General features: G+C 49.8%; 1 protein-coding gene across 1 annotated transcript; it reads left to right on the forward strand.

Moving 5' to 3' along the window:
- The first annotated feature begins 26,120 nt into the window (after positions 1–26,120).
- On the forward strand, positions 26,121–142,283 carry CRHR1 (corticotropin releasing hormone receptor 1). The gene is made up of 13 exons (XM_074940737.1): positions 26,121–26,812; positions 51,946–52,030; positions 92,858–92,977; positions 101,939–102,024; positions 109,748–109,854; positions 112,269–112,389; positions 114,172–114,325; positions 116,045–116,105; positions 117,252–117,324; positions 125,081–125,166; positions 129,585–129,720; positions 130,350–130,391; positions 136,639–142,283. Exons 1-13 carry the CDS (start codon positions 26,777–26,779, stop codon positions 136,777–136,779), a joined length of 1,248 nt encoding a protein of 415 aa, XP_074796838.1. The 5' UTR covers positions 26,121–26,776; the 3' UTR covers positions 136,780–142,283.
- Positions 142,284–288,358: the final 146,075 nt, after the last annotated feature.

A 288,358-nucleotide genomic window follows, 5' to 3' on the forward strand; every position in this document is an offset into this window, starting at 1 on the left:
AAGGGCTGAAATGGAAGGCCAACTAAGATCTAGGTTTTAGCCCATGTGCTTCCAGTCATTTGCATACTGTGCTCTAGGACTTAGTAGAGGGTGGGTCGGGGGGAGGTTATAGAATTGTCCATTATGCTGGGGAACTTTTTGTTTGTTTTCTGCTTCTTTATGCTTAGCCAGTTAGCGTGTCATTTCTTCTAGGCTTCAGTCAATTAATTTTTCACCCAACGCAAGTAAAATTAATAAAACACATTTCCACTTTCCCACCGTTCTGCTCCCACTCAGGGTAAATTTATAAGCCCAATTCTTATGATTCTCATGGGAGACTTCAATCACCCTGATATCTGCTGGGAGAGCAGTACAGCGGTGCACAGACAATCCAGGAAGTTTTTGGAAAGTGTAGGGAACAATTTCCTGGTGCAAGTGCTGGAGGAACCAACTAGGGGCAGAGCTCTTCTTGACCTGCTGCTCACAAACCAGGAAGAATTAGTAGGGGAAGCAAAAGTGGATGGGAACCTGGGAGGCAGTGGCCATGAGATGATCGAGTTCAGGATCCTGACACAGGGAAGAAAGGAGAGCAGCAGAATATGGACCCTGGACTTCAGAAAAGCAGACATTGACTCCCTCAGGGAACTGATGGGCAAGATCCCCTGGGAGAATAACATGAGGGGAAAAGGAGCGCAGGAGAGCTGGCTGTATTTTAAAGAATCCTTATTGAGGTTACAGGGACAAACCATCCCGATGTGTAGAAAGAATAGTAAATATAGCAGGCGACCAGCTTGGCTTAACAGTGAAATCCTTGCTGATCTTAAATACAAAAAAAGAAGCTTACAAGAAGTGGAAGATTGGACAAATGACCAGGGAAGAGTATAAAAATAGTGCTCGAGCATGCAGGAGTGAAATCTGGAAGGCCAAATAACACCTGGAGTTGCAGCTAGCAAGAGATGTTAAGAGTAAGAAGAAGGGTTTCTTCAGGTATGTTAGCAACAAGAAGAAAGTCAAGAATAGTGTGGGCCCCTTCCTGAATGAGGGAGGCAACCTAGTGACAGAGGATGGGGAAAAAGCTAATGTACTCAATGCTTTTTTTTTGCCTCTGTCTTCACGAACAAGGTCAGCTCCCAGACTGCTGCACTGGGCAGCACAGCATGCGGAGGAGGTGACCAGCCCTCTGTGCAGAAAGAAGTGGTTCAGGACTATTTAGAAAAGCTGGACGAGCACAAGTCCATGGGGCCAGATGTGTTGCATCCGAGAGTGCTAAAGGAGTTGGCGGATGTGATTGCAGAGCCATTGGCCATTATCTTTGAAAACTCATGGCGATCGGGGGAAGTCCCGGACGACTGGAAAAAGGCTAATGTAGTGCCCATCTTTAAAAAAGGGAAGAAGGAGGATCCTGGGAACTACAGGCCAGACAGCCTCACCTCAGTCCCTGGAAAAATCATGGAGCAGATCCTCAAGGAATCAATTCTGAAGCACTTAGAGGAGAGGAAAGTGGTTAGGAACAGTCAGCATGGATTCACCAAGGGCAAGTCATGCCTGACTAATCTAATTGCCTTCTATGATGAGATAACTGGCTCTGTGGATGAAGGGAAAGCGGTGGACATGGTGTTCCTTGACTTTAGCAAAGCTTTTGACACGGTCTCCCACAGTATTCTTGCCAACAAGTTAAAGAAATATGGGCTGGATGAATGGACTATAAGGTGGATAGAAAGCTGGCTAGATTGTCGGGCTCAACAGGTAGTGATCAATGGCTCCATGTCTAGTTGGCAGCCGGTATGAAGTGGAGTGCCCCAAGGGTCGTCCTGGGGCCAGTTTTGTTCAATATCTTCATTAATGGTCTGGAGGATGGTGTGGATTGCACCCTCAGCAAGTTTGCAGATGACACTAAACTGGGAGGAGAGGTAGATACGCTGGAGGGTAGGGATAGGATACAGAGGGACCTAGACAAATTAGAGGATTGGGCCAAAAGAAATCTGAGGTTCAACAAGGACAAGTGCAGAGTCCTGCACTTAGGACAGAAGAATCCCATGCACCGCTACAGACTAGGGACCAAAAGGCTCAGCAGCAGTTCTGCAGAAAAGGACCTAGGGGTTACAGTGGACGAGAAGCTGGATATGAGTCAACAGTGTGCCTTTGTTGCCAAGAAGGCCAATGGCATTTTGGGATGTATAAGTAGGGGCATCGCCAGCAGATCGAGGGACGTGATCGTTCCCCTCTATTCGACACTGGTGAGGCCTCATCTGGAGTACTGTGTCCAGTTTTGGGCCCCACGCTACAAGAAGGATGTGGAAAAATTGGAAAGAGTCCAGCGGAGGGCAACAAAAATGATTAGGGGACTGGAACACATGAATTATGAGGAGAGGCTGAGGGAACTGGGGATGTTTAGTCTACGAAAGAGAAGAATGAGGGGGGATTTGATAGCTGCTTTCAACTACCTGGAAGGTGGTTCCAAAGAGGATGGCTCTAGACTGTTCTCAGTGGTAGCAGATGACAGAACAAGGAGTAATGGTCTCAAGTTGCAGCGGGGGAGGTTTAGGTTGGATATTAGGAAAAACTTTTTCACTAGGAGGGTGGTGAAACACTGGAATGCGTTACCTGGGGAGGTGGTGGAAACTCCTTCCTTAGAAGTTTTTAAGGTCAGGCTTGACAAAGCCCTGGCTGGGATGATTTAATTGGGGATCGGTCCTGCTTTGAGCAGGGGGTTGGACTAGATGACCTCCTGAGGTCCCTTGCAACCCTGATATTCTATGATTACAACAGGTGGCATGGGTGAGCCTGAGCGCCAACCTCCTTATAGGGACAGCTCACCCTGTGGCAATGCCCTTAGCCCATAACTGGGTGTGTTCTGCACTCCCTTCTCTGTTTAGGGGCACAACACCCTGAAAGCGGGATTTGATTTGTTTGTGTTGCATGTGAATTCCACCCTGATGAGACGCACCAATCATACCCCTCCACAGTGGCCTTGTACAAGTCACTGAGTATCTCAGTATCCCCTGCCCCTCCAGCCCTGAAGACCCAAGTGCTCCATTAGATGACCTCCTGAAGTCTCTTCCAACCCTAATATTCTATGATTCACCCAACCCTGACCTGGAGGAATTAGCTCTGAGGCTGAGGGGTGAGTTTGATCTCCATGGTCCCTTAAGTCTTTGGCCTCAAGATGGACATGGCCAACAAGGGGGTGTCCTCAAGCTGAGAGAGAGATGGTGATTTTTCAAGAGATGGATGTATACCTGTTCACTGGGATCTGAATTGAGACCCTCCAAACTCATGTCCGATGAGTCACTGAGTATCCACCAAATATGGTCAATGTTTAGAACATTCCTGGGCTTGCTTTCATCTAGTGCTCTGGCAGGGAAAGGCTCTGATCCCATTACCACAACTTGGAACTATCTGGTTGCCCTGAGCATTTGCAAACCTTTTTAGTTTGCCTTTGAACTCCAACCCACGCATAAAGCCTGAGGAGAGTAACAATATATGCCACAGGGACCTGTCATCGCCTGGTCCCCACGCTCCTCCCCAGCACCAACTGTCTCAAGGTGAGGTTTTCAGGTCAGATGTTACTAATCCCCACCGCATGAAAAGCTGGGTGGGTGGCAAAGATATAAAGAGCAGCTGGCTCATGTGGAGCCCGGGCAAAACCAAAGGGACGTTGTTGGGAAAGGGGAAATGTTTTGAAGAACCATCAGGGAGGTTAGCTTTCCTTTCCATTGTGCATCAGCGTAGTGGGAAGCCTCCGGCCTCTGCTTGACTCCCCACTTAAAGCTTGGGTAATCAAGTAGCATCAATATCTAAAAGTGCTTTCTTTCTCCTCCCGCTCGCCAGGAAACTTGGTTCCTTCCTGCCAGATGAATAGCTGGCCACTGCGATCCTTGCATGTGTCACCTCCAGACTGCATCATTGTTACTCCCTGAATAGGATGGCAATGCACAGGCCGGTACAGGATGTGGCCACCCGCTTCTCCAGGACTTAGCTGCTATGAGCACGTCAGGTCCATGCTCCAGTCCCTCCACTGGTTCCCTGTCACTTCTGATGCCAGTTTAAGAGCTGGGTCCTAATTTTCAAAGCAAAGAATGGACCAAGCCCCTGCTCCATCGAAGACCACATTTTGATCCATGAACCCCTGCAAGAGTGGGCGTCCCTGGGATGATGCACATCCGAGGCCAGGGTGATGCAGGTGAGAGCTGGCGAAAAAAACCTTCTCGCCCAAGCAGATCCAGCCACAGAACCACTCCCAGGGGAGAGCAAGTGAATCCAGAGGTGACACTGAACAACCTTCTTCTTGGGAAAATTTTCCCACCAGAGGAACAATACAACATTGATACCCCTTTTAATCTATAAACCCTAACTCAGACAGCCCTCCTGCCCCTAGATCCCTTCCCAATCCAAAGAGGAAATTAAGAACATAAGAACATCCATACTGGGTCAGACCAAAGGTCCATCAAGCCCAGTATCCTCTCCTCTGACAGTGGCCAATGGCAAGTGCCCCAGAGGGAATTAACAGACAGGTTATCATCAAGTGATCCATGCCCTGTCACCCAATCCCAGCTTCTGGCAAACAGAGGCTAGGGACACCATCCCTGCCCATCCTGGCTAATAGCCATTGATGGACCTATCCCCCATGAATCTATCCAGCTCCCTTTTGAACCCCATTATAGTACTGGCCTTCAAAACACGCTCTGGCAAGGAGTTCCAGAGGTTGACAGTACATTGTGTGGAAAAAATACTTTCTTGTGTTTATTTTAAACCTGTTACCTATTATATTAATTAATATTAAATTAATAAAATCTACAGCCAAAAACCCTCCTGCGAACAGTGTTCTTAGCCAAAAAAGGGAGCCAGGCCAGAGACTCATGAAATCTACAAGGGATTTCACTATTACTATTGATTTTATGTAGAAGACCGTCCGACTAGATAGGCAGGCAGGCCAAGAGCACTTTGCTAGCCTGGCAGCTGAGAGCGGAGCATTTAATTCATACAAAGTGCATGAGAGCAAAGGGGCAGTTAAGGAAAGAGTCAGCCAGCAGAGATCAGCTGTGAATGTAGCGTACACAGAACAAGCTGCCTGTGTATATTAACTGGCCCCTCTGTGGTATGCCTAGCTTTCAAATGCACCTGCTAACCCCCTCCAGCCCCTTCTCTCTGACTTTGCTCCGGGAAGCCTGGGTCCATTGCACATAGGCCAGTTTATCGAATGTGTTTATAAGGCCCCACACTGGTGCTAATGGAAGTTCCCCGGGGGTACAGGTGCGGCCTATATACCCTGTCCATGGCAACAGTGCTGTGTAAATACGAGCTGGCACGGAGATTTAAATGCCACATTCTTTCCATCCTCTGGGCCGAAGAGTTAATGGACAGGGCACAGAGGAGCCTGCAGCATGGTTCTAACCTCAGCAAGGCGGGTGACACCTCATGCGCATGTCAAGCAGACATCCATCCTGCTTTGGATGCAGCACAGAGTCCAACCTGGGCGCATCCCAGGGGGGACACAGACATAGCCTGGGCTGTTTCTTTCCAGCAGGGAGCTCCCTCATTAGTGACCTAACTCACCTTTCTCCCCGTGGGTGCACGTGGTCCAGAGTAAGTGCATGGGGACTTGGAGCCAGGGTCCTTGGGCTCTGCCCGCCCCCCCGCTCTGGCAGGCAGTGTGGCCCAGTGAGCAGAGGACTAGGAGAAAACACTCCTGAGTCCTTATGTTTCCACCCTGCAGAAATCCCAATAGGTGCTTGCTGACTCCCTGAGTGGGGACAGTCAGGTCCCTGGTTTCTCATCCTCCCTACTGGTAGACTCACTGCAGCACCTGTTAGACAAATGGGGGAGCAGGGGGGTAATTTATACATAAGTCACATGCATGGGGGTGGGCGGGCATTGCCCCCCCCCCAAACTGCAACCCTCGGACAGGTGCAGAATTTGCACACACACACCCCCACCCGCACACACACACACAGGTCCCATTGGCCTGACTGGAACACAGAACTCAGATTACACCTATGGCCACCCAGTGATAATGAACTGGACATAGCAGATCTGCCATCAGCACAGCAATGGGAACTATGCCACGAGTCATGTTATGTGGGGCAGAAAGCAATGTTCCTTTGGGGAGGGGGGGTTAGCCAATGCGTGAAAATAGCACATGGAGTTGTATGGCTGCTCCCTGTCTGCAGCTGAGGGCTCGTATGTCAAGCCCACCCAGGGAGCGGCAACCAGAGCCCTTCTCCATCCTTTAAAAAGCCAGCTCTCTGTCCCCTGAGTGAGGGATCCACCTTGGCACATCTTTTGTTTTCTGTGGCAGCCCAGCCATGACAACTTTCGTAGTCCAGGCACTGGTTGAGGTGCAGGAGCTCTGGGGTTAATTTCCCAGGTCTCCCTGTGAGACCTCGAATGAGTCCTTTTTTCGGGCATGAACTTGCCAGAGATTAGGGTGCTGGTGCTGGAGACCATTGCCCGGCGTGCTGACTGATATGGGCTCATTGTTTCCTTTTGCTCTCCAGACTGTCTGTGTCCAGCTGGTGTCTACGGGGGCGGGGGGTTGTGACTCACTGACTGTGGTTCAGATGCACTGAAATGACCTGCCTACACTGACACAGACCCTTCACGCACAGCAGTTACACACCTAGCGTGTATAGTGTAATAGGCGTGGCCAGCATAGTGCATTCACTCTGGATTGAGTTAGTGCGGCCAAATGTTCGTGTGCACACATCATTCATTTGCCTTGGTTTGGCTGTCCTCCAACAGCTATCCCACACTGCTTTGCGTGTGGCTGTGACCGACCTGTCTGTTCACTGGTGGACCCTCCACTGCTCCAGGTTGACTGGAAGTCACATTCCGCTTTAGCAATGTAGATTGTCAGCTCTCTGGGGCAGGGACCATCTCTTTGTTCTCCGTACAGGGCCTAGCACAATGGGATCCATGATTGAGGCACCTCGACACTGCTGCAACATTGAGGAACAGATGAATGTATTATTATCTGTTTCCCCATCTGTACAATTGGAATAGCACTTAACGATCTCGCAGAGTAGGTTGTGGGGATAAATGTGTTATGTTTGTGAGGCACTCAGCTGCTACAACCATTCACACAATGCTAGGCCGGTACACTTAGGTTAGTCACCTCCCCTCTCTGTGTTTCAACCCTCCCATACATACAATGGGGCAAACACTATTTCTCTATCTCCAACAGCTCTGATGAGACTCAGTTAATTAATGCTTCTAAGCCAGGCTGCATGAGAGGGCAAAGCATTTGGATTATTAAGAAATAAACTTTCAGTGTATGGAGTCCGCATGTGATGCATCCTGACAAACCCTGCAATGCAAAGGTATGTAAATAGAGGAAGAATTAATAGCACCCATCAGTTGTAATCTCCTTTCCAGAGCCTGCAGGGATTATATGGCAGGAAGGTTGATTTGGAACTTCTGGACTGTTTGAAATAGATCCTCTAAGAAAACAAAACCCTTGTCCTTTTTTCCGTACCCGCCTGGTTTCCAGGACTCTGGGGTCACTGCTGGATTGTCCCCTGGCTAGTAGGGCAAAGGTCTTCCAATTCATCCAGTCCTGGGAGTTATGTTCATGCCATACACACAGAGAGTAAGACCCAAAACAGAAACACTCTTCCGGAAAGGCTGTGACGTGACATTACTTCATGGCTTAGAATCCAGAAATCCAACATACAGCCACCAAAGACAGAGAGAAACAAAGCAAGCTGTGAACTCAGCCCACCTTCCTCCAGGCTGGCTAAGGACTCGGATCGCATGCTTCCCTACAGAGCCCCCACGCTGGCCTGTAGGACCAGGACACATTAGAATGTAAAGCAGTCACCTGTAATGTTAGCACCATTTTCAATGCACCGCCTTCAGCAACAGTTCAAGGCTCAGGTGCGCAGCAGCAGTTCCAGTCCCAGGCCCCTTAACACTGAGAAACCTGATGATTCTTCTCAGTCTTCCAACCCCTGAATCTTGCTGCTTTCTCCCCATGCACAAGGAGCAGCCTTCGTCTTTCATGCTTCGATGACCTGGGTCATCCATGAAGAACCCAAGTAAGGTTTCCCTGAGACAGCAAAGTGCCTCTTGCAGAGTACGGGAAGAGGGATGCAACCTAACACCCCTATGCAGGTCATCTACAGGGGGGCTTGAACCTGGGACCGCTGCATCTTAATCCATTAGCAGCTACTGCCTGAGCTGAAAGCCCCAGTGCTGTGTGGAAATGCTATAGCACAGTGGTTCTCAAACTATTTTACTGGTGACCCCTTTCACACAGCAAGCCTCTGAGTGTGACCCTCCCTTAAATATATAAACAAGTGTTTTTAATTTATAACTCCATTATAAATGCTGGAGGCAAAGCGGGGTTTGGAGTGGAGGCTGACTGCTCACGACCCTCCATGTAATAACCTTGCGACCCCCTGAGGGGTCTTGACCCCCAGTTTGAGAACCCCTGCTGTAGCAGGCTCCTCGGTCTCCAGATGGGCCAGCCACCCCTCTGGAAGGGGACAACACACCGCACTGAGTGGGCATGGCTTTCACGTACTTTCTCTCCTGCATGTTTGTAGGCGTGTTTGGGGCCCTGGGGTTTGGTTGGGACTGATGTGTTTCCATGGGGATTTGAACAGCACTGACCTTCCTGAGTCTGCCTGGCCACGTGCTTCAGGAACAAGCTTTCCGTTGTGCAATGGTTTAAAATCTTCTCAGGCACAGGGCTTGTTCCTGTTACTTCCAGGCTGCCCAGGGAAGAGCCCTGGAACTCCTTTGAAAATGGGCCAGACACCCCGCAGCTACAGGCTCATCGCAACAGCCACCAACTAGCAGTTGAGGACCAAATGAGCCAGGCAGGTATCTCCATCTCCCACTGCTCTGCTCCCCCCATGCACCCCCTTCCCCACCCTCTCTGCTATGCTGCCCCCACAGACCTCCTAAGGAAGCGAGCTGCTTAGTAGAGGGGTACCAGGGTGAACAGATTTGCAGCGTTCTAGCATCCTGTCAAACAGGAGAATCCAATAAATTTCACCCCAGTTGACTCCTGCTGCCTGCTGTCAATGTGGGCCTCTGGCAAAGGTGTCAGGGAATGGTCTGAATTCACACCTGGCACTTTGATTAAATTGCCAATTCATTTGCAAACTGCTTGTCTGATTAACTTCAGCTTTGGTTGGGAAAGTCTCCTTTTCCCATTGACTAGACTTCCGCCCTTCCTCAGCTCCCATGTGGAGAGCTCTGTCCCTCCAAGGAAAAGGGCTAGAAAGCAACTTACATATCAATATAATGAAAGTGTCTAGGGCCACCTTCTCCACTGGCTTGCAGGAGTGTGATCCAAGGGCTTCCTAATACCACCAGGCAGAGGGCACAGGGGTGCATAGGATTTTACAGGGATCAGATATATGCATATTAGTTCACCAACAGTGGCATGTAAGATCTCTGCCAAGAGCCAGTAGCCTGCTTGTCAGTATAATCATTGTGAAATGCAGGTAAGGATCATATTTAAGCAGATATGTATCTACACTAAAAATTGTCTTCTTCAGGAATTGAAGGTAAATAGGTCACCAGGAGATGATATGCCTCGGACAGGCCACTGTCAGGCAGGAGGTAATAGGTGCATCTCGCCCTGCCTGGTCATATGTGTTCTGTGTATTGTCCGCTTCCATGGAGGCCTGTTTGCAGACTGAGCGAGATGCTGATTAAGAGATGGCAAAATCTACCCGGAAGGTGTATAGGAAAAACCAACCATCCGGGGGGTGTCCTGTTTATGAATGAGGCCAATGGATTGTTCTGATCTGTCTGGGGGTGTAAACAGACATGCAGGATCTGTTGCTGAGTCTGGACGCAAAATGCTGGAGGGAAGGATACTGGCTGAGCATTGCTCTTTTAGACATGAAACTACCCCGTTAAGGGAGTCTAGGTTTGAGAATGCGTCCTAGGATTCCATTTTAGATGGAGCCATTTGTCTCCAATCCTCCTCCTCACTATCCCTTGAATCTCTCAACTGTCAAATCCGCATTTCTGTGTTTTCACTGGATGCCCGTCAGAGTGCTGTGTGTCGAGTGGAGCGGGGCATGGAGGTGGAATGGGGACCCTGGGCTGCACTGCTATTTTGGAAGCCGCAAACTGGCAAATACCGTGAGCATCGGTGCAACAGGGGCTGGCCGCTCCAGGGAGACAACCACAGAGCTCCAGATGCCTGTGGCTAGCTGGGAGAGATAGCGGGACCTCCCTCAGCCTAGAGAGGAGAACCTGTGTCTGGTGTAGCTAGAGACCTGACCCATAACAGCCCCAGACAAGGCTCCTCGCGCTAAGGGCAGGTGGTAGCGAGGTGCTGCCCAACACTGGGTGCCCCCAGGAAGCATCACAAGGAGGAAGGATGGTCCAGTGGTTAGGGCTCTAACCTGTGCCCCCAGAGACCTGCCAGAGTCTTTATTGTGCCCCAGACTCACTGGGTGACCGTGGGGCCTTGGTTCCCCAGTAAGGATAACAGCCCTGGTCTGCCTCAATGGGGTGCTGTGAAGGTGAATGCATTAGAGACTGTCAGAGGAGGCGGTAAAGAGGCCCGAGCAGCACCTTAGACAGACAGCAGCTGCGCAAGAGTGGGCTTCAAATGCTACTCCAGCAGACTGGGTGTCACGGACCCAGGTGTCCGGCTGCACCAACTCAAGGGCTCATTGTTCCTTAAGGCCACCAAGCCGTTCTGACCTCGCTGCTTGAAATCTTAACTTTAAAACTACAAGTTAAATCAACTAATCTTCAGCCTTGCACACTGGGTCACGCCCAGATGAGTCCAATACACGACATTCTCTCTCCTTCCTTCTCAAGTTGTTTTGCAATCAAGTGGCAAAATCTATTAGCCTGTTTGAACTCTGGGGAGCAGCCTGTGTTCCTTGGCCGCCAGGATTTGAGAACACCTTGTTCAGTAAACTTCAGACCTGGGAGAAAAATTCAACCTTTGCCTCAGACCTAATTGATCAATTTCGATGTTCAACATGTCTTTGCCTGCGGATTTTCATGACAGGGCCAGTAAGAGGCTCATGGCAGAGACTCATTGAGACCCATTACCAGCACTCCACAATATCACTCACCACAGGCATATAATCCACACAGCACATTGCACTTTATAAAGGGTCCCAATGTACAGATGGGGAAACTGAGGCACTGAATTGACTTCTGACCTTAACATGCTGTTTTCTATGCCTGCCCCAATGCACTGTGGGGCTCCATGTTTATTGTCTTTTGGTGATCCCAGAACAAAAGTGCTCAGCTGCCAACTAAAATTCTGGCGAATTCAACTTGGGCTCTGGAATTCAAACTGCTCACTTCCCATCTCATACATCATCACTAGGAATAAAAAATCTGCAGGGCAAAGCAGGCCCACAGTGCAGTCCTATTACTGTCAGCTGGCGTGCCCAGGTGTCATTGATTGGATGTCAGTACATAATTCTGCAGACAATAACCAAGCAGAAATAGACTCCATCTTCCTCGCCCTTAGCCAAGCTGCGCAGCAGTATGGAGCAAAGGCCAATAGTCCTTTTAGTCACTAGATCCAGCAGGTCCGACTCTGATGTACACAGGGGGGCAGCTTTGCTGAGTGAGACAACGACATGAGCTTTGACTTTGGGGTTTCATAATGATCACTGCAAATAATGGGCTTTGGAAGGACACTGCTGGGGACCCAGAAACATCAGGAGCACTTACAGAAGTGGGGGGGAAGAGTTTAAAGGCATAAAAGTCTAGTTCAAACTTTCCCCCAGTGTGATCTTTCAGCAAATCTTTTTCTCTTCTTTTTACCCTTCCCTAATACCAGCTCCTGCTTTAGTCTCTCCGTCATGTAAAGGAATTTGAGATTAACCATGACGAATGTACTGACTTCCTTTTCTCAGGGACTGTTTTATTTTTCCTCTGCCGCATCTGACAAGTTGCATTTTGCCATAAATCCCATCAATTAGGCCTTTAAAACAGCTCTGCAGTCATTTCCTTGATGTATGGGGTTGGAATTAGCTTAATGTCCCTGGCAGTCAATTCCTTGACTAAAAATAGTTGCAAGCTGGCTTTGCTTCCCCTGCCTCTCCTGCCTTTCTCCTGGCATCTCAGATGCACTGTCACTGAGGTCCTCCTTCCCTGGGACTTATGGACAGGTTGGACGGCTAAGAGTTAACACCCAGACCTAAATGGGATCCACTCTGCTGCAGGCTGTCGTTTGTATGAACAGACAATATGCAGTGCTGGAAAATCCTCATTCCAGGTGGCAATAGCTATAGTGCATTGGCTTTGTGTGGAGGAGAGTGGGGATGACAGTCCCCTCCTGTGGGTGAGCCTTGAGGAAGGCTAAACCCTGCTAGTGAGGGTTGTTAAAATAGCCCTGCTTTAGCTCAGGGAAAGAGACCTGTGGCTGGAGGACTGTGGGGTCCAACCCCGGCTTCTGCCTCCAACCTGATGCTGTGTTGATCCAGCGCTTGTGCCTCTCTGCGGGACAGGGATCCCTTATGGTGGGGGAGAAGGGGAAAAAGCAAATCATCGTTCTGCTAGATGATTTTAAAGTTGGGGTGTGGTCACATCTGAGGTTGCCATGTGGCCCGTGGAAAGCATCACGCTGCCCTATCATGACACCGGTCAGTGCTGAGCTGTTCCAAGGCCAGCAGCAGGAGGAGGAGAGGTGAATGGGATAGAATCATAAGATCATAGAAGAATCATAGAATATCAGGGTTGGAAGAGACCTCAGGAGGTCATCTAGTCCAACCCCTTTCTCAAAGCAGGACCAATCCCCAACTAAATCATCCCATCCAGGGCTTTGTCAAGCTGGGCCTTAAAAACCTCTAAGGATGGAGATTCCACCACCTCCATAGGTAACCCATTCCAGTGCTTCACCACCCTCCTAGTGAAATAGTGTTTCCTAATATCCAACCTAGACCTCCCCCACTGCAACTTCAGACCATTGCTCCTTGTTCTGCCGGGCTTGCTTTGGCACTCTGTTAGGCCTGGTAATGAAACCCTTTACAGCTGGGGCCAGGGGAGGGGTCTGGAGTGGCAGGGATGGGGGAAGCAGTGGGATGCAAGAGGGGCAGGCTGGGCTCAATCATTTCATCGGTGTAAAACATTGGCTAAAGTGGGCTGTGTAGCCCTCCGGTGTCAGGGTCAAATAATGGATAAGAGCTTATCAATATTAGCAGCTAACCAAGCTAGGTGTTCCTTGGCTCTGGTTTTACAGCCTTGTACTTTGAGGCTGATAGTGGTGGGTGTTGTCCCTGTTCCCAGCTTATGGATGGGTCACTTGAATGACACCAAAGTGAAAACAGGGTGCAAAATTAAGCCTGCTTGGGACTATGTTAATGAGAATTAATGTAGGCCATGTAAGAAGAGGTGCAGTGAGACAAATACATGGCTCAGTCTTGCAGCCCTTACTCAGATACAACTCCCTTTTAGAGCTGGTTAAAATTCTGAATTTCAATCCCAGAGGAAATTGCAATATGTGCTTTCATCCCAAATTGGGACCAAAAGGGAAAATCTCAATTATATACAGCGAATATTTTGTTTTGACTTCATCAGAATGATATATTATATTGTTTTTTAAAACAATAAAGTCAGAACAAAACGTATCAATAATTTCCTGCAAAAATGCCCCAAAAATGGATCCGTTCCTGTGAAATGTTTCAATTTCATAAAAATCAGCATTTTCTGACAGAAAATGGTTTCCTCTCAAAATGTTTGACCAGCTCTGCTCCCATTATAACCCAAGTTCATGGCTCTGAAGGTAGCCAATACCAAATGCTTTCAAAGACAAAACCAAACGTAATGGGCCTTATTGTATATAACTATCTGAGGCATTTCTTCCTGACCTCAGTTGGGAGTTACTCATGCCATGAAGCATGAGGATTTCTACCCAATGTAATTTTTATCCTAGTTAGTATAATTCCAGTGTGGAGGCTCTTCTTATTCCTATGAGTCGAACATTTTTAAAAAATCATATCACACTGCTAGTTCCAATAAAATCCTGCAACAATGAGTTCCAAGGCTTAATGTATATGTGTCAAGGTTCCTTCCCCACTCTGAACTCTAGGGCACAGATGTGGGGACCTGCATGAAACCCCACTAAGCTTATTTTTACCAGCTTAGGTTAAAACTTCCCCAAGGTACAAACTATTTTACCTTTTGCCCTTGGACTTTATTGCTGCCACCACCAAGTGTCTAACAAATAGATAACAGGGGAAAGAGCCCGCTTGGAAACGTCTTTCCCCACAAAATCCTCCCCAAACCCTACACCCCCTTTCCTGGGGAAGGCTTGATAAAAATCCTCACCAATTTGCATTGGTGAACACAGACCCAAACCCTTGGATCTTAAGAACAATGAAAAAGCAATCAGGTTCTTAAAAGAAGAATTTTAATTGAAGAAAAAAAGTAAAAGAATCACCTCTGTAAAATCAGGATGGTAAATACCTTCCAGGGTAATCAGATTCAAAACATAGAGAATCCCTCTAGGCAAAACCTTAAGTTACAAAAAGACACAAAAACAGGAATAAGAAAAGGAGTACTTGTGGCATCTTAGAGACTAACCAATTTATTTGAGCATAAGCTTTCGTGAGCTACAGCTCATTCATCACAGCTTATTTTCTCAGCCATTTAAACAAAACAGAATCCAACGCATAACTAGCTAGATTACTTACTAAGTTCTAAGACTCCATTCCTTTTCTGTTCCCGGCAAAAGCATCACACAGACAGAGAGAGCCTTTGTTTCTCCCCCACTCCAGCTTTGAAAGTATCTTGTCTCCTCATTGGTCATTTTGGTCAGGTGCCAGTGAGGTTATCCTAGCTTCTTAACCCTTTACAGGTGAAAGGGTTTTTCCTCTGGCCAGGAGAGATTTTAAAGGTGTTTACCCTTCCCTTTTTATGACAATATGTTTATATAATCTTGATATGGAAGCTGTTGAAGGTAAAACAGCATTGGACTTTAAAGACTGCTGTCTTGTTTCACCACCTGTTGGTGCTCTGGGATGTTATGAGACGTAAGAAACAAAAAATAAACAGCTTGAATTTTTAAGGCTTTTAATGATTTTCAACTACTTTCTTGGCTAAATACACCTAATAATATTTGAGGAGTTTAGTTTGTATTATATGTTTTAATGAAAGCGCCTAGAGCATGTGCCCTTCAGGAATTGAAAGAATCTGTTCTATTCCCACAGTCCCTTCCATACCAACAATCCCAAAACAGCCTACAAATATAGACAGGAATCACTTCACTTGTCACTGAAATGCAGCCACCGCTGGAGTGGAACGCAGCAGGTGTTTTATCAGTGCACAGCAAAACTACCCAAGAGTTCGTTCAGGAAGCAAAGAGGAATTCTGACTCCAAATGCAGGCAGAATTCAGGTGGGTGGATTTTAATTACCCAGGCTGGAATTTGACCAGGACATCAGATATTAAATTTTTCCTTCTTCTTGAGTAAGGTGTCTCGGGATCACTCATGTTTGGTACTCTGCTGGTTTTATGTCACATCCATCACAGAACCTCCTAGCATCTAAGGGCCTTATTGTTCTATTATGACAACACTAGGCCTGATTCTCCAGTACCTTGCGGGGAAGTCATCCACTGAAGTCAATGCATGTCATGTGAGAGGAGAATCAGGCTTTGTGTATATCTGTGATCCTCCGCTTCTGTTGCCCCATCAGCTGTCGCTGTTCTGCGAACCCCGCTTTGGAAAGGTAGGGAAGACTAAGTCCTGTGGCGCTGGGGAAGGTGGCTGAGGGATAGACGTGTGAAGGTCTGGAGCCACGTAAGACCCACCCAGACACTGGTACGCTGCTGCATAAGTGTCAACTCCATGGGTGCTCTGGGGCTGGAGCACCTGTACCCAGCAGCCACAGCTGTTGGGTGGCTCGGGGTGGGGCTTGGGAGAGAGCAGCAAGTGGCAGGCGGGCGGGGGCCTCGGGGAGGGGGCAGTGCAGGGGCTGGAAGAGGCAGGCGAGGGCAGGGCCTTGGGGGAAGGGGTGGAGTGGGGGATGGGGTCTTGGGTGGAGTGTGGGGAGGGACAAGTAAAAGTCAGCGCCTATCCACTGATGGGCAGTGGGCTCAGCCACATCCCCGTGGCACCTGCCGGATGTGCCCGATGTGCTTCCCTTCTGGTGCTGAGCTGGGCTAGAGGGGTGCACAGAGCCCCTACTCCACTCAGACATGCTCTGCCCAGGGCGGCTTCTTGCACCACTTCTCCCATGGGAGCACCGTTGGGGGAAGGGTTCCCACAGCCTCTCTCCCCCTACAAACACCTCAGCTCGGGATGCAAGATGTTGACCCTTAGAAAGCACGAAGCTTAGGAAAAAGGGCTGTGGGGCCCAGCCCCAGCTTCTGCCCCCAGAAGCAGAGATGCAAAAAGAGCAATAGCTTCCCTAGAATGATAAGCCATGTGGAAAGTAACTGGGTTCAGGAGGAACTGCAGTCTGGCGGGTAGCATGAGACAAGAGCAAGGGTGACCAACTGGGGCCGTTCCTTGCTCTACCACAACCTGTGTGACCTTGGGCGAGTCACTTTGCCTCTCTGGGCCTTGATTCTCCAGCTGTACAATGGGGATAATGGAACTGCTCTGACTCACAAGGGGATTGTGAGACTCAGAGTGTTAAAGATTGTGCGATGCTCAGGTATCATGGAGACGAGGGCCCCAAAAGGGCCTTAGTCTCCTCCTGGCAGTTCTGAGGGTCTAATCCTGGCTCTGCCACTTGTGCTTTGCATCCCACTTCCCTACCTACAAAATGAAGCTAATCATCCTGATTTAGCCCCTAGGGAGAGGAGCTGTCAGGCTGAAGTCAGCAAAGGGCTTAGGGAGCCAGTTAACAGGCGAGGGCCAAGCGTTGCTCTTTGCGTCCCGTGTCAATCCGCTGACGCATCAGCCCCCACTGGCATGCTTGGGAAATGATGTCTGGTAGTCCCAACCCTGGGGTTTCTGAGAGGGACAGTTGCCATGGAAATGTGACCATGGGTGGGGCTGCCAGATTTGAAAACGTATTGGCAGGTCATCTTCCCCCCAGCTACGCTTGGAAAGGATTGCCAGATGAAGGCAAGAGACGTGAACAGATCCAAGGGCAACTAGGGCCCCAGAATGATGACTTGTTACTATTTCACAATTGCTCAGGCCTCAAGGCCTTTTAGACAGCAAGAACAGTGGGCTACACAAATAAAAACCCAGGATCTAATGGCTCGATCTCGTCTCTAGTCTGAGAGAACTCTCTCTTGCTGCAGCCTTTCGCAAGAAGGTACCACTGGTGCCTCTAAACGTCGCCGTTCTTCCCCCTTCTGTGCAGAAGTAAAAGAATTTTAAATCCTGTTAAATGAATAGCAAATACTGATATTATATGATGTGCCAGATAAAGTAGGAAAATGGGAAACCTGATGGACTCTAATATTATAATTAAAATGTTCAGGAAAGGGAAGTCAACTCTTTGATACAGCTTTGGGACAAATACTGTAAACTTTAATGACAGGTTTTACCTCGGGGCAATCCAGTTAGGAAAGAAAGGGGCTGCATCCATAGGGGTCTCTTTTAGTTTAAGTGATAAAGGGAAGACGTAACACTAATGTTTGCAATCAAGCAGGCTTATGCTGTCAAGTTAGTGAAATACACCTGTGCTGAGAGAGGCAATAAATAAAAGGAACTGAAACCAAATAATGTGGTTTTAAACACTTGACCACAGACGGGAATGTTTGGTTAATAATGCACAGACACAGCTTAGCCAAACATACCAAGGTCCCACCATTGTTGTTAGAACAAGGAGAACAGAAATGGAAGATTTATACAGTTGTTCCAGCTGGATGGAGAACACCAGTTCTTGAAGTGACTTTGCAGGATGGCTAAAACGAGTTTAAAGAGCATCAAAGAATGCGGAGAGAATTTGTATAAATTATATGAACTTTAAACTGGCCCTTTCAGTGCTGATGGAAACACTGCAACGTGAACAAGCATTACTGCAAACTTGGGCATGGGATGTACCACAAAGGGGCCCACAAAAAGTGACTTGTGGAGGTAAGTTGCTGACTGGAGCAAAGCTGCTGGAGTTCCAGTTACGTTCCAAGATGGTTTTATCAACAGTTCCAGCCTTCCTTGCCTTACACGAAGTGGTGTTGCAAGATCTCAAAAGCTGATGTCTCCTTCCCAGGTTGGATTGGTGAGAGAGGACATCTATTATTTTGGTTGGACATTTTGAATCTTCGGAAGATGTATGGGTCACCATTCGATTGGTCCATGCCTGCACCTCCAAGAAGAAGAACCAAGTTGGACCACCCAGCAGAAACAGGATAAAACAGCCTACCCCTTCAGCACATCACTTCCCAAAAGCCAAAGACACCTGGAAGAGAGACAACTGAGGTCCTGGGCTAGCCACCTGGGCATCCTAGTGACATCAAATACTTAGATAGGCACCTTTAACTGTCTCATTCTATTTTCCATCAATTCAGGTTGCCCACTAACACACTGGGAAAAGATTATAGTCGTGTCTGTCCTTGGCTCCACCCTTGTTTGCAGCAGCAACTCCTGCTGTGAACAATAATTGAGCTGAAACTGATGGCTGAGCAAAGATCTGGTGATAAGCATCACAGAAACTTTCTCTTGGGTGATGACCCAAATCAGTCAATTGACTGCTTTCTGAAACTGAGTACCTTATTAGTAAGGACGTGTATATGCTTGTTTATGCATTTTAAAGGTTGTCAGAGAGTTACTGTGTCTTTGTTTTGTGACAGGTTCTAGTCAAGATTGTTGTAAAACTGAACCAGTTACTGTTGTTAACTAAGAATGTAGTATGGATAAATTGGAGAGAGTCCAGCGAAGGGCAACAAAAATGATTAGGGATCTGGAACACATGACTTATGAGGAGAGGCTGAGGGAACTGGGATTGTTTAGTCTGTTTAGAAGAGAAGAATGAGGGGGGATTTGATAGCTGCTTTCAACTACCTGAGAGGTGGTTCCAAAGAGGATGGTTCTAGAGTATTCTCAGTGGTAGAAGATGACAGGACAAGGAGTAATGGTCTCAAGTTGCAGTGGGGGAGGTTTAGGTTGGATATTAGGAAAAACTTTTTCACTAGGAGGGTGGTGAAACACTGGAATGCGTTACCTAGGGAGGTGGTAGAATCTCCTTCCTTAGAAGTTTTTAAGGTCAGGCTTGACAAAGCCCTGGCTGGGATGATTTAATTGGGGATTGGTCCTGCTTTGAGCAGGGGGTTGGACTAGATGACCTCCTGAGGTCCCTTCCAACCCTGATATTCTATGATTCTATGATTCTATGATTCTATGCTGTACATGTGTCTATTGTGGTTGACGGTCTCACCTTGCCCCGCCACGTTCTAGGGGTATAGAGACATAAAATGAGACCAACTGTGCGAGCTTTTTGAACTGCAGTAAGTCTGTAATAAATGTACGAGTTTAGTTTAGATAGTTAGGAGTGTTAGATGCTGAGGCTAATATAAATCATGGGGAAATAGGTAACAAGGGTTGAATACTAGAGATCCACTGGGAAGGAGACCTTGGTAAACTGGCAGTAACTGACCAAACTCTCCGTGACCTAGCACTGGACTGTTTTTCCTAAAGTGTGTTAGCAACCCCAGAGCTGATAACCAGCTGGCACAAGTGAGGTCCTATTCTAAGGGACTCAGTCAAAAATGTAAACAAAGGCACCCTCCCTCCATAGTGACTGAATATAAGACATATATAAGACATATAAGACATAGGCTTCTAGGGGCACAAAGCTCTAAAGATATAGAGCAGGTTGCACAGAGGAGCCAAGAGGCCAGTGAAGAAGCTTGGCAACATGTGACCTCCAGAAGAGGTAAGCGGAATGTCCGGGTTCCAGTAACACAGACACAGGTAACCAACCGCTTTCATGTTCTCTCCACAGGTACCATTGCGGAGAGTGGACCAGATGATATGTCTGGGGGGAGAAAGCAGAAGGAGACTCCGCTGGTTGGAAGGCATGAGATGCGATGTCCTGAGGTTGGGGGTTCCACGACCACCACTCCCAAGAGGAGAAGGCGGGTGGTGGTGGTCGGGGACTCTCTCCTCCGGGGGACTGAGTCATCTATCTGCCGCCCTGACCGGGAAAACCGAGAAGTCTGCTGCTTGCCAGGGGCTAAGATTCGCGATGTGACGGAGAGACTGCCGAGACTCATCAAGCCCTCGGATCGCTACCCCTTCCTGCTTCTCCACGTGGGCACCAATGATACTGCCAAGAATGACCTTGAGCGGATCACTGCGGACTACGTGGCTCTGGGAAGAAGGATAAAGGAGTTGGAGGCGCAAGTGGTCTTCTCGTCCATCCTCCCCGTGGAAGGAAAAGGCCTGGGTAGGGACCGTCGAATCGTGGAAGTCAACGAATGGCTACGCAGGTTGTGTCGGAGAGAAGGCTTTGGATTCTTTGACCATGGGATGGTGTTCCATGAAGGAGGAGTGCTGGGCAGAGACGGGCTCCATCTTACGAAGAGAGGGAAGAGCATCTTTGCCAGCAGGCTGGCTAACCTAGTGAGGAGGGCTTTAAACTAGGTTCACCGGGGGAAGGAGACCAAAGCCCTGAGGTAAGTGGGAAAGCGGGATACCGGGAGGAAGCACAGGCAGGAATGTCTGTGAGGGGAGGGCCCCTGCCTCATACTGGGAATGAGGGGCGATCAACAGGTTATCTCAAGTGCTTATATACAAATGCACAAAGCCTTGGAAACAAGCAGGGAGAACTGGAGGTCCTGGTGATGTCAAGGAACTATGACGTGATTGGAATAACAGAGACTTGGTGGGATAACTCACATGACTGGAGTACAGTCATGGATGGTTATAAACTGTTCAGGAAGGACAGGCAGGGCAGAAAAGGTGGGGGAGTAGCACTGTATGTAAGGGAGCAGTATGACTGCTCAGAGCTCCGGTACGAAACTGTGGAAAAACCTGAGTGTCTCTGGATTAAGTTTAGAAGTGTGTGCAACAAGAGTGATGTAGTGGTGGGAGTCTGCTATAGACCACCGGACCAAGGGGATGAGGTGGATGAGGCTTTCTTCCGGCAACTCACGGAAGCTACTAGATCGCATGCCCTGATTCTCATGGGTGACTTTAATTTTCCTGATATCTGCTGGGAGAGCAATACAGCGGTGCATAGACAATCCAGGAAGTTTTTGGAAAGCGTAGGGGACAATTTCCTGGCGCAAGTGCTAGGGGAGCCAACTAGGGGGGGCGCTTTTCTTGACCTGCTGCTCACAAACCGGGTAGAATTAGTGGGGGAAGCAAAAGTGGATGGGAATCTGGGAGGCAGTGACCATGAGTTGGTTGAGTTCAGGATCCTGACGCAGGGAAGAAAGGTAAGCAGCAGGATACGGACCCTGGACTTCAGGAAAGCAGACTTCGACTCCCTCAGGGAACAGATGGCCAGGATCCCCTGCGGGACTAACATGAAGGGGAAGGGAGTCCAGGAGAGCTGGCTGTATTTCAAGGAATCCCTGTTGAGGTTACAGGGACAAACCATCCCGATGAGTCGAAAGAATAGTAAACATGGCAAGCGACCAGCTTGGCTTAATGGTGAAATCCTAGCGGATCTTAAACATAAAAAAGAAGCTTACAAGAAGTGGAAGGTTGGACATATGACCAGGGAAGAGTATAAAAATATTGCTCGGGCATGTAGGAAAGATATCAGGAGGGCCAAATCGCACCTGGAGCTGCAGCTAGCAAGAGATGTCAAGAGTAACAAGAAGGGTTTCTTCAGGTATGTTGGCAACAAGAAGAAAGCCAAGGAAAGTGTGGGCCCCTTACTGAATGAGGGAGGCAACCTAGTGACAGAGGATGTGGAAAAAGCTAATGTACTCATTGCTTTTTTTGCCTCTGTTTTCACTAACAAGGTCAGCTCCCAGACTGCTGCGCTGGGCATCACAGAATGGGGAAGAGATGGCCAGCCCTCTGTGGAGATAGAGGTGGTTAGGGACTATTTAGAAAAGCTGGACGTGCACAAGTCCATGGGGCCGGACGAGTTACATCCGAGAGTGCTGAAGGAATTGGCGGCTGTGATTGCAGAGCCCTTGGCCATTATCTTTGAAAACTCGTGGCGAATGGGGGAAGTCCCGGATGACTGGAAAAAGGCTAATGTAGTGCCAATCTTTAAAAAAGGGAAGAAGGAGGATCCTGGGAACTACAGGCCAGTCAGCCTCACCTCAGTCCCTGGAAAAATCATGGAGCAGATCCTCAAGGAATCAATTCTGAAGCACTTAGAGGAGAGGAAAGTGATCAGGAACAGTCAGCATGGATTCACCAAGGGAAGGTCATGCCTGACTAATCTAATCGCCTTTTATGATGAGATTACTGGTTCTGTGGATGAAGGGAAAGCAGTGGATGTATTGTTTCTTGACTTTAGCAAAGCTTTTGACACGGTCTCCCACAGTATTCTTGTCAGCAAGTTAAGGAAGTATGGGCTAGATGAATGCACTATAAGGTGGGTAGAAAGCTGGCTAGATTGTCGGGCTCAACGGGTAGTGATCAATGGCTCCATGTCTAGTTGGCAGCCGGTGTCAAGTGGAGTGCCCCAGGGGTCGGTCCTGGGGCCGGTTTTGTTCAATATCTTCATAAATGATCTGGAGGATGGTGTGGATTGCACTCTCAGCAAATTTGCAGATGATACTAAACTGGGAGGAGTGGTAGATACGCTGGAGGGGAGGGATAGGATACAGAAGGACCTAGACAAATTGGAGGATTGGGCCAAAAGAAATCTGATGAGGTTCAATAAGGATAAGTGCAGGGTCCTGCACTTAGGATGGAAGAATCCAATGCACCGCTACAGACTAGGGACCAAATGGCTAGGCAGCAGTTCTGCGGAAAAGGACCTAGGGGTGACAGTGGACGAGAAGCTGGATATGAGTCAACAGTGTGCCCTTGTTGCCAAGAAGGCCAATGGCATTTTGGGATGTATAAGTAGGGGCATAGCGAGCAGATCGAGGGATGTGATCGTTCCCCATCTATAGAAGATGACAGGACAAGGAGTAATGGTCTCAAGTTGCAATGGGGGAGGTTTAGATTGGATATTAGGAAAAACTTTTTCACTAAGAGGGTGGTGAAACACTGGAATGCGTTACCTAGGGAGGTGGTAGAATCTCCTTCCTTAGAGGTTTTTAAGGTCAGGCTTGACAAAGCCCTGGCTGGGATGATTTAACTGGGAATTGGTCCTGCTTCGAGCAGGGGGTTGGACTAGATGACCTTCTGGGGTCCCTTCCAACCCTGATATTCTATGATTCTATGATTCTATGATTCTATATGTTCTACGGTGGTTGTGTAATTTGATTCTGAAAAACCTAAATGGTTATATTGACCAGTTTTCTAGTTGATGTTAGCCAAGTCATGGTACAATACATAAGAATGACCATACTGGGTCAAACCAAAGCTCCATCTAGCCCAGTATCCTGTCTTCCAACAGTGGCCAACACCAGGTGCTTCACAGGGAATTAACAGAACAGTTAATCATGGAGAGTGATCCATTTTTGCCTTCTTATATCCTATACTATGAGTTACTGCTGTTAGGGATATTTTACAAAACTCTATAAAACTAAATTCAACTCTTGAGTCCTTTTCTTTAGTTAAGGAAATGAAATTCAAAGAACCCTAAGAATGGTGGTACAAGAAATCAGATAAGCAGTTGCTTAACTAAGGTTTGTTTTATACCCTAGCTTTCTTACAGTACTGACCTCCTCTTTATCTGTCCAGGATATTTTGAACCTCAGGGTTGCTCTTGGTCACAATAACTGGCAGAAGCAGTGTTTGAACTGATGGGGATCTGATGTTTGAACTGACGGGAATCTGCCATATGAGCTGATGGCAGGGGATGGATAACTTGATGATTGGCTGTTCTGTTCATTCCCTCTGAAGCACCTGGCATTGGCCACTGTCAGAAGACAGGATTCTGGACTAGATGGACCGTTGGTCTGACTGAATATGGCCGTTCTTATGTTCTCTTGCTTCTGTGGGACGCTGACTCCTGCCACCATGGCTTCAATAAGAAGGAAATGCCTTGTCTTTGGAATATACCCATAGAACTAAGTGGGAGTAGGACAGGGAGCTGGGGGGCAGTGTGGCCTAGTGGACAGAGCACTCAATTGGGACTCAGAAGCACTGAATTCTGTTCCTTGCTCTGGCCTCCTGGGTGATGTTGGGCAAATCACTTCACTTCTCTGTACCTCAGTTTCACACCTGTAAAATGGGGATAATACTGCTGCCCTCCTTTGTAAAGCACTTGGTGATCCACTGATGAAAAGCAGTGATTAGAAGCAGATGGTGGTATTATTACCCCGTTCCTAGCGAATAAAGGCTGAATGTCAGTGCAGGTACTGCTCCCTTTGCTCCAGTTCAGGAGAAGGGATAGTAGTCAGCCGGTGCAGGGAATCAGGGGAAGCTGGTCCCCATGTGTAGGGTGATAGGATTGGGGTGAACCTTCAGGCAGGGAGTTTGCCATTAACTCCGTTTTGCTCATGCCACGTGCACTTACCTTGATGTCTTGTGATTGCTTACAGAAAAGGACCTTGCTGTCTAGCTGTTTTTTTCCTGCTGAGTCATTCCAGGCAGGTATGTTCCCAGTTCATTTCCCTGCAGCTGGCACTCCCCAATCACCCTTCTAGAAGACAGCAATCCTTCTACAAACCTGTACCATACTCTATCACCATTGCCCTGCCAAAGCCTGCAGGAGCAGTTCTGGAAGCAGTGGTGTGGAGGGTCCTTATTGCAGAATGCTGGGGTGCACTTTACACCAGGAAGGATAACCCCAGGTCCCATTAGCAGAGATTTACCCATAGGAAAAAGGCTACAGTGTAACAGCCCCGAACACTTCAGTAAGCTACAGGGTCTAGGACCATTAGGGAATATTACATCAGTCCAGGTAGCCCGAGTATTATGGCCCCCAGAATTGCAGCAACGTTATTTTATTGCAGTGCTTTGAACAACTGCTTTACCTTATTTTATAAAGGCAACCCCTTCCTCTGCCAGCTTCCCCTGGAAATGACTCCGTCCAGGCACACTAGGCAGCCAGGAATAAAATCCTCTACCAGATCGACAATGAGGAATCTGGTGGCACCGTAAAGACTAACAGATTTATTTGGGCATAAGCTTTTGCGGGTAAAAAACCCACTTCTTCAGATGGATGGAGTGAAAATTACAGATACAGGCATAAATATATATTGGCAAATGAAGAGAAGGGAGTTACCTTACAAGATCTACCAGATCTATTCCTCCTGTCCTGGAAACAAATTGAAAATTGTACCCTGGGTCCAGGAATGCCAGGAAACAAAACAAGAAGCGGCAGCTATTTTGTTCTGACTCTATCCCCTAGTGATCCCAGGGAAAATGACAGTGGGGGCTGTCACCCCGGGGGCTCTCCCTCCGTGCCAGGGTGAGACAGCACTTCCCAAGCTCCCCTGGAGTGGCAGTGAGAGCAGGGGAGGTTAAGAGCCAAGACTCCTGGATTCTAGTCCTGGCTTTGCCACCGACTTGCTGTGTCCCCTTGGGCAACGTCATGTCACCTGTCTGTGCCTCAGTTTCCCCTGCTGTAAAATGGGGATAAATTACACTGATTTCAATGCGGGTTCAAAGTTCTTGGAGTCTGAGTTCACAGGACTTGATCTGAAGCGCTCACGTTTCCGGAGTCAGACAGGGACTGGGGGGTGGGAGATGGGCCATGTCCCTGGAAAGACACCTGTGAATTCAATCTGGGGATGACAGATTAGCTCAAAGCTGTCACAGAAGGAGACAGAAGAACGGGGGCGTGGGGAGAGATAATCGTCCTAGGAGTTGGGGGGCGTGGGGGAAGAGTCCGACAGCGTAGGGCTGCTGGGACTGTCCTAAAATCCCCTGCCCAGCTTCATCTCCCTCAGCAGCGCCGGAGGAGGGGGGGGAAGGCGCCAGGCCGCAGTACCGTCCCAGAAACACCAGAGGCGGCTGCTGGCACAGGCGTGGATCCCAGCCCCGCTGGCTGGTGGCAGGCGGCAGAGAGCCACCCCCACCCGGGGACAGCTCCACCCCACCCCCCCAGCCTTTGTCCCGCTCGCTGCAGTGCCCCCCCGCCCCGCCCCCAGCAGCCTGCTGCCCCCCTGCTCCGGCGTGCGCCCTGCGCCCCAGCCTGCCTGGTGCGCTCCAGCCGGGCTCCTCTCCCCGGCGCGCACGGTCCATGCCTTGGAGAGCTGCCCATTGCCATGTCCGGCCGCGCCGGGCGTCCCACAGGCTCCGCGCCTGCAACGCTGCAGGAGTGAGTTAAAAATACCCAGGATCCTGCCTCCTCCCCCGGCCTCAGGCTCCCCCCTGCAGCCGATGCGCCGGGCTCAAGCCTCTGCAGCACCAGCCTCGCTGCTGGCATCCGCCGGCTGAACTGCTGCGGCAGGAGCCGGGACTGGCGAGGGATTAGGGAGCCGCTGTCTCGGGCGGGCTCCCAGGCAGCCGGCTGCAGAGAATCGGGTCCTCCCCTTGGCTGGGCAGGTTGGAAGTAACTGTTGCAAAGGGCGGGGGAGTGGAAAGGCGAGGGGGAGGGCTGTGGAGGAGGAGGAGAGAAGCTGGTGGGAGGATGGCGAGGAGAGAGCTGTAACCCAGCCCCATCCGAACAGGGGAGCTGGAAGGTGGCAATCCAGGAGCCGGAGCGGAGCAAGATTATAAAAGGAGGACACAGGCTAGAGCAGAGGGACAGCGCCTGCTCCCAGAGACCTTGCTCCCTAGGCTGGGAAACCTTGGCTTCCTCCCAACTCCTTCTCCTTGACAAGAGCATCTGAAAACAGCCCAGCGCCTTGCTCCCAGCCAGCAGAAGGGCTCCCCCTCAAAGCATGCCTGGGACAGCTGGGCCAGGTAGGAATTAAAAGCCCCAGGATGGTGCTGTGGACATGTCCTCATATCCTCCTTCAGGTAAGAGCCACTCCAGTTCTCCTGCTGGGTTTGTCAGCCCTGTCCCCTGCCCCAGAGATAAGGCCCCCTTGGGATGTCTTATCCCTTGATTGTGGAGTGAAGGGAAAAGTGAAAATCTGTGCTGGGAATCCTTCTGCTGAGTGACACTGTGGTTGGGGAGAGTGGCTATATTTCTGTTTATAAATAGAAGCACCATGAAAAGAGAAATCGGTGCACATAGCAGATGAACTTCCAGCCTGGAAGCAGAGAGAAGTGGAGGAGCTACATGGAGGTAGTTTCTGCCTGGCTTTCCTTTCACGCAGATTAGAAAACCCAATCTCAGTATTGCTAGATGGGCACCCGCAAGGAAATGGGCTTAAAGGACACACTCTGGTGTCATAGAGAGTGAGCCGGCAATGAGAGAGTGTCAGCCCATCTTTCCTCCAAGCAAATCCTCTGGCATGATGCTCCACACCTCTCTTGCTTCATTTCCTAGTAAAACCATCTGCTCACCGGTTTCCTTAAACTGCAGGAGAGGAAAGTCCCCCTCTGCCTTGGCTGGGATGAAGCAGGCATGGCAAATACATGTCATGCCCTCCCAACCTGAGTTTTGAAATAAACATTCTTTTCAAAGAAATATACTTTTTTCCAAAAAAAATTGCTCTGAATAAAGCGGTAGCCGCCTTTCATTTTTCAGAGGCGAAGAAAATGCAAAATTCAGCTGCTCAGGAAATGACATTTCTTTTTCTCCCATGAAAATGTTCCGGGTTTCATTGAGAAACCAAAGACTTACAAACTGAACGTTCTTCCGTTGCCAAATGGGAAGGGGGGGGAATTGTTTTTCGATGAGCCTCTGAACGTTTTTCACAAAACCGGACATGTGGGTTGAAAAATGCCAGCTTTTTCTTGACAAAAAATGTATTGACAGAAATGTGTTTGACCAGCTCTATGCAAAACGCTGCATTAACGGCAGTAAAGTCCGCATCCTTCAAATGACAGTCAGCAAATGCAGAGGTTCAAGTTCGATCATCCCTTTTAGCACAGTGGTCGTTTGCATGCTGTGTGTCTGCGTGTTAGATTATACTGCACCTTGGACAACAGGAACAGTGAGAAGTCTTTAGATACTCATTTTAAGCAGAAAAACTAGGAGTCAAAAGTGCCAGCAGTTGCTAATAATTGTTCATAAGTATTAATAAGCTGTTGGAAGCTTCTGTCTTGAATGACCTGAGTTTCTGTTGTTTTAACTGTGCAACCATGCTACGGCATGAACAGAGCGTTCTGTAGTGAAATTCTGTGGTGGTCTTTCTTATGAAAATAATGGGAAATATTGCCTGTTTGGAGTTAGCATTTAAATGGTGCTCTATACTTTCACTGTCTTTGATCACAAAAATAGCTGAACCTTTCCGCCATCATTCCTTCCAAGCACAACTCACCCTTGGGCAGAGATCAGTTCTGGAGAATTCCATCCCAAATGATTTTAGAAATTTTGATCAGTTCACGAAGTGGGGTAGAGGGATGAGAACGGAAGTAATTGAGCAGCCTTAGCGACTGTGGGTTTGAGCTTTCCTAGTGTATAATGTGTGTGTAAAATAATCAGTAATATACCAGACTCACCATAATAAATGTACATGTCAACGCACCTCATAGGGTCATGGAACTGCAGGGTTGGAAGGGACCTCAAGAAGTCATCAGGTCCAGCCCCTGTGCTGAGGCAGGACCAAGTAAACCTCGCCCATCCCTAGACCATCCGACACTTTGCTTCCTTCCCCAGACCTGAAGAAGAGCTCTGCGTAGCTCGGAAGCAAGTCCCTTCCACCAACAGAAGTCGGTCCAACCTCTCCCACCTTTTCTCTGTCATATCCTGGGACCAACATGGCTGCAACAACACTGTAAACTAGAGCATCCTTGCCAGGGGTTTGTCCAAGCAGTTCTTTAAAACCTCCAAAGACGGGATTTCAGAACCTCCCTTGGAAGCCAATTCCAGAGCTGAACTATCCATATAGTTAGAAAGTTTTTCCTAATATCTGACCTAAATCTCCCGCACTAGGGCCCTGGTTTAGATGGTTATCTGAACTAACATACAGTGTACTCACCTCTGATGGATCACACCATGCCCCATAGCTCCCTTCCCACACCAATACTTTCCTCTCAGCACCGCCCATCAGTTCCTCCCAAGTGGGGCCTCTCTGGGGAAAGGCTGGTGGCTTCCTACCATCCTCTGTCTATGTAGAATAGATGAACTGTTCTCCGGTGTCTTCAGGCCTCTGTGTTGCTCAAGTTCTGGACAGTCTTTGCAGGGCTTGGGAGAACTCAGAGTCCCTCCTACGTGGCAACAGAGTGGAACAGAGATGCTCCGAGTGGCTCAAAAGTCAACCAGGGCCCCTAAGCCAACGAGCCAGTATGGCTTCTGCTAACTCTGTTGACCACCCAAGTGAGTTCAACCAATCAGGGAACCAGAACCAATGTCAAGTGATTTACGCGACCAATCACAACCATGCAACCCAGCCTGAAAGAAGTCAACCTAAAAAGAAATACAGTCAATTAAACTTTTTTAAAAAAATAGAAAATTAAACCCCTCCTCCAAGCAGAGTTTTTGCTCCAAAAAGAGAGAACTGCCAGAGATGCCATGAAGTCCACTAGGGACTTCGCTATTGGTATCAATTTTGCGCAGATCCTATGGTGATAGATGGCAGTAAAAAATCCAGAGAGAGATGTGAAAATTTGCTGCAAAAAGTTCACCCTTATCCTACAAGTGATTAAAAAACCCAAAAATGTTCATGTGACATTTTGTCAGGAAACGTTGACATTTCATACAATTACTGCAATTTCCAAATTGTTTTACCAGCCACAAAATTGACATGTTTTGATGGGAAGGGAGGGGGGGAAAGAAACCTTTTGCTGCAAATCTTTTGCCCAGCTCTAATAATAGTAATAATGAAATACAAAACTCATACACCTCTGCTCAAAAGCCCAAGGGAACTGTGTGTGTGTGTGTGTGTGTGTGTGTGTGAACTAATCACCTGGATCATTTCATGTCTCCAGCGAACGAGATAATAGTGCAACGAGTGCTGAGAGTAGTTGTCCCATTGCTATCAGATGGGTGTGCAGAAACACAATCTGAGAAGCCAATGGGAAAATCAGAAACCCTGCGTAGAGTCCCTGCGTATGTTACGCAGATCCACTGGAAGGTTTGCGCCCTAAAAGCCTCCCCTGAGCGGCTCGTCTTGAGTGAAGAGATAGGGGAGTTATGCATCACCAGCATTTTTTTCAGCGAGTCTAGGGAAAGACTGAATCTAGCGGACAAAGGAATAATGAGATCCAGTGGTTGGAAGCTGACACTAGGCAAATCCAGACTCAAAGCAAGGCCCAAATTCCTAACAGTGAGCACAATTAACCGTTGAGACACCTTAACTAAGGACAAGGTGGATTCTCCATCATGTGAAGTCATTACATCAAAGCTGGATGTCCGCCTAAAACATACGCTCTAGTTCACCTGGAAGTTACGGACCGCATGTAGGAATCACTGCGAGTGGTTCTCTGGCCCCTGTGATGCAGAAGGTCAGGCTGGGTGATCACAGCTGTCCCTTCTGGCCTTAAAAACCTATGAATTCATGCCCTCCCAATCCCTGCGGGGTCAGCCTCAGGCACTTTGTACAGAGCACATCCGCTCTGAGCATCTATCCCACTTTGAGTCTCTCTCTTTGCCCTGGTCTACACTAGGACTTTAGGTCAAATTTAGCAAGCGTTAAATCGATGTAAACCTGCACCCGTCCACACGATGAAGCCCTTTATTTCAACTTAAAGGGCTCTTAAAATCGATTTCCGTACTCCACCCCTGACAAGTGGATTAGCGCTTAAATCGGCCTTGCCGGGTCGAATTTGGGGTACTGTGGACACAATTCGATGGTATTGGCCTCCGGGAGCTATCCCAGAGTGCTCCATTGTGACCACTCTGGACAGCACTCTCAACTCAGATGCACAATTGTTTGCCGTTGCTCTGATGCAGGGAGGGGCGACTGAGGACACGGCTTACAGGGTTGGCTTCAGGGAGCTAAAATCAACAAAGGGGGTGGCTTTACATCAAGGAGTCTTTCAGGCAGGACTTCACGGAGGCTTCCAATAAGAAATGGTGCACCTAAGTTATTGTTCTTATTGGAACAAGGAGGTTAGCCTGGCCTCTGATTGATACATGGCTAGATTTACCTCGCTGCACCTTCTCTGTGAGTGACTGCAGTGTGACCTAGAGGAATGAGTCCCCTAGACGGGGGAGGGGGGAAGCAAATGAGTATAAAACAAATCTGGTCTATTTCTTGTTTTGATCCACTCCATCTATGTTTTACATCTTTGGCTGGCAGCAGACGGTGCAGAAGGACTGCATGCCATCCACATCTCATGGCTGCTCGGCAGAAGATGGTGCAATATGACTGCTAGCCATCCTCATCTCTTGCCTGCCCGGCAGAAGATGGTACAGTACGACTGCTAGCAATCCATATCACCTGCCTGCTCACCATAAGACGGTTCAATAGGACTGACTGCAGGACTAAAGGGACCAACGTGGCCAGGAGCACCTCGGACATGACGATGACGGCTACCAGTCATATTGCACCGTCTGCTGCCAGAAGGCAATGGGTTGCTGCTACTTTGTAGCAATGCAGTGCCGCGTCTGCCAGCACCCAGGAGACATACGGTGACAGTGAGCTGAGCGGGCTCCATGCTTGCCATGGTATGGCGTCTGCACAGGTAACTCAGGAAAAAAGGCGCGAAATGATTGTCTGCCCTTGCTTTCACGGAGGGAGGGAGGGAACGGGGCCTGACGATATGTACCCAGAACCACCCGCGACAATGTTTTAGCCCCATCAGGCATTGGGATCTCAACCCAGAATTCCAATGGGCAGCGGAGGCTGCAGGAACTGTGGGATAGCTACCCACAGTGCAATGCTCCGGAAGTCGACTCTAGCCTCGGTACTGTGGAAGCACTCCGCCGAGTGAATGCACTTAATGCACTTAGAGCATTTTCTGTGGGGACACACACACTCGAATATATAAAACCGATTTCTAAAAAACTGACTTCTATAAATTCGACCTAATTTCGTAGTGCAGACATACCCTTTGAAACGCTGCAACACTAAAAAGACCTTCGATAAACTGTGACTGAATCCCCCTTGGAAGCTTATTTCTGTGCAGTGAAAGGTTGCCCTGGATTTGGGGCTGGCTCCTTTCCCTTAGAATCAAAATTCTGCCTTCATTTATGTACTTATTGATTTTTGGACGAGGGAAAAGCCAGTGACAGTGAAAATAACAGAAATTAAGCTACAAACAGGCTGGGAAGGGGAGCTGCTGTGAGAACCAGAGCAGTTTTCAGTTAATCGACAGGTTCATTGGAGTGACGGCGACTGGAGAGGAGACTGAGTGATGAAGAAATTCACTCAGAAGGGCCATTTTTCTTACGCTGCAATATTAGACGCCTCCCTAGACAGTGATGTTCTGAGGAACTCACCTGAAAAGTAGCTGAAGCACATAAAGTTGCAGCACTATTCATTTTTGGCTTGTGTCTTTTTCCTAGTCACTCTCCCTAAATCTGGGCTCTCCGTGATGTCCCCATCTCTCTCTCATGAGCACAGACAGAGAACAGCTCCCTTGGTACAGTGCCTACTCCTAGGGGGCAGGTCTGTCTTTCTTTTTCACCGACAGTCCTTCCCCAGTCTGCTTGTGCTCCTAGCTAATGCTTTGGGTGAAATCTTGGCTTCATTGAAGTCAACGGTAAAACTCCCATTGACTTCAATGAGGCAAGAAGTTCATCGATTCTCTGGCAGAAGGGACCAATGTGATCATCTCATCTGCGCTCCTGCAAAACACCTGCCAGAGAAACTCACCCGGATATTCTGGCACAGCTTCTCTCTTTACAATGTAGAGCTCAAAGTGCTAAATTAAGGAGGAGTATCTTTATCCATTTCGATGGATGGGTAAACAGAGGTGCCCTCAACCACTGAGTGAGACGGTAGCAGAATTCAGGTCTTGTCCCAGGCAAGAACCACGGTGGTCCCAGTTGCAAACTCTCAGCTAACTAATCATATTTGCACATCCTGTGTCTGTTCGGTGACTAAAGCTGCAGGGTTGAGCTGAAAAGTTCACCTTCAGGGGCTTTGTTACGAACAGAGCTGTTCAGAAAATGGAATTCCCATCCCATGGGAGCCCTGGATTTCAACATTCGTTTTTGTCCTGAAACGGGACCAAACAATGTTGACATTGTGTTGCCGTGCAAAAAGCCCGGAACAATTCCAGATCTGCAAAGTCTCAGCGTATAAGTTTTGACATCATCACCCGAAGCGAAACATTTCACTTCCAAAGCATCGGTGGTTTGGCCATTTTCCAAACAGCGACATTTCAAAACGTCAATATGAAATGAAATGTTTCCATTTTGAATTTCCCCATGGGAGAAATTTGTTGAAATTGACATTTGCCCACGAAAAGGGTGGTTTGCCCCGCTATGTTGGGAGAATGCTTTGGTCAAAAAAACGTTGCCTGGCTCTAGCCAAGAAAGGCATTCATAGCACAAGAAACTTACAGAATACTGTCCCCAGGTCTGTATTATTATAATCAGCTGTGTTACTTTTTATTGGTCGAATCATAGAGCCTAGTCAGGCTCCCATTGTGCTAGGTGCAGTACAAACAGAACAAAAGGACAGCCAGTGCCCCCAAAGAATTTACAATCTAAAGAGACAAGACTGACCCCGGGTGGGGGAGGGAAGAGATAAAACACAAGCAGAGCGAACAATGTGTAACACTGTATAATCTGTAACAGGGCAGCCTGCCCCTTTAGGCACCAGGAGGCCTGTTCATTTAGCCCGGCCCTGATACACATGTCCTGGGTGGTGCATTGCAGAGGAAAGTCCAGCAACTGAAGGCTGGCTGGGGAGGAGAATAAGGACTGGGGAGACTATTCTGATGTGAGACAAGAATCTGGACCCAGGCTTAGAACCGGCTGAGGCCTGCCAGGGGACACTGGGAGGAGGGTGCCCCTGACCAGGATGGTTGGGATGACTGGAGCCCAGGGCTCCGGCTTCAGACGGTGAGATGGGTTATTGCTGCTGGGAACCCTCCTGTAAAGGAAGAGGGCTGAAGGCTGAGCCCTGTGGGGCTGGAGACTCTTTTATTTTGTTGTTGTTGGGGACTTGGAGTAAAGGATTCTGCTCTCCTGTAAGGGGTTGAATGCTTGCAATTGGCTTGGCTGGAGGGATAAGTCACCTCTATGGTGGGAAGAGGGTGAAGAACGGTGAGGGAAAACTGAGGCAGAAGCTGATGCAGCACTGGGTCTCACCATGAGGGGGTGCTATGGAACAGTTCTTAAAACCCCACCACTCCTGCAGGAAGTTCCAGTGTTTTTACAGGAACTCGCTGTTATTCAATGGAATTTGCCCGTCAGGTTGGCTGGGATATTAAGGATCCAGGAGCTTTTCTTGGCATCAGGCTATTTAGACGTCACCTCCACGCTTCCCTGTTGAATTTGCTGCTTGTCCAGGGGGTGCCTCTCCCGAGCACCAGGGTTCCCCAGATTTCGTCACTCTCTGATATTCAGACATTACAGATACACAGATGAGATGCTTTTTGCACTGCCAAACAGTACTTTTTTCCTTCCCTTCCAATCCTCTGAAGTGAGCTCCTAAGAGCCCAGAACAGAAGAGTTTGACCCCTTGGAAGTGTCTGGGGCAAGTTCAGCTCCCCCATACCTGAGATCAGGTGCAAATTGATCCAGAAGAGGGCAGAAGCATCAAAGTAGCAAAACTTGCACCAATTTGCTATTCGATGGGTCTGATCCTGATCATAGTTACTGGTACAAATGAGGCATAACTGTACAATCAGTGTATGGGACAGGAGAACCAGGGTCCAATGGGTGTGCAGAATGGGTGTAACTTACCCCTGATCCTGCGCCATTGAAGTCAAGGACCTTTGCCATAAACTTGGTGGGAACAGGAGCAGGACCATGCCTCCACAGAGTTAGGCTCTGTGGGCCAGATCCTCAGCAGGTGAAAATCAGCGCTGTTGCAATCGATGCTGCTTTGTCAATTGCATTCACGGAGGAGCTGGCCCCGGCTGTCTGGTTCTGATCTCATGTTGGTGTCAAACTCGAGTGACTCCACTGAAGTTACATTCATGTAAATCTAGAGCAAGTGAGAGCGGCATGTGGACCAGAGAGAGATGGGACTTGGTTCTCCCCTCTTGGGTCCCCTTTGGAACCTGTGGGTGGGACACACCCCTGCCGGCATGACCCAGGTGATCTGATGTTTTGCCCTCCCTTTGCATAGGTGTAAATGAAGAGAGTGGGGAGCCAGGGGGACGCAAATATCTGCACCCATGGGAGCAGGGGAGCTGAATGTGACCAGGCAACTCAATTGTGGGCATAGGAGTCACCTCTTTTACAAGGAGGAGCCCACAGAGGGAGATGCACCATGGCATGCATAGGAGAAGGTGGGGCAGCTGAACCCCAGTGCCTTGGAGAGCTCAATGGGGCTTCACAGCAAGGTCTGCAGACCTAGGTAGGGGCCAGGAGAGAGATCATAAACCAGTCACCACTATTCTAATCTAGTCTAGTCTAATCTACCTACTGTCCTTCGTCTAGATAGCTCCATAGTATTCAGGGCCAGAGGTATCAGTGAAGTCAGATGGCAAGAAGCTCTCATCTAGAGTACACACCTGGGATGGGGGGGAGGGGTGGATACAACTAATAAGATTAATGATGTGCATAAAATGTTCACCCAGCTTCTTTCTGCCCCACCCACCAAGCGCCCCAGAGGCCAGGGCTAGCCTCATGGAGACCCACAGGCTTTCAGGCCCAGGTTCTCAAAGATATCGGTGGAAGTTAGGAGCTATGCCCTGCCTTCCACCTCCCCCTACCAGCCTCGCTCGGTATGGGTTATTGCATAGTCTCAGGATTTGTCTACACTACGAAATTAGGTCGAATTTATAGAAGTCAGTTTTGTAGAAAGCGTTTTTATACAGTCTATTGTGTGTCCCCCCACACAAATGCTCTAAGTGCATGTAGTCGGCGGAGTGTGTCCACAGCACCGAGGCAACCGTCGACTTCCGGAGCATTGCACTGTGGGTAGCTATCCCACAGTTCCCGCAGTCTCCACCGCCCATTGGAATTCTGGGTAGAAATCCCAGTGCCTGATGGGGCTAAAACATTGTCGCGGGTGGTTCTGGGTACATATCGTCAGGTCCCAGTTCCCTCCCTCCCTCTGTGAAAGCAAGGGCAGACAATCGTTTAGCGCCTTTTTTCTTGAGTTACCTGTGCAGACGCCATACCACGGCAAGCATGGAGCCCTCTCAGCTCACCGTCACCGTACGTCTCCTGGGTGCTGGCAGACGCGGTACTGCATTGCTACACAGCAGCAGTTAATTGCCTTTTGGCAGCAGACAGTGCAGTATGACTGGTAGCCGTCGTCGACGTAGTCCTGGGTGCTCTTTTAACCGACCTCGATGAGGTCAGGGGCGCCTAGGCAAACATGGGAGTGACTCAGCCAGGTCATTTCCCTTTTAAGTTTCATCTCATGGCGATTGAGTCCTAACGGCAGTGCACTGTCTTTTAATCAGCAGCCAGCAGAAGATGATGGCCAGCCGTCATACGGCACCGTCTTCTGCCGAGCACCCAGGAGATGACGATGGCTAGCGGTCGTGCTGCACAGTCTGCTGCCAGCAAGATGTATAAAGATAGATGAAGTGGCTCAAAACAAGAAATAGACCAGATTCGTGTTGTATTCATTTTCTCCTCCCTCCCTCTGTGAAATCAACGGCCTGCTAAACCCAGTTTTGAGTTCTATCCTTGAAGTTTTGAGTTCTATCCTTGAGGTTTTGAGTTCTATCCTTGAGGGGGCCATTTTGTTTCTCACAAAGCCACCCCCTTTGTTGATTTTAATTCCCTTTAAGCCAACCCTGAAAGCCATGTTGTCAGTCGCCCCTCCCTCCACCAGAGCAACGGCAGACAATCGTTTCGCGCCCTTTTCTTTGGATTGCCCGAGCAGGAGCAGATGCCGTAGCACAGCAAGCATGGAGCCCGTTCAGCTCACCCCAGCAGTTATGACCATTGTAAACACCTCGCACATTATTGTGAAGTGTATGCAGAACCAGCACCTGAAAAACCAGGCGAGGAGGTGACGGCAGTGCGGTGATGAGGACATGAACACACTTTTCTCTAAAACCGCGTTCCCCTGCAATTTGGAGATCATGGTGTTAATGGGGCAGGTTCATGCCGTGGAATGCCGATTCTGGGCCCGGGAAACAAGCACAGAATGATGGGACCGCATAGTGTTGCAGGTCTGGGACGATTCCCAGTGTCTCCGAAACTTTCACATGCGTAAGGGCACTTTCATGGAACTTTGTGACTTGCTTTCCCCTGCCCTGAAGCGCAAGAATACCAAGATGAGAGCAGCCCTCACAGTTCACAAGAGAGTGGCAATAGCCCTGTGGAAGCTTGCAACGCCAGACAGCTACCGGTCAGTCGGGAATCAATTTGGAGTGGGCAAATCTACTGTGGGGGCTGCTGTGATGCAAGTAGCCAACGCAATCATTGAGCTGCTGCTATCAAAGGTAGTGACTCTGGGAAATGTGCAGGTCATACTAGATGGCTTTGCTGCAATGGGATTCCCTAACTGTGGTGGGGCTATAGACGGAACCCATATCCCTATCTTGGCACTGGAGAACCAAGCCGGCGAGTACATAAACCGCAAGGGGTACTTTTCCATGGTGCTGCAAGCACTGGTGGATCACAAGGAACGTTTCACCAACATCAACGTGGGATGGCCAGGAAAGGTTCATGATGCTCGCGTCTTCAGGAGCTCTGGTAAACATAAGGGGGAGACGTTTATGGCGGGGTGGGTGGTTGGTGCAAATCGCCTGGCTGCTGAATACGCGCAGCCAGACACCAGGGCAGTTAGAAGAGCACAGCAGGAAGCGGTGCGCATCAGAGAAGCTTTGAAAACCAGTTTCATGACTGGCCAGGGTACCGTGTGACACTTCTGTTTGTTTCTCCTTGATGAAAACCCTCCCCCTTGGTTGACTCTAATTCCCTGTAAGCCACCCACCCTCCCGCCTTTGATCACAGCTTGCTTGCAAAGGAAATAAAGTCACAATCATTTAAAAAACATGTATTCTTTATTAATTGATTATAAAAATAGGGAGATAACTCACAAGGTAGCCCGGGTGGGGTGTGGGAGGAGGGTAGGAGGCAAGGAAAAGGCCACTTTAAAACTTGTTGAATGCCAGCCTTCTATTGCTTGGGCTGTCCGCTGGGGTGGAGTGGTTGGGTGCCCGGAGCCTCCCACTGCGCGTTCTTGGGCGTCTGGGTGAGGAGGCTATGGAAATTGTGGAGGAGGGAGGGCAGTTAAACAGGGGCTGCAGCGGCAGTCTGTGATCCTGCTGCTGTTCATGAACCTCCACCAGACCCCGGAGCGTGTCCGTTTGATCCCGCAGTAGCTCCAGCATTTCCTCATGCCTCCTCTGATCTTCCTGACTCCACCTCTTCTCACGTTCATCGGCCACCATCCTGTACTCTGCTATTGTGTCCCTCCACACAGCTCTGTCAATGCCAGACGACTGCATGAGCTCAGAGACCATTTCATCGCGGGTGCGTTTTTTTCGCCGCCTTATCTGAGATAGCCTTTGGGACGGAGGAGGGAGGCTTGAAACATTTGCAGCTGTTGGAGGAAAAAAAGGGAGTGAAGTATTTTAAAAGATACATTTTACAGAACAATGGCTATACTCTTTCACGGTGAACAACACTATTCACATTACATAGCACATGTGATTTTGGTATAAGGTAGCATTTTGCGACTTATATTGAGTGCCTGCAGCTTTGGTGTTAGAGATCACACATGCAGGGCCGGGCAACAGAATTCGGCTTGCAGGCAGCCATGGTAAGCCACAGTCTTTCGGCTTCTGCAACCTTCATAACAGCAGCCCCCTCCTTTCCCCTACCAAGCAAAGCACGTTGAGTTGGCCATTTAGTGCTGCAGTTTTCCTGTTAACGTGCAGCAGCAGAAACCAAACTAACCCCCTCCCCCCCATCCAATTATCTGGGATGATCGCTTTACCCCTCCCCCCACCGCATGGCTGGTATCAGGGAAGATCCCCGCTAGCCAAATGCGAACAGCTCAGCGCCGATGGCCCCCCCTCCCACCGCGTAGCTAACTGCGGGGAGGATTTCTTTTCAGCCACAGGCAAACAGCCCAGTAGGAACGGGCACCTCTGAATGTCCCCTTAATCAAATTCCCCTATTTCAACCAGGTTACCGTGAACGATATCACTCTCCTGAGGATAACATAGATAAAGAACGGATGTTGCTTGAATGCCAGCAAACACCGGGACCATACGCTGCCAGGCTTTGTCATGCAATGATATCAGATTACTTGCTACTAGCTTGGCGTGGTAAAGTGTCCTACCATGGAGGACGGAATAAGGCTGCTCTCCCCAGAAACCTTCTGCAAAGGCTTTTAGAGTACCTCCAGGAGAGCTTCATGGAGATGTCCCTGGAGGATTTCCGCTCCATCCCCAGACACGTTAACAGACTTTTCCAGTAGCAGTACTGGCCACGAATGCATCCCAAGTCCTCAGGGCTACTTAATCATTAAAAAACGCTTGCTTTTATAACATGTATTATATTTAAAAAGGTACACTCACCAGAGGTCCCTTCTCTGACGTCGTTGGGTTGGGAGGGTATTTCAGTCAGGGTGATAAAAAGATCCAGTCAGGGAGAACGGTGTGCTGTCTGCTCTCCCCAAGCTCGTCCTCCTCCTCCTCATGTTCCCCATCTGCAAAATCCTCAGCCATGGCAGAGAGTACCCCATCATCGGAGTCCATGGACAGGGGTGGGGTAATGGTGGCGGCCCCCCCTAGAATTGCATGCAGCTCAGCATAGAAGCAGCATGTCTGGGGCTCTGTCCCGGAGCGTCCGTTTGATTCTTTGGTTTTCCGGTACGCTTGTCTGAGCCCCTTAAGTTTCACGCGGCACTGTGTAGCCTCTGTCCCTCATGACCTCAGAGATTTTTTGAAATGTTTTGGCATTTCGTCTTTCGGAACGGAGTTCTGATAGCACGGATTCCTCTCCCCATACAGCGATCAGATCCAGTACCTCCCGTTGGGTCCATGCTGGAGCTCTTTTGCGATTCTGGGACTGCATGGTTACCTGTGCTGATGAGCTCGCCTGGCCAAATAGGAAATGAGATTCAAAAGTTCCCAGGGCTTTTCCTGTACACCTGGCCAGTGCATTCGAGTTCAGAGTGCTGTCCAGAGCGGTCACAATGGTGCACTGTGGGATAGCTCCTGGAGGCCAATACCTTTGAATTGTGTCCACACTAACCCTAATTCGAAACAGTGATGTCGATTTCAGCTCTAATCCCCTCGTTGGGGAGGAGTACAGAAATCGGTTTTAAGAGCCCTTTATGTCGAAAAAATGGCTTCGTTGTGTGGACGGGTGCAGGGTTAATTCAGATTTAACGCTGCTAAATCCGACATAAACTCGTAGTGTAGACCAGGCCTCAGCACATCAAGGGCCATGCATTAAGCTACAGGTTTAACCAGAAACACAGGACTGGATCTATGCACTGATCTGGACCTCAGGACCCTATTAGCCAGGCCCCTGGCAGCCATTAACCCTATGTATGGTCTGGTTCGGAAAGGCACAGCTAACACCATGCCGTAACCATAGGACTGTGGCTAAGGCTGCTGGAGTTTGTGGGCCCAGCTTAGATACAGCTGATTTAAAAATGGGTAAAATGTTGCTGAAATGGCAGTGCGTGAGATCAAACCGCATGGGGTGATGTCAGGTTGGAGGGAGGGAGGGGGACGGGAAATAACGGAACAAGCTTGAGCCCTGGTGTGTGCAAAAATAAGTGATAAGGACCGGAAATGTTTACTGTCCTGTTTTATTTAGGGACACTGTATCTTGGGAACGCCCTGGCCAAATGGCCTCAAATTTGTGTTACTAAAACTACCCTGGCCCCTGATGAAGCATGGGAACTTTTGGGACAAGCTGAGCATGCATGTGGACTGTAGGGCACTTAGTGGGTAAACAGCAAGCTCCTGAGCAGGAGTGGAGCCACTGCCCCACTCTGCTCACTTAACCCTATATATATCACTCCTGGGCATTCCTTCCTCCCTTGAATATGCCAGGGAATGACTGACTGAAATGTAATACAGCAGCAGCCCCGGCAGGCCTTTCGCTCTGCTTGTTCTCGGGGGCTCTCTCAGCCAGGGCCCCTGCTGACTTGCAAAGCCCAGGGCAGCTGTTGTGCATCTGGGGCCATGAAAGGAAGTCGCCCGGCCTTCAGCTTGGCAGCCCCGCCTAGGCGGCTGGGAGTCACCCTGGCATGCACCGCCGGTCAGGTCCGTCTGCCTTCGATTGGCTGGTGAAAATCCTTGCTGTACAAAGGCAGCGCGGCGGATCCCTGGGATCTAGATGGAACTGAGAGCAAGTGAGATGGTGCTGTCATGTCTGTGTCACTCCTCCCCCCCGATTTTGGTCTGTTATCGTCTGAGGGGTTTGCAACAGGCTCTTTAAACGGCGCTGTACCTGCCAGGCTAAAGTCTGAGTCCTCTCCCGTAGCATTGCAGCTCACTGGGTCGAGAGGCAGGACATGGACTGTAGCGAGGCAAAGCCCTTAGGCCTCAGCCTCACTTTATGGCGTCACTGACTTGGTTAACTTTTCACACGGCTGTTGCAAAGGGATAAATGAAGACACCAGGCATGAGGGAGTGGGAATCCGCCCTGCTAGCAAGGAATGAGGGATGCCCTGCAATCAGGAATTGCAGAGGTGTGTGATCCTAGACAGTGCAAGGGGGAAGGGGAGTGAACCAAGGAGGTTCGATCGCAGGGTAGGAAATGACTTTGATTCTCCAGCCAGGAACAGTCTCTGGTTTAGGGCTGGGTCTTGATTGGTTTGATTCATTCCACAGGCTGCATTAGCCGGGCTGGGAGCTAGAAAGCACCCCTGAGTCTGTCCGTGTCCAGCCAGCCTCAATACAGGATCCCTTTGATGGTTATTACTGCAAAGCCAGACGCTACAGGTTGTTTGTGAACCATTCACTGCAAGTGTTTGCCCTTCACTCTAAGCTGTGTGGCCCATCCCTTGATAATAACTGCCAGCTGTTCTACGGCAGTTTTCATGAGTAGATTTCAAATGGGGAAACTGAGGCACAGGAATGGGTGGTGTCTCGCTCCAGGTCACCTACCAAACCAGTGTCAGGGCTGGGAATGGAACCCCAGTCTCCCAATGCCCAAGGCAGATGCATCATTTCTTTCTCTGTTTTGACGAACAATTCTTTATGGGTGACTTCTGCTTCCCCCTAAAAACAAATTGTGTTGACTCCCGAATGCTACATCGTGATTAAAAGTGCCTAGGCCATCGTTGGCTGGGCACCTGCATGCGAGAAGTGAGCTGATGTTGGGGAGGCATGGGTGTGGTCAGAGCCACGTCTGACAGCGAAGGGACCAAACTCTTTGTAGGGAACTTCCCGCTCGCCCTTCCAGCAGTGAAAAGACCTCACCTGGAGTATTGCGTCCAGTTTTGGTCCCCTCACTACAGAAAGATGTGGACAAATTAGAGAGAGTCCAGCGGAGGGAACAAAAATTATCAGGGGCTGGGGCACATGACTTATGAGGAGAGGCTGAGGGAACTGGAGTTATTTAGTCTGCAGAAGAGAAGAGAGAGGGGGGATTTGATAGCAGCCTTCAACTACCTGAAGGGGGGTTCCAAAGAGGATGGAGCTTGGCTGTTCTCAGTGGTAGCAGATGACAGAACAAGGAGCAATGGTCTCAAGTTGCAGTGGGGGAGGTCTAGGTTGGATATTAGGAAACACTATTTCACAAGGAGGGTGGTGAAACACTGGAATGCATTACTTAGGGAGATGGTGGAATCTCCATCCTTAGAGATTTTTAAGGCCTGGCTTGACAAAGTCCTGGCTGGGATGATTTAGTTGGGGATTGGTCCTGCTTTGAGCAGGGGGTTGGACTAGATGACCTCCAGAGGTCTCTTCCAACCCTAATCTTCTATGAGTCTATTAAACTGCCCTCCGTCTCCCAGTGCTTGTCACTGACACCCCACAAGGCGCTGCCGAGAACACAGACACTAACGCAGCTGCCCGGCATGTCTTTGTTCTGAAACGCATGGAATAGTTTGCTTAATAAAGCTTAGCGGCTCGCTCTCCAATTTCAGCCCCGTTGAGAGGGGGAAACCCGAGCTCCATCTCCCATTGCTAATTAGGCAGCTGCCCGTCCATCTTTCTGCTCCGAAGCTGTCGCAGGCCTTCCTGTCGTACCGCTCAGATCTTGTCCAAGCTGGAAAATGCCTGCACATTTGCAACCCTGGGAGCTGGTGTTGGACGTGGACATTAATTAATTAGTTAATGGCTCTGGAGCACTTTGGAGATGGAGCAAGGCTCAGTGTTAATCATGATGAATGAGGATTTCACAGTTAGGTCACTGGCGGGTCAGGGGTGGGCTGACACACCCCATGTCTCCACGTCCACCGCTCACACACCTCTTAGCAGCAGTCACCACCAGGGCTCTCCTCCGAGCTGCTTCGTGCTAACAAGTGCTGACAGTTTATCTCTCAACCCGCCTTTCTCCAGCAGGGAGGAGACCGGCCCACAAAGCATGTGGTCAAGGCAAGATTCTTCTCTGAGGCTTGAGAGGAACTGGAAAAGTGATACAAAATCGGAGATGCACGCCAACCTTGACCAGGCTGGGATGTGTCCTACCCGGGAATGGTCTGCCCAGAGTGAAGAGGCTGGGTTTAGTGTGCGTGGGTTCAGGGTGGGGCTGGTGGACCTGTGATATCCCGGGGATCAGACCAGATGATCTGTGCTCCCTTCCAGCCTTAAACTCCATGAGGGGGACAGTGCCAGAGAGTGTGTTGCACAGAGGACTTTATAAAACCCAACAGCGGTCACCATGGAAGCCCTGACTTCTAGCTGGCAGAAGGGCCTGATCCTGATGTCGCATCGGAGGGCGTAAAGGAGGAGTAAGTAACTCCGCTGCAGCCAGTGGATTTACACTGCGGGGAGGTGGTGGCATGAGACCAGATAGCGCACCTCAGGTGGGGTTGTTTAGGGTTTTATTTAGTTCTGAAGTCCGTGTGGGTCTGTCTACAATGCAGTTAGACTCCTGCTGCTGGCCCGCGCCAGCTGACTTGGGCTCGGGTTAAGGGGATGTTTAATATGCCGTGTAGCCCAAGCTCTGGGACACTCCCCCTTGCAGGTCCTAGAGCCCAGGCTCCAGCAGGAGCCCAGAAGTCTACACTGCAGCGAAACAGCTCCTTAGCCCAAGCCCTGCAAGCCCAAGTCACTTGGCACGGGCCAACCGCAGGTCTTCCGTTGCAGTGTAGACAGACTCTGTGACTCATGCATCTGCAGTGCAGCTCTCTGTCCCCCTCTAGTGGCCACGTGGAGCATTACATTTCTACTGCCGCCTCTGCGCTAACCAGAGTGGGCCCTTTTAGTCCAGGCACTAGAGCCTGTAGGACTGATCCAGGGTTCAGTCCTTGCTCTGGACGGTGGCCCAGGGGTGCCGCATTACGTAAACATTCCCCTTCTCCAGCAAGGAAGAGCTGATGTCCAGCGAATGGAGAGGCTTTGAAATTCACAGGCCCCTCTTGTACAGCAGGGCCCAGAGTCCTGGCTGGAGGCTCTCGGTGTCAAGAACAAAGCTCAAAGGCTGGTGTGTTATCCAGCTGGCCAGGCGGTGCAAATTCTAGAAATTGGGCGCCCACTTCAGATCCATTTTACACAGGAAGTTTGTATCGGATTAAAGATGAACGCAAATAGCCCAGGGGTGTGTAGCGGAATTGGGGCGTATACTTTTAAACGGTGCGTGACTCCTCTTGTGCTGCTGGAGGTGCTGTCTGTCAGTCCCCAGGTAAAAGTGAGGTCCTGGCCAGTTATATTCATTGAAGAGCCCCTGGCACTTTTAATAAGAGACAAGGTGTTAGCCCTGGTGTCTTGACTAAAATGCACTTCCCTAAAATCTCCCTTTATACTTTCAATTGGATTTGCCCCTCTTCTTCTTCACTTCCAGTCCTACTCTGTTCTGTAGTGCTGTTAAACAGCAGCCACATTCCACCCCAGAGACGGCTGTATTCCAGCTTGACTCAAGGAGACAGAAATGGCTGTAAATCCTTGACATTAAGATAACTTCCCTGTGGTCCAGGGACTTCGGCTCCCTTGTGAGGAGGATGTTTTATCCCAGGGCTCTGCCTCTCTGTCTTAAGCTGGATCCCTTGAGGCGGGATAGATGAGATATTCATTTATAGGTGCCCCCGCTTTGAAACCATGACACATCTAGCTGGTGGATTGACCCAGCCTAGATATTACATTCCTCCCATTTGTAACCCTCCAGCTAGCTAGCTAGACAGGCCAGGGCTGTCCCTTTGAAAAATGGAGTGGGTTGTCTCCCACCTCCCACTTCCGAAGTGCCATCACTTATTTTTAGACAGGAGACAATGAGCTTTTCCGATTAAATCCGGGCAGCGGCAGCAGCCATCAGATAGCATCCAGGTGGATTCAGCCTACACAGTCGATATTAATATCAACCCTGTTCTCAGAGCCAATGTTCAGGTTATTATGTCCGGCACTTTGGGGGCAGGGAGGTAGTGGTATGTCCTTCTTGAGTGTCAAGCAGCTGTGGCTTTAATGGGAGTCCCAGGCTCCACTCCCCCCAAACCCACTGGCTTGGAAAGGTATCCTGGAGACAAACGGAGAAAAAGAAAAAGGAAATCAATTGCTAGGGCAAATCAGCTCAGCTCACACAGGGAAATCTCCGAGCCTCTGGCCAAAATGCCAGACCCACCTTTCCGGAAAGTCTGCTACCCCATTATTCAGAGGCACTTTCCCTTTTTGCTGGGGACCTGAACTTGCCACTCCAGGCCGTGCTGGAGGAAGCCACCGTGTTGCAAAAGAAGCTGCCATGCAGAATTGGCAAACGCACTTCCGTAAGTGGTGACGTCTCCATGGTGGGCAGACCGATCCCTTTACGTGCTGCTTTTGGATAGGAAGACTGAGACTTTGGATAAAAGTGCCAGAAATGCTGAAGTGCCTGTAAAAACAATGATGAGTCCTTGTGGACCCTTAGAGACTAACAAATTTATTTTTATTATTTATTTCCCTCTGTTAATATTCATCCCTTCTTGTCATCTGTTGAGAATAGGCCACTTCCACCTTAATTGAATAGGCCTCATTAGCACTGACCCCACCCCCCCGCCCTTGGTAAGGCAGGAGGAACATCTGAGCCCCAGCCTGGGGAAACCAGGGCTGGAACCAGGGCTAGAGGGGGCCCTGCTGGCTGCTAGCTCCGGTAAGGGCTGCTGAGTAAACGCCATTCTAACCCTCTGCTCCCGACTCCCAGTCTGCAATTGCCCGTGGCTGGGCCTACATTTTCCAAAGTTACTAGTGAGTCTGGGGGTTTCTATTCTGTTCTGTCCAGATTCTTGTCCCACGCTCATCACCGCAGTATCTGAGCACCTCCCAGGAGACGGGCCTGACCTCTGTCATGCGTTTGTTCTTATCCTAAAAGTGCGTGCAGGGGAGGGTCTCATTTTGATAGGAGGTTTTTAATTATTTTTAGGGGGTGGAAAGTCTTCAGCGTACAGGGGCCCAACAGGAGACTCCTCGAAGGGGGCCAAACTTTAAGAGAGGGCAGAACATGTAGCACTCTGAAAATCAGACCCCTTTTAAAGGAGCCCCCAACCTGAAGCCCCCAGGATCACTAGCCACTTTGGATAGCATGGGCCTCAGTCTCTGCCCAGCAGTGAAGCGGATCTGCTGTCCTGGAGCATGAGAAGAGAAAGGACACTTTGCCCTCTGAGAAATATTCTTGCCATTTATTCGCCATCGCCAAAGCCAAAGCAGTGAAGGGCTGAACACTGCAATTGAAGGAAACAAGCCCTCAGGACGGAGCCTGGCACAGCCTTCCCCCGGAAGAAACTGGCTTTGATTTGACTGAGCGAGGAATGTTTGGCTCGGAATGGGATCCCAGAGGCTGAAGGTTATGGCAGGCCTGGTGTGCCAAGTCTGATGCAAAGAGAGGCAGGGGTCCAGTGGGATGGACTGAAGATGGTGGCAGTAGTGGGATCATTGGGAGAGGACAGCAAGTGTTCTGAGCCGTGCTGGGAAAAGGAGATTGCATGCACTAGGGCAGCAGGGACTTTTGCAGTTGTGCCAAAAGCTGTACGAATTTAAAAAAAATAGCTGGGTCAGGAGACAGGGACTGAGATGGCCAGAGCTACCCTTCTCTGCCAGCAACTCACAGACTGGTAGCATGGTTCCCTAGCTGATGAAATAACTCCCAGTGCTGGAGGTATGGTGTGAGTGACCAGGCTCGGGCCAAATACTGGCAGCATTCCCTAGCCCCGCTGTAGTGGGAGCGATTCAGAGATTCAGACATTCCAAGGCCAGAAGGGAGCACTGTGATCATCTAGTCTGACTTCCTGCATAACACAGGCCAAAGACCTGCCCCGAAATAATTCTGAGAGTAGGACTGCTAGAGAAACAGCCCATCTTGCTTTAAAAAATTGTCAGTCATGGAGAATCCCCCACAACCCTTGTTAATTGTTCCAATGGTTAATTACTCTCACTGTTAACAAATTACACCTTATTTCCAGTCTGAATTATACTCGCTTCAGCTTCCAGCATTGAATGGGGTGATACTTTTCTCTGCTAGATTGAATAGCCCATTATTAAATACTTGTTCCCCCATACAATACTTATGGGCTGTGATCACGTCACCCCTCCCTTGGCCTTCTCTTTGTTAATTGCGTTCTTTGAGTCTATCACTATAAAGCAGGTTTTCTAATGCTCTGAATCATTCTTGTGGCTCTTCTCTGAACCCTCTCCAATTTATCCTTTTGAACTGGGGGCACCTAAACTGGACACAGGATTCCAGCATCAGCTGCACCAGTGCCAAATATACAAGATTGCCCCATTTATGGCTCCAAGGGTCACATTAGCTCCTTTGGCCACAGAGTCACAGTGGGAGCTCACATCCGGCTGATCATCCACCACAACCCCCAAATCTTTTTCAGTCAGTTCTTCCCAGAATAGAGTTCCCCCATCCTGAACATTCTTTGTTCCTAGCTACAAACATTTGTTTATTTGCCCCCAGTTTACCAGGCAATCCAGATCGCTCTGATTCTGTGTCCTGTCTTCTTCGATATTTACCACTCTCCCAATTTTTGTGTCATCTGCAAACTTTATCAGTGATGATTTTATGGTTTCTTCCAGGTCATTGATAAAAATGTTAAATAACCTAGGCCCAGGAACTGATCCCTGTGAGACCCCCCCCCCCCCGAGAAACAGATCCACTTGATGATGATTCTCCATTGATGGTTTCATTCTGAGTCCTCTCAGTTAGCCAGTTTTTAATCCTTTTAACGTGTGCCAGGTTAATTTTATATTGTTCTAGTTTCTTAATCAAAGTATCGAGTGGTACCAAATCCAACACCTTACAGAAGTCTGTGTGTATTATGCCAACACTGTTACCTCTATCAATCAAACTGATAATCTCATCAAAAAAAGATATCAAGTTAGTTTGAGAGGATCTATTTTCCATGAACCCATGCTGATTTGCATTAATTGCATTATCCTCCTTTAATTCTTTATTAACCGAGTCCCCAATCAACTGCAGCATTATCTTGCCCTGGATTGATGTCAGGCTGACGGGCCTATAATTACCCAGGACAGACTTGATGGAAAGGAGAGTCAGCCAGAGCATCAGGATTATAATAAAAGTTTGGAGCCTTTCCCATCGGTGGCCTGGTAGAACAGCCAGTAACAGTAGTCTTGCACATGCCACGGGCACTTTTCATCCTGAAGGGACCCTGAGAATTTAGAGTGACACACAAACCAGAGTTGGGGAGTGCCTCATGCGCCTCTGGGGTGGAACATCTGGCAGCATCACAACCCGGAACCAGAATTTAGGGCAAGAAGCAAATAGACAGATCCTTGGTGTTTATCGTACACAGCGTTTTGTCAGAGCACTTTATAGGCATTAATTACCTATCCTAATTAACAGCCTTCTGAGGGAGACAAATAATTATCACCCTGGTTATACAGCTGGGTAAACTGAGGCACAGATAGTCAAATTCTGTCCTGGTTAGTGCAGCTGCACCTGGGATGAATTTGACCCAGTGACTTCCCTAAGGTCACACAGTGAGCCAATGACCTTACTAGGAATAAAACCCAGGAGTCCCTTCTCTATCCACTAAACTCCCCTGCCCGATCTATGAATAGAACCCAGGAGTTCTGACTCTGGTTTCCTGCTTTAACCACTAGTCCCTTCTCCCATCCCAGACCTAAGAACAGAACCTAGGAGTCCTGACTCCCCTGCTCTAAGCACTAAACGCTTCCACTCCCTCATTTTAACACTAGGCAAACCCATGCTGGGGGCTCCCAACGGAACATGACTTAAGAACACATGTCCTTGGACAACCCCCTTCATCGCAAGTGACTGAGGACTGAGCCCATTCTGGCTTGCAATTAGCAGAGCCCGCCGCTGAATGTCCTGCAGTGCGCGGCGAGGGAGGGATTGCTAAATGAGCTTCCCGGGCCATTTCTGCCCAATTATTTCTTTTCATCAGAGGGAGGCGGTTTTATTCCAGGGACCTGGAGCTCAAATCTCATCATAACAAACCACACGACAATACATCAGGATGTAACACTGCACCTGAAGAAATCAGGGGCGCTGCCTCTCTCCACCAGTGGCTGCAGTCGAAGTAAAGCGCTTGCCTGGCATCTTGTTTTAACACATGCCTGGTGACTAAGGCCAGAATTTTCCCAGGTGCCCATAAATAAGGCTAGGGAGGACAGATGAGTCAGTGGCAGAAGGGGCTAGCCTGTGTGTTAGGAGACCTGGGTTTCACTCCCGCTGTGCTACATACTCTCTGTCTGACTGTGGGCGGGTGATTTTTATTCCAGAATAATTACTCCATTTTGGAAGCACACTAATCATTTCAGAATAAAAGTGACTTTTACTCCAGATTAGAGCATCCACACAGGTAAACTGTGCCAGAATAGCTCATGCTACGAGAGCAATTCTGGTTGATTTCCCCATCAGACAAGTCCTTGGCCTGTGCTTTGTACATCCATCAACTTTAACCAGGTTTGGGACTGACTATAGATCAAAGACCTACTTGATGGAAGCCATTAACATCTTCCAGCATAACAATGTAGTAAAAGTCTGTGATTTTATTAGCAAGAGTATTTATTATTTGTCTTCCATAAGGTAACAGGGTTTGAACGTGAAGACAGGTTTGCACGCTTTCTCTCTCAGCTCCGCGGTACCTGCAACTGCTAAGGCTGAAAAGGAAGATGATAATTGTGGTGCCATTGCTAAATAGGGTCAGAGTAGGTTGCAATGTGATTACGGGGCTGTGGTGGGTCAGAGAAGGTTGCAATGTGTTTCGTGGGGCTGTGGTGGGTCAGAGAAGGTTGCAATGTGATTACGGGGCTGTGGTGGGTCAGAGAAGGTTGCAATGTGTTTCCTGGGGCTGTGGTGGGTCAGAGAAGGTTGCAATGTGCTTCCTGGGGCTGTGGTGTCTTCACTGAGCATGAGTTGGGAGTGATTGCGTTGGAGAGGGGGTTGTGCGTTGCTGTGATAGAAAATCATGATGGCCGTGGGCTAACTCTTGCACACTGCTCTTGTGTTGGGTTGGAATGGCCCCTTGCTTTGGGTTTTCCTTGCTTTCAGGGTCTGTCTACACTTCAGTCAGGGGGTGTGACTGCAGCTCATGTAGATTTACCTGACCTAGCTGGGATCTCGCTAGCTTGGGTGCCAATCGCAGTGAAGCTGCAGCAGCATGGGTTTCAGCACAGGCTGTACAAGCCCACCCGGGCTCCTGGCAGCTTGAACTGAAGGCCACGCAGCCACAGCGTCGCTGCTATTGATACCTGGGCTCGCTAGATCAAAGCTAGCTTAGGTATGGCAACATCATAGAATCATAGAAGGTCAGTGTTGGAAGGGACCTCAGGAGGTATCTAGTCCAACCCCCTGCTCGAAGCAGGACCAATCCCCAGTTTTTGCCCCAGATCCCTAAATGGCCCCTTCAAGGATTGAACTCACAACCCTGGGTTCAGCAGGCCAATGCTCAAACCACTGAGCTATCCCTCCCCCCACTATGCTGAAATCACAGCTCCAGCTGCAGTGTGGACAGACCCTTAGCTCTGCATTTTGAGCAAATACCCCTGAGCAACCTCAGCTTTCATTCTGGTGCCTAGGAAAGTTGTGCACAAAGTTCTTTTGCGGGAGGAGGGGCAGAATAAATATGATACATTTAAAAAACCTCCAGCCTCATTTTCATTTACATTAAGGCCACTTTATATGGCTCTGGGTGTGGAGAGGGCTCTTAAAGGGAGCGTGAATGTAATGTATGTTCACTGAAGGCTCCTTCGGCAAATCTGTTTCCTGGCTCTGTGCCTCAGTTTCCCCACCTGTAAAATGGGGATAATCATACTGACCTCCTTTGTAAAGGGCTCTGAGAGCTACCGATGAAAAATGCTACAAAAATGCCAGCTATTAATTAATTATTAGTGTAGATGAGAATCAGCCCCTTAGTGGAGCAAAGGGAGTTTATTGTACATTCTCACGCAGAATAATAAATAATAAATAACAATAATAATACTCATAGATAGCTCTGGGCCTGGGTCTCCGAGAGTCAGGCCTCTCTAACAACCGGAGCAGAATTTGTAGGAAGCAGAATTTGCATGAGCTTCACAACCCTCATTGTGACCTGAATGTGGGAATGGCTCTGTGCTGAAGCAGGCAGGGGGGTTAGGAATTAGATGTACTGGACCAAATTCATACCAGGAGCAATTCCTCTGGCTCCAGGGGCATTACACTGGGGATGGATTTGGCTCTGAGCAGCTCATTGCGCCAGGATCGGGTGCCTTTGTGCACAGTTCTCACCCAGGGAGAGCTGACACAAGGGAAGGTCCCTGAGGCCCCATCAGGAAGCTGGGACAATGTGACCAAAGCAAACCTGAGTTCTTCCTAGGGAATACCGTGGTCTCTTCCAAGCCTAATATTCTATAATTCTATGTACGTGAGATCAGAATCGCCCGCTGTGATGGCCACCCGCAGCCCTAACAGTGTTTGCTTCCTCCACTTCTGTCTGCAGGTATTTATCCTCTGGATTAGCCCCATCTCGGCTTCCATCCAGGATCAATACTGTGAGAATTTACCTCCGATCAGTAACACCACTGGTAAGCACGCTACCCACCTTCCCCTGCACCAACCTCCCTGTCCCACCTAGCTTGTTTCTGGAGTTGCTGAATGGACATTAGCGACCTGGTTCTCCACAGGGGTAAGGGCTAGTCAGGCTGAAGGGCTCTGGGGTTCCGCTGGGGTTAAATCGCCCATACTGCAAACTTCAGGGAGTTTGTTTCCTGGGTATTAAAACCTGACTCCCAGCTCTGGCTCAGACCTCACCCCAATAGTTACAAGGACACCCCGAGACAGATTCTGAGCTGTGTCTCTAAGTGGTGGAGCACAGAACTCCCAGCCTGCAGTTCTGGGGGGGACGGGGGCTTGGAGACTTTAATTCACCTTTATGCCCTACTAGCCCTGGGATGCTCTGTGGGCCGGAGAGTGTACCCTCAGCCAGCCCCGTGGCTGCAGCACTACCTGGTCTCTACCCGCACGTGAGCCTCCTCACAACACAGCCTTATGTCTGCCCCCCGTAGTGCTGCCTGCACCAAAGGAAACCTTCCCCAGCCGCGTGAGGGGCTTTTAAGCTCCTTTACGCTGCTCTGGTCCTTGTACGCAGGGGACCACCTGCCAGCTGAGAACTGGCAGAGTGCAGACATGTTCCATCTCGCTTCCTCCTGCCCCCTGTGTCTGCTGAGAGCTCCCTACAATGTTAGAGACACATTATGTCACTCATATTTCGGGTGGTCGTCCTGCACTATTGCTCATCAGCCTCATTGTCAGTAGAAAACTCTAGGCACAATGAGGAGGTGATCAGCAGGTGAGAGCTGTTTGAGAGCAGGAGACACAGGGTGTGTCCACACTGCACACTAAGCCTGGGCTGTGACTTAGGTTCAAGGCCAAGCTCCCCCTTCCATCCACGCACCCGTCACTCTGACTGGCACTGAGAACCCAGCTCCTAGGATCCTGCTCAGGGCGTGGATCAGAGCCCAAGTCCCGCTGTGACTCAGGTCCAAGCCCTGTCGTTTGGCAGTGTGGACGCAGGCAAAGCCACAGACACGAGTCAGAAGGTCTACGTAGTGCAGCGCGGATGCATGAGCACGGCTGTGAGACCCAGATCCTGCCATTGTAAACCCAGATTTACCATGCAGCAGGGACATCCAAGTGTGAGCTTGGAAACGCCGAGTCCCACAGACCCGGGCTTGGGGTGCAGTGTAGACGTACCCGCAGAAACCCAGAGAGTCAGCCCCTGAGAGGATTCAGAGACAGAAGCAGCAAGCAGAGCTGGCAGGAGCTGATTTTGAAGGGAGAGCAGTAATTTAGCCGGGAGCTTGGAAGAAAGCTGTTGGTGAGAACGGAGCAAAGCTGGGGACCCCCAGGGAGCAGAAGTCTCTGGCAGTGGCCCCTCGGAAAGGGGAGGCTCCAGCTGGGTCAGCAGAAGCCAAGCCCAGAAGTCAGAGGGTTCTTGTGGGAGAGTGGATCCTGCTGAGCAGGGGTACAGGCATGAAGGAGCCAGACACTGCAGGAGCGGGGTCTGCCTGGGTGAAGGTACTGGACAATGGGGCCCTGAATCAGGTCAAAAGGAACTGGGAACAAAGTGCCGCTATTGACCTCGGGTGTGTGACTTGGACTTGACGTCCCCGTAGAGGGGAATGGAAAAAAACCCTGCAGTATCTTTCTTTATTGTGGGAATTGGAGAATGGTTTTTATTACAAGGTTGGGGTGGGGGGCGGGGAGTTACTGCACTGTATGTGAATAAATTATGCCCAGAGGCAGGTTTTGTTTTGGACACAGAGAGATTATGTTCCTTTCTTAGGCAAACAAAAGGGGAAACTAAGGCAGGCACACTTGTTGTGCTAAGGCCTGATGCTGGAGGGTGCCTCAGGTGAGGGCTCGCTCTATTGCAAGTTGGAAATGTACTTCTATAAAAAATAAAAACCGAGATTATCACCTAATCCCATGACTCCAAGAGCTGGGGCTTTACAAAAAAACCACTAAACATCATGAGAGTTGTGATAACATTGGGAATGCTGGCAACATTGAGTTTGGGCCAGATCCTCAGCCAGCATAACTCAGCATAGCTTGGGTGAAGTCAATGGAGCGACACTGTTTTACACCAGGGAAGGGTCTCCTGTCTCTCTCTCCCGCTTCAGTCACTGAGAAATCCTCTCCAGGGGACACAGCTAACCTTTGGTTAGGTGAGAGTGCCAGCTAACTGGGCCTCCTGTATAGCCATATGATTCTCCTCTCTATAGCCTGCAATCAATTTTGAAAGCAGAGCTGTTGAAATCACAATTTTTCCATTCACTGGCCATTAAAAAAAACAATTATTTGGGGGTCAGTCTGAAAATGAAATGTTCCATAAGCGTTGGCAAATCAAAAAGTTAAAACACAGGTCAAATGAAACGTTCCATTTTGATTCTGACCATTCTAAACTTGTTTAAAAAAATACAATATAGAATCAGAGAAGATTAGGGTTGGAAGAGACCTCAGGAGGTCAACTAGTCCAACACCCTGCTCAAAGCAGGACCAATCCCCAACTAAATCATCCCAGCCAGGGCTTTGTAAAGCCAGGCCTTAAAAACCTCTAAGGATGGAGAGGCCACCACCTCCCAGGTAACCCATTCCAGTGCTTCTCCACCCTCCTAGTGAAATAGTTTTTCCTAATATCCAACCTAGACCTCCCCCACTGCAACTTGAGACCATTGCTCCTTGTTCTGTCATCTGCCACCACTGAGAACAGCTGAGCTCCATCCTCTTTGGAATCCCACTTCAGGTAATTGAAGGCTGCTATCAAATCCCCCCTCACGCTTCTCTTCTGCAGACTAAATAAGCCCAGTTCCCTCAGCCTCTCCTCGTAAATCATGTGCCCCAGCCCCCTGATCATTTTCATTGCCCTCCACTGGACTCTCTCCAATTTGTCCACATCCCTTCTGTAGTGAGGGGCCCAAAACTGGACGCAATACTCCAAGTGTGGCCTCACCATTGCCAAATAGAGGGGAATAATCACTTCCCTCGATCTGCTGGCAATGCTCCTACTAATGCAGCCTAATATGCTGTTAGCCTTCTTGGCAACAAGGGCACACTGTTGACTCATATCCAGCTTCTAGTCCACTGTAATCCCCAGGTCCTTTTCTGCAGAACTGCCGCTTAGCCAGTCGGCCCCCAGCCTGTAGCAGTGCATGGGATTCTTCTGTCTAAGTGCAGAACTCTGCACTTGTCCTTGTTGAACCTCGTCAGATTTCTTTTGGCCCAATCCTCCAATTTGTCTAGGTCCTATCCCTACCCTCCTGTACATCTATCTCTCCCCCCAACTTAGTGTCATCCGTGAACTTGTTGAAGGTGCAATCCATTCCATCATCCAGATCTTAATGAAGGTGTTGAACAAAGCCGGCCCCAGGACCGACCCTTGGGGCACTCCGCTTGATACTGGCTGCCAACTAGACATCAAGCCGTTGATCACGACCCATTGAGCCCAGCGATCTAACCAGCCTTCTATCCACCTTATAGTCCATTCATCCAATCCAAACTTCTTTAACTTGCTGGCAAGAATACTCTGGGGAGACCATATCAAAAGCTTTGCTAACGTCAAGTTATATCACGTCCACCGCTTTCCCCACATCCATGTTGACTATTCCTAATCACCTTCCTCTCCTCCAAGTGCTTCAAAATGGATTCCTTGAGGACCAGCTCCATGATTTTTCCAGGGACTGAGGTGAGGCTGACCGGCCTGTAGTTCCCCGGATCCTCCTTCTTCCCTTTCTCAAAGATGGGCACTACATTAGCCTTTTTCCAGTCGTCCGGGACCTCCCCCAATCGCCATGAGTTTTCAAAGATAACAGCCAATGGCTCTGCAATCACATCAGCCAACTCCCTCAGCACCCTCGGATGCAGCGCATCCGGCCCCATGGGCTTGTGCATGTCCAGTTTTTCTAAATAGTCCTTAACCTGTTCTTTCACCATAGAGGGCTGGTCACCTCCTCCCCATGCTGTGCTGCCCAGTGCAATAGTCTGGGAGCTGACCTTGTCTGTGAAGACGGAGTAAAAAGAAGCATTGAGTACTTCAGCTTTTTCCACATCCTCTGTCACTAGGTTGTCTCCCCCATTCAGTAAGGCTCCCACACTTTCCCTCACCTTCTTCTTGTTGCTAACATTCCTGTAGAAACTCTTCTTGTTACCCTTCACATCCCTTGCTAGCTGCAACTCCAATTGTGCCTTGGCTTTCCAAATGAAAGGACATTTCTGGGCAGGGGATTGGACTAGATGGCCTCCAGAGGTCCCTTTTAACTCTGTTATTCTATGATTCTATGATTCTAAACAAAGTAATTTCAGACTGAAAAATCATTTGAAAACAGATTAAATGAGCTGTTTTGCCTTTTTCTAGGGTGTTGGTTTTTTGGGGGGCGGGTTCCAACACAAACAAGTCAATGAAACTGACTAAAAAACTTTACCCTACTCTATTCAAAAGTCCCCAGATAGAAATCATTTAGGCTTCACCCTCTGTGTTTCCCACTCTAGCGCTTCAGTGTAGACACTCACTGCAGTGACATTAGGGGTTCTCCCATCGCTGTTCATCCACCTACCTGAGAGGCCTTAGCTCGGTTCTTCCATTGACATAGTGCTGTCTACACTGGAGGTGAGGTCTGCTTAAAGATGTCTCTCGGGGTGTGGATTTTCCACACTCCTGAGCGACATCACTATGTCAATGTAGCCTTTCATTGTAGGCCAGCCTTTAGATGCTGGTCTCTGTTTCTCTGTGAGAGACCATGGCACTCACTGCCAGCCAGTAGAGGGCAGTCACAGACACACAGTCATTCGCCCGCCCCAGGAGAGTGCAGTCTGCTTATTAATATTATACCTCGAGGACAAAGCATACATAAGCTAAGCAAAGGCCATGAGGAACACTGTGTCTATTTGACAAATATTTCTGAGTGCTGCATTTAATAATCAGTATTCATTTCTGTGAATTAAATACTCACGAGTAGTCCAGGCATGGGCTTTACTGACAGAGTTTCTCCTGCACGACTTCCTCTTGCATTAGATTTGTGTAGGAATCAAAACACTGCCTGTAATTTGTGAGCTGAGTCATAGTTAGCTCCAGCACCTGGGTAGATCCTGAGCTGTGCCATTGGAACGAGGTGGCAAGTTTGCATCCGCTTCAAGCGCAGGAGAGTCCTTGCCATTAGATGGACCTTTGGTCTCCCAGGTGAAATGAGTTTGGCAGGTCTCAATCCGGCCCCACCATCACAACTGGACACTAATTGACCTTCTTGTTGGATATCTGCACAGAGAAGCCAGAGGTGAAATAGGTCATGGAGAATGAAAACCCTTCCCAATGGAGTTAGGGGTCACAGTCTCCATGCTGTGCCTATTCAGTGCCCTGCAGGCCTGTCTGGCACCTCTTGCCATGCTGGGTTCCCATCCAAAACCAAGGTCTTTTTTTTTTATTTTCCCTACCAGCAATTAAAAATTGCCAATATTTCCCGTGAGAACAATAGCATCCCTGTGTCACGTAGCCAGCGGGACTCGGGGAGGATGCAAAGGAAAGCAAGATCCTCACTGGTCTCTTGCATGAAAATGCTGGAAAGGTTTATTTTCCAATTTGCATGAAAGAAACAGTGCCCTCTGAGAAATCGCCTGGCCTGACCCAGTCCCCTGTAATCGGCGACCTGTCAGGGTGAGTGATGGACTCAGAGGATCCATGGTGATGGATAATCCCTGCCACACAGCTCCAGTTAGCACACCTCGCAGACTTCTTTCTGAAATTAAATATTGGCACCGGCGCAGGGTGACTCCCTCCCTCTCCGGCAGGCGGCTGCTGGAGGGTAGCGAGCCTCCAGCCGGCAAAGCAAACACTCTGCACGCCTCGCACCTCAGGGGGGCGGGCGAGGGAACCCCGCAACAGTGCCAGGTTGGGGAGAGAGCTAGCCGCAGAGCGAGCCGTAAGGCTGCACCCTGGGATCGCGGCTTGCAGCACAGCCATTGGGGAAGGGCCAGTGGCACAGCAGCAAACACAGAGTGTGGATTTCACTAGGTGTACTGCTGTGTCAGCAGCTGGCCCCTTCCTTTGTGAGTCCGAGTTCAGGCTGTGCGTGTCCGGAGTGGGATGGGAGCTGGGAGAAACACAGAGGGGACATCTACACTTGGAGCTCCAGGAGACATACCCACGCTAGCCCTGATCAGGAGAATGCACTAAAAATAGTATAGCCACAGCACTGCAAGCAGCGGGAGGGGCTAGGCACCCCGCGTGGGGACCTGTCCGAGACCCCAGGCATGTCCTCAGGGTGGCCAGCCCCTCCTGCCACTCGCTGTGCCACGGCTACCCGAGACAGCATGGGTGGCTCCTGGGAAGAAGGTGCCAGCGGTTTGCATTGCTCTGCAGGGCATGGAGTGGTGTCAACAGAATGAATATCCTGAGAAACCAAGAGGATCCACTGCCCCCTTCAGCTTCCCCTAGGGCACAGCACCCTCCCCTGAGGTTCTCCCCTCACATCTAGGGTTTGTCCCATACCCTCCTTGAGGGACCCAGCTCCCATGAGCCCCTTCTCCTTCTGAGCCCCACACCAGGATTCAGCTCCCATGAGCCCCTGCTTCCTCTGAGCCCAATACCAGGACTCAGCTCCCATGGGCCCCTGCTCCCTCTGAGCCCCACACCAGGACTCAGAGCCCATGGGCCCCTGCTCCCTCTGAGCCCCACACCAGGACCCAACTCCCATGAGGCCCGGGGCTCTGGCTGCAGTAGCAGCGGCTGGGAGCCCCAGGCCCTTTAAAGCACCACCAGAGCCCCGGGGCTCCCGGCCACCACCACCACTACCCCAGGGCTCCAGCAGCGGGGGTCTGGTGGCGATTTGAAGGGTCTGGGATTCCAGCCACTGCTGGGAGCCCCGGGCCCTTTAAATCGCGAGCCTCAGGAAGCTGCCCCCTGCCGGTACGGTCGGCTGTGTACCTGCTCTTGCCGGTACGCCACACCGGACTGGACCGGCTTATTTTCACCTCTGCTTATACCAACTACCACAAAATATTCAGGTTCCTTCCAACCCCAAGAGACCAGTCACTTTCCTCAGGTCAGTTTGTACCTTAGATCTCACAGCAAAGACAGCACTTGTGGCGAATCCTGTACTAAACTAACTAAGGATTTATTAACTAGAAAAAAGAAATGAGAGAGTTATTTACCGTTAAAGCAAGCAACGTATCTTACAAAGGAGTTATGGTTCCAAAATGTGACTGAGTTGTAGCAATCTGTCAGCACTGAATGTGCTTTAGGGCTAACCCAGGTTGACCTGGGGGATCTTTGCTTTTGTTTCTCAGCCTTGTGAGAGTCCAAACAGCAAAGAGATGAACAATTTTCATGTCAGCTTTTTTTATTTTGCTCTTCTGAAATCCAAACAGATGAGACGAGCCCCTCTGCACATAGCCTACGTAGGGGCAATTAGCAAAGTTTTTCTAATGTGATGTGCCACAATGACCCATTAGTTCGGATAATCCTCCCTAATGGGCAGGGCAGCCACTCCTCCTGCCTGAGTTCACAGGTTCAGAGTAGGCATTTGTACAGTTATAGAGTAAAATGTACCTATTACCTTAGAGCATGAGATACAGACATTACAAGTCAGATTAACCCTTGCAGCAATTTACAAGCATTCTATAGAGTCTAACCACTAAACACATTGTTACAAGTCCAACACCTATCTTGAACAATATTCACATATTGGTTGGTCTGGTTTCCAGCAATGAGTTTGTCAGTGCTCAGCTGACAGCACCTGGTCTACCAGCATCACAGTCAGAGACAGGATACTGGTTAGAGGGACCAGCGTTCTGACCCAGTCTGGCAAGTGTTATGTTCCTAATGAAAACAGACAGTCCTTGCCCCAGAGAGCTCCCAGTTCAGGATTATGACAAGGTGAAACAGACAAAAGAGGATGGAGAAATAGGACAAGGTCTGAGTAAAGTGAGGTGTAAATGAGGGCTCTTGGTAGTCACAGGTTGAGTGGGGCCAAATTTTTCACACACAGCTTTTTTTGGCAAAAAGTGAAGGTTCAGGGACATCAAAAGGTGTATCGAATGAATACATGTCGATTTCACCTAATTTTTCATCTAGAAAAAAAAACCTAAAAAATTCCCCCCAAAATCTATTGTTGATATTTTCGAAACAAAACATTTCGATTTTTCTGTTTGAAACAACTTTTCATTTCAAGTTTCTTTAATTTTATTTTTATTTATATTCAAAAATGTTTAAAAATGGTCAAAATTGAAACAAAATAATTGAAATTTTCAATTCGCTGAAAAGTTTTCGCAGTCTAACCCAAACTGAATTTTTCCCCGACTTTTTAAAATGGTCCGTGAACCCCAGAAAGCTGTTTTTCGCCCAGCTCCAGTTGCAGGGGTCGCCAGCCTGGCTGAAAGTAGAGGGTAGTCCGTTGTTCTGCATCGCCATCGGAAGTTCTCCATCATTATTGTTACGTTATTTGTATTGTGGGAGGGTCTAGCAGCCCCAGTCACAGACCAGGACCCTGTGATGCTCGGCATTGTACAAACTCAGAACAAAAGACTGTCTCTTCCCCAGAAAGCTTCCAATCTAAGGGCACGTCTACACTTAAAATGCTGCATCGGTGGTGCTGTAGCTTGTTAGTGAAGAGCTCTCCTGTCGGTGTAGTTAATCCACCTCTGCCAGAGTTAATCCACATCCGTCTACACCAGCTCTTTGGTCGGTAGAACTACGTTTTCACACCCCTGAGCCACGTCCTTATATCAAAGTAATTCTGTAGTGTGGACCTGGCCTAGGCCTTTGGGATGGAGATTCCTTGTGAACCAGGTTCCCCCTCACACACACGCTCCAGCAAAGCGATGTGAAGTTATGAAACCCAGGGTGAAAACAAGGTGTGTAATGGAAGTGCCAGCCCAGCCTTGGCTGGGATGCAGGGCAAGCAGGAGTCAGGGTCATAATTCATTTGTTTCCCTCCCTGAAGGGTTTCATTACCTTGCTAGTGCAGGTGTCATTTGTCCTTGGGAGTGTTAGGCGGTGATAAATAGCATTTGTTTTTCTCTTATTCATCTTCCCTGATCCGCAGTGTGCCTGGCTTTGTGGGTTCTTGATCTATTTCATTCCCGATAGTCTACTGATAAGGGGCTATTTGTCTGCCTTCTGCTGCATAGCTGCCTAGATTGATAGACACACGCAAAGACAGACTGATGGATAGAGGCTGGGACAGAGGGCTGGCTGGCTGTCACAGGGAGAGGGGAAAACAGTAACCCTTTCAGCGCTGTGCACCATCCAATGAAATGGAATGTGCGGGCATCCCTGACCAATTCAGCAAGTCAGCCCGTACATTACTCTACCTTAATATAGCTGCTGCGTTCAGCACTACGGCCTGCCTGGTATGTTCAGCAGCACAGTAGGGGCATTCTGCTCGGCTATATCTGGAACACTGGACGTGCTCTTGCTTCCCTTTCCCATCTGAGCAGCCAGGCTATCAAAGGTGGAGCGAGAAACCGATTCCTTTTGCTCTCTAAAACCAGACTCTTTCAGGCAGCAGGAAGCCTCATTCACTTACACTGTCATCTCACCAGAGAGCTGCTGCTAAAATCAGGTCAGAATCGAAGATGGGGCTGGTGGGGGGGAACACAGTTGTTGAGAAAAGTGTGACTTTAACATCCAGGAGCGTGGGGGCTACCAGGAAATGTTGCCACCATGAAGTGGACACTCCTCCTCCAGGGTTTGGATTTTGGTCATGTAGAGTTTTACTGGGAGTCTCCTTAGTAAAGCCCTGATCCTGGAAAAGTGCCCATTTCATCTGGAGGAAGGCAGCCCATCTGAGCACAGGTCTGGGAGATGGGAGCTCCTGAATTCTAGACTTGCCTGTTCCTCCAGCTAGCTGCGTGACCTCCCTGCTTTGCAGCCCATGTGCAAGCTGGACTTGATACTTATCTACCCCTTTAAAGGGGGGTGGGAGGAAGGATCCATCCTTACTGTGCTTCCCAATCCTTGGAGGACGAGAGATGCTAGGGGAGAGTTACATTGTTGCTTTTGTTGTTAATCATTAATCGGAGCACACAGAGAGCCAGTTGCACTCCATCTCTTTGATTTGTTCTGATATTGTCTCAGGTTAATCCATTATTGCTCACCACCAGGCTTTCTGCACCATTTTTGGAAGCATCTGGTTCTGGCTTCAATCGTCAGAGACACAATCCTGGTCTAATCCAGTCCAGCAATTCCTATGCTCCAATGAGAGCAGGGAGGGGTGTTATAGTGGAATTACAGTTTGGTGTCAGCATAAACCACCGCTTCATAGGGAAAGGTGTAAGCTTAGAATAGGAATTGTTTGATACTTTTCCACAAACAACAAATTTCCCCTTCTGCCTTCCCAGGGCAGTGGGAATTTCTCCCCTCAGCTGTGCCAGGAAAGACTGCAAATGACGTGTTCCTCTCTCATGCCTGCTGTGTGGAGGTGTGTCCCAAGTTGTTCTACTTGTGTTGCTTTCCTCTGACAATGTCCCCCCCAAATCCTTTGGCTGATGAGGAGCTGAGAGTTTGGGAAAACAAATACTGGAACGAACTGGCTGGGACGTATGAGAGTCAATGCCCTCCGCTGAGTGAAAGTGGGACTGTTCAACTGTGTGTCATGGGCCTCATACTGCTAACAGCTAACGGAGATTCTCCTTTAGCTCTAGTGGCAGGGGCCTAGGCTTGTGGAGCAGGAGGATTTGAGTTCTCTCTCTGTTGCCTCCCTGAAGTCCTGAGTGGCCGTGGGGGCAGCGTAGTGACAGCAAAGTCCACGATGTGTTACAGGGTATTAAGAACAATCTATTGTCTTTTTCATCCAAGGCTTTTTAAGCCCCACTGGCTTTTTATAAATCAAATGTACGGTCCCTCGACGGGTGGCAGCTGTGATGTGTGCATTATAAACAGCGGGGGCTCTCTTCTGGCCTCAGTTCCACGGATGCAATTCCTGCTGGGGTCAACACTTGTCTGAGAGCTTGTCTACATGACGCTGCAGTCCGGACTACAGGGGTGTGCACGGCAGAGCACTCGAACGTGTTGCACTCTAACTGCCCCATCTAGACCCTGTGGGAATGAACTAATGTGTGCATTAACAGAGCCCTGTTTAAATGGGACAACATCAGCATGAACTCGATACCTTTTAGTTCACGCCAGCGGGGCCTACACAGGACAGTCAGAGCATAACACGGTAGAGCGCTCCACAGTTCACACCCCCCATAGGCCGCTCTGTGTAGACAAGCCCTAAAACACAGCAGAATCACCTTCCCTGTAGTGCCATTCCCAACTCCCTTGATTTCAGGATTTCTACTGCTAGAACCAGGAGCGGAATCCAGCCTCTGGGTAGATTAGATCAGGATAACTGGATTAATCCACTCTCACCTCTAACTAGATAAGTAGATTTCAGCTGCAGCCCCTTTTCTCAGCGTGCAGGGGAATTTATGAAACCTTTGTTCGGGGTAATTTTAAATTAGAAGTTCTATAATGAAGCTAACGAGAGCCCCAGTAGGGCCGTGAAACGTAATTAGCTAATGTCTGTGCAACACTTGGGAACTGGCATGTGCTAATAACATGAGGATGATTAGCATCTAGAGCCACATGGTGTTGAGCACAGTGTCTGCTGAATACAGAGGAAGGGCTTCCTGGCATTTTGCAGTTAAATCACTTTTCTCATCAAAAAATATTTTGGAGATGGAATTTATTTCTCTTAGGTTCTTATCTGGCCCCCTTTCTGATAGTAGAATAATAGAATCATAGAAGATTAGTGTTGGAAGAGACCTCAGGACATCATCTAGTCCAACCCCCTGCTCATCTAGTCCAACCCCCTTACTGAGAAAGAGGGGCGATCAGCGGGTTATCTCAAGTGCCTATACACAAATGCACGAAGCCTGGGAAACAAGCAGGGAGAACTGGAAGTCCTGGCAAAGTCAAGGAATTATGATGTGATTGGAATAACAGAGACTTGGTGGGATAACTTACATGACTGGAGTACTGTCATGGATGGATATAAGCTGTTCAGGAAGGACAGGCAGGGCAGAAAAGGTGGGGGAGTTGCACTGTATGTAAGGGAGCAGTATGACTGCTCAGAGCTCAAGTATGAAACTGCAGAAAAAGCTGAGAGTCTCTGGATTAAGTTTAGAAGTGTGAGCAACAAGGGTGATGTCGTGGTGGGAGTCTACTATAGACCACCAGACCGGGGGATGAGGTGGACGAGGCTTTCTTCCGAAAACTCACAGAAGTTACTAGATCGCAGGCTCTGGTTCTCATGGGAGACTTCAATCACACTGATATCTGCTGGGTGAGCAATACAGCGGTGCATAGACAATCCAGGAAGTTTTTGGAAAATGTAGGGGACAATTTCCTGGTGCAAGTGCTGAAGGAACCAACTAGGGGCAGAGCTCTTTTTGACCTGCTGCTCACAAACCAGGAAGAATTAGTAGGGGAAGCAAAAGTGGATGGGAACCTGGGAGGCAGTGACCATGAGATGGTCAAGTTCAGGATCCTGACACAAGGAAGAAAGAAAAGCAAGAGAATACGGACCCTGGACTTCAGAAAAGCAGACTTTGACTCCCTCAGGGAACTGATGGGCAAGATCCCCTGGGAGAATAACATGAGGGGGAAAGGAGCGCAGGAGAGCTGGCTGTATTTTAAAGAATCCTTATTGAGGTTACAGGGACAAACCATCCCGATGTGTAGAAAGAATAGTAAATATGGCAGGTGACCAGCTTGGCTTCACAGTGAAATCCTTGCTGATCTTAAATACAAAAAAGAAGCTTACAAGAAGTGGAAGATTGGACAAATGACCAGGGATGAGTATAAAAATATTGCTTGGGCATGCAGGAATGAAATCAGGAAGGCCAAAATCACACCTGGAGTTGCAGCTAGCAAGAGATGTTAAGAGTAAGAAGAAAGGTTTCTTCAGGTATGTTAGCAACAAGAAGAAAGTCAAGAATAGTGTGGGCCCCTTACTGAATGAGGGAGGCAACCTAGTGACAGAGGATGTGGAAAAAGCTAATGTACTCAATGCTTTTTTTGCCTCTGTCTTCACGAACAAGGTCAGCTCCCAGATTACTGCACTGGGCAGCACAGCATGCGGAGGAGGTGACCAGCCCTCTGTGGAGAAAGAAGTGGTTCGGGACTATTTAGAAAAGCTGGACATGCACAAGTCCATGGGGCCGGATGCGTTGCATCCGAGAGTGCTAAAGGAGTTGGCGGATGTGATTGCAGAGCCATTGGCCATTATCTTTGAAAACTCATGGCGATCGGGGGAAGTCCCGGACGACTGGAAAAAGGCTAATGTAGTGCCCATCTTTAAAAAAGGGAAGGAGGAGGATCCTGGGAACTACAGGCCAGTCAGCCTCACCTCAGTCCCTGGAAAAATCGTGGAGCAGGTCCTCAAGGAATCAATTCTGAAGCACTTACACGAGAGGAAAGTGATCAGGAACAGTAGGCATGGAGTCACCAAGGGCAAGTCATGCCTGATTAATCTAATTGCCTTCTATGACGAGATAACTGGCTCTGTGGATGAGGGGAAAGCAGTGGACATGTTGTTCCTTGACTTTAGCAAAGCTTTTGACACGGTCTCCCACAGTATTCTTGTTAGCAAGTTAAAGAAGTATGGGCTGGATGAATGGACTATAAGGTGGATAGAAAGCTGGCTAGATTGTCGGGCTCAACGGGTAGTGATCAATGGCTCCATGTCTAGTTGGCAGCCGGTATCAAGCGGAGTGCCCCAAGGTCGGTCCTTGGGCCGGTTTTGTTCATTATCTTCATAAATGATCTGGAGGATGGCGTGGATTGCACCCTCAGCAAGTTTGCAGATGACACTAATCTTGGAGGAGAGTTAGATACACTGGAGATTAGGGATAGGATACAGAGGGCCCTAGATAAATTAGAGGAGTGGTCCAAAAGAAATCTGATGAGGTTCAACAAGGACAAGTGCAGAGTCCTGCACTTAGGACAGAAGAATCCAATGCACCGCTACAGACTAGGGACCGAATGGCTTGGCAGCAGTTCTGCAGAAAAGGACCTAGGGGTGACAGTGGACAAGAAACTGGATATGAGTCAACAGTGTGCCCTTGCTGCCAAGAAGGCCAATGGCATTTTGGGATGTATAAGTAGGGGCATTGCCAGCAGATCGAGGGACGTGGTCGTTCCCCTCTATTCGACATTGGTGAGGCCTCATCTGGAGTACTGTGTCCAGTTTTGGGCCCCACACTACACTACAAGAAGGATGTGGAAAAATTGGAAAGAGTCCAGCGGAGGGCAACAAAAATGATTAGGGAACTGGAACACATGAGTTATGAGGAGAGGCTGAGGGAACTGGGGATGTTTAGTCTACGGAAGAGAAGAATGAGGGGGGATTTGATAGCTGCTTTCAACTACCTGAAAGGGGGTTCCAAAGAGGATGGCTCTAGACTGTTCTCATTGGTAGCAGATGACAGAACAAGGAGTAATGGTCTCAAGTTGCAGTGGGGGAGATTTAGTTTGGATATTAGGAATAACTTTTTCACTAGGAGGGTGGTGAAACACTGGAATACGTTACCTAGGGAGGTGGTGGAATCTCCTTCCTTAGAAGTTTTTAAGGTCAGGCTTGACAAAGCCCTGGCTGGGATGATTTAATTGGGGATCGGTCCTGCTTTGAGCAGGGGGTTGGACTAGATGACCTCCTGAGGTCCCTTCCAACTCTGATATTCTATGCTTCTATGATTCTATGATTCAAAGCAGGACCAACACCAACTAAAGCATCCCAGCCAGGGCTTTGTCAAGCCGGGCCTTAAAAACCTCTAAGGATGGAGATTCCACCACCTCCGTAGGTAACCCATTCCAGTGCTTCACCACCCTCCTAGTGAAATAGTGTTTCCTAATATCCAACCTAGACCTCCCCCACTGCAACTGGAGACCATTACTCCTTGTTCTGTCATCTGCCACCACTGAGAACAGCCGAGCTCCATCCTCTTTGGAACCCCCCTTTAGGTAGTTGAAGGCTGCTATCAAATCCCCCCTCTCTCTTCTCTTCTGTGGACTAAATAACTCCAGTTCCCTCAGCTGCTCCTCATAAGTCATGTGCCCCAGGCCCCTAATAATTTTCGTTGCCCTCCACTGGACTCTCTCCAATTTGTCCACATACTTTCTGTAGTGTGGGGCCCAAAACTGCACGCAATACTCCAGGTGAGGCCTCACCAGTGCCGAATAGAGGGGAATAATCACTTCCCTCAATCTGCTGGCAATGCTCCTACTAATACAGCCCAATATGCCATTGGCCTTCTTGGCAACAAGGGCACATTTGAGCCGCTCCCAATCTTCAATGCTTTATTCCCCTAACCCCACTGTGAGGCAGGGCAGGGCTATTCTCCATGTTTTTGAGTATGTCGACACTTGGAGCTGGGGTGTGATTCCCAGCTGGAGGAGACATACCCATGCTAGCTCTGATCAAGCGATCACTCTAAAAATAGAGCGTAGCCAAGCATGTGCCTGTCCAAGGCACTAAGTACATACCTGCAGCAGTGGGGGTGGCTAGCTGTACCATGTATATAACTAATATCTCAGATGGGTACCTAGTTGGCTGGAGTAATGTGTTGGCATCCTTTCATCTGTGAGAGACAGTGGGAATTACAGCCTATGATGTAGATGGTTTGTAATGTCTCATGTGATTGAATACTCCAATCAGAGATTTGCATGGTCTCTGGCAGTTATTGCAAATGCCTGTATCTTGGTTGGGAGCTGCTTGCTTCCTAGGGCTTTTTTCTCTTCAAGCCACAGGAGCCAGCTCCTGTCCTGGACTTTGACACCCTGACGGAGGCAATGACGCTGCTTGTTATGATCACTTGCCAAGACTTCCCATTGGTTAGGATCAATTCCAAATTCCTTCATATCTCACTTGCACGTGTCTTTATAGTGAAGCCTGGGACGTCCTGTTTTTCTTGTTCTCTTTGATAGCTCGCCATATAGCATGTCCTTGGGTATGCGTCCGTCTTCCAACCTACTCAGATGGTCCAGCCAGCGCAGGCATCTTCGCTTGAGCAGGGTTGTCACACTTTGTAAACTTGCCCTTTGAAGAACCTCTGCAGTAGTGACTTTATCTTGCCATTTGGTGTTGAGTATGTGGCGTAAACAACATAGGTGGAGACTGTTCAACCTTTTCTCCTGATGAGCATAAGTTGTCCACATTTCCCCACCATACATGAGAGTGCCGAGGACGCAGGCATGGTACACTAGCATTTTGGTCTTGATAGTCAGCTTTGAGATGTTCCATGGTCTTTTAGCTAATCTGCTAAAGGTAGTGGCTGCCTTTCAGATGAGAACATTTAGTATATCACTAACATCTCATAGGGCTACCTACTTAGCTACACTGTTTTTAGCACATTAGATTGACCAGACCTAGGATGGGTATGTCTTCTCCAGCTGGGATTACATCCCCAGCGCAAAGTGCAGTGGTATCATTAAAGGTGAGACACACAGAAGCTAAGTGACTTGCCCAAGGTCATGGAAGAAGTCTATGGCAGAGCTGGGCCTTGACACTCACACCCCCCACCCGCACCGTTCCCAAGTCCTATGCTCATGATATAACCATTGGATCATCCCATCTCTGAAAGTAACATTTCAGCAAAGCAATAGCAATGAGGAATTTTCTTCTCTAGACATAGTATTGCCAACCCTAAGTGTTTAAAACTCAGGCCTCCAAAATCCCAAGATTGTCTTAAAATCATGAGATTTTTACAAACCATAAATGTGGAGTTTGTTTTATTTGTCTTCTGGGTTTTTAGCCTTTTGGGATCATGTTTTCATGTTTTCCTCCACTAGGAATAGCTAGAGTTAATGAAAGCTGAGAGTTTCACCTAATCCTATGACTTTCGGAGCTGGGGCTTTAAGTAAAACCCCAAATAGCTCAAGATTTGCAACAAATCAGTGTGAGATGGCAACACTAAAGGTGGAGGAAAGCAGGCTGAGTATCTGGAGGGATCAATCAGTGTTAAGTCCCTGGGGGTGGTTTTGTAAAGGTGGCAAACCTTCTAGGAAGGGTTTGGGACATTTGTTCCTCCCCACACATTGTTAATGCCCCTAGATACATCTGCAGTGCCAGGCCCCCTGTGATTCCAGCTCCTCCCTTTGAGGGGATGAAAATGATTGTGTTTAAGGCAAACGCACAAACAAGCCGCCTCTGGTTATCCCCGGATCCCGCTCGGCACAGAGATATGAGTCCCAATTCCAGAGCAGTTAAACTCTGAGCCCTCACTGATCCCCGGTGCTTCCCAGCATGCACTGCAATCATCTAAGCCTGTTGGGTGGCTCTGATAGGTCAGGCCCCTGGAACGTCTTATCAGGGGGATGCATTCCCAAGAGCTAAGCCATGAGGTGCTCCAGTTCTGTCTTGTATATGTGATAAGCACAAGAAAGCCAGGCGTTAAGATGTCAGCTTGGCTTCGGGTTATCAGGCAGCCCCGTCTCACTCTTGCTGGGAGTGGTTCAAAGAGAATGAGAGAACGATCTAGTGTCACAGCTGTTGCTGTCCGTGAGAGATGGGCCCAAACCAGAGCCCCGCACCCAGACAACCCGAAGCTTCGGGCAAGTCCTGAGGTTCGGGGGCATTTTAATGTTTGTTCTACAAGGGTGCTGGGTGGGAAGGCACATTTCCTCCAGAGAAGCATACAAGGTGAAAGCAGGAAGCATTGCTGGTGATGTGGTAACTGGCACACTTCCCTTGGCATTAGGGCCAATGGGGTCCGTGTTTGTGGTGGTGCCATCTTTCAGATGAGGCCTAAAACCTCCATTAAAGATCCCATAAGGGTTAAGGTTGGTGTCCTAGCCGAATTCCAACTGGGGCAATTCCACTGTGCTTCCCTGACTCCCCCGCCAGCTTTGGTTAGATTTGGGGTTCTTCTTCACTTTGCTCATTTATCCCGGAAGTAATCAGGAGTGGCTCTATTAGAATTAGTGCAGTTTCGCCGGGATAAAACCAGCTACATATGAGATTTGCCCTTCACTCATTGCTGTGTGCTGTTAAACAGCTGCCACATTTCACTACAGCGAGTTTGTGAGAGCCACACCTGTAGATCTTCTCATCCAGGGGAAGTGGGTCCGGTGACCCTACAGTTCCATTATCTACTCTACAGGAGTGCTGTAATTAATGCTAATTAATTAATTAGGAGTGCTTATTAATGTTTATAATGCCATGTGGAAATATATTGTGATGATGTAATTAAAGGCATACACACAAGGGGATGAATTAAGGTTGCATGGCCAATCTATATTATAATTAATTAATTATATTATATTATTAGGGCTGTCGATTAATCGCAGTTAACTCATGCGATTAACTAAAAAAATTAATCATGATTTTAAAAATGAATCGCCATTAATAGCAGTTTTAATAGCACTGTTAAACAATCGAATACCAATTGAAATTTATTAAATATTTTGGATGTTTGTCTACATTTTCAAATATATTGATTTCAATTACAACACAAAATACAAACTGTACAGTGCTCACTTTATATTATTATTTTTATTACAAATATTTGCACTACTAAAAAGACAAACAAAAGAAATAGTATTTTTCAATTCACGCTATACAAGTACTATAGTGCAATCTCTTTATCATGAAAGTGCAATTTACAAATGTAGATTTTTTTTGTTACATAACTGCACTCAAAAACAAAGCAATGTAAAACTTTACAGCCTACAAGTCCACTCAGTCCTACTTCTTGTTCAGCCAATCACTAAGACAAGCAAGTTTGTTTACATTTACGGGAGATAATGCTGCTCGCTTCTTATTTACAATGTCACCTGAAAGTGAGAACAGGCGTTCGCAGGGCACTTTTGTAGCCGGCATTGTAATATATTTACGTGCCAGATATGCTAAACATTCGTGTGCCCCCTTCATGCTTTGGCCACCATTCCAGAGAACATGCTTCCCTGCTGATGACGCTCCTTAAAAAGATAATCTGTTAATTAAATTTGTGACTCAACTCCTTGGGGGAGAATTATGTGTCTCCTACTCTGTGTTTTTCCCACATTCCACCATGTATTTCATGTTATAGCAGTCTCGGATGAGACCCAGCACATGTTGTTTGTTTTAAGAATGCTTTCATTGCAGATTTGACAAAACGCAAAGAAGGTACCAATGTGAGATTTCTAAAGATAGCTACAGCACTCGACCCAAGGTTTAAGAATCTGAAATGCCTTCCAAAATCTGAGAGGGATGAAGTGTGGAACATGCTTTCAGAAGTCTTAAAAGAGCAACACTCCAATGTGGAAACTACAGAACCCGAACCACCAAAAATGAAAATCAACCTTCTGCTGGTGGCATCTGACTCAGATGATGAAAATGAACATGTGTTGGTCCGCACTGCTTTGGATGGTTATCGAGCAGAGCCCGTCATCAACATGGACACATGTCCTCTGGAATGGTGGTTGAAGCATGAAGGGACATATGAATCTTTAGCGCAGCTGGCACGTAAATATCTTGCAACACCGGCTACAAAAGTGCCGTGAGAACGCCTGTTTTCACTTTCAGGTGACATTGGAAACAAGAAGTGAGCAGCATTATCTCCTCCAAATGTAAACAAGCTTGTTTATCTGAGCGATTAGCTGACCAAGAAGTAGGACTGAGTGAACTTGTAGGCTCTAAAGTTTTACATTGTTTTATTTTTGAATGCAGTTATTTTTTGTACATGATTCTACATTTGTAAGTGCAACTTTCATGATAAAGAGATTGCACTACAGTACTTATATTAGGTGAATTGAAAAATACTATTATTTCTTTTGTTTTTTACAGTGCAAATATTTGTAATAAAAAATAAATAAAAAGTGAGCACTGTACACTTTGTGTTCTGTGTTGTAATTGAAATGAATATCTCTGAAAATGTAGACAGCATCCAAAAATATTTAAATCAATGGTATTCTATTATTGTTTAACAGCACGATTAATCACAATATTTTAATCACTTGACAGCCCTAAATATATTATATTATAAAGTCAAAATGTTGGGGTTTATGATGAGTCTCCCAATTTCCACCTCTGTAGTTGCTGGTTCTGCATTCAGAGAGAGTCTGCCACAATTTTGAAAATGGCACTGTGCTAAGGTGTTGATTTTCATCCCTTCTTCCATGGTGCTTCTTACACACTCAGCTCCATATCTCTGGGTCCGACAGCCACCTCACCATCCTCATTTGATATCACACTCCTGCCACCAGACCCTTTCAGTAACGCTGCTCAGAAAATGGGCAAGATGGGTTCCCCATGCAAAATTTCTACTTTTCATAGAAAACCTGAAAACAAACCAAAAATGGGCCTGCAACCCCAAACACACCCCTTACCCACCAGTTATCTGACAAAAATCAAACATCTGTGGTCAAAAACTGGCCCAAAAATCAGTTTTTGTCAACATATTTCAGTTTCCAGTGAAAAATCAAACATCTTGAACGAAAGCAGACATTTTCTAGTAGCTAGGATTTTCATTTCATGGAAAACCCCATTTTTGGATGGAAAATTTTTGACCAGCCTTACATTTCAGTGACGATCTCTCTGGGATATTAGTCTAGTCTGGGAACATAAGTTGTGCCCGAAAAGCCATTAATGAATGTGCTTTAAATAACGTGGTCTTAAAGACAACTTTGTACCTGATCTAGGCAGAGCAAGTCACATTTAATAACATGTTACGTGAGCATGGCCAGTCTAGGAGGAAGCCTAGGGTTGACTCTGCCTAGCTAATGTGTCTTATTTTGTATTTAAACATGTCTTATATCCCCATGGTGTGTGAGATCTGCCCTACTGGGTGTATATGATCCTCTGTGTTATCCATACCTGAACTGCTTTGTGTATCTTAGATTGTAAGCCCCACAGGGCTGGGTCCATATCTCCTTCTACGTGAGTTCAGGCACGAGGAGCACTGTAGGTGCTCAATAAATGATAATAAAATAATCCCAGTTTTCTGGCCTCACCGGCTGTAGAAGAGACAAGAATCCTCTGCAAATAGCTCTGCAGACCAGGCACTCAGACTGGGATTTTGAGTGTCAGTGGGAAGTGCCTAACTCCCCTAGGCTCATTTGAAAATTCAAACCTCGCGTGCCAAGTTTCCACTTTAAGTAGCATGTTCTGAGTCCCGTGGAAAATCGCAGAGCCCAGAGGGTTGTGAGATAAGTAGTTATCCATGCCCATCTTTCACCCCTGGGCAGAGGGCCAGCACAAAGCTTATGCTCCTTGATCTTAAGTGCGATTTTTCTTGTGCTGGCTCTGAACAGGGGTGAATTAGACCCTAAATGCTGAATATTACCCCAAAAGGATATTTTTAAAAATGTTAGCTGTCCCTTTGACAGTGTGTGCAGTTTTGTCACGGCCCATCACCACAACCTCTGGGCATCTGATGTAAAGGGTGCAATAATTTCGGGTAAAATACCTTTCGGAATGTTATAATTATCCAAATATCGAGCATTAGAAACCTAGGAAATTGCTAGTTAAGGTTAAATTTAAAAGAAATCCAACAGGGATCAGGGCCCCATTGTGTACGGCGCTGTACAAACACAGAGGAGAGATGATCTCTGCCCCCAGTGGCTTTACAGTGGAAACCAGTGTTTCTCCACTCGTGGGTTACAACCCCAGGAGGTCTGTGGGGGTTGTGACAACAGGCATTAGACATTGTATTACAATCGGAAGCAAAGAAAAACACCCTTTCCCATTGCCTGTGCACCCTGCCCCTGCAAGGTTAACTGTTCTGTGCCAGCCTCTTGAACCGCACACCCGGCTTAGCGTCGTTAGCATAAACAAAAGATCAAATACAATGTCAGAGGTTTGCAAAAATGTCTGACTTAGAATGAAGGGTTGCCAACCTGGAAAGCTTGAGTAATGCTGGTCTAAAGAAAGTACAGTGGGAGTGGGGCTTTATGCCTTATTATTAGGATTTATTCTCCCCCCGGGGAAGCACCAGGCAGCTGGTTTTTTACAGTTGCTCTTACGGGAGAGCTATTTGCAAAGAGACGGGTCAGGCATTTTGCTCAAAACAGAGCCTTCGTTCTAATTCCTGGTGCAAACCACAGATCTGAATGTTGCCAGTGGGACCTCTTCAGCCCTGACCCTTTATTAGGGAAAAATCACTGCCGTTTTAAAAGCCGCTTTCCAATTAAGGGGGCAATGCTTTTCCAAGCTGCTCAGCAGCAGCCACTCAAGTGGAATTGTGTGTAGAGCTCTCCATGGCTTATTGTGGCAATTGCACCAAGGGTGTTAATTTGAATTGACCCTCTTTGCATGCAGGAAGCCACTTAAGCCTTGATCCTGAGCACTGCAGAGATTCTAAAGGCAGGTCTGCCCTCTGAGAAGCCACAGAGCACAGGTGTCATTTGTTTATGGGCCTAGGGGTGCAGCTGCGGGCCCCAAACCTTTGTTCCCCCACCCAGACTTTGCAGGATATAATATAATTGCCTATCATAATTGTTCTCTATGCTGATCCAACTGTGCACCTGTCCCGGTTTTTCTGAAATGGTGCCCCTGCCACGGAGTCACCTTTAACACATCGGCAACTGGTTGGTGTGGGGCAAAGAGGCTTGGCAGAACAAATAAGGCACCAAAGAAGGTGCTAACCCATGCTACGGGAGGGTGGGAAGGCGAAAATGGGAGACAAGGGAGAACAGAGACTGGACTTCCAGGCTTAGGATCAAAACATAGGCAGGTGGGAGAATATCTATAGTCCTTACCTGGCCCCAGTCATGGTAGTATGTGAGTGCCTCACAATCTTCAGTGTCTGTGTCCTTGCCAAAAAATATCATTTGTATAGTTTACTGCAGAAAATATCATTTTTGGCAGGAAACTTTCTCAGTGCAAAATTTGGGACTCGCTCTAACAAAATGATGTTGAGCTCTCCTTAAAGCGGAAGCTCTTTGGGGAGGGGCCGCCTCTTTGTTCTATGTTTGAACAGCACCCAGCGCAACACGGTCCTGGCCCGTGACTGGGGCTCTGAGGTGCTACGTCTGTAGAACGGAAAGGGTTTGAAAAGGCGGGTCAGCAATATTTTCTGTCAGGGGATGGACATGGAGACCTTACAAGGCTGTTCCTACCAAGGGCTGCTCTGCCCAGACAAATTAGATTGACCCACCTGCATTTTTCGGGGGTGTGAAAATTCCATACCCTGGAGCGACATAGTTAGGCCGACCTAAGGGCCTGTGTAGGCTGCTGCAGCGTCGTAATGCGCCAGTTGGGGTCTCCCATCGGCAAAGGTAACCCGCCTCCCCAGGAGCCTGTAGCTAGGCTGATGGAAGAATTGCCACCAGCTAATTAAACAACATGTGCACAAACCTCTTAAGACACAAAAACCTAATTCTGTTCTTAAAAAAGGTAAATTTTATTTTTAAAAAAAGGAAAGAAAATACATCCGGGAACTCAGCTATTGCTAGATTTTAAAAGAGCAATTACAAGGATTAAGCACCAAGAATAGCTTTCTTGAGGTCCAGCTTAAAGGTTGCAAGCAAAGCAAAAGCCCCAGGGATTAGCACAGAGGAATCCACAAGCCATAAAGAAATAAAAGGGATAAACTCTTCCTAGACATTTCCTAATCTACTTACATATCTGGGGTTTCAAATGAGTAGTTTCTAGGTATGATACTGATAATTTTTTCATACCTGGCCCAAGCTTTTCACAACATAGCTCTGCCCTGTCCACCTCTCCCCAGGAGAACAACCACAGACAGACAAAAGGGGAGTCATTTTTCAATTTTAAAAAGTTCTAACCTTCCCATTGGCTCTTTTGGCCAGGTGCCCACTCACTTCCTTTTACCTATGCATAGCAATGAGACTTTTACTTTACAGGTAGAGCAATTAGAGACCAGCTACTGGCTGGCTGGGTGTCCATAAAAGGGAGCTACTCCCTCCCCGCTTCATTTATCACAGCCCGAGTAAGAAGTTGAGATGACTGTGAGGACAGACCCTAAGACTCACTTATTACCCAGATCCATGACATAAATAGAGTAGACCTTAACATTATGGTGATCCAGGCATTATTAGGGGGGGTGTCATGGGAGGAGAAGGGGCTGTGTTTGCCTTGTCCTCTGGCAAATACTGGAGTTTGTCAGGGGATCTGGGAGTTGCCTGCTAATTGATTCCTCCTCTGGTTCTACCAGCTGAAGCAGTTGGTGGAATATAAGCAGTTAGTGGCCTCCCCAGCTAGTCCTGCTGGCCAAAGGTTCGGGGAGATCAGACCCTCAATTGTTCTGGTCCTGCTGCTGCTGGGCCAGCTACACATGTGCTGCCTGAGCCTGCAGACAGCCTGAAACAGTGGGTCAGAGAGGTGTGAACCATCCTGATCATCAGGTTGTTAACACTGAAGCTGAATGGCTACAATGTAAATTTCAGCAACTTTGGTAGCTATTCCATTGCTGATCCAAACACAAAAGGAGGTAGAGGGATGATCATTTCATGGAGAATGGCACCGTGCACTGAGAGCAAGCTGCCTCCTTTTGGCATCTTGTGTTAGTTTCTCGATTGGGCAGACTGGTGGGAGCTTGGGGGAGCAGCACCACAAGGACTGATCCAAAAACTTTGCATAAATTGGATTTTTGACCTTGTGACGTTATTGACTTGAACTGGGACCATATAGATCATTGTTGCAACCAAGGTCCTGTTGTCCAACTAAGGCACCAAATCTTATATAAAGGGGGTCAAATGAGGTGTCTAAGACAAGGTTATGGTTTGCTGGTTATGATTATGCTGTCTATATGTGTGTATCATTTTTATAGTTGAAGTTACGAATATTGGCTCTATGCTGTCTGTATTTCAAACTTATGTTATGCTTCTGGGTGACTCCCCAGACAAGTTGCTGTCAGCTCTGCCTAGCCTGCTTGATGGCCCATTAAGGACCATCAGCCATACAACTGACCCATTGGGAGAAGGCAGACACGCCTAGGGACTCAGCAAGGCATGCAGAAACATGCCTATGGACAGAACTCTGAGGTTTTTCCAGGCCAGGTGATGGACAGCTTGTCTTTGGAACAAAGAAAGAAAGACCACATGGCAAGAGACTATAAAGAACGGCTGCAGCTCCTCCATCTGGTCTTCATAGAATCATAGAATATCAGGGTTGGAAGGGACCCCAGAAGGTCATCTAGTCCAACCCCCTGCTTGAAGCAGGACCAATTCCCAGTTAAATCATCCCAGCCAGGGCTTTGTCAAGCCTGACCTTAAAAACCTCTAAGGAAGGAGATTCTACCACCTCCCTAGGTAACGCATTCCAGTGTTTCACCACCCTCTTAGTGAAAAAGTTTTTCCTAATATCCAATCTAAACCTCCCCCATTGCAACTTGAGACCATTACTCCTCGTTCTGTCATCTGCTACCATTGAGAACAGTCTAGAGCCATCCTCTTTGGAACCCCCTTTCAGGTAGTTGAAAGCAGCTATCAAATCCCCCCTCATTCTTCTCTTCTGCAGACTAAACAATCCCAGCTCCCTCAGCCTCTCTTCATAAGTCATGTGCTCTAGACCCCTAATCATTTTTGTTGCCCTTCGCTGGACTCTCTCCAATTTATCCACATCCTTCTTGTAGTGTGGGGCCCAAAACTGGACACAGTACTCCAGATGAGGTCTCACCAGTGTCGAATAGAGGGGAACGATCACGTCCCTCGATCTGCTCGCTATGCCCCTACTTATACATCCCAAAATGCCATTGGCCTTCTTGGCAACAAGGGCACACTGTTGACTCATATCCAGCTTCTCGTCCACTGTCACCCCTAGGTCCTTTTCCGCAGAACTGCTGCCTAGCCATTCGGTCCCTAGTCTGTAGCGGTGCATTGGATTCTTCCATCCTAAGTGCAGGACCCTGCACTTATCCTTATTGAACCTCATCAGATTTCTTTTGGCCCAATCCTCCAATTTGTCTAGGTCCTTCTGTATCCTATCCCTCCCCTCCAGCGTATCTACCACTCCTCCCAGTTTAGTATCATCTGCAAATTTGCTGAAAGTGCAATCCACACCATCCTCCAGATCATTTATGAAGATATTGAACAAAACCGGCCCCAGGACCGACCCCTGGGGCACTCCACTTGACACCGGCTGCCAACTAGACATGGAGCCATTGATCACTACCCGTTGAGCCCGACAATCTAGCCAGCTTTCTACCCACCTTATAGTGCATTCATCTAGCCCATACTTCCTTAACTTGCTGACAAGAATACTGTGGGAGACCGTGTCAAAAGCTTTGCTAAAGTCAAGAAACAATACATCCACTGCTTTCCCTTCATCCACAGAACCAGTAATCTCATCATAAAAGGCGATTAGATTAGTCAGGCATGACCTTCCCTTGGTGAATCCATGCTGACTGTTCCTGATCACTTTCCTCTCATGTAAGTGCTTCAGGATTGATTCTTTGAGGACCTGCTCCATGATTTTTCCAGGGACTGAGGTGAGGCTGACTGGCCTGTAGTTCCCAGGATCCTCCTTCTTCCCTTTTTTAAAGATTGGCACTACATTAGCCTTTTTCCAGTCATCCGGGACTTCCCCCGTTCGCCACGAGTTTTCAAAGATAATGGCCAAGGGCTCTGCAATCACAGCCGCCAATTCCTTCAGCACTCTCGGATGTAACTCGTCCGGCCCCATGGACTTGTGCATGTCCAGCTTTTCTAAATAGTCCCTAACCACCTCTATCTCCACAGAGGGCTGGCCATCTCTTCCCCATTCTGTGATGCCCAGCGCAGCAGTCTGGGAGCTGACCTTGTTAGTGAAAACAGAGGCAAAAAAAGCGTTGAGTACATTAGCTTTTTCCACATCCTCTGTCACTAGGTTGCCTCCCTCATTCAGTAAGGGGCCCACACTTTCCTTGGCTTTCTTCTTGTTGCCAACATACCTGAAGAAACCCTTCTTGTTACTCTTGACATCTCTTGCTAGCTGCAGCTCCAGGTGCGATTTGGCCCTCCTGATATCTTTCCTACATGCCCGAGCAATATTTTTATACTCTTCCCTTCAATCCTGCTTCATACCTCTGGAGGGACTTGGCTACACTGAAGCTTTGAACCAAGGACTGAAAGACCCATCCCAGCTGGGGATGTTCTCCAGAGACTTGATTTGAACCTGCAGTTTATTCTATCTCTGCTGCAAGCCTGAACCAAGAACTTGGCCATCACTGTATGTCATTGATTCCATTTAACCAATTCTAACTCTCATCTATATTTCTTTCCTTTTATGAATAAACCTTTAGATTTTAGATTCTAAAGGATGGGCAAGAGCATGATTTGTGGGTAAGATCTGATTTGTATATTGACCTGTGTCTGGGGCTTGGTCCTTTGGGATCAAGAGAACCTTTTTTCTTTTACTGGGGTATTGGTTTTCATAACCATTTGTCCCCATAACGAGTGGCACTGGTGGTGATACTGGGAAACTGGAGTGTCTAAGGGAATTGCTTGTGTGACTTGTGGTTAGCCAGTGGGGTAAAACCAAAGTCTTCTCTGTTTGGCTCGTTTGGTTTCCTTGGTGTGCACAGAAACCCCAGCTTTGGGCTGTAACTGCCCTGCTTGAAGCACTTTGTCCTGAATTGGCACTCTCAGTTGGGTCCCGCCAGAACCAGCCTCGTTACAGACCTATCAAAACTTTTCACAGACTGTGTCCTTTTTCCTTGAAATCTTCCGGTGTTTTGTCAGAAAATCAAACCTCTGCAACCTAAAATTTTCTACAGTTTTCAGATGAACATTTTGTGGTTTCTGGTATTTTTCCCCCACACACATCCACAAAATTTTAAGGTTATTTTTCATTTTCATGGAAAGTTCCAGTGGAAACCCCACTAATTTTCTGATTGGCGATATGCACAATTCATTCGTAGTTTGCTCTCTGGGGCTGGGAGAAGCAATTGAAGCAGGACACAGTGTTTAAAGCTCTTTGGGCCCTTGGCCTCTAGGGACCACATTTTCAGAATTGCTCAGTGTGAGATTTCCAAGGGCCCAGCGCCATGACGGGGGCTAGATTTCCCAAAGATTTCCCCACTTTCATGCCAGGGAGTGCCAGATTTTCAGAGAAACTCAGCAAATGGATTTTTTCTAAACAAAAGCCTGTTTTGATTTGAATCCAATAGAAATCAAAATAAACGTGTGATATTTTTTATCTAGGTTTTGAGCTTGTTTTTAAAATGTGTCATCAAAAAAAACCAAAAACCAACAAAATGTTGGTTTTAAATCCAAACAAAATTTGTGTTTTGTCAAACAATTGGCACTGTTGAGATAAGATGGATATTTTTACAAATACTTTGATATTATTTGAAATGCATTTCATTAAAAAAAAAAACACATTTTGGTCAAAAATGTTGGCCCAGCCCGAGCTTAGATCCCTGAGAATGTTACCTTGAGGCAATCTCTTTCGGTGCACTTGCTTTCTTAGTCATACACGATTCCCTTGGGGTGCTGCTGGAATTTCAATCCATAAAGGTCAAATTAACAACATCAGCATTTCTTTCCCCTTCAGTCTCGCACATCTTTCACACAGATATAGACATACCAAGCCGAGGAACTAAATTGGGATTTCAGAGACATGTGATGTAAAATGATCAGAAGTCTGGAAAAAATTCGATCCAAACATAGAGTGAGCATATTGGAACTATTTAGTGTAGAGAGCAGATGAATAAGAACTTGTCCAGACACAAAAATTTGACCTCTTTAACTAGACTGGTATATTTAATGCAGCACAACCTCCTAAGGTGGACCCAGTTATACTGGAGTAAAGAGCCTGTTCTGGTATCGCTTTTTCCCTATAAGGGAACAACATGCTATGCCAGTACAAGGCACCTTTATACCAGTGTAACTGCGTCCACATTAGGGGCTGCACTGCTCTAACTATACGTCACACTTGTGGCTTACAGAGGTATATAAAAGCTGGGTGTACACCAGACCTAAGAAAGGACATCCTGGAGATACGCAGAATAATGACTGGGCTAGAGAAGGTCAATCAGACGCCTTCCATTCGCCCTGTCCCAATAAGAATATCACCAACAAGCTCTTCTATAGCACTTTTCAGCAGTAGACCTCAAGGCACTCCAGCACTTTTAATGTAATTAGCCTTACAAGCCCCCTGGGAGTCAGAGCAGCACTGTTCTCCCCATTGTATAGATGGGGAACTGAGGCCCAGAGAGGCTAAGTGTCATGCCCAGGGTTACACAGAAGTTAGGTGGAGCAGGGATTAGAACCCAGGTCTCCTAAATCTTAGGATAGTCCCTGACTTATGATACTCTATAAACTGCTTTTCCAGACCCAAACAGAGGGGCACTGAGGGAAGTAATGGAGAGGGATTAGGATGTGAAACAGGTGAAAAGGGGTGAATTAGCATCTCTAAGGAGCAGGATGTGCAGCTTTCCGGACAGCTGTTGTGTGTTCCTATCATCCAAGGACTGCTTTGGGTGTGAGCTGGGACATGGGGTGGTCGAAAAGAAAACAGAACAATTGAGTGGCCACCTCTGCATATGGTGATAAGCTAAGCGTATCCAAAGACCCGGGGCTTGAGAAGCAGGTGCCAGGAGACTGGGAGCAAGATAAAGGTAAACTGAGTGGCCTTCTCTTTCTTCCCCCCTGTCAGATAACATGATACCAAGGGTGACTCTGTGAAAAAGCAAACAATTTTAGGGAAAATGAAAGAAAATACTTCCTCACGCAGAATGTAACCAGCCTGTGGGACTCCATGTCTCAGCAGGTCACTGAGTCAAACACTCCAACTGAAACTGGGTAGTTTCATGACCGATAACATATGGGGTTTGGCATCTTCACTGTCACAATTTGGTGCATGTGCTGATTACTGCAGAGGAGTGGGAGGAATCATAGAAGATTAGGGTTGCAAGAGACCTCAGGAGGTCATCTAGTCCAACCCCCTGCTCAAAGCAGGACCAACCCAACTAAATCATCCCAGCCAGGGCTTTGTCAAGCCAGGCCTTAAAAACCTCTAAGGATGGAGATTCCACCACGTCCTTAGGTAACCCATTCCAGTGCTTCACCACCCTCCTAGTGAAATAGTGTTTCCTAATATCCAACCTAGACCTCCCCCACTGCAACTTGAGATCATTGCTCCTTGTTCTGTCATCTGCCACCACTTAGAACAGGTGAGCTCCGTCCCCTTTGGAACCCCACTTCAGGTAGTTGAAGGCTGCTATCAAATCCCCTCCTCATTCTTCTCTTCTGCAGACTAAATTAGCCCAGTTCCCTCAGCCTCTCCTCGTAAGTCATGTACCTCAGCCCCCTAATCATTTTCGTTGCCCTCCGCTGGACTCTCTCCAATTTGTCCACATCCTTTATGTAGTGCAGGGACCAAAACTGGACGCAATACTCCAGGTGTGGCCTCAGCAGTGCCAAATAGAGGGGAATAATAACTTCCCTTGATCTGTTGGCTATGCTCCTACTAATGCAGCCCAATATGCCATTAGCCTTCTTGGCAACAAGGGCACACTGTTGACTCATATCCAGTTTCTCGTCCACTGTAACCCCTAGGTCCCTTTCTGCAGAACTGCTGCTTAGCCAGTCGGTCCCCAGCCTGTAGCGATGCATGGGATTCTTCCATCCTAAGTGCAGGACTCTGCACTTGTCCTTGCTGAACCTCATCAGATTTCTTTTAGCTCAGTCCTACAATTTGTCTATAACAATTCGCTTTAGGGAGAGTTTAGCTGGGTAAGAACCGAGGAACAGTTCAGTGTTTGGGCTCACAAGACATCGTCAGTGTTTAGCTGGCTGAGAGTGAGAGGCTGTGAAATGCCAGAACGGTGTGTGTCATATTTACGTCGTACAGACACCATGTACTCACGTCAAAGTCACATTTCTGCCCCAGGGTTGCAAAAAAGAAGAAGAAAGAGACGTATATGGTGTTGCCACCTTAGGTAAACCTGGTGTGTTGCTAGCCACGTGCATATGATTTCTCACCGATGTGCTCCTCGCACAGCCCTTCATCAGAAGGTAATACCAGATCTGTGAGCAACTCGAGATACAGAAGGGAGCAGCAAACATGGATCTGAGAGCTGGAACCAATTTTAAACTGACCTGCCGGCATGTGGAGAAATAACCCCTAAACTGCTATATATTCTTGGGGGTCTTTCTCCAGTCCAGTTTGAAATAACTCAAGTGCTGGTGTTTCCACTGCCTCCATAGGGAGTTGATCAGGAATCTTATTTCTTGATGGCAAGCCCACATTTCCCTGTGCTCCTTGCCAGCCCGCCACTCGGGTTGGGGGAAAATTGTATCTGGTTTTGGACCTTTCATCCATCCCAGAGACAGGACCATGCTCTCCAGCTCAGGCCCGGGACTTGCACCAGCTTAAGCAAAGGGGTGACTGTAAACTGCGCTGCCAAAGGCAGCGTGGACGCTCTTACTTTGGTTTAAATCCAACTTATTTTTGGTTTATCTTAAGTCAGTTAGGAACAGGTTTAAATTAATTAACAGGGCTTGTCAACATGGGGAGATTTACCAGCGTATCTATAACAGTCTCATTATCCTGCTGTGGTTATGCCTGTGTAACTCCTTGTGTGGGTACCCTTATTCGGTGATAACAGTGCTTTTTTCCAATCAAGTTTGTGCTGCTTTCAAAGCGACATACGCTAAATGCAGAGAAAGGCATTCTACACCCGAACACAGGGGGGTGCACCAGTGTAACTCACCAGTGTGCGCACATGTGTGCAGAGACCCCCTCCGACTCTTATTGTTGTCACGCTGCGAAGAACATAAACAATGTCCCTGTTATAAACAATTCTGCCGAGGCCAGAGCAGATGTTTGCAGAAAGCAGCTTGCAAAATAATTCCCTCTAAAATATGGATGGACTGGAAAAGAAAACATGAATGCATTTAGTATCTGATCAATGTAATTTCCATGCTAAGCAGTGGTCTAAACTCTGGTAGCCGGGTACAGCCAATGAGCAGCTACAATGGTGGCTATTAATGAGGGACAAATGGGACGGAACCTCTGCTCTAGTTAAGATTTAGATTGTAAAATCTGCACAGTTAATCTGATTTCCTTGAAATCTGGTGTGCCTCATGGGGACACTCGCTTGGGTTAGAGATCCAAATTTGGGGTCATTTCACTCAGGGGTTTCTGGGATACAGCCATCCCTCCAAAAAGATTCCTTAAATGCGTGGCAGGTGATTTTCTTTCCTCTATTCAGCACAATGCAGAGGGGAGAATTGGTAAATTCTAGCCCCATCAGTGCAACACTGTAAAGCACTGTAAAGCCCTTGGCACATGCCTCGAGAAAATTGTATCACTCTACACCACTGTAAGAGTGAACAGAAACTGTTCACAACAGAAGTCAAGTATGTATCCAGGCAAAACCACTGGGGGAATTTATGCAATCTCTCCTGAACATTGGGTATCAACCCTACTAGTAAAAAGAGCCATGAGACTATTATTCAGCCAAGATGCACCCTATCCCTTTCATCCCTGCTCTGTTTGTAACCCATTCCCCAGACCCAGCTCCATCGTCACACCCCTGCCTCGGGTGCAGGATCACAGCAGTCAGGACTAGAACTGGCCAGGATGTGGAATTTCAGTGCCATGAAAAAATGTAGTTTCCAGAAAACTTTTCCTCCCAAATCAAGACGAACCCTCCCCCCAAACTCAAATTTGGTCCCGGTATTGAATTTCCACAATAGTTCATTTGAGAAACGCGGAAACGTTCCCGCAGAGAGAGCCTTTCAGTTTTCCGAAAGAAAATATGCAAGAGACCCAACCCTGGACTCCCAGGGAGCCGTAGAACTCGACAGCTTCTGAGGAGATTGAAGCTGGCCAGCCGGATAACCAGCCACCCAGGGTGCTGGCCAACCTGGGATCCCTGGACTCTGGGATGTCTGTCTGGGAGCCTGACACCCCAGCCAGCCTGCTTCCCTGTCTGGTTGCCATCGGAAGTTTCGACAGAATCGAGACTTCCCGCGGCGTCACAGCTTTCCCCGGAGAACGCTGCTCCATTAGAAAATTTTCAGCCAGCTCTAATCAGGGTGTTTGTTTCCATGTCTCCCTAACGAAGGAGGCTTGCCCATAGCTGGGGCGCTGGCAGAGCCATGATTTGGAAGGAAGGAAGGACACCTCCTGCTGTTGCACCCCAACAACTTCCTGCAGCATGCTGGGCTGCCATGGAAGTCTCCTGTTCCCATGACTGGGATGCAGACGCTCCCGGAGGATTTTCACACTTGGGGAACTTGCCTCTCTCACACGTTGGCACCAGGGCTGGGTTTTCCCAGCTTATCCTTTTCCCTATGTCTTACACGTCTCTTGCAGCTGCTGCCCAGTGCTGGAAGTAGAGCTGGGGCATTTTTTTGTTCTTCGGCCCAGGACTCACCCCAGCCTTCCAAGCCCCATTTCTTTGGCCACAGAGGGTAGCCTGGGACACCCCCCTTCAAGCTCCATCAGTGACCCGCCCACGTTGGTTATTAGGGTTACAACAGAAAGACGTGCAGCACTTGTCCCAGACATGCATGCCGCAGAAAGCTCCTGCACCTCACCCCCATGCATGGCTGACCCCTGGCTCTTCAGCACCAGAATCCCAGCCCCATTAACACTGGAGCAGAAAGAGACCGAAAGCCCACAGCCCCAGAGGTGTTTAGGAACCTAACAGCAGCCACGAGAGGGTGAGATGCACAAAGCCAAACCCATCACTTCCTGTCTCCCAGCCCCATTCCCATCCCAAAGCAAGAGACAGGGGCTGGGGATCAGAGGGGATCACTAACCATTGCTGCCCTGGTGCTCCCTGGGTGATAAATGCCCTCCAGGTGGCTCTAGGTTAGATTCATATGCCATTCTGCTCCGGCTAACTGGGAGTGGGTCTGGGCCCCCCAGTCCCTGATGTCAGCCCCCTCCCCACATGCCCTGCTCCAGGGTCCTGTTCATATTCAACGGGAGTTGCCTGGTGACCAGTTTCAGCCTTCGGCCACCTCCTGACAAGGGGCCAAGGCCCAGCTCCTCGCAGCTGTTGAGGCCCCAAACTCCCAGGATCTGGGCCTAGGTGTTGTCAGACAGGATCCAGCCTCCCAGTCACACCCATTACACTTACAGGAGCCAAGGACAGGGAGGGCCCAGCCCACGTTTAGGGCCTGGACAGATTCTTTCTTCCCACGCCACCTGCTGCCTCCTCCCCCGCCCCCCGATTGCTGAGCGGGCTCATTTTGTGCGTCACACACACACAAAGCTGAATTTAGCGCACGTGAAGGGTGCCAGACTGATGTCCCTGTGGGTGACGCCATCTTGGCAGAGAATGGGCACTGCCTGGGCAGGTCAAGCATCCCAGGCGAACCCTGCGCCAGGGATATCCGGCCGTTCCAGCCAGGGCGCCAGCCTATCACTGAAGCAGGGTCGAGGGGCCACAATCCCTACTTTGGGCAGATCCCCTTGAGCCCTTTGGGCAACACGAAAGGGGCAGACATCACCTGCGAGTCCCCTGCTGGAGGAGGGCCCTGTGGGCATTCAGCCGGCATAACCGGTTCGCCCCCCTCCCTGCAGCCCCTGGCACAGTCTGGGCTTGGGAGGGGGAGTAGTGGCCGCGCCCTGGACTCCAGCTATCCAGAGATGGTGCATGGTCCCTGTGGGACCGCTGCCAGCAGGTGGAAGTTAGAACAACCCCTAGAGCTAGGGCAGCGAATCAGGGGCCACAACCAGCTGTTGGGGTCCATATTTTCCATATTTTCCTCCTTTCCCTGCTCCTGGGCTGCCCAGGGGGGCTGTTTGAAGGAGAGGGGCCATCCTGTGTTAGCCCCCCGGGTTCAGTGCTCCTTCCCTGCTTTCACTGGACTCCTGCAGTCCATCTGGGAAGTAGCCAATGGAGCAGCCACAGTGGCCCTCCTCCCTTTCTTGCAATGCGGCAGGTGGCCACTGGGTGAGCTGCTGAGGAGCTGCTGCAGAGCCGGGAGCTCTAGGCTGGGAGATGGGATGGTCCCAGCTCACTTTAGAGCTCCCCCAGAGCTGCTCAGGATGGTGACCTAGAGGCAAAAGGCTCCATAGTTCCTTCCAAATCCCCCCTGAGCCGTCTGTCCCCACCACTGTCTGAGCTTGGACATTAACTGATCGGCCACTGGCCACAGCACTGGCTTAGCTGCTCCGCCTCAGGCCAGCTGCTGGGACGTCCCATCCCCACCTGGCCGTTGCCAGCCGCCCGGACGTGCAGTTTGTAGAGAAGCAGTCCCAGAAAGGCAGCTGCTCTCAGCTCTCTGTACACCAGCCGCGGTGATGGGGCCAGAGGGGCAGCTCCGGCAGCGGGATTGATTTATGGGGTTTGTTTATTGCCTGACACCATAAATCTTTAATCTGCGGAGACACGGGACCCGGATGACCACTCTGTTTCAGGGTCAAGATTGGGGAGCTGACTGCTTGACAAATGCCCATTGCACGCTGGGCCCGGGGCAGGGCTGGAGACGAAGCAGGGGCCTATTTCATCCTGAATCACTGTGGTTGCATTAGAGGACCCTGAGAGGAAGGATGGGCCAATAGGTAGATCACTCGCCTTGGGCTTAGCAGCCTCTGGGTCAAGTTGCTGCTGTGCCACAGATTCCCTATGTGACCTTGGGTAAGTCCCTTTGTCTCTCTGCCTTGATTCCCCATTTGTACAGTGCCCTCCCTCCCAGAGGCGTTGGGATGCTTAAATACAATGAAGAGTCAAAGGTGTTCAGGTACTACCCAGGGGACATATAAATATGGGGAGATATTAAATGGTAGAAAAGTGAGGGGAGGTTTACACAGTCCCCTCTCCCAGTAGAAACCGCAGGCTCCAGAGTGCGTGCATCGGTCTGGCAGAGCACCCTGGATCTCCTGCTAGTTGATAATTCTCTATTGAGATCTGTCAGTTGTTAACTCATTTCTTTTGGGCCCACATTCATTTTGTGTAGTGCTAATTCTTTCATCAGAAAGTCGTGAGGTATGATGTCAAATGCCTTCTGGAAATGTAAGTATATTATATCAAGACAGCTGCCTTTATCAACCACACTTGGAACTGACTCACGTCTGTCTGACAAGATCTAAATTCCATGAAAACTATGTTGGCTGGTATTAATTATATTTCCGTCCTCCTTTCACTTTTTATTGATAGCACACCATATCAGCCATTCCATTATTATGCCTGGGGTCAATGTCAAGCTACGTAAACCTTTAGTTATTCAGGTAATTCTGTTTACCCTTTATAAATATTCTGCTTCATTCAGTAGCCAATGACTTCTCATTTTTCAGTGCTTCATCACTTTGCAAACCTCACACCTCCTGGCTCACCTGTGATGTCGGTGGGTGATAAGCCCCATTTTACAAATGGGGAAACTGAGGCACGTGTAGTTAAATGGGATCTGCCCAAGATCACACAGCAAGTCAGAATTACCACCATGATTATTTCCCAAGGAATGGGCAATTTAAGGTTGCTACAGCAACATAAACATTAGCAAAAACAGAGTTACAATTAAAAACACCTTGCCACAAAAAATATGGAATTGTTCCCAAAACTCTGAAGACTTTCACAATTCATATCTAGAACTATTGGGAAATGATTTTTTTCCTGCAATAATTTTTTTGAGGAAAACAACATTTTTTCAGCACATTGTTTTTAAAGGACTCATCAAACGGTCCTCTGTGAAAACAGAATCTTTTCCCACCAATATTTGCATTTTATCAAAACTCCAATTTTTGGCCAATTTTTTTTGGCCAGCTTTATTCATACACAATGAAGGAGAAATGTAGACATATAAACAGGTTTCAGAGTAACAGCCGTGTTAGTCTGTATTTGCAAAAAGAAAAGGAGTACTTGTGGCACCTTAGAGACTAACCAATTTATTTGAGCATGAGCTTTCGTGAGCTACAGCTCACTTCATCGGATGCATACTGTGGAAAGTACAGAAGACGTTTTTATACACACAAACCATGAAAAAATGGGTGATTATCACTACAAAAGGTTTTCTCTCCCCCCACCCCACTCTCCTGTTGGTAATAGCTTACCTAAAGTGATGACTCTCCTTACAATGTGTATGATAATCAAGGTAGGCCATTTCCAGCACAAATCCAGGGTTTAACAAGAACATCTGAGGAAGGAGGTGAGTATTCGCTTCAGGTTGGGGGGCTGTCTGTAAGCAAGGACTGGCCTGTCTCCCAAGATTTGTGAGAATGTTGGGTCATCCTTCAGGATAGGTTATAGATCCTTGATAATGCGTTGGAGGGTTTTAGTTGGGGGCTGAAGGTGATGGCTAGTGGCGTTCTGTTATTTTCTTTGTTGGGCCTGTCCTGTAGTAGGTGACTTCTGGGAACTCTTCTGGCTCTATCAATCTGTTTCTTCACTTCTGCAGGTGGGTATTGTAGTTGTAAGAATGCTTGATAGAGATCTTGTAGGTGTTTGTCTCTGTCTGAGGGGTTGGAGCAAATGTAGGCCAATCCTTGCCTACAGACAGCTCCCCAACCTGAAGCGAATACTCACCAGCAACCACATACCACACAACAGAACCACTAACCCAGGAACCTATCCTTGCAACAAAGCCTGTTGCCAACTGTGCCCACATATATATTCAGGGGACACCATCACAGGGCCTAATAACATCAGCCACACTATCAGAGGCTATTTCACCTGCACATCTACCAATGTGATATATGCCATCATGTGCCAGCAATGCCCCTCTGCCATGTACATTGGTCAAACTGGACAGTCTCTACGTAAAAGAATAAATGGACACAAATCAGATGTCAAGAATTATAACATTCATAAACCAGTCGGAGAACACTTCAATCTCTCTGGTCACGTGATTACAGACATGAAAGTTGCGATATTACAACAGAAAAACTTCAAATCCAGACTCCAGCGAGAGACTGCTGAATTGGAATTCATTTGCAAATTGGATACAATTAACTTAGGCTTGAATAGAGACTGGGAGTGGCTAAGTCATTGTGCAAGGTAACCTATTTCCCCTTGTTTTTTCCTACCCCCCCACCCCCACAGACGTTCTTGTTAAACCCTGGATTTGTGCTGGAAATGGCCCACCTTGATTATCATACACATTGAAAGGAGAGTGATCACTTTACATAAGCTATTACCAGCAGGAGAGTGGGGTGGGGGGAGAGAAAACCTTTTGTAGTGATAATCACCATTTTTTCATGGTTTGTGTGTATAAAAACATCTTCTGTACTTTCCTCAGTATGCATCCGATGAAGTGAGCTGTAGCTCATGAAAGCTTATGCTCAAATAAATTGGTTAGACATATAAACATGAACATTAAAATGTCCAGTTGCAACCATAGCTCCCCCACAATGCACTGCAGCTACCAAGATAAACTTGGGTCTATTCTGCTCTCACATCAGCAAAAGTATGGAGTAACTCCATTCAAGTCCTATGTAGAATTGATGTAACTGAGCTCAGATTCAGGCCCACGGTATTTGAGATGCGGAGTTCCTGAAAGCCAGTTAGAAAAGAATGAAACCACTCATTTCAGCCCAGAAAGTGCTGCTGTATCTTCAATAACTATAAGTGCTTTGCACTAAACCACACAAACACCTTTCAAGGTCTGTTGCACACCCCTCTTCAAACTGCAGAATGTTAATTATTGAATTATGTTGACATGACACAGAGAAATCGGTTTTGTATCTAATGCTCAGCTGTAGCAAAGACATATTTGGCTACAGAACATCCTGTACTATGTTAAAAATATATATAAATAACTCTGCAATCTGGCCTCAATAAAGCCTAAATTAACACACTGTGCTTTCATTAGCCGTATTAGCCATGGCCCGGATAGAGCTGATTTCCTGTACAGTATCACAGTTTACTAAGCGCTAAACCCACACCAAGAAAAGGAGGTCAGAGTTAAAGCCACCATTAAAATTTTATGTTGAATTATTCCGCCTGCAATGCACTGAAAATCTTTTCACGCAAAAGGTGTTACGCACAAAGCACTATGGGTGCAGAATTATTTTCAGCCCTGGAAGCGACATGCTTAATCCCGGGTACCATGAATAGACTCCAGCCAATGAACATGTGCCCAAAACATTGTGAGCCAAATCCCGCCTGGTTTGCTGCCCCAAAGGCAGCATGAAGCACAAACTCCCTCCAGGTTCTTCTAGAGGACCCAGTGCTTGAAAACTGAATAGGGACCAACCGCAGGACCCCTGGAGGGATGGGGAGGTTGCAAAGGAGTAATGGGGAAGGGAGGCAGGTCCCACAAAAAGAAGAGCTGTTGATTTTTCTCACTACAAGCTCTGAGCTGGGTTGTGAAACAACTACTGGAATCAAAAGAGTTAATATAACTATGTGTTATACCCTGCTAACCATGAAGCTGCCAGTTTCCCCTACTTTAACTTAAACTCTGTGCCACAGGAAACCCCCCAATACCTTGTTATTCTCTCAGCGTATAAATAATTTTTTTGCTGGTTCTATAGATGTGGCGGCTGAAGGCCACAGTGAGTACATGTCCTTCCACCAGGGCTCAGCCTCGAAAGACCCCACTTCAAGCTCCTTGGCCCATTCAGTCCTTTCTTGACCAGCAGATGGGCCATGTTTTCAGAGTGGGTTTTATAACAGGTGCTGCAACTAGGGCTGGTTGAAAAATTTTCATCAAAACTGTTTTTTAACAGCAAATTGGCTTTTCAGCTAAACAAAATTTGTCATGAAAAGTGTCTGCCTTCTTTGAAAATTTTGTGGGGTTTTTTTTGTCAAAAACCCAACATATCTGTATTTAGATAAGTAGTTGTGGTGCCTCATGGGAGCTGTAGTTCAGCTGCCTCGTGTCCTCATTCTCCTTCATGAGCCAGATTCCATGGTCAGACTACATCTCCCATGATGCACCATACCCAGGGACTCCCAAGATACAACTGCCTTTTTCACTCTGGGGGGATACCATGTTGCATCATGGGAAATGTAGTCTGACCAAGGAACCTGCCTTATAGAGGGGGATGGGAGTATGAGACAAGTGAATTACAACTCCCATGAGGCAATTGCAGCAAATTTCCTAATTGAAATATTTTGGTATTCACGCACACACACATACACACACCCCATTTTCCAACCAGCTCTAAACATAACTAAACAATTCATTATACATAAGTTGGCAGGAAGCTCTCATTTATTGTCACGACTTTTGGTTCCTTCTCACCCGGGAGAGCTGAACCACCCAACTGAGACTGAAAGTCTCTGCTGCTTCTCTCCGATTGCAAGTCCACCCAGGCCCGCTTATTATAATCTGCTTTGCATCAGAGTGTGAAACACAGGTATCCCCAGAAAGACTCAAACCCAGAACAGGGCAAGCATTTTCCCGGTCACACCTATGGTCAAGATAGTCCAGTTCCTGGGCTTGCCTTCACTAGGGAAAGAAGTGTGTTTCTACAATGAGATAAGCACTCGCACATTAGCTGTCTTGCTGTAAAACCCGAGTGGAAACAAAGCAACCTTGATAGAGGGATAGTTGCACCTCAGTGTAGCTGATTGAGATGGAGAAGGAGGGTTTAAGGCAGGAGTTCCCACACTGTGGTACATGAGCTTAATGTTCCATCCATTTGCTTCACAACAAGTTTTTAAGAAGGTTGTACAGGAACTGGTGCAGTTTCAGAGCCAGTGGTGTGGGGTTTAACCACAACCAGCTACAGCAAGGTAACACTTCCCTCTGCCTCGTCTCCACTAAGAACTTGCAACACTGTGGCTATTTCAAGTTAGCTATCTCGTAAGAGAGAGACCCCTTTTTTTCCTAGTGAAGAAACAGGCTCTGAGAGTGGCCAACAATGACTGCTTCAGAGGAAGAAAGCTCTCAGTGTGTTAGGGGATAATGGGATGCAGCAAGCAGCTGGGGACGGGAATGGGATACAGTGAGAAGCTCCTGTATCCCACCAGCAACAAATCCCCTGGCCCACCATACCCCCGGCTCTGCAGGGTTCAGTCCCTTTGCTCTGTTGACCAAGGGGTGCTGCGGGTGGGAGCTCCATGCCATTCACTTTGGGATCTCTGTTAACCCTCTCTCCTGTCTCTCCCAGGTCTCCAGTGCAACGCCTCAATAGACCTGATTGGTACATGCTGGCCCCGGAGTGCTGTGGGGCAGCTGGTGGCCCGTCCTTGCCCTGAATACTTCTACGGAGTCCGATACAACACCACAAGTAAGGCACGTGGGTCTGAGGGGGCGGGGGAGGGAATAGGAAGGGGGCAGCAGCACCAGGGTCACTGACCCCCAGGGCTGAGTTTGGCATCAGTTGCACACACACCGAGCTATGACAGGGCAATGGGGCAAAAAGAAAACCCCGTTCCTGGCTACCAAAGAGCTTCTGCTTCATTTGCGGTTGGCATTGGCACCTGCCCAGCACATGAAAGGTGGGGCCGCACCCTGTTCTCACTGTGTCGAGCCCAGCGACAGCAGTTCAGTCAGATGTTTCTGGCCATCTGTTGGGTGCTGTAGGTGTGAGGAGGGAACCCGGTCACCCAATGTGTGGTACCACATGGGAACATTGCCACTCTGGCTTAGACCCAAGGCCTGCCTAGTCCAGGAACCTGTCTTTGGCAGATGCTTCAGGGGAAGAGGCAAGAAAGCCTGCAGTGGGTAGATGTGACCCCCACATTAGGTTTCATCCTGGTATCTAATAGTCACTGATTGTCTTAAACCTCGGAACATGAGGTTTAACATCTCTTCCCAATTATTGTTAGCATTAAATATGGTAATTCTGGGAAGCTTTGTTACCATGTAAACGCCCAGTCCTTTTTGGATTGTGCTAAGATCTTGGCCTCAGAAGCATCATGTAGCAGTGAGTTCCACAGGCTAATCCCCTTATGTGAAAACATATTTCCTTTGACCTGTTTTGAATTTGCCACCTTTCAATTACATGACTGTTCCCTTGTCCTTGGGTGAGGAGACCGGGAGAACAGAGGCACCCAGTTCTACGTTTGCTAGCCCATTCATCCCGTTTGTGTAAACAATGGGCCTCCACGTTCTGACACTTGGCCAGTGCTAGCCACTGCTGGACACCAGGCAAGCGGCTACGAGTCAGAGAGTTTACAGCCAGAAGGTACCACCAGATCATCTAGTCTGACCTCCTGCATAGCACAGACCACCAGCACCACCCAGCACTGGCACACTAAACCCAACAACTAAAATGAGACCAAAATATTACAGCCCACCAGAATGGCGTGTGGGGGGCAGGAGGGCATGGCAGTGGCAATGCTTCTGATAGTCCTAGCCAACATGGCAACTCCTGTTGCATGGGATGAACATCACCTTCCTTCGCTGCTATATAGCCCTTTTCATCCATTGATCTCAAAGCACTTGACAAAGGAGTTCAGCAGCATTATCCCCGTTTTACAGATGGGGAAACTGAGTCCTTCTTCCTAACCCATCCCTTCTGGGGTGCAGTTCACTCTCAGGTGCTTCTGCAGGAATGGCTCCCCAGAAAGGGGATGGGTTAGGAGGAAAGACTTAGTTTCCCCACCTGTAACATGGGGTTAATGCCGCTACACTCCTTTGGGAGGCTGACACTCTGATGCACTACAGTTCTGCACTTAGAGAGAGGAAGGATGGTCCTGGAGTTAGAACATTGAGTCCCTGCTCTACTACAGACTTCTCTTGTGGCCTTGGGCAAGTCACTTAGTCTTTCTGTGCCTCAGGTCCCCTTGTGTAAACTAGGGATAGGAGCACTGTCCTACTTCACCAAGGGGTCATGAGGAGTTAAAGACTGTGTGGTGTTCAGATATCATGGTGGTGGGAAATAAGCACTGCAGGTCCATATCAATGTGCTTGAGAGAAAGAGTAGTAAGTTATTATCTAAAGTGCCCGGATCAGCCTCAGGAGTAAATATATGGGTAGAAAGCTGGTCTGTCCCCCTGTTTTTATGATTGGTCACGTCCTTCCAAAGAGAAAAGGAAAGTGTAAATGCTCCAAGCTCCCGCGGACATAAGGGGCCTGAAGGGAATTGTTTTCTGCTTATTCTTGTTCATGACATTTTAACGAAAATTGCTTGAAAATGGCTGATGACGTTTTGCTGAGCGCCACAGATTGGGAGGTGGGGGGTGGGGGGAACCTCAAGTCTGGTTAATAGCTAAGGCATGGAGAAGGGTATCTTTTTTCCCCATAAAAGTGTTGATAATTGTCAACCAAAAAAAAACTCCATCAGAAAGATGAATTATCCCCAGCTCTCCCAGGGAACAGGATAGTGGGTTTATATTTTGTTAATGTTCTTAAGCTGCTGATTATCATGATTGTACACACGGCGTTATTTTTAATGATTTAATTATGAGGCCACCTTTGTGGTGTCAGCTAGTTGTCATGGGGACTTTCTGGCAATGCTTCTTTGCAAGGCCACATAGATTTGTTTGTTTGATCTCTGGGGTGACTTCATTGTTGGGAAGGTAGGTTTGCTCAGTGAAATTGAGCAGGTTTGGTTTCCTCCTGCCTGGCTCTGCTTTGATGTCTTCATTGTTTGGTAAAGCATATTACAGTGCCTCGCTGGTGGCTTTGCAACCCTGGCCCTGCTAGCCATCTTCTTCCGTTTATTAGGAGGGGAGATGAGCTCACAGACAAAGGACTGTGCAAAAAGATGTAAGGGAAGCTGGTCACATTTTCCCATCACTTTCATGTCCTTTGGGTTCCCATTTCCTTACAATTTCATGAGCTACATTTATAGTAAGTGAGGCTGAGCAATAGGGTGAGCCTCAGTCATTTCAGAGCTATCTATTTATCTGAGGTCCCCATTATCTTAGTATCAGAGCCTCTCACAATCTTCATCCTCACAACATCCCTGTGAGGTCGGGCAGTGCTCTTATCCCCATTTTACAGATGGAAAAGAGAAGCCTCAAACATATTGAGATTCTTCATTAACACTGCTTAAAATGGAAGGCTAAAGTTGGGAACCTGGGTCCACCCAAGTCTGGGGCTGGAGCCTTGACCAGTGCACCAGCCTTCCACATATCCGTCATTTGAAAATTTCTGAGCATCTTGGGTCCACGGAGCAGGGCTGGAAATCTTTCACGAGGTCTGCAACCTCTGCTCAGGTGAGGAGGCCACGGGATCTCCCAGCGCAGCTGCCTCTTCTGTGATGCCTTTGAAAAAGAAGCCAGCCAAGTGGGACACGTGTATTCAAAAAGTGATCTCCTGACTGTTGTGAGTCTGACTAGCACGTTGTGTGTCAGCCTGAGTTAGACCCCGATCCAGCAAACACGAGTCGCCCCTACTTAATCATATGATCCCATGGACATAGATTCTAAGGCAGAAAAGGACCAGTCCGATCAACCAGTCTGACCTCCTGTATAACACAAGCCAGGGAACTGCCCCAAAATAATTCCTAGAGCAGATCTGACATCACTGGCACTTCTTGCCTTGTGCCAGGGCTGCCAGGTCAGGCCCACAAAATGGGACTAGGACTGGTGGGAAATCTTGTAGCTAAACTATTTTTCTATGGCAAGTTGGGTGTTTGGCTAAATGATGCTCTTTCACCACAAGGAAGTGCTTTCCACAGAAAATTTCCAAATCTCATCGCAAACACTTTTGGGCTGAAAATTGTAGTTTTTCAGCACGTGGAACGTTTTCTTATCTTTGATTTTTGGAGGAAAAGTCCACATTTCCCATGGGAGGCAGCGGGAAGAGGCCATTTCTTCACCAGCTCTAAATGTGAGTGGTTAGAGAGCGCCTAAATCCCATTTTGAAAATTAAACTTAGGCTCCTAAATCAGTTAGGTCTTGCAATGCTAAGCACAGCAACAGCTAACTACCTTTAAAAATCTGGGGCCCATCCACACAGTCCACAGCAGCGAGCCTCCCAGCCCAGATAGACAGACTCGGGCTCGCACTGAAAATAGCTGTGTAGACATTGAGGCTTGCGCTCTGAAGCCTAGGGAGGGGTTGGGCTTCAGAGCCTGAATTCAGCATCTATACGGCCATTTTTACAACACTGGCACAACCCCCACCAGGCCCAGTCTGCCAGCCCAGACTGGGAGGCTCGCTGCCGTGAGCTGTGTAGATTTATCCTATGTGACTTGCCCAAGGTGACACAAGAAGTCTGTGGCCCAGGAGGGGACAGAGCCCAACACTCCCAAGTCATAAGCTAGCCACTTAACCACTTGTCCATCCTTCCTTAAGAGGGAATCACTGTGGTTTTATTCGAACAGAAGCTTCCCCCCAATTCCTTTCTAGCTGCAGCAATACTGCCCTAGCCTCAGCACTGTGTGCTGGTTGTTTATTATTATCTATTATAGCAGTAGCGGCTAGCAGCTCTCATCATGGACCATGACCCCATTGTGCTAGGTGCTGTACGAACATAGAACAAAAAGACAGTCCCTGCCCCAAAGAGCTTCCAGTGTGAGCGGCCCTTAGTCTTGCCTTGTTGAAGCCGATAGCAGGATCCATGGCCCAGGCATTTTGTAGCTCCTCAATGGGTGCAATCAGCATGAATTGGAATCCTTTGCAGAGCTGAGGGTGCCAGTTCTGACAGCTGGTGCTTACACCCACGTACTCGCTTCCGCTCTCTCCCACTCAGCAGCCTTCCCACACAATAGCTCCTCCGCCACTTTGTCCTTCACCACATCCCGGCACCTGGCACTCTCGGAATTAATGTGCCCATCTCCCAGTGCTTTGCAATCACAGCTATTGACCTGGTTCGGTTAGTGGGCGTCAGGAGACCTGAGTTCCATGCCCAGCTGTGTGACTTTGGGCAAGTCACTTTGCCTTGAATCCTTTTATGGGCCTGTGAATTGGTTTTGTGTGTGTGTGCTTGTGCGTGTGTGTGTGTGTGCATGCATCACTGCAATCTACAGGGTAGAATCAGAGCTACTCAACTGTGTGTCTTAGGCCCAACGCTGCTACTAGCAAATGAAGATTCTCCTACAGCTCAGTGTCAGGGGACCTGGGCATTGAAAGTGGGACAGGCTGAGTCCCTAGCCCACTCTTACCACTAAGCTCTGAGTAGCCATCTTGTGCAGCGTAGTGACAACCAGGAAGCTCAAGGTGGCTCCAAATTTGCAGTGCTGTTTGAGACCCCCTTTTGAGGCCCCACTTTTTGTTTGTTTATCTGTTTTGTGGGACTTTTAGAATTCACGATAGCGAAAGTGGTACAGACACCATCCAAGCGTCCCACAAACCTTTACCTCTCCTAGTTTGACCTGCATAGCACAGGTCTGTACATTTCACCCAGTTACCCCTGTATTGAGCGCAATGACTTTGGCTAGACTGAAGCATTTAAGTCCTCATGAGACTAAACGGCTGCGTGCCACAGACAGAGACCATGCCCGAGGCCCCTGCATTGGCATGGAATTGATTAGGTGCCAATCTGTGCCCAGTGGGAAATTCTTTACCAACCCCGCTCTGGTGATCAGTGTGACCCTGAGCATGTGAGCAAGACACATCAGCCAGGCACATAAGAAAGAGTCCTCTGTACCTCACGCCAATCTACTTCAGTGTTGGCCATGTCCTGAGTCCAATCCAGTTTCATGGGTTTCTCCAGATTTTGCATCCAGTTTGGATTCCTCACGGAGCCCAGGGCATTAGGAGCTGAGAGGCTGTTTTAGGTGTAGACTAGTTCTAGTCTTGCAAAAGGTAGCATTAATTATTATCCCAGTGGGCTGTGAAACACACAGTAACATTGCACTGGCTTCTGACAGCTGTATCCGTACAGCACCCCTCATGCACACAGAGAGAGAGAGAGAGAGAAAGAGAGAGCTGGCACACACACACACACACACACACACACTGCTTACAAAGTGCCTCACCCCTAGCTTGCAGCACTCCCTGCTATTCCAGTCCTGGGCTCCCCAGGCAATTCTGCCAATACAAATCTGATCCACAGTACCTGGTTATTACAGTCCTAGACCTCTCCTGGACTGACTTCAACTCCGGTGTTGAATTATGCTGTGAACAAACCCGCTACACCATCGTTCATTAGTGGAGAAATGTTGCCATTAGGGCTGTCAATTAATTGCAGTTAAATGCACGCGATTAAAGCAAAACAAATTAACTAGATTTTTAAAAAAAACAGTCATGATTAATCACAGTTTTAATGGCACTGCTAAACAATAATAGGATACCAATTTAAATTTATTATAAATACTTTTGGATGCTTTTCGACATTTTCAAAGATATTGATTTCAATTACAACACAGAATACAAAGTGTACAGTGTTCACTTTATATTATTTTAGATTACAAATATTTGCACTGTAAAAAAATAAACAAAAGAAATAGTATTTTTCAAAAGAAAAGGAGGACTTGTGGCACCTTAGAGACTAGCAAATTTATTTGAGCATAAGCTTTTGTGAACTACAGTTCACTTCATCGGATGCATTCCTTTTTCCACTCCATATGGCTAAATTCAGTGCCTTGCATAATGACAGGTTTCAGGGTAGCAGCCGTGTTAGGCTGTATTCACAAAAGAAAAGGAGGACTTGTGGCACCTTAGAGACTAACAAATTTATTTGGGCATAAGCTTTTGTGAGCTACAGCTCACTTCACTGGCTTCTGACAGTTGTATCAGTATCCGATGAAGTGAGTATTTTTCAGTTCACTGCATACAAGTACCGTAGTGCAATCTCATGAAAGTGCAACTTACAAATGTAGATTTTTTTTGGTTGCATAACTGCACTCAAAAACAAAACAATATAAAACTTTAGAGCCTACACTTGTCCTACTTCTTGTTCAGCCAACCGCTAAGACAAACAAGTTTGTTTACGTTTACGGGAGATAATGCTGCCCGCTTCTTGTTTACAATGGCACCTGAAAGTGAGAACAGGCATTCGCGTGGCACTCTTGTAGCCGGTGTTGCACGGTATTTCCGTGCTAGATGAGCTAAACATTCGTATGCCCCTTCACGCTTCGACATTTGTAAGCTGCACTTCCACTTTCAATATATTTGAAAATGTTCAGAAACATCCACAAATACTTATCATAAATGTAAATGAGTATTCTATTAGTGCTAAACAGTGCAATAAAACTGCGATTACGCAAGACTCTTTTTGTTTCATCTTGCAATTAACGGCGATTATATTTTTGAATCGTTTGACAGCCCTAGTTGCCACATATTGACCGGAGGGGCAACACGAGTGATGAATGCAATAAATTAACCTCAGGTTTCAGTTTGGGATCAGCACTGCCTGTCGCAGCTCTATGGCATTTAAGGGCATAAATTGATCCGAGGGGAGGTGATGTGCAGGAAGATGCTGTGAAATCATTACACCATTAATAACCCTGGGGGAGAGGGGGGTTGTTTGTTTTATTTAACAAACAATCTAAGGGCTGTCTGTGTCCCCTGTGAATTCTCCATGGCTGGCACTGTAATGTGTGGTCTCTAATTCACATTCACAGATCTCTAATCACTAATCTAGCCCTCCCATTTGATGCTGTGTGTGAAGTGTGCATGAGAAACAAATGGCGCGTGATCACATCTAGCAGCCAGAGGCCTCCAGAGGGGGGTGAAAGGCCAATTTCCCCTGTCTAAGCCATTTAGCTATGGGCACATTGATACCACGCTCATCACTGGGCTATCTGAGTGCCTTACTGCTGAGGCAGGGAGGGTGCCACAGGGTACCAAGGTGTTCTGTGCGCATTCACACCAAATGGCAAAGGGTTTGTGTCTTCATCCCACCGCAAAGCCGGCACTATGGAAGTGGAGGGTGGCCGGCAGGAGGAAGCTAACCATATCCCGGCGTGGGAAAGGTTTTGGCTTCATGTTTCATTCAAGAGAGGGTGCCCCCACCTGGGGCCAGCCCTGAGGCTGAGGGGAGATCACCCCCTGTTACTCTACCCTCTCCACTGCCCACAGCACAGCGCCTCCTGGCTCCGCAGAACGTGTGGTTTTGTCTGGTATCCCACATGGAGGACGCCATTGCAAGCGCGTGCCACTCCGCCTTCACCTGCGTGACCTTGTGCACACGCGTGTGAGGAGGGTCATGCTGGACGGCGCGGCACACTCTTTGAAACAGGGTCCTCCAGGCAGCATGGCCTCACCTGCACCAGGCTCGCAAGGTCATGCCAGCGGGGGCAGGGTCACGCGGGTGGGGGCAAGCCACACCATTCCTGGACGTACTGGCCCATCCAGTATTCTGGGCTCTGAAACCCAGGCTCCAGCCCAAGCCTGAACGTCTGTCTACACTGCTATTTTTAGCCCTGTAGCCCAAGCCCTGCCAGCCCGAGTCAGTTAACCTAAGCTCTGAGACTGTCGACGAATCCGACTCCATGCGGGGAAGAGCAGAACAAGAGATTGGGCCCCAGTGTGGTTGGGGATGAAGCAGCTGAGTCTGGGGGACAAGGAGAGCTGCTGGCAATGTACTGATGAGAGGAAGCAAGGAGAAGAAGGCATCTCCGGATGGTGAGGAGGAAACTGAAGCCTGGGGCTATTTCCTTAGGCTAGTTTGTTGGTTATCGGTGACTAACGTCCGCCGTGAACAAGGGGTTATTGAAGGTAAAGTCTGACTCAGATTGGTTTATGTAGCCAAAGGGGAAACTGAGGCACAGCTCAGGGCCTGGGCCTATGACAGGGCCCTTCTGGCCTTGTAATCTCTGAATCCAATTTCTCTGATAGGGCACAAAGGCCTGTTTGCTAATAATAGACCTGCAATGTCCCCATCGCTCTATCACTCCTCTGGCGCTAATGCTAATAGGATGCTGCTTTGGGCTTGCCACGGGAGTTCTCTTCTCAGCTCGTGGTGCCTAGAGTCATCCCCGTGACAATGAAATTTGCCAATATGCTAAGGAAGTTGTTATTGCAGGAAATAAGGCGCCAACTTCACATTATCACTGAGATAGTGTTAAAACAGACATTGAATGATCATATGGGCGAACAGCCAGTATGAAGGGAACATTACCACCAGCCCTTTGCTCTAGATTTGCTTTTCTTTCTTTCCTTCTTGGCTCCTGCTTTCATCCTTGTTTGCAAAGAAAGTTTTTGAAAGAACAAACATGGCATTTACTAAGTGGCAACTGGATTTCCATGTTGAAATAATAATAATCAAGTAAATGAGTCAGTATTACAGGAAAAAAATCCAGTTGGCCCGGTGCCATGGCAACCTGAAAATCTTGCCATAGCAACTTCCAAATCTCTTTTTTAATCCTGTGCCATTAACTGTTCAATATGTTTGTGTCTCTTTCCTCCAGACAACGGGTACAGAGAATGCCTCATGAATGGGAGCTGGGCAGCCCGCGTCAATTATTCCCAGTGCCAGGAGATTCTCGACGAGGAGGTACGTGCCCACAGACCATTTGAACCAGGTCGTGTTTTTTCCATGGGGTTGGAAGGAAGTGGCTGGAAGGGTGGTTAAGCACTGGAATAAATTGTCTAGGGAGGTTGTGGAATCTCCATCATTGGAGATTTTTAAGAGCAGATTGGACAAACACCAGTCAGGGATGGTCTAGATAATACTTAGTCCTGCCATGAGTGCAGGGGACTGGATTAGATGACCTCTTGAGGCCCCTTCCAGTCCTATGATTCTGTGTTGCTATCTCTTGCCGGGAAGGGCTTTCTCACCATGTTAATTGATGATTCTCAGGTTGGATGAGTGCCTGACAGTGGGGAAAGAATTAGTTTAATTAGCATGCATGTCTTCTCCTGAGCACATACTGCTCTGGCCAAAACCCACCACCACCCTCAAGGGTGGGACGGAAAAGGAGTCACTTGAGATATTGGATGTATCAAATTTCCAGGCACCTTTGCTCAATTCTAATTACACCAGAGACCTCTGGGATTTTCACACAGGCCTCTCCACCAAGTGGGGCTGCTGGAGGCATGAAGTGGTTGTGTCAGCCATTAGGTGCCTCCGCCTTCTTGGGCCCAGCACCAGCCCAGCCATGCATGGTGCCTTGCAGGCCGCAGGCCGGCCTGCCGACTCTGTAGAGGGCTCAGCACATCTGTTGGCTAAACACCTTCAGAAAAAGGTTGAGAGCCATCAGCATCAATGGCATCAGAAGGGGTCTATTACAATAGGGGACAGGTTAAATTATTAGTTACTGGGATAATTTCAGTACAGGCAAAATTTCCGGTGGCAGAACACACTTTTTGGGTATACGTTTGATTATTTACTAGTGAGGCTACTGATTGGTCAAGATCTAGAAAAATATTACTTTTCCATTCCCACCCTAAGTTTGTTAAGAAGGAGAGGCTGAGGAATATTAAAAGTTTTATCTTCAGGTAGTTTTGGCTATCTTCCACAAGCTATTCTTCAAGATTTTGTAGTCTTAATTTACTTAGCTGTCCGGCAATGAGGCAGCAAGGGAGAGGTTACTAGCACAATCACCTTGCTTGGTTGGAGGCTTTATTATGTCCTTAGGTGGAGAGGTTGTTTTCTTCAGGTGGAGAGGTTGTGCCTTTAAAGGCACAGTGGGTCTGTCAGCAGACAAAGGAGAGGTTACTGTCTTTTTACCTTGTCCTTCACTCCTGCTGTTCAGAAGGAGCAACAACACCAGAAGGAAAGATAGATTGATCATCAGTTGGAGAGCCATTACAGTGAGAAACATGGGCAGGTAGTCAATTCTCGGCACTTCACAGTGGTGTTGATAATTAACAGGACTTAATAAGGGTCTTTCAGCATGGCGCCAGGGCGGTTCCTCGCTGATGGACCTCTATGTAGCTCCAGTCTCCTGGTTTCAGCAAGTGACAGGGCTGCTGTATATAAAAAGACCTAACACATTTCGTTAGTGCCTGACAATAATTAAGCATTGTGTTATTTATTAAATGGCTGCTCATCTGAGCCAGGATCAGTGGGGCGCAGCCAGTAGTCGCATTGGGCACCCTGTTAGAATTCATGAGGGCTGAGTCCAGTCTTTTGATTGGGAGTGGCTCTCATATTCATTAATGCTAACGGGAGGGCATTTGGCCACTTTAAATTTGTTTTAGCACAGGCCAGTTTTATTTTTCAAAATTCCATTTTGACGTTTTACTGTCCTGGCAGACTGCGGGTGGTGGGGGCAGTGGAGATTGTGTTGGATCTGTAAAGCTGCACATAACTTGTTATAATTTGTCCAATAATATTAGGTCCACTAAAAAGAAAAGGAGGACTTGTGGCACCTTAGAGGCTAACCAATTTATCTGAGCATAAGCTTTCGTGAGCTACAGCTCACTTCGTTGGATGCATCTAACCTTGACAGCTTTACCAACGCTATGTTGCTGGCAGACTACACACTGTTGGCAGTATTGGTTAAAATATTCCTTTCTTTACAAATACCCTTGCTGATTGCAGGCAAAACTGAGGAATTACTCCCCATATTTTCCTGTATTTGTTTTATAGGCAGGTTAGGTTTTAATGGCTTCTATTTTTATTATTTAGGTGATTTGCATTAACACAGGTTTCAGAGTAACAGCCGTGTTAGTCTGTATTCGCAAAAAGAAAAGGAGTACTTGTGGCACCTTAGAGACTAACCAATTTATTTGAGCATAAGCTTTCGTGAGCTACAGCTCACGAAAGCTTATGCTCAAATAAATTGGTTAGTCTCTAAGGTGCCACAAGTACTCCTTTTCTTTTTGCATTAACACAGACATTCTTGGCTTGCTTTTGGATTCAAAGTTATCAGCCGCTTAGAGACTTTGTCTCAAAAGGACACAATTAACTTTTAACTTTTAACTTTTGCTCTTAAACACACATTGATTTGAAAAGGAAAACACGACCCGTTTTGGCTCCCCTTTGGCAAAGTGCCTGTTGATTACATGGAGCCACCTTAAGACTTAGTGTGGGGCACCGACTACAGCTTTTATGTGCCATTTGTTACCAAAACAGATTTAAAATCCTTTTCCATTTTCCTGGCTTTGACTGCCCTGCTGCAGCCACAGCTTTGGTCTTTATTTAAAAACATTTTAAATCTTGTAAAGCATTAAGTCACCTTAAGGATTAAATGCTAAATACCAAAATTAAACAGCGCTCGTTTCTTTTGTTTGGCAAAAGTATTTTTTTGGTTTTACAATTTTAAAACAACGCCTATTTATTTTAAACTTATAAAACAAAGACTGTACTCACCAGGAGTGGTTTTTAGCTAATTTGCCTAACTTGTTTATAGTTAAATGATTTTACTTAAATAACCGTTTGCCTGGATTCTTCCAGAGAAATGCGTCCTTTCTTCAAAGGAATGGCTGCAAAGAAACCAAGAATTTTCTTTTCATAACACCTTCTTTAACATTTGTACAAAGTTTCACTGCTTAATTTCCACCAGTAACTCCAGAGTTAACCTCTCACTTTCTTTTCTTTTAACTTTCTTAAACTGCGGTTGCCTGCGTGTCTGGGCCCGATCCTTTTTTGTTGTTGTTGCATTATTTCTTTTCATGGGCACAGGCATTGTTTTACTACCAATTGAGCAAGGAGAATGGGCTTTTTGACTAACCCCCCTTTTATTTATTTATACACACCTACTTACATACACACACATTTATTTTTTTACATCTAGATACATCTTATTTAACAATAACCTTAATTCTTTTACGTTTGGACTTAATATAACCTTTTCCTTATTTGAGGTGGTAACAACCCCTCAGCACCAGTGCTTTGCAGGAAAGGATAGTAGCAGGACGAGGGACAATGGGAAAGGTAGGGAGTACAGCAGCATTAACAGCACGGTAAAAAGGGGGGAGTTACACTCACTGACCATAGGAATAATGACTCCTTGCTGAATGCAGAAGGTAAGAACAGGTTGGATTTTCCCTTGGCCTGTTTTGATAGAGGGTACTGCTGCACCTCGGGAAGGGGTCTTGCTGGGTTTTGGCAAATCTTAATGGGTTGGGCCGACCCAATGCACCCAACCTGATTGGCATGATAGGCTCACAAGGCTTACAAGGAGGGAGAGACCTTAGCCAGCAGTTCCTGTTGCAATGAGGAAGGGCTGAGGTCGGACTTCTCCTGTAAACTGCCAGGACCTCATTGTGAGCAGGATCAGGCAAGTCCAGATATACACACCATTTGAGGTACAGCAGATTATACAATTTAATTTACACAGCAAGTCTTTTCCCAAAAGGTTAGCAGGTGAACAAGGGCTTAGGAGGAAAACATGACGGTCAAACAAAGGACCGATAGAAATGGACAGAGGTGAAGAGATGGAGTGGGGAATAAGAGTATTGCCCACCCCTACCACTTTTGGATCGACCCGCGTGGTAGGGACATTTACTGAATCCAATGGCCCATTTACTTGCAATAGTAACACACGCCATCACTGGGTCCCTAGGGGAGCTGGACGGTGGGGACCTTGGCTTGGCCTTCCCCTTCTCCCCCCGCAATGGGCAGCTATTACGGGGTCCCTGTACGTTCTGGAGCTGGAAGGTCATTAACATAGTTTTAATGTGGCTGTGAGAGTATTGGGTTTTACTTAAATTTTTATTTTTACTTTGTTTACAGGTGCTAATTTTTGCTCCAGTCAGCTTTCTTTGGGCAGGCTGTGAGAATTTTATTTAACAGCTTTTTTCTGATTTTATTTAACCTTTTTTGGTTATGGCCTGGATTTTGCCTGGGCCACTGAGCTTTTTTACAAAGGCAACTCAGTGTTTCCCTGGCATGACTCCTCGTAGAAGGTGGTTTAAATCTGCCCATGTAGGGTTATAACAGTTTATAACAGTTTTCAATTTCTTTTTTAATTTAACAGGGTCCTCTTTTATTTTTGGAAAATTTTAAAGTAAATTATACAATTTTGTAGGAGACCAAGGTGCATGTGCAGACACCGAGGTCTTATGACCTGAAGCACCAATGCCTGGGAATTGGCGCAAGGGGAACATTTTCTCAGTACGGGGAGACACTGTCTGAGGGGTGAACGTAAGGGGCTTCTGTTGCTTAATATTTTTTGCCGGCTTAGTTGGATTTAAATTCTTTGCCAATTTTTTTTTATTCTCTTTTAATTGTGTTGTAAGTTTCTCCTGGGAGTCCTTGAGACTCCTCATTTGAGATTCACGGCACCGTTTTTTGTTTTGTTTTGTTTTTTCCTTCTGTTTTTTTCATGACAGTAGAAATATGCCTCACACTGACACTGGCCAGAAGCACACTTTTGAGGTACACAATCTTGTCAAGGTCGAAGCTTTCCCTCTAAGGGAAACCATAACTTTAAATTATCCCAATCCCTGGTATACCAATTCCAATTTTTCCAGAAACTTGCAAGTGAACTAGTATGTGCCTTTTGGCGGGACGGTGATCCTTTTTGACTCACTGGCCCCCATTTTAGCTGGCGAGTGCAGGAATCCCTTTTGGACCCCCGGCTCCCAGAATCCCTACGCATCTTTTACTCGTCCCACTTACACAAAGAAGGTTTGTGTAGGGCCTCCACGACTGTCTTACAGCCACCCTTCAGCAAAGAGCATCGGCCGGCACCGCATACTCTGTTGCTTTGGGCGAGGTGATCAGACCAGTCAGTGGCTTTTCAAACCACCTTCAGGCGGAAACCAGAGACAGGGAAGGAAAGAGGGTACAGAAACAGACTGTCCGAGGATGGAAGGGATGGGATCACACACTCCTAGACCCAGACAGGCCCCTCACCGGTCATGAGTCCACGGCTTTGCAGGGTGCTCGGGGTGTCTTCCTGTGACTCACACTCACACCGGTCGATCGACCTTCACTTTCACACTGGCACACAGAACCAGGTCTATCCACAACCTGCCCAGCCACCCTCAGTGGCTCTTCCCAGGGAAACCAAACCTGGATGGGACTCTGACCCACCCCAAGGGCGTCAGGCATGTCTGGCAGCAAAAGTCCAGATAGAGTGTACAACTTACCCAAGCCCAGAGCCTACGGGCAGTCCTCCACCAGAAACCCAAAACAGAGATTTCAAAAGGTCTCTTACCTTTCAGATGGACCCTCGGTCTGGCGGAGAACTGCTCGCGGTCCTCCAGTTCTGGGGGTCGGCTGTCTATTCGAGTCACGGCACCAAGATTTGTGGTGGAAAAATTAACCACGCGTTGTGTTTGGATCAGAACCAAGCCTGAGGCTCCTTTATTGATTACAAGTGCAGGGAGGTAACAGCTCTAAGTAGCTGCCCCGCCGTATACAGAAAATACAGCAGTTTATATTGCTAAAAACCACAATTTGTTAAACCCACTTCTTTTAACAGCATTTTCCTTATTTGGCATATAGTGCAAGTTTCAACAGTAGCTTTGCCTTAGTTGGAGTTTAGCAAAAACAAGCTTTTCCTGCTATTGACAGGTGTTTTCTTTGCGGTTAATGTTTTTTTTCTAACTTCTAACAGTTATGGTTACATTTCTTAAGCTGTGCTGTTTGCAATCACCCCTTAATGGAATTTTTCACACTCTTTTCTTATGCTTTATATACACAGTTAGCCTGACCAAAATTTTAGGCCTACTTGGGAAGTTTAGGCCTACTTGGGTCCACTGAATTTTTCCTCCACACCAGGCATCAGGCCTCGCTGGGCTCCTTGACTCACCTCAAGGGACTTTGTCAGTGGGGCTCAGGATCCCAAGTTCCTAAGTCTCTTTCAAAAACAGGATTCATGTTCCTAAGACACTTCAGTCCAGATCCATGGCAGTTAGGCACCTAAATATTTTTGAGAATCTGGGCCTTTGGTGCCTTTGAAAATGTGACAACCTGCGCCACTCTTAATTATAGGAGCTCTTGGTTCAAAAAAGAGCTAGATAAGTTCATGGAGGATAGGTCCATCAGCGGCTATTAGCAAAGATGGTCAGGGTGCAACTCCATGCTCGGGGCGCCCCTAAACCTCTGACTGCCAGAAGCTAAGAGAGGAAGATGGGGTGGATCACGCCAAATTGCCCTGTTCTATGCACTCTCCCTGAAGCTCTGATACTGGCCACTGTCAGAGACAGGATACTGGGCAAGATGGACCATGATCTGAGGTGCGTGGCAGCTCTTACGGTCTTCTGACCAGCCTTCCCCTGTAGATTGAGATTCTAGCCCAGATTTTCAAAAGTGGCCTGAGATACGGGGGGTGCCCCAGACTTCAGGTTCTCAACCTGACACGCCAGCTACAGGCTGGATGTTCAGAACGTACTGAGCCACCCATGCTCCGGAAATCAGGTCCCAGGCAACTGTCTCCTTCAAAGCATCCCACGTTCAAGGACCCCAAATCACTAGACACCTCTGAAACACTTGACTAGCCTTTCTATTTAATGCTTGAGGGTGTTAGATGTGAAACCGGGAAGGAGCTTTTAAAAAATGTCAGGCCTGATTTTCATTGATGTCAAGGACAGTTTGCACTGCGTAAAGGGGCCTGCAAGTGAGAGTGAATTCTGTCTACCCTTGCTTGGATGTCTTCCACACTGTCAGAGACTTAACGTCGATGCAAATCAAGGCCCATGAATTTTTGTACTGAGATACCCTGGTGATTGGCTCCGTGAGGTCTGTGCTGAGATCTTGCATTTTCCTTTTTTTTGCTGCTTTCTTAAAGATTTAATAAAAAGAAATTAAAAAATGAGACTCCTGAAGCAGGGCTGAGATGTTATCGAGCGCAGGCTCATATGCACATTCGGTATCGGCTGCCTCATCTCCTTGCAGGGCTTTTGTGGCCAACAGCTCCCCCTGCAGATTCATTGTGCTCCTCTGCCCCGGGCTCCTCCAGGTTAGGAAGGAGACAGCTGCAGGTACCTGTGAGCCCTGTACTATAAAAAAGATGTCAAGCAGCTGACTGGAATCTAAAGAAGGGCAGCCACATGGATGAAAAGAGGCTTGGGGAACCCAACCCCCCACAGCCAGATGGAGAGAGGCAGTAGGATAGTGTGGTTAGAAACGCTACCGAAAAACCCAGCGAGAATCTAGCATGGTGTTTGCAAACCATCACTCTCCTCACGCGTTACTATATTTCTTCCTCCTGCCCTATGCCTGTCTTGTTTACAGAGTCTGTAAGCTCCTCAGGGCAGCGACTACAATAACAATACTGAGCTCTTTCGTCAGTAGATCCCAAAGTACTTTACAAAGCAGTGACCCTCAGCGGCCACGAACTTCCAGCTGATCCACCTTCGTTGTGTCTTTTCTCCCACAGAGGAAGAGCAAGCTGCATTACCACATTGCCGTCATCATAAACTACCTAGGACACTGCGTCTCGCTAGGGGCCCTGCTCCTTGCCTTTGTCCTCTTCATGCGATTGAGGTAAGAGACCCAAGAAGCCCAGGGCTGGTGTCCGAGTGGCATCCAGGCTTTGTTCTCCTCCTTTCTCCTGCCAGTGACCAGCCAGAGATAGGTTCTCTTGTGCGGCTCGCTGGGATTGAGACGGAAGAACTAGACTTGGTCAGAAAATAGGGAAGAAACATTTTTGTTTCCATCTACATTTTCCATGGAAAATTTCAGTATTTCAGCAGAAATTTGAATACCAACAAATTTCGACCAAAAACCTCAATATTTTGATTTGGAAATGCCTCACGGGCATTGTAGTTCTGGCCTTCATGCCTCCATTCTCTTCTGTAGGCCAGGCTGTCTGGTTGGACTACATCTCCCAAGATGAACCACAGCCTTGGGGACGAAGGGTGGTGCATTATGGGAGTCCATCCCAAGGTGCATCGTAGGAGATGTAGAGCAGCTGGGGAGCCTGGCCCATGGAGGACAATGGGGACATTAGGCACCTGAACTACGGCTCCCATGAGGCATTGCTGCAGCAAATCCAAACTGAAATGTTTCAGGTTTTGGCTGAAATATTTTGATTTGGGTACATTTCATTTTTCAACAACAAAATTTCCAAGGAAAGCAGGCATTTTTCACACAAAAAATTGTTTAGTTAAAATCCAATTTTCTGACACAAAAACAGTTTAGACAGGAAATTTCCAAGCAGTTCTAGGAAACACTGTTTTGAGCCCCTGCCCGCGCTTCCCATCTTGTCCATATTCCCCAACAGTCACTCCACACAGACCTATAACTCAGAGAGCTTGTGGAATGGATCGCGACCTCTGTGCCTGAAGAGCGAACTGCTTGTGTCTTTTTTCGCTCAGTCGAGTTGGTGGACAATTTTTCAACAAAACAATTTTTGTTGGAAAATTCCGATTCTTTGAAACCCAAACTGTTAGCGGGAAAGAGTCTGATTTGACAAAGTTCCCATTTCAAAACTTTTCTTAAAAAAAAAAAAAAATCACATTTGTCAAAACGTCCCATTACAACATTTTCTAAATGAAAAGTTCCAGGTTGAAAATGACTTTTCATTTCAAAATTTAAGCTCATTTATTGTAAAAATAAATAAATAAACAAGGTTGAAATGTTCTAAAATGATTAAAATGAAATATTTTGATTGATACACACACACCCCAGCTGAAATTTTCTTTTAGAGTTTCAGTTGGTGGAAAATTTGGAATTTTTGACTTTTTGTCCCAAATTGGGAAAGTTTTTCAAAATTGCAAAATGTTCATGGGACAGGAGAGCCGTTTCCTGCCCAGTTCCACCCCTGAGGTGGGTAAGCGGGTTCTGACAGGCACTGGGCCGGACTTCGATGCAGGTGCTCAGCTTGGGAGACATTCTGTGCGGCACAGGGCAGGACAGCTCTGGGACCTGAGTACAGGAGCTTTTACTCTTCAGAGCCAGGCCAGCAAACACAGCCTGATTCAAGCCAATGGGCGTTACTTGTACCTGCAGTGAGAGACTAAGGCCCCGGGCTGGTATCAACTGAAAGTGATGGTGGCTCGGTGGCCTGCGTGAAATGAGTTGGGTGCGGAGAGGGAAGGAGGCAGGCCCCCATACCACAGAAACAACCGCTGGCATGAACCAAGACCCAGGAGGGTTTACTAAGGGGACTTGGCTGGCACGTTGTCCTGGCTCACACACACACACTCGGAGGCACACGAACAGGGGTCTTGCAGACACAGAGCTAGAGGATTTGCTAAGGAGATTTGGCCAGCATGTCCTGGCTCTACACACAAACACACACACACACAGACACACACAGGGCACTGTGGAGAGGCACCACTAAATCCCCTCTCTACAGGGACTTAGGGACTACACAACAATTAAACACTCACAGATGGCCCGGGTCAGCTGATTCGGGCTTGCAGGGCTCAGGCTGTGGGGCTGTAGAATTGTGGTGTAGACATTCGGGCTCGAGCTGGAGCCTGGGCTCTGGGACCCCCTTAAGTCCCTTGTAGGTCACCAGTTTGACTCCAGCCCAGCTCAGTGGGGATAAAAGCTGCTCCCACCTAGTAGAAGGTTGAGATGAGTGTCACAGTGTTTGGGGTGATATCCAGATGGGGGAGGGGTTGTGTCACCCTTTTAGATACAGAGTATAACCCCTAGTGTGTTGGGGTTCACTGAATTGGTCAGGCCAGCTGAAACTCATCATCTGCCACCAGTGAGCCCCTTGTCCTCTGGCAGTGGGGTGCTCTTAGGGTCACAATGAGTTAGGTGGGTCTCAGCTCCAGCTCCCCCATCACAAACTCACCCCCGTGCTTTGCACTGATTGGCCAGCTCCGCAGGTGGACATCAGGGAGGTGGGGAAAAGATTGGATAGGGCAGAGGATGGTACTGCTTTGACTCCAAACAGCAAAGGTGTCCTAACAGCCCCTTCCCTTCCCCTCTTGTGTGCACAGGAGCATCAGGTGCCTGCGGAACATCATCCACTGGAACCTGATCACAGCCTTCATCTTACGAAATGCCACCTGGTTTGTGGTGCAGCTCACCATGAACCCGACCGTGCATGAAAGCAACGTGGTGAGTCCAGCAGCAGCCAGTGTGGGTGGCTACACACCCAGTGTGCCGGGCATTTCCCAGCTCAAGTCACAATCGCAGTGACGCTGCAGCAGCACGAGATAGTCAAGTGGCCCCAGGGGAGGGTGGGCAGCCTCCACTGAAGCTCCCGGCCCCACATCCTTGCTGCTATTTTTAGACATGTTCTCTAGATTAAAGCTAGTGCTGGTATGGTCACCCGGGCTGCAGTCACACACCCGAGGTGCAGTGGAAACATACCCTGAGGGCGCTGGGCACTGCCTTGGGTGCCAGGTTGCACACCCAGCATACCGGGCACTGCCCAGGGTGCAATGTTGCATGCCTGGCGTCTCGGGGTCCAAAACCCTCCTTCCTCCGAGCTGGGCTGGCTCCACAGCTGTTCTTAGCCCCAGAGGGCAAGCCCCACTGCGGGGGGCGGTGTAGACGGCGCTGGGGAAAGGGCGCTGCTGGCGTTACCCAGCACTGCAGGGCCATGCGCACGGCACTGGGCAAAGGCAATCAGTGAAGGGAAGCTGGTGGCCAGCAGGCCGCCTGGCAAGAGAAGCGGGGACAAGATAGGCCGGTGGCAGGGAGGCAGGTGTACTGTGCCAACGCCTCCTGCTAATCCCCCTCCCCTGCACGGAGCACGCTCCGTCCCACAATCCCAGCGCCGGCTCCTGCTCCAGCCCTGCTGACTTGACCGTCGACCCAGGGTCTGCTCCGTAGCATTCCAGAGGGCTTGCTAGTTTTTATGGCCAATGTCACTTGGGGGCTTTGGGGGCTAAGAGGAAATAGATGGGAGTGGAGGCCTGCTGAATGGGGGGCCAGAGAGGAAGAAGCGTCCCAGACGGCAGTCTGACAAGATGAGGGCTCAGATCCTCGAAGGTATTTAGGCACCCAACTTCCATTGACTTAGGCACTTAAATGCCTTTGAGGATGTGAGCCCAGGGCTGGTGTGTGTCCAGCAGGACCGGCCCCTCTAACCCTCTCCCAGCAACCCTCACTTCCAGGTCAGCCCGGCTCCAGCCTAGCACTGCGGGCGGTGATTTGAGGGGGTTACATGGTCTCTGTGAGGGGAGGGGAAAGCGGGGCATGGAAGCATAGCAGAGGAGAAGAAGCCATGTCCATGCCCAGGCCACCCCTGGAATATGCCTGTGCCGGCGGCCTCTCAGCAGGGAATCGCCCGTGTGAGATGCACTATGCGCAGTCAGCCCTGGGGGTGGGTATCACAGTGCAAGCAAGTCGCACCTTGCTTTAATTTACTGTATGCGGACGGCCATAGAACTACCCCGAGAGGCGCAGGGGACTAGCCTGGGACTTACGTTTGTTCAAATCTGTGTTTCCCACTGAGTGCTTGGGTTAGTTTGTGCCTCAGTTTCCCATGTGCCCCAGAGGGATAATAGCAGCATCCAGCTTCACAGGGGATGTTGTGAGGATAAACATATGAATGATTGTGAGAAGCTTTGATGCTACAATAATGGGGACTAGATAAGAACTAACGTAGATTCAAGTGATATGGGGTCTCTGCCACTGACCCAGTGGGTCTCCCTGGGCAAGTCACTTTCTCTGTGCGCCTCTGTTTCCCCTCGGTAATATGGAGCTGCTGGGGCTTCCTACCTTTGAGCTCCTGTAGGAAGAGTGCTGTCTCTGTTCAGCACCAGATGAATCAAGCAGCCCAGTGGGGAGAAGAAACTCTGAAATGGCTGAGCTGTTTGTTTTATTGCTTCGTGGTCTGTTCCTTACGCACACTCTCTCCTGCTTCCTTTGTATCCCTCCCCGCCGTGGCAGGCCTGGTGCCGCCTGGTCACAGCCGCCTACAATTACTTCCATGTCACCAACTTCTTCTGGATGTTCGGCGAGGGCTGCTACCTCCACACGGCCATTGTGCTCACCTACTCCACCGACAAGCTCCGCAAGTGGATGTTCATCTGCATCGGCTGGTGTAAGTCCCACGGAGCACGGGCAAGACTGGGGCATTCGCTGCGGTTCTGACTTTCTGTGCAAGCCCTTTGCTGGTTGGGGCCAGCTGGGGAGCAGTGGCCCTGGGTGCGAGTTGCACCACCACTATCGTTCTCCAAGTGCATCACTGCGTCCTGCAGGGCAGAGACAGATGGGAGAGAAATCAATGCAGAAAATTCAGACCTCACGATGTGTGCCCCAGGGTGGGCGCCGGCGCTGCACGCGGGGGATCCGTGCGGACACCGGGGGTGGGCGCCGGCGCTGCACGCGGGGGATCCGTGCGGACACCGGGGGTGGGCGCCGGCGCTGCACGCGGGGGATCCGTGTGGACACCGGGGGTGGGCGCCGGCGCTGCACGCGGGGGATCCGTGCGGACACCGGGGGTGGGCACCAGCGCTGCACGCGGGGATCCGTGCGGACACCGGGGGTGGGCGCCGGCGCTGCACGCGGGGATCCGTGCGGACACCGGGGGTGGGCGCCGGCGCCGCACGCGGGGATCCGTGCGGACACCGGGGGTGGGCGCCAGCGCCGCACGCGGGGGATCCGTGTGGACACCGGGGGTGGGCGCCGGCGCTGCACGCGGGGGATCCGTGCGGACACCGGGGGTGGGCGCCAGCGCCGCACGCGGGGATCCGTGCGGACACCGGGGGTGGGCACCAGCGCTGCACGCGGGGGATCCGTGCGGACACCGGGGGTGGGCACCAGCGCTGCACGCGGGGATCCGTGCGGACACCGGGGGTGGGCGCCAGCGCCGCACGCGGGGGATCCGTGTGGACACCGGGGGTGGGCGCCGGCGCTGCATGTGGGGATCTGTGCAGAGCAGACAAGCTGCCAGCTTTCCCCCGAAGGGGAATGTAACAGCCCCTCCCATGGTACCTCTGCCCGGTCTTGCCACGATGAGGCTGGATAGATTCTCTCATGGTCGTGAGGCCCCAGCTCTGGTAGGCCCGGCTGCCGTGCCCTACAGCTGAACCACATCTTCTCGTGCCTCCTAGGGCAGCAGGAACTTGGAGCATTTGGAGGCAGCACCCACTGGTGGATCAACCCCACACTGGACCCAGATTCCCTCAGGGCTTGGCACAAATGATCTTCAATCCCCTGGGGGCAGCCCACAGTGTGTGCTCAGCCACAGAACATCCTGTGGGCAGCAGAGGGGAGGGCCCCGGACCAGGAGGTATTTCTGCCTGCCTAGCCCCTGAGCTTGTAGTGTGGGGCAGAGCTTTCCCTGAATCCGAGCTCCGGGTCTCACAGGGGATATTCAGGGCAATCAGCGTCTGTCTGCATTGCACAGGCAGGCAGCGTCCTGCACGAGCATGTACCAAGCTCCGTGCAAAATCCAGGACCAGAGCTGGCCGTAGCAAAGGAGAAACCTTTCCTCAATCGCGTTGTCTTTGTTTCAAAACTTTCACCTCATTTTTTTCCTCATTCACACTTCCAAAGCGCCTTGGCCAGCCCGATATTGGGTTGAAAAACAAGGAGGCGGAGGGGGACAGGTCCTGAAAACATCGCCAGCATTTTTCCCCAATTCCCAGATTTTGAATTTGTAAATTTCATTAGAAACCATCTTCCAACCAGAGCCGACGCTTTGGGGGCAGCGTCTCGCGAGTGCCCCCCGAGTCCTGGTCACAAATCTGGAGTAGATCTTCCCAGGACCTTCATCTGTACTTCTGCCACTCAGACAGATATGTTTCTTTCCTCGCAGGTATCCCTTTTCCCATCATTATTGCCTGGGCCCTGGGAAAGCTGTATTATGACAATGAGAAGTAAGCCTGATTTCTACCACATCTATTAGCATTGGGAAAATATTGATATGGATGCACTGCTCAGGATGGCTGCTGAACAAAGAGGTGGATATGTTCCCACCCTAAAGAGTTCACAGAAGGCCGGCTACATGCAAAGGGTGGGGAAAGACAGACAAGATCCTTCCTTGGTTTGGTGCACGAGCCCTAGTCCCGCTCAGTGACTGGCTGCTGCTGGGCTTTCCCCGTGAAGTGATAAGTGAGGACTGAAGAGGAGACGTTAGCCTGAGCCTGGGATCCTACAAAGTGTTTGCTAAATGGAGCTGGGATTTAATCTGCCAGCAGAGTTATACACTGACTCCGCCTGTGCCACTTTCACAGAGACCTGCTAATGGAGGACTTAGCTGGAACAGGATGTGTTCTCTGTGTGAACGGTGGCATTAAAATTAGCCCATTTCGGTGCCTGGTAACTTGCCTCGTGTTCCAGCCGCGGTTTTGCCTTGTGACTCTAAGACCTTTCCCACTCCCGCACGATTTGCACCGGTTGAGATGTGTGGCAAAAGCCGGGGAGACACTCTCAGGACTTGTCCACATGGGATGTTAGACTTGTATACCTGTACTGCTTTGGTTATACCCTTATAACTGCCCGTGTGGATGCTGTAATTCTTGAATACCAGGGTCTCTTCAGTTTAGATTAGACAACTTCCAAAGCAACATAAACTAACCCAGCAAAAGGCCCTCTTAAAGCTTGCCTACACTCTCAGTTTAATTCAGATTAGGGTAAAGTGTCAATTTAAAGTGCATTGCTCTTCCTGACTAACTCCATGTGTACGCCCCCTTCTTCTAGAATAAGCGTGCTTGATTCCTCTTTAGTTAAATTAAACTAAACCAGAGCAAGGTGCTTTAATTCCAAAAGAAGCACATCCACACATGTTGCTGATCAGTAATAGCTATTCCAGAATAAATCCAGGTGTAGACAAGCCTCTATTCCAGATTAAGAGTCTCCACACTGGCAGTTATACCCAACTAGTTATTGTGCTTTAAATTCACACCCTACCGTACACCGATATAACTTCCCATGTAGACAAGGCCTTAGGAGGGGCTCTTCCAAGGAAGTTGTGCCTAGATTCATGGCCCTGATGCTGACCGCCCCATTCGCTTGACTTGCAGATGCTGGTTCGGGAAGCGAGCAGGAGTCTATACCGATTACATCTACCAAGGCCCCATGATCCTGGTGCTCCTGGTAAGAACAGATGTTCTTGTTCACTTGATGAGTTTCAATCTTGTTCTGATTGTGGTGGCCACATTCTCCTAAGCTGCTCCAGCCTCTTCAGCCAGGGAGAGCCGCTCTGCCCATGGGATTGGTGAAGGGGGAACATTTCTTAGGAGATCATCTGCCTCAGCAGACTGAGGTCTTGGAAATAACCACAACCCCCAAAATGCCCATCAGTGTTTCACCCCGATGTGCCGAAGCCAGCCAGTCAGGGTGTCTGACACTCAGCTGCTTCTGTGGGGTGCCTTGGGGAAAGCCTGCAGGTCCCATGGCAGCCATTGTACTGTGATTGCTGGCAGCCCCCTGACAGGGTGACGTGAGGGGAGAGAGCAAAGGATAAAGAAAAAGCAAAGCAGGAATGGAGCTAGCCAGCCAGCATTGCTTTGAGCAAGGAAGGACGGATTAGAACGTAATGTAACTGCCTGGGTCAGCACTGGACGTCCCATCCAGTGCAGTCAAGCGGCTAACTAGACAAGGCTCTCATCAAACCGTTTGATCCTAACCCAGCTGCTAAGCCCCCACCCTCCAAAATCTGACTCCGTTGGCTCTCAGCTAATAAACTCTTTAAGCATCTTGGGCTGTATTCTGTTTGTACAGCTCCTTGCACCCTGATCCTCCAGGTGCTCCCACCATACAAACAATAACAGGTAATCACACTGAAAATCGCTCCCCTTTCTGCACCTCCTTTGGCACCCCCAAGCTATCCTTCACCCCAACTTCCAACTCCCACCTTTTCACCCTGCTGGTAGGAGACCCTCTCTGCTTGATTCCTCTCCCAGCCGGAAACCACCCTCCCACTTGTAACCCCGGGTCTGTCCCTCCCATTGCTGCCCCTGAAATTCCAAAACTCCCCCCCACCTTGCAGGTTTATCACTGTTCCCCTCTTCTCCCAGCTGCCAAACTCCTTCTTGTGTCTGACTCAGGTCAGCTGTACAGTGTAGACAGATCACTGTCCACAATGGACATCTACCAACCATCCCAGATGGGCACCATCCTGAATTCCATGGCAAAGTGGCTTGCCCAGATTAGTAACATTATCTATTTGTTGTATTCTTGTAGCATTTCCAGGCCCAAGGCATGGATCAGGGCCCCATTGGGCTAGGCACAGTACAGACCCAAATGACAGTGTCTGCCCCAAAGAGGATCCCCCAAGGATAACGTTGCAAGACAACAGGTGTCAGCGACAGACAGGGGAATACAAGACAACCCTGGTCGGCAGAACAGACAGCGGGTGGTGTCAGCACACCCGCTGCCTAACTGGCACCTAGTTTTTTTCAGGCTCACGGCAAAGGGGAGTTGTGAGGAGGACAAGAAGGTGGTTTTGTTGATGTTTATGGGGAGCGCAAGGGGCCGCACTGGAGAAGGCACGAAGGTGCTTGTTAGAAAGTGGCACAAACAGGCACCGGAGGCTGGCGTCTCTGGCTGAGCAGAGTGGGGCGTCAGCGTCTGGGTAGCGAACGAGAGCTGAGGCAGGTATAGGCCGTGAAAGCAAAGACGAGCGGTTTGTGTTTCATGCAGTGGAGAAGGGCGGGCCAGTGGAGGGGCCCCAGGGCAGAGTGCTGGGAATCAGCAACTGAGACAGCACTCTGGTCACTGGTGAGCCCACTCGGGCCTGAATGAGGAGATCAGATCAGATTGGGGGGGAAGCGAATGAGCCCATTAACGAGGAGGCTGGGTAGAAGATCATAGGGAGGCCGTGTCGGGGGAAGGAGCAGAAGAGAGAGAAAGGCTAGTAGGGCTGAAAAGAAGGAGGAGACACCTCTGCTCTGCCCACCTTCGGAGAAGGGGCAGTAAAACTGGGGGGTACTGTAAATCCAGCCCCTGCACTAGTATGTCGAAGGTGGTGGAGTGAAACACTGCCCAGTGGTATAGGTCTGTGCCAAGCAGAGGGTGCGCCATCCCACCCCTTCCCAGAGGGGTTGTGGTGACATGCCAGGGAGATGCTGTTTCAATGGACTGATCCTGTAGGGATGCCAAAATATTCCCCGTGCCTGGGAAGTTCCTTTTTCACCTTTAAAATGGTCACAAAAGGAGCATCCGTTCCTTTTGAGAAGCCGCGTCAGACCAGCCCTGGCTTCTCAAGGCCTGTTGGTATCTGAGTGCGCTTGGTGAGGAAATGAACTGGGACTCACCAGATGGGATTCATAGAATCATAGAATTTCAGGATTGGAAGGGAGCTCAGGAGGTCATCTAGTCCAACCCCCTGCTCAAAGCAGGACCAATCCCCAACTAAATCATCCCAGCCAGGGCTTTGTCAAGCCTGACCTTAAAAACTTCTAAGGAAGGAGATTCCACCACCTCCCTAGGTAACCCATTCCACCCTCTTAGTGAAAAAGTTTTTCCTAATATGCAACCTAAACCTCTCCCACTGCAACTTGAGACCATTACTCCTCATTCTGTCATCTGCTACCACTGAGAACAGCCAAGCTCCATCCTCTCTGGAACCCCCTTTCAGGTAGTTGAAAGCAGCTATCAAATCCCCCCTCATCCTTCTCTTCCGCAGACTAAACAATCCCAGTTCCCTCAGCCTCTCCTCATAAGTCATGTGTTCCAGTCCCCTAATCATTTTTGTTGCCCTCCACTGGACGTTTTCCAATTTTTCCACATCCTTCTTGTAGTGTGGGGCCCAAAACTGGACACAGTACTCCAGAGGAGGCCTCACCAATGTCGAATAGAGGGGAATGATCACGTCCCTCGATCTGCTGGCAATGCCCCTACTTATACAGCCCAAAATGCCATGTCTTTGCAAGGTGTTTGTGATGCCAACCTGGTCATTGCCCAGCTGACCGACCCTTGTAAACAGAAGATGTGAAGGAGTGTGACACACTGGGACTTGGTTTTGCGGTGGGACTTGGGATGTGTTGGCAGGAGGGGAAAAGCTATGTGAAAGGCCCCCATGGCTACTCCTCCCTTCCCGCCGATCAGTAATAATACCCAGGGCTTTTAATCACCGGTATCAACTGGCCTCCCCTCGATTCCTCTGTATAATTGGGCCTGGCTTCTCATTTCCCAGCCCTTTAGGTAGCCAGACTGTTTTTAATCTGTGTCAGTTTTGCTTGGCCCTGTCTACAGCTCCCCCCATGACCTCATTAATGGAGCAGCAATCAGGGAAGCTGCCAGGCAATGGATTGATTGCCTCCAGGACTCACAGAAGCTTATTCACCTTTCTCTTTCTTTTCCTTCTTTTTCTTTCTTCCTCCTCTTTCTCCACCCCTCTGTCTTTTAACCCTTCCCCTCCAGCTCTCCATCTCCATCTCCCACCACTTCTCTTCTCCCCTGGAACAAAGTCCAGATCTGACACTGAAGTTGACCCCCGAATGTCTTGCTAATAAAGTGCTTTGAAGATGCTAAATGAAACTGCCCCCTTCCCCGAGTGCTGTCCAGCCTGTGTGTTGAACGAGGCAGGGGCCTGTGGAAATCATGGAAGTCATTAAAGACTCCACCAGAATTAGAGCAGGATTGACATTTTTTTCATCAAAGCTTTTTTTCCAGCAAAAAATGTTTTTTTAATAAAAATTACGTTGTTATTTTTGAGGTTTTTAGATGAACCACCCCCCCCAATTTTACAATATTGAAATGACTCCATGAATTTCCCAAAACATGGAGGGAGAAAGGGTTTATAAGCGTGTGTAATAAAGCCCATGTGAGATTGCAAGACTGGAGCAACTCAGTGATGCCACATCACATGGGCCCCATTTAAGATCAGAAAGATCGTTTTCCTGCAAACACCCACTGGGATCTAAGAGTCGAGCTGGGTCTTTTCCTTCTCCTTCAGCATCCCCAGGAATAAATGAGGCCCTCGGTTGTGTGTCAACTGAATTGTTGGCTAAGTTCTAGTCTTATACACTTGGCCAGCCCTAGGGGCTTGAGTGAGTTTCATAGGATCATAGAAGATTAGGGTTGGAAGAGACCTCAGGAGGTCATCTCGTCCAACCCCCTGCTCAAAGCAGGACCAATCCCCAACTAAATCATCCCAGCCAGGGCTTTGTCAAGCCGGGCCTTAAAAACCTCGAAGGATGGAGATTCCACCAGCACAGGAGAGGCTGACTGGAACCTAGTCCTGTCGCTGAGGCACGGGAAGGAATCGATTGTAGCTCACTTGCCCAGAGCTCTGCTGGCTCTACCTGGTTCCCAGCAGCGACAAGCTGATGGTCCCCCCAGTGCAAGGGAGATCACTATGGAGGTAGTGTAGCCAGCCCTATACCATCACCCCAAGGCAGGGTGCATGGCTCAGGGGACATGCTGTGTTCCAGCCATCCCCAGAAACCCAACAGCCCCTTGGGGGTCATTAGCAGCCAGCAGACAACAGAGCCGCTCTGAGGATGCTCATAACTTGCACCAGAAGCTAAATCAGCTCCCAGCAGCTCTGGGGATCTGAGGAGCGGGAGCAGAGCATGCACCAGCTTTTCCACCTTCCCCACGGCATGCCGCACTTAGTCCGGCTTGGCTCCTGGGGCACGTTATGCTTGCTTATGCCAGACTTGAGCCTGGCCCTTTGAGATCAGCCCTGCTGTCTTGAGATGAATTCTGGGCACCCAGCTGGCATAGGGCAGGTGGCCTGGCTCTCAGAGGGTCTGCTCCCCTCTAGGGCCTGGTTCGCCCTGCCATGCAGCAACATCTACTCCTGTGTGCAGTGAGTGAGTCTGATGCCCGCCTTATGCCAGGGCAATCACTGACACACAGCTCAAGGCAGAGGGGGATATGGATGGCTGGGCAGCAGAGCCTGTCTGCTCAGAACTGGCCCCCGGGGAGAGAGCACTCGTCTCCCACCAGCATATGGGTAATGAGGCCTTTTCATCCCCTGCCCACCACAGAGGCAGAGCGGCACGGCCGGGCAAGGCTGGCTCGGATCGACGCCTCCCTGGCACCACAGCTTTCTCTGCAAGTTTCTGCCCTTGGGGGATGGTTTTCCCCCCCGATGTGATGGCACTGACCAGCCATCAGGGTAACTGCATTCTCCAGCCCGGTCCTGTCGCTACCCCGGGAGCAGGAACAGAGAAGTGGGGGGGAGGGGGGCTGTGCTTTTTCCCACCATCAGAAGAGAAACAGCATTAAGGTTTGAGCTTCGTCTGGTGACCAAACCCCAAGAGACGGGAGCTTGGCTGCGTCTCTAACTGGAGGGGCTCTGTCACATAAGATTTATAGAGGGGCTATTTGATTCCCTGTTCTAGTCTGACCTCCTGTATATCACAAGCCCTTAAACTTCACCCAGTGATGCCTGGATTGAGCCCAGCAACTGGTGTTGGACTAAAGCATTAGCCATCCACCTCTCCTGGCAGCCAGCCCTGGCTCTCTGGACACATGCCTGGGCCTGACCTGCAGCCAGATCCAAGCAACCTTCTTTCTCCACGGTCAGGGAGGCAGCCAAGCTGCGCAGCCCCCCGCAGGAAAAACCGCTCGGCCGGGGATGCCTCACAGACTGACCAAGAGGCCCCAGAAACACTCAGGAAGCTTGAGGGGCAAAGCATTTGAGTGACAGACGTAGCCATGGCTGGAGGGGAAAGGTGCGGAGAGGAACCAGCCAGGGACTCCAGCTGTTTAGAGTAGAAGCAGCCAAAGCAGGAACTTTGGGACATTCAGAGAACTTTCCATTGCCCCTGCCCTGTCCCCCTCATCCCCTTCCCTTCCCTTTTCTTTCTGTTCAGCTGATCCCCTCCGAACTAACCCCCCACAAAAATAATGGCACTAACATGCCACTTGCTGCCATCCCACGGCTAGTGTGTTTCTACCCCCGCCCCGGGTCTAGCTGCTCTGTTTCAATTGTGAGCAATTTGGGGCAGGGACCAGCAACTATCCCATGTCTGTACCGCACCTAGCACAGTGGGGCCCCATTCTTAGGCATGACCATAAGAAACACAATAAATAATATATGCTATTCAGACTAGCCACTGGAGGAGGATTTGATGCGCGCTTGGCCAGTGGGTTGCAAACTACTGCTAGCCTACAGGAGAACAGTGGCAAGCAGGAGTCCAGACTCTGGGTGGGGAGTATGGATTCATGGTTGGTGCCGAGTTTAGTGACAGACTAACCAAAGCCTGTTGGCTTTGAAAGCCTCAGGACTGAGTGGATTAGCTGCAGAGCTGCCGCATGAGAGGTCTGGGTGCTATCCACAGCTCTCAGTTGGGGTGTGAGGCCTGGGTCAGTAGAAGGGTTGGGAGCAGCACAGAAACAGAACCAGCAGCCAGGCGAGGTGAGAATTAGGCGCCTTGGCTTCTGGCTCTGAGCTCTGCTGTCCCCTGGGCTACGAGGTGTTTGGGGAGGAGCTTGTGCCTGACAGCCAAACGCAGGGCACATCCTGCAAAATCCAGTAGGCTTAGGAGATGTGACACCCCATCCCCTGCTGTTACAGCCCTGAGCGCCGAACCTGCAGCTCTGTCCATAAACGCCAATCTGCCTGCTAGTCCACTCCCGATCCGGTCAGGACAGACCAATTGTGCCAGCTTCGAAGGGAATGTAATGCTATGTGTTAGGGGGCTTATTCCTTCACCCGCTTCCTTCCCTGGTCCTTCTCCCATGAACAGAGAGCAACAATACCCGAAGTCCAAAGGTGCAAACAATTTGATGTTTATTGGGGTGAACTTCCAGCAAGCATGATTCCAGTTTCCTTCCTTAGTGTCCTCCTTCCCAGCTCTGACACCACAGAGCCTTACACCTGTTTCCTTGTTCCCATTCCTGCCCTTAGCCAAACATGATTCCAATTTCCTTACCCCCATTCCCTGTTCCCATCTCCCCCTTTAGCAAAACATGATTCCAATTTCCTTACCCACATTCCCTGTTCCCATCTCCCCCACCCACACACCCACTCCCGCTTCCTGATTGACTGCAGACTATATAGTAAAACTTGAGTTCTGCTTAGCTATACCTTAGCCAATCATTTTCCTGAAATTTAACTAACCGCTACTAACATATTGTAACATGATTATGTAACCAATTATATCCCACCACCTTAATTAGTTTACACCCAGCAAAATTAATTATACCGCAGACAGGAACAATCACAGAACCAGACAGAGATTATACAGACAAACAATAGCAAAGTGGGAACTATAATGACAAAACAATACAGAAGTGAGGATTTCACAGCCCAGCTATTGATAAGTGAGTTCTTGCCAGACAGGATGCTATCAAACTAAGTTTCCTTTTACATTTTCTAGGCACTTCCCTTTCTCTGGAGGTGATAGGCACTATCAGGACAGGATTGTATCCTAACAGCCCAATGGCACCTTCTTTCAATGTGACTAGTTTGGAATGTGAGGATGTGACCCTTCACTTCCCAGCTTATGGCTGCCTCTGTTGCTTAGCCAAAGGCCTTAATCTAAGAACCAGGCCTCAGACTGTCACAGTAAGAGAAGGACCTTACACTGGCAGACAGTGATTTTGATTCTTTCTTTTATACCCCTAACTAGCCAAGTGATAAGAATACACCTAAATTCTTCGAGTACAGGCCTTTACCGACAGGCCTGAATATCTATATCCTAACACTATGGACAGATGCCTGCTAGGAAATGGAATGAAACACCAACCTCATTTCCCGTGGGCGTGAAATCAGGACCCAGTGCAGAAGGCGAGTGCTATGGGCAAAGGCTCTGCAAGGCTTTCGGCAGCGGTTCTCTGGGCACTAGATTTTATTTTTTCTGGAGTCCTTTCAGGATTGTTCCGTGGCGCGCGGGGTGAGGCGTGGGAGACGTGTGAACACTGGCGACTTTCCACCGTTTGTCTCTTGCAGATCAACTTCATCTTCTTATTCAACATCGTCCGAATCCTCATGACCAAGCTCCGAGCCTCGACCACCTCGGAGACCATGCAGTACAGGTAGCAGCATGCCCGCCAGAATGCCACTGGCAGGACGCAGACAGATTGGCTGAGGGGGGCCCCAATTCACTTCTTTCCTGGCGTATAAATAAAGTAACATGGAGAGCTGCCCTGACTAGCCACTGGCTGCCCAAGGCCTCTCTGGGCCTCTCAAAAGCTGGGCAGGAGTCATGGCATGGGAATGCCCTGGCCTTGCCTCCCTGGTCTACCTTTGCCACGGGCTGCTCCTTGTACTGGGGCCCTGGACACTGGCTCCCTGAGTTCATTAATCTAATAACTCCGGCTCCAATGTTTGCACCCCTTAGTACCTCCTGCCCCACAACCCCCAGCCCCAGCCCTGATCCCCCTCCCACCCTCCTAACCCCTTGGTCCCAGCCCGGAGCACCCTCCTACACCCCAAATCATAGAATATCAGGGTTGGAAGGGACCTCAGGAGGTCATCTAGTCCAACCCCTGCTCAAAGCAGGACCAATCCCCAATTTTTGCCCCAGATCCCTAAATGGCCCCCTCAAGGATTGAATTTACAACCCTGGGTTTAGCAGGCCAATGCTCAAACCACTGAGCTATCCCTCCCCCCTCGCTATCCATCCCTCCCCCCCATCTCCAAATCCCTTCATCCCCAGCCCCACCCCAAGAGTCTGCACCCCCAGCCAGAGCCCTCCCACACCCCAACCCCCTGCCCCAGCACGGAGCCCCCTCCCGCCCTCTGAACCCCTTGTCGCAGCCCGGAGCACCCTCCTACACCCCAAATCCCTCATCCCCAGCCCCACCCCAGAGCCTGCACCCCCAGCCAGAGCCCTCCAACACCCCTGCCCCAGCCCAGATCCCCGTCCCACACCCTGAACCCCTCATTTCTGGCCCCATCACAGAACCCGCACTCCCAGCCCAGAGCCCATACCCTCTTCCACTCCCCAGCCCTCTGCCTCAGCCCAGAGCCCTCTCCCATACTCTGAACACCTCGACTCCACCCCCCATCCCGGAGCCCCCTCCTTCACCCCAAACCCTTCATCCCTGGCCCCACCCCAGAGCCCACACCCCAAGCCAGAGCCCTCTCCCGCCCTGTGCCCCAACCCCATGAACCAGCCTGGTGAAAATGAGCAAGTGAGTGAAGGTGGGGAGAGCGAGCAACGTTGGAAACCCTATTTAAAGATCCTTGCTCCTGGCTATAAGAGCACTCTGGTTTTGCCTGCTGTTCCTGGCCAAACGTTCCCCATTCCTCCCACGTACTCTGCCACTCCCCACCCCAGAGGTGGTTGCATTTCGGCAGCACTGTCTCTGAAGCTGCCTGGAACTCTCATTAATGAATGATCTCCTTTGGTTCCTGCAGGTGCATTGTGGCCCCAAGGGGGGCTGGCAACTTTCACACTGAAGGGGACTCAGGCAAAAAGGACAGTGCAACGGGTCATGGGGTGTGAAGCTTTCAGAGGCTGGGGTCTACCTTCGAAAAGCACCAACATGACTTCAGAGCACAGCCCCCATTAACCCTAACCACCCTAATCACTCAAGGCTTTTGAAAAGGCAGCCAGAGAGCCCAGGCCAGAGACCTCGAGCTGCTAGGTCCTCCACTAAAGGGAGCAATTAGCAGCTGAGTAACGGCCTTTGCAAAAGCCTCCCACCATGGGAGCAAACCTTCTGCTCCCCAAAGCTGGCCCTCCCAATCCCGGCACGGAGGTGAGAATTAAATTGCCACTTGGGAGCAAAGCAAAGGACTAATGAGGAGGAATTAATCGATGCAGCTCAAACACCGGCCCGCCAGAGCTTTTGCCGGCACATGGCACAGAAAATTTAACCCTCCCTCTGCTGAGCAGCACTTTCCAAAAAGAGACAATCACCAAGTCCTAAAATTCCAGGGGTCTTGCAGGGATGCTGGTCCAGATTTTTAAAAATATTTAGTGGGCTCATTCCCATGGGACTGCCTCTATTACAGGAGCTCGATGTTATTGGGGGATGCTTCCCCTGCAGGAGAGGAGCCAGATTGTACCTAGCACATGGTTGAGATGAGGATGGATTTGTACTTACCTAGACAGCTGCTGAGGCTTAGGGACAGCCGGAGCACAAGGTTGTGTCCCTGCCCATCCTGGCTAATAGCCATTGATGGACCTATCCTCCATGAACTGAGCTAGTTCTTTTTTGAACCCTGTTATACTTTTGGCCTTCACAACGTCCCCTGGCAATGAGTTCCACAGGTTGACAGTGTGTTGTGTGAAGAAATACTTCCTTATGTTTATTTAAACCTGCTGCCTATTAATTTCATTGGAGTGACCCACGGTTCTTGTGTGAAGGGGTAATTAACACTTCCTTATTCACTTTCGACACACCAGTCATGATTTTATAGACCTCCATCATATCCCCCCTTAGGCTTCTCTTTTCCAAGCTGAACAGTCCCAGTCTTTTTAATCTCTCCCCATATGGAAATTGTTCCACCTCCTCATCATTTTAGTTCCAGGTCCAGGTACACTATATCGATTGGATCACCCTTGACCACGTGTTTGCTGAGCCCCTCAAAGAATTCTAATAGATTAGTGAGGCATGATTTCCCTTTACAAAAGCTGTGTTGACTCTTCCGCTGCGTATAGTGTTTATCTATGTGTCTGATAATTCTGTTCTTTACTATAGTTTTAAACAACTTGCCTGGTACTGAAGTCAGGCTTAGCGGCCTGTAATTGCCAGGATCACTTCTGGAGCCTTTTTAAAAAAATCGGTGTTACATTAGCTGTCCTCCCGTCACCTGGTACAGAGGCTGATTGAAGTGATAGGCTACATACCAGAATTAGTAGTTCTTCAGTTTCACATTTGAGTTCCTTCAGAACTCTTGGGTGAATCCCATCTGGTCCTGGTAACTTATGACGGTTTAATTTATCAATTTGTTCCAAAACCTCCTCCTATTGATACCTCAATCTGGGACAGTTCCTCAGATTTGTCACCTGAAAATAATGGCTCAGGTGTGGGAATCTTCCTTGCATCCTCTGCAGCGAAGACCAATGCAAAGAATTCATTTAGCTTCTCACAGTAACCTTGTCTTCCTTGAATGCTCCTTTAGCACCTCGATCATCCAGTGACCCCACAGATTGTTTAGCAGGCTTCCTACTTCTGATGTACTTAATTTTATTTTTGCTGTTAGTTTTTGTGTCTTTTGCTACTTGCTCTTCAAATTATTTTTTGTCTAATTATACTTGACCTGCCTAATTATACTTTCCTTCTTGACATACCAAGTTTATGGACCTTTCTATTTGCCTCTGTAGGATTTGACTTCCAGTTTTTAAAGGATGCCTTTTTGCCTCTAACTGCCTCTTTTACTCTGTTTTTTAATGATGGTGGCATTTTTTGGTCCTCTTTTTTTTTTAATTTGGGCTATACATTTAATTTGAGCCTCTGTTATGATGTTTTTTTAAGAGTTTCCATGCAGTTTGCAGGCATGTCACTCTTGTGACTGTTTCTTTTAATTGCTGTTTAACTGGCTTCCTCATTTTTATGTAGTTCCCCTTTTGAAGTTAAATGCTACTATGGTGAGCTTCTTTGATATTTTCTTCCCAACGAGGATGTTGAATTAATTGCAGGATGGCGCTATTACCAGCAGTTCAGCTATATTCACCTCCTGGACCTGACCCTGTGCACCACTTAGGACTGAATCAAGAACTGCCTCTTCCCTTGTGGGCTCCAGGACTAGCTGCTCCAAGAAGCAGTCTAGAAAGTTTGGTGTCTAGAAAATGTATCTCTGCATCCCGTCCTGAGGTGACACATACCCAGTCACTATGGGACTAGCTGAAATCCCCCATTATTATTGGCAAAAAGAAAAGGAGGACTTGTGGCACCTTAGAGACTAACCAATTTATTTGAGCAATGAGCTGTAGCTCACGAAAGCTTATGCTCAAATAAATTGGTTAGTCTCTAAGGTGCCACAAGTCCTCCTTTTCTTTTTGCGAATACAGACTAACACAGCTGCTACTCTGAAACCTGTCATTATTAGTGGGTTTTCTGTTTGTTTATCCTCCCTACTCTTCCTGTCACCAGACTGGTCAGGTGGTCGGTAGTGTATTCCTACTGCTATACTCATATTATTCAAGCATGAAACTTCTATCCAGAGAGATTCTATGGCACAGTTTGATTCATTTAAGATTTTTCCAATATTTGATTCTGTGCTTTCTTTCACATACAGTGCCACTCCCCCACCAGCGCAACCTACTCTGTCATGCCTAGACATTTTGTACCCCAGTATTACCGCATCTCATCGATTATCATTGTTCCAGCAAGTTTCTGTGGCTTCCCCACTCCCCTGCTCACAATAATCTGATTGCCGTACCTTTGTCCAGTAAGAGAAATTGATCCCAACCTCCCTGCTCAGATCTGCCCCGGGGTGGTGGCAGGGGGAGGAATCAGCTGCTGTACTGATGTGGTTGAACCCTGTGTTCATTCCTCAGGAAAGCAGTGAAGGCCACGCTGGTCCTGCTGCCGTTGCTGGGCATCACCTACATGCTGTTCTTTGTGAATCCAGGGGAAGACGAGATCTCCCGGGTCGTTTTCATCTACTTCAACTCCTTCCTGGAATCTTTCCAGGTATGTGCCCCGGGGGTATGCGCCCAGCATCATCCCCTCCTGGCCAGAACCCTGCATGCACCGGCAGGCCCTGCTTAACAGCCCACGCCCCTGGCCAGAACCATAGCCAGGAAATATGTCACCCAGCTGGAAAATGTGCCTGAAGCTTCATCAGATGCACATCCTGGGGATGCTCAGCTCGCCCGGCCGTACCGAGACCAGTGGCCACCCTCACTGACATCACTGCTGGGTTCTACACCAAACCCTGTGAAATGGCAAGATTTTACCCAGGCTGGCCCCACAACCCAACAAACCGGAGATTGGCTTAAAAATCATGAGATCAAAGATATGAATTGAGGGGGAGTCTATTTCTTTGCCTTCTGATTTCTAGGCCTGTCAGTCACACCCCGGTCACATTTCCAGCTTTTCTCTGCAACCACAAGGGCTAGAAACTTCCTGTTTTGTTTAATGACAGCCAAGATTCTTACTCCATCACTTGACTCCAGGAGCTCAGGCTTTAAGTAAAGCACCTGTGACAAGAATGGACATGTCTGATCAATGCAACGCAGGCGGCTGTCAGCCCCAGAGTAGCCCGTGGGCCCTGGTCCCTGCTTCATACAGTTCATAATTACTGTGTTTCTTTCTTCCAGGGCTTCTTTGTCTCCGTCTTCTACTGCTTCCTGAACAGCGAGGTGAGCATTTCCTTGTGAGGTGAGGGGATGGAGGGGGATCTCTCAGCTGTACAGCTTCCACATGGGAGTTCCCGCTGTGCCTGACAAATGAAACAGCCCTGCCTGTCCAATCTAATGACTGTATTAATGGATGGGGAGATGGGCCCAGGGCTGGTCACCCTGGGAGACCTGGGCTTTCCTGACACTTGGAGCCATAATGAAACAAGTGTGGTGGATTTAACCTGGTCCCCAGTATTTCTGTGTCCAAATCGGCTGGCAGGGGTAGTAAAGACCAGGGACTAAGGAGCATTGGCAGAGCTGGGTGTGGTTCCAAGACTGGAAGGGCAGGAGTCAACTCATCAGTGGGAGTCACCTTCTCCCAGCAATGCCAGATCTGTTCCCGCAGAGCTTGTAATCGGCACTATTCACAAATACGCCAGCTCCCTGCCCTGCATTTCAGCAACAAACTGAGCACTGCATCGTCTGGAAGGCCAAGAGACGGTCACAACTGTGTGCAGTTGCTACATTCCCTGCCTGTGCTGAACAGATTCTGGGTTTGTTGCCCTCCTTGGGATTAATTTCCAAGGTACGAAACTGTGTCACCAGGAGACACACACACCCCCTCCTAATATCACTTCTGGGGAAAGTGGGTCAAAAAATGGCAAGTATTCGTCATGGGAAAACCTCAGGCTTGAATCATTTTCATCAGAATTTCCCATTAAAATTTCTTGGGTTCGGGGGTTTTTTCAACAAAAAAGAAAAACTGGAAACAAACATTTTCAGTGTCTTGAAAACATTTATGGGGGTGGGGAAGTTGGGGGGGGTTGGTTAAAAGGGTCAGATTTTGCAAATCAGAAACCAAACATTTTCCTGAAAACTGAACATTTTCCCCAAAGGCTTTTACTGTAAAATGATTCGGTCTTGGGAAATTACAGCCGGAACAAAACTTTCCATATGAATGTTCGGTTTGGCCCCATTTTTCGTTCAACATCCTTTTCAATGAGGACATTTCAGCCGGCTCTGCTCCTGTGACCAGAGAAAGGGTGCTGCTGGGCTGGCCGAAGGAGCGTGAGGCTATTTTGATGCAGTGCATGGCAAAACTTCCACAACAAGACCCCAGTCCAATTTGTCCATTAGTTGGTGTCCCTGTAAACCCTTTCCTAAGATGAGCAGAGTTTGCCAGGGCAGCACACCAGTGTCGGGTGCACCATCTGTTCGAATACAGGGATCATTTCACCAAACCTACTGCATTGTGACCCAAGAGAAATGGAACATGTATAGCCAAACAAAAGCCCCTCTCTGGGCTGATCGGTTGTGTTTCCGTGTTTCACACAGAATCAGAGGACTGGAAGGGACCTCAAGAGGTCATCTAGTCCAGTCCCCTGCATTCCTGGCAGGGCTAAGTATTATGCCTCCCTGTAATTGCTTTCACACCTTTGCTAGCTGTAAGAATGGATGGCTGGGTACAGGACAGAAACAGCAGATCCCGGGGGATGTGGAACATAAAAAGCCTTTTCCGACGCTGAAGGAAAACACAGCATCTCTTTTCTGTATCCGTCCATAGCCTTCCCTTGGGGAGAGACAGCTCCCAAGCCAGCAGTTCTGTGAGCTAACAGTCTGGTGTTTGCTAAAGAACTCACCCATCAGGGCTGCTTTCTGTCTTGGGATCTTTGTGGATGGATTTTTTTTATTATTATTTTTAAAAACTTTCTTTTTTAAACTGTTTCCCACCTTCTGCAAAGCAGCAAAATGATCTAGTTAATAATTCAAGGATGAGATTGGCTTTGCCCTCCCCGTCACCAAGGCATGAGGTTTTGTTCAGTCACTGAGGCTGAGTGATGTTCTGAGCCCCTTCGTGGCTTATGCTTTGATAACAGGCAGTTTGCTGTGGTCAGTCAGGCTAAAACTGACCAAGGAGCAACCAGGGGAGCAAATCACTGTTCATTCCCTCTGAAACACCTGGCATTGGCCACTGTGGGAAGACAGGAGACTGGGCTAGATGGACCTTTGGTCTGATTCAGTATGGCAGTTCTTATGTTCTGAATAGGCCCAGATCCTCAAAGGTGTTTAGGCTCCTAACTTCCAGAGGAAGTACTTGAGGATTTGGGCCATAATGCTTGGCACTCAGAGAGAGCTCAGCTATTTACCAATTCATCCTCACAACACACTCGTGGAGAATTAGCGTGGCCCCTGTTCACAGAGAGGGCACTCGGCCCAGGCAGAGAAGTGACATGGCCAAGGGTCGTGCGGTGAGTCAGTGGCAGAGCTTGCAGTACAACTGGACTCCTGATGCCCACTTTCCTGCTGTAACCACTAGCCAGCACTTTCTCCCAGAGCCAGCGAGTCCCACTGCAAGTCCCTTCCTCTAATCACCTGACAGCATTCCTGCCCCAACAGCCACTCCCAACAGGGAAGGAACATTAGCTAGAAAGGGGCTGAAAAGATAAACGTGCTGGACTGGCTCCCGGGGAGCTTGAAACCCCGAGGGAAGATGTGGGATGGGATGAACTAGGAATCCACGGGGCTTTGCAATGCATGCTAAGATCAGCATGGAGGGGAAGGGACAGACATCTTGGTGACAGGATGCATTGTTGCAAATTAGCCAGGGCAGCGGAGGAACTGAAAGTGGGACTTCCAAGAGGGCCTGTTGGGAAGCATCTCAGAATCCTTCCTGAGCCCACCAGGGGGCAGCCAAGATGGAGACAAAGGAAAGCTGGGGCTCTTTTTTCCATATTACCCATGGAGGGTTTTAATGCAGCATGTTGGAGACCAGGGAACCGATGTGTGATTCTGTTATTAGCTTCCCTGCAGACTGACTTGTAAACCCCTTGGGGCAGAGCCATGACTCCTCTGTGTGCCCTGAGCCCTGTTGGCTTTCAGTATGTGGTAAATAATACCAGCTCCCCTCTGCGGAGAGGTTGCAGATGTCAGGACCATGCAAGTCCGCTTCCTGTTAGAGGAGAAATCAGTAATGTGGAGGCTGGGGATATTGGTGTAATTTGTTTATTTACTGTATATTCACCAGTCCTGGAACAGAGGTGGGCACAGATAGAACACAGGCAATCTCCTCTTTCAGTACACTCAGCCCAAATCCCAATGCCAGCTCCCAACTCTATCCCTGGAACAGACTCTACTTACAGAGGTTAAGAAAGAGAGCAAACTCTCCTGCTACTCGCAACAGCTCCCCCCAAGGAAACCGCATCTGAAAACCAACAACGCGGCATTTCTTCCAAGACTAAAAACTTCCTCACACACTAAGAAAAAGAATGTGTAGGTCTATATGTAGCACTGCCATCTGATAACAATGGCAGAGCTACATATAACAATAATATTATTTGAGATAACACTGATATTATTTGAGATGTGTGTTCCAAAGCACATGTTTCCTGTCTAAGTCATAAAGAAACACGAAGCCCAGAACAAGGGGAAGATGCTGCCAGATACTGAATTTGTAGCAGGTGGAGAGAGGCTATTTCTTTCCACATGGATCAGATAAAAAGCTCCTTTCTCTGACCTCCTGTTGCTGTGATCTTTGACCCTGAACTCCCCTTCCCCTATGTTGCAAATCTGCCTGGCATTTCCTTCTGCAGCCTCCCCCATATGTTACAACTTCCCATCTGCCTCTTTCTTCCTCGGTTCCTACAAGTCTATTCCTCTGCAGCAGCTGCTGTCCAGCCACATCCGCAGCCTCCCCAATCACAGCTCTCCAGAGTCTAGCAAGTGCAGAATGCTGCCTCCCTCTTCAAAGAAGCATGGCCCCGTGCACCCCACTCACCAGCACGGTTTAGACCCAGTTCAAAATCCACCCCCCCACTCTGCCTTTGACCTTCTCTCTCTGTACTGCCCTCCCCACTCCCTTCCTTTAGCATTGGCGTCCTCTCTGCCCAACCCTATAGACACTGTGGGTGCAAGAGCCTTCTCTTCTGCAGCTCACACCATCAGCAGCAGCTTCCTTGTGTCTCTAAGTGCAGAATCCTGCACTTAGGACGGAAGAATCCCATGCACTACTACAGGCTGGGGACCGACTGGCTAAGCGGCAGTTCTGCAGAAAAGGACCTGGGGATTACAGTGGATGAGAAGCTGGATATGAGTTAGCAGGGTGCCCTTGTTGTCAAAAAGGCCAACGGCATATTGGGCTGTATTAGCAGGAGCGTTGCCAGCAGATCGAGGGAAGTGATTATTCCCCTCTATTCGGCACTGGTGAAGTCACATCTGTAGTATTGCGTCCAGTTTTGGGGCCCTCGCTACAGAAAGGATGTGGACAAATTGGAGACAGTCCAGCAGAGGGCAGCAAAAATGATCATGGGGCTGGGGCACATGACTTACGAGGAGAGGCTGAGGGAACTGGGGTTATTTAGTCTGCAGAAGGGAAGAGTTAGGGGGGATTTGATAGCAGCCTTCAACTACCTGAAGTGGGGTTCCAAAGAGGATGGAGCTCGGCTGTTCTCAGTGGTGGCAGGTGACAGAACAAGGAGCGATGGTCTCAAGTTGCAGTGGGGGAGGCTTAGGTTGGATATTAGGAAACACTATTTCACGAGGAGGGTGGTGAAGCTCTGGAATGGGTTACCTAGGAAGGTGGTGGAATCTCCTTCCTTAGAGGTTTTTAAGGCCAGCTTGACAAAGCCCTGGCTGGGCTGATTTAGTTGGTGTTGGTCCTGCTTTGAGCAGGGGGTTGGACTAGATGACCTCCTGAGGTCTCTTCCAACCCTAATCTTCTATGATTCTATGATTCTCCATCTCATCACCATGCTGTCGGGGCCTCCCATAGGATTGCAGCAGGGCAAGCTGGGCTAGCAGCTGGCGCTTGCCCCAGTGAGCAAATAACAGGCAACTTAGGCCTGGACATCGCTGGAGACAACCTGGGAATTTCAGAGCCCTCCAGAATTTCCGTGCTCGCCCAGGGTCATGAAGCGCTGAGATGCAGACACACCCAGTAGCCATTACATAGACCAGGCTCCTCGATCCCATTCCTAGCTCCACTGTCAGACAGGACACGCTGCTGGACTGCACAGAGTGTGTGGCCTGGTTCTGCTGCAGAGCCCACAGCGCAGGCAAACAATGCGTTGAGACTGGATTGATTGCTGGGGGGGCTCCATGGGAAACAATCGTCCCCTGCACTAACTCGGGACACAGCTCGGAGCCAGGGGAATGGAAAGGGGGCAGTGCCAGCTACTCAGCAGCCCCAGCTGTCTGGGTGTTAAATATTTGGAAGGCTAATGACGGGCACTAAGAAATCTGTTCCCACGCAGCTGTTTCGTCCACCCTAGCACCCGTTGGTGGAATTCGCACCTTGCGGTCAATAAAACGCCCTTCAGCAGTAACTCCAGGAAGTATTTTTTGCATCATACGGGAGGTCAGACTAGATTAGCACCATGGGCCCTGCTGGCCTTGGAATCTGTGAATCTCTGATATTTACCAGCCACCCAAGGCATCTGCACTGCTGTAAGTTTGAACTGACACAGATGCGGACCAGACAAGTAATAAAGAAACTCTGTGAGCCCATCGCTTGCTTACCCTCCGTCACACACTAGGCAGCCTCAGGTTTATGAGCCGCTAGCTCTTTTTTTATAGCTGAAGTCCAGATTTATCTCCTCCTGCTCGCTCTTTCACGTTCCTGGACCCGGGTTAATTTCTCTCCTTTCCTGTCAGACCTTTAAAGACAGGATTTATTGAGGTCGGTGTCCAACAATGGAGAGTGACTAGCCAGGAGTGGGAGTCGGGACTAGTGGGACCTATTCCTGGCTCTGGGAAGGAGGCTGCCTTGTCAGTTAGAGGAAAGGTTTTGGAATTAGAACTGCTGGGCTCGAATCTCCCATTGCAATGACCCAGTGGGGTGACCTTTTGCAAATGCCCTGTCCCTGCATCTGCCTCAACTCTCTCCCTGTCACACTGGGATAAGAATTTTTCACAGATTCATAGGCTCTGGGGGGATCAGAAGGCTCCACTCTGATCACCTAGTTTGACCTCCAGCATAAGGCAAGCCCCAGAACTCCAGGGTGACCTTGGGCAAGTCATGTCCCTGCTCTGTGCCTCAGTTTCCCCATCTACAAATACAGGATAATGCCAGGAACTGTTCCTTCCTGGGGAATTTGGGGGCTTAGTTCATTGATGTCTGTAACCTGCTTTCAGCCCCTTAGCTCTAAAGTGTATTGCAGTACTGTGCAATGGGAGAGGCAAATCTTGCCCCAGTTCTGCCTCAGGTCTCAGGAAAGCCCTCGCCAGCAGCATGGGTTGTAAATGCCCTGTGTCCTCTGCAATGTGTTGGCAGGTCCGTTCTGCTGTCCGGAAGCGATGGCATCGGTGGCAGGACAAGCACTCCATCCGCGCCCGCGTGGCCAGAGCCATGTCCATCCCCACGTCGCCGACGCGCGTCAGCTTCCACAGCATCAAGCAGTCGACGGCTGTCTGAGGGGAGGAAGCCGTCGCACGGGACGGGAGCCAAGGTTTGCAGCAGAGCCGCTGCTGCTTGTATTGCACACGGCGTGTGGGCCATGTACTTCCAGGGTGGAACCCCAGCCCCACGAGCCCAGCAGAGCCCGGGCGGGGACTGTCCGACACCAAAGAAACCCCTTGCCAGTGTCCACCCTGGGAGACCAGCTCTCAGACCACCTCTTTCTTATTCTCCCAAGCCCTCGTGAGGCCAGAACCTCCCTTGCCCAGGACTGTGGGTCTGGGCAGTATCTGGTGGCCCTGGCAAGGCCTACAGCAACTGAGGACAACGGTCCAGTGAGGACTTCACATTATCCCAGGGTCGGCTGAGGGCAGAGCAATTCCCCGAGCGATGCCGGGTGTGCTGGAGATATGGCAGAGTCCAGCACCCGCCCCGATCCTGACCTAGCAGCAGGTGTAGTGGAAACCTTTGTTTGTCCGGTGAGAGCCCTGGTCCTGCTAGCACTGGTCACATGGATGGGATGTGGCCAGTCTGCATTTTTGCCTCTCTCCCCATTCCCATGCATGTCACTGCCCCTCTGGGGTATAAATGCTTCGCTCCGGTTCAGCGGCTGCACGGCAGGTCACTTTGGAGTGACTGCCTTCAAGGGTGTCGTGAAAGCTCCGTTTGCGGCACATGGCGATGGCATCTCTGGAACAACCCTGTCAGAAGCCACTGCCACCGCACGGCCGTGCTAACCCGTTCTCGGGGGGCAAGCCTGGGAAATCCGCTTCCAGGCTCCTGCTGCCAGTGCAGATGCCCTGAAGAACCTCTGCAAGCTGCGGTGATGGGGAGGGATGCCCTGATGTGCGTTAACCCAGAGGACAGACCAGCTGCTTGGGCCGTGAATGTAGTTTGCCTGGTGCCATTTCTGTGCTTTGCCTTATGCCTCCGTTTTATTACGACCCTGAGATTATTCATCCCCCCACATCCACCCTGCCACCCTGCTCCAAGCAGGATACCTGGCGAGGTCACGCGGCAGCCCCTGCCATGCAGCCTGCTGCAGAGCTGGGGTCGCCCTGCTGCCCCCCAGCAACCCCAGCATGTGGTGCCTGGCGAGGCCCCGCGGCAGCCAGGCCTGCACGTCGCTGAGTGAATTCAGCATTTGTGAGAGTAGCCTGAGCCTGAGTCTTCACTGCAGCATTCGCCCCAGTGACCGGCCCTCGCACTCACTCCTCTGGCGTTAGCCCAGCTCGAGAGTGGGTGTGCTAGCTGCGGACACATTGGGGTAACGCTAGCAGGACCCCGCCAGGCCAGCCCACGGCAGCGGAAAGCCCCTCTGCACCCGCGCCAAGGTGGCACGAGCCAGAGCCTGTAGGGAACAGGGAGATCAGACACCAGGGGAGGGAGTGGGTCACTGGCACTCAGTAAATGAACACTAGGTGAGCAATGCAAGTTGGGGGGTGAAATGGTTCCTCCCAGAGCAGAGACCTGGCATGATAGGGCCACGGGGTGGGTGTGAAGAAGAGGAAGGCAGCTCCCATTGAAACCCCAGGGAAACATTGAATGGGGGGGGTTGGCTTCTGCCCATGGCAAGACAAGGATTTGGAGGACACCTGGGTTCACACCCGGATCCTTGGGAAGAGGGCGTCAAAAGCCACACAAAAAATCTTTTAACTTCTCCCAAATACACATGCACACATACACCCTCACCCACATATGCACTCTCATATGCACCCATACACACTCACATACATGCAACTCACACACACACACACATAAAGCACCTTGGTTTTATGCCTCATCAGACAACACAGCTTTGATGTATTTATTTCTAAGATAAGCAAAATTTGGTCCAACTCTGCTGCATTGTCTACAGGCTGCAATTCCCGCAGTATCACTGTCGGGGTGCAGAAGGGGACATGGGGCTGAGCTGCCCCCTGGTCTCAAGCTGCTCCTCCGGGCTTTCTTTCCAAAGGGTGTACAGCTGAGATGGAGAACTACAGAAAGCACTGAGGAGAGACCAGTAGGTCGTGGGTGGCGTGTTCTGAAACCTGCAGTTTTACAATCCAGCTACTTCTGCATATTTATGCATATTCATCCAGTATGCAAATGAGGATATTGGATCATTTGCATAAACCCTCCAGATTTCTGGATCTTCGGCCTTGTATGGCTATACCCTCTGGTGGGTAGAACTGTGTGGCAAACATTCCCAGCTGCTCTGAACTGCTTTAGCTGAGAGCCAGGGAACAACTCGTTTGTGGGCAGGGTTTGCTTGTGCCTTCTCTACAGAAAGATTGCAGATGACTAACAAAGAAATGCAAATCCTGTTTTTCTCAGCCCGTAAACTCATGGCAGTGACAGTGGAATTTTTCGATGAACCGTTTTTTAATTCCAAAAATGTCCATTTTTCTAACCTGCAAGTTTTCTCAGGAACGGCTGGGTTATGACTAATTCCTCAGTTGTTGAAAAGCAAGTTTCAAAGTTCCAAAAAGGTCCCATTTTGACGTTTTCTAAATGGTTTTCCAAGTCAAAAGGACTTTTTGTTCAGAAATTAAAGCTAATTAGAGTGACAACATTTTTAAAAAAATATGTTTGAAATTGAAATAAATGTTTCAATCGGCCCAAAGTGAAATTTAGGAGAGGGAGGTTTGTTGGGGGAGGGGTCATGAAAATATTCTAGATTTCCACTTTTCATCCCAACTTGGGACGGGAAAAATGTTCAAAATCTGAAAAATCCATTTCCCATCCAGCCCTACGTGACAGATCTGCACCCATCTCCTTGTACTGACCTTCCTCCGATGGTCCTTGCTCAGCGCTTTTAAGTTCTACCAGGAGTGCCAGCATCTCCTCTGAAATACCCCTCTCATTCCGTGGCCCTACCTCCAGCTATGGCCTTGGAGAGACTATATCCAGAGCCAGTGTCCACACTTCAGAAAGGATGTTCCACAACTGGCGAGGGTTTAGAAAAAACCTATAAGGTTTATTCAAGGTCCGCAAAACCTGCCTTCCAGTGACAGTCTAATGGAGCTCCAGCGGCTTAGTTTATCTAAGATGGTTAAGAGGCAATTTATTTGAGTAGGGTTCTATTTTTCAGGGTTTATTAATTTCATTGGGGAGGGGTATTTTTAGCCATTTTTGAGTTCTGTGTAGATGTCCAAAAACTGGGTTATTTCCAGGGCTTTCCCTTTGGATATACACCTCATACTGTTTCGAACTGCACCATGTTGAAGTGCAGTAGGGAAACTAGTGCACACCAGCAAGGTCTACATGGACCAATTAATGTGCAACACACTAGTGCGCTTTAGAAGTCACACTCCTGTAGTCTGCATTGGTGCTCCATGGAGACAAGCCAGTGAGTAGAGCCATCACCTCTGCAAACACACAGGGCTGGGAAAGGGGTGAAATCCACATGAATTGAGAAAACATTTCTGGTGTTTACTGGATAAACACTGGTTTGTTCTGGGGTTCTGTATCTGGGATGTTTTATCAGTGTTTATCGGTTAAAACCTAAAATCAGAAGCCCTATCCATCCATACCTATGCCAAGAGAATATATCAGTCCTAGAGAGCTCTTTTAGGTAGCTGGCAGAGGGAGAACAAAACCCACCAGCTGGAAGCTGCAGCCAGGAAAGTTCAAAAGGGAAACCAGCTGCACCGAGGGGAATTAATTCTTGGAACAGATCAGCAAGGGGCCTGGCAAATTCATCATCACCGGGAGGCTTTAAATGGAGATCAGCCGTCCTACTGTCAGAATCACAGGGTGATGTTTTCAGGACTGTGTTATACAGGAGGTCAGACGAGCTGATCATCAGAGTCCTTCTGGCCTTAAAATCTATGACATTACAAGGCCATGCCATTCAGAGAAGGACAACCAGAGGTTGGTAACCCAGTGCTAACCAGGCAGCATGTCTCATTCCAGGAAGTAACACTCTGGGCAGGGTGACCCTGTACCGGGCTTGGTTCTCTCTGAGGTCCTGGCCAATTCCCATGATGGCCATTTTTGTGCTTGTTTGAACTGCCCCATGCTCCATACACACGCATGTCACATTTGTGTCTGACGGTTCCACATGGCTGATGAGCCAGCAGTTCTCACAGCAGAATATTTCCCGGATGGATGGGTGAAATTCTGACCCCCCACTGAAGTCAATGGGTGTTTTGCTATTGACTGCACTGGGGCCAAGATTTCATCAGTGTTGCCACTATAGATGAACAAACAGTTCTAATAAGGGCAAGGATGGTGCAATGGTTAAAGGGCAGGATGGTGTGATGGTTAAAGAACTGACCAGAATAGCTTTCTTCTGCTTTAGGAGATGCATCATTCCTGAGGACCCCAGGGTTTTAATCCCCACTCTGCCACTGACTTACTGTATGACCTTGGTCAAGTCACTTCACCTTTATGTTTTATAGTTTTCTCCACTATAAATTGGAGCTAATGATACTTCCTCAAAAGGGAGTTTTGAGGCTTCACATTAATATGCATAAAACACTTTGTTATCCTGGAATGAAAGGTGCTAGAGGGGAGAAGGAGAAAACACACAACAAAAACCTCCATCCAACCTTCAGGATGTTCCCTGAACTGAACTCTACCCATGACCAGCTGTCACATGCCCAGAAATTGCTCCATGACCCACAGAGCAATCTAAATCAATGCTGAGTGTCATAGTTACCACGTCCTAACTTGAAGACGTTGCTCTCTCATTGGGGTGATTCACTAACACATGGTGATGCAGCAACGTCATGGCATCCAAGTCATATCACTAACTGAAGACACAGAAGTTCATAGATACCAAGACAGAAGGGACCATTGTGATCATCTAGTCTGACCTCCTGTACAACACAGGCCTTAGAACTTCCCCAAAATAATTCCTAGGTGCTGCAGCATTGTGGAGAAATGAGTAGAGCTAGGCAGGACCTGGATTTTCCAGTTCAAAAGGAATTCCCCAATTTCTAAATTTGTTCCCTTCCAAACTTGGAACAAACAAAAAAATTGAATTTTCCTGCGAAAGGGAAATTCTGGGAGGAAAAATCACTTTGTGTCCACGGAAATGTTTCATGTTGGTAAAATTAAAACATTTCATTTCAATTTCAACCTTTGGAAACCCTTTCACTTTTTTTAAAAATACATTTCATGTCAAAAATCATTTCAAACTGAAAAATCACAGCAGTCCACGCCAAAATGTCGAGCTAGGATAATATCGAATCGCTTCGTTGCGGGAGGTTTTGCGAAACGTGCTGTTGTCAAATTGACACTTTTTCTCAGCATTTTGATATTGGCAAAAAAAATTTCAATAAAAACTTGGCGTCCAGCTCCAGGAACGAGGCAGTGGCTCGGTACTTTGCCGATGGCATGTCAGAGCCAGGAATGGGACCCAGGAACTCCTTGTTTCCAGCCGGGTGGGATTCACTGCACCAGGGCTGCCGTGTTGAACACCTGATTCAAATGAACCCCTTTACAATAGACAGAGTCAAACAATGCTCACCTGCTCCAGGGTGTGAAGGGATCTGATATGGAAAGTGAGCTCCAAAAAGAATGAAACAAACGCAAGCAGAACCAGGAATGGCATTCATCAGATTTCAGTGAAACTGAAGCCAACGTGCGATGCCCAACTTGCTGTCAACCCTACGTCCTGCCAGCTCTCTGCCAGTGCAGTGTGGAATCGTGCCCCGTGATTTCACAGCACCTTCGTCATATTTTTGCCCTGTAGCCTAACACCTTGTCAAATAAACTAAACAATCATTGCCATCCCACAAGCTATAAAAACTGCTGCGTAAACAAACCATCCACTCCAGTGATTCCCACCCATCGGGATACACTTCAACACGGAAATCCATCAGCCCCGAGGGACCAGTGCGCTCCCTCCTTGGGTTCCCCTCATGCAGGCCAATGCCCTTGAGTGCCCAGGAGAATGGATGCAGGATGATGCTAGTTTGGAAGACCTCAAGCTGGCTGACTGATCCCTTTCTCCCTCGCCCTGTATCCAGCTCCCAGGAGAGCCAGCGCTCTGCGCATGCCAGTGGCCAATGTGGAGGGGTCAAACGACAACAAAATGTCCAATGTGGCCAATGTGGAGGGGCAAAACAACAACAAAAGCAGCACTGTGTGGGTGTCACTATTTACTTCATCCTCCAGTCTTACGATTTTTCAGATGTACACAATTTGCTTTAAAAAATCTGTGTGTTGCCATGTGTACTCTCAATTCTGTTTGATTAAAATGGCTTTTAATTATTTCATGGGGACTTTGCGTTTGTCTCCCAGAGAAAGAAGGGTTGGTTCAGTCATGGATCTTCGCACCTCTTGGATGGGACCCTGGAGTACTGCCTTTTCTCCCCACGTCTAAGATATCTCAAGAGGGACTGCTCCCAAAAGACCAGAGCCAGGAAGGGGCTGAATATCCTCAGATCCAAGGGCGTGGTCTCCAGGTTCCAGCCCCAGATGGTCATCAGAAAGCATCAGGGGTTGAAGCCAGGGCACAAAATACAAAGCAGAACCTGCTCCTGCTATTTATTTTTGGGTGCCAAATGAGCTAAAATTGGGTGGTGATCTGTAGAATTAACCTGGCTACTTGGAGGCAGTGTGGCCCAGTGGACCTGGGTTCTCTTCCCAGCTCTGCCCCGGGGCAAGTCACTTACCTGCTCTGTGCTGCCATTTCCCCAGCTGCAGAGTGGGGATAAGGAGACTCACCTCCGTTGACATCTACTGCTAACAAGTACTCTGTGGGTATTACTATTCTTGTCACTTTAATGTGAGAGGGGCCAAGCCCCCACAGCCAGCCCCCTTTGCACCTCTGTTCCCCATCTGTTACGGGGGTCATGATATGCGAGGGGAGTTGGGTGGGATCAGCGGTGTGATTTGCAGTCAGGAAGTGCCAGTTATTACTATTCTATGTTTGAAAAATTATTACACATCTCAAGCTGTCAATTGCTACATGTAGGGGAGAGCGCCCCCTACCACTTCCCCCCCTCACAGAGCCACCTAGCACTGCACTGGGCTCAGCACTCAGATGGCAGAGTGCCCCCTATTGAGACACCAACACCACTCGCTGCAGCACAGCATCCCCCCTATCACCACTTTGGGGCATTTTAATGAGGGAGGAGAGCGCCCCCTACTGAATCCCCCACACAACTCCCTGCAGAACAGTGCCCCCTAGTGAGTGTAATCTAGTGAGGAGATTAGAGCAGAACTAACTCGGAGGCTGAGCAGTAGCCACAACGCCATTTCAGGCAGAAACCAGGTTGACCCTTAGCCTCCCTCCCCCTGCCTCCTTTTAAATTGTGAGCAAGTTCACAGGCTGAGGTGGTAGGGCTGGAAAACCACAGTGGTATTTGAACGTCTGCATGAGGCCTCTGAGGCTGTTCCTCACTAGCGGGGCCAAGCTACAATAACGTTGCAATGCAGTTCCTCGGGGCAAGGCCAGTTAAAACTGAATGTCATGCCACAGATCTCTGTTTACTGCTGAAATTCAGACCCAAACATCTCTTTCTGGTCAGGTTAGTCTTATGCGGAATTAATTCATGTGTTGCACCGAGCCTGAGGAGCAGACGCACTAGGCACATAAATATAAATTATATATAAATATATTAATTATATTATTAATAATAATTATAGGTTCCTACTGATTACATGATGATTATTTTTAAGAGAGACAAGGTGGGTGAGGTAACATCTTGTATTGGAACAACGTCTGTTGGCGAGAGAGAAGCTTTCGAGCTATACAGAGCTCTTCTTCAGGTCTTCAGCTCTGTGTAAGCTCGAAAGCTTGTCTCTCTCACAAACAGAAGTTGGACCAATACAAGATATTACCTCACCCACCTTGTCTGTCTAATATCCTGGGACCAACACAGCTACCACAACTCTCCAAACAATTATAACTAAAGTTATCGATTCCCAGATTAATGAGCTGTTGCTTGCGGTCCTCAGATCTCCTGACAAGCCTCTAGCAGGGCGAGATGATCCTATGGTAACCCTCTAATCATGTCCCGGTATGTCTCGGGAACAAGAGATGCACTGTTAGAACACAGGGCGTAGGACTGGAAGGGACTTCCTGGGTAACTGAAGCAACCCCATCATATCATCCCATTCATAAATTTATCAAGCTCCATCGTCACAGATTCTAAAGCCAGATGGGACCACGATGACCATCCAGTCCGACCTCCTGGGGTCTCCTGGCCCCACTGCTCTTCCTGGCAGGCTGTTCCAGAACCTCCTTCTGCTGCTGCTTAGAAACCCTCTTCTCATGTCAAGCCTACCTTTCTTCATGGCCACTTGATCCCCATTTGTTCTTGAGCAAGTCTTGTCCTTTAGCTCCAGTACCTCTCCTCCCTCACGGGGGTTTTCCCCAAGCCCTCCGCATCAAATCAAGCAAGGCTTAGAAGTCAGTGTCTCTATGACAGGGCTCTGTAGTGGTCACTAGATGGGTCTTTGACTTGGTTTAGTTAAACCTGCGGCCCAAGAGGTCACATTCATTCAGAGACGTTGTATGGGCCACCCTTTGGCTTTTTTAATCGTTTTATGCCAAAGGAAGGCAAAAAAAAAACCCCACACAGGAAGAGAAAACCTCCACAGCCACTCTGAGGAGCGTAGGCAGGTGGATGACTAGCAAAATCCTCCCCCGGCGGTGAGGGACTCTCCCCAAACCTAGGCTGAGCTAACAGGTACCCGTTCAGTTCCATGTGGACTCATGCCTTTGTCACATGCACACGCCCCCGCTGTCTCCCCATATCTCCCCTTCCTCCCACAGGCTTCAGCCCAGCCACAAACGATACATGGCACTAGCACACGGGCCTGACATGTGAGCACGGCACGCTCTGGCTGGAGGCTCCCGTAGCTGAAAACACTAGCAGCACCAGGCAGAAGGAGGCACCGTGCTCGGTGACAAGTGGAGGGAAAAGGGACAAGCGCTGTCCTTTTCCCCTTGGGTAAGGGACCCCCCCACAACAGAGATGCCTGCAGGAGTCGCTGTGAAACGCTCCTCGGGTGGAAGTCACAGAGGGTGCAGTCCTGGCCGGCTTCCTTTATATAGAAAAGGGGGTGTTTTGACGGGGCCAGACTGAGCCCTGGAGACCAGAGGTAACCTTTCCAAAGTGCCCAAATCCCATTGAAAGTCAATGGGACGTAGGTACCTAAATCACTTAGATGCTTTTGAATGTTCCCCCTGGGCAGGTATTGTCCCCACCCATCAATGTGCCTCAGCCGGAGGGGTCAGCTGGTAGGTGAGTTTCTGTGGACCACTTCATCCTTAACCTCTAACTGATGCTGCCAACCAAGGCCAGTTTTCACGTGCCCAGCTCCCCAGCAGCTCCCCGTTGACCTCAAACACTTGGGAAAATCTGGCACCCCATTTCACTGCCTAAACAGGAGTAGCGCGCTCTGGAGAACTGGGCCGAGGGGCCCAGTGCACTAGGGAAGAGCTGGGCTGAGGTCCCCAGTCGTGTTACATGAGCCAAGCAGCTGGCAGGCAGGTGGTGATGAGTTGCAGTTGCTACCCAGCCAGGGTGGCTTTAAAGCACACCTAAAGGTTAAAAGCTCTGTAGGGTCTTGTTAGTGCCCTGGGCTACCCAGTTCCCCAGACCCTTGCCAGCCATTAACCTCTCCTGTTATTGTAAGTGCTGTCTTGGGCATCTGGATGCCCAGGTCTTGAATTCATCCTCTGACTGCATCGGAGCATGGAGCATTTTACAGAGTGGCAGAGTTTAATGATTTCCTGCAGCGCCATACGAGGCCAGAGAATGATGTGGGAGGAGGTTCAGCAGGACAGGGGTATCCTGGGGTCCCTCTTTGGCTGGGAGCTGAGGCAGATTAAAACCAGGAACCCCCATGAATTCCTTCAATGGGACGACAGCACAAAGCCCAGAATGCAACGTGGGGACACAGATGGCAGGTGGCATTTCATTTCGCTCCCTTGATTAACAAACAAAGCCCTCTCCAGGGGCTCCCTCCCGCCCCACAAATTGTGCCAGCTCAGCCTTCACCATATGGGATAGTGTCAGGGTGACATTTATCACACTGCTCTCTGTCTCCTGGGGACTGAGATCTTGCTAAGACAGCCCTTCATTTACAGTAGTTACAAGAACCAAAAGAAAGGAAAGGAAAGAACTCCAGAACTCTTTGTCCATCGCTGGAATTTACCCCTTTGCTGACAGCACCCCTCTACTATTAACAGGCCACATCTGCCGATAACAGATGCAATTCCAGATCCTGTATAAACCTTGGGGAGCCAAACTAGAACCCAGGGCTTTGGCTCCAAACACACAAGTCCCTGAGCTAAAGGAGTACTCTCCTAGCTGATATGAACAATAAATCTCTTATTCTCTCTGTTTGCCCAGCTACTTGATAGGGACAAAATACACACAACCTACTTAGCTATCTTAAGTACGTCTACAGCCCCCTATTACTGAGCATCTCCCACTCACTGCATTATTCTCGTAACCGCCTTTTGAGTAGGACAGTGTTATTATTCCCATTTTCCAGATGGGGAACAGAGGCCAGATGACTACACACACAGACAGTGACTCGAATCTGGGGCTCATAAGTGCAAGACTAGTACCCTAACCACTGTACCAGCCTTCCTAGCAGCATGAGACTTCCATAATCCAAGGAGCACGCAGCAGGACCCACAGATCACTCAGGGTTGCCCAGCGGGTCTAGGAGTGCCTGGCTCTGCTCGGAGAAAGGAAGACCCTTCTCTCCACTGGAGCCTTTGCTCATTGCCAGATCTGAATGTCAATCAAACCCGTGGAAAGGCTTTGAAGTGTCCACATGACTTTGTTTCCCTCCCATTTATTTTTCACCTTTGAAAAAAAATCTCTTTGGGACCCAGCCAGAGGTTCCAACTCCCCCGTGGTCCAAGAAGTCTGTTTCCATGCCGGAACCCCATCATCCACCTAATCCCTTCTCCGTCAAGGTGTGCAATGGTCAACCTCCCCATTTTACAGATGGAGAAATGGAGGTACAGAGAAGTCAAGCATTTTGCCCACGGTCAGGAAGTCAGTCCGTGACAGAGGTTGGAATCGAACTCAAGTCTCTCGACACACCCAGTCTGATTCACCAGGCTGCAAAAAAGTGCCTACACCTTCTGTGCTATGAATTAAGCCACACCTCCTGAATGCAGGGTCATTCAGGACGTGTCTCCATGCCGAGCCAAGGCCTAAGCTTGGCCACAGTCTCCTTCATGGTGCTTGCTCTGTGGTAGCAACATCAGAACCAGGCTCTACATGGAGTTCACTATTCAATCAGCCCCCACACACTGCTGGGACGGGTGTGGGCTATTCCACCCAAGTGAAGAGTGCAGGGGAGCCTGGTTCAATATGGCACCACTGGAGAGTTCGTTGCCAGGATATAGCAGGTTTTTTGGGGTGTTCTTCAGAGGCCAGCCACCACGACAGGCACTGCACATGTTCACTGTCCCTATTTTAGAGCCTGGGTTTGATCACAATGTCACCTAGGCAGGATGTTGGCCCCCAGTCGCACAGTCTCTTGGGGCAGATTCATAGAGGGCATACAGTCCAGCTCTGCTTCTGCAACGGCTTTGCTACAAAGGGGACGTCTACACTGCAGCCTGCACCCATGTCTGGGCCAACCCAGCTTCCCAGCATCCCCAATGCAGGCTGCACAAGGCTTAGACGTCGACCTAGAGAAGTGACAGCCCGAGGGCAGGATCCTGGGCAGGGGTGCACAGAAAAGTGGTGATGGAAGGAGGAGAAACACCAAATTAATGTCTCAGCTTGGTGTGGGACAGAGAGCATTCCCCATCCCAATGCTTAGCATTTCCCCAGCACAGCACAAGGTGAGTCATTATCTCCCCAGGACAGAGAAAGGAGAAGGGGCTTGAAGGTCACATGGTGAGTTAGTCAGGAATGGAAACCCCCCACAATTCTCCCCGCCCATTCTGGGGCCCTGTGCCTGGTCCCACCCAGCCAGCGGTTCCATCATTTACTCAGAGCTGGCACTTGGATTGCACACTCCACCAAAGGGCTCAGCTCTCTCTCAAAGCTCTCATCAGTACAACTCGCCTGGGAAGCAATACCCAGAGTAAGATAGGAAATGTGAGAGGTGTTCAGGCCTTTTAGGTATCCTACTAAGCTCCAGGCCACAGTGGTGTCCAGTAGCAGTGAGTTCCACAGGCTACATATGAAAACATATTTCCTTTTAACAGTGTAGCTTCCTGGGTGGGGAGGAGGGAAGAAATACCATATAGAGGTGTGGCCCACTGAGGTGACTGGTCCCAGAATGTGACTTTGTCAGAGGGCTTTTTAAAATCCCAGTCAAATGATGCCAGCCAGTTCTGCTGACACCCTCTAGGCGATTAGAGGGGTGTGGAAGGCATGTGAGACGAGTTCTATCATAGTCTATTCAGCTTTTTACAGAGGTTCTCAAACTTCATTGCCTCTATAGAGTCCCCTGCTTAGTAAAAAAAAAACAAGATGTAAATGGCATTGGTACGCAGCGGCCACAATCAGGGCAAGCAGGGGTTAAGTTCATCCCTACAGGCTGCAGGGGAAGGGGAAAATCTCATTTCCTGTTACAGCTGAAAATGTCTAATTTGAGCATTTTTATTGCCGTTTGCCCAGATACATCTCCCCCTCCCCCCTGTATTATTATTCTGACCTCATGAAACTCTCAAATTAATATTTAATCCTTTAATTCCCACGCGCTTGTCTTCCCTGCTCCCCAGACGGAGCCCGCTCACATCTGTCAGAGCGGTCACAGGGAAATGGCAGCGCTTTACTGCTCTCATGAAATTTTCAAAGGGCCGGATTGTGCCCGTTTGGAGGAAACGTGAAGGCAGGAGACACAGTCCGGACACGGCCCTGGGCGATCAGTATGTCTGAAGAGACTTTTTAAAGGGCTGGTAAAACACGCCAGATGGAGAGCGCTGGAGGCTGACATCCTCCATGCCACAAAGAATGGACCCTATTTCCAAACCACTTCCCCCCACCCAACACCTTGCTCCACTCCTGTCACTGAGTCATCAGCAACCCCCTCCTGCCCCTGTCTCTGGGCTACAATGACAAAGGAGAGCCTCTGACTTGGTGTCACTGGGGACAACTAGGCAGGAGGCTCAGAGAAGCAGCTCCCCTGCATCTGAGACCACCCCAGCACTCGACGGGACTAGCTGAAAGGAAACCTATTTCTAAAAGCATCAAGTCTCCTGTGCATGGCAGGGAGGGGGGAACAGACACTGGCTGTGGTCACAGTTATGTTCTTTCCCTGCCTTCTACAGGTGGCTGGAGCCCCTCTGATCCTTAAGCCTGCCAGCATGATGGATAGGCCTGAGCCATCAACCACTGCCCTCTCAGAGCTACCCAAGCAGCTTCAGACATGTTAGCCTTTCCTGCTCTCTACGCTAGGGGCTAGAAAAAAAATCCTAGCCCTCATCACTCTACAATGGAGGGGTGGGATCATTATCACCATTTTATGGATGTGGAAACTGAGGCACAGTGACTTGCCTGAGGTCGTGCAGCCAGACAGTGGCAGAGGTGAGAAGAGAACCCAGGTCTCCTGACTCTCAGGCTTGGGCTTTCACCACTATGCCCTCAGGGCTAGCAAGGCCTGCTACACAGCACCTTTCATCAGAAAGTACTTGGGCCCTCAGCAAACTTTAGAAACTGGAAGGGAGACGAGGTCAAAGCCTGAGCCATGAGTGGCTTGGAATCCTTCCAGATGGCACCGTATAGAGGTGTGACCCACTGAGGTGACCGGTCCCAGAATGTGACCCCCAATTTGACCCAAATGGAGGCACTTGGACAATACCTCATCCAGTGCACTAAATGCCCCATTAACAATTACATGGGGGAAACCAGACAATCCCTACGCTCTTGCCTGAACTCACACAGGAAAATGATAAAAGGTGCAAACACCCTATCACCTGTGGGTGAACATGTTTCACAAGACGCTCACTCTAGATCTGACCTATCAAAGGGAACCTGTGTGATGCTTTCAAAAGAAGAGCCTGGGAGCTTAAATTTCCTAACTTTGCTAGACACTAAAAATCATGGACTCAGTGAAGACACTGGATTTATGGCTCATTACAACAACCTGTAACCCACTGACCCTCCTTTGGCCTATGCATGCAGAGACGATACCTGCCCACTTCACCTGGAATGGTCTCTTGCAACGTGTTAACTCCTTATGCTTAACAATCCATCTCACCTTGTATTTAGCTGTGACACTCGGATTGCCTTTCCCAGGCTGAAGAAGAGCTCTAAGTTTGAAAGCTTGTCTCTTCCACCAACAGATGTTGGTCCAACTGTCTACCTCAGAGAGCGATGTAGAGATTCAATTAATTGAAGTACATAAAGCACTTGGAGAACTTCAGGTGGAAGGTTCTGTAAGGAAGCTAAATATTTTATCTGGCTCCACCAAGAACAGGGATTACTGGAAAACTCTCCCTTGCAAGACATCTCACTCAGTTCTTCAGATCTTTCTAAGGTTTGAAGGAGCATGTAAAATGTAGGGTGATTATCCACACTGAACCTTGAACTCTTTGGGTGTTCACTACCCTCCCTATTTTCCAACTCTTCACAACATAGACTGACTTTTACTATGGAATTTTCCTCTCTGACAACTGGTTCACTAGAGCTCCTGAATTCCTCTAGCAACAGTAGATGATAAGTAGCTAGCTAGATGACAGCACAATACCAAATTTATTAGACTATTGTTCAAGGATTGCATAAAAGGGGTAATTATCATGACAGCTCTGAGTTAAAGTTTGGACTTAGCGTATAAAAGAGAAAAAAGGTTTACTAATATAATAATTTCTCACATTTTCATAGTGCATTTTGTCAAAGATCTCAAAGTGTTTTACAAAATACAGGGCACATATAGGAATCAGCAGCCGCGCAAACCCCAAAGAGAAGCAGCTTGCTTGCAGACTGAGTGCCTCCTGGATCCATTTTTACTTAGGTCCTTAAGACATTCTGGCTAAATGCTCAATCTATGTCCATCACTGGCGATCTTATCGCACCACCACGGCTTCTGGCAACCATCGGATTGCCGGCCATGTAACAGCATCCCTTGGTAAACACATGTCATAATCCATTGGTCTTTGATTCTAATGATAAATATAGGAATAGCATGCAGTAAATAAGGCATGGGGCTACACACTGAACAATGAGGAGAAGCCAAAATATTGAATAGCTAGCTGTTCATTCAGTGAGCATCGTCCATCCTGTGCACTGAACGAGACCACGGTCCTCCAGAAAAAAAAACCCCAGTGTGTGATCACCTAATTAAAGACCGTGGTTTAATGCTTATGCACAAAGGGGGCAAAATAACATTGCACAGGCCTCCTTAATTCTGGCATTTCCTAGCTTTGGGGTGCTTGACTTTTCCTGCTGAAGAAAGCTCTTTAAGGTAGTTTTCTTGTGGGCAATTTCCTAGGCTTTTAACAAAACAGAAATTCCATCATATCAATAAGGGTCATCTGCAGGGTTGGAAGCTTTAGATTCATCACCCAGACCTCTGCCACGTGAGCTAACAGAGTGACTGGTAGCAGCAGTAGGTTGCCATCCCCTAGGTGGCCCAGCACTAGAGGGAGAGGGTGGGTTTCATAGATATTTGATGACAACAGAGGAATGGTGAGATTCGGGCTCCTCTGGAGGGAAGCATGCTGTACCGGGCACAGACTCTTCTGCCAGTTGCTCCCACGGTCCCACCCGCCAGCAGGTCCCTGGCACAGTCCATTCTCCTCACCTAGCCAGTTCCAGTCTCCTTCCTTCAGCTTCTCTTCCCAGTCTCCTTGCCCAGCAAGTCCTCGTCTCACCCCTCTGGACTTCCCCCAGTCTGTCCCCCCACACCCAGTCAATCCCCTTGGTCAGCCAATCCCAGTTCCCCTCTCTTCCTCTGATCTTGCCTCCAGTCACCCCCCTCCCCCACCCATGCTTCCCATTCCCACTGGCTCCCAGTCCCAATCTCCCTACCCTGGCTCCAGAGTTGTTGGGATCTTTGAGGAATTTAGCTGTGAATGTAGAAGTCTCTACTAAACATATGCAAAATGCAATTTTTCATAGGCTTATAACTTGGCCAAAGGTGGACAGATTTTCACGGGCTTAGCAAAAGGCACATCCCTGACCTAAAAGCCACCTCCGGGCCGAATTTTAAATCTGTGCTCCAAAGCACAGGGGTGCTAGATCATCTCAAAAAATGTTCACCAGAATGTTTTTTACATGGGCAAACCAATGTATTTTCCCGCTCACCTTGTTCTCAGAAACAGCTGAACCAACCATTCTGACTGAAATTTTCCAGAAATATTCAGCCAGTGGGAGACACCTGGCATGGAAAATTTCAACCAAACAGATAAAATTCAGCAAAGTTCTAAGTAACTGAAAACAGGGTCTTGTAATGGGAAGTATCAAGCAACCTTAACACTACCAGCCCCGCCTAGATTATAACTACCACTGTCCTGACCCCATTTTTGAAGATGGCACCTCCCACAACATATCGCCCCCTAGTGCCATGATGGCACATTGGCATCAGCATCAGATGGGATAATGAACTAGAAACAGGGTTCTCCTTGGAGGTTTCATCTCCAAGGTCTGAGCAGGCCTATCCCAGTTAAACAGGAGAAATCACAGCCCCAGGGAACACATACATAAAGATCAGTAAAAATGAGAAGACAGGGCAGATTCACCCACATCAGGCCTTCAGTGTCTTGCGTCTGCAGGAGTCTCACCAGCGACATTAGACAAAAGCAAAGCGCGGGCGGTAGAAAAAGCTCATGTATGACAGCAGGTAGCAAACGTGTGCAGGCCCATCAGGCCATCAAGATTTCTTGGCAACTACCTGAAGAAAATTGCCAAGGGAGAAGGACAGTGCAACACATCACCAGTGCTATTATCCTAAATTGCAGTTATAAATATTAGTCCTAGAATGCAATCAGAACCATTTATTTACTTGGCCAGGGAACAGAACAATAAGTTGATCATCGTATCAAGCACTCAGCACTGGCAACCTACTACTCCCCGCAAGCAGAGACAGCAGAGAAAACAACTGCAGTCTAAATGCGAGCCCAGAGAGCAGGGGAAACCGCTGGGCCTCTCCTCTGATCTTTGTGCTTTTGAAATTCCTTGTCTAATCAAAGCTAGGGAGCAATTTCTTTTTTTTTAAATTGCTTCCATGCAAGTAACAGGTGCTGGATTAGCAGTTCTGAAAACTGAATCCCTCTGATAGCCATGGAATGGGGACAGAGATTCAGCAGTGCTGCAGTCTGCCCAAACACCCTTAGCACTCAACTAAGAGACTTTAAGGCCAGAAAGGGACCATCATGATCTAGTCTGACCTCCCACATGCCCCAGGCCACGGAATCTCATCCACCCACTCCTGCAAACAGGCCCAGAACCTCTGGCTGAGTTACTGACTTCCTCAAAACCTGATTTAAAGACTTCATGTTACAGAGTATCCACCATTTATTCTAGTTCAAACCTGCAACTGAGCCGTACCCCGGGGGGTAATAGGTGCCTATTTAAGAAAAAAACCCTAAAATGGGGACTGTCCCTATAAAATTGAGACATCTGGTCACCCTAGCTGCAGGGGAAGGCGACAAATGCCCAGGGCATAGGCTGCAGATATCAATGGCCAGGATAGGCTAAGCCTCCCCTGACCCAGGCATGGCCCCACCCATGTTCTGCCCCGAAGCCCCACGCTCCCGCCCCATCTACCCTTCAGCTGGCAGGCTCCAGCCCATGGCCTGGAGCTCGGGCCCACCAGAGGCCTGGGGTGGCACTCCGGGCGGCCGGGGGGAGGGGAAGTCAGGCCAGCCTGGTGGGGCGGGGGAGAAGCTTGGGCCAGTGGCCCAGGGTGACGTTGGGACCAGCCTAGCGCTGAGGGGGCCAGCAGCTTGGCTTGGTGTTGGGGCAGGTGGCCCAGCACTGGGGGGGGCTGGCACTGGTGGGGGCTCACCCGCCACCTATGCCCCAACGTCTCTGCCAATCTTACCCTGCGGGAAATTCCTTTTCCACCCCAAATATGGTGATCAGTTAGACCCTGAGCATATGGGGCAGACCCACCAGCCAGACACCTGGGAAAGAATTCTCCATAGTAACTCAGAGCCCTCCCCATCAAGTGTCCCATCTCCAGCTGTTGGAGATACAGAGAGTGGGATGTCTATGGGGCCGAGGAAGTGAGACTGCATTCAGGCCACATTGCCCATTCAGTACTTGATCTCTTGACATTGCCTAGAAGACGCAGTCCGGTTCAGGAGCCTGGCCCATCGGGAAGTACCCAAACTACAGCTCCCACCAGGAACTGCGGCAGCTCAGGTGAGCACAGATTAGCATTGAGCTGACCCAAAATGAGCTGTTTTGATTCCGGGTGACCCAAATATTTCATTTCTGATTTTTCCCAATGGAAACCTGAAAAGTTTCAGCAAAGCAAACCATGGAAAATATATATTTTTGCAGAAAGCACATCTTCGGTCAAAAATAAATGTTTGGATGGAAGATTCCCAGCCAGATCTATCTTGCATCAGCATCTAATTCAGACCAGATTTTGCAAAAACACAATAAACTCATTTCTGTTCTTTGTTGCCACTTTGTAATAAACTGTTCCCCGAGAATCCGATTTTACAAGTGCATTTCTGCCCTGGGACTACTTAATCACAAGGAAATATTTGAGGGCAGTGAAATGGCTCTAGACATGATCCAAGCCAGAGTAGCATTCATGTCAGCAGCAGGTCCCGTGCTTGGATGGCAGAGGCAAGGAGACCGTAGCAATACTGGGCAACCTATGCAAAAAGAGCTAGCAATTAAATCAGAATTAACTGGATTGCAGGAGGGGAAAATTGCTTCTTTCACCTTTCTTGATTCTAAAGCTGCCATGGCCCAGCGCTTCCACTGCATTTCCCTGCACCCAACAGCTGAAGAGTCTGTTAATCAGGATTGTCAGATGCCTTCCCAAAGCTGAACATCCTTGTACAGACCATGGTTCAGTGGTCCCATTCTCGCTCTCTGCCTCCGCCTCATCTGTTCTGATATTAGCCACAGAAATGTGGGCTGGAGAGGGGGGACATCTTTTGCTATTTACAGAGGGGAGGAATGAATAGTTCTTGCTCGGGATTGGAAGTTAATTTCCCTGGCTAGATATAATGAAGACAGATACTATAGAAGAATCTATCCCTGGCTCTGCTCATCTACGTCCACCACAGTCTGCAGAGCACCTCCATTCTAGCTTGTAGCTCCTCTGTTACTGTACCGGTGAGAAACACCCTTGCGTATGGTCCTCCAGGCATATGCCTGGGTCTCCAGAGGCAAACAACATTCTGCAAAGTAACTCAGCTTTGGAGCCTAAGTCTGTGCTGAAGGATCAGTATCTGCAGCTCAGCCTGTGACCCACAGACACAGCTGATCTGGACATATTATGGATGTGAATGAGATTCCAGCACGGGGGTCTGAGACAGGGAGTCAGAGCTTCTGTTGTGTTTAGCTTATCCCTGGAACCAAGGGACTGTTAAGGCACGGGTCAAATGCTAGACTTGGTGTAAATAGGCACAATTCTGTTTAAGCTAGCTGAGCGGCACGCACACCACCAGGCTGAATCCGCTCAGTGCCTGGCCCAGGAAGAAGGTCAATGCGAGGGCAGCATACGGGGTTTATAGCCTTCCAGGTCTCCCCTCCTCCAACTACTTCCCCTCCATCATTTCTGCATCCCGACCCCAGCAAGCCTACAAGCGTTATCCACTGCCTCCTCCTAGCTGGGAATGGGCAACGGGATGGATCACTTGATGATTTCCTGTTCTGTTCATTCCCTCTGGGGCACCTGGCATTGGCCATTGTCAGAAGACAGGACACTGGGCCAGATGGACCTTTGGTCTGACCCAGTCTGGACGTTCTTACATTCTCCTGCCTGTGGTGTGTCTTAGCGCAGCCCTTTGGGGCAGGGCATCGGTTGCTCCCAGCCCCAGCCGTGCACAGCTCTGGAGCAACGGGAGAAGGAGCAAGGCTATGAACGGTAGCCGCAGAGCAGGGCTGCAAAGGGTGGAAGGGAAATACACATGTGCTCCCGCTGATCGGGCACTTGGCTTTAGCTCCTGCCAAATTAAAACAGCTGGATCAAGCCAAGGGGCTGCAGCAGGGGGCGGGGAGAAGGACATACTGGTCCAAGGCTGGCTGCTGTGGGCCGACGAAGGCTCATGTATTGTGTAAACATCTGTTACCAGCCACAGGCAAACAGCTCCTCCAGGAACCCTGGTCACAGACCCCACCCTCTGGCCGGTGCTGAGTACGCTGTCCTGCCCCCATGCGCCCACAGATATGCCTTGCGCTGCCGGTCACAGGGCACAGAGAGGGCCGCTGCAAAGCCACGGTGCCAAAGGGAAAGGGCAGCGCATCCCGAGCGAGCAGCCTGCAAACCCGGCAGGGTTCTGCCATCGTTAAGGGGGCGGGGCAGTGTCAGAGGCAGCGCCAACGCTTGTAAATCGGTACTCACCCTCCCAGCAAGGTGATTTAAGACCACGGTGAGCAGCAGAAAGCCAGCACTATGGAGATGGCCCTGGGAGAGGATCCTAAACCTCAGCCTCCAGCACAGCAAAAATACAGGCGAAGGCTCCTGAGCAGAACAGAAAGCTGCTCCTGGCTCAGGGCCAGGGCGCTGGACAATGTGTATGGGGGGGGTGCTGAGAGCCATTGAACCAAACCATAAACCCTGCATATGATGGAAACCACTTCAAGCCAGGGGATGCTGCAGCCCCCCTAGTTCCAGCACCTATGCTCAGGGCCAATCTGCTCAGCAAAAGCCAGCAGTGGCTCTGCCCAGTGCACAAGCCGGGACTTGATCCCCTTCCACACACACAGGCAAGAGCCCCCAAGAGCACAACCCCCCCTCGCGACTAGCAACGACTTGAGGCCTTGGCCCTAAACCCTCCTCTCCAATGGCCAGCAAAGCAGGTGGCCAGCTGCCCAAAGGGCATGCGGTGCGCCCGAAGGAATTGCACAGCAGGCAGGCAATGTGGGCCAGGTTTTTAAAGGCAGGCAGGCACCTAACTCCAGCGATGAGCTGCCAAAATCTTAACAATGGGTTCCCTCCTCACCCCACGAGGGGGTCGTGGCCCACCCCCGCCCCCCGGGACTCCTGCCCCATCCAACCCCCCCACGTTCCTTGACGCCCCTCCCCAGGACCCCTGCCCCATCCACCCCCCTCCCCTGACTGCCCCCAGAACTGGGCAGGAGGGTCTCGTGGGCCACCGTAGTGGGTGCCCACCCCACCCCTAAGAGCCAGAGGGACCTGCCCGGGGGCGAGGTGGGGAGTCCTGGCGGTGCTTACCTGGAGCAGCTCCCAGGAAGCATCCGGCAGGTCCCTCTGGCTCCTAGGGGCGGGGGAGCGTAGCTAGGGGGGGAGCAGGGGGTGCAGCCGCTCCCCCCACTGATCACATCAAAAGTGGTGCCTTAGGCACCGACTCCCTGGGTGCTCCGGGGCTGGAGCACCTATGGGGAAAATTGGTGGGTGCAGAGCCCCGACCAGCAGCTCCCCGCCCTGCCCCACACCCGGCCCCAGCTCATCTCCGCCTCCTCCCCTGAACGCGCCGCCCCGCTCTGCTTCTCTGCCTCCCCCCGTCCCTGGTTTCCCGCAGCCGTTCGGCGGGAAGCCGGAGAGGACTGAGAAGCAGGAGGCGGCTTCCCGCTCAGGCCGAGGGTGGCGGAGGTGAGCTGGGGCGGGGAGCGGTTCCCCTGCGCCCCCCCGCCCCCCGGGTTACCTGCTGTGGCATGGGTGGCCCTCCTCACGCCCCCCCGCCCGAGCTCACCTCCGCTCTGCCTCCCTGGGCCTGGGCCTGAGCCCGAAGCCACCGCCTGCTTCTCAGCCCGCCCTGGCTTCCCACATGAACAGCTGATTCGCGGGAAGCCTGGGGGGGCAGAGAAGCAGGGTGGTGCAGCGCATTCAGGGGAGAAGGCGGAAGTGGACTGGAAGTGAGCTGGAGTCGGGGGTGGGGCGGGGAGCTGCCGGTGGGTGCTCTGCACCCACCAAATCTTCCCCTTGGGTGCGCCAGGGCTGGAGCACTCGTGGAGTCGGCGCCTAAGGCGCCACTTTGGGCCGGTTAAATTTAGAAGCCCTTTTAGAACCGGTTCTCCCTCGCGGAACAACTGGTTCTAAAAGGGCTTCTAAATTTAACAACCGGTTCTAGCGAACCCGTGCGAACCGGCTCCAGCTCACCACTGCCTAACTCCCATTGGTTCCCATTGGAGTTAGGTGCCTACATGCCTTTAAAACCTGGCCCTTCCTTCCCGCTTGGGAGCGCTAGGAGATATTGCACCCCCAGCACTCCCGCTGGAGCAGGGCAGCGTGGTGTCACCCCAGTGCAGGGCAGGATCGAGAGCCAGGATCTGATGAGAGACAGAAAGCATAAAGCCAGGATCCTGCTGCAAAGTTCCCCCAACATTTGGGGGTGTTTGGTCCGGGGTCCACAAGAGCCTCTGGAATAGCTTGGGGTGGGTGTCACTCACTTCAGTGGAGTGACTGCACTTCCCCCGGCAACCAGAATGTGGTCCAGTGCACTCATCTCCCTAAAGGACAGAGAGAGAGACAGTCACGCCTCTGCTAAAAGAGAAAGGGGTGAATCTAATAATTCCCCTGCCTTCTCCTCCCCACTCAGTACCCCGCCTTGCTTGGGAGAACCCCCTGCTCTTTCAGCCCAGCACCTGAGCTGCACCTGTCTGCCTGGAGCTGCGGCTTCCTTGTCTGCCAATTAAATACTTAAACTAATGCTATGGCATTAATTGCATTAATAAGAAACTAATCTCCTACCTGGGCCATGTAATCAGCTAATTACCCAACCCGACACTCAGATCTACAGCTCCTCTGGCAGAGCTATTAGCCTTTGCTAAGTGCTTTTGCACCAATTAGTGTCCTTGCGGCAAGCCTGGGGTTGTCTCATTACATCCCACGGCCAACGCTGCTCCAGGACCGGGAGTTTTTCAAGGTTGCCCGGCTCATCGTGCATGCAGTTGTATCTCTCTAAATGGCAACCACAGGAAACTGTAAAGTTCAACATCTACAGGCATAATTCTGCTCTGCATTGCAGATGCTATAGTGGCCACCTGGCTGGTTTTTAAGCAGCCTGGCTGGTTTTTGTACTGCCTTGCTGGTTGCTGGTCAAAAGATGTAATATGCTGGGGCGTTTGTTTGCTGTGCACAGGCACAGCTGTGCATGCAGCGATCTTGTAACTTGCAGCCATGCAAGTCACATGGCTGGGCGCACAGCCAGCACCTGGGTCTGCATGCTGGCCCCTCACCTGCACAGCCATGGCAGCTCCTCTCAGTGTCAGAGCCCAGGAAGCAGGATGGGCCTGAAGCTTGCCAGCAGGAAGGGATAAGCAGTGCAGCGGAGGGGACAGTAGTGGGGTTCCCTCAAGAGCTCTGAAAGCAGGACAGACCTGAGATTCAGCAACTGGGTCAACTCTAGAACCCTTTTAATTGGTAGAATCACAGAATATCAGGGTTGGAAGGGACCTCAGGAGGTCAGCTAGTCCAACCCCCTGCTCAAAGCAGAACCAATCTCCAATTTTTGCCCCAGATCCCTAAATGGCCCCCTCAAGGATTGAACTCACAACCCTGGGTTTAGCAGGCCAATGCTCAAACCACTGAGCTATCCCTCCCCCTTAAAATTTCTTTTTTTTCTTCATTCCCAATGGCCAAGGCCACATCATCTTAATAGTAGGGGATGGCCAGTTTTTCTGCATCTCAGGGGTAGCAACCCTATGTCTCTATTAACCCTCCTGCTTTGGGGTATAAGGCAGCCACCGAGGGCCAGATCCTCAAAGGTGTTTAGACACCTAAGTCAGACACCTAAATACCTTTGAGGATCAGGGCCTAATTGCTTCAGGTTAGGAAGGAACTTCCCCTAAGAGCAAGTTATTCCATCAGTGTCCATTAGGACGTTTCTTGCTCCTTGCTCTGTAGCATCAGGGGTCGGCCACTGTTGGAACCAGATGCTGGACCACACGGACCTGATCCAGTCCTGGTGTCCGAACAGCCCGAGTTGGGATCTGGCCAGGATGCTGGTGTTCACTCACTAGGTGTGAATGGCCTCAGTGTCTCAAGGGTCGCTCTACAGACAGTGCCTCCAGGCGGTGGCTGGGCATCTCACACCTGAGATTAGTGAGCTTGAGAAACAAACCCACAAAAGGCAGTGTGCTCTGCAAACATAGCCCAAAGCCTAGGCTATGGAGCATTTGCTTCTAGGTCACCAGTTCAAATCCATCCCAGAGCAAGAAGCAAGCAGGAGACATGGCTGGCTGATGGCAGTTAGGAGGCTCAAGTGGAATGACCTCATGGGTACAACCCAATTCCGAGTGGAGATCTGTCCACGTCACAAAAAAATCACCATCTCTGTGATGTTGATTGGCTTCCTCGATAACCCAGAGGCCAAGGACTGAACAGGAATGGAGACAGAACCCTGGACAGTCCTACCAGGGGTGGGGGAACATGTGGGACACGGGTGCCACATGCTGGCTTAGTACAGAGGGGCCTGCTAGTGACTGACCCTACTGACTATAACAGGGGTCGGCAACCTATGGCACGCATGCCAAAGATGGCACGGGAGGTCCTGCCCCTCCTCCTCCTCCTCCTCCTCCCCCCGCTCCTCCGCCTCTTCCCCCAGCCTGCTGGGGTCCTGCCCTTCTCCTCTCCCCGCTCCTCCGCCTCTTCCCCCAGCCTGCTGCCCCAACCCTGAGCCCCCTCCCTCATTCTAGCTCCTGGCCAGACCCTACACCTCAACACCCAGCCTGCTCCTTCACCCCCAGCCCTGTGGTCAGTGCACTCCCACCCTCAGCTCAGTGCAGAGAGAGGACGAGAATGGGCTAGAACCAGGGAGAAGGTAGGTACCCACTCTATGTGGGCAGGGCTGGGATCCCAGACCGGCAGCGGGCTGAGTGGGGCCCTGGCTGGCAGGAGCCGGCAGACGGAACCCCAGACCAGCAGCGGGCTGAGCCGCTGAGCCCACTGCCGGTCTGGGGTCCCAGCCGCCAGCCCCGTTCAGCCCGCTGCCGGTCTGGCTACCAGCCCCTTGCCAGCCGGGGTCCCTGCCGCCAGCCCCTTGCCAGCCAGGGTCCCAGCCGCAGGCCCCGCTCAGCCTACTGCCGGCCTAGGTGAACAGAACCCCAGGCCGGCAACAGGCTGAGCGGGCCAGTAGCGTAAGATCAGCATTTTAATTTAATTTTAAATGAAGCTTCTTAAACATTTTGAAAACCTTGTTTACTTTACATACGACAATAGTTTAGTTATATAATATATAGACTTGTAGAGAGAGAGAGAGCGCGCTTCTAAAAAATGTTAAAATGTATGACTGGCACGCAAAACCTTAAAGTGAATAAATGAAGACTCGGTACACCACTTCCGAAAGGTTGCCAACCCCTGGACTAACACAACCTACTGCATACAGCTGCCGGGGCTGGCTCTTTAACTGAAGTGAGGCCAGTCATGGGGGGGGGCTGTAGGTGGGATCCGCACTACACCATGGTGTCTCTCTGTATGCAGCTGTGGTTCACTGCACCTCTCCTGCTGGAGAGAGGTTCACACCCCACACCCAAGAGATACCAGTCATACCCCCTGGGAGTAGTTCCTAGCCAGTTACAAGAGATGGGACTGTCAGCTCAGTAATTTTCCTGAGTACCAAAGCCTTGGAGTGGACAGACAGATTCCATAGCTCGCCCCCATGCAAAGGCAAAGGGCCTTCCAGGATGATTTTGCTGAGGGAGCGGAAGAGAGATGGTGGGAGAGAGAGAAGGCAAATCTCATCCTTGCAGAAGATGGAGAGCACAGGCTCAGGTAGGCACACAGGGAGCTCTGACAAATCGCTTTGATTGAAGCCAGTGAGTCAAAAGCACTGAGATCAAACAAAGAATTAGGAGTTATAGGTCTGCCTTGCAATAAATAATATCTAGGAAACAACTGGCTAGTGGATGAGTCAGGTCAACAGATTTGGGTACAGGGGGGTTGTTTAGTTCTGCTCCAATGTGAATTCAGTGCTTTATTTGTGCTTCTCTTCCCCACACACAACTCCTGATCTCAAGTCCTAGGTTCCCTCCTTTCACAGGATGCCCTTTGAGCTCAGCAGCAACAATTCCTTTCCTGACCACAGGGATCCCTGTTGAGCTAGTCTGGGATCAAGGGTGATATATGGTGGATATAGTGTACTTGGACTTTCGGAAAGCCTTGGACAAGGTCCCTCACCACAGGCTCTTAAGCAAACTAAGCAGCCATGGGATAAGAGGGAAGGTCCTCTTATGGACAGGAATCAAAGGTAGGAATAAATGGTCAGTTTTCAGAATGGAGAGAGGTAAATAGCAGTGTCCCCCAGGGATCTGTACTGGGACCAGTGCTGTTCCACATATTCATAAGCGATCTGGAAAAATTAAATAGTGAGGTGGCAAAGTTGCAGAGGATACTAAATTGCTCAAAATAATTAAGTCCAACACTGACTGAAGTATTACAAAGTGAGCTGTAGCTCACAAAAGCTCATGCTCAAATAAATTGGTTAGTCTCTAAGGTGCCACAAGTACTCTTTTTCTTTTTGCGAATACAGACTAACACGGCTGTTAGTCTGAAAAGGGATCTCACAAAACTGGGTGATGGGGCAACAAAATGGCAGATGACATTCATAGAAGATTAGGGTTGGAAGGGACCTCAGGACCATATAGTCCAACCTCAGAGCAGGACCAACCCCAGCTAAATCATCCCAGTCAGGGCTTTGTCAAGCTGGCCTTAAAAACCTCTAAGGATGGAGATTCCACCACCTCCCTAGGTAACGCATTCCAGTGTTTCACCACCCTCCTAGTGAAATAGTGTTTCCTAATATCCAACCTAGACCTCCCCCACTGCAACTTGAGACCATTGCTCCTTGTTCTGTCATCTGCCACTACTGAGAACAGCTGAGCTCCATCCTCTTTAGAACCCCCCTTCAGGTAGCAGAAGGCTGCTATCAAATTCCCCCCCACTCCTCTCTTCTGCAGCCTAAAAAAGTCCAGTTACCTCAGCCTCTCCTCATAAGTCATGTGCCCCAGTCCCCTAATCATTTTCATTGTGCTCCGCTGGACTTTCTCTAATTTGTCCACATCCCTTCTGTAGTGGGGGGACCAAAACTGGACACAGTACTCCAGGTGTGGCCTCACCAGTGCTAAATAGAGGGGAATAATCACTTCCAACAATCTGCTGCCAATGCTCCTACTAATGCAGCCCAATATGCCGTTGGCCTTCTTGGCAACACGGGCACACTGTTGACTCATATCCAGTGTCTTGTCCACTGTAATCCCCAGGTCCTTTTCTGCAGAATGTCAACATTCAATGTTGGCAATGCAATGTCATTCAATATTGACAATGCAAAGTGATGCACATTGAAAACATAATCCCCAACTATCCATATAAAATGATGGGGTCTAAATTATGTTACCACTCAAGGAAGAGATCTTGGAGCCACTGTGGATAATTCTCTGAAAAACATCTTGTCAATGTGCAGCAGCAGACAAAAAAAGTGACCAGAACATTAGGAAAGGGAAGGAAAGTTCCGCTCAGCCATTCCCGCAAGTTCACATACGCAGATGACATTTGCTAAGGTGTCCAACCACAGTCATTCCCAGAACTTAAAGACACCATCAGTGCAGACTTGATTAAGAGTGTCGAAGACTGGAGCCGGTGGCGATTACAACCAAGTATGACCAAGACAGTTCTGAGTGTCTCCCATCTTTACAACACCAGAGCAGATCAAGAACTGAAATTTTTCTCTCAGGGGTCATCACTTGAAACTGGAATCCCACCCAGTCTACCTTAGAGTAACCCTAGAGAGTTCTCTCACATGTCTTAACCGGCTGAGGGCTAAGCTGAGGATGTGTAACAATCTTCGAAGCAAACTGGGAGGACTTCCTGGGGAGCAAATGCTCAAACACTCTGATCATCTGGCTTAGCCCTCTGTTACCCTGCAGAGAATACTGTGGAAACGTCTGGCTCCATTCGGCTCACATCAAGCAATCTGATGCACAGCTATACTCAGCCATGCTCACTGTAAGTGGGACGATTTGACCTGGCGCTCCGCGTTAAGCAACATCCTTCCTCCACAAGTCCATCATGAGGATGCTACAACCAGAATGGTTGAGAAGATCAGGGCAAACCTGAGCCCACTGCAGTACACAGATCTCTTCTACAACCCAAAAGCAAGCTTGCGGTCCAGGCACCCGTTGTGGGCCCACTTGCCCTGCCCAGATTTCGCTGGCACGTCGAGGTGCTGTGAAGAATAGTCTGACATCAGACACCAGAGTCTTACAAGTGACCCGACCATGTGTATACCCACTCATGGGCCCTTCTGAAGTGCTTTGGAATGGGCCAGGGTCTACATGCAGCCAGCTGCCGCACCTTGGGGCCAATGAGAGGATCCCACTTGCATCTGTGGCCAAAAAGCCAGCGTCATACCAGACTTCATGGCCATGCCAGGGCTCTACACTTCGCTGAGGAGGCAGCCGTGGATTGGATTGGCAGGCTCCGCCTCTGCTAAGATTGCAGGTTGTTGACAGCCCATTGTGCAGCGTCTTCCAGCAGGTCCTGAACAGCAACCACAGCCTGGATCACACCAGAGATAGGCAGGTGTTCCTTGCTTACCTGCCTTTCGCAGGGACTCGCTAATACCAGCCCCTCTCACCCCTGAGCTCCTCCATTGTCTGATCACCTCCAGCACATGAAAGCTGAGCTGGCTGTTCAGGCTCACCGAACAGGCCTTTTCTTCCCAAGAGGGTGTCACAGCCTGGTGCTAAACATGCCACGTGGGTGGGAATGTCAAGCCGAGCTGCTCCTGTCACTGAACAGGCAATTAGAGACACTTTGTCAGCACCACTTAGCAGCTGGAGCTTTATTGGTGACAGAATCTGGCAGAAGCAGCTTGGTCCCAGCTGGCTGTCTGCTGCAGCGCCTGCTAGGTGGAAACTCCTGGGGTCTACTCCAACTCTCCTGTTAACCCTGGGCAAGACACTGAGCCTCCCTGTGCCTCAGTGTACCCATTATAATGTTAGTCTAATAAAAATAATAAACCAACCCACCTCCCCTGGCTTATTTCATGAATAGTTGTAACATGCTGCGAGATCTGTGGTTCGTTATTGATGCACCAAGAGGTGGTGGCTGGATAATTGCTAGAGAACCGGGAAGAAGAGGGTGTTTGGCTGCTCCCATCCCTCACTGGTTTGTCTGAATGCAGAGGTAAGATGCCCGGTTAAATGATCCCCACTTTGTCTGCTTCATTCATTCCCACCCCTACCCCAAGCACATCAGCAGGGCCGCCCCAGGTGTGATGCCTGGAAATCAGAGTCCCACAGCCCATCAAGTCTCAGAGGGGTGAGGACAAATCAGCTCGGCGTGTCATTGTTAAAACGTCTTCATGAACGGAGCACCATCTCCTCAGCCCATCCACAGCAGGACTTGCTTTTCGGCTGCCGTTCTGCAATTCGCTTGAAGTAGAAGATCACTGAGTCCATTCGTCTTTGCAATGTGACTGCACAGCATTAACAGAGCGTCTATAGCCACATCCATTGTACCTAGGCCAGGGGTTATAACTTCTGGCAAAGAACAGCCTGCAGGGCAATGGATGCAGGTTAGGCTGGAAAGAGCAATGACAAATACAAATCAACCCTCGTATTGTGGTTTTGCCCAGAAGCCCCAAGCATGACTCAAGGACCCCGTTGTGGTCAGCACTGTATGACCATTGAACAAAAAGACTGTCCCTGCTCCTACAACCATATGGGCCATACCTATATGTATGGCCCAGGATTGCTCAAACTGTAATGCATGTGTTCATAGCATTGATCTGACTGAGTTCAATGAGATTGCTTTTAGCTCCTGTTCCTAGAGGCTCCCGGTGCAGTTACAAATATTTAAAATATACACAGACATATTCAGAAATGCAGGGAACTATCTGGCACTATTTGCCTGAAGTATCCCACCTCGTTAGCTAGGGAAGGGTCAAGTGGGTTCTACTTACTCACTGAGGCAGATGGCTCTGTCTTGGAGTTGATCAAAAAATATTAAGTACTGCCTACGGGGAAAACAAAAACATGCATTTTTTTTCCATTTCAGTTCATTTTGTTGAAACATCAAAAATATCAATGGAAAGATAAATTGCTCATGAAAGTTTGTTTCTTTGAAAATCAATTGTTTTTCATCAGGAAAAAAATGGCAAGAAACATTTTTCTTCCCATCATCTCGGCCCATTCTCCACCTGGATAGTAAGGAGGTGGGAGTCGGTCTCTGGAAAAAGAAGAGCTAGGGTGTGGGCTCAGCAGCCCTGAGGGAGGATCCTTAGGAGAGCTGAATATTGTAATTTTTTACTTTCTGTACTGATAAATCCAAACCCCAGGGAGGGGTTGAGTTTGGATTCTACACAGAGCATGGATTGCACATGAGAACAGAGAAAGGTACCTGGCTCTTCTAGAAAAAGAATACTTTTTTCCATAACAACAAGACTTCATTACATCTTATCTATCCCTCAACCCGCCTCTTGGATGGACACCAAAGAAACAGATATGCCTCAATGTGTGCATTAAAGCTCAGAAAATCCAGGCTGTCCGAGACCCAAAGGGGACTGGGTATCAGAGTCAAAGGCCCATCCCTAAAAAAGCCCTGACATGAGCCCATGCCCTTTGCGAGCAGACAGCTGTTAGCATGTGGGCCTGTGCCAATCACAACTCTGGGCAGCGTCATATGGGGAGACGGGAAGCTCTCTGAAGCAGCACAGACCCAGGGTGTTTAGGACTTTATAGAATAAAAATCAACACCCTAAATTCCACTCAGAGGCTAATTGCACATCTGTGTGGACTAGAGCTGAGTGGAAAATGGAATTTCCCTCCGTCGGAAAATTTCAAAGCTTTTTGGAAAAGCATTTCCTCTCAGATTGGGACACCCAAAAAATATTGTGGGAGGGGAAATCTGCTTGGGGAGCTGAGGAGCCCAGAATGCTTGGTTTCCTTTGGAAGCTTCAACAGAATTGACATGTTCCTGGGGAATGTTCTGATTCCATCAGCCCAGGCAGTCTCATCAGACCATCCCCTCCATAAACTTATGAAGCTCAGTCCTGAAACCAGTTAGATTTTTTTGCCCCCACTCATAGGTGCTGGAAATAGGCATGCTGCTGCATCCCCCGGATGGATGCGGTTTCCATCACGTAGAGGGTTTACAGTTTGGTTCAATGGCTCTCAGTACCCTCCACTGCCCCACTATAAAAACTGTTCCAGCACCCCTGTCCCCACTGCTCCTCTTGGGAGGCTACTCCTGAACGTCACTACTCTGATGGTTAGAAACCTTCCTCTAATTCAAGCCTAAACTTGCTAATGGCCAGTTTATAGTCATTTGTTCTTGTGCCAACGTTGGCCCTTAAATAACTCCTCCCCCTCCCCAGTATTTATCCTTCTGATGTATTTATAGAGGGTAATCACATCTCCCCTCAGCCTTCGTTTGGTTAGGCTAAACAAGCCAAGCTTCTTGAGTCTCCTCTCGTAAGGTGTGTTTTCCATTCCTCAGATCATCCTCTCAGCCCTTCTCTGCACCTGTTCCAGTTTGAATTCATCTTTCTTCAACATGGGGGACCAGAACTGCACACATCTGGATGTATACCTGGATTAGACACTTCCTCCTATTAATACAAATAGTGAATAATAACGACAATAGAGTTAGCAGCCCCAGGTGCTAGGTCCTGTACAAATAGAACAAAAAGACATCCTCTACCCCCAAAGACTTTACTATCTACATAAAGATGTCCTTAGTGATCCTCTTTCTCTGTCCCCTCCACCTTCTCTGCTCCCTCCCATGTGCCCTTCAGCAAGTTTTAACATCCCCTTTGATCTTCTCACTCAGCAAAGACCAATTTCAGAGAAATGAGCCATTGTGAACTCCTCCCCTAGGGCAAGCATGGCTGCAGACACCCTGCATGCCGGACTAGGAGCTTACCAACTGTGCTAGGGAAAGCTTGTTTGTGTCAGGGCAGTATTTAGATTAGAGACTGAGCAGGGGGCATGCCCCCTGCTCTCTGAACAGTTTACAGCCAGTCTATTTAGTGCAAACCAGCCCCTTTCCCTTGGGTTTGGTTTAATGGGGACTCCAAGAGCAGTAATACAATCATACACTTTCAGACTGTTTCACACAGGGACCCATTCTGGAACAGCTATTCCAGAATAAGTCTTCCAGAGCTGCGCTGGGTGTGAACACCCTTATTCTAGAAGAAGTGCCTGGTTCCTGTTTAGCTTAATCCACTTTGAAAGTGTAGTAAGCAAATCCAGAAAAAGGCACTCCGATTCCAGAGTAAGTGTCCACACGCAGAGTTATTCAGGAATAGCTGCTGCACTCCAAAGTCCCACTCTACCTTAATCCAAATACCTTTCGTGTGCAGATAAGTCTTTAGCCTCAGTGTGGCTGCTACTAGGATTTCCCTGTCAATGCCACTCTGTCCTAGGCTCTGTCCTCTGCCCTGAAGAGCTACCCCGATTCTGTCGGGCATGGCAGTAATGAGCTGCCCCCGATATCATAAGTCCCAGACTCCCTGCCAAGACCCTGCACTGGCTAATACTATGGGCTAAGATAAAACTGGGACACTGCAGGAAACGGTCCTGGCAATGCGGCAGGTGGCATGGTCCCTGTGAATCCGTGCCAAGCCCAGGCAGCATGCAGCAGGCATGGGGAGTGCTGGGGTGGATTCTGGATTTCATCCAAAACAGAGGCGCTGCCTATTGAAAGCCGCAAGGTCTTGCTGCTCAGAATAGGGAGAGCGTGGAGCCCTGGATGTCCGCCAACGTGGGTAACTCATTCTGCCTTTTTAAAATCCCACCTGCAGTATCGGCTGCATACAGCATTCGTCACTCCTGTTACAACGGTTGCTGCATGCTGCCAGGGCCCCCACCCCCGCTCGGAACTGGCTGCATTTCAGGGTTGGCAAAGAGTCTCTTGTATGCAGTTTGCAGAGGGGGGAAAAAATCCAATAGATGTCACTTCTGTTTATGTTTGTGCTCTTATTAAGATGGACTTCAGAGAGCATCAGTTTGGCAGAGACTCAATCCTTTCTTAGCATTCACTGCTCTGTCTATTCACCCCTCCCCAGCCAAGGTTTTCCAGGAAGGTTTTAGACACCCTTTGCACTCCCATTTCCTCCAGAATGCAGCTCACCCGGCCCTTTGGACTGGTGACAAAAAACATGCCACTAAGTTAGTGATCACTTCTCCTCCTATGACCCTGGCTTTTGACTGCCTTTCTCCTTCCCTTGGGTAATTGATGCCTCTTTTGAAAGTTATTCTTCACACTGAAGGGGAGGAATTAGTCAGGGCCAGATGAAAATTGTCAAAACTCTTTTTTAAATAAATGGGAAGAGGTGGTTTTGGCAAAATGAAGATTTTCACAGGGAGTATGCTTCCTTCAATTTGTAGGTTTTCATTAGACAAATCAAAAGCCAGAACGTTTTTCAGATCTGGAAAAAGTTTTCAGCAGAAATTTTTCAGTTTCTGAACATTTTGAAACATTCATATGTTTCCATTGAACCTTTCAACAAAAACCATTTTCACTGAAATTGTCCACAGGGGAAGAGATGCGATTTTCAGACTAGCTCTCGAGTTAGTGTAGATGTCAGGCTCGCTCGCGCCTCAGACCATAGCTTGCTTTTGCCATCTACGTGGTAGCTCCTCTGCCTCCTTGGCAGAGCTTGTGTTCATTTCTGTGTGCGCCTGGGGAATACATTCTGACATCCTCTTCCATTGTACCAGTCTCCCCTAATTTCCACTTTTCTTTTATCCGTACACTCACACGTCTGAGCCAAAGCAGATGCAGTATAGCACGTTGGCAAGGCCTGTGTAAGGAACATTGAGACCAGCCTCCTGTTATCACAAACGGTCGTATAATCTGTTCACAAACTTACCAAGCTCCATATTAAAAACGAGTTCGGTTGTTTAGCCCCCAGAGACTGTTCCACAACCTCCCTCCTTCTGATGGCTAGAGCCTCTCTCCTCATTTCCATCACAGAAATATTTATGTCCAGTCTGTCCCCATTGGTTCTTGTCCCAATATAGCCCTTTAGCTTTGCTAGCTCTTCTCCCGGCCTGGCGTTCACCCCCCAATGTATTTATAGAGAGCAATCACATGGCCTCTCAGCCTTCAGTTTGCTAGGCTCACACGCCTCTTTTCCCCTCTATTTCCAGTCTGAATATGTCTAGCTTACACTTCCAAACACTGGATCGTGTTGGACCTTTCTCTGCTAGATTGAAAAGCCCATTATTAAATATTTGTTCCCCAGGTAGATACTTTCAGACTAATCAAGTCACCCCTTAACCTTCTCTTTGTTAAGCTAAATAGATTGAGTTCCTTGAGTCTATCGATATAAGGCACATTCTTCTAATTCTTTGATCATTCTTGTGACTCTTCTCTGAATCCTCTCCAACTTAACAGCCTTCTTAACTGTGGGCACCAGAACTGGACACAGCACTCCAGAAATGGGGTGCACTCACCTTTGGTGAGCTCCCCCATCTCAGTACATGTGCCTGCACGCTCTCAGTTTGTGGTGGATCTTTGGTGCCTCAGCCCTTCGGCTAAGTCACACAGTCTGTATGTGAGATTAAAAACAAAAAAACCAAACCCTTTCCAGGATACAAGTCCAACAGGGGGCCTATCTGCAGCCCTCTCTGGGCTTGCCCCTCAATCAGTCCAGTAGGGCCTATCACAGCACCCTGATACAAACTGTCTCTTAGCCCCATCTGGGCTCCCTCAAATTGTTCCTGCTCTTCAAGAGTCCTGGTTTGGGACCATGTCACCCAGGGCTCCCTCCCTGGAGACTCTTCACCTCTCTGGGCCTTTCTGGCCCCAGCTGGGCAACTAAAAAAAAAAAGTTCAGTTCCCCTTCTCCAGTGTATCAAAGTCCAGGCCACTTTCCTGGTGGCTGGTACCCAGGCCCACCCTCTACTCCAGGTACCAGCCCAAGGACCCTAAAGATAGTAGCCATCTCCCTTTAACTAAGCTGCATTGCTGCTATGATTCCCTGGGCCACTTCCCCATGGCTCCAGCACATTCTTCACCCTTACTTCAGAGCCTTGTCCTGGTGAAGTCCCAGCAGCCAGCCCAGAGCTCCTTCACATTCCCCTCAACCTCTGCCAGCACAGCTCTGTCCAAAGTCCTGTCATTCCCTCAGCCAGGCACACACCTCCAGGTCTGGCCAGAAACTGATCTCAGGCTGGACCTCCAGCTCTTCTTATACTAGCGTGCTGGGCCCCGATTGGCTGCTTCCCACACAACTACTCTAGGCAGCTTGGAGGACCTCTCTACTGCCCTTTTCTGGGGCTGGCAGGGCCATGAAGCCTCCAGCAGCAGGCCTCCCAGGATCACATTAGCTCTTTTGGCCAGAGTCCCACTGGAAGCTTATGTTCAACTGATTATTCACCATGACCCCCCAAATCTTTTTCAGAGTCGCTGATTCAGCTGTGTATAACTTGGAGCCTTCTGCTCTGGCACCTCCCACCAGCAGTAGGAAACAAAATGAGCTACAGTGAAAACTGTCATTCGTGTGGCAGAACAAGACTTGTGGGTTCGCCCCCTCCTATGCATGCTGGTGATGATTCTGATCCTTAGTAAAGTACTTTAGGTGAAAAGCGCTAGATAAGAGCCAGATATTATTATTATATCAGCCTGAAATGTTCTGCATTCCCTCTGCAATCTCCCCTGGGACTTCATGGGATTAGGCTAGGCTAGGCCTGATTCCATGAAGTCCCAGGTCTCCTAGTCTGAATTTTAAGCAAGCTCTTGGTTTGTTTGCTCATTTCTTTGCCTCATTTGCTGCGCAAGCCAGAATTAAATCCACGGAGCTGCCGATTTCCCCTTTTAATAACGCCTCATAAAAGGCTTCCACTCCCCTCCCCAAGAGAGAGACATTTAGACACCACATCAGTGCCACAGCTGACACCAGCATTTACATTCACAGCACAGCACAAAGCCACATGTCGCTAGGCTGAGCCGAGAAGCTCGACTGCGTTTGGATTGAAAGATAATGACTGAACATCAGTATCTCTGCACTGGGGAGATTTTATTCTCACTTATTAAGAGGAAAGGGGGGAAAAAGAGGCCATGACGAGGGGCACATCTACACTTAAACTGCCATGGCAGCACAGCTGCGACGCTTCAGTGCAGACATAACCTATGCCAGCCGCGGGGGTGGGTTCTCCAAACCCTGTAGTTAATCCACCTCCCCGAGAGGCAGAAGCTAGGGTGATGGAAGAATTCTCCCATCGACCTAGTGCTGTCTACACCAGGGGTTAGGTCGCTTAGGGGGGTGGATTTTTCACACCCCTGAGAGCTGTCACTCTGGCGATGTAAGTCCCCAGTATAGACCCACCCTAGACCCTATGATAACACAAATAATAACAATGGCCCTGGAGACTAAATGCCTCTGTTTATCTACAGAGCGGGTGAAGTGGGGGTGGCAATGGCTTCCCCTGCAGTGCCCCGCTCCTGGGTCTCCTCCTGAGCAGGAGGCTGAGGGGTGAGTTACCGTCAAAGAAGAGGGAGAAGGTCCAGCCCCTGCCCCCAAATAGCCAAGGTGGTGAGATGGGGATAGGCTTCCCCAAGGGGCCCATTGGGACTGTTCTGTTCCAGCTGTGAATGTCCCCCAGCTCCCCAAAAGGGAAGGAGAGCCTTGGGCAAAGGCACAATAGGGCTGCAGGCATCGGCCCTAGACTGCGGGGATTTTGAAGGAAAGGCTTTTAAGTCAACTCTGACCACGCCCCAGACTGAGGTGCAGAGTGGCAAGAAGTGGCCCAGGGAAGGTGAGCAAGGGGCTGGCCGAACTTAGGTCTTCTCACACCACTGCACTTCCAGGGCCCTAGGCTGGGACCCAGTGCCAAGGAGGGCCGAGGTCCCACTACCCACCCCGGAGCTACGACTCCTGGCCCAAGGAGGGCAGAGCTAGGGGTTACCAGCAAAGAGACCAGTCCAGCTGGGACCTTCTCCAGGGGGCCAGGACACCTTGAACTGATAGAGAGACTGGAGTCAGAAGCCCAGACCACGAGGCCTGCTGACCGACCAAACCACCCTGCTACCATGCATAGTGCACTGGGAGTGTGGACGTGACCAGAGCTGCACCTCACTAGGCAGTGGGGGTGGCAGTGGCCCCGCACCGGAGCGCCAGGATTGGTTCGAACACTTCAGCGTCAAAGTCACCGGACGCAGCACAGGGAGAGCCGTTTTCAACCCACAATCACACACGCATTGTTGCATTCACCCGAGAAGGCCCCAATCAAGACAGACTCCTCTTAGCCACGCATCTAACGGGCCTTGTCCTCGCCTGATTCATTCCACGAAGGCCCAGTGCAGCGTTTGCAGCTGTGTCCCACTGCCTGGAGAGGAGTTCAGGACTCCCCTGCATTCTCTTTTCTCTCTACCCCTCCCAGGGGGGAAAGGTTAGAATGGTTTCACTTCAGCATCCGAACGTTTGCTAATAGAAGTCGATGCTTTCCCCAGTGGTGCTGACTAACAGGAGCTGCCTCAGACTCACTTAGCAGCGGCAGGTCTGTGAAAGAGCTCCTGCTTTAGTGCATTTAGCTGGCTTAACAGCACGTGCCCTGACTTCGGCGTCTGCAAAGAGCTGCAGGGTTAAGTGGTGACCTTGTAGAAACCCAGTTGACCCTGAACAGCCAAAGAGGCCATTTCCAAGCCATCCATCTGGAGCTTAAGGACCGAGAGAGACTCCTGAACTCGGGCACTTGTACAAATGCATGTAGGACATTCAGTTGCCATTTCGCCTCAGCATTCCCTGTGGAGGAGCCAGAGATGATATCAGGGAGCTGTGGAGCTCCCACTCTGTCCCTGGCTTGCTTAGATCTTTGCAACTATCTGTCCCTGTCTTGCTTTCTGTGCTGCCCCGGACCCCCCAGTTGCTCTTTGTAGGAAGGTGACAGGCACTTTGCAAAGAAAAAGTAACGGCAAAGGTAGAAAACACAGGAAGGGTGGGAAAAGAAAACCCAAACCCCTTTCTCTGCAGGAAAAGGCTAAATAAACCTAGTTTTAAAAACAGTCAGTGATGCCCACGACCCAGTCTTTGAAGGGAGGGTGTTGAGCCGGTAATGTAACGCATGCTCACAAATAACCCCCGTCTGTCTACACACAAATCACGCTAAACCAGGGCTCGGACCCAGGGGTTGGATGGTTCAAGCTTGAGTCAAAACAGCACCCAAGGTTCAAGACCTATTGCCGAAAAGTCCCACAAAAATGTGTTGTTTGATACGGGTCTGTCTACACTGCAGTGTTAACCTAGGGCTTGAGCGTCTGCACTCATTTGTAAGCCCAGGTTAGAAAGTGGTGAACCCTGGGTCCCAGCCTGGGGCTCCAGCATCCACGCTGCATTATGCGGGCCCAAGTCCAACCACCCATATCCCAGATTTCCTTGCACCTGCCCAAAATGTGGCCACCCTTTGTTCATGGTGCACTGTGGGAAAATTTAATTGTCCACCAAACTTGACTGTCCAGAGGACAAAGTGAGTCTGCCCATGGGATTGTGGGATACTTTTGGCAAACTCCCAGAGCACAGGCCGGGGGGGGGGGGGGGTGTCTACACTGCAAAGCAATTGGGCTTGAACCCTGGGTCCCAGCTTGACTGACGCTCGGACCCTCCACCCCTGGGAGCCCAAGGTTAGCGCGATGTATGTGTAGATAGAACAGGAGTTTGGCTTGAGCCTGAGTTCAAACTCTGGGCTTCCACTGCAGTGTAGACATATCCTAAGATGCTGCCCTGAAACTTCTGTTCCCTTCTGTTGGAGGGCCTCACATGTACAGAAGAGGGTGCAGTTTGTGGAGGGTGGAGAACAGACGTCTTGCAAACAAGACAGAACAAGTGTAGTATCACTGTGCCCCATAAATAAGCTGCCACACTCCACCCCAGAAGCAGCTGCCTTTCAGTCATGAGTAAAGTGACCCCTGCATATGGATTGTAGGAACTGAGCATGCTGGGATCTTTGGATGCCAGATGCTGACGTCAGTCACTGGGAGGAAACTTGCTTTTTGTAACTGACGTGATGCCTGCCTGAGATCTTGGGACACTCCCATTGAGAGTGGTTTGTATAGTCATTCGGAGCTGTCCACAGCGAGCCGGGAGAACGTCCCCAAGGCATTCAGCGCTCCCGCCACACAACAGGAACTAGCTGTTCGGCTAGCAGAATGCACATGCAAAATTCAATTAGAAACCACTACAGCAAGACTGACAAATGTACCCGTTATATCAGAGGCTCTCAAACTTCATTGTAGCACGATCCCCTTCTGACAACAAAAACTGCGACATGACCCCAGGATGGGAGACTGAAACCTGAACCCACCCAAGCTCCACTGCCTGGGGGGGCCAAAGCCAATTCAGCCCTGGGCAAGGGGCCTACATCCTAAGTCTGGCCACCCAGGGCTAAAGTCCTTAGGCTTCAGCTTCGTCCCCGGGCTGTGGGGCTTGGGCCCTGAGCGGTGGGGCTCGGGCTTCAGTCCTGCACCCCAGGAAGTCTAAGCCAACCCTGGCAACCCCATTAAAACAGGGTCATGACCCACTTTGGGGTCCCAACCCACAGTTTGAGAACCGTTGTGTTATATGAATATCAACTGCAGTGACTCACTTGGGTCATGGGGACAAGGGCTAATAACATTATAGAAACAATACTTAGCTCTTATATAGTGCTCTTTGTCAGCAGATTGCAGAGTGCTTTACAAAGGACAGCAGTATCATCAATCTCATTTTACAGAAGGGGAAACTGAGGCACGGGCCACAGAAGTGACTTGCCCAAGGTCACCCAGCCGGCCAGTGGCAGAGGTGGGAATAGAACCCAGGACTCCCACACTCTGTGCTTTCAGAGCATAAGATGATCAGTAGCTGGGGTCAGGGAATATTTCCCCCTGGCCCTCTGGGGTGTTACACTGTATTTTGAGGCACCGGCAATTAGGTGCTACTGGACAAGCTAGATCTCCTGTAGAGTTCTGGATGTGGCAGTTCCTAGGGTAAGCATCTGTCCTTTGTGCTGAAAAAAGAAAGTCCATTCCCTTTAGCACAGAGAATCTGCTGCATTCTGAGCAGAGACAGGAAATCGCCACTGGGGATTCGTACGAGTATCCTTGGCAAACAAGCCCCCCCACGCCAGTTCAGCCAACCTGTCTGATGAAAAATGAGTCACAGACTATGCCACTGACCCATGGCAGCAACCGACAAGCTGCTGGGATGCAGCCAAAAGAAGCTGGCATCTGTTCCTCTTTTTAAAGAGCCAGATCGTGGCCTCTGAATGGGATAAAAATGTGTGTGTGTGTGTGTGCATGTGCGTGTGTGCGTGCTCACATGTATTAGGGTGGGAATCTCCCACAGAAGACCCTCAGACCATGTGCCATGATTTAATCATGTATATACCATCAGTGTTGATGTATGAACAGTTAGATTCATAGACTCATAGATATTAAGGTCAGAAGGGACCATTATGATCATCTAGTCTGATCTCCTGCACAACGCAGGCCACAGAATCTCACCCACCCACTCCTGCAATAAACCTCTCACCTATGTCTGAGCTATTGAAGTCCTCAAATCATGGTTTAAAGACTTCAAGGAGCAGAGAATCCTCCAGCAAGTGACCCATGCCCCATGCTACAGAGGAAAGCGAAAAACCCCCAGGGCCTCTGCCAATCTGCCATGGAGGAAAATTCCTTCCCGACCCCAAATATGGTGATCAGCTGAACCCTGAGCATGTGGGCAAGATTCACCAGCCAGATACCCAGGAAAGAATTCTCTGTAGTAACTCAGATCCCACTCCATCTAACATCCCATCACAGGCCATTGGGCCTATTTACCATGAATATTTAAAGTTCAATTAATTGCCAAAATCATGTTATCCCATCATACCATCTCCTCCATAAACTTTTCGAGTTTAATCTTGGACATGAACGCCTAAAAGAGTGTGACTGCTACACAAGAGAGCTGGATTGCACCTTTCATTAGGATATATATATCCTAAAATGCCTGACTGCCTTAAATAATCAATAGCAGAGGGAGTGAGGCATTCAAAACCCAGGCAAGGAAGAGAGGAAAGATGCTGGCAGATGAGCTCCAAAATGTGATGGCAAGTCAATGGGGCAGAGAAGAAGTCTCTTACACCAGCATCACACACACTGAAGAGGGACAGAGAGAAGAGACACCGAGCTGAAGATCATGGCAGGTGTCATTAGAAAAGTAATTTCCTCTAGATTTACAGTCAGGCAGTGGGCTTCACATAGGACCTCTTTGTGCCAAGGTGATTCATTAACTCTGTGCAGGGAAATTATCTTTGCAAGCTGAGTTAATGTGCAAAGATAATCCCCCATCAGTTACACCTGCTCAGTTCTGCAGGATAACACGCTCACACCAAACCTGGCCCACACAGACTGTAAAGGTGCCACTTTAAACCATTCAGTTAAACCAATGCAGCTGTCTGTGCACACTCACCCTGGTAAATTACCAGGACAGGCCAACGCGATGGGAGAATGCCCGCACCCACAGCCGCACCGGTTTAATATTACACCATTAATTAAACTGAGCGTAACTTCTGTGGGCAGCCCGGGTCTCCATATCCCCATCCTGAGGGCAGCGACCCCAGCCTCTCGGTTCTAAATGAGGTCAGCGTGGTTCCATTCGTGCAGGGTGGGGACTTCTGAGTCCAAGGCACTGAGCAGACACAGGCCTGGCTCTTCAATTGTCTGCAGCTCCTCAGAGACCCCTGGGGGTCCGATATTCTGCCTTCCATGCCATTGGTAGCTCAGCATCCTCACTCCCCCACAAGGCCTGTGAATCTTCCTAGGATCATATCTAACAGGAGGTAGATCTCCCCATCTATCTATCTACCTACCTATCTATCCCCATACATCCCCTCCTATCTAATCTATCTATCCATCCTTATCTCCTCCTTTCTTCTAGGCCCAGTGCAGAAGTTGCTGTGCTCATGGGGATGGACCAGGACCTGCTCTGTAATAATTTATGACTACATGAATTAGTCATTGGGCTGTTCGCTGGGTGGATACGTTGGTTTGATTTAATAGCAGGCCACTGCAGAAATGAACAGGAAGGCAACCTGACGGTTCGAGTAAGCCACCCACCTACAGACACGTAACAGGCAATGCAAAAGTCAGCCACTTCGCTGTTCTACCTCAGACCCCCTGAAATGCTCACCAGACTGGCTTGTCCCAGGGAGGTCCAAGCTTGACCAAACAAAGACCCTGACTAGATTTAAAAGGACACACTCCTTCAAGCAGGGAGGGGGACCCAGACCCTAGAGGCTTGAGACATTGAGGCCTGCCTATGTCTTTATTGAGGCACAGCAGGGCTCTGGAGAAGACAGACATGCTGGAGACCTTCCATTGTTTGAAAACCCTTTTCCTCAGATGCTTTGCTTTATTCCCACTGTTAAGATTAAACAGCACTTTGGTTTGGGAAAGTTGTTTTGAGTCACTGTATTGAACCACAACTCCTGAAGGGCAGAACCGCCGGTACCAAAGCCAGTCAGAGCTGCTGGGTAAGCACAAGTGACATGCTGCGGGCTGCACCCAAGGCCTGGGCTAGGAGCGCAAGGAGGGATGTCCTCCTCCTGCCCCACTAGGCCCCACGCTGCTCCCTGGAGTAATGAACTGTGCTGTCAAGAGGCAGGACTCCATAGCAGGACTCCAGATGGAGGCTGCTGGACGCAGAGAGTCCCTGTGGTTCTTTCTGACTTTCCTGCTTCCAGCCGGGATTACGCCCTGGGCTCCCTCCATCCTGGGCTGGATTAGGAACTCAGGGCAGGGCCTGCTGCCTGGCCCACATGAATGTGTGCAGCAGCTCAGTGCAAGGAGAGAGATGAGCCCTCAGCGGCTATCCAGCAGCAAAGATGAAATATTCCCTGCCAGGGCCGTCCCTGCTTTCCAGGAGCAACTGCACTTTGAAAGCCCGTCAGCGTTTAGCTGCGGGGTGAATGCTTCTGCCATTATTGCAGGTGCCAGGCAGTTGTCCCTCCTCCACACGGTCTCCACAACTGCAGCTTTTCAACAAGGATCCGAATCTTTCTTGGAGAGGAAGCACCGCCCGCCCTGGGAAAAGTCCGCCGCTTTCTGCCAGCTAGAGCAGTGCAGCCTCATGGGCATATCCCCAAGCCTCCCACTCACCACAGCTGCTCAGCTGAAAGCAGCCGAACACCTGGAGTCTCAGCACGAGCCAGCCTCCCACGGCTCTCAGATCCTGTGGGCCACCTTCCCACTCAGCCTCTCTCTCTTGCCACAGCTGGTGGATAAGACAGGAGAGGAGAGTGTAGCAAAATGACACTGAGAGGCAAATTCATGGTACTTCCTGCCTCAGGATGTCCAAGCGCTGCCCATATATTAACGGATTTCCCCTCTGATGTCTCCAAAAGGAAAGGGAAGCATTATTCGCCCCAATAGGGAAACTGAGGCACAGAATACGAGCTAAGGGAGATCTCTTGTATCTCAGAGGGGAGGGGGAGTTCAGAAGGATCCCATTTCAAATCCCAGGCCCCTCGTGTGGACCCTCCGCAGCACCCCACTCTGCCCTCATCCCTTCCCCTTCCCCACGGACCGGGAACAGTTGTGAGACCAGTGCTGCTGAGGCTGGGGAGTTGCAGCTGTGCCGCTCTGCCATCTGTACCTGCTGGGGGAGCTGGAGTTGCCACACTTCCTGTCCTAAACTGTCCCACTGCCTGCGAGAGCGCTGGGAAAGGGCCCAGGAACCAGCCTTTCTGGCCTCGCTAGCTCTGGCCTCCACAAGGGGCACAGACCCATCTCGCAAGGGGGCTGGATCTTTGCACCAATCTGCAGGGATGCGACACCGGGGCCTGCTCTGGGAATGGCACCAGGGCATCCAGGGAGGACGTTGAACGGGGAGAGAGAGAGAGAAGTTGCCTTGTCACTGAGATCTTAACGGCTCTGCCGGCTCAGACAGCAATGGGCTAGGTGGGCGACACCGTGACAGCTTCCCTGACAGCCGAGACAAATGGCCCTCGCAACCAGTTGTCTTGTTGTTTGTGCAGGACGACAACGTTTGTTCTCAGTGGCGTGTTCCATCCCCCCAGCTCCCTTCACGTAGGCGCAGAGGAGACAGCCAGTGACAACGGCGCAGCTGGGAGTAGAACAACCCAGAGAAGGTGTGTTGGGAACCTGGGAGATGTTCCCAGCCAGCAGGGAATAGCCCCACTGTGACCGGGCCAGGTGCCTCCCGTGCACCCCCTCAGGGCCAAGGGCCACGCTACAGACAGCCCGCTTCGGTTTCCCCTCTTGGAGTGTTCAAATCAACTTTGCTTCAGGCTTTTCCTTGGTCAAAAAATACCCTTCCTTGGGGACTAGGTTTGCTGATATAAAAAAAACTGTAAATAAACCTCAACCCCCCCAGACAAAATCCATTCATAAGTCCACACTATCATCCCCAGTCTTCTTTTCCCCCACCTAGGCCTTCCTGCCTGGGGCCTCTGTAGTCCAGGGTCTCTACCAGGCCCCCCCGCCTGGAGAGCTTTCTTTCCTCTCTGCAAACTTTGCCATAACGTCCTGAGCTTTCTCCTTTCCTTGCAGCCTCATGTGGCTCTTATGCCTCATTCATAATCCAGGTTAGCTGGCCCCAGCCATCCAGCCCGGAAGGGGCGAGCCACCCGGTTACACCCAACCTCTAGGTTTTCAACTTGGCCCTGGAGAATAAGCCACTGAAATACAAGTCCAAGGCACTGATAAGTTAGTACAAGATCCTGATGGCCATTACCAGTGATGCCCTGGTCCCGAGCCGACTGACCAGATCACCACAATTCACAGATGAACTGCAGCAGATGAAGTGTGCATGGCAGAGAGATAGTGCACCAGTCGTGCAAAAACCACCGTGGATCCATCTGCATGCTGCACTGTGATACAGATGCAAAAATTGTCCACAATTCCCTCCCCAGAAGAATTGTTAATCTTTAGCAGAGAGAGCTTTTCTGCCAAAGGTTTATTGGACATTTGAGTGAAGTGGGTATTAAACCAAGAAAACACGAAGGGGTTTTAAGTAGTCTGAACCAAAAATCACATCCTCTTTCCACCAATTGTATCCCTTACCCAGTTGCGTGAGAGCAAGGAGGTGGAAAGATGGGGTGGGGCAGTGGTTAAGGGTTACACCATGCTGATCACTGGTGTCTGAATGCCAGCTACATTTCTTGGTATTTGTGGTGCCATCAACCTACTAATTCCCTTGTCAGCCAGAGAGTCTTCCAGGAACAGCCAGGTGGATCAGAGCTGAATTGCTGACATAAACAAATAAGGAAAAGAAGCCTTTAAAAAAAACCTGTTTGGGGGGCATTCCTAAGAACAAACAAACAAATAAACAAAACAAAGGACCAGGGCCAGTTTATTTTGTCCTGTGCTGGGCACTGCCCAGGGTAAGGAAAAGTGAGGAAATTCCTCTGCCCGTGGCTCACTCCCACCCAGCCTGACCTCAAAGCTCGAATGCCCTGCAGCTGTCTTTGCAGAGAGTTTCAAGCCAGTCTTCCACCTTGATTACTGCTAGAGGGTGGCACACCAGGTAGCTTGCATTGGCCAAGCTCACTGCATACACCAGGGGCTCCTTTCATCTCTCCATCCTCCACCCACCCAGAGACTCCCTGTGTGCCACTCTCTCCTCCCCACATAGCAGGGCCCCCATTCACACAACCTCATGGTAGGGGACACAGTCCTCTCTTCCCTCCAGCACCAGAGATGGGGTGTTCTACGCTGGAGGGAATTAATGGGGACCATCGCCCAGTTGTTAGATCTATCGACAGTTGCAGAGGTGCTTGAAGCTGTATCTATGCTGAATACATTCCAGGGACTCCGTGTGCCCCCCCTTTCCCCAAAGTCAGTAAGTTCTGGCCACTGTCACTTGGAACGTTTGGAATTGATCCGATGCAGCTCTTCAAAGTTGGCATGTTGCAGCCAAGCAGAGAAATGCCACCAAGCTGAGTGCGAGGCCTTCCTGAGTTCACCCAGGTGTTTATATTGCCGTAGCACCCAGAAGACTCAGTCACAGGCCAGGCTGCCCCACCAGGTTAGGCGCTGTACACCCTCGATCTATCCGGGATGCAGCTTTACAGGCGGCAGCCATAGTGTAGACAACACGCCAGAGTTTTGACAGATGCCGTATGACTCTCCTCAGAGCAGGTGTAGATGGAGCTCTGATGCCAGCACCCACCCCGATGTGCACTAGTGCTCCCCCTGCTGGAGATGCACCGGTACTAAACCAGCACACCACATCCTTAAAGCTAGGATTTTGGCTTGGAAGTTTTTAGAAAATTTCACCACAAAGATGCAGAAAAAAGAGTTAAGTCCCCAAAAGGTCACCAAATAATGTCGTTTTGGCTTCATCGACGTACACAAGAGTATAGCAAAGGTGCTGAAAGATGAGGTGGAGGTGTGCAGGTCAGAGAGGGAGCCTTCCCCGCACTCACCCCACGGTGACAGCTCCTGTCTTGCCAGGGACGGCTCTACCCTTTTTGCCACCCCAAGCAGCGCACCGAATTGCCACCACCGCGAGCGGCTGAAGAGATAGAAGCTGCCGCAGAATTGCCACCGCCACAGAAACGCCCTAACGGCACACAGACTGCCGCCCCTTGCAGATTGCCCCCCAAGCACCTGCTTGGAACACTGGTGCCTGGAGCCGGCCCTGTGTCTTGCAGGTCTGGGCCCGGTTCCTGCTCCAGGGCTTGTAACCTGGCAGACGGTGATACAGTGTCATTCATGGTGTGGCACTGAGACTCCGTGCACCACGTCACACCGCCACTCAGTTTGGGGGCCTAATTAAATGGGGGGGTTGTTTTGTTTTGTTTTTACAGCCATTTCCAAGATTTCACCGACTTTATTCAAATTCACCATTTCCATGACCTGTAGGAAAATTGGATTTTTTTCCTGAAGAAAAAAATCAGACACTTTCCACAAAGTGTCAAAAACTCCATTTTCTGTCAAAAAAAAGTTTTGATGGAACATTTTTGATCAGCCCTGGTCTTTCCCCTGAGAGTTAAATGAGGTGGCTAAAGTCAGCTTGTTGCCACACAGGGGTACCCTTTCCCCATTTACTCCTCACAGCACTCCCAGGAGGCAACATGTAAAACCCCTGCTCGTCTGCCCTCCTGCCAGCAGAGGATGCAGCGTGAGTGCATCCCTCACTGCATCAGGCAACAGCGGGCTCCTCTCTGCAGGTGCTGGTTGACACCTTCTCTCCTGGTGCTGAGTGGGGCCAGCAAGTGGGAAGGAGCAGAAGAACCTGCCCAGTTGCTGGGGGAATGCACAAAAGCAGCATCTGGGAGAGGCATGAGAGCTGGTCAAAATTATTTGAATGAAAAGGCGGGATTTGTGGGGGGGTCAAAAATGGCCCTTTTTTCAAAAATGACACAAAGCTCTTGACTTTTTTGGGAAAAAAAATTTCAAACAAGTTTCACAACATTTTTAGGGAACTTTTTATCAAAAGTCACCATCAAAACCTTATTGCAATGATTTCTTTAGCCAAAACTCAGTGACCATTTGCTCCCGGTGTCACAGATAATTTGCTCCCTGCAGCTCCACCCAGATTGACTTTGCGTCACACATTCTCTCTGGGCCCCTCAAAGTACTCACCTCCATTGCTCCTTCTGGGGTAGGGCATGATTTACCCCTTCTATGCATGGGTGGGGTAGGCACCCCATCACACCTGGTATAATTAAAACATTCCTCCTTATCATTCTCAGTCCTACTGTCCAGAGTTATTTCATTGATACCTTTAGCTTTCCTTATCAACTGGATGCATTTCTTAATAGCTAACCTATATTCATTGACATCTACCTCTCCTTTTTCCCTTTTGCTCTATTTGGATTTTAACATTTTTCATTTTTTCACAACATATCAGAAATAATCAGCATTTTTAAAATATGTTTAACCAAAACTCAATTACCATTTATTGCTAATATATTTTAAATATTCCTTCTTATCATCATTAGGTCTGTTATCCGTAGATATTTCATCAGTACGGTTAGCTTCCCTTATCAATTGCCTGTAGTTCTTAACATCTAATCCATATTCATTGCCACCTACTTTCCCTTTTGCCATTTGTTATATATTAATTTCTTTCTTTTAAAAAAAAGTCTGCTCACCTAGCAAATCTTAATAAGTTTACTAATCATTACCATAAAAGCATAAGATATATAATATTAACTATTACAGAAATGAATGTATCACTTTTTGTTTATAGAAACATTATGGATGGATATAAACTGTTCCAGAAGGACAGGCAGGGCAGAAAAGGTGGGGGAGTTGCACTGTATGTAAGGGAGCGGTATGACTGCTCAGAGCTCAAGTATGAAACTGCAGAAAAATCTGAGAGTCTCTGGATTAAGTTTAGAAGTGTGAGCAACAAGGATGATGTCGTGGTGGGAGTCTGCTATAGACCACCGGACCAGGGGGATGAGGTGGACGAGGCTTTTGTCTGGCAACTAATGGAAGTTACTAGATCACAAGTCCTGGTTCTCATGGGAGACTTCAATCACCCTGATATCTGCTGGGAGAGCAATACAGCGGTGCACAGACAATCCAGGAAGTTTTGGAAAGTGTAGGGGACAATTTCCTGGTGCAAGTGCTGGAGGAACCAACTAGGGGCAGAGCTCTTCTTGACCTGCTGCTCACAAACCAGGAAGAATTAGTAGGGGAAGCTAAAGTGGATGGGAACCTGGGAGGCAGTGACCATGAGATGGTCGAGTTCAGGATCCTGACACAGGGAAGAAAGGAGAGCAGCAGAATACGGACCCTGGACTTCAGAAAAGGAGACTTTGACTCCCTCAGGGAACTGATGGGCAGGATCCCCTGGGAGAATAACATGAGGGGGAAAGGAGTCCAGGAGAGCTGACTGTATTTTAAAGAATCCTTATTGAGGTTACAGGGACAAACCATCCCGATGTGTAGAAAGAACAGTAAATATGGCAGGCGACCAGCTTGGCTTAACAGTGAAATCCTAGCTGATTTTAAACACAAAAAAGAGGCTTACAAGAAGTGGAAGATTGGACAAATGACCAGGGAAGAGTATAAAAATATTGCTCAGGCATGCAGGAGTGAAATCAGGAAGGCCAAATCACACCTGAAGGTGCAGCTAGCAAGAGATGTTAAGATTAACAAGAAGGGTTTCTTCAGGTATGTTAGCAACAAGAAGAAAGTCAAGGAAAGTGTGGGCTCCTTCCTGAATGAGGGAGGCAATCTAGTGAAAGCTGGACGAGCACAAGTCCATGGGGCCGGATACGCTGCATCTGAGAGTGCTAAAGGAGTTGGCGGATGTGATTGCAGAGCCATTGGCCATTATCTTTGAAAAATCATGGCGATCGGGGGAGGTCCCGGACAACTGGAAAAAGGCTAATGTAGTGCCCATCTTTAAAAAAGGGAAGAAGGAGGATCCTGGGAACTACAGGCCAGTCAGCCTCACCTCAGTCCCTGGAAAAATCATGGAGGAGGTCCTCAAGGAATCAATTCTGAAGCACTTAGAGGAGAGGAAAGTGATCAGGAACAGCCAGCATGGATTCACCAAGGGCAAGTCATGCCTGACTAATCTAATTGCCTTCTATGATGAGATAACTGGCTCTGCGGATGAGGGGAAAGCGGAGGATGTGTTGTTCCTTGACTTTAGCAAAGCTTTTGACATGGTCTCCCACAGTATTCTTGCCAGCAAGTTAAAGAAGTATGTGCTGGATGAATGGATTATAAGGTGGATAGAAAGTTGGCTAGATTGTCGGGCTCAACGGGTAGTGATCAATGGCTCCATGTCTAGTTGGCAGCCGGTATCAAGTGGAGTGCCTCAAGGGTCGGTCCTCAGGCCGGTTTTGTTCAATATCTTCATAAATGATCTGGAGGATGGTGTGGATTGCACCCTCAGCAAGTTTGCGGATGACACTAAACTGGGAGGAGTGGTAGATATGCTGGAGGGTAGGGATAGGATACAGAGGGCCCTAGACAAATTAGAGGATTGGGCCAAAAGAAATCTGATGAGGTTCAACAAGGACAAGTGCAGAGTCCTGCACTTAGGACGGAAGAATCCCATGCACCGCTACAGACTAGGGACCGAATGGCTAGGCAGCAGTTCTGCAGAAAAGGACCTAGGGGTTACAGTGCACGAGAAGCTGGATATGAGTCAACAGTGTGCCCTTGTAGCCAAGAAGACCAATGGCATTTTGGGATGTATAAGTAGGGGCATTGCCAGCAGATCGAGGGATGTGATCGTTCCCCTCTATTCGACATTGGTGAGGCCTCATCTGGAGTATTGTGTCCAGTTTTGGGCCCCACACTACAAGAAGGATGTGGAAAAATTGGAAAACGTCCAGCGGAGGGCAACAAAAATGATTAAGGTACTGGAACACATGACTTATGAGGAGAAGCTGAGGGACCTGGGATTGTTTAGTCTGCAGAAGAGAAGAATGAGGGAGGATTTGATAGCTGCTTTCAACTACCTGAAAGGGGGTTCCAAAGAGGATGGATCGAGACTGTTCTCAGTGGTAGCAGATGACAGAACGAGGAGTAATGGGAGTGGGGAAGGTTTAGGTTGGATATTAGGAAAAACTTTTTCACTAGGAGGGTGGTGAAACACTGGAATGTGTTACCTAGGGAGGTGGTGGAATCTCCTTCCTTAGATATTTTTAAGGTCAGGATTGACAAAGCCCTGGCTGGGATGATTTAGTTGGGGATTGGTCCTGCTTTGAGCAGGGAGTTGGACTAGATGACCTCCTGAGGTCCCTTCCACCCCTGGTGTTCTATGATTCTATGCTTTGATATAGTTATCAAACAGTTCTATCTGGCATGGAAATACTGTGAAACAGGATGAATCTCTTTACCCCACTGAATACATTTTTCCCTGGGTATTTTCTTAAACTCAATGATAATTCTACTTTTATTCAGGTTTCAGAGTAGCAGCCGTGTTAGTCTGTATTCACAAAAAGAAAAGGAGTACTTGTGGCACCTTAGAGACTAACCAATTTATTTGAGCATGAGCTTTCATGAGCTACAGCTCACTTCATCGGATGCATACTGTGGAAACTGCAGAAGACATTATATACACACAGAGACCATGAAACAATACCTCCTCCCACCCCACTCTCCTGCTGGTAATAGCTTATCTAAAGTGATCATCAAGTTGGGCCATTTCCAGCACAAATCCGGGTTTTCTCACCCTCCGCCCCCCCACACACAAACTCACTCTCCTGCTGGTAATAGCCCATCCAAAGTGACCACTCTCTTCACAATGTGTATGATAATCAAGGTGGGCCATTTCCTGCACAAATCCAGGTTCTCTCACCCCCTCACCCCTCTCCAAAAACCACACACACAAACTCACTCTCCTGCTGGTAATAGCCTATCTACTTTTATTCATATTTACAAACCCAGGCAAGTCTATCAAGCTTATTAAGACTCCAAAGATATTCAAAATGCTATGATTTTTCAGAGGGCAAGTAATCTCTGTCTGAGGACTGAAGACACGGCACCCAAATATCTACTTATTTATGTTTCTCTTCTCACTGTTTTGCTGGGTATGTACTTGCTGCATTAATTATTCCATAACAATAACCTACCATATCTAATTTTAGCTTATTTTCCTTTTCACAATGACAGGCTACCAAGAATCTAGCAGCTGTATACTATGAATTTCTAATTCATTTCTACAAGTGTGATCATTTATTTTAGGAAGCCTCAGTGGAGTTATAAAAGAATCCTTTGGCAATAAATATCCAACTATTTGCAATACTCTACTATGAGTTGCATGCTAATACCCTGTAACAACTGCACATCTGCCATCTACGCTTAAAATTACCTCTTTCCCCACAGGGTGTCCAGTAATTCCTCCCCTCAATCCATATGCAAATTTTAACTACACCTAGGACATTGGTGTCATTGTTCGTAACTGGGGCTCCAATGTGGTATGGAAATACACATAATAAATAACAATAACAACTCGGCTGGTGTAAAGTACCATTTAGACAGTCTCTTAAAGAAATGTTATTATGCTGCAAACTAAAGTTGCAGGTTGTCTTTTCCAAATCAAACCCCATTCCTCTAGGGTTATGTGTCTAGCCAAATACTTTTCCTAACAGACATTTCACTGTCAGGGTAGTTGTCAGCAAAGTCTGATGCAAATTAGTTATTGTTTGTTTCTTTTCTCTGCAGCCCTAAGCCATTGCGTCCATTCAAGGAAGCTTTTGGTATAAAACAGCTTTTCCAGAAAGCTGAACAACATAGGGCAAATGTTTCAAAAGGACCTCGGATTGAGGAGCCTAAATCCCATTTCTGGAGCCTAAATCAAATTGACTTTCAATGAGATTTAGTCTATTAAGGTACTTAGGTTCCTAACTTCTATAAGTTAGGAGCCTAAATATCTTGCAGGATCTGGGCCTGAGTACCTAGGTCAATTTTGAAAACTGAATTTAAGCTCCTCAGTCACTTAAGCACTTTTGAAAACGTTACCTATGATTAGGCTTGGCAGAATTTGATTTTTCTATAATTTCAGTGGGTGATAGAGGCTTATTTTTACCAATTTTTTTCCGTTTATCTATTTACAGTTTCACAGATGCACCAAATTATGGGGCGTTAGTATTTTTCCACCCCCGAGTATCAATTTAAGTTTTCTGAGTTGTGAGAAATTGGGGGGATGGGGAGGTCAGACAATAATTATTCAACGACAGCAGGCATCGAGATTTAAACAGTCAAAGCTTCACAACCATTAAAACACAATTTGTCAACATTCCATGTCAAAATTTACAAAGGAAATAGCCTTAAATCAAACTCTAAGAAGTTCTCAAGCAGCATGTTTCTTACTTCGCCTGCCTGTAAATTTCAGTGATCGTCAATGGAAAAAAAATTTGGCAGCGTGTGTACAGTGAAATCATTTTTTACCAACATTTACCAATAAAAAATCTGATCCTTCCAAGTGTACCTATAATGCCTTGCTTGGAGATACTAATACCATGAGATAGTTCTCAAGTTAAAGTTAGATTTGATTTCTACAAAAATTCAAAGATAATCATTTAGATTGTAAGCTGTTCAGGGCATCTCTTTGCTCTGTGTTTGTACTGCACCTAGCACGAGGGTCCTGGATTCTAGATGATACCACAACACAAATAACACTAGAGCTGTTACATTTATGGCAAATCCAAAAGATTTAGGAAAATTGTTTCAGGTTGAGCAAAACATTTGGTTTCAATTTTAACCATTTAAGTGTTTTTGATTTTTAATACTTCGTCAAAATGAAGTCCTTTCAAGCTGGAAAAAAAAAATCAGACATTTCATCCAAAAGATTTTGCCCAGCTTTAATAACTAATGTTAAACACAGAAAAGTCTCTTTGGTAAGCAGCTGGCTAGCCATACTTATTCCAGGGCTCTTCCACTCCTAATGAAAGGGATTGTCAATGGCAAGCGGTGCTCCTAAATAACTTAGGTGTTTTTGAAGTCTCCATCCTGAGGCTTTCTGGTTCATCATCTGGCTCCCAAGTCTGGATTATTTTCAGTGGGCCTCATTGACAATGAAGAATTTATTTTATCTCTGGTTCCATCCTCACCCTGAAGGGTAGTTTGGGCCAAAGTGTGGGTCCAAATTTCTGGAGGCCATGGCAGTTTATTGAGCTGTTAGTCTAGCTAGATTCACATCGCCACAATTTTCTAGTTCACGCTGTTGGGCAGTGTAAACGCGTTCATTCACCTTTAGGTGCCCCCTGGTGGCCAGGCATGGCATAACAGCTCTCTTGCTGAGGTAGCATCCCCTGTTGGCAGTCACTCCAGTGGTTCCTCTTCACTGACTCAACTCTCCAGCCAGATCACCATCTTAAACCCAGCCCTTCTGGGGTCACAGTTGTCCAAACTGAAAGTCCCAAAGATGTCTTATACACAAACAAAAATCCTTCCCCCTCTCTGGGGCTCTTCCTCAGCCTGTCCTCGGTTCTGCCTGTGGTCCCCTTGCTGGGATTGATAACCCCTACGGGAGGCTTGTCTGCCCCTGCCCTGGGGCAAGTAGGAGAATCCCATCCCACCCTCTACTCCAGGTCCCAGCTCAGGGCCGTGTACTGAACTGATGTGTCTGCTCTGCTACCTGGCTGCAGTTTTCCCTAGGCCGCTTCCCACCCAGCCTCTTACGGTCTTGTCTGCGTCAGTCCCGGGCCGCCCTGCCTGAGACGTTTCCTTTCTCGTTGAGCCTTCCCTGATTTCCTCCAGGGCTCACCCAGCCCCTTCCCCAGCTGGGCTTTATTACCCCCTAAGCCGGACTTTTGTTTCCCTTGCCCTACCCCCCTTCTGCTCTTTACGGCAAATTTGCCTGATTCCCCTCATATGGCTTATTCTGTAGGTTGGCTCAGCCCCAGGCTCTCCAGACCCTAGCGCCAGCCAGCCCATAACAGGCAGGATTTGAGCCTTCCCAGGTCACTATCGCTTTGAGTCGTCTGGCTCAATAGTGTCACATAATGTTGGGAACAGTTAGTCCACCTGGCTTAATAGGACTTGAAATCTATGGGCCTGGCTCTCATTTATGCTGAAACCACTTTATGCTACTCTGCCAGAGTCAATGACAATTACATCCACTTGAAGGCCCCTTTGTACTGCCTGGGTGGTGTAAAGGAGAATTAGTATAATTGAGACTCAGGCCCAGAATAATTCCATGGGTCTAATCAAAGCTACTCCAGTGGAACAGATCAGGATCTAGCCAGGGTGTTGGACTGTTTCCTAATTGACTTTTGTGTTATCTGCCTCCCAGTGATCTGGATCCAAAGTGCAGCCGGATTACTTTTCCACAGGGCATTTGCTGTGGATCTGAATTAAGCATACTGCTGGCACATCTAATCTCCAGCTAAACCACTACCCCGCTCTTGCTCCTGCCTCTGATTCTATCACCCATCTGACTAATTAACAGAAGCACTTAGACATCTATTTAATAAATGAATTTGGATCATCTGGAGCTCTTCTGCTGCTAGGGATTCTGACCTGAGCAGAGAGTCGGACTCCAGGACAAAGGCAGAGAAGCTGATTGCATTTAACAGCTCAATGCTCGTTATTAAAACCAGGCCTTTTCTTGACTGGAGTGGCACTGGCTTTAAAAAAAAAGTTTCTCTGATTTCAGTTCATCTGTCCCTGAATTCAGGGCCTGAAGGAATGCTCACTCTTTGGGGCAGGGATTGTTACTTATGATGGGTTTGTGCAGCACCTAGTACCATGGGGCCCAACCTGGCTGAGGCTTCTAGAGATAACTACAGTAATAATAATACCCTCAAAGCAAAATCACCCAACCCCACCGAGCTGCCCCTGGTTGTGTCAGACCTTGAGATGGGCAAACTCAGTGAGGTTCCAGGGTCTCTGCCTATTTTAGGAGGGTTAAGAAGGTTTTGCAAAACTGATTCGAGTCCATGCACTCTATACAGGTACATTAGCCACACTAGTTATGCCGGGGCAGGCCACCGCTACTGCCTCCAAGGGGCAAAGGGGTGGAAATGAGAGGGGAATGTGGCCAGAGGAAGTGTTGCATTGGTACCTCCTTCATGGAATCCCCTCCACAGAGATGCAGGAAGTAGATTTTGCATGTTGCTGGGGCTTAAGAACATCAGAACGGCCATACTGGGTCAGACCAATGGTCCATCTAGCCCAGTATCCTGTCTTCTGACAGTGGCCAGTGCCAGATGCTTCATAGGGAATGAACAGAACAGGGCAATTATCAAGTGATCCTTCCCCCGTCATCCAGTCCCAGTTTCTGGCAGTCAAAGGTTTAGGGTCACCCAGAGCATAGGATTGTGTCTTAGACCAACTTGGCTAATAGCTATTGATGGACCTATCCTCTGTGAACTTATCTAATTCTTCTTTGAACTCAGTTATACTTTTGGCCTTCACAACATCCCCTGGCAATGAGTTCCACAGGTTGACCGTGTGTTGTGTGAAGAACTTCCTTTTGTTTGTTTTAAACCTGCTGCCTATTAATGTCATTGGGTGACCCCTGGTTCTTGTGTTATGTGAAGGAGTAAATAACACCTCCTCATTCACTTTCTCCACGCCATTCGTGAATTTCTGTTTCTGTTTCTGTATGAGTTGAATGAGCGATGTCTCCCTTTAGTGGCTGGGGCCCCAGAGAGGTAAAAGGACTTGCTAATGCAAGCTGCTACAACAGATCTCCGCTCCAGCGGCAGAGCTGTGTTTGAGGCGAGCGGGGCAGAGTTCTAGTCCCGGTTTCCAAGGCACTGTGTGATTTATAAAGTAACAGTTACATGTGCTGTCTTCCTGGCATTTGTTTACACTAGGAATGAACTCCACAGCTTCCCTGTAGAATTTAAACCTGCTAAGGGAGCTTTGCCTCCTCCCCTGCTGCTTCTTCCCAGCCACAAAAGACTTAAGAAAACCGCAGCATAGCCCCTGCTGGAACTAAGACGCCTTCAGATGCCAGGGTAAGACCTGAGATGATCAATCTTCCCTCTTGTTGACAATGACGAGACAGCAGACAGGAGGAGAAGGAGCCAGAATTTGAGACCTGGTGCAGGAATTTGTGACCCCCGTCAAATAGGCCTGCAAATAATTCATTGTTGTCAGTCACAAAGCAGCTTGTGGGAGGAATGGAGCTGCCAGGTGCACTTTCATACTCTCATGTATAATATTTCCCGGAGGAGCGGGACAGAAAAATACGCCGTACCTGTTTGTGCTAGGTTGGTACAAGTCACCCAGCGGCCACAATCATGACTCATTCCATTCTAGGTACCAAGGACCTCTGCTCAGGAGGAATTGCATGGGGCTTTGAGATGGGCTGGGACTGAAATATCTGTTGGCACGCACTTGCACAATATCCAACATGCTGCCTATTTCCATCTGCGTGTGCACATCTGTACACGTGTCTGCACGCGGGTGTGCGTGCTTGTGAATGTGTCTCCATGTGCATGCACACAGCCGCATGTGAGCTAAGCCAGTGTGTGCTGTCTGCCCATGTGTGCGTGGTGAGTATGCACTTGTGACTGTACTTGTGTCAGCAGGGTGCATGGCGGATGGTCACGCACAGGTGGGTGTGTACGGTGCACGTGCACATATTTGTGTGTGTGGTTTGGGGGAGGTTGCGTTTTTGCATGATGCCAGTGTGTAGTATGTGTGCATGCATGCATGTGTTGCTCTGTTGTACAAATGCGGGTGTTTTGGCACAGTATGTGCTATGTGCTTTCATATAGGAGCTGTTGTGTCTACATGTTGACTACATCTATCAGATAAATGGAAGCTTCTCTGTTAACTGAATAATGAATTGGATTTGAGCCAGAATGTAACTGCTCGACTCCCCCAAGGGAGAGAGCAACTGTCACTTTGGGTAGACTAAATAAATGCAACAGACTTAATAAAGCTCCTGAAACTCTCTGGAGATTGTCAGAAGGGGGGGGGGAGGAATGAGGAAAGAGGTGGGGGGCCATCCAGCAGTGTTGGAGGCTAGCTAATAACAAACAGCTCACCGCGAGTTTGGCCGCGCTGCAGCATTGTTTAACAGCTGCAGGGAGCAGAGATGGAAAGATGCTGGTAGCCCAGGCAGAAAAATGTTTTATGAAAATACAAGAGAGAAAGAAATACCCAAAGCCCCTCTGAAATCCAGCCCCCTGCTGGGCATGTTCGAGCCTAATCATGGCCTCTGAACATAATTCATCTGGCAAGTGAGTTATATCAGACCCCGGGGCAGCAAGCAGCATGCCAGGCAGAGGTTTTCTGAAGTGTGTCACTAAATCTTAGCGGATGCTTGTCCAGACCCCTTCCAGGCTTGTGCTTCGCATGCACCGGGGTGAGTGAGGTCAGGGCAGCGTGTGAATGTCCCAGAGGCCAGGAACTTGACAAGCAGCATCACCACGCTCAGAAGTGGGCAGCTGAATTCAACCCTCCTTGTCCTTAATCCTTCCTCTCGCCCAGCTCTCTCCTCATGCCTGAGGATGGCTGAAAGTTTTCCACTGATGGTTTTTTCCAATGGAAATTTGGGGTCTTCAGCTACACAAGGAACATTCATGGACCGTGTCCGTCTCCCTTGAAAATGTTTGATTTTCCTTCAAAAAACCAACCTTTTCCCAGGCTGTGGCTGAGACCATTTTTTGAAGCCAGTACCCCTTGTGCAGCTCCACTGAAAGAAAGCCTTTGCTTTACTAGTGAGCACTGAGTTAGAGAACAACTAAGGCACTACAAGCCAGGTTTAAACCGAATTAAGAGTGTCCGCACAGGGACTTAACGAAACCAGTGCAAGTTTGTCTGGTGATGCCCCCTAGGTCTTCTTCCTTGCCCCTGTTTTTGTCTCATCATGCACCTCACTCCGTGTGTACATTCCTGACCTCCTTGGCTTTTCTCACATTAGTTTCACCCTGTAACTTCTCCCTTCATCTCCCAGCTCAGATGCTTTATCCGCCTCATGCATCACTGTCCTAAGAACCAGAGCTTTTCACACTCCCCTCCCCGTCTGCATTACTCCCCGTCTGCAAGATGGCCCACAGCTCCCTTGGGCACTGATTAAGTCACCTTTCAACACACACCATGTCCCCTGTGGGTCCTTTCCTGCCATTTGCATTAGCAAGCTGGATCCAGCCCTTTGCTCCAAAACATCCCTCCTGGCTTCCAAGAGTCACACTGCAGAAATTCCCCAGCCAGGTGGGGCCTCTGCATTAGTCCCACTTTCCCAATGGCCTCCATTGCCGTGTGCCATCTCTGCCGTGCTGTGTCTGACGCAGCCATGGCCGCATCCCTCACCGGGCCAGAGAACTGCCATGCTCTAGTCTTTCTTGGTGATTTTATGAACGTTCAGAGTAGTTTCATGGCTACTTAGTCCCATCAAAAGCCCTGCAAAGCCAATTGAATTGCACTCCAGCCCCGTGACACATGAACAGCATAAAGGACCAAAATAATTCCCCCTGGATCCCACCAGCAGAAAGGGGCTACCCCATCCATTCTCCTCGTGTAGGGAGTTTGTTCGGAGTGGGGATGGACGGGCATGCTGTTCTGCTCTGGCTGTTCTCTTCTGCTTCTAGGGGGTGTGGGATGCTCACCCTACACCTGGGGCTTACCAACAGCGCACCCAGAGGTGAGCAGAAAAATGTCAGTGACACTTTTTTTTAATCGGGATTTGCCGAGGCATCAGAATGAAAACGTTCTGTGGGGCCGTGTCAATTTCGGGAAAATTCCTGAAGTCACGCGGGTTTCTCGTGGAGCCCCGCCGGCCAGGCAGGTTAGAATCCTGCCTCCTCACCTGCCAGCTCACCCACCTGGCTCTCAGTGGCGATGTGCCACTGTGGGGGCAGAAGGGGTGGTCCCTTCCCCTGCCCACTCCCAATGCTCTTTGGGTCTAGGCATGGTGCCTTTTCAAGCTTATTTTTCAATTGAAAAATGGCCACCAATGACCCACAGTTCAATTTAGTTACAAAACCTGGTTCCACTCCTGCTGGCTTCTCGGCAGCTCATCCAGTGTGTGGATCAAAGCCGAGGTTCTGGACATTTTTAGAGCCCCAGCTCCCCGGACCAGGGCCCCCTGGCAGCCCAGGCTCCTACACCTCCTGGGGCCCCTGGGTCTAAGGCAGCCCACCAGGCAGACTGCCCCGGAGTCGAAGGTCCCAGGAGAGCAGGGCGGAGCATGGTCATTCTGTATGGCTGAGAATTTCAAAATGTTTGGTTTTCGTTCCGAATTGGAATGAAACCAGATTTCTAATCGTCCGTGAAACGCAATTGGCGTTCTCTGCCCAGCTCTCTCATGGAGGATAGGTCCATCAATGGCTTTTAGCCAGGATGGGCAGTAAAGGTGGCCCTAGCTTCTGTTTGCCAGGAGCTGGGAATGGGCAACAGGGGATGGATCACTTGATGATTACCTGGTCTGTTCATTCCCTCTGGGGCACCTGGCACTGGCCACTGTCGGAAGACAGGATACTGGGCTAGATTGGGCCCTTGGTCTGACCCAGTAGGGCCATTCTTATGTTCTTATGTTCTCTCAACTCAGCATCACAGAGAGGGAATGCATTCCTAATCCTCAGGCCAGTGTCTTGGTGGGACAAAAGAACATGACTGTACTCTGAATAGTTAGGACTAGCAAGACCCCAGCCTAGAGGCAGTTAACCCCATAGGCAGCTAAAGAAACCAGTCTGGGGTCTGGCTACACCCTTCAGAACTGGAAATACATATGTATGCACCACGCACCATGACTGGTGTGAATGTAACCAGAGTAAAATCATTTTAAATTGGACTTCAGTCTATAGTATTCCTAATCTTTCTCAAAGTGATGTCTCAGTGACTCAAGTGCCTGACTGAAGTGACCCAGGAAGGAAAAGGTTTAAAGTGTCCCCTACATTCCCTAATCCTGCTGGTGTACCTGTTCATAACCCATAACTGCCTCTCCCTGAAAGATTCAAAAGACAGAGACTTCATCATGGCCTCCCCATCTTTATTAGTTACACTCATCCAATCAGGGAACAGGAAATATACCATGTGACTAAAATGGCCAATCAAAGAGCGTAACCAATGGTAAACCCAGTTCATGGGCATTCAATAGAGTGTAGTTTGTCCAGATGAAACATCTGATAACTAATTTGGAATAACAAACACATTTGGTGGAATTCAGGGTCCACTCAAGATCAGAAAGAAAGGAGATTTATTTGCTGCAAAGTCTTCACCCAGCTCTAGTCCTGGCAAACCTGACATTACAGTCTGTGATGGGGCGTCTGCCCTTCAATGGGCAGTAAGGGGTTAATAGAGCCCTAGGGAGGCTGCGTGAAAGCAGCCAATAGGAGAGGGGCTGTGAGGAGCAGCCAATCAGAGCCCAGCAGGCCCACATAAAAAGAGCATCAGGGAGAGCAGGGTAGGTAGTTGCCTGAAGCTTGAGGAGGAAGCAAAGTGTCTGGAGTAGGCCACAACCCTGCAGCACCTCGGACAGCAGTGGAGGCAGGAACCTGGGGAGAAGCGAAGGAGTTCTGGATGCGCTGCTGAGATTAAGGAGGGTTTTGTAACCGTGGGGAAGTGGCTCAGGAAAATGCAGTGATACTAGAAAAAAAGGGCACAGCAGGAGGCTGTGATCCACAGGTCCCTGAGCTGGGACCCAGAGTAGTGGGCAGGCCTGCTCCCCGGCCCCCCCACTCACCACTGGGGAAGCGGCTGAACTATTGAGGCACTAAACTCCCCCGGAAGGGGGTGATACAGACAGTGACACATCTGGAGGGCCGAACCACAAACAGGACACTGCAGTTCCTGATGTTGCATTTCCTGATGATGCAAGAGGGGTTGCAGGCAGACTGTGGAGAAGGAGTGATGGGCTGCAGACTGTGAACAGGGGTGTTGGCCTCCAGGGCGACCAGAAGGAGGCGCCAGTCCAGCATGACTGTAGTGCGGCAGTTACCCCGCTCCTGAGGGAAAAGGCCAGATTGATTGGGGAAGTGGCCACAGCTGGGGCCATGCCCCAGTCAGGCCACACCTGGCCCTGTTATAAGGGCTCAGGGAGGAGCTGGGTCAGTCTCTCTCTAGCTGTGGAGAGAGAAGGACCTGGCTGTGGGGAGAAAAGGGACCTTGGAGTGGAGCAGGGCTGGGGAAAGACCAGAGCTGGGGAGCCCCAGTCTGGCAACTCCCCAGGCTGAGGCCTTGGTAAAGGCCTATGCAGGTACTGGGGCTGGGAGGTGCAGCCCAGAGATAGGCAGAGGCAGCTGGTCCAACCTCCTTGCCAATGATGAGTGGCCATGACAGACTGCAGTGGCCCCAGTGAGCGGGGGCTAGATGATGACTGGCAGTAGCCACTGAGGCAAGGGGGGTGAGAGGGTTGGGGGTTCCCCTGAGAGGCGAGACCCAGAGTGTGGGGGCACTGCTGGGGCAGAACCCCAAGGTAAAGGGACACCGGGGTCTGGGACATGGGGCCAGCGGCCCGCGAGACACCGGCCTGTAGAGGGCACTCCGTACGCTGGAAAAGAGCTAATTCCCAGACGACCGGCAGGAGGCGCCACGCCGGTGAGTCTCAGCTTCACTACAATGACACAGTCCTCCTGGACCCAGCCCAGCAAGAAGCTGAGCCCTCAATTCAGTAAGAGTTGACTCGATCTGAATGAAACTCAGAATTTCCTTCCTAGAGGAAAATCCCAAATCTTGACACTTCTTTTCTTGTGTGCATCTCCCATGATGCACCACGCAGGTCAGTCAGGGCAGGGGCCACAGTGCATGATGGGAGGCACAGTCCAGCCAAGGAGCCCTGCCCATTAGAGAGAATGGGGGCATGAAGCACCCGGACTACACCTCCGAGGAGGCACCGCAGCACCCGAGGCAAATGCAGCTTCACGTCGAGCTGACTTGAAACAAAAATGATCCCAAGGGAAAATCGAAACATTTCTGCAAAATCAACATTTTCGGGGGGAGGACTTTGATTGTGCAGCAACTGCGTTTTCCATACAAAAATTATTTCGAAAAAAAATTCCCTGCCGGCTTTGGAGCTGACTCTCAGCAAGGTGCCCAGCATCTTTCAGGATCGGGCCCTTCGTGCCAGAATGCTGTTTGTTCTTTATTCACCCATGTCAGCGATCCAGTCTGGAGACAGCGCAGCCCTTTACCGCTGCAGCATTTGCCTGTCATTAATTTCTTTGTGACGTGCTCTGTGCAATCCTTTAAAATTGCCGGGCTGGATCCTCAGCTGGCACAAATCAGCATTGGAGCCGGCCCGCCATATGTATTTTGTTTAATGCGTAGAACATAAAGCCTACAATAATAAAAACAAGCAGTCACTGCAGAGTTTACTCTGAATGCAGGAGGCCTCTGTGATGCTTATAAAGGAGGAAAGAGGACAGAGCTTTATTCGCCCAGCTCAAAGGAGACAGCCAAGGTCAGCCAGTCCAAACATCAGCTGAAGAGCTTCCCCCTGTTCTATTTCTTTGCCAAATCCATGCCGTTTTCTGCAGCATAAAAGATTTTCCAACTGAACTATTTCAATCGCTCGCTTTTTATATGAAAAAAATCCCATAAAAATAACTGCCAGCCCTGGACTAAAAAAACAATTTGTGCAAGCCTACAATAACAAGCCGTTGTACAGAGCTCAGCACTTAACCAACAACGAAATAATAAGTAGTGTGAATATCCCAGTGTCCTAAAAACATAGATTCTTAGATTCCAAGTCCAGAAGGGATCATTTACTCTACAACGCAGGCCACAGAACTCCCCCAAATAATTCCTGGAGCAGATCTTTTAGAGAAACTTGCAACCTTGATTTAAAAATTGTCAGTGATGGAAAAGCCAGCCTGACCCATAAATTGTTCCAATTATTAGTTACTCGCCATTAAAAATTTACCCTTTATTTCCAGTCTGAATTTGTCTAGCTTACACATCCAGCCATTGGATCTGTTGTATCTTTCTCTGCTAGACTGAAGAGCCCGTTATTAAATATTTGTTCCACATGTAAGTACATATAGACTAAAAAGAAAAGGAGTACTTGTGGCACCTTAGAGACTAACCAGTTTATTTGAGCATGAGCTTTCGTGAGCTACAGCTCACTTCATCGGATGCATAGCATATCGTGGAAACTGCAGAAGACATTATATATACACAGAGACCATGAAACAAAACTTCCTCCCACCCCACTGTCCTGCTGCTAACAGCTTATCTAAAGTGATCATCAAGTGATCATCAAGGAAGGCCATTTCCAGCACAAATCAAGGTTTTCTCACTCTTCCCCCCCACACACACACAGACACACATACAAACTCACTCTCCTGCTGGTAATAGCCCATCCCTCTTTGAAACCTCTCTTTATAATGCGCATGATAATCAAGGTGGGTCATTTCCAGCACTAATCCAGGTTTTCTCACCACCACCCCCCCCACACACACACACCCCCTCCAAAAACCACACACACAAACTCACTCTCCTGCTGGCAATAGCTCATCTTACAATGTGCACAGCAATAATCCAAGTTTAACCAGAACGTCTTGGGGGGGGGGGGGTTTGTAGGAAAAAAACAAGGGGAGATAGGCTACCTTGCATAATGACTTAGCCACTCCCAGTCTCTATTCAAGCCCAAATTAATAGTATCCAATTTGCAAATGAATTCCAATTCAGCAGTTTCTCGCTGGAGTCTGGATTTGAAGTTTTTTTGCTTTAAGATAGCGACCCTCATGTCTGTGATTGCGTGACCAGAGAGATTGAAGTGTTCTCCGACTGGTTTATGAATGTTATAATTCTTAACATCTGATTTGTGTCCATTTATTCTTTTACGTAGAGACTGTCCAGTTTGACCAATGTACATGGCAGAGGGGCATTGCTGGCACATGATGGCATATATCACATTGGTGGATGTGCAGGTGAACGAGCCTCTGATAGTGTGGCTGATGTTGTTAGGCCCTGTGATGGTGTCCCCTGAATAGATATGTGGGCACAGTTGGCAACGGGCTTTGTTGCAAGGATAGGTTCCTGGGTTAGTGGTTCTGTTGTGTGGTATGTGGTTGTTGGTGAGTATTCGCTTCAGGTTGGGGGGCTGTCTGTAGGCAAGGACTGGCCTTTCTCCCAAGATTTGTGAGAGTGTTGGGTCATCCTTCAGGATAGGTTGTAGATCCTTAATAATGCGTTGGAGGGGTTTTAGTTGGGGGCTGAAGGTGACGGCTAGTGGCGTTCTGTTATTTTCTTTGTTAGGCCTGTCCTGTAGTAGGTGACTTCTGGGAACTCTTCTGGCTCTATCAATCTGTTTCTTCACTTCCGCAGGTGGGTATTGTAGTTGTAAGAATGCTTGATAGAGATCTTGTAGGTGTTTGTCTCTGTCTGAGGGGTTGGAGCAAATGCGGTTGTATCGCAGAGCTTGGCTGTAGACGATGGATCGTGTGGTGTGGTCAGGGTGAAAGCTGGAGGCATGTAGGTAGGAATAGCGGTCAGTAGGTTTCGGTATAGGGTGGTGTTGATGTGACTATCGTTTATTAGCACTGTAGTGTCCAGGAAGTGGATCTCATGTGTGGACTGGACCAGGCTGAGGTTGATGGTGGGATTCCTTGAGGAATTCCACCATGATTTCAACAATTTCCATCCCACCATCAACCTCAGCCTGGTCCAGTCCACACATGAGATCCACTTCCTGGACACTACAGTGCTAATAAACGATGGTCACATCAACACCACCCTACATATACAGTGTGATATATGCCATCATGTGCCAGCAATGCCCCTCTGCCATGTACATTGGTCAAACTGGACAGTCTCTACGTAAAAGAATAAATGGACACAAATCAGATGTTAAGAATTATAACATTCATAAACCAGTCGGAGAACACTTCAATCTCTCTGGTCACACAATCACAGACATGAGGGTCGCTATCTTAAAGCAAAAAAACTTCAAATCCAGACTCCAGCGAGAAACTGCTGAATTGGAATTCATTTGCAAATTGGATACTATTAATTTGGGCTTGAATAGAGACTGGGAGTGGCTAAGTCATTATGCAAGGTAGCCTATCTCCCCTTGTTTTTTTCCTACAAACCCCCCCCCCCCAAGACGTTCTGGTTAAACTTGGATTATTGCTGTGCACATTGTAAGATGAGCTATTGCCAGCAGGAGAGTGAGTTTGTGTGTGTGGTTTTTGGAGGGGGTGTGTGTGTGTGGGGGGGGTGGTGGTGAGAAAACCTGGATTAGTGCTGGAAATGACCCACCTTGATTATCATGCGCATTATAAAGAGAGGTTTCAAAGAGGGATGGGCTATTACCAGCAGGAGAGTGAGTTTGTATGTGTGTCTGTGTGTGTGGGGGGGGGAAGAGTGAGAAAACCTTGATTTGTGCTGGAAATGGCCTTCCTTGATGATCACTTGATGATCACTTTAGATAAGCTGTTAGCAGCAGGACAGTGGGGTGGGAGGAAGTTTTGTTTCATGGTCTCTGTGTATATATAATGTCTTCTGCAGTTTCCACGATATGCTATGCATCCGATGAAGTGAGCTGTAGCTCACGAAAGCTCATGCTCAAATAAACTGGTTAGTCTCTAAGGTGCCACAAGTACTCCTTTTCTTTTTTCTTTTTACGAATACAGACTAACACGGCTGTTACTCTGATACATATAGACTGTAACCAAGTCACCCTTAACCTTCTCTTTGTTAAGATAAATAGAGTGAGCTCCTGGAGTCGATCACTATAAGGCAGATTTTCTAATTAACAAGGCAGTGTTTGTGGAACAGTGCTCATGAGCCATCCTACCATAACAAATCAGCGTCTGCCCTGCGGCACTCATTAGAAACACGGCAGTAAAAGCAAAAAGTGCACAGCCAGCAATTCAGAGCAAACCTGCAAGTAAAGCAGTGGGCCCACACCCATTGACACACACACACTCTTTGGAGAACAATGGAAGAAGTCTCTACACTTCCATTGAGAACAATGGAGAATACACACACCCTAAACCCATTGGGAACAATGGAGAATTCACCCTTCCCTCCCAACACACCCTTGAGAACAATGGTAAATTCTTACACACACACACACACACACATGCGCATTCACACACACTGAGCATAATTCTGGCAATCCCCTCTCTGTGCCTCCAGTGCCCATCTGTAAAATGGGGCAATGATGTTTCTTTTCTCCCACCCTTGGTGTATCTTGTTGACATGGACTGTAAGCTGCTCAGGAGAGGGCCTATCCTATGTGTCTGTCCAGCACTTAACGCAATGGGGACCTGAGCTTAGCTTGGGGCCAGTAGGCACTCATCACTGTAATCACCTTCATCAACAACAATTGATCCATTATGCACACGCTTCTGGGGACCAATTGGGATGGTGGTTTTTATGCTGTGGCCTTTGTTCCCTCGAAAGTGGACTGTGACCTACCCAATTCATTTCACATAAGCCCAGAGGTTGGTCTGAGATGGCAATGACATTCCATCACTGTTGACCTGGGCTCTGAGATGGCAATGACATTCCATCACTGTTGACCTGGGCTTTGTATCCCATTACCAACTCCCTCATAGATGAGATCTCGGGACAGGAATATTAGTAGAGGAGGGCCAGAGCCGACAACGTTCAAAGATGTCCCAAAGTTTGCCGGGGCTCTTATTCAAGGTTCTAGGCTGATCCCTTTGAGGGTAAAGTCTGGATCCAGATTCCAGTCTGCCTTTCCCTGATGTTCAGATCCAGGCTTTAGTTCAGACCCATCTCTAGTTAGTCTGTTGCAAAATTGATGAGTCAGTATTTTCCTGACCTTTGTGTCACTCGCTCTATAGGTTGATTTACCCATCAGAAGAGCCGACTGTTCCTCTTTTCTCTGTCCTTATTAATATCGTCAAGGATGTACTCAGTTTTTGGGCAGATGGTGATCTTGATAGTTCCTGCAGGAAGCTTTAGTTTGAATCCAGTTGATTAGGTACAACTTTTCCCTGCCTCCGAAATTCTTAAATGATTCAATTATTTACATGGCTTTAGATTCCGTGGCCGAGCAAAGTTTTCGTCAATAATTCCTGCTCTTTTTGTTGCCTGTATTGATTCTGCAGTTTAAAACAAATTAAGAAAAGTGGGGGGGGTTCACAGTTGTAAGAGAGTTTAACACTCTTGAAAAGGATAGAGGGGAGTAGTAGCTTGGGACAGGAATAGCATGGAAGAACCTGTGTACAATTTTATCTTTGCCGAGCTTCTTGGCTTGGGTCTTTCAGTGTTCTGCTCAGTCATGACCTATCATTGGTGTTGTTTGAAAGGTCAGGCTGACATGTGAGTTGCATGATCTTTCTTTGAAAAGAAAAGCTGCTTTATTGTGCAAAGCCAGTACAGTGATTCATATCAACTGCTATGGATTATGGTGACATTTTCAATAGACTTTGTTCTCAATTGACTGTGACCTTCGTGGCTTTGGGTCAATAGATTTTGGCTATAGTGATGTTTTCCTTCTACAACAGCCTCATGCCACCTCCCCAAGGGAGAGACCCAAAATGTAGCCCACAGAACTGGGGTAAATTGTTATAACTCCATGGGGCTAGCACCATTCTCGTCAGCTAAGGAGCTTCCCCATGGGGCTTCACAATACAGCCAGAGGCTACCTTTATTTTGTGTGCCAAGCCAACTTGCAATAATTGCCAGCCCTACAGGGCAGTCTCCATCCTGCTCCAAGCAGATTAAAGATAAGGCCGACTGCAACCTTCTCCAGTTTATCTGGAGATTGTGTGGCCTTCAGGGAAGTTTTCAATTCAGCCCTTGGTTGGACAAAGTCTAAGAACCTGTGAGCATAGCATGGTTTTGCTGCTGTAGAGGCAAAAGAAGACACAGCAATTCCAAAAGCATTAGTTTGCCTTATTGGTCTTCCCATGTCATATTGCTCTGACCCCAGTAGCCTAATGGATAAAGCCCTAGCCTCTGACTGTAGTGTCAGGTCCCCTGTGAGGTGAGAGAGAGTGCTAACTTACCAAGGGCTGTGGTGCGTCTTCCATCACTGGAAGCTTTTAAATTAAGATTGGACGTTTTTTCTGAGAGATCTGCTCCAGCTGAAACAGGGTTTGAGTCACGGAAGTCCTATGGCCTGTGTTATACAGGATGTCAGGCTTGATTATCACAGGCACCCCTTCTGGCCTTAACGTCTATGAATCTACAAATGAGTTCTGCTCCAGGATCACAAGGTGAATGCCACCAAAGATGTTTTCTGTCCCAAATACCTTCCACAGAGGCTATCTGTTCTTGGGAGTGGCATGCAATTCATTTTCTTTGAAACTTTCCCTTTCTCTAGCCTCATCTATGTGAGGGTCTCCAAGGCCTTATAAATGTGAGTTAACCCTCCCCACACCCCCAGAAGGCAGGTCAGTATCATTAGCTCTCTTTTACAGCTGGAGAAACTGAGGCACAGAGCAGGGCCGTAACTGCCTGATTCCACACAGGGAGCCAGTAGCAGAGGTAAGACTAGAACCCAGGAGCCCTGATTCCCAGTCAGCTGCTTTAGCCCCAAGTTCACCCTACCCTGCTACTGATGAAGGTTTGGGGCGTGATTACACCATGTGGTATAAGGCAAACAGACTTGGACGAGGGAGCTTGTCAGGCAGAGGCGCCGATCCTGTGGGTGCTCTGGGGCTGGAGCACCCATGGAAAAAAAATAGTGGGTGCTCAGTCCCCACCATCCACCCACCAATCAACAGTTCAGCAGCAGGTGCTAAGGGGGAGGTGGCAGAGTGGTGGCGGGATGAAGCGGAGTGAGGGCGGGGCCTCAGGGGAGGGGCGGAGCCAGGGTGGGAAGAAGGGGGTGAGGGTGGGGCCTTGGCGGAAGGGGTGGAGTTGGGGCAGGGCCTCAGGGCAGAAGTCCTGTCTTATCGACTGGCAATGTGTTGCCAGGCAATTAGCCCAGGGACCCAGGCAGGAACAAGGAATAGTATGTTAAGCAGCAAAAACAATAAGGAGTCCTTGTGGCACCTTAGAGACTAGCAAATTTATTTGGGCATAAGCTTTCATGTGCTAAAACCCACTTCATCAGATGCATGGAGTGAAAAATACAGTAAGCAGAATATATATTATAGCACATGAAAAGATGGGAGTTGCATTACCAAGTTGGGGGTCAGTGCTAATGAGACCAATTCAATTAAGTTGGAAGTGACCTATTCTCAACAGTTGACAAGAAGGGGTGAATACCAAGGGAGGGAAAATTACTTTTGTAGTGCTAATGAGGCCCATGCAATGAAGGTGGACGTCGCCCATTTTCAACAGTTGACAAGAAGGTGCGAGTATCAGCAGAGGGAAAATTACTTTTTGTAGTGACCCAGCCTCTGCCAGTCTTTATTCAGGCCTAATTTGATGGTCTCCAATTTGCAAATTAATTCCAGTTCTGCAGTTTCTCGTTGGAGTCTTCTTTTGAAGTTTTTTTGTTGAAGAATTGCCACTTTTAAGTCTGTTATTGAATGCCCAGGCAAACCAGACAGTCTCTAGGCAAAAGAATAAATGGACACAAATTAGACATCAAGAATTGTAACATTCAAAAACCAGTAGGAGAACACTTCAATCACTCCCTCCAAAAAAAATGAAAAAAAATTGTTTTTGTCAAAATTTTCCATAGAAAAAACCCATTTTCCAACCAGCTCCCCCCACGGCTTGATATAAAAATATCAGTCACTGCTAAAAGAGCTCGTAACACCCCCCCCTTCCCATTTTCCAGATGCTTGTATACTATAAAAACCCATTGCCAGACCAATCTGTTATTCATTAGCTTAAGGAGACAGGACTGACAGGTGATCCCAAGTTGTGACAATTTAAATGAGTGAGAGTTCAAAAATGAGGAGTGAGATTTTAAATGTCTAATTGAATCGCAATGCAAAAATCCTCTGCCACGAGCAGAGTGGCACTTTTAAAACTGTCTCGAAAATGAATGCCCTGTGGATGAATGTCACTCCAGATGAGGGAGCTCTGGCAGATGGGTGATTCTGGGGGAAAGGGGTCTGCTGACACGTGAATTCAGTTAACCTGCATTCCTCACATGCTGGAGGCTAGTTCTGCTGTATGCTCAGATCCCTAAGCAAGGCTGGATCCTGCCAGCCTTCCAAAGACTGGGCCTACCACGTCACAGCTCCCCTAATATCAGTCTGGAGCAGTCCTGGCTCCGTGGGGAGAGTCCCACCGACAAAATTGCCACCACCACTTCCTGCAGCACCGTGACTATATCGACCTGCAGCTGAGTGAAACCAGAGGAAAAAATTTTGTGCCATGCAAGGAACTGCAACAGATACATGATAACCCATAAATCACATCTCCTTTACGCACCTGGGCTTCAGCCTTTCCAGGAGTGGCAAGGGGAACTGTGGGATAGCTACCCACAATTCAGTGTCCTGCAACAGGTGCAGGGGCACTGCATGGGCACATGCTGCACCTAATGCAGGATGGCTAGTGTGGACACCCTGCACCCAGCGCCGCGGCTGGGAGCTGGTGGGGTAGAGCGGGCTGGGGCCAGGTTGCTCCTTTTCCCGCCGCTGCCAGTGAGTGCGGGGTCGCTGGGGGAAGAGGTGGGATGGGGGCAGGCCAGGGGCGGGGAAGGGGAATAGGTGGGGCGGAGGGAGTTGTCCGGGGTCCCACACCCCCCAGGGACAGCCCTGCCCCTTGCAGTGGGCACAGCCTGTGGGGGGGACCAGCCGAGGGATAGGGCTGGTCGCTGGGGCTGGGGCTGCCGCATATGCAGCACGCAGCTGTCAAGGCACCATGAAATTTGGGGCAAATTGGTGCCCCAAATTTCATGGTGCCCAACGCAGCTGCGTATGCTGTGTATGCCTAAGCATGGCCCTGCCTGCACCACCCCAGTGCAAGGGCTTGGGGGAGTCTGCTTAGGGATGAACAATTACCCTGTAGTAACCCTGCCACCGAAGACATGATAAACTGCCATTGACTAAACGGGACCAGGATTTCACCCTAAACTGGGGCCTTGGTGTAACTTGCTTCTGAGTTTGGGTTCATCTATGGCAGGGGTTCTCAAACTGGGGGTCGTGACCCTCAGGGGGGTCACAAGGCTATTATGTGGGGGGTTGTGAGCTTGTCAGCCTCCCCACCCCCACCCCGCTTCACCTCCAGCATTTATAATAGTGTTACATATTTTTAAGTGTTTTTAATTTATAAGGGGGGGGTCACTCTCATAGGTTTGCTGTGTGGAAGGAGTCACCAATACAAACGTTTGAGAACCACTGATCTAGGGCCCGATGCTTCCACCTGGAAATAAACTTCCCACCCTGATCAGTTTCTAGCTCAGGCCCCATAGGGAGTGCTAAGCACTGGCCTATTCCCCACTTTTCCCCACCTTTTCCCCATGTTCAGTGCTGCCAATTACATGCCCACAGTGTTGGTGTATGCTTGCCTTTTGTTTCTCTTACAGCAAACCTGCTGACACACTGATAGCCAGCTTCATTACCCCAATAGCAGACAGTGTTTAATTAGAGCTGGAATCCCAGCTGCTTGCTGATACACTGACAGTGCCGGCAGGGTGTTACAGCTCTGAATGGCAAAAGCAGTGAACACTGGGGATTTCACAAAGCGCCAGGGAGCATTTCACTGCATGCTAGAATGCCTTCACAGCCACGGGTGAGTGATATGCACAGGGAATCTTGATAACTCACCCGTGGCACTGGGTGGGTACAGCTGTGCAGAGAGCAGCACTCCATATAGTTAAGTTCATTATCACCAGTTGGGGAAATCAAAGAGCAGAAGGAGAACATGACTTTCCCAGTATGTGACTCAGCAAGCTAGCAACAGCGTCAGCAACAGGATCTAGCTCCCATGATTTCCTCCCCCGCAGTCTGCTCTGTCCCCCAGTGACGTGGGATTATGCCATGAAGACAGGAATTGCCATAGTGGATCAGATGAAAGGTCCATCTTGTCCGGTATTCAGTCTCCAGCAACAGCCTGTATCAGCTGCTGCAGAGGAAGTGTAAATGGACAATTATGGCATAACCAAATTATTAGAGGGCTTTCCCTTCACCCCCTCCCCTGGTTCTTGTCACACAGACAGAAAGCAGAAGACCAGAAGTCCAAAGTGCAGCCAATGAGACGTTTATTGGGGTTAGTTCCAAGCAAGCATATCCATCCCTCTACACGTTGGCAAAGTCTGTTCCCCAGTGTTCCATTCCCAGCTCTGATGCCACAGAGCATTTACCCCGGGTCCCGCTTCCTGCTCCGATGCCGCAGAGCCTTTCCTGTGTCCCTGTTCCCCATTCCCCAGTCCTACCTCTTCCTTCTTAGCAGGCCCAAATATACCTGCAATGCACCTCCCTGTCCACCCTTTACAACTTATGGTCATGTTCCATTTTGGAGGGTCATGAGTCTGGGGTCTTCATCCCACCTCTTTTATATCCCATGGGAGGGGTAAGGAGTGAGGTTATGTTCTGGCCAAGGCCAGGCTTTCCTTTGGCTTTTAGTGTTTCTTATGCCTGTTTCCCCCCATTCCCTCCCAACTGGTTGCTTAACCTTGCCTTGAGATAGGAATTGAGGCAGTCTTCAAGTGTGTGATTGTATATTATATACCCACCGTGCCCAGTAACACTTTAAATGTTCTTACCTGTTTCCATTATACTAACAAACCCATCTGGCTAAGCAGAAGCGACATACTAATATGTGTAAACAAAGAACAAAGACACTGTGTAAGGGTCCCTTTGTTCACATAGATTAGTAAAAGACATAAGAGTCTCAAAAAGTCAAACCTAAAATTCTATCTCAGGCTGGCAAACAAGCCTATATACCAACACCAGTCATTTGGGAAGTTTCCTCCTGACCTCTCACACTTAGTGTGTCATGGAGCATGAAGGTTTATATCTATTATACATACCAACAATTACATTTCAAACAAGTTATTTAGGTTGCAAAATCAAGCACCCAACTAATCAGGAAATGCCAAAATTTCCCGCGTAATGTTAATATTCTCATAGTGGTTGTTTTGGAGGAATTTCTTTGGGCTTTTATGTTTTAGGAGAAAAAGGAAACCCAGGACCCTAATATGGAATGGCGTGGCTAGAAAACAACAGAACGCTCACTCCCCCACACAATGTAATCTACAAATGAATGAAGGTACCTTGCCTCATTTGAAGTGCTTAACCACTGGAACAAACTACAAAGGAAGTGGTGGATTCTCCATCTCTTCAAGTCTCCAGATCATGATTGGAGGCCTTTCGGGAATATGTGCTTTAACCAAACATAAATTACTGGGTTTGGTGCAAGGTAACTGGGTGAAATGCTCAAGGCTGTGTTATACAGAAGGTCAGACTAGATCATCTAATGGACCCTTCTGGCCTTAAATCTATGAAGTTGAAAGTTTCACTGACTTTAACATGAGTGATTATTCATCTGCAAATTCTTGCCTGAACAAGAGTTGGGTGTTACCCCCTATTTAATATTATTTATTTTTCTTCCGTTTACAAAGTTTCATCACCCAGTCAGCACGCAAAAGAGATACCATGTGACTCAGAAGACCAGCCACACCACACATAGCGAGTAGTCGCAGGACACAGGCTGCAGGCATCCTATGAGCTGATCCAAATTACTCAGTGACTAAAGGCATGGGACGAAAATCAGTATCAATTCCTTACCACAAAAGGGGGTTTGTAGCGGGGTGGTTCCGGCCCAGACAGGGCTGAGGCCGGCCCGAGGAGAGGGCTGGGGCTGTGGGGAAAGCCCAGGCTGATGAAGGGAGCAGCCGCAGCTGTGGCCAGCTCAATTGGGCCCAGCTGGCCCCTATAAGAGGCTGTGAGCCAGGGGCCCAGTCAGTCTCCCTCTGCCTGGAGAGGGAGAAGGGCCCAGCTGCAAGGTGCCGAGCAGGACACCCAGACTGGAGCAGGGCTGTGGAAGGGCCAGCGGAGCTGGGAGCTCCAGCCTGGAAAGCCTCATGCTGCAGGCCTGACTACAAGCCGAATAGGTGCAGGGTTGCAGAGGGGCAGCCCACAGGTAGGTGGAGGCAGCAGGTCCAAAACCCCCCTGCCTGTGATGAGTGGCGTATACACTGCAGTCTGCCCCCGATACAAGGGGCTAAGTGGGGACTGGCGGTAACCCAGACTGAGGTGAGGTGGGGTTAGAGGGTGGGGTTTCCCCTGGGTGGGAGGACCCAGAACCTGAGAGTGTGGGGGTACTGCCAGGGGGTCAGCAGTCCAGAGAAAGGGGCACCGGGTCCTGTGAGGGACACGGGGGCCAGCGGTAAGGCAGATTACCGGCCTGCAAAGGGCGCTCCGGTGGCTGGATGAGTTAATTCCCAACGACGACCAGCAGGAGGCGCCGCAGGGGTAAGTCCAAACCTTTACAAGGTTATATTTCTAAAGAGAATTATTCTGAACAAAGAGTTTGGAGGTAGTAATAAAAAGAGAAGGGGAAACAGAGGAGACATGAGCAAGGTTGGTTGTTAGCCTTTTCCAGCCGTTCTGTAAATTCCCTGGGGGTGCTATGATGCAGGCTGTGTAACATGTACTATGGGATTCGTTCATTATGATTATGTGTAGGCAGATCTTGGATACGCCTGAGAACCTAAATGAGCCTGTCCTAGTCTATTCTATACAGAGCCTTACACCATGCCCATCACCTTAGGGTTGCCAACTTTCTACTCACTCAAAACCGAACACCCTTGCCCCGCCCCTGCCCTGCCCCTCCTCTGAGGCCCCTCCCATGCCACGCCCCTTTTCTGAGGCCAAGCCCCCACTCACTCCATCCCCCCTCCCTCTGTCACTCGCTCTCCCCACCCTCACTCACTCGCTTATTTTCACCAGGCTGGCTCAGGGGGCTGGGGTGCAGGAAGGGGTGAGGGCTCTGGCTGGGGGTGCAGGCTCTGTGGTGGGGCCATAAATTAGGAGTTCAGAGTGCGGGAGGGGGCTGCAGGCTGAGGCAGTGGGTTGGGATCGAGAGGGGGTGAGGGCTCCAGCTGGGGCTGTGGGGTGGGGCCAGGAATGAGGGGTTTGGAGTGCAGGAGTGGGCTCCAGGGTGGGGATGGAGCCGAGTTTGGAGTAGAGGAGGGGGCTTGGGGTTGAGGCAGGGGGTTGGGGTGTGGGAGGAGGTACGAGCTCTGGGCTGGGGGTGCGGGTTCTGGGGTGGGGCCAGAAATGAGGGGTTCAGAGGGAGGTGGTTGGGGCCTGAGGGAGGGGGGTCAGGGATGCAGGCTCCAGGCAGCACTTACCTCAAGAAGCTCCCGGAAGCAGCAGTATGTCCCCCCTCCAGCTCCTATGCGGAGGTGCAGGCAGGCAGCTCGGCATGCTGCCCCGTCCTCAGGCATCGGCCCCGCAGCTCCCATTGGCCACAGCTCCCGGCCAATGGGAGCTGTGGGGTGGCACTTGGGGCAGGGCAGCGTGCGAAGCCCCCTGGTTGCTCCCATGCATAGGAGCCGGGGGGAGGGGGGACATGCCGTTGCTTCCCGAGAGCTGCGCAGCGTGGAGGCTAGCAGGGAGCCTGCCAGCCCCACTGCACAGCACCGCCAACCAGACAGTCAACGGCCCAGTGAGCGGTGCTGCTGTCTTTTCAACCAGGTTTTCCAGTTGAAAACCAGATACCTGGTCACCCTATATCACCGTAGTATCAGCACATCTTCCAGTAACGCATTAGACAACGTGACGGATATCTGTCACATGCTCAAGCAAAATCTTAAGCATCAGAAAGTCAGCTGTGCAAGTAACATACTGAGCTGGGCTTCCACTGAAGCAGGGCCAAGAACTCAGCGTTCAGCTGAACTCGCTGTCCTTCACCCACGCCACTGAGGGCAGCATTTTCATGGAGCGGAGAGGTGGAAGGGACAGCAATGTCATGATGCGGGAGGGGCTCATGGGAAGGGAAGGAGACTGTGAATCGATTGTGTTTCACTTTCTCCACCATTTTTTTGGCTTTGTTTCGACATGGCAAACTATCTCGTCTCACTTTTCTAAATAAGGCGGAGGCGTCTTTCCCCTCCCCCCACCCTTCCACCTTCCTGGGGATCAGCAATTCACATCCCTTCAGGCGGTAATTAAACAGCAAAGAAAATTAGCATCAATTCTAGTGATAGCTCAGAGCCACTAAATCCCAAAGACATTCTTTGGCACTCGTTTATGGTTCAGGCATCTGCTGAGATTGTTTCTTTCTATCCATCTATCCCCATGAGCTCCCCTCTGACTCTCTCAATTGGTATTTCTTCCTGTAATGAAGACTCTAGCCAAGAAGAAGAGGAATTAACCCACACACAATGGACTCTGCTGTTAGCTTGGCAAACACAACCAGTGAAACCACAGGTAGTGTTTCATACAGCGTGCAATCCACCCCAAATTCTGTGGGGTAGTCCTGTCCCAGCGACACGGACTCTCACCACTCCTTGCAGGGCTGCTCCAGATACTGTTCTGGAGTTGGTGCAAAGCCGTGCCACTACATCACGGACCGATTCCTATTTCGGCCACGTCCCCACCTTGCACCACGATGTCATGCAGGATATAAGGCAGACACCAAACTGAAGTCTTGACCGAGAAAGAGAACAATGGTGGGTCATCTTGACGTGTGACTGGTTCTCAGCATTGTGAGCAGCCAACAGGGGGTCTAGCAGAGTGGCTGCCAGCCTGGAAGAGACACTTGGAATAGGATGTTCGGTTCAGGTCATTGACTAAATGGAGTGTGGTCAGAAGACAGAGGAGCAAAACTGATCAGCGACAAAGAGGAAATGACTTTGGAGGACAGCTCCAAAGAAGCAAATATGTCTAGCTTTGCCTGAGTGACGACTAAGGTTGGGAGAGTGAATTGCAACCAATCAATATCCAAAAGGTCTCAGCACCAAGGAAGAAGAGGAATTATTCAGGGTGGTACAAGCAGGTTAAAATTAGAATTTGGAGTGGAATCTTCTCCCACTGAAGTCAATGGGATTTTTATCATTGACTTCAAAGACAGCAGGATCAAGCTGGCTGGATGAAAATAAAGAGGGGAAAATCTAGGCTGAATATCAGGAAAAGGTTCCTGACAATGAAAGGTGTAGGGCTGTGGGCCAGTCTCCAAGGGGAGAGGTGGCTCCATCCCAAAACTAAACTGGACAAAACACTAGTGAATTCTCTGTGTCGAACAATCCTGCTTTGGGGGAGGGAGAGAGAGAGATCTTCTAGGCTTTTCCACCTCTGTACTGCACAAACTTTGTTTGTCACTGGAGAGACAACTCCCCTGAAAACCTTAGATTCATTCATTGGCCACTATTGTACAGCTCTGGTGAGTTCTCACACTGCGGTGCCTACGGATAGGAGATACTAGTCTCAAAGTCTTGGTCTTGTACTCCCTGATTACGGTTCAGTCTACCTCCAAGTCCTCCCAGGAGTGGAAACAGACACAGACCCATCATGCCGGTCGCACCTTGCCAGTTTGTTCCCCACTGGGCAGGTATAGCAAAGGCTGGTGTTTGGGTCAGTGGGCTGCCTCCAGCGTCAGCTCTTCGAGGCCAAGCTAAGCAGCTCAGAATCCCCTGCGATACCCCGGCCCTGGAGTGTAAGATGACTTGATGCTCCAGCTCCAGGTGGGCAGGTCACTAGATAGAACTAGAGGAAAAGGGCAAAGTTGCTCAATTCCAGAACAGAGGCAAAGGTTGGAAGCAGGTCCCCTGGGAAGCCAGAAAAATTCAGAAGCAGCAATCTGGGGGAAGCACTCAGGTGTCAGCACTTGCTAGATGCAGCCAGTTACAGGTGCAAAAGGCCTTGGGATGTCAAGAGACATGACTGGAGAGAAAATAATAAGAGCTCCGTCCAGCTGCGCTGAGCTAGGCGTGAATTAAACCGACCCAGCCTGCAGACGGGGTGGGGATGAAAGATGCCCAACTCTATTCTTGCAAGCACTTCAGGAGCAAAAAATCTGACCACCACTGAGGTAACTACAGAGTTCAACTCACCCCTGGAGCCATATCACTGGCTCCCACCCCCCCTCCCGCTCATGTAGAATCAAGGCAGTTTTAGAAGGTCCTCAGATGCCACAGTGATGAGGGCCATATACATACAGAGACATTTCAGTGCCCCTTCATGCACCCCAGAAGAGGATTTACAGCTCTGGTGCTAGTCCAGCCCCCTACCACACAGTCCTAGCATTTCCCATCTTCCAGCCACTTTGTCCCTGAATTTCTGATTGGTGCATTATTTCCATGCCTTAGATGGGCCCCGTTACCATTGTGTTTCACGTTCCATATGCTGGGCAATAACAGGCAAGGGCTCCGTGTTTCTAAAATGAAACCAGTTCTTTATTAAAAAAAACTATTTACAGAGATGCTGAAACTGCACCTAACATTCCAGCCATGTGCACAGAGACTGACTTTCTGGTGCCTCCTCTAAATTCTTCTCTTGGGCACCTGTGCTCCTTCCTCTGAGTTCCTACACATAATATTTGACCACCTCACAATCTTTAATTCATTCATCCTTACAACACCCGTGTGAGACATGGCAATTACCCCCCCTTGTAGAAATGGGGAAGAGAGAGAGGTAGAGCATAGACTTGACCCCACATTTTCTAAACCCTAAACTAGTGCCTAACCACTCAACCATCATCTCACCTGCCTCTGTGACCCCCTCCTATTTAGTTCAGTGATCAATTCATCGTTTTCTCTCCGTATGAAGTATAATATAGAACTGCACCAAATTCAGATCAGAAGTCAAAATATAAGAAGATGTTGCTCAATCACCTGGGCAGGAAAAAATCATCTGCAAAAAGCCATATCACTCAGCCATGCAGATCATTCCCCATATTTCTGAAATAACTCACCTTTCAGTGGAGACCAAGCCATGAGAAATGTCATGCAAGAAGAGTAATTTTTTCTTTCAAAAAGTTATAAGCTCCTGAAAGAGACACTTAACTTGAAAGTGACTATTCAGCCATAACTATCACTTTGCTAGTAATCTGCTACACTAGATAGTGACTCTGATATACTGGGCTCAGAGGAGAATTCCCTTCATTGTTCAAAGGGAAAATAAGGTGTAAAAGAAATCTAAAAGGGCTGCAGTATGAGCTAGTGGTTAGGTCAAGAGATAAGGAATCAGGACTCCTGGCTCCTATTGTTGACTTTGTCGCTGACTCACTCTCTGATAGTCAACAAATGAGCTAAGCTTCAATTTTAAAATTTGGGTGCCCTAAACTAGGTACCTCAATCCATATTTAGGAGCCTAAACTTTGAAAATGGCCTTTGTCTCTCTGTACCTAGTTCCCCACGCTGTAAAGTGGGGATAATTATGTTCCTATCTCACAGGGGTTCAACTGATTAATATTCATAAGGGTGGAATGTTCAAAAGCCCCTGAGTCATTGGGGAGCACAAGCGCCACCGGCTTTCAGTGGCCCCTAAGCTACTTTGGCACATCTGACCACTCCACCCACGGCGCTGTGAGATCTTCAGCTGGGAGGCACCATAGAGGTATCAGATATTTAGCATATTCTGTCATTTACTTCAGCATGAGAAAAAAATTCCCTGGGGGAGAAGCACAGAACTCCAACAACCAAGGATAACCTTAACTCTGCCCTGGCAGCCATAGCTGCTGTGCAGCGCCAAATGAGAACACATTGCTACAGCTGTCCACCACTCACTACTAACATAAAGGCTCCTCCTTTTTGAGCTGGCTCATGTCTGAAACAATTCTGTTGCCCCCTGTTAACCAAAGTAGGGCAGCATGTCAGCCTATACAACAGGGAAAGGGCAACTCCCAGATGAAGATGAATTAGCTTATTGGATGCAATTATACAACCAGTGACCAGGGCTCTCTCTGGGCCACTTTGAGGAGCGGATGCAGGGCATTGAGGCTGATGAGAAGGATTAGATATGGCTGGTCCCTTTAACAGGAAGAGGATGGAAATGGATTGCCAAAGAATTCTCCCCAGCCTTGCTAATGACACCTCTAACAGTCCTGAGGTGCCTAACTGGAGCCAGGGTTTAATGGGGATGTTGCACAATGCGCCAGGGCAGCTGTGTATGTTGAAGTGCCATGCGCTGTAATCCCAAGACACACAGTGATCCGCTAGGCTGGTTTAAAAGGGATGGGGGGGCAAGTGCATGGGGAGGCACCGATGTTCAACTCAGAGCTTCTCCCAGCGCGTGAGAATCACAGATGTAAGAGCTGGAAAAGCCGTGCTGGATTGCCTGGTCGCTTGATCTTCTGCAGGGCTGGTCCTGGGTCATTCCCAGCAGATGTGCCCTCCATTCCTCTGGGGTGCAGCAAAAGGATGCATCAGTCAGTCTGCTCCTTTTGCCACTCAATGGGATGTTGCTCCGGCAGCCAGGAGCTGCAAACTTCAACAGCACACCCCTCTCCTTTGGGTAGCTGATGCAGCATGTAGCCACCGTGAGCTGGGGTTGAGGGGCACGCATCCCTCTTCCCGCTGCACTCTCTGCTCTGAAGTCTGGAAAGATCACACACAGCAGGATGTGCTGACCCGTGGCTGCAGATACCCCATGTCTCCCCTGAAATACGCCCTCTGTGGGGAGAATCCAGTCCTGCCTAAAGCACCCCGGAATGACCCTGGGACCCTTTGCGCCGGGCAGTGCTGGCATGTTTTGCACCAGGGTTGAGGCACCGGAAGCTTGCTCCGAGTCTCCAGTCCTGAAATGCAAAGCCCTGGGACTCCTTGCGGGCACGGGAATGTTTTTTGACTTGCTCGGAGCTCTCTGTGCCGCCACCACAGCTGCCATAGGCACATATCAGGGCCTGCTTCTTCTCCTCTGGCAAGACGGACCCTGTGCTTTGGAGAGACCAGGCAGTGCCACTGGGACGGGGGCTCCACTGTGGAGCAGAACCCAAAGCATTCAGAGGGACACCGGTTCCCCTTGACCAGGCGAATGTAACAGCCTCTCACTCTGGGTGTGCAAACACGTCCATGGCATTAGAGGCAGGCACTGCAGAGCAACAGAACTGGTTGAAACACAGACCTTTCCATTCGGTGGGAAATTCTGACATTTCCAAATTGGTTTTCATTATGAATCGGAATAATAATGAAAAATACAAACGTTTCCTGCCAAAGGATTTTTTTTTTAAGTTTCATTTTGGGTCAGTCATTCCATTTTGACAAACTCGAAATGTTTTGTTCTCACTTTGCCCTCTCTCTCTCTCTTTTATGTTGAATTATAATTTACAAAACAAAATACATTTCTAAATGAGAAGGCCTTCCACCAGGGACAATCGAAATGCTCCGTGCCAATAAGGAATGGTTTCATCTTGTCAGTATACTTTTTTTTCCATTTTTTTTTCAAACAGCTTTCTGTCAAAATCGACACCTGCCTGCAGAAATGTCTGTTTCAATGAAAGAGCATTTCCCACTGGGAAAACCCTCCATCTGAACATTTTCCACCATCCCTACAGAGCAAGGCTGTTCCTACGCCTTTCAGTGCTGGTGCAGAAATTAGCATTTGCTGCCCTCTATTGTGCACCTTCTGCTATTTCAGCTCACATGTAGCACCTTCCCAAGAGATCTTCTGTTTCTGGAGGAGAAGGCATCCCCTCTTTATTCCTTCCTATCCAAGGCCTGGCATGAGGTCACCCCATCCTGGCACCCAAGGAGGGCTTGACCCAATTGCCTCTGCGGTTTGGTATTGTCACCTTTGCATCACAGGGCATACACCAGATGAGGTCTCCCTGTTAGCGCTTGGCTGAGCCTGCTGCCCACCTTGGCCCTCCGTCTTCCCCCCACGTGTGCCCAGATCCCTTGCCAGCTGTTGGTCCCTCTCTCCAGCAGTAGCCAATCCCCTCCCTAACCTGCCCATAGGGCTGATTCCCTCCCTCTTCCACTTTTCCTTCCCATAGCGGCCCACTCTGGCGTATGCGTGCTTTCCCTTCCCATGACTCTAAACCTGCACCATCCCCAGCACCCTGCTGGTCCCCCAGCTAGAAATCAAATTAATAACTGGTCACAGCCAAAAAGCCTTCTGCACACACCTAAGTACAGGCTGGTATCATAAGGGTTAATTGTGATGACAGTCAATCAGCTTGCCCATTAACTAACAATCACTGATGCTCAACAGGAGCCTCCTGAATGGTGTGAAATCACCCAGATCCAAAGACTAAATGGAATCACTTCTCCACAGACCCCCTCTTTGAATATGTATGGCTGCAAACCGCATGTACTGTGGTAACAGGGATCATGAAAGAATTCACTCCTAATGAACCATGTTCTAAAGACTCAAGCTAAACTCTGAAATTTGGAGTCACCCTTCTCTGAAATTACTTGTTTCATGTAGTCACTGAGGTGAGCTTCTCTTCTGAGGATGGCTGCAGATGTCTAGTCTGTAGTTTTTAGGCCAGGGACCGGGTTAAGAGAACAATTTCTTTGGGACTATTAACTAGGCTTGTTGGTTACACAAGGAAGTAAAGGCTTCCTCGTTGCCAGACCTGCTGAGAGCAGAAAAGGAGGGACACCTGTTAATATTCTTATTTATTGCAATGGCTCCTGGGAGCCCCAGTCCTGGAGCAGGGCCCTGTGTACAAACACAGAACGATGCAGGATGCTTTGGTAACACAATGCACCTGCTTGCATCTCACACACACACAGACACACTGGTAACACAATGCACCGGCTAGCATCACACACACACACACACAGGACCCTGAATGAGCTGGAGAGGAAGGAGCTAGCCAGCATAGGGTACTTGTGTTACCCAGTTCAGTAGCCAGCTTGTAGAAGGATCTACTGCAGAGGGATGCTGTACAGGTTAAAAAAACCTCACACATTTATTGTTTGATGTGTAAAACCTGTGTGTCACATTTTGGGGTTTCCATTCAGACCAGTAAGGGCCTGTATCACCCCTCGTCCTGTAACCCTGAGTGCCTTAAAATGGTCTGCTGCTGTAGCTCCCCGTCGGGACACACCCGCCAGCAGTTGTTTTACCCCCATCTGGGTCACCCAGGCCAATAAACGGTGTGAAACCAGATCTCTTACCACCCTGAGTCTGCCCTGCTGTCAGCGGCGCTGTGGCCCACAGCTACCCTCCGCTGTGCCAGTGTCTTACCGCACTCAGCAGCTTTTTGGGCTTCAGCACATTTTAGCTGTTTGACAGACACATTCAGCACTGACTCAGTCTCCCCCCTTGACTGCTGAGTCTGGCTATGGCAGGCTTGTGCCTGAGCCCTGGGGCTCAAGCCTGTTACGTCAAGAAATCAAAACAACATATCAAAGAAAAAACCCTTCCTGCACTACCAATCCCTGAATAATATTTAGTGTCCATAATGACTCAGGCTACAGGCTCCCTCTACCCACATCTGCTTGTCTGCTAGCCCCTGATCAGACACCCCAGTCTGTCCCTCCTGCATGGGAGTGACTTGACCCTCTTCTTCTGTCCGAGCTGCCTGCGTTTGTCCTGATCCGCAGGCATCTGTTGCTCCAACTCTGCCTCCTCACTGTGACACTAGCCTCCAGCTCCCTCCACCTCTCCTCCACTAGTACCTTTTCTGCTGCAGCTCTGGACCTCTTGCCATTGTTGCTTCCTCTGCTGGATTGTCTGGGGACCCACCTGCTTGGTCTCCTGCATGCCCCATGGAAGAAAAAGGGACCCACTCTGGCCTCCGGCTTGGAGCAGATGCCCCAACCTGCTTCATGGCGTATGAGTGCAGCTAGGCCACTAGCTCCGACTGCTTCTAACCAGCTGTTGATGGACCTCACCGTGCACACGGCTCTGCTAACTTCTTGGAGAGCTCAGCCACTGCTTCTTTGCTTCCCTAGCCTTTTCAGCTGCTAACTCATCTTTGCACTTGGCTTCCCTTTGTTCTGTTTCCCTGAAATAAACAAACAGAAAACAATAAACCGGACCTGGAACCTTTTTCTGATTGTTCCCTGCCTTTTCTCTGGAGAATCACTTAAAACTATTTCACCAGTGCTTAAAGTGTAAAGCTCAGGTAGACTAGCTAGCTGTGTGCCAGTCCTGTTGGACAATGTACCTCACACTTTGGGGTTCAACCCAGAACAGTGAGAAGCTGTCACCACTTGTCCTGTAACCCCGAGTGTCTTCAAATGTATGTCAGGCCTGACCAGAGCTGCCGACACAGAGTAGTGAACCACCAATGGCCCTCTGGGTCATGCTGTGCCCAGCAGACAGCCTGCCCTCAGACCTCTCACACACTGGGGTAAGTCAGGAATCACTGCAAGCCAAGGCCTTACACCCATGTCAAGGCAAGTTAAATGAGACCACAAGCAGCCCCACCCTACACCCAGGAGAAACCAAGCATGTTCCCTACCCCCAACCCTCCAGGAGACATCCTGAGAAATGACTGTCCTCAGGCTGTGCTCTGAAAGGTAACAGACTCCAGCTTTGCTGGGCCACGTTCCAGAACCCCTCGAACACTCTCCCCAGTCACTCAGGCCTAGGGCCTCTTTGCAAAGCAGCTCAGCCAATCTCAACCCTCACAGCAACATGTAGGACAGAGTTGGGCAAATTTCGGCCCATGGGCCACCTCCGGCCCGTGGGACCACCTTGCCAGGCCCTTGAGCTCCCGGCCGGAGAGGCTAGTCCGGCCCCTCCCCTGCTGTCCCCCCTTCCCTGCAGCCTCAGCTCGCCACGCCACCAGCACTCTGGCCTGCCACTCCTGCCAGGCAGTGGGGTGGCGTGGCTGGCTCCAGCCGTGTGGCTGCGAGCTCCTGCCGCTCTGAGCGGCATGATAAGAGAGCCGGGGGGGGGGGCGTTGGATAAGGGGCAGGGAGTCCCAGGGGTCAATCAGAGGACAGGGAGCAGGGGCGGTTGGATGGGGTGGAGATTCTGGAGGGGGCGGTCAGGGGATGGGGAATGGGGGGGGTCGGATAGGTGTGGGAGGCCTGGGGGGGTCGGGGCAGTCAGGGGACAGGGGGGGTTGGATAAGGGGTGGGGCCCGGGGGGGGGTCCCAGGAGGGGGCAGTTAGGGGACAAGGAGTGGGCGGTTTGGATGGGTTGGGGGTTCTGAGGGGGGCAGTCAGGGGGAGGGGTGAATAGGGGGCGGGCCAGGCTGTTTGGGGGGCACAGCCTTCCCTACCCAGCCCTCCATATAGTTTCACAACCCGGATGTGGCCCTCGGGCCAAAAAGTTTGCCCACCCCTGACGTAGGAGGAGAGGGCATCTGTCCGTTAGCCAGGACCCAAGGCGTAGAAGGTTTTGTGAGCAGAGATCAACGCCTGGGCAGGTACCCTGGGCACTGGTGCGCCTCGGTCCCTCCTATGCACTGCCTGTGGCAGACAAGAGTTGAGTCTCCTGAGGGCTGGGATACTTTAGTCTAGAGGCTGGTGCAGGAGCACTGAGCTCTGGCTTCCAAGGGGTCTTGCAGAGGACCCCCATGTACAGTGACTTTAGTGGCCTGGAGACATAATAGGATGCCTCTGTCCCCAAAAACTCCTTGGCTATCCAGAGTGCCTGCATCCCAGCAGCAGAGGGAGGCAGAATCCACAGAGAAATAAGACGATCTTCCAACCCATTTATTCATGCAACTACAGTCTCCTCTTCAAGGCAAGTAAATGAATAACAAATGTTGTGTTGAGCAAATCTGTATACAGAGCGTTTTACTACGGAGGTAGCGGTCTCTGCTTCATACTTAAGGCTGAGGTTTGCATTTAAAGCAGGATTCAACCTCTCTGTTATGGCTGAAGGATAAGCCAGCCTCTCCCCAGAGTTCCAGCCGTGTCCCGTGAATGCCAAACGTGTTTTCTAATGGCTTTCCTTGTGAATTCTCAGTTTCAAATGAGTCAAAATTTAAAAATGTCACACCCTGCCTCAGATTATAGTGGTTTTTTTCTCCCAAATGGTTTCTGTTCAGAAATTAGCAGAAAGTGAAACTTGAGTAGATCTAATGCAATGGGTATCATAGAATCACAGAGATGTAGGGCTGCAAGGGACTTCCAGAGGTCAGTTAGTCCACCGCCCCACACTGAGGCAGAATTAAGTATTCGTAGGCCATCCTTGACAGGTGTTTGTGGAATCCCTGCCATTGGAGGTTTTTAAGAATAGGTGAGACAATCTCCCTAGATAACATGTTCCAGAGCTTAACTATCCTCAGAGTTAGAACATTCCTCCTAATATCCAACTTGATTCTCCCTTGCTGCAAACTAAGATGATCTTGACAAACTGGAGACATGGCCTGAAATAAATAGGATGAAATTCAACAAGGACAAAGGCAAAGTACTCCACTTAGGAAGGAAGACTCAGTTGCACACATGGGAAATGACTGCCTCGGAAGGAGTACTGCAGAAAAGGACCTGTGGGTTATAGTGGACAACTATGAGTCAACAATGCAATACAGTAACTCTTCACTTAACGTCCTCCTGCTTAAGATTGTTTCAAAGTTATGTTGCTGCTCAATTAGGGAACATGCTCGTTTAAAGTTGTGCAATGCTCCCTTATAACGTCGTTTGGCTCCCTGCTCTGTCCACTGCTTGTAAGATTTTGTGGAAAAGGAGCAACTTTACAAGGGAGCATTGCAAAAGTTCCTCTTCTCCGCCTCCTCCCCCTCCCTCCCAGCGCTTCCCCCACGGCCAAACAGCTGTTTGGTGGCGCTTAGGACTTTCTGGGAGGGAGGGGGAGAGTGGGGAAGCGCCACATCTCTGCTTCTCCCCCTCCCTCCCAGAAAATCCTAAGCGCCCCCAAACAGCTGTTTGGCAGCGCTTAGGACTTTTGGTGGGGGGAGGAAGGAGCGGGGATGCGGTGTGCTCCAGAGAGGAGATGCAGTGGGGGTGGGAAGAGGTGGGCCTGGAGTGGAGCGGGGACAGGAAGAAGCGGGCCTGGAGCATCCCCCAGCAAAGTCGGCGCCGGTTCTTCTCCAGATAAGCTGCCACTGCTGCTGTGAAGGTGCTTCCTAGTGTCCTTGCCTGCAGCGGGCTGTGCCTGTGTGGGGTAAGCCAGAGGCACTTCCCAACCACAGTACAGTAAATACTGTACAGTATATAATGCCTTTTGTCTGCCCAAAAAAAATGTCCTTGGAACCTAACCCCTCGCATTTACATTAAATCTTGTGGGAAAATTGGATTCGTTTAACATCCTTTCACTTAAAGTTGCATTTTTCAGGAACATAACTACAACGTTAAGTGAGGAGTTAATGTACTGTTACAAAAAAAGCAAACATCATTCTGGGATATGATTAGTTGGAGTGTTGTAAGCAAGACACAAGCAGTAATTCTTCCATTCTACTCAGCACTAATAAGGCCTCAACTGGAGTATTGTGTCCAGTTCTGGGCACCACACTTTGGGAAACATATGGATATACTGGAGAAAGTACAGAGGAGGGCAACAAAAATGATTAACAGTCTAGAAAACATGACCTCTTAGGAAAGATTGAAAAAACTGGGTTTGTTTAGAAGAGAAGACTGAGGGGGGACATGATGACAATTTTTAAGAATGTAAAAGGTCATTATAAAGAGGCAGGAGGTAGATCATTCTCTTTATCCACTGAGGATAGGTCAAGAAGTAATGGGCTTAAGTTGCAGCAAGGGAAATTTAGCTTAGAAAAACTTCCTAATTGTAAGGGTAGTTAAGCGCTGGAACGAGGGAGATTGTAGAATCTCCATCTTTGGAGGTTTTTAAAAACAGGTTAGACAAACACCTGTCAGGGATGGTCTAGATAATACTTAGTCCTGCCTCAGTGCAAGTTACTGAACTAGATGTCCTACTGAGGTCACTGCCTGTCCCACATTCTATGGTTCTACAATTAATTCTAGTCCTACCCTACTGGACATGGAGAACAATTGATCACATTGTGAGGCTGAATGGACAATTTTCACCATCACCCCTCATAACTGAACCTTTCTCTATGAGCAGAGGCTAAAGAATAATCTTCCTCTTACAGAGAAAATCAGGAAGATCTGCCCTGTTTCAAAATGGCTGCCATCTCCCATTCTGCTCAATGTGACTAAGGCCACACGGGGTTTGGGGAAAGGGGGCGGGGCCTGGGGTGGAGCAGGGCCTGGAGGAAGACGGCGCCTGCCCACAGGCAGCCCTTAGCAGACATGGTCACTGCCTCCATTCAAAAGTGGTTGAAACGTAGGGGGGAGTAAACATTTTAAAAATCATTTTCATTGTGTGAGTTTTTATGATTTTCCATTTTTCAGGAAATATTTATCAAAAATCTCTAACATATTTCATATGCTTTGTTCTTTGACCGTATTTTATTTTTACACTCTAAAAAATACTGTATTTTTAATCGAAAAACTTTAATTTTTCCATTTCTAATCGTTCTTCATTTTCTATGGGGAAATTTTTTAAAAATGATTTTCTTTAACATTTTGAAACAGTTTTAATAATCCCAATCCCCCTATGTGAAAAATCATAGAATATCAGAGTTGGAAGGGACCTCAGGAGGTCATCTAGTCCAACCCCCTGCCCAGAGAAGGACCAATCCCAACTATATCATCCCAGCCAGGGCGTTGTCAAGTCTGACCTTAAAAACTTCTAAGGAAGGGGATTCCACCACCTCCCTAGGTAACGCATTCCAGTGTTTCACCACCCTCCTAGTGAAAAAGTTTTTCCTAATATCCAACCTAAATCTCCCCCACTGCAACTTGAGACCATTACTCCTTGTCCTGTCATCTGCTATCACTGAGAATAGTCTAGAGCCATCCTTTTTGGATCCCCCTTTCAGGTAGTTAAAAGCAGCTATCAAATCCCCCGTCATTCTTCTCTTCTGCAGACTAAACAATCCCAGTTCCCTCAGCCTCTCCTCATAAGTCGTGTTCCAGACCCCTAATCATTTTTGTTGCCCTTCGCTGGACTCCCTCCAATTTCTCCACATCCTTCTTGTAGTGTGGGGCCCAAAACTGGACACAGTACTCCAAATGAGGCCTCACCAATGTTGAATAGAGGGGAACAATCACGTCCCTCGATCTGCTGGCAATGTCCCTACTTATACACACCAAAATGCCATTGGCCTTCTTGGCAACAAGGGCACACTGTTGACTCATATCCAGCTTCTCGTCCACTGTCACCCCTAGGTCCTTCTCTGCAGAACTGCTGCCTAGCCATTCGGTCCTTAGTCTGTAGCGGTGCATTGGGTTCTTCCGTCCTAAGTGCAGGACCTCTGCACTTGTCCTTGTTGAACCTCATCAGATTTCTTTTGGCCCAATCCTCCAATTTGTCTAGGTCCCTCTGTATCCTATCTCTACCCTCCAGCGTATCTACCACTCCTCCCAGTTTAGTGTCATCCGCAAACTTGCTGAGGGTGCAATCCACACCATCCTCCAAATCATTTATGAAGATATTGAACAAAACCGGCCCCAGGACCGACCCTTGGGGCACTCCACTTGATACCGGCTGCCAACTAGACATGGAGCCATCGATCACTACCCGTTGAGCCCGACAATCTAGCCAACTTTCTACCCACCTTGTAGTGCATCCATCCAGCCCATACTTCTTTATCTTGCTGACAAGAATACTGTGGGAGACTGTGTCAAAAGCTTTGCTAAAGTCGAGAAATAACACGTCCACTGCTTTCCCTTCATCCACAGAATAATCTTTAGTGTCCATAATGGCTCAGGCTACAGGCTCCATCTACCCACATCTGCTTGTCTGCTAGCTCCTGATCAGACACCCCAATCTGTCCCTCCTGCATGGGAGTGACTTGACCCTCTTCTTCTGTCCGAGCTGCCTGCGTTTGTCCTGATCCGCAGGCATCTGTTGCTCCAACTCTGCCTCCTCACTGTGACACTGGCCTCCAACTCCCTCCACCTCTCCTCCACTAGTACCTTTTCTGCTGTGCTGCCCAGTGCAGTAGTCTGGGAGCTGACCTTGTTCGTGAAGACAGAGGCAAAAAAAGCATTGAGTACATTAGCTTTGTCCACATCCTCAGTCACTAGGTTGCCTCCCTCATTCAGTAAGGGGCCCACACTTTCCTTGACTTTCTTCTTGTTGCTAACATACCTGAAGAAACCCTTCTTCTTACTCTTAACATCTCTTGCTAGCTGCAACTCCAAGTGTGATTTGGCCTTCCTGATTTCACTCCTGCATGCCCAAGCAATATTTTTATACTCTTCCCTGGTCATTTGTCCAATCTTCCACTTCTTGTAAGTTTCTTTTTTGTGTTTAAGATCAGCAAGGATTTCACGGTTAAGCCAAGCTGGTCGCCTGCCATATTTACTATTCTTTGTACACATCGGGATGGTTTGTCCCTGTAACCTCAATAAGGATTCTTTAAAAAGCTGGTCTATCAAATGTTACACCTACCCCACCCCTCACTCACTCATTTTCACCGGCCCGGGGCAGGGGGTTGGGGTGCAGGACGGGGTGCGCACTCCAGCTGGGGGTTTGACCTCTGGGCTGGGACTGGGGACCGGGGGCTCAGGGCTGAGGCAGGGGGTTGGGGTGGGGGAGGGTGTTTGGGATGCAGGCTCTGAGAGGGAATTTGGGTGCAGGAGGGGGTTCAGGGCTGAGGCAGGGGGTTGGGGTGCAGGAGAGGGTGCAGGCTCCAGGCAGCGCTTACCTCAGGCAGCTCCCGAGAAGCGCATGTTTCCCGCTCTGGCTCCTAGGCAGAGGGACAACCAGGTGATGGAGGGATGGCCATTTGTGGTTCCCAACCCATGGGAGCTGTGGAGCCGGCACTCAGGGGGCGCCAGTGGGCGGGGGCAGCACGCGGAGCCTCCCTGGTCACCCCTCCACCTTAGAGCCGGACATGCTGGCTGCTTCCCAGGAGCTTCCCGGGAGCTGCGCGGAGCCAGATGGGGAGCTTGCCTGCCCTGCTGCACGGCCAACTGGACTTTTAATGGCCTGGTCCCTTTTCGAGCAGGTGTTCCGGTCAAAAACCAGATACCTGGCAACCCCTAGCACAGCTGCAGCACTCTAGTGTAAACACTTCCTACCGCAAGGGAAGGGTTTTTCCATCTGGAGCAGGGTATTCACGAGCCCTGTGCATGTTAACGTGGGTCAGGAGGGACCAATTAACCTATAAATATATCAGAGGGATAAATACCGAAGAGGGAGAGGAATTATTTAAGCTCAGTACCAATGTGGACACAAGAACAAATGGATATAAACTGGTCATTGGGAAGTTTAGACTTGAAATTAGATGAAGGTTTCTAACCATCAGAGGAGTAAAGTTTTGGAATAGCCTTCCAAGGGAAGCAGTGGGGGCAAAAGACCTATCTGGCTTTAAGATTAAACTCGATAAGTTTATGGAGGAGATGGTATGATGGGATAATATGATTTTGGCAATTAATTGATTTTTAAATATTCATGGTAAATAGGCCCAATGGCCTGTGATGGGATGTTAGATGAGTTACTACAGAGAATTCTTTCCTGGGTATCTGGCTGGTGAACCTTGCCCATGTGCTCTGGGTTCAGCTGATCGCCATATTTGGGGTCAGGAAGGAATTTTCCTCCAGGGCAGATTGGAAGAGGCCTTGGAGGCTTTTCGCCTTCCTCTGTAGCATGGGGCACAGATCACTTGCTGGAGGATTCTCTGCACCTTGAAGTCTTTAAACCATGATTTGAGGACTTCAATGGCTCAGACATAGGTGGGAGGTTTATTGCAGGAGTGGGTGGGTGAGATTCTGTGGCCTGCGTTGTGCAGGAGGTCAGACTAGATGATCATAATGGTCCCTTCTGACCTTAATATCTATGAATCTATGAACCTTAGATGCTGCTCCGGGAGGGGAGCCAGGGATTGATAAGGCCTAATTGCAGATGAAGCCCAGCTGGGGAGGAGCTGGGCAAGGGTGATAAAGCCAGGAAGTGAGAGCAGGAGGGGGCTGCAGGAAAGGGCTCGGAGGTCACTCTCTAGAGGGAAAGGGAGTTGGCCAGGGACAAGGAGGAAGTAGTCCAGGAGGAGAGTAAGCCCTCGGGTCCTGCCCTAGATGAGGGAGTCTGGCAAAAGGCAGAGAGGGGTGAAGTAGCCACAGGGAGCAGAGGCAGCTCTGTCCCAGAGACAGACTGGGAGCTGGGTCAGAGAGGAGCCCAGGCAAACAGCAACAGGGAGTGAGCAGACCTGGATTGCTAGTCATGGGGTCCCTGGGCTAGAACACAACATTACAGGTGGGCCTAGCTTCCCCTACCTGCCACAGGGAAGTGGCACAGGCCTGAGAGAAGGCACAAAGACCATCTGAGATGGCATCCAGATAGCTTGTCTGGTGGGACTTTGAAACCCTGGAAGCAGGGACTGTATAGTGACCTGGCCGAAGGGCGAGAGGGACTACAGCATGAGTAGTTGACGACAGGGGGCGCCATATGGGGCGAAAGTTAATTCCCAGACCTGTCTACAAGGAGGCGCACCTGCAATAAGCGCAGTGAGCCCTTTACACCATCGATGTAGCTAGCCCACCTCTCCAAGCGGCAGTAGCTAGGTTGGCAGGAGAATCCTTCTGTCAACTCTAGCTGCGTCTACACCAGGGGTTAGACGTGCCTAACTACATCACAAAGGGTGCAAAATCTTTCTCAGCCCTGAGCAACGTAGCTTAGTCGATCTAAATTTTAGGCATAAACCATGCCTCAGACTCCTCTTCTCAAAAGTACTTAGGTGTGTAACAATGCAGAGAGGCACCTGACCAGGGCCACGGGCGCCATCTCCGAGGGGGATTGTGTGGAGGAGGAAGGTGCGTACCTGTACTGTATCTGCACCCCGAGCCGCAGGGCGGATCCCAGGGCAAGCGCTGGGAGGGGAGAGGATTTGGGTGCTCCCATTTGACCCCACAGGGCCACACTGCGATCGGACCCCACCATTCAGCAGGCAGATCCCATGTCCCATGCAGGGGGCACTGCCAGAGACCTCCTCTCTGTGTGTCCCATTCTGCACCCCCTGGGGTTCCCCTGTCGAGAGATAACTCCTGTCTTCCCCACAACGTTCTCAGGGCAGCTGATTCCCCAGCAGGATCAGAGAACCCCAGTCCCTTCCCTCTCGCTGTCACTGCCCCCTGGCCGCCGCTGAGGCCTCTGCTTTTTATTTCAAAAGCAACCATGGGTCTCTAACCACCTTGGAAGTCAATGGGAAATAAGGTGCTTATACTATTTAAGTGCTTCTGACACTCTCACTTGGCCCCTAGTTGTGCCTTTAAGTGACTAAATACCTTTAAAATTCTGACTCTAAATCACTGGTGGCCTGCAATATACATGAGGTCAGACTAGATGATCTGCTGATTCCTTCTGGCCTTAAACTCTGTGACTCCTAAGTCACTTGGGCACGTCTAGAAATTTTATTCATGGTGGGCTTTGGATTTTTTTTAATTCTTTCAAAAATCATTTTTAAAGATTTTCAGTGATGTCCTATTTCACAACTGAAAAGACCCAGACCATTTCAAAGTGTTAATAAAAAGACTTAAGCCAAAAAAAGGGGGGGCATTTTTAAAGAAGAGAATTTTTAATTAATTTCTTCTGGTTTGGGGGATGGAAGGTTTTTTTTTTTAAATGACAAACTTCTTCATTTGAAACATTTCAGCCAGCTCTTATAGTACCAAAAAACTGGCCAGCGCAAACCAATGCTCTGTCTGGTTCCCTAGTCTGTCTCTGACAGGGGCCAGTCCCAGATGCATTACAAGAAGGTGCAAGAGACCCTGTACTGAACATCTGGATCAGGGGTTAAAGGAACATCAGCAGGGTTATTGTGGGGGTGCTGCAGAGGCCAGAGGGATCAGTGGGCGTGCAGGAGTGTCAAGATGGAGATGTCGACTGCTGTGTAATGGTGGGGTGTCTGTGTGGAAGGATGTTGGGGTGCAGACTCATATATTACAAGGCCAGAAGGGACCACTCTGACCTCCTGCATAATGCAGGCCATGGGACTTCCCTGAATTAATTCCTGATTGAACCACAGCTGATCTTTAAGAAAAACATCTAATCTTGATTTTTAAAATGGTTTAAAATTTGCCGGCGAATCCACCACCATGACCCTTGGAAAGTTCCTTCAGTGGTTAATGAGGCTCCCTGTTAAAAATGTGTGCCTTATTTCCCATCTGAATTCATCTCACTTCAACTTCCAGCCATTGGATCTTGTTAGGCCTTTGCAAGACTGAATTTCCAATTTCTGTTCCCACACAGATACTAATAGACTGTGATCAAGTGACCCCTTAACCTTCTCTTTGTTAAGCTAAATAGATTGAGCTCCCTGAGTCTATCACCGTAAGGCATGTTTTCCGGTCTTGTATTCATTCTCGTGACACTTCTCTGGATGCTTTCCAATTTATCAGCAATGATGGTCAGTGTGGACGGGGCAGGGGGGGTGGTGAGTGGAGGGTGAGGCTCTCAGGGGAGCGTGGAGCGTCAGGGGGTGGAGGGTGCTGGTGGGATTAAGAGAGGATATGGGGGGGTTAAGGTGGAAGAAGATGTAACTATTTGGAGCAAGGACCATTGTTTTGTTGTGTGTTTGTACAGCACCTAGCCCCACAGGGGCCTGGACCATGGCTGAGACGGCAAGGTGTTGCCATGATACAAATAAACGAATAAATGTCATTTTAGGGTTTAAATGTTAAGGATAAAAAGCACAGATTTGAGCAAGTTCACCCATATGCAATCGCTTCTGTGTTCACTTTGTGTCACTAGTAACAAGTTTATGGGGAGAGGAGTTTTTTAGAAGGCAATGGGTCTGTAATGCGCCTTGGCTTTAATCCCCCACAGAGGTTTCTCTGTCCTACCTATTCTCTGTGGCATTTTCTGCTCCCCAGCCACGCTCTTTAATGCATTTATCGACACTCACACACCCCTGGGAGGTAGGAGCATGCTATAATTTCCATCTGACAAACAGGGACTTGAAGCACAGAGAGACTAAGTGATGGGCCCAAGGTCACACAGGGAGTTTGCGGCAGAGCAGGAGTTTGAATCCAGGTCTCCCAAGGCCTAGACTAGTCCCCTAACTGTTCGGCTATCCTTGCTGATGTCTGCCTCTCTTTTTTCCAGCTCAGTCTGCATACACATCTGTCACCTCTCCCCTCACCTGTTTCTCAGAGAATGGGCGGCAAGTTCTATAGGCCCATGGTGCCTGGGCACAAGGAATATTCTTGGCCCGAGGGCCCGGCTCCAGCAACGCTTCCCGCCTGGCCCCACACGAATCCCCCGGCCCTGCCTGCCGCCTCCTGGCGATTTAAAACAGCCCAGGCGCTCCCGCCACCACCTGGCAGCGCAGCAGGGCTCAGCGGCTTCCTGTGCGCTCGTTCCACGTGGCTGCCGGCCCATCCTTCCAGCCCATGAGGTGGGGGCGCTGTGCCGCTGCGCACTGCCCCTGCCCCAAACGCCCCTGCAGCCAGTGGGAAGATGCGGGGGTGGTGCCTGGGGATAGCAGGGCGCAGAGATCCCCCCAGCCTGGCCTGCCTAGGAGCCGCTGCCGGAGGGGGTGCCCCAGGTAAGCACCAAACCCCCCATCCACTTCCAGAGCCTGCACCCACACACCCTCCGGCCCCCAAATTTCCTCCTGCACCCCCACCCCCCGTACCTCCTCTCACCCCCAAACTCCCTCCCAGAGCTTGAAGCCCTCACGCCCTCCTCCACTCCCATCCCTGTGCCAGCCCAGAGCCTGCACCCAGCACCCAAACTCCCTCCCAGAGCCTGCACCCCTCCCCCCACCCTGCACCCCGCACCCCTCCCCCGAAACTGCCTCTTGCACCCCACCCCCCGCACCCACTTTTGCCCCCAAACTCCCTACCAGAGCCTGCACGCCTCACCCCCCTACTGCACCTCCACCCCCTGCCCCAGCCCAGATCCTACACCCAGTACATGAACTCCCTCCCAGAGCCTGACCTCTCACCCCTTCTGCACCCAAACTCCCTCCCAGAGCCTGCACCCCAGGCCCCCTCCCCCACCCAAACTCCCTCCCAGAGCCTTAGGCAGGTGAGGGGGGAGTTTGCAGGGGCGGGTTCTGGGTGTTCTGGGCACCACCAAAATTTCTTCCCCCCCGTCTCAGGGGTTCCCTCTATGGCCACGAGCTCCCCAAGGGACTCGGTTTCCCTCCCTGGGAGTCTAAACAAGCCCCTCCTGTTTTCTAGGTGTTCCCTGGGCCTGTTCAGGTGGCCTGAGACCCCCAGAGACCCCAGCTCCCACACTGTGCATCGACCTGCCCCTTGCTGTTTCTCTGCATGCCAGTGACTCCCTAGGTAGCCTCTGCCTCCCCCAGGGCTTCCACCAGCAGCTTGAGGTGTCCTGAGGGCCTCCCCTTGGGGCTATAATGTACCCTGGGGCCTCAGGTTCGCACCAAGTGTGCCTAGCTCCTCTCCATGTTCCTGTCCCTTCTTCATCCCCCTTCCCTGGGAATGGGCCTCCCCATATCTTTGGACATAATTCTACCTGCATTTCACCTGCCAAGCCCCCGCATGGGGATGAGGGCTGATCCCCACAGAGAGATGGGGGCACTGATCCTCAAAGAGAGGTGTGGGTTGGGGGCAGGTCCCCACAAGGAAACGGGAGGACAATCCCCATAGAGAGATGGGGCTGAGGGAACTGATCCCCACAGAGAGATGGGGGCTGGTCCCCACAAGGAGACAGGTGGCCCAATCCCCACAGAGGCATGGGGGCTGGTCCCCACAAGGAGATAGAGGGCCCAATCCCCATAGAGAGATGGGGCTGAGGGGACTGATCCCCACAGAGAGATGGAGGCTGGGGGCCCTGAGTGCAGCATGGCAGGACACCACAAGCTACAGTGACTCTGTGACATCACAAAGGGGGGGGTCCCTCATCAACATGGTAACCGGGACAAGGTACTCCGAGCAGCGGCACGGGGTGAGGGGCTGCGGGATGCTCTGTGCTCCCCAGTTCTGGCTGGGCCGCAGGGGCCCCTGGGTCTCAGGAGCACTGGGGATCCTGGCTCTGATACTTTGCCATTGCTCAGGTAGCGTGGGGATTGTTTTCCCCTTTAAGGGTTCACAGCACATTGGGGCCTCAGCCTGGCCAAGTGCCCTTGGAGAGGTGCCAGGCTGGGACCCCCCAGCCTCGGGGAGCACCCTCAAGGCAGAGCCCGGTCAGAGAACTCAGCAACGTGCCCCTCTCCGCCCATCTCTGCAACGTTACAGGCGCCCCGGCTAGCCTGGGACCCAGCAGAGCCCAGGGGAGGTGTGAGCGCTGCTGGGCAGGAGCAGCAAGCCTGTGAGATGGCGCCAAGGATCCAAAGAGCGCCGCTCAGAATTGGGCATGCCCAGCTCAGAGACGGGAGCCCCATCTGAGCCCCACCTGTGGGGTGGGCTGGAGACCAGACCCCAGCCTGGGCAGCCCCTCATCCAGCGGGCCTGACATGGCAACCCCATCTGAGCAAACCTTGTGGGGTGGGCTGAAACGGCCCCCCCAGCTGGGCACCCCCTCGTAAGCTGGGGCTGAGCCTGAACCCCCGTCCAGGCAGACCCCTGTGATGGTTCTCCACTGTTGCCTGTCTGATCCAGACTATAACCACCTTGGGGCAGTGATTGTGCCTCTCTGTGCTGCAGCCGGTGTGTTCGTCTAAGGTTTTGTGAGCACCTACCCCAGACCGTGGCAAAGCCGGCATCTCTGCCCCCTGCCTCCCGAGGAGCCTGTTACTGAGATGAGACTGAAACTGCCTGTGTCTCTCAGCTTCCTTCCTAGGCCACCAGCACTATTCTCCTAATGAGGGCGTCCTCCCAGGGAAAGGGACCGGAGGTACCGCAGCGAAAGCCAGGGAAGAGCCCAGGCAGCCAGCAGGGTTTGGCGTGGAAGGGCAAACCAGTAAGGGGAGTCACTCTGCAAAGTTCCCCATCCCATAGTGGGTCCAGGGTTCCTGCCCGGGTCTGCTACTGGCTGACACAGTGCAGGATCTTTCCCTGCAGCCCAGGAAAGAGAAGCAGCCCCTAGCCTGGGAGATTCCCCCACTCATGCCCCGATGGGTGTGGCTCCCCTGCACCAGTCTGGGCCCAAGGGTTGGTCCTTCCCCTCTCTGTCCCTGGGCTACATCTGAGGCTGCCCTGGTCTCCTCTGCCCTGGTCCTGCCCCCATCACCCCGATGCACCTGACCCCCACTTCTTCATGGGCTTAAATTGAAGCAAGGGAGGTTTAGGCTGGACCTTAGGAAAAACTTCCTAACTGTCAGGGTGGTTAAACACTAAAACAAATCACCTATGGAAGTTGTGGAATCTTCTGTTACCGGGGTTTTTTCAGAGCAGGTGACAAACACCTGTCAAGGATGGTCTAGTTATTATATAGTCCTGCCTTGAGTGCAGGAGACTGGACTAGATCAGTGGTTCTCAACCAGGGGTATGTGTACCCCTGGGGTACGCAAAGGTATTCCAGGGGGTACATCAACTCATCTAGATATTTGCCTAGTTTTACAACAGGCTACATAAGAAACACTAGTGAAGTCAGTACAGTAAAAGCTTTGTTATCCAGCATGTTGGAGGAATGGGGAGGGGTGCTGGTTAGTCAAAAATTCTGGTTAACTAATTCTGGTTAACAATGGAGGGAGGGAGTTTTGTTGAGGGAGGGGGCTCGGGACAGGGGGTTGGGGCATGGGATGGGTGCAGGGCGTGGGCTCTGGGAGGGAGTTTGGGTGCGGGAAGAGTCTCAGGGCAGGGGGTTGGGGCACGGGAGGGGTTTTGGGGTGTCAGATCCAGGTGGCACTCACCTCAGGTGGCACCCCACAAACAGTGACATGTCCCTGCTTCTCCTAGGCAGAGGCACAGCCAGGCGGCTCTGCACCCTGCCTCTGCCCACAGGTGTCACCCCTGCAGCTCCCATTGACCATGGTTCCCAGCCAATGGGAGCTGTGGAGCCAGCACTTGGGGCGGGGCGGGGGCAGTGGACAGAGTATGGAGTCCATGGCTGTTCCTCCGCCTAGGACATGTCACCCCTTCTGGGGAGCCACACAGAGCCAGGTAGGGACCCTGCCAGCCCTGCACCAACCGGACTATAAACCAGACTGTCAATGAAAATCAGCAATGCTGGTTTATAGAGCCTTCCGGTTGGTAAAGTGCCAGATAACACAGCTTTTACTGTACAAACTAAAATTTCCTACTGCCAATGACTTGCTTATACTGCTCTATATACTAGACACTGAAATGTAAGTACAATATTAATATTGCAATTGATTTGTTTTATAATTATATGGTAAAAATGAGAAAGTCAGCAATTTGTCAGTACGAGTGCGCTATGACACTTTTGTATTTTTATGTCTGATTGTGTAAGCAAGTCGTTTTTAAGTGAGGTGAAACCTGGGGGAGCGCAAGACAAATCAGACTTCTGCAAGGGGTACAGTCGTCTGGAAAGGTGGAGAACCACTGGACAAGGAGACCTCTCGAGGTCCCTTCCAGTCCTACCTTTCTAGGGTTCTCTCCATCTCTCTGTCCTAGTCCCCATCTTCATCCACATGGACGCCACTGAATACTCCCTGCCCTGCAGCCAAAGGGAGATGCATGTGACGAACCCCACCTACCGGTGGGCCCAGGACAGGAGAGGTGAGGCCTTTCTCTTCCCGCCGGGCCCCATTCCACACAGTCAGAAGCGAGCAGCTGAGACGGCTGGAGAGAGGGAAGGTGAAACATCCCCAGGGAAAAGGGCATGTCCTGGGAGGCTATGGGGCCATGTTCTCCCAAGAGCTCTGCCCACCTCTGGGCGTGTGATGAAGAGGGGCGGAGGGAAGGTACCACAAGTTTTGAGGGGTTGGGATAGTTCAGAACAGGGTGATCCCCCCCCATCCTCTCAGGGAAGAGCAGGGCTGAGTAGTCTGTCGAGGGGGGGTCTCCTGGGGGTGCCCGTGGGGGCTGGGACAGCTCAGGACACTGCTTTGGCTGTGAGTGTTTATACAGAGAGGGGCATGGCTCTGGCTATACCCTGGGAATACGTTGCAGGGGCCTGGGGCAAGGCCTGGGGCAGCTCAGCCTGGGGTGACCCCTTTCTGGGGCTCATCCCCTCTCTCTTTCCCCGGCGCTAGAGTCCCAGTTGCTCTCAGTCAGCGCCCAGGGAGCCCTCACCTTCCGCCACTTCCAGGGGGGCAGCAGTGGGAATTACTCCTGCACCGTCTCCTACAAGGAGCACAGACACCCGAGGGCTCAAACCTTCCACTACAAGGTCATGGGTGAGACCTGCTTCTGGCTGGGCCCTTGGAAGGGAGGGGCAGGGTGGGGTATGGTGGGACTGAGCCCCATGGAAGGGAGGGACAGTGTGGGCCATGGGGAGACTGAGCCCCTCGGAGGGGAGGGGAAGTGGGCAATGGGGGGCCTTAGCCCCATAGAGGGGAGGGGCAGTGGGCAATGAGGGGACTGAGCCCCATAGCAGAGGGGGCAGGGTGGCCACAGGAGGCCCTTGTCAGCTCCATGAAGGGGAAGGGCAGGATGGGGTTTAGATCTCTCAGTGAGGGAAGAAGCCCATGGGGAGGGGCAGGGTGGGCGCTGGGTCTCCCCGCACCCCAGCTCTATGGAGGGGGGCTGGTGTCTGTCAGGGTGGGGAGGCCGTAGGAGACTTGGGGTCCTCCTGCAAACCCCGTTCCTGTCTGCCCAGGAGGGCGGTGGGGAGCTTGTGGGACGGCCTTGTCTGGCCAGTGGTGACCCCACGTGGCGCCGCGCCGTGCTCTCTCCCTCTGGCAGCCTACCACGTGCGCGGCGGCCTGGAGGCCCTGCTCATCTTCCGGAGCCGGCTCTGCCAGGAGGAGCTGAAGAGGAGGCTCCTGTGGTCTCTGCAGGAGGCCCTGGACCGGGTGGCCTCTGCCCAGCACTGCCGGCTTGTGCTCAGCAAGTCCTCCTGCTTCCCCACCCTGCAGGAGCCCTGGGATGAGTTCAATCTCCAGGTACAATTCCAAGGTAGAAACCTAGAAGGAACTGTGATGGCAGGGTCCTCGGGGAACTGACCCTGGAAAGATGGAGGCAGGGCACAGGCCTGGGAACCAGAGCTCCTGAGTTCTATCCCCAGCACTGGAAGAGGAGTGGGGTTGAGTGGGTTAGGCAGGGGAGCTGGGAACCAGGACTCCTGGGTTCTTTCCATGGCTCTAGAAAGGGAGTAGGGTCTAGGGGGTGAGGCACGGGGGCTGGGAGTCAGGACTGCTGGGTTCTCTTCTCAGCTCTGGCAGGGGTGGTTAAAGCAGGCGGTGCAGGGAGCCAGGACTCCTGGGTTCTAGCCCCAGCTTCCTGAGCTCAGCAGTGTATAATTGCCCTGTATTACTGAGTTATGAGGAGGTCACATGCCAGGCACCTCGGTGTCTTATGTGTTAAGAGCTAGTTTAAAAAAGGGAAAAAGGAGGATCCTGGGAACTACAGGCCAGTCAGCCTCACCTCAGTCCCCGGAAAAATCATGGAGCAGGTCCTCAAGGAATCAATTCTGAAGCACTTAGAGGAGAGGAAAGTGATCAGGAACAGTCAGCATGGATTCACCAAGGGCAAGTCATGCCTGACTAATCTAATTGCCTTCTATGACGAGATAACTGGCTCTGTGGATGAAGGGAAAGCAATGGACGTGTTGTTCCTTGACTTTAGCAAAGCTTTTGACACGGTCTCCCACAGTATTCTTGTTAGCAAGTTAAAGAAGTATGGGCTGGATGAATGCACTATAAGATGGGTAGAAAATTGGCGAGATTGTCGGGCTCAATGGGTAGTGATCAATGGCTCCATGTCTAGTTGGCAGCCAGTATCAAGCGGAGTGCCCCAAGGGTCGGCCCTGGGGCCGGTTTTGTTCAATATCTTCATTAATGATCTGGAGGATGGTGTGGATTGCACCCTCAGCAAGTTTGCAGAGGACACTAAACTGGGAGGAGTGGTAGATACGCTGGAGGGTAGGGATAGGATACAGAGGAACCTAGACAAATTGGAGGATTGGGCCAAAAGAAATCTGATGAGGTTCAACAAGGACAAGTGCAGAGTCCTGCACTTAGGACGGAAGAATCCCATGCACCGCTACAGACTAGGGACCGAATGGCTCAGCAGCAGTTCTGCAGAAAAGGACCTAGGGATGGCAGTGGACGAGAAGCTGGATATGAGTCAACAGTGTGCCCTTGTAGCCAAGAAGGTCAATGGCATTTTGGGGTGTATAAGTAGGGGCATTGCCAGCAGATCGAGGGACGTGATCGTTCCCCTCTATGCGACATTGGTGAGGCCTCATCTGGAGTACTGTGTCCAGTTTTGGGCCCCACACTACAAGAAGGATGTGGAAAAATTGGAGAGAGTCCAGCGGAGGACAATAAAAATGATTAGGGGACTGGAACACATGACTTACGAGGAGAGGCTGAGGGAACTGGGATTGTTTAGTCTACAGAAGAGAAGAATGAGGCGGGATTTGATAGCTGCTTTCAACTACCTGAAAGGTGGTTCCAAAGAGGATGGATCTAGACTATTCTCAGTGGTAGCGGATGACAGGACAAGGAGTAACGGCCTCAAGTTGCAGTGGGGGAGATCTAGGTTGGATATTAGGAAAAACTTTTTCACTAGGAGGGTGGTGAAACACTGGAATGCGTTACCTAGGGAGGTGGTGGAATCCCCTTCCTTAGAAGTTTTTAAGGTCAGACTTGACAAAGCCCTGGCTGGGATGATTTAATTGGGGATCGGTCCTGCTTTGAGCAGGGGGTTGGACTAGATGACCTCCTGAGGTCCCTTCCAACCCTGATATTCTATGATTTCTATGATCTATCCTGTTAACGGGTCCCGTTGGTTGTTCTTGGGCTGGGCTGCTCCGTCAGCTGGGGACAGTGTTCCGCCGGGTTAGCCCAGAGTCTGAGCTGCATCGGGCCATCTCTTTTCTCTAGTCTCCCCTTTTGGGCCTGAGTGGGATAAACTCTGCGACCCCTACAACCAGACAATGGTCATAAACTGTTACCGCGCAGCGGTCAGGAACAACCTGCTGCAGGTGAGTCGCTGGGGACAGGGGGATGAGTGGGGGGTAGAGGACACACACGCCGTCCCCCACCTGGGCCCTCCAGCGCCCTGTCGTTACGGTGTCTCCTGATTGGGGTCCCCTCACAACGTTAACCTGTCCTCTGTCTGTGGCTTCCTCCTCTGCGTCTTTACTGTATTCCCCCTCTCCAGGCCCTCCCCCTCCTGGTCATTACTGTATTTCCCCCCACCTGGGCCCTCCCCCTCCCAGTCATTACTGTATTCCCCCTGCCTGGGCCCTCCCCCTCACCATCTGCTCTGCTCCCACTCAGGCCAAGCTCGCCATGACCAGGTTCCTCGAGGAGCATGGGCCCTTCCGCATCACCGGGGCGGGGGCCCCCCGCGCCATCTTCAACAACCGCTTCACCAGCTTCCTGAAGACCGAGCGCTGTGCAGGAGGCTATGGGCTGTCCCTGCAGCTGGAGACATGTCCTGACTGCTGCAGTGAGCTCCGCAACCCCCTTTCCTCCCTCTCTCTGGGGCTGCCCCTCTGTCCCTGGCCTTTCCCGCCCAGGGTTTGCCCCACATGCCCTTGGCCCCTTTAGGAGCCCCACGCAGTGTAATTCTGTACCTGCAGCTGCCAGGGCTGGCAGGGGGCGACCACTTTGAGCTCCTGGCACTCCAGAGCCCACCCTGGGTGTGACCCCCCCCCTCCCCAGGTACCCAGTGCCTGCCTGCTCTGAAATGCCCTTGTGCTTTCTTTCTTCTGCTAGTCCTGTGCCCGCCGGGCACCTTCAGCGCACCCCAGACCAACGAATGTACCGCCTGCCCCATCAGCACCTTTAACCCACTCTACGGCCGGGCGGCATGCAGCCGGTGCAAGGCGGGCCTGGTGACCAGGGCCACGGGCGCCACCTCCGAGGGGGATTGTGTGGAGGAGGAAGGTGCGTACCTGTACTGTATCTGCACCCCGAGCTGCAGGGCGGATCCCAGGGCAAGCGCTGGGATGGGAGAGGATTTGGGTGCTCCCATCTGACCCCACAAGGCCACGCTGCAATCGGACCCCACCATTCAGCAGGCAGATCCCATGTCCCATGCAGGGGGCACTGCCGGAGACCTCCTCTCTGTGTGTCCCATTCTGCACCCCCTGGGGTTCCCCTGTCGAGAGATAACTCCTGTCTTCCCCCCAGCGTTCTCAGGGCAGCTGATTCCCCAGAAGGATCAGAGAACCCCAGTCCCTTCCCTCTCGCTGTCACTGCCCCCTGGCCGCGGCTGAAGCCTCTGCTCTTTATTCATCCCCAGGAACCCTGTTCCAGCCCTCTGGAGTCTCTCACTGTAGCAGCTCTGACTCTGGGGTAACAGCAGGCCTGGCCCCCCGCCATCTCCCCCTGCCCCGTGCCCAGGAGGTCGAGAAGCCCGTGCTGGTGGCAGTCACCTCTTGGGTGTTTCTGGCTCATAGCAGGGAGAGTGCAGGGGGGCTTGGGCCCCACTCGCAATGTTACCATATCCCCCGTCTGCGTCCCCCCCCCAAGATATTTCTCACCACCCCTCCTGGCGTTAATTATGTTACCAACATTATTCATCCCCGGTCTGTAAAGTATGCATAGCAAAACCCTGGCTTCCCCACTCAGGGCCTTCACCACCCCTTTGCTCTCCCTGTCCCACCCCTCAATCTAATGATTCGAGCATCGCCCCTGCTTAGACCCTCGGCAACACCCCCCAACGACGTCTCACTGTTGTCCCCTGCAGTCCCTGTCCCGCTCAGGATCCCAGTCATGGTTCTCATCATCCTCTTGCCACCACTCGGCTGCTCCTGCCTCATTATCTTGTGAGTCTGGGCGGGCTCAGGCTCCTGGCAGAGGGCTGGGGTGTACCTCTGCATGGGAGAGGGGTTGTTTGGGGGCGGAACCCTCAGCTCCACCCAGGGACCCATCTCCCTTTCGCACCAGGGGGCTGGCGAGTCTTGGTACAGCTGAGTGTGTGAATGGAAGAGCTGGGGAGGGGATGCAGGGGGGTCCATCCCAGGCAGTGGCACTGAGGACCTGTGGGTGGGGAAATCTTTGGAGCTGCCTTGGCCATTGCAAGGGAGGGGGGCCATAAGACACTAGGAAGAAGCTACCGGGCTCTGAACCTTCACCCCCTCCCCAGCTCCTCACTCTGGACATCTCCAGTCTCAGCCACGCACCTGGAGCAGCTCTTGGCTGGCTTCCCCCCGTGCCCAACCCTATTCACCCACTGGCTCCAACAGGGCTAGATCTGGGAGTGCAGAAGAAGGAAGAGAGGGCTTGTCTCTTGCACGGGCAGCCCCTGGGGTCTCCTGGGCAGCCAGCTGGGAGAAGCCTGGGAGTCTCTTCCCTCTGGTCCCTTCCTCTCCCCAGCTCCTGCGTGGCAAAGCTCGGGGTGTACGGGTGAATCTGGGGCAGGGGGGAGGCTTGGCTTGGGGATTCTGGCCCAGCGTGTGAGCGCTGCGTAGGCGGGAGCTCTGGGAAGCGGGGGAGATGCACGTCCAGGGCCTGGCCACCCTCTGTGTGCGGCTGGTTCCTTGCATTAGCCCCCGTTTCTCCCACGTGGGTCCATGGGATTCTCTCTCCTCTGCGCAGGGGCTGCTACTGGTGCCATCGCGGCCGCCAGAAAGGGAGAACGGCCCCCCAGGCCTGTGGAGGGACAGCGGCGACAGCAACCACGGCACATGCACCCAAAGCGCCCTATGCAGCCAGCCCCCCCGACGCTGCTGCAGCTGCCAACGAGACCGTCTCCCTGGCCAGCAGCCCATCTGCAGGGGCTGGCCTGGAGGACACACCCAGAGGCCCATACACTACTGGGACCCCCTACGCTGCGGCACCTGCCAGCAAGACCGTCTCCCTGGCCAGCAGCCCATCTGCAGGGGCTGGCAAGGAGGACACACCCAGAGCTCCCGACACTGCTGGGGCCCCTGGTGCTGCAGCTTCCAGTGAGACCCTCCCTCTGGGTGCCAGGGCCTCTGCCTTGGCTGGCAAGGACACACCCAGAGCTCCCGACACTGCTGGGGCCCCTGGTGCTGCAGCTTCCAGTGAGACCCTCCCCCTGGGTGCCAGGGCCTCTGCCTTGGCTGGCAAGGACACACCCAGAGCTCCCGACACTGCTGGGGCCCCTGGTGCTGCAGCTGCTGGTGAGACCCTCCCCCTGGGTGCCAGGGCCTCCGCTGGGGCCAGCATGGAGGATCTCCCTCCTGCTCCCTCCCCTGCAGAGGAACTCAGCGATAGGGAGTTTGTTTTCCCCTCTCCTCCTGTCTTCTCCCCCGCCAGCTCCAATGGGAACACGAGGCGTCCCTCATGATTTGCAGTCTCAATACACTTCTCTCTCAGCAAATGGAGCTACTCGGTGTCTGTTGGAATAGCTGGTTCCTTAGCAGCTGAAGCATCTGCGGGCGAAGCCTGGCAAGCCAAGGTGGGGGATAAACCCCTAGGGTAGCACATGCCACGCTGAAAGACAGCTCCCACCTCTTCCCCTCCAGATGGGGCCCTCCAGTCTATTTCCCACACCAAGTTACACAGCCAGAGGGGCCTGCATCTGCATGGGGGGGCGAAGTGAGCTGGACGTTTCGTTTGTGTTTCTCGAAAGGGCTTTGGGGGTGAGGTTAGAAACAGTGGCGATCAACGGCACAGACACAGCTGGATCCAAATGGGACTTGGGGGACTCCATGCAAGGTTTAACTGATCCCCACCTGCGGGGAGGGGAAGGACTCACTCCCTTGGCATATGAGCAGAACCTTAAACTGAAAAGTGTTCTCCAGGGGTGGTCTGAAGATACTCCAACTCTCGCAGTGTTACCATGGAAACACATCTGTCACCCTACCGGGAGGAAGGTTTGAGTTTTGAGCAGGGCTGTTCTTTGGGGTCAGGTGAGTGCATCTGGCAGGACCCTTTCCCTGCAGCCAGTGGGACGGGTGCATCCTGCCCGCTCTCGTGTCTCTGGTCCCTGCACACAGACACAGTGCTCTTCCTATGGACAAGGCAAGCCCTCGGGCAGAGAACAGGGTGTCCCGAGGTTTGGGGTTTCTGCACTGATTACTAGGTGGGGACTGGGGAAGACGGTTGTGCTTAGTTTAGTACCTGACCTGCTCTCCTTTGGGCTTAGCCTTTGCCACCACACTGACTCAGCCATGTCAGAGCAGCTTCCCACCTTCAGATCTTCCAAGAAGAAGAATTTCTTCTCTATTTGAAAGCAAATTCCTTGGCCCGGTTGCCTGATGTTCTCAAAGAGACCAGGAGGGGGCAGCAGAGCAGCATAACAGGCTGGGGCTTGGCCCATAGTACAAAGTTTGCTCCCAACAAGCCCAAGTTAGTCCCACCCCTAAGAAGGGAGAGAGAGACCCAGCCAACTCTTTCAGCTGGAGAAACTTCACGCTGGAGCAGAGAAGGCCCCAGTCTGCCCATGGGGCTCCCGATCCAAAAGCGGGGCAGGTTTAGTTCCTCTTAGGTTAGGGAGAGCGAGTCCAGTCTCCGATCTAGCGCTAGCTGGACGGACAGTGGGTGCAGGGTGCCGAAGGTGCAGGCAGGTATGCAGGGCACCCTCCGCAGGAGTCAGGGGCTGGGTTCTGTGTTTGTCGAGTGATGGGGGGAGTTGGCTTCGTCTGTCTTCTTCAATAGGCAGACAGGAGAAAAGCTAGGACAGGGAATTAGGGGGAGAGGCCCGGGAGTGTGGAGATAGGGTTGTGAATAGGTAAGGCGGGGTGTGATTGTGGGGGTGCAGGGGGGGGGAGGGCTGGATCTGAGCCAGAGAGACCTCTGGCAATTGGACAGGTGCTCCCAAAGAACAGTGATTCCCACCTGCCTCCCCCGGCCTAAATGACAACATCCAAAGATCAAAATGCAGATGACCTTCGAATGCCCCCCATCACTAGGGTGACCAGATGTCGCGAATTTATAGGGACAGTCCCAATTTTTGGGTCTTTTTTCTATATAGGCTCCTATTACCCTCCACCCCCATCCCGATTTTTCACGTTTGCTGTCTGGTCACCCTACCCATCATCATGCTGTGCCACACCGCTAATAGGAATTCAGTTAACAGGAAATCCCCCTTCGTTCCTCTGTTCTGCCTAGCTACTCTGCAAGCCAGGGGGTTATTTATTACAAGGGAGAGCAGGGAGCTGAGATGAATGTTTTCCAGAGGAGGATGGTGCCTGTGAAAGCCAGACAGCTGCTGAGGAGTCTCATTGTAACAGGTCCCCCTGGTTCATTCCCCTGTCTTTGCTTTACCCGTGTAGTGTCTCAGAGCTCGGACACCCTGAGGAAGCAAAGGGAAGCCAGAGTGGCTCTCAGTCTCTGGCTTCCAGGCACTGGCTGGAATGAGTGACAGGGAGGGCATCGGAAACCACAATGGTCAGAGATTGCTGGGGATGAAAATAACTGGAGATGGGATATGGGAGGTTACAAAGGCTGGGAAAGGAGCAGGGGTACCCAGCTTCAGTTCTGCTTCCATCTCTCCAGACTCTGCAGCTTCCAAGCTCCATGACCCTGAAGGTTGTGATGGGGATTTGCCAGGGGCACCTGATGTGTATGCGTGCCTCCGTCATTTCTGTGGGCTGTCAGGGAACTGCTCGTTAGTGGAGTTAGCAGCAAGGAAACAGGAATTGCCAGACCAGATCAGAAAGTCCGTCAAGCCCAGTGCCCTGTCTCTGACAGTAGCCAAGACCAGCTGCTACAGAGGGAGGTGTGAGAACCCCACCATAGAAGACATAGGATAATCTGGCCCCCATGTTAGATCTCATTCTGACTCCTAATGGTTAGAGATTGGCTGAAGCCCTGACGCATGACGTTAATCCCTTACAAAATGTTATCGTTTTCTATTCATAACTCTGGATATTGGCCTCAACGTCATCCTGTGGTGGGGAGTTCCACCACCTAATTATGCACTGAGTGAAAAAAGTATTTCCTTTGATCAGTTTGGACTTTGCCAGCTTTTAATTTCATCAACTGTTCCCTTGGTCTTGTGTTAAGAGACAGGAGAACAGAAGCTACCCTCTACTTTCTCCACCCCAGTCGTTATATGTGTTTGTATCCTGCCTCCTCTCATTTGTCTCCTTTCTAAGGTAACAATCCCAATCTGTTCAATCTCTTCCTGGGGGAGTTTCTCCAGTCCCTTGATCATCCTCATCACCCTTCCCTGAACCCCTTCTGCTTCTGCAATATCATTCTGGAGATGGGGTGACCAGTGTTTCATACAGTATCCCAGATGAGGCCATAGTACTGATTTCTATAAAGGCATTACAATATTCTCCATATGATTCACAATCCCATCCCTTAGGCATCATACGTGTATTTTCCATCTGTAGATTGCAAAGCACTTTACAAAGAAGGTCAATATCATTATCCCCATTTTGCAGATGGGGAAACTGAGGCACATGGTGGGCCCGAGACTTGCCCAAGGTCACCCAAAAAAACAGTGGCAGAGTGCCCATACACTACTCCCAGTGGTTCAGTGGGAAGGCAGTGAGACTCAGTTTCCCCCTTCCATAGACAGAGGGGGGACCAGGGAAAGAACTCCATAAGAGATAACTCTTGGTGTTCCTGCACGATCACATGGATTAACCGCATTCTCGGGCGGGGGGCGGGGGATGTTAAAGGTTCAATTCACTTTCTGGCTGCAGCTCTTCAAAAAACAAGCTGCAGGAGATGCCAGCAGGGAAGAAGCATCAGCGGCCTGCTTTGCAAATCAGAGTAGCAGCCGTGTTAGTCTGTATCTGCAAAAAGAAAAGGGCGACTTGTGGCACCTTAGAGACTAACAAATTTATTTGAGCATAAGCTTTCTTGAGCTACAGCTCACTTCATCGGATGCATTATAAATTTGTTAGTCTCTAAGGTGCCACAGGTCCTCCTTTTCTCTTTGCAGATCAGTTGATCACATTTTAAAATGAGTGTAAATGGACCCTCCACAAGCCCCTTTGAATCAGCCTGCATGTCTGACAGCCCATGTGATAATCTGGTTAGTGAATGAGGCAAGGGCAACGTAGGCCCACTGGGCCCAGGGAGGCTACTTGGGTAGAAGTGGGGCCCGGCGATGCATAATTAAGCCATTTCCTTGGCATGGGCTGGGCACGATCAGGCAGGAACAGCTGCTGGTTGGCAAGCTGCAAACCCCAGACTGGAGGAAACAGTTTATATCTGACTAATCTTTAGCCAAACACAATTAGCAGCCCCCAGGCAGGAGCAGTGGGCGGGGAGTCACCTACCTACCCGCCTCACACCCAGCAGAGTGGGCCATAGTTATTGGAGATGCGTGGGGGTGTGATTTCAGCACCTGGACAGCTCCTCACCACCCTTTTGGGGAAGGGGGTGAAACGCCACTGAAAGATTCCTTTTAAGACATTCTGTTGCAGCAGAACCATATTTAGCAGCTGGCTGCATTTCCTGGATCGCTAAGCTAGAAGCTAGGCTCAGATCCGGCATAAATACTTACATGCGCTTTGAGGCACTTAAATCCAGGCTTAATTTTAAGCATACAATCAGCCCCACTGATTTCAATGGGATTACTCACTTGTTTAAAGAACAGGAGGACTTGTGGCACCTTAGAGACTAACAAATTTATTTCAGCATAAGCTTTTGTGAGCTACAGCTCACTTCATTGTAGCTCACGAAAGCTTATGCTCAAATAAATTGGTTAGTCTCTAAGGTGCCACAAGTCCTCCTTTTCTTTTTGCGAATACAGACTAACACGGCTGCTACTCTGAAACCTGTCACTTATTTAAGAGTAAGCACATGTTTAACTGCTTTGCTGAATCGAGGCCTAAGTGAATGATGCCTAGTGGAGCATGTTTGCAAGAGAATCATAGAATCATAGAATATCAGGGTTGGAAGGGACCTCAGGAGGTCATCTAGTCCAACCCCCTGCTCAAAGCAGGACCGATCCCCGACTAAATCATCCCAGCCAGGGCTTTGTCAAGCCTGACCTTAAAAACTTCTAGGGAAGGAGATTCCACCACCTCAGGGACCAACCCCTGGGGCACTCCACTTGATACCGGCTGCCAACTAGACATGGAGCCATTGATCACTACCCATTGAGCCTGACAATCTAGCCAGCTTTCTATCCACCTTATAGTCCATTCATCCAGCCCATATTTCTTTAACTTGTTGGCAAGAATACTGTGGGAGACCGTGTCAAAAGCTTTGCTAAAGTCAAGGAACAACACATCCACTGCTTTCCCCTCATCCACAGAGCCAGTTATCTCGTCATAGAAGGCAATTAGATTAGTCAGGCATGACTCCAGTGAAATCCAAGTTGTTTGTCTGGATTTACACCAGCATACTGGCGCAGGATCTGGCCCCATGGCACTTGCAGTGCCAAACACTTATAGCTAAGGGGTCTTATTCTTCTGACACTAGTGCAGGAGAGAGTGTCGAATGGCAGCAGACCGGCACGGTAGCACTTCACCCCAGTACAACGCACAACACAAGGAGGAGAGCGCTGCAGAATCAGGCCCAACAGTGCAACTCTGAGTCCGTGGGAACTGTGTTTGCCCGCCGGTCTGTGGAAATCTCCTGCACTAGAACCTCCGGAGTCGTGGGCCAAAAGGTGAATTGTGCCAGTCTGATGCTGAATGTCCATTGAACTGAGCTGTGAGAGAGAGGCAGGAGGGGCTGGGGGGATAAAATCATCTCATTTTAAAAAAACCTAGGACACTACCCGAGTGTCAAACTAATGTGAGCAGCAAAAGACGCAGCAGGCTTCCCTTGCAGTGCAGCTGGTGCTCAGCGAAGCAAAGTGGCTGAGCCTCACAGAGCCCTCGTTAAAGATGATTCATAAACTGCTTTTAAGCCTACTCAATAAAGGAAGCCCATGGAGGTTTGGGGGACAGTTTTGCCTCCAGCAGTCCAGAGGGGAAGGCTACTCCGGTGGTTAGGGTGCTCACTTGGTGCTTAGGAGATGTGGGTTCAGTTCCTGGTGCTGCTGCAGATTGGGTAGGTCACTCAGGCACTCTGGGCCTCAGTTTCCCCATCTGTAAAATGGGGCTGGTAGTGCTGCCCTGCCTCACAGGAGGTGTCTTGAGGCTAAATAAACAAGAGATTGTGAGGGGAGCAGCTATTCTAGGAACTGGGGGTGGTGTAAGTACCTTACACAGATACTGGGGCACCTCCCCAGGCCTGCAGCCCACAAATCTCTACCGTAGTGGCTCAGCTCTAAGGCCACATCCCCAGCTGCTGTGAGTCAATGTAGCTCCATAGAGATCACTGATGCTTGGCCCATTTCCACCAGCTGAGGATGTGGCCCCCGGTGTCGTGTGGCATTGAACATCTGTGCCATTCTGCAGCTCAGCGGCGCCAACTACCAATGGGTCCCCCAATGGGGGATTTCAGCTTTCCCCATATTGACTGGGTACATGTCACCTCAGGACGGGATGCAGAGATAAAGTTTCTTGACACCTTAAATGACTGCTTCTTGGAGCAGCTAGTCCTGGAACCCACAGGAGGAGAGGCAATTCTAGATTTAGTCCTAAGGAACAGGTCCAAGAGGTGAATATAGCTGGACTGCTTGGACTGCGACCATAATATAATTAAATTTAACATCCCTGTGGCAGGGAAAACACCATAGCAGCCCAACACTGTAGCATTTAATTTCAGAAAGGGGAACCACACAAAAATGAGGAAGTCAGTTAAACATAAATTAAAAGGTACAGCGCAAAAAGTGAAATCCCTGCAAGCTGCATGGAAACATTTTAAAGACACCATAATAGGGGCTCAGCTTAAATGTATCCCCCATATTAAAAAACATAGTAAGAGAACCAAAAAAGTGCCACCTTGGCTAAACATCAAAGTAACAGAAGCAGTGAGAGGCAAAAAGTCATCTTTGAAAAGTGGAAGTTAAATCCTAGTGAGGAAAATAGAAAGGAGCATAAACTCTGGCAAATGAAGTGTAAAAAATATAGTTAGGAAGGCCAAAAAAGAATCTGAAGAACAGCTAGCCAAGGACTCAAAAAGTAATAGCAAAAAAAAAAAATTAAGTACATCAGAAGCAGGACGCCTGATAAACAACCAGTGGGGCCACTGGACGATCGAGATGCTGAAGGAGCACTCAAGGACGATAAGGACATTGCAGAGAAACTAAATGAATTCTTTGAATCGGTCTTCACGGCTGAAGATGTTAGGGAGATTCCCAAACCAGAGCCATTCTTTTTAGGTGACAAATCTGTAGAACTGCTCCAGATTGAGGTGTCATTAGAGGAGGTTTGGGAACAAATTGATAAACTAAACAGTAATAAGTCACCAGGCCCAGATGGTATCACCCAAGAGTGAAATTGCAGGACTACTAACTGCCGTCTGTAACCTATCATTTAAATCAACTTCTGTACCAAATAACTGGAGAATAGCTAATGTGACGCCAACTTTTTAAAAGGGCTCCAGAGGTGATCCCGGCAATTACAGGCCAGTAAACCTGACTTCAGCACCGGGCAAACTGGTTGAAAGTACAGCAAAGAACAAAATTGTCAGACACAGAGATGAACATAATATGTTGGAGAATAATCAACATGGTTTTAGTAAAGGGAAATCATGCCTCACCAATCTACTAGAATTCTTTGAGGGGGTCAACAAGCATGTGGAAAAGGGGGATCCAACAGATATAGTGTACTTAAATTTTCAGAAAGCCTTTGACAAGGTCCCTCACCAAAGGCTCTTAAGCAAAGTAAGCTGTCACGGGATAAGGGGGAAGGTCCTCTCATGGATCGGTAACTAGTTAAAAAATAGGAAACAAAGGGTAGGAATAAATGGTCAGTTTTCAGAGTGGAGAGAGGTAAATAGTGGTGTCCCCCAGGGGTCTGTTCTGGGACCAGTCCTATTCAACATATTCATAAATGATCTGGAAAATGGGTAAACAGTGAGGTGGCAATATTTGCAGATGATACAAAACTATTCAAGATAGTTAAGTCCCAGGCAGACTGCAAAGAGCTACAAATGGATCTCTCAAAACTGGGTGACTGGGCAACAAAATGGCAGGTGAAATTTAATGTTGACAAATGCAAAGTACTGCACACTGGAAAATATAAGCCCGACTATACATTTAAAATGATGGAGTCTAAATTAGCTGTGCCCACTCAAGAAAGAGATCTTGGAGTCATTGTGGATAGTTCTCTGAAAAGATCCACTCAATGTGCAGTGACAGTCATAAAAGCAAACAGAATATTGGGAATCATTAAGAAAGGGATAGATAATAAGACAGAAAATATCATCTTGCCTCTATGTAAATCCATGGTACACCCCCACCTTGAATACTGCATGCAGTGGTCGCCCCCATCTCAAAAATGATATATTGGAATTGGAAAAGGTTCAGAAAAGGGCAATAAAAATTATTAGGGGTATGGAACAGCTTCCGTATGAGGAGAGATTAATAAGACTGGGACTTTTCAGATTGGAAAAGAGACGGCTAAGGGGGGATACGATAGAGGTCTATAAAATCATGACTGGTGTAGAGAAAGTAAATAAGGAAGTGTTATTTACTCTTCATAACACAAGAACTAGGGGACACCAAATAAAATGAATAGGCAGCAGGTTTAAAACAAACAAAAGGAAGTATTTTTTCACATAACACACAGTCAACCTGTGGAACTCCTTGCCAGAGGATGTTGTGAAGGCTGAGACTATAACAGGGTTAAAAAAAGAACTAGGTAAATTCATGGAGGATAGGTCCATCAATGGCTATTAGCCAGGATGGGCAACGATGGTGTCCCTAGCCTCTGTTTGCCAGAAGCTGGGAATGGGCGACAGGGGATGGATCACTCGATGATTCCCTGGTCTGTTCATTCCCTCTGGGGCACCTGGCATTGGCCACTGTTAGAAGACAGGATACTGGGCTAGATGGACCTTTGGTCTGACCCAGCATGGACGTTCCTATATTCTTATGTCCCGTTTCCTTTTGTCAGGGGAAACGCCAGCCAAGGGACACAGCACGGACCCTCGTCAGACTCAGATTTGCTGTGGGGCCTGAGGTAACAGTGCCACCTCCCTGGGCTCCACATTCTCCAGCTGGACAGCTCAGAAAATTTCCTACTGCACCTGTGTGACACACCGCTCCCTCCCGCCGGCTGGTAGGCCCCTGTGCAACCCCCACCTCGGGCATGCAGACCCCCATGTGAGCCACCCCTCCGAAGCAGGTGATCCACCATGCATGCTTCCCCAAGTAGGCAGGCCCCCATGCGAGTCCCCCCAGGCCCCTGTATGAGCCACCCCAGCAGGTAGGCGGGCTCCCATGCACATCCCGTTCCTGTATGAGGCAGGCAGCCCGCCCCCCATGAGCTCCCGCTAAGCGCAGCCCCAGTGTGAATTTCGCTCATTATTATCCACTCCGTGGAGGACCCCCCCCCCAGCCTCGATGACATGGCCCATTGCAACGCTGACACCCTGAACCTCACCGAGGGGCTGATTTTAATGATGCGGATGAGGCTTCGTTAGCACAAAGCAAACAAGCAGCAGCCTTTGAAGCCCATCTCCCTTCCCGGAGCAATGTCAGCAGGATCACTGGGCCCGTGCCACGGCTCGTTAGGGGGCTCGCCCAGGCACAGCGCGCGCTGGCTCCGCTAACGGGGCAAGTTGCTGCCCGAGCTCCTTTGAGGTCGATGTCTGTGCTGGTTGGGCCTAGCCACCTGACATGCATGAAAGACTCTCCCAACCCCCCCTTGGAGCACAGCCCCTGCCCTAGTCCCCAGGGAAGGGACGGATTTAAAGGGAGAAAACTAGTGTCTGGCTTTACATTAGCACCGGGAGGGGACGGGCATTCTGAAGAGCGAGTGGGCAGGCGGGTCTGATGACCAAGGCTGTGGCATCCAGAGAGAATCACATGTTCCCCTTGTGAGTGCCAGGAGATCCCAGACAGGTGCCGATGAGAGACCCAGAGGGTAGGAGAGAGAGGCCCCTTTACCCTCCCCTAATCTCACAAGGGGGCATCATACCAGCTGATCCTTCAGCCCTTCTTCCCCTATCCCGTGGTGTGAGCACTGCACTGAAATGCATGGCTGGGAACTGCAGAACCAACCAAAGGGAACAGCCTAGGCACTCGGCACATGGTTAGACTGTGGACTCACTGCCTCAAGGGGTCAGACTCCAATCCGAGGGTGCTGTGGCTCCGTTGCCCCTGCATCACAGGTGGCTGCCACAAGCTGGGTGTAAAACACGGCCCTCCCGAGCTGGGAGCATTTGGTCCACGTGTCGATGACTACAGAGGCTGCATGAGAACCGGGTCCTATGGGTCAGTTTAACAAAAGACTGGGTCACTTCAAAACCAGCAAGGTCCCCATAGCTGTGATGTGTTTCAAGGCATCTGCTGATCTTCTGGACAAGCAGGCCAGACCCAGGGGGTTTCAGCTGGCTCTGAAGCATCCCACTCGAATGCTAAACCTTAACCCTGACCTCTTGTGTCCTCATGCTCAAGCCCCCTGGCACAGACTCTGCTCCAGCGGGCCTGGTGGCAGCAGGAGCACACCACCTGGCAGAAATTGTGTGTTGAGGGTGACTGAGTGGAACTCAATGGGGCTGCACTGTTAGGGTGCATCACCCTAACCCGAGATCTTAGCACAATGGCTGATTATTTCCAATGCTGGAAACAGGCCTAATCCAAAAAAAAAAACCCATGAGAACTGCTTTCCATCTGAACAATAAAATGGCTAATACCAAACTTGATGTGCAGTTCTGCGGTGAGAGCATCAGCCACAAAGCTAATCCAAAGTATCTTGGTTTTACCCTGGACTGGAATTTGACTTTTTGACAACACCTGTGATAAGGTCAGGTCTCGTGTCACGCGTATCAGAACGTTGGTGGAACATCATGGGGCTCCAGTCCACGGATCTTACAAACCACAACTGCCTTGGTATATTCTGCAGCTGAATATTGTGCACCAGTGTGATCTCAGAGCAGTCACACTAAACTCCTTGACACTCAACTCAATAATGCTCTGCGCATAGTGTCGGGAATGCTCAAATCTACTCCAGTTGACTGGCTCCCAGTCCTATCACACATCCAGCCTCCACAGATGAGAAGAGCTGCTCAGACATCTCGTTTTCTTACTCATGTCAATGCAAATACAAGGATCCCACTGCCCCAAGGCCTGCAGAACCCATCAAAGATGAGATTAAAATCCCACAACCCTCTATGGAATCATGTCAAGATCCTTACACCCAACTTTGATGCTGAGGCTCTGTGGAGAGTCACATGGAGCACTTGACCGCTCAAAACAAACAGCTCATCGTTGATCCTGTTAAGGAAGTACCGGGCTCTGATTGATGTCGGAAAGACTGGTGCAGATTGAATCGCATCAGAACATCTCATCGGAGATGTGGACAAACCCTCTTTAAATGGAAAATGAGGCAAACTCCTGTATGCGACTGTGGTCACCAGGCACAAACGATAGAGCACAACCTATCTGAATAGCTCCTTCGTTCTTTTGCTGGGGACCTGAAGGACATTCACTAGCTCACTGCTGTGGCAATGTGCTGGCTGCCAAACTTAGATATAAATTTATAGTTGTTGCTACCTACCCAAGCCATACGAAAGAAGAAGAAGAAGAAGAAGGGGCGATTCTGGGTTAGCATGGAGAGCAAGCTTGCTGGGGGGCTCAGGTATCTGTTGCAGGGATAAGATGGGTGGGTTGAAATGGGGCTGGGTGTGAATATGGGCTTAACTAGTGGATTCCTCAATAGGAAAGACACTTGAATCAGCTTAACTGTAAGATAACAATTTTTGTTGTCTGGGGCTAGGGCGGTGGTCCCCAAACTGTGGGGTGCACCCCCTTAGGGGAGGCGTGGCAGGGCCCGGGCCAGCCCCCATGACGGGGAGGGAGCGCCACCCAGCCTCACTCTGTCCCCAGCTCCACTCCGGCCCCATCCCAGCCCCAGCCCCAGGTCCAGCCCCAGCCTCGGCCACCGGCTTCCGGCCCTGCTCCCAGCTGCAGCTCTGCTCCAGGCTGTGGCCCCTGGCTCCTGGCCCCAACTGCAGCCCCACTTCAGGCCAAGGCCCCAGCTGCAGCGCCGGCCCCACTCCCTACGGTGGCACCCAACCATGGCTTCCGGGGCAGGAGGGTGCAGACCAGGTAAGAGGAGGCTGCAGACAAAAAAAGTTTGGGGAACCATGGGGCTACAGTTACAAATTCTCTCGGGATCACTTCAGTCAATAGTCACCAACTCTGCAGGGGTATGTGATAAGGGCCCCATGTATTCCTATTTTCACTGTGGTTTCTCAACCCAAGTTGTCCTTAGAGGCAGTGTGGTTCAGTGGTTAGGACTCCTGGGTCCTATACTGTGCACACATGGCACATACAGATTCAGCCAGAGGTTAGGGGCCTGTTTATAGGAGTGGGTGGGTGAGGTTCTGTGGCCTGCGATGTGCAGGAGGTCAGACTAGATCACAGTGGTCCCTCCTGGCCGTAAAGTCTATGTGTCCCGGGGAGGATGCACTGTGTACTGTACAGTGTACTCACATGGCACGTGCTGTCTCCAGTGGACACAGGCTACTGTCCCCCCCTTGTAAAAGTGCAGCTGACAGGGCCACCCACCCCATGTGTCCCAGGGCAGAGGCTCCTTGCCAAAGCCTGAGACTGCACCCAAGCAAACAACCTTCTTGCTTCCTGGGCACCTCTCAGTCACAATAGATTAATTCCAGTGTCATTAAACTGTGCTCAGGGGAATCCTGGAAGCAGAGGTGCAATTGGCAGAAATCCCAGCAACTGCAGACATGGAGTGTCAAGGTTCCTTCCCCACTCTGAATTCTAGGGTACAGATGTGGGGACCTGCATGAAAACCTCCTAAGCTTACTTTTACCAGCTTAGGTTAAAACTTCCCCAAGGTACAAACTATTTTACCCTTTGCCCTTGGACTTTTGCTGCCACCACCAAACGTCTAAGCGGTATTATTTTATTAGGAAAGAGTACGTTTGGAAAGGTCTTTCCCCCCAAAATCCTACCAAATGTTACCCCCCCTTTCCTGGGGAAGGTTTGATAAAAATCCTCACCAATTTGCATAGGTGACCACAGACCCAAACCCTTGGATCTTAAGAACAATGAAAAAGCAATCAGGTTCTTAAAAGAAGAATTTTTAATAGAAGTAAAAAGAATCACCTCTGTAAAATCAGGATGGTAAATACCTTACAGGGTAAATAGATTCAAAACATAGAGAATCTCTCTAGGCAAAACCTTAAGTTACCAAAAGACACAAAAACAGGAATATCCATTCCATTCAGCACAGCTTATCTTCTCAGCCATTTAAAGAAAACAGAATCTAACACATATCTAGCTAGATTACTTACTAAGTTCTAAGGCTCCATTCCTGTTCTGTCCCCAGCAAAAGCATCACACAGACAGAAAGAGAGGCTTTGTTTTTCCCTCCCCCCAGCTTTTGAAAGAATCTTGTCTCCTCATTCGTCATTTTGGTCAGGTGCCAGCGAGGTTATCCTAGCTTCTTAACCCTTTACAGGTGAAAGGGTTTTTCCTCTGGCCAGGAGGGATTTTAAAGGTGTTTACCCTTCCCTTTATATTTATGACACGCCCCCCAAATCACAGATAGGGTGAAATGCTGGCTGGGATTTCTTCCTGGAGCTTTAGGAAAAAACAGACTTAATAAGACACATGCAGCTCTAAATATACTACCAAGTATATAAAGACTAACAATATTTTCCACATCTCAAGGACGATTTTAACCAGTTGATTCTGGGAAACTTTCATGGGAGAGTGCATCAGCCACTTTGTTAGAAGCTCCTGAGATGTGTTGGATGTCAAAATCAAAATCTTGGAGAGCTAAACTCCACCGAATAAGTTTTTTGTTATTTCCCGTGGCGGTATGAAGCCACCGTAGCACAGCATGGTCAGTTTGCAGGTGGAAATGCCGTCCCCAAACATATGGGCGTAGCTTTTCCAGAGCGTAGACAATGGCGTAACATTCTTTTTCACTGACTGACCAGTTGCTTTCCCTCTCAGACAGCTTCTTGCTGAGAAACACTACAGGGTGGAATTCTTGATCCAGTCATTCCTGCATTAAAACTGCTTCCACACCACGCTCGGACGCATCTGTGGTTACTAGGAATGGTTTGTCAAAGTCTGGGGCCCTTAGCACAGGGTCAGACATGAGTGTCGCTTTAAGCTGGTTAAAGGCCTTCTGACACTCTTCGGTCCACTGAACAGCATTTGGCTGTTTCTTTTTGGTTAGGTCTGTCAGTGGGGCGGCGATTTGGCTGTATTGCGGTACAAATGGTCTGTAATAACCGGCCAAGCCTAAGAAGGATTGAGCCTGTTTCTTTGACTTTGGGACAGGCCATTTTTGGATAGCATCCACTTTGGCCTGTAGGGGGTTGATAGTTCCTTGACCCACCTGGTGTCCAAGGTAAGTCACTCTGTTTAGGCCTATTTGACACGTCTTAGCCTTAACAGTTAGTCCTGCCTCCCTTATGTGCTCGAAGACTTTTTTTAGATGTTCCAGGTGTTCTGCCCAGGAATCTGAAAATATGGCCACATCGACAAGGTAGGCGACTGCATATTCTCCTAATCCCGCTAGGAGACCATCTACAAGTCTTTGGACGGTGGCGGGTGCATTCCGCAGCCCAAAAGGGAGTACATTAAATTCATACAGCCCGAGATGTGTGGTGAAGGATGACCTTTCCTTGGCAGACTCATCTAGCGGTACCTGCCAGTACCCCTTGGTTAAGTCCAAGGTAGAGATGAACTGGGCCCGTCCCGGTTTCTCTAGTAGTTCATCTGTGCGTGGCATTGGATAGTTGTCTGGGCGAGTTACAGCATTTAGCTTATGGTAGTCCACGCAGAAATGTATCTCCCCATCTGGTTTGGGAACTAGAACCACTGGAGATGCCCATGCACTTCCAGAGGGGCGGATTACACCCATCTGTAACATATCCTGGATCTCCCGTTCTATAGCAGTTTTAGCTTGAGGAGACACCCGGTAAGGTTGGACTCTAATTGGGCGAGCATTACTTGTGTCAGTGGAGTGGTATGCCCGTTCAGTCAGTCCTGGGGTAGCTGAGAACTTCGGCGCGTAGCTAGTGCACAGCTCCTGGATCTGCTGTTGCTGCATACGCCCAAGGGTCATGGAGAGGTTCACCTCTTCCACACCACCAGCACTTTTCCCTTCGTAGTAGACACCTTCAGGCCACTCAGCGTCATCTCCTCCCTGGGCTGTAAACTGACAAACCTTTAATTCTCTGGAATAAAAGGGCTTTAGAGAATTAATATGGTACACCTTAGGCTTTCGGTTGGAGGTGGGGAATGCTATGAGATAATTAACAGCTCCCAGGTGCTCCTGGACAGTGAATGGTCCTTCCCACAATGCTTCCATTTTATGGGCCTGGAGCGCCTTTAAGACCATGACCTGGTCTCCTACTTTGAAGGAACGCTCTTTGGCATGTTTATCATACCAGGCTTTTTGCTCTTTTTGAGCATCCTGCAGGTTTTCTTTAGCAAGGGCTAGAGAGGTTCGGAGGGTGTTTTGTAGGTTGGTTACAAAGTCCAGAATGTTAGTTCCTGGAGAAGGTGTAAATCCCTCCCATTGCTGCTTCACCAACTGTAATGGCCCCTTAACCTTGTGGCCATATACAAGTTCAAATGGTGAAAACCCTAAACTGGGATGTGGTACAGCTCTGTAGGCAAACAGCAACTGCTGCAACACTAGGTCCCAATCATTGGAGTGCTCATTTATGAATTTATGTAGCATGGCCCCCAAAGTTCCATTAAACTTCTCCACCATGCCATTTGTTTGATGGTGGTAAGGGGTGGCAACCAAGTGATTTACCCCATGAGCTTCCCAAAGGCTTTCCATAGTTTCTGCCAAGAAATTAGTTCCTGGATCTGTGAGGATGTTGGAGGACCAACCTACCCTGGCAAAAATGTCTGCTAGTGCCTGCCTGGCACACACTTTTAGCCCTGGTGTTGCTTAGAGCTACTGCTTCCGGCCATCGGGTGGCAAAATCCATGAAAGTACTGCTTCCCTCTGGTTGTCTTTTTCAGAAAAGGACCCAGAATATCCACAGTTACTCGCTGAAATGGAACTTCAATGATGGGGAGCGGCTGGAGAGGGGCTTTGACCTGGTCTTGGAGTTTTCCCACTTTTTGGCATACCTCACAAGACCGGACGTAGGTAGAAACATCCTTGCCCATTCCCTCCCAGTGGAATGACCTCCCCAAATGGTCTTTGGTCCTGTTCACCCCAGCATGGCCACTAGGATGATCGTGGGCTAAGCTCAAGAGCTTGACCAGGTACTTAGTTGGAACTACCAACTGTCTTTGAGGATGCCAGTCTTCCTGGTGTCCACCAGAAAGAGTTTCCTTGTATAAAAGTCCTCTTTCTACAACAAACCTGGATTGATTAAAAGAGCTGAGAGGCGGTGGGTTGCTCCGTGCCGCCGTCCAAGCTCTCTGGAGGCTTTCGTCTACTTCCTGTTCGGTCTGGAACTGTTCCCTTGATGCTGGAGACATCAGTTCCTCATTGGATTGTGGACCTATGCTTGGTCCCTCTGGAAGCGATGTAGGGGATGGGGCTGTTTCTGTTGACTGTGAACCGCTCTCTGCTGGTGCACTATGGTGGGATTCAGGCTCCGGCTGAGCCTCTTGTGTAGGGTTATCGGTTGCTGCCAGTTCAGGTTCGGTGGGGCCCTCTGGTGTTGAGGTTGCAAGTACTGGATTCAGTACTGACAATGGGTCTGGTGCTGGTTGTTCCGCTGGTTCCGGTTCTGGGACTGCTTCCGTCTGGGTCTCTGGGACTGGATCCACTACTGCTGTTGCAGACATTGGCCTGGGGTCCAGGTCCATCACCTCTGACCGGGTCCTGGTAGAAGTTTCTGGAACAGAGCTAGGCCTCACGGCTTGTTTAGCCTGGCTGAGGGTGACCATTCCCACCTTCTTGGCTCACTTCACATGATTGGCCAAGTCTTCCCCCAACAGCATGGGGATGGGATAATCATCATAGACTGCAAAAGTCCATGTTCCTGACCAGCCCTGGTACTGGACAGGCAACTTGGTTGTAGGCAAATTGAAAGAGTTTGACTTGAAGGGTTGAATCATCACTTGGATCTCCAGGTTGATTAAATTGGGGTCCACTAAGGAAGCATGGATAGCCGACACTTGTGCTCCGATGTCCCTCCACGCGGTGACCTTCTTCCCGCCCACACTCACAGTTTCCCTCCGCTCCAAGGGTATCTGGGAGGTATCTGGGCCTGTGGACCTCTGGTGTGATTCTGGTGCAGTGAACTGTAATCTGTTGGGGTTCTTGGGGCAGTTGGCCTTTACATGCCCCAGCTCGTTACATTTAAAACATCATCCAGCTGACAGGTCACTGGGGAGAGGTGGGTTGCTGGAGAACGGTCTGGCGGGACGATAAGGTGGCTGTACGGTTCCTTGGGGGTAGGTGGGGCCTTGGGCTGCCCCCGGTAGTAGGGTGTGGTCTGAGGTTGTCCCTTCTGGTATCCACTCCAACTGCGACCAGTTTTTTTTTCTTTTTTGCCACCTCCACCCATTTGGCTCCAACCTCCCCTGCCTCGATTACAGTTTGGGGCTTCCCATCTAGGATGTATCTTTCTATTTCCTCAGGAACACCCTCTAAGAACTGCTCCATTTGCATTAGGAAGGGCAAATCTTCTGGAGATTTAACACTTGCTCCTGATATCCAGGCATCCCAATGTTTCACAATGTGGTAGGCATGTCGGGTAAATGACACGTTTGGTTTCCACCTTAGGTCTCTGAACCGCAGATGGGAATGCTCGGGTGTTAGCTCCATTCTGACTCTCGCCTTGGTTTTAAACAGTTCATACTGGTTCATTTATTTCTTAGGCATTTCAGCCGCCACCTCAGCTAAGGGTCCACTGAGCTGCGGCCTCAGCTCTACCATGTATTGGTCTGTAGAGATGCTGTACCCAAGGCAGGCCCTTTCGAATTTTCTAAGAAGGCCTCGGTATCATCGCCTGCCTTGTAGGTGGGGAACTTTCTGGGATGGGAAGTGGTACCTGGAGAAGGATTGCTCGGGTTTATTGGTATATTCTGCTGAGCCTTTGCCTTCTCCATCTCCAGTGCATGCTTCCTCTCTTTTTCCTTCTCCTCCTCCGCATGCTTCCTCTCTTTTTCTTTCTCCTCCATTTCTTTGGCCCTTGCCTCCATTTTCCTCCTGTGGGCAGCCTCCCTTTCTTTTTCCCTTGCCTCCATTTCATAGAATCATAGAATATCAGGGTTGGAAGGGACCTCTGGAGGCCATCTAGTCCAACCCCCTGCCCAGAGCAGGACCAATCCCAACTAAATCATCCCAGCCAGGGCTTTGTCAAGCCTGACCTTAAAAACTTCTAAGGAAGGGGATTCCACCACCTCCCTAGGTAACGCATTCCAGTGTTTCACCACCCTCCTAGTGAAAAAGTTTTTCCTAATATCCAACCTAAATCTCCCCCACTGCAACTTGAGACCATTACTCCTTGTCCTGTCATCTGCTATCACTGAGAATAGTCTAGATCCATCCCCTTTGGATCCACCTTTCAGGTAGTTAAAAGCAGCTATCAAATCCCCCCTTATTCTTCTCTTCTGTAGACTAAACAATCCCAGTTCCCTCAGCCTCTCCTCATAAGTCAGTTTCTTTTTCCCTTGCCTCCATTTCTTTCCGTATGAGTTCTATCTGTTTTTCATGTTCCTTTTGTTTTTCCTCAGCCTCAAATCTGGCTAATTCCAGCTTTTGTTGAACCGTGGAGTCTGTCATCCTAACCTCTCTGTTTTTAACTAACTTTACACCCGAGAGTTAGAAAGAAAACAAAACAAAAAAACTTGGCTTGTAAAATTTTGCTGTGCTGTAATAGGATACCTATATTCTCTGATAGTGATTGTCAGCCTACAGAAAAATCCTAAAAAAAAAAACCCCAAAAAAACCCTAACACCTTTGTCTCCAGGCCCATAGGCAGAAAACCCCTCTAGTTGCTCTTAGGTTAAAAAAAAACTTCTTCAGGTCTGTGAAGACTGGTGAATTTCCCTGCAGGAGGTTAACTACCCTGCCTTTAGGTGGAGAAAACTCTATCTCACAAAAGACAATTCACTTTTGTCTCTGCTCTGGCCCCAAAGCAGAGGAAAAAAAACTCTAACTGCTTTCAGCCAAAAACCTGCTTTTTAGCAGCCCAAAGGAAAAAAAATTCCTTTTTAAGATCTGTGCTTCTTATTCAAAAAATCAAAATCCTTTAAAAAAAAAACCCCCAAAACTAACACCTTTGTCTCCAGGCAAATAGACAGAAAACCCCTCTAGTTGCTCTTAGGTAAAAAACTCTAACTGCTTTCAGTTGGAAACCTGCTTTCCAGCAGCCCAAAGGAAAAAAAATCCCTTTTAAAATCTGTGCTTCTGGTTCAAAAAATCTCAAATTGATCTCAAAATGATTTTAAATTAATCCCACCACTCCCACTATGTCAAGGTTCCTTCCCCACTCTGAAGGCTAGGGTACAAATGTGGGGACCTGCATGAAAACCTCCTAAGCTTACTTTTACCAGCTTAGGTTAAAACTTCCCCAAGGCACAAACTGTTTTACCTTTTGCCCTACGACTTTCGCTGCCACCACCAAACGTCTAACCGGTATTATTTTATTAGGAAAGAGTCCATTTGGAAATATCTTTCCCCCCAAAATCCTCCCAAACGTTACCCCCCCTTTCCTGGGGAAGGTTTGATAAAAATCCTCACCAATTTGCATAGGTGACCACAGACCCAAACCCTTGGATCTTAAGAACAATGAAAAAGCAATCAGGTTCTTAAAAGAAGAATTTTAATAGAAGAAAAAGTAAAAAGAATCACCTCTGTAAAATCAGGATGGTAAATACCTTACAGGGTAATTAGATTCAAAGCACAGAGAATCCCTCTCAGCAAAACCTTAAGACACAAAAACAGGAATATCCATTCCATTCAGCACAGCTTATTTTGTCAGCCATTTAAAGAAATCAGAATCTAACACATATCTAGCTAGATTACTTACTAAGTTCTAAGACTCCATTCCTGTTCTGTCCCCAGCAAAAGCATCACACAGACAGAGAGAAAGAGGCTTTTTTTCTCCCTCCTCCCAGCTTTTGAAAGTATCTGTCTCCTCATTGGTCATTTTGGTCAGGTGCCAGCGAGGTTATCCTAGCTTCTTAACCCTCTACAGGTGAAAGGGTTTTTCTTCTGGCCAGGAGGGATTTTGAAGGTGTTTGCCCTTCCCTTTACATTTATGACATAGGGAGAGCCGTGAGCAACTGCCCCCAAGCTCACTAATGATCAGTCATTGGCGTCCACTCTCAGCAGCCCGAGCCAGGTAAACAGGACTCACTTGGTCTCTTGCGCAGGCAGAAATCAAAGGATGGACACAGGCTTCCTCCTCCAGCAGGGTCAGAGAGCTGGGAGACAGGAATGGTTCTAGGAGGCAGGGGGATCCGATGGGTAGAGCACGAGGTGAGGATGGGGGAGACCTGGCTGCTATGTCTGCTCCGTGACCTTGGACCAGGTGCTTCACTGCATTGTATGTCTTGTCTCTTTCAGCTGTCAGCAGTCGGGGGTGGAGGCTCTTTTCCTGTGTGTCTGTGCAGCGCCTAGGGTCCTGATCTCACCTGGAGCCTCCGGCCACCCTGAAATGAGATATAAGTGGACAGAGAGGCAGCGTGGTCCAGCAGTTAGAGCAGAGGAATGGGGACTCTGGAGTCAGACTGATTTACACAGGGGATCTGGCTCTGCTTTTGACCTCAGTGCTCCTGCCAGCCACTCCTTGGTGGAATTAGCTAAGAGATTCCCCAGCAGACCGAGCCTCTCCTGGCTAAATCTCCTCCCCGCGCTTAGCTCATTATCCGAGTGCTGGCAGGGCCAGGCTGCTGGCTGCGGCCCTCAGGGCTGAGCAATTAGAAGTGCTCCTGGACCTCTTCAGGGATTTGAAGGCTAGAAGAGGCCATTGTGTTCATCTTGGCTGAGCCCGAGGAGAGACACTTGCTGCTTTACAACCCGATGGAGCGAAGGCGCGACCATCAGGGCGATCGCAGTGCTGGTGGCTCGTGGGAGGCCAGTCTCTGGTCCCAATTCTCTGCACCTGGTCATTCGCACCAGTGCACAGTGGGGGCAAATGGCTACCACGGATGCCCACTCTGCCCCAGTGTAAATGATGGTGCAAGATGCCCGGCTATGGGGACTCCAGCCTGGTGACACTTTTCCCATGCTCCACCCAGGGCTGGATGAACCTATCCCTGGGCCCTTCGGCAAAACCCCCTCATGTCTGCCCCCTCTCCCCTCCCCCCCCCCCGGGGCAACCCACCATGCCGCTCACCGCAGCTCCCTGTGCTTGTATCAGGTCTTGAAGCTGTTGCTGAGTGAGTCCTGCAGGCAGAGAAGAGGGGACGTGGGCAGCCAGATGCCGGGTGAGCCCTCGTGCAGGAGCTGGCCCCATGGCAGCAGCAAGGAGACCCAGCACTGCCCGACCCACTGCCCACTCCACCGGGGCGAGGGGGCCAAACCTGACGCAGTGGAGTTGCGATCTGGCACATGAAGTTGCAGCCCTGCTCAGGTTACCCCCATCCTGAAGTTGACCCTATGCACATGCCTGAGTTGCCCGTGCCTTACTCCGGCGCTGGCTTTACCTGTTTGAGCTCTGATCAAGACAGATCGTGCCAGGCTGGCACGCATGGGCTAACGCAGCAGAGCGGCCTGTGCAAAGCAGATGGTGGCTGCCAGCCCTTTCGGGGGACTCCCTGCTCCTGTCCACTCCCTCCCGACCTGCCGCTCGCTCCTCTCCACCCCTTCTCGCCTCGCCCCCCACTCCTCTCCACCCCTTCTCACCTCGGCCCCCCAACTTGCTCCTCTCCGCCCCCCCGACCCCCACTTACTCCTGTCTGCTCCCTCGCCGCCCGTCGCTCGCTCCTCTCCACCCCTTCTCACCTGGCCCCCCCACTTGCTCCTCTCTGACCCCCATCGCCTGTGACTCACTCCTCTCCACCCCCCCAACCCCCGCGTGCTCCTCGCCTCACCCCCCCCCCACCTGCTGCTCATTCCTGTCCGCTCCCTCCCCGCCTCCTGCTTGCTCCTCTCCAACCCATTCCCCCCCGCCCCCCGCAGACAGTGGGCAGGACCTCGGGGAAAGGCCGGAGTGGGGGCAGAGCATCAGGACAGGGCCACAGTTCCAGCACCAGGGCCCACAAAAGGTTCATCCAGCCCTGCATGTGACCCTGGATTTGGGTGGAAAGCAGCTGAGACGCTCTCCTGGCTTCTCCCCTTTTCCTAATACACCCCGTGGCCCCTCTTCAAACAACACAATTCAGCTTCTCAGAATCACAAGGGCCACAGGGATTGTACCCTGCTCTTCTGGGGCGTCCCCCAGCCCAGAGACACCATCCCCATGGGGAAAGGACAGTGCTATTTGAGCTGGCATCTGGACATCAGCTCTGCCAGCTCTTGGCCAGTCAATCCAGTCTCCTTATTTCAAGGCGAAGGCTAGGCTGCACTCACATACCAGAGCTGAAACCAGAGCCCTGCTGTACCCACTGCACCAGGCTGCCTTTGCCCTGGCACAACCCCCAGCTGGGTCAGTACTGTGGTATGGAGAAACCGGGAAGTATCCCTTTAAATGCTGGGGGAGCCCTCGAGAGGCACTCACAGAGATCTGTTGCAGAGGCCATGAGCCCCAAACTGCAGCAGTGTGCGGATCAGTGGCCTCCAAACTCTGGGGCACCCCTGCCCTGGGTGGTGCAGAGGAATGTTTGGGGGGGCTGGAGGCAGAGGCGGATTTGGGAGGCCCTGGGCCAGAGCAAGTGGGGGCACCTCCCCACCACTTCCGACTGCAGTCCCCCCCCCAACCCCTTACCCTACACTCCTGCTGGGGAGTGGGGGAAGCCCCCATGCCCCAACCCCACTCCCCAGCAGGAGTACCAGGCGAGCGGGTGTAGTGGATCGGGGTGCAGGGGCACCCAATTTTCTGGGGGCCCCTCAATTGGCCAGGTCCCCTGGGCACGAGCCCTGTTGGCCCAGTGGCTAATCCCAGTGGCGAGCCTTGGGCCAGCCCCCATGGGGCCACCCAGCCATGCTCCACCCCCAACTCTGCCACTGACCCAGCTCCCAGCTGCGGCTCCCCTCCTGGGCCCAGCCTCGGCTCCCGGCCACGGCTTCGGCTCCTGCCCCCAGCCCCGCCCCCAGCCGCAGCCCCTGGCCATCCCACACAGATCAGATAAAGCAGAGCATCTACTTCCAGACACTGTCTGCTTGGCATTCCAGTAGCATGCCTTCAGCCTGAGCTTTCCCAGGGCCCAACCGAGGCAATGAAGAAATTAAAAGCAGCTTCTGGCCAGATCTCTGAAGCTTGGGAGGCAGAAACATTCCCAAGCTTGGCTGCAAGAGAGCAGGGACTGTCGTCTTGCTTTGCGTCTGTCCAGCGCTTGGCGCCATGGGGGCCCAGTGCTGGACGGGGGCTCCTCACTGCTACGGCAACACAAATAATCAATCAGAATCGTTCTGCAGGCTCAGGGTAGGAGTCCACGCCATGGCAGCTTCCTGAATGAATGGTCCTTTGCCCTTCTCCAGCACTGTTCCATCCCAACAGCTTCCTCAGCCTAGCTGTGGGGCAGGCAAGATGGGGAAACTGAGGCACAGGGGGGGAAGAGACTTGCCCAGCATCACCCAGCAGATCAGAGGCAGGAGCAGAATGCAGGTCTCCTGACTCCCAGTCCCACTTGACAAACCCCCACTCAACCCGTTCAGACCCAGGCTACGGCTACGCTCGGAGCTGGGGCTGTGATTCCCTGCTCACGTCGATGTACTCCTGCGAGTGCTCTTTGCATGCTCAGTGTAGCAGTGGAGCCACGGTAATAGTGGCAAGCAGTGGCCCGGGTCAGTCACCCTGAGGGCTCACCCACGGGGTCCAGGCGAGTTTGTACTCAGCGTGGCTAATCCCTGCATTGTAAACCTGGCTCCGGTGGCATCTAATGGAAGTGCTGCAGCTCCATCCTGCTGGAGACTGCATATCCTGACAGGAGGGCGCAGCCGTGAGGTTCATGGCTCTGGGTAACCCACACTCCCTGCCTCCCTCGAGCAGCTAGATGGAGTATGGCGGGTTTATAAGTCAGGGCCTGCTTCCCAGCAAGCTCCAACAGTAGCAACAACTGGCTCCATCCCGGCCCCAGACCCATCCCCAGCTGCAGCCCCAGCCTCGGCCCCCTTACTCCTGTCCATGCCCCACTCCCCCCCACATCCCAGCTCAGCTCCAGGGTGGGACGTGGACAGAGGTAAGCGGGGAGCATGACCATGAAAAGTTTGGGGACCACTGGTGTAGACGTAGCTGGACCTTGGGTATTTGCATACGGTTAGTCCGCCCGGTGGTTCAGACCCCATGTGATTTGTTCATATTCTGCAAGCTGCGCTAAGGAGTAAGGTCCAGAGATAGAAAAGCACCTCCCAGGGGATTCCCGGCCCACCCAGCCCATTGCAGCGGCCAGAAGGGCACCCATTGAGAGGCAGCAGCCGGGCTGCCTTCTGGCACGTGCTGGGGCAAGAGGAGGGAAAGGCCAGAGCTGTCGGCAGCCTCCACGCTTTTGCCACTCCTTTGTCATGGCGCCAATTACTGCGGCGCTGGGAGGGAGAAGTCCCAATTAAAATAACACCTATTCAAGACAGAATTATCATGACAGAGGGTTGATTATGCAAATCGGGCAGAGCAAGTGACTGCTTAACCACAGCCTCCCAGCCTCGAGATCTGTCCTCAGCTACCCATCCGTTCTAGTAACAATAAAAGGAGAGACCGTTCCCAGGTCTCTGACATGCCTCTTCTCTCTCCTTTTCACACTTGCACGTCTCCTTTCTTCTTTTTCCTCCCCACTCTCTGTCCTGGAGGGCCCTGGAATAGGGTGGGGTCCCCTTTAAATCATTTGTGTGCTCTCGAGCGGCTGGCGCTCACTGTGTTCTACGGTTTGGAAGCTGCCAGGAGAAAGGCAGTGAGAGCAGCCGCGGGGAAATAGCTAGGCCTGGCCTGTTTGGGTGTAGTTAGCAAACATGGCTTTAAATGCTGTGACCCGATGACCCTTTTAATCCAAAAGCAGGAGGCGCTACTCTTGGAGCTTGCTGGGAAGCAGGCCCTGACTTATAAACCCGCCATACTCCATCTAGCTGCTCGAGGGAGGCAGGGAGTGTGGGTTACCCAGAGCCATGAACCTCATGGCTGCACCCTCCTGTCAGGATATGCAATCTCCAGCAGGATGGAGCTGCAGCACTTCCATTAGATGCCACCGGAGCCAGGTTTACAATGCAGGGATTAGCCACGCTGAGTACAAACTCGCCTGGACCCCGTGGGTGAGCCCTCAGGGTGACTGACCCGGGCCACTGCTTGCCACTATTACCGTGGCTCCACTGTTATACTGAGCATGCAAAGAGCACTCGCAGGAGTACATCGACGTGAGCAGGGAATCACAGCCCCAGCTCCGAACGTAGCCGTAGCCTGGGTCTGAACGGGTTGAGTGGGGGTTTGTCAAGTGGGACTGGGAGTCAGGAGACCTGCATTCTGCTCCTGCCTCTGATCTGCTGGGTGATGCTGGGCAAGTCTCTTCCCCCCTCTGTGCCTCAGTTTCCCCATCTTGCCTGCCCCACAGCTAGGCTGAGGAAGCTGTTGGGATGGAACGGTGCTGGAGAAGGGCAAAGGACCATTCATTCAGGAAGCTGCCGTGGCGTGGACTCCTACCCTGAGCCTGCAGAACGATTCTGATTGATTATTTGTGTTGCCGTAGCAGTGAGGAGCCCCCGTCCAGCACTGGGCCCCCATGGCGCCAAGCGCTGGACAGACACAAAGCAAGACGACAGTCCCTGCTCTCTTGCAGCCAGGCTTGGGAATGTTTCTGCCTCCCAAGCTTCAGAGATCTGGCCAGAAGCTGCTTTTAATTTCTTCATTGCCTCGGTTGGGCCCTGGGAAAGCTCAGGCTGAAGGCATGCTACTGGAATGCCAAGCAGACAGTGTCTGGAAGTAGATGCTCTGCTTTACCCAATCAGTGTGGGGGAGAGGGGTGTCTTGGGGGAGGGAGCCAGGTCTGCACTACAGACCTACATCAGTGTAACGATGTGGCTCAGCGGTGTGAAAAATCCACACCCGTCAGCGACAGAGTGACACCGACCTGACCCTGGTGTAGACAGAGCTATGGCGACGGGAGGTGGATTAACTACACTAGAAGGAATCCATCCCATCCACAGAGGAGCATCTTCACTCAAGTGACACCGGTGCAGCGCAGTACGTGATGACAAGCCCTAAAGACAAACAGCGCCTCTGTCCTAGGTGCCAGAGGACATGCAATGCCAGCCCGCAGGAGCAGGCCCTGGTGCATGCCAGAGGAGTGGAGGGGAGAAGCGGGCTCTGTTCAGCACAGGAGTCTTGGCACCATGTCATCCTACTGCAGTGATGAGTGGATGATGCAGTTTGGGAGGTGATGCCCCTATCAAACTGGAGACAAGTGCTGGCTGCATGGAAACGGCCCCAAGTCCCTGGGCAGTGACAGGCCAGAAGCCTGCAGCTTGGCCCGGCTAATATGTCTGGGTCGGTGGGAGAAGAGATGAATCAGAATAATGCAAATATGTGGGGCTCGATTGCACTCTGACTTACCCCCACTGATGCCAGTGGGGTTCCTCCAGATTGACACCAGCGGGAGAATTCCCCCTATTCCAGCAGGACCTGATTCCAGCAGGGGCCGGACGCCCATCTCGCTCTTTGGATGGGATCTGAAGCTGCTCAGGACCTTGCAGGGACGGACTGTTAAAAATTCCCTTTGTGCTGGGACCTGACACGTGATGGGCCCGATTGCCACCCCTCCACCCACCTGCCTTTGCCCCTCGTGTTGTCATGCACTCCTGTGCAACATGGGTGTCAATCGCTCCCTTTCTGCCCTGATGGCATCTCGTCCCCTCTGGGCACATGACTGCACCGTAGACCCCTGGTTGGACACTCGCTGCTGCTGCCCAGATGGAACTGCATGAAAACCAGTCACCGTCTATGCCCAGCCAACAGACATCAAAACGCAGCAGAGTTTATCTGCCCTTGCTGCTCCCCTCTCCTACCCTTGGAACGTTTTAGGGCCAGATTCTGCTCTCCCAATGTAATTCCTGGAGGCAACTGAGATCTGGCCCCACCGCGCTAGGTGCTGTACGTACAGCCCCAAGGAGCTGAAATGGACAAAGGGTAGGAGCGGCAACAGAAAGGTGGAGGGCCTTCCACCACAGGGAGGTAGGAATTGAACACAGGGCTCCCAAGGTTCAGTCTAGTGCCCGACCATTAAACCACACTTGCTAAGTGGACAAGAAGAGGAAGAACTTGACTGAATGCTGTCCCATCCCCCAGCAGGCTGGGCAAGTGAAGGATTGTTCCCTGCCCTAAATATTTGTGTGTTAGGTCCAGATCTAGTTTTAAATCTCTCCCACTACTTTTCTTAAGAGCCTTCCACAGTCTACCAAGTCCCACCATCCGACTCCTCTTTTCCCCCATCTCTCTGCATTTCCTTTTGCTCAGTTGAATCTGGCTCCTGCTAGATACAGAGAAGGCCAGGCAGCCTCTCGGAGCAGTAGCTGAAGAGCTGCCGGGTCGGATTTCACTTTGAAATAAGCAGATGGAGCAGACAGATGGAGGAATGGAGTTATATATATATTCTTATATTACACACATACACACACACCAAATAAGCAAGAAGATGAAGATGAAACCGGGTCCCACAATAACTCCGGCACCGTAGCTATGGTAACGTGCACACACGATTCTGGAGAGTTTCAGGAGAAGAAACCTTTGTGCTCAAACGGAGCTTTTTTTATCATTAATATTTAACTAAGTGATAACAGCTGCACCAGCGGGTGGATTTTCACCTGCCAGAACTCTGGCTTCCACCTCGCAGCCAAGGGGAGGGCAAAGGGGGCACCACAATTTGTTCCCATTACCGCAAGCTGTGGTGGGTGGCCTTTTTTTGCGGAGGAAACTGGCTTTTCTGGGCAGCCGGGCGGTTGAGGCTTGGGGAGGGGACCCAGAGAGCAGGGAGCTGGTGACAGGCTCCCCCAGGTGGAGACAGGACGTCTCCACAGCTGCTCTTAGCCCACCAGCCCCACTAACACGTGTCTGGTGGCCCAGGCTGGGAGGCTCATTCCCAGAGGGAATGAAGCTAAGCCCTTTGGGTCCTCCTGAATCGGTGCTGCCCTGGGGGCCAGGGAGGCTGCTGGTAAAACTATCCCATGTAGGCAAGCCCTTAGCTAAACCAGTTTAACTAATCCAGTGCTGCAAGACAGTGTGTCGTCTCCCCCTGAATCTCTTCCACGAGAAGCGCACCCCGACTCCAGACACCTGGTGCTGCTGTCTCCCCGAAAGGAACGACCAGCCTGCTTTGATGGGACACACAGGAGCAGACACCCCCAGCATGTGTCTTCACTGCAGATTTGGTCCCTGGGTTAGCCTCGTCCGGGCACGAGCAGCTACGCTGCAAAGCTCTACCCGAGTTAGGGTCCGTCTACACTACAGCGGCACAGCTGTGGGGTTGCAGCTGTGTCACTATAGCGCCATAGTGCAGACGCTCCCTGCATCGAAGGAAGGGGTTTTTCTGCAGATGTAGATAAGCCACCTCTTCGAGAGACGGTACCTCAGTGGAGAGAAAAATTCTTCCATTAGCCCAGCTGCGTTTACAGCAGGGATTAGGTCAACCAAACTACAGCACTCAGGGGGAGCAAACAACATAGCTAGGTCGATCTAATTCTTCAGTGTAGACCAAGTCTTCCCCTGTCCTCACTGGTGCTGCACTCCCTGGTGTGTCACTAGGACTTCTGGGGACGTATCCCATAGGTTTTAATGCTGCAGTAGGTCTGTGATTCTTTCCCAGGGAACGGTGGGAGAACCCGACTGTCCTTTTGGGGGGAATTGTGGGAAGGCATTGGAGGACTGTCAGCAGTGCTTAATTTGTGATGAAACAGGTGCCAGGGCTCAAGCAATTAGGTGCCAGGACTCAAGCATTTTTTTACATTCATAACTAATGCAGCAAGCCCAGAGGTGCCAGGACTATTAATTGCCAAGCCTAGACATGCCGGGGCTCAGCCCTGCAATCCCTGGGCACAAATTAAGCACTGACTGTCAGCACTTGGAGGGTTTTGCCTGCGTCCTCACTGCAAAGTGAGCAGTTGGCCAGCCCGAGTGAGAGCGGCACCTAGCCCCCACAGGGCCAGTGAGTCTGGGTTAAAAGAAAACACCACTTAACTTGGGTTTTGTGCGCAGCCGGGAGGGGGGTTGAGGCAACACCCAAGCACATGTAACCCACACGCCTCCAGGGTGTGGTGTTCTGTCCCATCTAGTGGCACTGAGACCACTTAGAGAGAGCTTATGAGTCTGCTCTACAGACAGCTGGCTTTTAGCTCGTGCAGTAGAGGCTCATACACTAAGCTCCAGAGGTCCCTTAGTGGTTGCCACCCACTTGTAACACCAACAGACCCCGGTTGTCTGCAGGCGGGATCGAACCTGGGACCTCTGGAGCTTAGTGCATGAGCCTCTACTGCATAAGCTAAAAGCCGACTGCCCGTAGAGCAGACTCATAATCTCTCGCTCTGTATGTTCCACTCCATGCATCCAATGAAGTGGGTTTTAGCCCGCGAAAGCTTATGCCCAAATACATTTGTTAGTCTCTAAAGTGCCACAAGGACTCCTCGTTTTTTCTCTCTGAGTGGCCTCGGTGCCACTAGATGGGACAGAACACCATGCCCTGGTGGTGTGTAGGTTACACACAAGCCCGGTCTGCAGCGAAGACACATCCACTCACATGTCCACTCACTTCTCCCATGAGTGCTGCCCTCCCAGCAGAGGACAGAGGGTTTCAACAGTTACCCCTGTGGGTGGTGAATCTGCTGGAGACAAAACTGTCTCCAGCCTGCTGCCTGGCCGCCTCCCGCTGCCCTGCCACCCTGGGAAAGCCTGTCTCTTGCAAGAGCCTCCCCAGTTGTAACTGTCCCCAAACCTTCCTGCAGGAGGCACCAGGGAGTGGCATGGGCAGGGGAGTATGGTTGCCCCTTTGGCCCAAGCGGCCTAGCCAATATTCAGGGCCTAGCAGGGTTGTTCCAGTTCAGAGGAGAAACTGAGGACACAAGTCCGGTCTAGTCTTGGGGTGATCTTGTGTAGTCACAAAGAACATCCACAAAGCCCAGTTTCCCTGCACACAATAGAAACAAACAACAGCAGGCAGCTTCTTCCTTGCTCAGAAATCCCCACGCCTGCCCCTCCAGCAGGCTCTGTGCCGAAGAAACCCTGCCTCTCTGCTTCTTCTCAGGACCATGCTCACAACTCCTCTCCGATGGCCATCGGCTTCCAACACACCCAGCCTGCACCTGAGATCCTAGCCCCTGCGTTTGCATCCAGGGAAGCCCCTTGGTCCACACAGACCCACTCTGTAGCCTCTTGCCTTGGGCTGCCACCGACATTGTCTTTACTAGGGGAAAGGGCTCGATTGCTGAGCCCGAAAAAGAGCGTTTGGCAGCCCCCTGCAGGTTTTAACGAGGCCTGTGATTGTCTTTGCCTCTCGGCTGCTGCCAGCCGTCAGCGACAGTCCATTACTGCAGGCTCAGGAGGAGGCCAGAGGAAGGGGACTTATTAATTGTTCCAAGAAGATCCTGTAATAGCTGACATGCCTGAACTTGTATCGACGGCAATTTGCCTGAAGCCCCAGCATTATTTTGCATTCAATATTTCCTGGGCCACAGGGGTTGATGAGCGAGCTGGATTTACCATCGGCCTTTTCTCCCGTATGAAATTCTGTCCATCCGAAAAAGGTTCATGATTTTTGGCAGAAAATTTTAATTGGGGATTGGCAACTCTGGGTACGTTACTCACACTGGTTGTGTCCCAAAATAACAGCAAGCGCAACCTCCGTCAGCAGCACGGAGCGCTGGGCACGTGCTCCATCTGGGTAGGTGTGTGTCACCCTCTGCGGGTGGGTGGTCTGAGCAGGCCGGGGGGAGGTGGGCAGACAGACAGACACAGGAGCGAGACATAGACACAGCATGGGGGGGCTCGGCCATCTCATCCCAGCCTCCAGGTGGCATTAAAGAGCGATCTCCGGGCACGTGAGCTGCCTCTCTCTGCTTCAGGGCAGGGGCAGGGTACAGAGGGGCAGTTTGTCGCTCCCTGGCCTCCGTCTTAGGGAGAAGTTTCTGAACTAGAAGAGGGACAGTGTCTGCAGATAACACCTAGCTCTCACCTACCATAGATCTCAGAACACTTTAGAAAGGAGGTCAAGATCATAGAATCATAGAATATCAGGGTTGGAAGGGACCTCAGGAGGTCATCTAGTCCAACCCCCTGCTCAAAACAGGACCAATCCCCAATTTTTGCCCCAGATCCCTAAATGGCCCTCTCAGGGATTGAACTCACAACCCTGGGTTTAGCAGGCCAATGCACAAACCACTGAGCTATCCCTCCATTTTACAGAAGGGGAAACTGAGGCACAGGGAGGGGAAGTGACTTGCCCAATGTCAGTCTCCTCTGGGTTCTATCCACTAGGTCACACTACCTCTCTTAAAAGGGAACCAGGCACAGAAGCTGCCCAGCATTCGGCACATCCAGGCGGAGTGCAGATGCTGCAGCATTGGAGGAGGAATGCTGAGCAAATAACCTGCCGGCGTCTCAGAAGCCACCCAGGAGCACCAGAGGGGAGCATGCCTATTGGGTTTGGCCCAGGGTGTAACTTGGAGCCCAATTCTCTGCTGCCCTGCATCTTGGGCAGTCACTTACACCTGTGCAAAGCCGGGGTGAAAACACCACCTCTGATTCTATAGCATCTCCCTCCTTCGTCACACAGGGGTCAAGGGAAGTAGACAAGGTGCAAAGCTGAATCAGAGCTCTTATTTCCAGCTCAGTGGGCCCAGCCCTGTTTTTAACTCACACTATAGAGGCTGGTGCTATTAGCCAAGGGTTTAATCCCCCTAAAGCCCATTTCCATTTCTGCTAGCCATGAGGGAGAGAGAAGGGGGATGGAACTGTGCAAGGAGCTCTTTGATACAAGATTTCCACTCAATTGCCTTTGGGTTATCCGTGCTGATGGCTTCAGACTCTCCCTGCCTGACAGTCACTTATTCATGAGCCCTGTGTCCTGACTTCAAAGAACCTGGGCTCCTCTGCAGTTGCTCAATAACAAGGGTTGGTTGCTTTAATCATAGAATCACCCAGCTGCCAGATGTCACTTAACCCTTTCAGAGGCCCTCCAGCCTAGCAAGGAGAAACAAGCCATGCCGCAACCTGGTTCTCATCTCACTCCCACAGGAGTAAATATGTTGAAGCCAATAGATTTACATCCAAGCTGCCGCTGGAACAGACTGGAATCGCCAGACTGCCAGATCTGCAGTCTGTCTGGCCCAGTATCATGTCTATGACAGAAAGGGAAATTGAGGCACAGGGAGGCAAAGTCAGCTGTTTCAGAGGCATAAGAGCCCTGCAGGAGCAGACGTGGGATAATCTGCACCCCTCATTCGGCCTTATCCTGATCATTAGAGACTGATTTAAAGTCCGACAGTTTTTTACCCTGCAGCTAGATGACATTTTTTGATCGAAGCATTTTTCTGGGGGAAAAAACCCCACAGATTCGGTGACGCCGCAACTTTTGGCGAATCTGAGCTGATTTCGCCAAATTGTTTCAGTCCAAAAAAAAAAATCAGAAAAAAATGAATGTTTTCAAAACATTTTCAAAACAGAATGTTTCCATGGTTTGCTTCAAAACACTTCTTTGTTTCCAACTGTCCCTGTCATTTTATTTGTAAAAAAATTATAGCCACTTAAAAAAAGCTTGGAGTCAACAGGAACTGTTTGGGTTTGGGGCGTTTCAACTTTTCCATTGGCAGAAAAAATTGAAAAAAAAAAGTGTTTTGGGGTCGACCTGAAATGGATTTTTTGCTTTTTGTTTTTCAGAATTGCCAGTGATGGGAAACATCCATTATTTGCAGGGCTCCATTTCCCCCCCTCATTGCACCGGGGTTCATGATTACACAGGGTGCAAGACAATGGAGAATCAGGCCCTGCAGATGCTTATCTTGGCAAATTTAATTGCAGGCCTTTATTCCTAGAAACATCTGTCCTCTTGCCCTGTGGTGCCAATGTCTTGTCAATTACACGCACGGCTCTCTGGGGTGAGCAGCGCTGGAGGGTGGGAGCTGCGTAGGAGGACAGATCGCTCTGAAAGGCCAGGAAATGCATGGCTCCACAGAGCCAAGCGCTTGGCTGATCTCATTTATCCTGGCCTGTTGCAGCTGAATTAACAGGGGCGTTGCGCAGAAAAGAAATTAGCCCAGTGGAGGCCGGCTCCCCCGGGACTGCGGGCTGCTGCCCACTTGTGACACACTGAGCCAGCTTTGCTTAAATGGACCAGAACAGGAAGGTGCCATTCAGAGCTCCACCATCCTGCTGGACTCTGAGCCTCGAACATGCTCAGTCCGGCTCTCCCCTCCAGCTGCCCATTCACACCAGCAGCAGGGAACTGGCACAGGGCCGCTGGCTGCCTCCCAGCCTTCAATCTCAAACCATCCGTCTTGAGACAGCCCAATTAGAGAGAGCCCCAAGGGCTTATGATCAGGCTCGTTCTGGGGTATGGGGTTTGGCAAGGGGCTGAGATAGGGAATTTGCAGGGAGAAGGGGCAAAGGTAGGGTTGGGGGCTATCTGGGGCGATGCAGGGCATGGTTTATGCTGTGCGAGCTTCTAGATGTCCCTGGTTTTGTATCTTTACATCTCTGGTCTCTCTCCTCCTGTTTTAACCCATCCTCTTCCGAGGGCCCCATCTCACTAGAGGGCTGGTCCCAAGCAGAAGACCCTGCCCCAGTGAAGTCAAGCCAGTGTTTGAATGGGTGGGAGGGGTGTTCCTGTGAGGGGTTGTCTACCTCAAACAGGTGGTGAAAGAGTTAAAGGAGGCCAATTAACCCACTTGGTTGCACCTGGAGGGTGGGCCAGGCCTAATCAGTGATGAAATGCAGCTGGGTGGTGCTATGGCTGGGGAAGCATGGTGTAGAATGGGCTGAAGGGGGGACATCTTCAGTCACTTCCCCAGTTGTGGGGTGTAAAGAGGCCTGCAGGGAACAGGAAGGATCTGGCAGGGGGTGGAGAAAGCCCAGGGAAAGGCTCGGTAGGAAGAATTCCAGGGAGGAGGCAGTGCGGAGTGAACCTGGACTGTTTGTCCTTGGGACCCTGGGCTGGAGCCCAGCATAGCAGGCAGGCCTGGGATCCCCTACACAGGGATGGGATATTGGTTTCTGCTGGACTTTCCCTTCCCTGGGCAAGGGTGGCCCAGTGGGAGGGCTGATCACCACACTTGAGAAGAGGCCGGCCGCCTGCCCCAAAGCTGCAGCAACCAAGGCCTGCAGGGAGCACTAGGAGAGGGGAGCCTGCTGCACCAGCCCAGCCACCAGGGGATGTGCCCGAGGTGAGTCCACCCCTTTCCAGCTTCCCACTGAAATATCCCACCTCCCCTGGGACTACCCTGCTGGGGGGCAAGAGACAGAAAGGAGAAGGACCAGGAGCCCAGCAGGGTGGCCTGCACTACAAGGAGATTTACGGTCAGTTGATTTCAGGTGATTTCTGCTGTCCCTGGTGGAGAGTTACTTAGGCATGAGCCTTTGTCTTGGTCTAGTTCCAGGTTGCAAAGTGCCTGGGCAAAATTCTTGGCCCTGCCACAGCTCCTCTTTTGCGTACAGGGGCTGCAAATCTAGCATAACCCCCCGCCCCGGCCCCGGGGAACAGCTGCAGCATCAAGCAGGTTCTCTGGTGGTGTAGGGCCAGCAGTACAGACCCCTCCCTGTGCCTCTGTTTCTCCCTCTGTAAAATGGGGAGGATGATCCTGCCCGGCTTTGCAAAGGACTTGGTGAGCTATGGGGGCCCAGCCCTAGAGAAGAGGCAGGTGGTAGTGCTGGGAGTCCTTCGCCCTGAGCCCTGTCGCTTCTCTGGGGACACTGCACCTGCAGATCCTATAAACAGCTGCTCGCTGCCAGGTCCAAATAGCATTTCAGCCAGAGGGGTAGCGTGGGGGGGTCGACAAGGGCTGATTTTGTTTGGTCCTCATGTGGCTGGCAAGCTGCCCCATGGGGCTTTGCGCTCTTCATAGGCGGTAGGGAGATCTGGGCCCCTCCCTGACCCATTTCAGAGCACAGGCAGCTTCCCCATCACCCAGGCGGTGGGTGCCCATGGTGCAGAGATGTCTCCGGCTGGGGGCGGGAGGGAGGGAACCCAGCTTGTTTCCATGTGTAGAGCGGCAAGGCTGCTCACGGCACTTGGGCACTTTAAATAGAAACCCATTTCCATCTCAATGCATCTGCAGCAGATTATTGTGCTGGGGCCAGGCCTGCTCGGTGCGCGTGGAAGCCATTTCCTTCCCTCCCACAGTCCCTCCCTCCCTGTCCGTCTGTCCCTCCCACACGCTCCCTTCCCTGTCTCCTCTCCCCTCTGTTTTTCCTCTTGGCCCATCTATCTCGCACCCTCCCTCTCACTCTCTCTTCTCCATCTCTCTCTCCCACCTTCGCTCTTCCCCTTCCCTGCCCAGGGCCTTAATCTCATCTGGCGTGGATGCAGGGACTGGAACTGACACTCCAACATTTCCTGCATTGTGGGCAAAAGGCTCTGAGTTTCTGTCCTTAAGTAGCTGAGCTTTAGGGACTTGGCTCTGCAAATCTCCAGTGATCCGGCATTTCTCTGGCCTCCTGCATCTGGGGAGGATGGGAGCAGCCGGGCAGGGGCTACTGGGACACTCCTGGCCTGAGCCAGCACATGCAGAGGCTGAGAGAGGAACTGGAGGATCAAGGAGAGATTGATTCTGGAAATAAGACGCTGGCTTCCTAGGACTTCAGGCTTTTCACGCTGCTGCTCATCGCAGCCACTCAGAGCTTCCTGACCGTGGTGGCTGGGAAATCTGATCCTCCTCCCCTACCTCTTTAATTCCAGGAGATCCTCTGTTAGCTGTCCCCAGTACAGGGTATATGACCCGGAGTTGAGCAGTTCTGAGTCTTTCCAGCAGGTGGCAGTGGCTCATGCATACACGCTAGCCAGTTCCTGTGTTTGTCCACCTGCACAAAGCCCTGTAAGATGCTGGGAGGAAAGGGGTAAATACAGTGAGTGCACAGAATAACTGAGTTTTGAAAGGGAGACAAATGTGCTACGGGTTGAACTGACAGGTCAGCTGTTCCCTTCCCACCAGGAGGAGAGCAAAGCGAGTTAACCAGGGGGCTGGGAGCAATATCTCCCCTGGAAACAGGAGACAAGACGGGCTGGAGCTGAGCATGGCGGTGCAGCCAGTGGCTGGGCTGGATGCAGCTGCAACCGTATGATCCCGTCCTAGCTCCTGACCACCAGCAGCTGCTCCCCCGCTCAAACATGCATCTAGAATCCACTTCTCCCCTGAGAGTGTAAATTAAGGGCCCCATTTACCCACCCCTGTCCCCAGTCCTGCAACAGCTCCTTTAAAACTTCCTCAGCAATGCAGCAAGCCAGGGTCTGTCTGTCTTAGATACTACTTATTAATGTTTGTTACAGTGACATCTAATGGCCACCCAAAATCAAGACCCCATTGTGCTAGGTGTTGTCCCACAGAGTACTAGCTCTTTGGGGCAGGCCCATCTTACTTCTCTGACCCCTGTTACCTCCGTAGCTGAGCACCTGCCAAGATTTAACTCGGGGGGGGGGGGGGGGAGGCAGGCTGTTATTCACATATGTAACAGGGGAAACTGAGGCAAAGTCTGAGGCGAGCACTTGAACCACCCGCCCATCCTTCCTGGCTGTGCGCGCCGTGAATGGACTCGGGAGAAGACCAGAAACTGGCTTTTGCTGCCCAGCTGGGTCAGACTGTCAGGAAAGAAGAGACCGGGCACTGGATTTCTGTGCCCAAAGCCAGTTCAGCTGCTGAGCAGCCACCCTTCTGTGGGACCATGGTCCAGCCAGAGCTTCTTGGTTGCCCCCCCCAGAGGACCACGTGGCCCTGGCAAGCGAAGGGAAGAGCATGTCCCAGGGGCTGCCAGCCCCTACCTGCAGCATCCTTCCATCTCTCTGGTTCTGGTGCCAGCCATGTGCACACAGCATATGCCAGCTCTGAATGCTGCAGACAGTGCAGGAAGCAGCAGAGGTGACTGACCGTCTGTCACTCCGCTGCCGATTCTTTCCCAAATAGTTGCATCTCTGTGAAGGAACAACCGTTCTTTCAAGGCATTTAGCATCCATCCTGGGTTGGACTCAGGGTGAAGGTCTCTCTCCTGGCACTTTTATCACTCTGGCATCCAGGATCTGACCAGCGTGGATTCCTGCTGGATGTGAAAATCAGTCATGGGACCCAGCCACAACGTTCCTTAGAAATGAGAGATGCTAAAGGTCCCCCAAAGGCTGTGGCAGGATCCGGTCACTGCAGGGCATTTGCTGGTCAGTTTAAGTGTCTCCAGCACTAGGGTTTGGAGAGCCTATTCCACTGTCCACCAGAACCTCCTTGGCATTGGCAGGAGCAGATGAAGATTGAGGACCACCCTTCGCTGGTGTAAATCAGCACACACTGCCCTTGAAATCAATGGAGCGACACTGATTTCCACCAGCCGAGGATCTGGCCCTAGGGGAAGAATGGTCCCGTAGCCTGGATGTTGCTTCATTATTGAAGCAGCCTCTGTGGGTACGTCTACACTGCATTGTAAACTCGGGTCTGTGGGACCGGGCTTGTGGATTCCCGTGAGCATCCACGCTGCACTGTAATCCTGGGTTTGCAGTTGCTGGGCCTGGGTCTCGCAGCCGTGCTAACGCGTCCACATTGCATGACGCAGACCTTCCGACTCGGGTCTGCAACTTGCAAGGGTCGGGCATTGCCAATGCCATTCCTCTGTGGAGCCGCACTACCATTGGGGATCTAGACTCAGATCCTCAAAGGTATTTAAGCAGCGAACTCCCATTGGCTGGAGTTAGACATCTAAATACGTTTAGAGGAGCTGGACCTTAACCTGGCCTCTGTAGAGTAAGATTTATTAGTGACCGAGGCCATCCAAGATTCCCTGTGGGGAAGTTCTCCATCCCAACACTAGTCAGCCCAGCTCCCAGGCATTCCCTTTGCAGACTGGGCGTGTCGGGCCTTACTGAAGCAAGTTGACATACAGGAGAAGCTCCCCTTGCATCCTGTTCTCCAGATGCTTCCCCCTCCAGCTCTTCAGTCACCAGGCTGACAGCCCCCAGAGCAGACATGTAGGAGGAAGACAGAGTTTTGACACATTTTTGAAAGGAGCATTAATAAAATGGAGCCGGAGGCTGTTATGCTGGAGAACGCCAAATCTTCTGCGTCAATCTCGCATCAGGCGGCGAGTGACTGCAACTTGTCATCCAGCTGGAATTACGCCCTCATGCACAGACAGGTAATTCTCCGAGGCTCGATGGGAGATTTAAAGAGAACCCCTTGCAGGAGACCCATGGAAAACAACCCACTGCTCAGAATGGCTTTGAAATGGCTCCCACCTTCCCTGCCCTATTCAGAACCTGTGGGCTGGATAACATAAGGGCCATATTAGGTCTATCCCAGTGTCCTGTCTTCCGACAGTGGCCAGTGCCAGGTGCCCCAGAGGGAATGAACAGGTAATCATCAAGTGATCCATCCCCTGTCTCCCGTTCCCAGCTTCTGGCAAACGGAGGCTAGGGACACCATCCCTGCCCATCCTGGCTAATAGCCATTGATGGACCTATCCTCCATGAATTTATCTAGTTCTTTTTTGAACCCTGTTATAGTCTTGGCCTTCACAACATCCCCTGGCAAGGAGTTCCAAAGGTTGACTGTGTGTTGTGTGAAGAAAGACTTCCTTTTGTTTGTTTTAAACCTGTTGCCTATTAATTTCATTTGGTGACCCCTAGATCTTGTGTTATAAGAAGGAGTAAATCACACTTACTTATCTATCTACTTTCTCCACACCAGTCATGATTTTATAGACCTCTATCGTATCCCCCCTTAGTCGTCTCTTTTCCAAGCTGAAAAGTCCCAATTTTATTAATCTCTCCTCATACAGAAGCTGTTCCATATCCCTAATAATCTTTGTTGCCCTTTTCTGAACCTTTTCCAATTCCAGCAAATCTTTTTTGAGATGGGGCGACCATATCTGCACGCAGTATTCAAGCTGTGGGCGTACCATGGATTTATATAGAGGCAAGATATTTTCTGTCTTATCTGTCCCTTTCCTAATGATTCCCAACATGCTGTTCTATTTTTTGACTGCCGCTGCACATTGAGTGGATGTTTTGAGCGAACTATCCACAATGACTCCAAGATCTCTTTCTTGAGTGGTAACAGCTAATTTAGACCCCATCATTTTATATGTATGGTTGGGATTATGTTTTCTAATGTGAATTACTTTGCATTTATCATCATTGAATTTCATCTGCCATTTTGTTCCCCAGTCACCCAGATCCTCCAGTGCTTTCTGCCAGCTGACCCCAGCTGAGGATCTGGCCCTGAAGCACCTCTTGGTTTGTTGTTTTTGAAACACCTCTCTCTTTATACTCCCTTCCCCCACCCTCGAAGTGAGTGCACTCCTCTGTCACATCATGTCCTCTGCCCAAGACACCGGGAAAGCCATTGGCTGGGGCCAGGTCCCATTCTGCCCTTCATAAGGTTTTTACTCCCTTTCCCCCTCAGAACCAAGGCTAAGGATGATTTATTTGTATTCCCGTAGCACCTCGGTGCCCCCATCATGGGCCAGGACCATTCTGTGCAAGGGGCTGTACAAATGCAGCACGAAAAGACAGCCCCTCCCCCAAAGAGGAGACAATCTAACAGATACAGTTACTGGGAAATTTTAAGTGACAGTTTTCTGTTGCTGAAAGCACCAGAGGAGCATGTGAGCTGCTCAGGAGCCATCTCCAGGGTTGCTCTGGAGTTAAAATATCCAGCTTCAGCCCCCCCACCCCACCCCCACCCAGGGCTGTTGTTGCTGTGTAACCTGCTCCCTTGAAAACCACAGGTTGGGTGCCTAGTAGCTGGAGCACTGGGGTCTGGCGCACAGGGACACTAGTATGGCGGTGATCCCTAACTCCACTCCCGCCCATGCTCTCTGCTCGAGCTAGCTAACCTGGCTGGGGTGGAGAGCCAGGCGTAGAAGCGTGAGTGCAGCTGATGCTCAAGCTAGATGCAGCTGGGATGCAGCCATTCAAGTTACAACAGCTTAGCAGCAGCTTGTCCAATCACTCTTGTTACCTGCAGATTCTAGGGCATCACCTTCACCCTGTTCCTAGGGTTCAAGGCGTAACCTTCTCTGTTACCTGCGCACAATGCTCACCAGTCCCAATAAGGCAGATGAACTTTTCCTGGTGGCCAGTCAGGATCAGGCTGTCCGGGGTCTTCAGCTTCTGCACAAGCTGGTTGGCAGTGGCATCATGCAGATGATTCCTTCCAAAGCTTCTGTGACGTTTCAAGTTTGCAGAAGTTTATCACAGGGAACCGGGCCCCCTCTCCAGATCCCTGCCCATTCCACTTCTAACGCTGCACAGAAGTACCAGCGGTGTCTCAGCATTTCTAGAGCTGGCGCCCTGTGGGACCCGACAGAGGAGAGGCTAGAGCAGTATTTTTTTTTTTTTTGAACGGCACGAGAGTACTGTATCTCAAACTCCACTTGGTTGGATTCTCAGAATGGCTGAAGCGCCGGTAACGGGGCTGATCAGTTCTGAATTGGTTTGCACAAGGTGGCAAAGTTAGCATCGCTCTTGGAGCATTGACTCAGACTCTGGAATTGCCAGGCATTTGCGAGTGCCTGTCTCTGATTTAAGGGTGCCTTAACTCTTTAGCTCCTAGGCTGAGCAGACAGTGTCCGCCCGCTCAAAGCACAGAATCCCTTTGCCATACAACTCCAGCCTTTCTCAGAAGTCACCGCAGCTCCTCCTACCTGCATCGCATCCTTCCGCCCCATCTCCCCTCTTCTTACCCTGCTGCCTGCATGCAGTTCCCCCCAGCTGCAGATGGCAAGCTGCGTTCCCTCTCCCTATCCCTAGGACCTGTTCTGCCAACCACCTCTCCCTACACACTCATGTGGCTCCCTCTGCCCCTACTGCTCCCATTCTCCCCACACACTGCTCCAGCTGTCACTGCGTCTCCCCACTGATGCAGTGAAAGGGCTATGACACTGTTTTGACATTGGCTGTGTGAGTCAATGGGGGCGTCAGAAGCAAGCAGATGGGAACCAAAAAGAAGAAGATAGAAGGAATACTCCTGGTTTAATTCATAGCCTACTATGGTGCCTCCAGCTCTGGTACAGCAAGGGTGGCTGTCAAATGGAGAAGATGCAGGGAACGGTGGATGGAGAAGATGCTGTACGTGTTATACCAGGTGGCCGGCCACCCACAGCTCGTGTTTTCAAAGTGCGGCTCATGGAGAGCTGGGAAGTGAGAGCTCTTGAGCTAGTTTGGGCTGGATTCTAAGGGGAGGGAGGGAGCGGAGAGCCATAAGTGACTAGACCCCCCCACACACACACACACACACACACTATGATCATCAGGACCATGGAACCTTCCATGAGCGCTGCTGCTCCCTGGCGCGGTCGCTGTGTATTCTGTGAGTCGCTGCTCCCTCATCTAGAGCAGTGGACCGGTCCCTAAGACGCCCTGAATGGGGCGGGTGAGGCAAAGGAAGACCCTACGCATATGTTTTAATTCTGCTGCTCAATACACAGAGCCTCTGGCAACCTTTTGGGAGTTACTGACCTTACCAATCCTGCACACCCGCCTCAAACCTGCAAATCCCCATGTAGCATAAGCTAATAAGTGCAGGCAGAGATCTATAAGAAGGGCATTGGCTCACTTATCCCATTGGCTCACTGTGCTTTTTCCGCATGCTGTTTACCAAGCGGGCAGGGAGCGTTGATCACAGCCGTCTGTTAAAGGGTAACCTGTTCGTGTGTCTCAGAAAATAATGACACTATTAGTCATACTGGAGCATTGAAGAAAGACACCTACACCCCGGAGGACTGAACTATTTCAAGTTACTATGGGAAAGTGGCACCTTTGTAGCCAATATAAGCTTCTACTCACTTTTTACTCCGGCCAGCCTGCCCGACCATGCCCAGCTGTAGGAGACGGAGCTGGAACTTATTCTGGTTCGTGTATCAGCAGAATCATTATCTCAGTTTCCAGTGCAGAGTCTTTATTGTTGCTAAAGCATAAGCCAGCAAAACCAAGCATGACTTTCAGATCCCAGGGGAAGTTTGCAGGCCTGACTGTTGGAAAAGCATGGGTCTGATTCTTTGTTACCTTGTGCTTGTGTGAAGCAAATTGAAAAGCCAACTGCTCTGATTTAGTAGCATTTTACAGCCATTTCACATGGGTGCAATTATTGTACAAAGAGCGGGTCAATGGGGAACCAGGACCCAGGCTCGTAAACTGAGCAGGAGTCAGCTGAAGTTATTGAGAGATAATAAACATGCAGACCCCAACATGCCATTTCAGAGTCATTTTTCAGAGAAAAGCTGCACTTAAAAACTGACTGCACTAGCCTGGAAATGGCTCTAATGACCAGCAAATGAAAGGCCAAGCACAGTGAAGTGTGGGGGGGAAAAACAACAAGCCCCAAGATTGGCGAAAAGCCAAATGCAATTGGCAACATTTTCCCCCCCGCCCCCCCCAAAAAAATACATTGATTACCTTTTCCCCATAATAAAATGACAGACATCCAATGCTCAGCAGACTGTGTATAATTTTTACTCCCACCATGCCTTGCTTCCTGAGACACTTTGTTACAATACATAAAGAAATGCAACTACCTGGCATGCAGCATCCATGGGAAAGAAGGGAAAAATTTGCACGAGGCCTCAGGGTAACCCCATTATCTAGCAGTGCCATGGGTATGGGACAGAAGCTTGGGGTGGGGGCCTATACAGTAGAACCTCAGAGTTACGAACACCTTGGGAACGGAGGATTGTTCATAACTCCGAACAAAGCGATCTGGTTGTTCTTTCAAAAGTTTACAACTGAACGCTGACTTAATACAGCTTTGAAACGTCACTATGCAAAAGAAAAATGCTGCTTTTAGCCATCTTAATTTTAACAAAACAAGCACTGAATCAGTTTCCTTACCTTGTCAGATCTTTTTTTTTTTTTTTTAACTTTCCCTTTATTTTTTAGTAGCTGGCATTTAACATAGCACTGTACTGTATTTGCCTTTTTCTGGTCTCTGCTGCTGGCTGATTGCATACTTCTGGTTCCAGATGAGGAGTGTGGTTGACCGGTCAGTTCGTAACGCTGGTGTTTTCTAACTGAGATTCTACTGTATGTATATACTTGTCCCCATCTGATCCCATCAGTTCTTGTCCCATTCCAATATGTATACTTCTGTCCCCAACTGATCCTGTCTGCTCTTGTCCCATCCCTGTCCTGCTTCTCCTCCATACAGCCTGGGCACTCACAGGGGAGCTCCCTGCTCTTAATTCTAGCAGCCAGTGACATAGCAATCCCTAGACAGGACGGCCAGTTGCAGGGAAGTTCAGACCTAGGCTGGAGCATACTCAGTGCAGATGGACTATTCAGAGAATTTTGCAGCCAGCCTGTAGCTCCAGTACTGAGCATGCATGAACTGCGATTTTCAGAGGCTTATGGCTTTGCCAAATTTTGGCTGATTTTCCCAGAATGGCAAAAAAGCAACTCCCTGACACCAGGGCTAAATTTCAAGTCTCTGCTTCAGTGCCTGGAGACACTAGAGCTTTTCAATGACGTGGTTGTAACCCCGTTTTAATGCGGGCACAAGCATGTGTATTTTTTTTAGAGCTGATCATGAGTTCCCTAACAGTTGTGTGTGTTGTTGGAAAATACCAATTCGTCTCAACTAGAACTGTTCAGAAGCAAGGGTTGGTTTTGATAAAATGTGAATTCAAAAGAATTTGGGGGGGAAAGCTCAAAATGATCAAAACAGGCTGAAAAGTTTTGTCATTTCTGGTTCAAAATGAGAGTTAATTTGAAAATTTAGTTAGTTGATACTCTTTAAAAGGCATTTTAAAAGCTTGAAATCAAAATGAAATGGTTTGAAATTGCCAAAATGAAATGTTTGGCCTGACCCCATCCAAAAAATGTTTCGGATTATCGATTTGGTGAAAATTTTTCCAGTTTTTTTTTTTGGGGGGGGATCCCAATTTGGGGTGGGAAATTTTTTTAAAAATCTCAACTTCTCATGGGCTGGGAAACCATTTCTTGCTGATCTCTACTTCCCCCAGCCCCTACCCCACCCTGTTCTCAAAAACAGCTACATCATTTTTTATTTTTTCTGAAGCTTTCAAAGAAAATTCAGCCTGAGGCGGGCGGCAGCATTTCAGCTCCCACAGTTACAGTGGAGCAAAGTTACGCATAACTGAACCCAAGGTTTTATAATGGAAACCTCAGTTATAAGCATCATGCCCAGTGTCCTGTCTTCTGACAGTGGCCAATACCAGGGGTCCCAGAGGGAATGAACAGACCAGGTAAACATCGAGTGATCGATCCCCTGTCACCCAATCCCAGCTTCTGGCAAACAGAAGCTAGGGGCACCATCCCTGCCCATCCTGGCTAATAGCCATTGATGGACCTATCCTCCATGAATTTATCTAGGTTTTTTTTAACCCTGTTATGGTCTTGGCCATCACAACATCGTCTGGCAAGGAGCTCCACAGGTTGACTCTGCGTTGTGTGGAAAAAATACTTCCTTTTGTTTGTTTTAAACCTGTTGCCTATTAATTTCATTTGGTGACCCCTAGTTCTTGTGTTCTGAGAAGGAGTACATAACACTTCCTTATTTACTTTCTCCACACCAGTCATGATTGTATAGACCTCTATCTTATCCCCCCTTAGTTGTCTCTTTTCCAAGCTGCAAAGTCCCAATCTTATTACTCTGTCCTCATAAGGCAGCCGTTCCATATCCCTAATCATTTTTGTTGCCCTTCTCTAATCCTTTTCCAATTCCAATATATCTTTTTTGAGATGGGGCGACCACATCTGCACACAGTATTCAAGATGTGGGCTTACCAGGGATTTATAGAGAGGCAATATGATATTTTCAGTCTTATTTTCTATCCCTTTCTTAATGATTCCCAACATTCTGTTCACTTTTTTGACTGTCGCTGCACATTGAGTGGATGTTTTCAGAGAACTGTCCACAATGACTCCAAGGTCCAAGTCACCCAGTTTTGAGAGATCCCTTTGTAGCTCTTCACAGTATGCCTGGGACTTAACTATCTTGAGTAGTTTTGTATCATCTGCACATTTTGCCACTTCAGTGTTTACCCCTTTTTCCAGATCATTTATGAATATGTTGAATAGGACTGGGCCCAGTACAGACCCTGGGGGACACCACTATTTACCTCTCTCCACTCTGAAAACTGACCATTTATTCTTACCCTTTGTTTTCTATCTTTTAACCAGTTATCAATCCATGAGAGGACCTTCCCTCTTATCCCATGACAGCTTACTTTGCTTAAGAGCCTTTGGTGAGGGACCTTGTTAAAGGCTTTATGAAAATCTAGTACACTATATCCACTGGATCCCCCTTGTCCACATGCTTCTTGACCCCCTCTGGTAGATTGATGAGGCTTCATTTTCCTTTATAAAAACCATGTTGACTCTTCCCCCAACAAATTATGTTCATCTGTGTGTCTGACAATTTTGTTCTTTGCTATAGTTTCAGCCAATTTTGCCTAGTACCGAAGTCAGGCTTACTGGCCTGTAATTACCAGGATCACCTCTGGAGCCCTTTTAAAAAATTGGCATCACATTAGCTATCCTCCAGTCATTTGGTACAGAATGATTTAAATGATAGGTTACAGACTACAGTTAGTAGTTCTTCAATTTCACATTTGAGTT

This window comes from Natator depressus, chromosome 27 (assembly GCF_965152275.1).
Source record: "Natator depressus isolate rNatDep1 chromosome 27, rNatDep2.hap1, whole genome shotgun sequence".
NCBI lineage: Eukaryota > Metazoa > Chordata > Testudines > Cheloniidae > Natator > Natator depressus.

Bases quoted from the DNA above. Each gene is read 5' to 3' on its own strand.
- CRHR1 (XM_074940737.1), top strand. From the start codon at position 26,777: ATGGTGCTGTGGACATGTCCTCATATCCTCCTTCAG. The intron at 109,855-112,268 runs GTAAGAGACCCA...TTGTGTGCACAG, and splicing joins GTCCTCTTCATGCGATTGAG to GAGCATCAGGTGCCTGCGGA. The intron at 130,392-136,638 runs GTGAGCATTTCC...ATGTGTTGGCAG, and splicing joins ACTGCTTCCTGAACAGCGAG to GTCCGTTCTGCTGTCCGGAA.